Source organism: Monodelphis domestica, chromosome 4 (genome assembly GCF_027887165.1).
Source record: "Monodelphis domestica isolate mMonDom1 chromosome 4, mMonDom1.pri, whole genome shotgun sequence".
NCBI classification, from domain to species: Eukaryota; Metazoa; Chordata; class Mammalia; order Didelphimorphia; family Didelphidae; genus Monodelphis; species Monodelphis domestica.
The window spans coordinates 38,974,404-39,262,761 of record NC_077230.1 but is presented as its reverse complement, the minus strand read 5'-3'; positions in this window follow the sequence as shown (position 1 = coordinate 39,262,761).

The window sequence follows — 288,358 nt, the reverse complement described above, 5'->3', positions numbered from 1 at the left end:
AAATTGAAGTTATGGATCACAAACGAAAGCAAATAATCTCAAACTACAACTCTGCTGTGACTCAGTAATAGTCGCCTTTAGATATTCCATTTTCAAAGAGCCATCATGGAAGGGATGAATGAGACACAGTGACTCCAAAAGCAAATGTTGACAGCAGTAATAGAAAGTACAGATTTTTGTTGGCTTGTAGTACTTGCCCAGAGTTAGAAAATGAAGAAAAGTCTGGGGTCAGATTCGAACCTACGACCTCTGGTCTTGAGGCCCAGCTCTCTGTCCACTGAGCCACTCAGCTGCGCTGCAACTTCCTTTTACTGAACTACTCAAGGGTTTGCAACTTTCCCAGGGTTGGTTGGTTTCGGTTTTTGGTAGCTAGGAGCCTGACTACATGGCTTCAAGGCTAAATGGCCACAGGTCCCCAGGCTATTTGGCTTGCTGGAGGCTTCATTCATTACGACACTCAAAAAGCCGCCTGCTGATCTGAACCATGGACTTCAGGAGAAGCCTGAGCTTCACAAAGCTTCCTTTGACAAAGGGCACTCCATCAACAAGTGCCTTCTTCTTCTGGGACAAGCACAATGGAGAAGCTGGCCAAATGGCTAATCGGTGCAAGTCCCAGCTGATTCAACTCTTTATGCTGAGCCTCTCTTCCTTCCCTCCGTGGCCATAAAAAGCTCAGCTGAAAACAACCCATAACCCTTCATGAGGAAGCTCTTCAGTGGGTTGATTTCCAAAGCTGCTGCCTGAGGATAGAAGGAAGGACTTCCCCAAAAGGTCCCCAGGGAGGTACCTGAACTAAAGAAAGAGTCCATGCTGTATCCACACCTACTCTTACCCAGCTCTCTTTGTGGTCCCAGGATGGCTCCGATCTGAATAGAGCTCAACAGGTGGAACTGCATAAGGAGGATACCAGCAGAGACCAGCTTGACAATAGGAAAGAACTTCCTTGGGGAGCAAAATTGGAACTGCCACCTCTGGTCATAGAGCCAGACAGGTAGTGGAGAGATTTCTATCATTTCCATTGCCTGAGAGGGATGTCCAATAATAATTCCTTTCTTGGCTTCTATTTTTAATATTAAAGGGATTTCTCAACCCCAGGATGAATATTTTTTTCTTTTAGATGTTAATTATATTGTTTTAAAATGTTAATTCTATTCATCGATGCCAGTCAAGTTATTTCTTTTTTTTAAACCCTTATATATATACTGTATATTATATATATGTATATGTATATGTATGTATGTATATATATATATATATATACTGTGTATTGGCTCCAAGGCAGAAGAGTGGTAAGGGCTAGGCAATGGGGGTCAAGTGACTTGCCCAGGTTCACACAGCTGGGAAGTGGCTGAGGCTGGATTCGAACCTAGGACCTCCCACCTCTAGGCTTGGCTCCCAATCCACTGAGCTACCCAGCCGCCCACCCACCCCCTTAGGATTCTTTACAATATCTAATGATAAATGGTTCTCACGATCAATTTAAGTGTTCATTGAGGAACTTTGTATGGAAATTGAAGTTATGGATCACGAACGAAAGCAAATAATCTCAAACTACAACTCTGCTGTGACTCAGTAATAGTCGCCTTTAGATATTCCATTTTCAAAGAGCCATCATGGAAGTGATGAATGAGACACAGTGACTCCAAAAGCAAATGTTGACAGCAGTAATAGAAAGTACAGATTTTTGTTGGCTTGTAGTACTTGCCCAGAGTTAGAAAATGAAGAAAAGTCTGGGGTCAGATTCGAACCTACGACCTCTGGTCTTGAGGCCCAGCTCTCTGTCCACTGAGCCACTCAGCTGCGCTGCAACTTCCTTTTACTGAACTACTCAAGGGTTTGCAACTTTCCCAGGGTTGGTTGGTTTCGGTTTTTGGTAGCTAGGAGCCTGACTACATGGCTTCAAGGCTAAATGGCCACAGGTCCCCAGGCTATTTGGCTTGCTGGAGGCTTCATTCATTACGACACTCAAAAAGCCGCCTGCTGATCTGAACCATGGACTTCAGGAGAAGCCTGAGCTTCACAAAGCTTCCTTTGACAAAGGGCACTCCATCAACAAGTGCCTTCTTCTTCTGGGACAAGCACAATGGAGAAGCTGGCCAAATGGCTAATCGGTAAAAGTCCCAGCTGATTCAACTCTTTATGCTGAGCCTCTCTTCCTTCCCTCCGTGGCCATAAAAAGCTCAGCTGAAAACAACCCATAACCCTTCATGAGGAAGCTCTTCAGTGGGTTGATTTCCAAAGCTGCTGCCTGAGGATAGAAGGAAGGACTTCCCCAAAAGGTCCCCAGGGAGGTACCTGAACTAAAGAAAGAGTCCATGCTGTATCCACACCTACTCTTACCCAGCTCTCTTTGTGGTCCCAGGATGGCTCCGATCTGAATAGAGCTCAACAGGTGGAACTGCATAAGGAGGATACCAGCAGAGACCAGCTTGACAATAGGAAAGAACTTCCTTGGGGAGCAAAATTGGAACTGCCACCTCTGGTCATAGAGCCAGACAGGTAGTGGAGAGATTTCTATCATTTCCATTGCCTGAGAGGGATGTCCAATAATAATTCCTTTCTTGGCTTCTATTTTTAATATTAAAGGGATTTCTCAACCCCAGGATGAATATTTTTTTCTTTTAGATGTTAATTATATTGTTTTAAAATGTTAATTCTATTCATCGATGCCAGTCAAGTTATTTCTTTTTTTTAAACCCTTATATATATACTGTATATTATATATATGTATGTATGTATATATATATATATATACTGTGTATTGGCTCCAAGGCAGAAGAGTGGTAAGGGCTAGGCAATGGGGGTCAAGTGACTTGCCCAGGTTCACACAGCTGGGAAGTGGCTGAGGCTGGATTCGAACCTAGGACCTCCCACCTCTAGGCTTGGCTCCCAATCCACTGAGCTACCCAGCCGCCCAATCCACTGAGCTACCCAGCCGCCCACCCACCCCCTTAGGATTCTTTACAATATCTAATGATAAATGGTTCTCACGATCAATTTAAGTGTTCATTGAGGAACTTTGTATGGAAATTGAAGTTATGGATCACAAACGAAAGCAAATAATCTCAAACTACAACTCTGCTGTGACTCAGTAATAGTCGCCTTTAGATATTCCATTTTCAAAGAGCCATCATGGAAGGGATGAATGAGACACAGTGACTCCAAAAGCAAATGTTGACAGCAGTAATAGAAAGTACAGATTTTTGTTGGCTTGTAGTACTTGCCCAGAGTTAGAAAATGAAGAAAAGTCTGGGGTCAGATTCGAACCTACGACCTCTGGTCTTGAGGCCCAGCTCTCTGTCCACTGAGCCACTCAGCTGCGCTGCAACTTCCTTTTACTGAACTACTCAAGGGTTTGCAACTTTCCCAGGGTTGGTTGGTTTCGGTTTTTGGTAGCTAGGAGCCTGACTACATGGCTTCAAGGCTAAATGGCCACAGGTCCCCAGGCTATTTGGCTTGCTGGAGGCTTCATTCATTACGACACTCAAAAAGCCGCCTGCTGATCTGAACCATGGACTTCAGGAGAAGCCTGAGCTTCACAAAGCTTCCTTTGACAAAGGGCACTCCATCAACAAGTGCCTTCTTCTTCTGGGACAAGCACAATGGAGAAGCTGGCCAAATGGCTAATCGGTGCAAGTCCCAGCTGATTCAACTCTTTATGCTGAGCCTCTCTTCCTTCCCTCCGTGGCCATAAAAAGCTCAGCTGAAAACAACCCATAACCCTTCATGAGGAAGCTCTTCAGTGGGTTGATTTCCAAAGCTGCTGCCTGAGGATAGAAGGAAGGACTTCCCCAAAAGGTCCCCAGGGAGGTACCTGAACTAAAGAAAGAGTCCATGCTGTATCCACACCTACTCTTACCCAGCTCTCTTTGTGGTCCCAGGATGGCTCCGATCTGAATAGAGCTCAACAGGTGGAACTGCATAAGGAGGATACCAGCAGAGACCAGCTTGACAATAGGAAAGAACTTCCTTGGGGAGCAAAATTGGAACTGCCACCTCTGGTCATAGAGCCAGACAGGTAGTGGAGAGATTTCTATCATTTCCATTGCCTGAGAGGGATGTCCAATAATAATTCCTTTCTTGGCTTCTATTTTTAATATTAAAGGGATTTCTCAACCCCAGGATGAATATTTTTTTCTTTTAGATGTTAATTATATTGTTTTAAAATGTTAATTCTATTCATCGATGCCAGTCAAGTTATTTCTTTTTTTTAAACCCTTATATATATACTGTATATTATATATATGTATATGTATATGTATGTATGTATATATATATATATACTGTGTATTGGCTCCAAGGCAGAAGAGTGGTAAGGGCTAGGCAATGGGGGTCAAGTGACTTGCCCAGGTTCACACAGCTGGGAAGTGGCTGAGGCTGGATTCGAACCTAGGACCTCCCACCTCTAGGCTTGGCTCCCAATCCACTGAGCAACCCAGCCGCCCAATCCACTGAGCTACCCAGCCGCCCACCCACCCCCTTAGGATTCTTTACAATATCTAATGATAAATGGTTCTCACGATCAATTTAAGTGTTCATTGAGGAACTTTGTATGGAAATTGAAGTTATGGATCACAAACGAAAGCAAATAATCTCAAACTACAACTCTGCTGTGACTCAGTAATAGTCGCCTTTAGATATTCCATTTTCAAAGAGCCATCATGGAAGGGATGAATGAGACACAGTGACTCCAAAAGCAAATGTTGACCGCAGTAATAGAAAGTACAGATTTTTGTTGGCTTGTAGTACTTGCCCAGAGTTAGAAAATGAAGAAAAGTCTGGGGTCAGATTCGAACCTACGACCTCTGGTCTTGAGGCCCAGCTCTCTGTCCACTGAGCCACTCAGCTGCGCTGCAACTTCCTTTTACTGAACTACTCAAGGGTTTGCAACTTTCCCAGGGTTGGTTGGTTTCGGTTTTTGGTAGCTAGGAGCCTGACTACATGGCTTCAAGGCTAAATGGCCACAGGTCCCCAGGCTATTTGGCTTGCTGGAGGCTTCATTCATTACGACACTCAAAAAGCCGCCTGCTGATCTGAACCATGGACTTCAGGAGAAGCCTGAGCTTCACAAAGCTTCCTTTGACAAAGGGCACTCCATCAACAAGTGCCTTCTTCTTCTGGGACAAGCACAATGGAGAAGCTGGCCAAATGGCTAATCGGTGCAAGTCCCAGCTGATTCAACTCTTTATGCTGAGCCTCTCTTCCTTCCCTCCGTGGCCATAAAAAGCTCAGCTGAAAACAACCCATAACCCTTCATGAGGAAGCTCTTCAGTGGGTTGATTTCCAAAGCTGCTGCCTGAGGATAGAAGGAAGGACTTCCCCAAAAGGTCCCCAGGGAGGTACCTGAACTAAAGAAAGAGTCCATGCTGTATCCACACCTACTCTTACCCAGCTCTCTTTGTGGTCCCAGGATGGCTCCGATCTGAATAGAGCTCAACAGGTGGAACTGCATAAGGAGGATACCAGCAGAGACCAGCTTGACAATAGGAAAGAACTTCCTTGGGGAGCAAAATTGGAACTGCCACCTCTGGTCATAGAGCCAGACAGGTAGTGGAGAGATTTCTATCATTTCCATTGCCTGAGAGGGATGTCCAATAATAATTCCTTTCTTGGCTTCTATTTTTAATATTAAAGGGATTTCTCAACCCCAGGATGAATATTTTTTTCTTTTAGATGTTAATTATATTGTTTTAAAATGTTAATTCTATTCATCGATGCCAGTCAAGTTATTTCTTTTTTTTAAACCCTTATATATATACTGTATATTATATATATGTATGTATGTATATATATATATATATACTGTGTATTGGCTCCAACGCAGAAGAGTGGTAAGGGCTAGGCAATGGGGGTCAAGTGACTTGCCCAGGTTCACACAGCTGGGAAGTGGCTGAGGCTGGATTCGAACCTAGGACCTCCCACCTCTAGGCTTGGCTCCCAATCCACTGAGCTACCCAGCCGCCCAATCCACTGAGCTACCCAGCCGCCCACCCACCCCCTTAGGATTCTTTACAATATCTAATGATAAATGGTTCTCACGATCAATTTAAGTGTTCATTGAGGAACTTTGTATGGAAATTGAAGTTATGGATCACAAACGAAAGCAAATAATCTCAAACTACAACTCTGCTGTGACTCAGTAATAGTCGCCTTTAGATATTCCATTTTCAAAGAGCCATCATGGAAGGGATGAATGAGACACAGTGACTCCAAAAGCAAATGTTGACAGCAGTAATAGAAAGTACAGATTTTTGTTGGCTTGTAGTACTTGCCCAGAGTTAGAAAATGAAGAAAAGTCTGGGGTCAGATTCGAACCTAGAACCTACGACCTCTGGTCTTGAGGCCCAGCTCTCTGTCCACTGAGCCACTCAGCTGCGCTGCAACTTCCTTTTACTGAACTACTCAAGGGTTTGCAACTTTCCCAGGGTTGGTTGGTTTCGGTTTTTGGTAGCTAGGAGCCTGACTACATGGCTTCAAGGCTAAATGGCCACAGGTCCCCAGGCTATTTGGCTTGCTGGAGGCTTCATTCATTACGACACTCAAAAAGCCGCCTGCTGATCTGAACCATGGACTTCAGGAGAAGCCTGAGCTTCACAAAGCTTCCTTTGACAAAGGGCACTCCATCAACAAGTGCCTTCTTCTTCTGGGACAAGCACAATGGAGAAGCTGGCCAAATGGCTAATCGGTGCAAGTCCCAGCTGATTCAACTCTTTATGCTGAGCCTCTCTTCCTTCCCTCCGTGGCCATAAAAAGCTCAGCTGAAAACAACCCATAACCCTTCATGAGGAAGCTCTTCAGTGGGTTGATTTCCAAAGCTGCTGCCTGAGGATAGAAGGAAGGACTTCCCCAAAAGGTCCCCAGGGAGGTACCTGAACTAAAGAAAGAGTCCATGCTGTATCCACACCTACTCTTACCCAGCTCTCTTTGTGGTCCCAGGATGGCTCCGATCTGAATAGAGCTCAACAGGTGGAACTGCATAAGGAGGATACCAGCAGAGACCAGCTTGACAATAGGAAAGAACTTCCTTGGGGAGCAAAATTGGAACTGCCACCTCTGGTCATAGAGCCAGACAGGTAGTGGAGAGATTTCTATCATTTCCATTGCCTGAGAGGGATGTCCAATAATAATTCCTTTCTTGGCTTCTATTTTTAATATTAAAGGGATTTCTCAACCCAGGATGAATATTTTTTCTTTTAGATGTTAATTATATTGTTTTAAAATGTTAATTCTATTCATCGATGCCAGTCAAGTTATTTCTTTTTTTTAAACCCTTATATATATACTGTATATTATATATATGTATATGTATATGTATGTATGTATATATATATATATATATATACTGTGTATTGGCTCCAAGGCAGAAGAGTGGTAAGGGCTAGGCAATGGGGGTCAAGTGACTTGCCCAGGTTCACACAGCTGGGAAGTGGCTGAGGCTGGATTCGAACCTAGGACCTCCCACCTCTAGGCTTGGCTCCCAATCCACTGAGCTACCCAGCCGCCCACCCACCCCCTTAGGATTCTTTACAATATCTAATGATAAATGGTTCTCACGATCAATTTAAGTGTTCATTGAGGAACTTTGTATGGAAATTGAAGTTATGGATCACGAACAAAAGGACATAATCTCAAACTACAACTCTGCTGTGACTCAGTAATAGTCGCCTTTAGATATTCCATTTTCAAAGAGCCATCATGGAAGGGATGAATGAGACACAGTGACTCCAAAAGCAAATGTTGACAGCAGTAATAGAAAGTACAGATTTTTGTTGGCTTGTAGTACTTGCCCAGAGTTAGAAAATGAAGAAAAGTCTGGGGTCAGATTCGAACCTACGACCTCTGGTCTTGAGGCCCAGCTCTCTGTCCACTGAGCCACTCAGCTGCGCTGCAACTTCCTTTTACTGAACTACTCAAGGGTTTGCAACTTTCCCAGGTTGGTTGGTTTCGGTTTTTGGTAGCTAGGAGCCTGACTACATGGCTTCAAGGCTAAATGGCCACAGGTCCCCAGGCTATTTGGCTTGCTGGAGGCTTCATTCATTACGACACTCAAAAAGCCGCCTGCTGATCTGAACCATGGACTTCAGGAGAAGCCTGAGCTTCACAAAGCTTCCTTTGACAAAGGGCACTCCATCAACAAGTGCCTTCTTCTTCTGGGACAAGCACAATGGAGAAGCTGGCCAAATGGCTAATCGGTGCAAGTCCCAGCTGATTCAACTCTTTATGCTGAGCCTCTCTTCCTTCCCTCCGTGGCCATAAAAAGCTCAGCTGAAAACAACCCATAACCCTTCATGAGGAAGCTCTTCAGTGGGTTGATTTCCAAAGCTGCTGCCTGAGGATAGAAGGAAGGACTTCCCCAAAAGGTCCCCAGGGAGGTACCTGAACTAAAGAAAGAGTCCATGCTGTATCCACACCTACTCTTACCCAGCTCTCTTTGTGGTCCCAGGATGGCTCCGATCTGAATAGAGCTCAACAGGTGGAACTGCATAAGGAGGATACCAGCAGAGACCAGCTTGACAATAGGAAAGAACTTCCTTGGGGAGCAAAATTGGAACTGCCACCTCTGGTCATAGAGCCAGACAGGTAGTGGAGAGATTTCTATCATTTCCATTGCCTGAGAGGGATGTCCAATAATAATTCCTTTCTTGGCTTCTATTTTTAATATTAAAGGGATTTCTCAACCCCAGGATGAATATTTTTTTCTTTTAGATGTTAATTATATTGTTTTAAAATGTTAATTCTATTCATCGATGCCAGTCAAGTTATTTCTTTTTTTTAAACCCTTATATATATACTGTATATTATATATATGTATATGTATATGTATGTATGTATATATATATATATATATATATACTGTGTATTGGCTCCAAGGCAGAAGAGTGGTAAGGGCTAGGCAATGGGGGTCAAGTGACTTGCCCAGGTTCACACAGCTGGGAAGTGGCTGAGGCTGGATTCGAACCTAGGACCTCCCACCTCTAGGCTTGGCTCCCAATCCACTGAGCTACCCAGCCGCCCAATCCACTGAGCTACCCAGCCGCCCACCCACCCCCTTAGGATTCTTTACAATATCTAATGATAAATGGTTCTCACGATCAATTTAAGTGTTCATTGAGGAACTTTGTATGGAAATTGAAGTTATGGATCACAAACGAAAGCAAATAATCTCAAACTACAACTCTGCTGTGACTCAGTAATAGTCGCCTTTAGATATTCCATTTTCAAAGAGCCATCATGGAAGGGATGAATGAGACACAGTGACTCCAAAAGCAAATGTTGACAGCAGTAATAGAAAGTACAGATTTTTGTTGGCTTGTAGTACTTGCCCAGAGTTAGAAAATGAAGAAAAGTCTGGGGTCAGATTCGAACCTACGACCTCTGGTCTTGAGGCCCAGCTCTCTGTCCACTGAGCCACTCAGCTGCGCTGCAACTTCCTTTTACTGAACTACTCAAGGGTTTGCAACTTTCCCAGGGTTGGTTGGTTTCGGTTTTTGGTAGCTAGGAGCCTGACTACATGGCTTCAAGGCTAAATGGCCACAGGTCCCCAGGCTATTTGGCTTGCTGGAGGCTTCATTCATTACGACACTCAAAAAGCCGCCTGCTGATCTGAACCATGGACTTCAGGAGAAGCCTGAGCTTCACAAAGCTTCCTTTGACAAAGGGCACTCCATCAACAAGTGCCTTCTTCTTCTGGGACAAGCACAATGGAGAAGCTGGCCAATGGCTAATCGGTGCAAGTCCCAGCTGATTCAACTCTTTATGCTGAGCCTCTCTTCCTTCCCTCCGTGGCCATAAAAAGCTCAGCTGAAAACAACCCATAACCCTTCATGAGGAAGCTCTTCAGTGGGTTGATTTCCAAAGCTGCTGCCTGAGGATAGAAGGAAGGACTTCCCCAAAAGGTCCCCAGGGAGGTACCTGAACTAAAGAAAGAGTCCATGCTGTATCCACACCTACTCTTACCCAGCTCTCTTTGTGGTCCCAGGATGGCTCCGATCTGAATAGAGCTCAACAGGTGGAACTGCATAAGGAGGATACCAGCAGAGACCAGCTTGACAATAGGAAAGAACTTCCTTGGGGAGCAAAATTGGAACTGCCACCTCTGGTCATAGAGCCAGACAGGTAGTGGAGAGATTTCTATCATTTCCATTGCCTGAGAGGGATGTCCAATAATAATTCCTTTCTTGGCTTCTATTTTTAATATTAAAGGGATTTCTCAACCCCAGGATGAATATTTTTTTCTTTTAGATGTTAATTATATTGTTTTAAAATGTTAATTCTATTCATCGATGCCAGTCAAGTTATTTCTTTTTTTTAAACCCTTATATATATACTGTATATTATATATATGTATATGTATATGTATGTATGTATATATATATATATATATATATATATATACTGTGTATTGGCTCCAAGGCAGAAGAGTGGTAAGGGCTAGGCAATGGGGGTCAAGTGACTTGCCCAGGTTCACACAGCTGGGAAGTGGCTGAGGCTGGATTCGAACCTAGGACCTCCCACCTCTAGGCTTGGCTCCCAATCCACTGAGCTACCCAGCCGCCCAATCCACTGAGCTACCCAGCCGCCCACCCACCCCCTTAGGATTCTTTACAATATCTAATGATAAATGGTTCTCACGATCAATTTAAGTGTTCATTGAGGAACTTTGTATGGAAATTGAAGTTATGGATCACAAACGAAAGGACATAATCTCAAACTACAACTCTGCTGTGACTCAGTAATAGTCGCCTTTAGATATTCCATTTTCAAAGAGCCATCATGGAAGGGATGAATGAGACACAGTGACTCCAAAAGCAAATGTTGACAGCAGTAATAGAAAGTACAGATTTTTGTTGGCTTGTAGTACTTGCCCAGAGTTAGAAAATGAAGAAAAGTCTGGGGTCAGATTCGAACCTACGACCTCTGGTCTTGAGGCCCAGCTCTCTGTCCACTGAGCCACTCAGCTGCGCTGCAACTTCCTTTTACTGAACTACTCAAGGGTTTGCAACTTTCCCAGGGTTGGTTGGTTTCGGTTTTTGGTAGCTAGGAGCCTGACTACATGGCTTCAAGGCTAAATGGCCACAGGTCCCCAGGCTATTTGGCTTGCTGGAGGCTTCATTCATTACGACACTCAAAAGCCGCCTGCTGATCTGAACCATGGACTTCAGGAGAAGCCTGAGCTTCACAAAGCTTCCTTTGACAAAGGGCACTCCATCAACAAGTGCCTTCTTCTTCTGGGACAAGCACAATGGAGAAGCTGGCCAAATGGCTAATCGGTGCAAGTCCCAGCTGATTCAACTCTTTATGCTGAGCCTCTCTTCCTTCCCTCCGTGGCCATAAAAAGCTCAGCTGAAAACAACCCATAACCCTTCATGAGGAAGCTCTTCAGTGGGTTGATTTCCAAAGCTGCTGCCTGAGGATAGAAGGAAGGACTTCCCCAAAAGGTCCCCAGGGAGGTACCTGAACTAAAGAAAGAGTCCATGCTGTATCCACACCTACTCTTACCCAGCTCTCTTTGTGGTCCCAGGATGGCTCCGATCTGAATAGAGCTCAACAGGTGGAACTGCATAAGGAGGATACCAGCAGAGACCAGCTTGACAATAGGAAAGAACTTCCTTGGGGAGCAAAATTGGAACTGCCACCTCTGGTCATAGAGCCAGACAGGTAGTGGAGAGATTTCTATCATTTCCATTGCCTGAGAGGGATGTCCAATAATAATTCCTTTCTTGGCTTCTATTTTTAATATTAAAGGGATTTCTCAACCCCAGGATGAATATTTTTTTCTTTTAGATGTTAATTATATTGTTTTAAAATGTTAATTCTATTCATCGATGCCAGTCAAGTTATTTCTTTTTTTTAAACCCTTATATATATACTGTATATTATATATATGTATGTATGTATATATATATATATATATATATATATATATATATACTGTGTATTGGCTCCAAGGCAGAAGAGTGGTAAGGGCTAGGCAATGGGGGTCAAGTGACTTGCCCAGGTTCACACAGCTGGGAAGTGGCTGAGGCTGGATTCGAACCTAGGACCTCCCACCTCTAGGCTTGGCTCCCAATCCACTGAGCTACCCAGCCGCCCAATCCACTGAGCTACCCAGCCGCCCACCCACCCCCTTAGGATTCTTTACAATATCTAATGATAAATGGTTCTCACGATCAATTTAAGTGTTCATTGAGGAACTTTGTATGGAAATTGAAGTTATGGATCACAAACGAAAGCAAATAATCTCAAACTACAACTCTGCTGTGACTCAGTAATAGTCGCCTTTAGATATTCCATTTTCAAAGAGCCATCATGGAAGGGATGAATGAGACACAGTGACTCCAAAAGCAAATGTTGACAGCAGTAATAGAAAGTACAGATTTTTGTTGGCTTGTAGTACTTGCCCAGAGTTAGAAAATGAAGAAAAGTCTGGGGTCAGATTCGAACCTACGACCTCTGGTCTTGAGGCCCAGCTCTCTGTCCACTGAGCCACTCAGCTGCGCTGCAACTTCCTTTTACTGAACTACTCAAGGGTTTGCAACTTTCCCAGGGTTGGTTGGTTTCGGTTTTTGGTAGCTAGGAGCCTGACTACATGGCTTCAAGGCTAAATGGCCACAGGTCCCCAGGCTATTTGGCTTGCTGGAGGCTTCATTCATTACGACACTCAAAAAGCCGCCTGCTGATCTGAACCATGGACTTCAGGAGAAGCCTGAGCTTCACAAAGCTTCCTTTGACAAAGGGCACTCCATCAACAAGTGCCTTCTTCTTCTGGGACAAGCACAATGGAGAAGCTGGCCAAATGGCTAATCGGTGCAAGTCCCAGCTGATTCAACTCTTTATGCTGAGCCTCTCTTCCTTCCCTCCGTGGCCATAAAAAGCTCAGCTGAAAACAACCCATAACCCTTCATGAGGAAGCTCTTCAGTGGGTTGATTTCCAAAGCTGCTGCCTGAGGATAGAAGGAAGGACTTCCCCAAAAGGTCCCCAGGGAGGTACCTGAACTAAAGAAAGAGTCCATGCTGTATCCACACCTACTCTTACCCAGCTCTCTTTGTGGTCCCAGGATGGCTCCGATCTGAATAGAGCTCAACAGGTGGAACTGCATAAGGAGGATACCAGCAGAGACCAGCTTGACAATAGGAAAGAACTTCCTTGGGGAGCAAAATTGGAACTGCCACCTCTGGTCATAGAGCCAGACAGGTAGTGGAGAGATTTCTATCATTTCCATTGCCTGAGAGGGATGTCCAATAATAATTCCTTTCTTGGCTTCTATTTTTAATATTAAAGGGATTTCTCAACCCCAGGATGAATATTTTTTTCTTTTAGATGTTAATTATATTGTTTTAAAATGTTAATTCTATTCATCGATGCCAGTCAAGTTATTTCTTTTTTTAAACCCTTATATATATACTGTATATTATATATATGTATGTATGTATATATATATATATATACTGTGTATTGGCTCCAAGGCAGAAGAGTGGTAAGGGCTAGGCAATGGGGGTCAAGTGACTTGCCCAGGTTCACACAGCTGGGAAGTGGCTGAGGCTGGATTCGAACCTAGGACCTCCCACCTCTAGGCTTGGCTCCCAATCCACTGAGCTACCCAGCCGCCCAATCCACTGAGCTACCCAGCCGCCCACCCACCCCCTTAGGATTCTTTACAATATCTAATGATAAATGGTTCTCACGATCAATTTAAGTGTTCATTGAGGAACTTTGTATGGAAATTGAAGTTATGGATCACAAACGAAAGCAAATAATCTCAAACTACAACTCTGCTGTGACTCAGTAATAGTCGCCTTTAGATATTCCATTTTCAAAGAGCCATCATGGAAGGGATGAATGAGACACAGTGACTCCAAAAGCAAATGTTGACAGCAGTAATAGAAAGTACAGATTTTTGTTGGCTTGTAGTACTTGCCCAGAGTTAGAAAATGAAGAAAAGTCTGGGGTCAGATTCGAACCTACGACCTCTGGTCTTGAGGCCCAGCTCTCTGTCCACTGAGCCACTCAGCTGCGCTGCAACTTCCTTTTACTGAACTACTCAAGGGTTTGCAACTTTCCCAGGGTTGGTTGGTTTCGGTTTTTGGTAGCTAGGAGCCTGACTACATGGCTTCAAGGCTAAATGGCCACAGGTCCCCAGGCTATTTGGCTTGCTGGAGGCTTCATTCATTACGACACTCAAAAAGCCGCCTGCTGATCTGAACCATGGACTTCAGGAGAAGCCTGAGCTTCACAAAGCTTCCTTTGACAAAGGGCACTCCATCAACAAGTGCCTTCTTCTTCTGGGACAAGCACAATGGAGAAGCTGGCCAAATGGCTAATCGGTGCAAGTCCCAGCTGATTCAACTCTTTATGCTGAGCCTCTCTTCCTTCCCTCCGTGGCCATAAAAAGCTCAGCTGAAAACAACCCATAACCCTTCATGAGGAAGCTCTTCAGTGGGTTGATTTCCAAAGCTGCTGCCTGAGGATAGAAGGAAGGACTTCCCCAAAAGGTCCCCAGGGAGGTACCTGAACTAAAGAAAGAGTCCATGCTGTATCCACACCTACTCTTACCCAGCTCTCTTTGTGGTCCCAGGATGGCTCCGATCTGAATAGAGCTCAACAGGTGGAACTGCATAAGGAGGATACCAGCAGAGACCAGCTTGACAATAGGAAAGAACTTCCTTGGGGAGCAAAATTGGAACTGCCACCTCTGGTCATAGAGCCAGACAGGTAGTGGAGAGATTTCTATCATTTCCATTGCCTGAGAGGGATGTCCAATAATAATTCCTTTCTTGGCTTCTATTTTTAATATTAAAGGGATTTCTCAACCCCAGGATGAATATTTTTTTCTTTTAGATGTTAATTATATTGTTTTAAAATGTTAATTCTATTCATCGATGCCAGTCAAGTTATTTCTTTTTTTTAAACCCTTATATATATACTGTATATTATATATATGTATATGTATATGTATGTATGTATATATATATATATATACTGTGTATTGGCTCCAAGGCAGAAGAGTGGTAAGGGCTAGGCAATGGGGGTCAAGTGACTTGCCCAGGTTCACACAGCTGGGAAGTGGCTGAGGCTGGATTCGAACCTAGGACCTCCCACCTCTAGGCTTGGCTCCCAATCCACTGAGCTACCCAGCCGCCCAATCCACTGAGCTACCCAGCCGCCCACCCACCCCCTTAGGATTCTTTACAATATCTAATGATAAATGGTTCTCACGATCAATTTAAGTGTTCATTGAGGAACTTTGTATGGAAATTGAAGTTATGGATCACAAACGAAAGCAAATAATCTCAAACTACAACTCTGCTGTGACTCAGTAATAGTCGCCTTTAGATATTCCATTTTCAAAGAGCCATCATGGAAGGGATGAATGAGACACAGTGACTCCAAAAGCAAATGTTGACAGCAGTAATAGAAAGTACAGATTTTTGTTGGCTTGTAGTACTTGCCCAGAGTTAGAAAATGAAGAAAAGTCTGGGGTCAGATTCGAACCTACGACCTCTGGTCTTGAGGCCCAGCTCTCTGTCCACTGAGCCACTCAGCTGCGCTGCAACTTCCTTTTACTGAACTACTCAAGGGTTTGCAACTTTCCCAGGGTTGGTTGGTTTCGGTTTTTGGTAGCTAGGAGCCTGACTACATGGCTTCAAGGCTAAATGGCCACAGGTCCCCAGGCTATTTGGCTTGCTGGAGGCTTCATTCATTACGACACTCAAAAAGCCGCCTGCTGATCTGAACCATGGACTTCAGGAGAAGCCTGAGCTTCACAAAGCTTCCTTTGACAAAGGGCACTCCATCAACAAGTGCCTTCTTCTTCTGGGACAAGCACAATGGAGAAGCTGGCCAAATGGCTAATCGGTGCAAGTCCCAGCTGATTCAACTCTTTATGCTGAGCCTCTCTTCCTTCCCTCCGTGGCCATAAAAAGCTCAGCTGAAAACAACCCATAACCCTTCATGAGGAAGCTCTTCAGTGGGTTGATTTCCAAAGCTGCTGCCTGAGGATAGAAGGAAGGACTTCCCCAAAAGGTCCCCAGGGAGGTACCTGAACTAAAGAAAGAGTCCATGCTGTATCCACACCTACTCTTACCCAGCTCTCTTTGTGGTCCCAGGATGGCTCCGATCTGAATAGAGCTCAACAGGTGGAACTGCATAAGGAGGATACCAGCAGAGACCAGCTTGACAATAGGAAAGAACTTCCTTGGGGAGCAAAATTGGAACTGCCACCTCTGGTCATAGAGCCAGACAGGTAGTGGAGAGATTTCTATCATTTCCATTGCCTGAGAGGGATGTCCAATAATAATTCCTTTCTTGGCTTCTATTTTTAATATTAAAGGGATTTCTCAACCCCAGGATGAATATTTTTTTCTTTTAGATGTTAATTATATTGTTTTAAAATGTTAATTCTATTCATCGATGCCAGTCAAGTTATTTCTTTTTTTTAAACCCTTATATATATACTGTATATTATATATATGTATGTATGTATATATATATATATATATATATATATATATATATATACTGTGTATTGGCTCCAAGGCAGAAGAGTGGTAAGGGCTAGGCAATGGGGGTCAAGTGACTTGCCCAGGTTCACACAGCTGGGAAGTGGCTGAGGCTGGATTCGAACCTAGGACCTCCCACCTCTAGGCTTGGCTCCCAATCCACTGAGCTACCCAGCCGCCCAATCCACTGAGCCACCCAGCCGCCCACCCACCCCCTTAGGATTCTTTACAATATCTAATGATAAATGGTTCTCACGATCAATTTAAGTGTTCATTGAGGAACTTTGTATGGAAATTGAAGTTATGGATCACAAACGAAAGCAAATAATCTCAAACTACAACTCTGCTGTGACTCAGTAATAGTCGCCTTTAGATATTCCATTTTCAAAGAGCCACCATGGAAGGGATGAATGAGACACAGTGACTCCAAAAGCAAATGTTGACAGCAGTAATAGAAAGTACAGATTTTTGTTGGCTTGTAGTACTTGCCCAGAGTTAGAAAATGAAGAAAAGTCTGGGGTCAGATTCGAACCTACGACCTCTGGTCTTGAGGCCCAGCTCTCTGTCCACTGAGCCACTCAGCTGCGCTGCAACTTCCTTTTACTGAACTACTCAAGGGTTTGCAACTTTCCCAGGGTTGGTTGGTTTCGGTTTTTGGTAGCTAGGAGCCTGACTACATGGCTTCAAGGCTAAATGGCCACAGGTCCCCAGGCTATTTGGCTTGCTGGAGGCTTCATTCATTACGACACTCAAAAAGCCGCCTGCTGATCTGAACCATGGACTTCAGGAGAAGCCTGAGCTTCACAAAGCTTCCTTTGACAAAGGGCACTCCATCAACAAGTGCCTTCTTCTTCTGGGACAAGCACAATGGAGAAGCTGGCCAAATGGCTAATCGGTGCAAGTCCCAGCTGATTCAACTCTTTATGCTGAGCCTCTCTTCCTTCCCTCCGTGGCCATAAAAAGCTCAGCTGAAAACAACCCATAACCCTTCATGAGGAAGCTCTTCAGTGGGTTGATTTCCAAAGCTGCTGCCTGAGGATAGAAGGAAGGACTTCCCCAAAAGGTCCCCAGGGAGGTACCTGAACTAAAGAAAGAGTCCATGCTGTATCCACACCTACTCTTACCCAGCTCTCTTTGTGGTCCCAGGATGGCTCCGATCTGAATAGAGCTCAACAGGTGGAACTGCATAAGGAGGATACCAGCAGAGACCAGCTTGACAATAGGAAAGAACTTCCTTGGGGAGCAAAATTGGAACTGCCACCTCTGGTCATAGAGCCAGACAGGTAGTGGAGAGATTTCTATCATTTCCATTGCCTGAGAGGGATGTCCAATAATAATTCCTTTCTTGGCTTCTATTTTTAATATTAAAGGGATTTCTCAACCCCAGGATGAATATTTTTTTCTTTTAGATGTTAATTATATTGTTTTAAAATGTTAATTCTATTCATCGATGCCAGTCAAGTTATTTCTTTTTTTTAAACCCTTATATATATACTGTATATTATATATATGTATATGTATATGTATGTATGTATATATATATATATACTGTGTATTGGCTCCAAGGCAGAAGAGTGGTAAGGGCTAGGCAATGGGGGTCAAGTGACTTGCCCAGGTTCACACAGCTGGGAAGTGGCTGAGGCTGGATTCGAACCTAGGACCTCCCACCTCTAGGCTTGGCTCCCAATCCACTGAGCTACCCAGCCGCCCAATCCACTGAGCTACCCAGCCGCCCACCCACCCCCTTAGGATTCTTTACAATATCTAATGATAAATGGTTCTCACGATCAATTTAAGTGTTCATTGAGGAACTTTGTATGGAAATTGAAGTTATGGATCACAAACGAAAGGACATAATCTCAAACTACAACTCTGCTGTGACTCAGTAATAGTCGCCTTTAGATATTCCATTTTCAAAGAGCCATCATGGAAGGGATGAATGAGACACAGTGACTCCAAAAGCAAATGTTGACAGCAGTAATAGAAAGTACAGATTTTTGTTGGCTTGTAGTACTTGCCCAGAGTTAGAAAATGAAGAAAAGTCTGGGGTCAGATTCGAACCTACGACCTCTGGTCTTGAGGCCCAGCTCTCTGTCCACTGAGCCACTCAGCTGCGCTGCAACTTCCTTTTACTGAACTACTCAAGGGTTTGCAACTTTCCCAGGGTTGGTTGGTTTCGGTTTTTGGTAGCTAGGAGCCTGACTACATGGCTTCAAGGCTAAATGGCCACAGGTCCCCAGGCTATTTGGCTTGCTGGAGGCTTCATTCATTACGACACTCAAAAAGCCGCCTGCTGATCTGAACCATGGACTTCAGGAGAAGCCTGAGCTTCACAAAGCTTCCTTTGACAAAGGGCACTCCATCAACAAGTGCCTTCTTCTTCTGGGACAAGCACAATGGAGAAGCTGGCCAAATGGCTAATCGGTGCAAGTCCCAGCTGATTCAACTCTTTATGCTGAGCCTCTCTTCCTTCCCTCCGTGGCCATAAAAAGCTCAGCTGAAAACAACCCATAACCCTTCATGAGGAAGCTCTTCAGTGGGTTGATTTCCAAAGCTGCTGCCTGAGGATAGAAGGAAGGACTTCCCCAAAAGGTCCCCAGGGAGGTACCTGAACTAAAGAAAGAGTCCATGCTGTATCCACACCTACTCTTACCCAGCTCTCTTTGTGGTCCCAGGATGGCTCCGATCTGAATAGAGCTCAACAGGTGGAACTGCATAAGGAGGATACCAGCAGAGACCAGCTTGACAATAGGAAAGAACTTCCTTGGGGAGCAAAATTGGAACTGCCACCTCTGGTCATAGAGCCAGACAGGTAGTGGAGAGATTTCTATCATTTCCATTGCCTGAGAGGGATGTCCAATAATAATTCCTTTCTTGGCTTCTATTTTTAATATTAAAGGGATTTCTCAACCCCAGGATGAATATTTTTTTCTTTTAGATGTTAATTATATTGTTTTAAAATGTTAATTCTATTCATCGATGCCAGTCAAGTTATTTCTTTTTTTTAAACCCTTATATATATACTGTATATTATATATATGTATATGTATATGTATGTATGTATATATATATATATACTGTGTATTGGCTCCAAGGCAGAAGAGTGGTAAGGGCTAGGCAATGGGGGTCAAGTGACTTGCCCAGGTTCACACAGCTGGGAAGTGGCTGAGGCTGGATTCGAACCTAGGACCTCCCACCTCTAGGCTTGGCTCCCAATCCACTGAGCTACCCAGCCGCCCAATCCACTGAGCTACCCAGCCGCCCACCCACCCCCTTAGGATTCTTTACAATATCTAATGATAAATGGTTCTCACGATCAATTTAAGTGTTCATTGAGGAACTTTGTATGGAAATTGAAGTTATGGATCACAAACGAAAGGACATAATCTCAAACTACAACTCTGCTGTGACTCAGTAATAGTCGCCTTTAGATATTCCATTTTCAAAGAGCCATCATGGAAGGGATGAATGAGACACAGTGACTCCAAAAGCAAATGTTGACAGCAGTAATAGAAAGTACAGATTTTTGTTGGCTTGTAGTACTTGCCCAGAGTTAGAAAATGAAGAAAAGTCTGGGGTCAGATTCGAACCTACGACCTCTGGTCTTGAGGCCCAGCTCTCTGTCCACTGAGCCACTCAGCTGCGCTGCAACTTCCTTTTACTGAACTACTCAAGGGTTTGCAACTTTCCCAGGGTTGGTTGGTTTCGGTTTTTGGTAGCTAGGAGCCTGACTACATGGCTTCAAGGCTAAATGGCCACAGGTCCCCAGGCTATTTGGCTTGCTGGAGGCTTCATTCATTACGACACTCAAAAAGCCGCCTGCTGATCTGAACCATGGACTTCAGGAGAAGCCTGAGCTTCACAAAGCTTCCTTTGACAAAGGGCACTCCATCAACAAGTGCCTTCTTCTTCTGGGACAAGCACAATGGAGAAGCTGGCCAAATGGCTAATCGGTGCAAGTCCCAGCTGATTCAACTCTTTATGCTGAGCCTCTCTTCCTTCCCTCCGTGGCCATAAAAAGCTCAGCTGAAAACAACCCATAACCCTTCATGAGGAAGCTCTTCAGTGGGTTGATTTCCAAAGCTGCTGCCTGAGGATAGAAGGAAGGACTTCCCCAAAAGGTCCCCAGGGAGGTACCTGAACTAAAGAAAGAGTCCATGCTGTATCCACACCTACTCTTACCCAGCTCTCTTTGTGGTCCCAGGATGGCTCCGATCTGAATAGAGCTCAACAGGTGGAACTGCATAAGGAGGATACCAGCAGAGACCAGCTTGACAATAGGAAAGAACTTCCTTGGGGAGCAAAATTGGAACTGCCACCTCTGGTCATAGAGCCAGACAGGTAGTGGAGAGATTTCTATCATTTCCATTGCCTGAGAGGGATGTCCAATAATAATTCCTTTCTTGGCTTCTATTTTTAATATTAAAGGGATTTCTCAACCCCAGGATGAATATTTTTTTCTTTTAGATGTTAATTATATTGTTTTAAAATGTTAATTCTATTCATCGATGCCAGTCAAGTTATTTCTTTTTTTTAAACCCTTATATATATACTGTATATTATATATATGTATGTATGTATATATATATATATATATATATATATATATACTGTGTATTGGCTCCAAGGCAGAAGAGTGGTAAGGGCTAGGCAATGGGGGTCAAGTGACTTGCCCAGGTTCACACAGCTGGGAAGTGGCTGAGGCTGGATTCGAACCTAGGACCTCCCACCTCTAGGCTTGGCTCCCAATCCACTGAGCTACCCAGCCGCCCAATCCACTGAGCCACCCAGCCGCCCACCCACCCCCTTAGGATTCTTTACAATATCTAATGATAAATGGTTCTCACGATCAATTTAAGTGTTCATTGAGGAACTTTGTATGGAAATTGAAGTTATGGATCACAAACGAAAGCAAATAATCTCAAACTACAACTCTGCTGTGACTCAGTAATAGTCGCCTTTAGATATTCCATTTTCAAAGAGCCACCATGGAAGGGATGAATGAGACACAGTGACTCCAAAAGCAAATGTTGACAGCAGTAATAGAAAGTACAGATTTTTGTTGGCTTGTAGTACTTGCCCAGAGTTAGAAAATGAAGAAAAGTCTGGGGTCAGATTCGAACCTACGACCTCTGGTCTTGAGGCCCAGCTCTCTGTCCACTGAGCCACTCAGCTGCGCTGCAACTTCCTTTTACTGAACTACTCAAGGGTTTGCAACTTTCCCAGGGTTGGTTGGTTTCGGTTTTTGGTAGCTAGGAGCCTGACTACATGGCTTCAAGGCTAAATGGCCACAGGTCCCCAGGCTATTTGGCTTGCTGGAGGCTTCATTCATTACGACACTCAAAAAGCCGCCTGCTGATCTGAACCATGGACTTCAGGAGAAGCCTGAGCTTCACAAAGCTTCCTTTGACAAAGGGCACTCCATCAACAAGTGCCTTCTTCTTCTGGGACAAGCACAATGGAGAAGCTGGCCAAATGGCTAATCGGTGCAAGTCCCAGCTGATTCAACTCTTTATGCTGAGCCTCTCTTCCTTCCCTCCGTGGCCATAAAAAGCTCAGCTGAAAACAACCCATAACCCTTCATGAGGAAGCTCTTCAGTGGGTTGATTTCCAAAGCTGCTGCCTGAGGATAGAAGGAAGGACTTCCCCAAAAGGTCCCCAGGGAGGTACCTGAACTAAAGAAAGAGTCCATGCTGTATCCACACCTACTCTTACCCAGCTCTCTTTGTGGTCCCAGGATGGCTCCGATCTGAATAGAGCTCAACAGGTGGAACTGCATAAGGAGGATACCAGCAGAGACCAGCTTGACAATAGGAAAGAACTTCCTTGGGGAGCAAAATTGGAACTGCCACCTCTGGTCATAGAGCCAGACAGGTAGTGGAGAGATTTCTATCATTTCCATTGCCTGAGAGGGATGTCCAATAATAATTCCTTTCTTGGCTTCTATTTTTAATATTAAAGGGATTTCTCAACCCCAGGATGAATATTTTTTTCTTTTAGATGTTAATTATATTGTTTTAAAATGTTAATTCTATTCATCGATGCCAGTCAAGTTATTTCTTTTTTTTAAACCCTTATATATATACTGTATATTATATATATGTATATGTATATGTATGTATGTATATATATATATATATATATATATATATATATATATATACTGTGTATTGGCTCCAAGGCAGAAGAGTGGTAAGGGCTAGGCAATGGGGGTCAAGTGACTTGCCCAGGTTCACACAGCTGGGAAGTGGCTGAGGCTGGATTCGAACCTAGGACCTCCCACCTCTAGGCTTGGCTCCCAATCCACTGAGCTACCCAGCCGCCCAATCCACTGAGCTACCCAGCCGCCCACCCACCCCCTTAGGATTCTTTACAATATCTAATGATAAATGGTTCTCACGATCAATTTAAGTGTTCATTGAGGAACTTTGTATGGAAATTGAAGTTATGGATCACAAACGAAAGGACATAATCTCAAACTACAACTCTGCTGTGACTCAGTAATAGTCGCCTTTAGATATTCCATTTTCAAAGAGCCATCATGGAAGGGATGAATGAGACACAGTGACTCCAAAAGCAAATGTTGACAGCAGTAATAGAAAGTACAGATTTTTGTTGGCTTGTAGTACTTGCCCAGAGTTAGAAAATGAAGAAAAGTCTGGGGTCAGATTCGAACCTACGACCTCTGGTCTTGAGGCCCAGCTCTCTGTCCACTGAGCCACTCAGCTGCGCTGCAACTTCCTTTTACTGAACTACTCAAGGGTTTGCAACTTTCCCAGGGTTGGTTGGTTTCGGTTTTTGGTAGCTAGGAGCCTGACTACATGGCTTCAAGGCTAAATGGCCACAGGTCCCCAGGCTATTTGGATTGCTGGAGGCTTCATTCATTACGACACTCAAAAAGCCGCCTGCTGATCTGAACCATGGACTTCAGGAGAAGCCTGAGCTTCACAAAGCTTCCTTTGACAAAGGGCACTCCATCAACAAGTGCCTTCTTCTTCTGGGACAAGCACAATGGAGAAGCTGGCCAAATGGCTAATCGGTGCAAGTCCCAGCTGATTCAACTCTTTATGCTGAGCCTCTCTTCCTTCCCTCCGTGGCCATAAAAAGCTCAGCTGAAAACAACCCATAACCCTTCATGAGGAAGCTCTTCAGTGGGTTGATTTCCAAAGCTGCTGCCTGAGGATAGAAGGAAGGACTTCCCCAAAAGGTCCCCAGGGAGGTACCTGAACTAAAGAAAGAGTCCATGCTGTATCCACACCTACTCTTACCCAGCTCTCTTTGTGGTCCCAGGATGGCTCCGATCTGAATAGAGCTCAACAGGTGGAACTGCATAAGGAGGATACCAGCAGAGACCAGCTTGACAATAGGAAAGAACTTCCTTGGGGAGCAAAATTGGAACTGCCACCTCTGGTCATAGAGCCAGACAGGTAGTGGAGAGATTTCTATCATTTCCATTGCCTGAGAGGGATGTCCAATAATAATTCCTTTCTTGGCTTCTATTTTTAATATTAAAGGGATTTCTCAACCCCAGGATGAATATTTTTTTCTTTTAGATGTTAATTATATTGTTTTAAAATGTTAATTCTATTCATCGATGCCAGTCAAGTTATTTCTTTTTTTTAAACCCTTATATATATACTGTATATTATATATATGTATGTATGTATATATATATATATACTGTGTATTGGCTCCAAGGCAGAAGAGTGGTAAGGGCTAGGCAATGGGGGTCAAGTGACTTGCCCAGGTTCACACAGCTGGGAAGTGGCTGAGGCTGGATTCGAACCTAGGACCTCCCACCTCTAGGCTTGGCTCCCAATCCACTGAGCTACCCAGCCGCCCAATCCACTGAGCTACCCAGCCGCCCACCCACCCCCTTAGGATTCTTTACAATATCTAATGATAAATGGTTCTCACGATCAATTTAAGTGTTCATTGAGGAACTTTGTATGGAAATTGAAGTTATGGATCACAAACGAAAGGACATAATCTCAAACTACAACTCTGCTGTGACTCAGTAATAGTCGCCTTTAGATATTCCATTTTCAAAGAGCCATCATGGAAGGGATGAATGAGACACAGTGACTCCAAAAGCAAATGTTGACAGCAGTAATAGAAAGTACAGATTTTTGTTGGCTTGTAGTACTTGCCCAGAGTTAGAAAATGAAGAAAAGTCTGGGGTCAGATTCGAACCTACGACCTCTGGTCTTGAGGCCCAGCTCTCTGTCCACTGAGCCACTCAGCTGCGCTGCAACTTCCTTTTACTGAACTACTCAAGGGTTTGCAACTTTCCCAGGGTTGGTTGGTTTCGGTTTTTGGTAGCTAGGAGCCTGACTACATGGCTTCAAGGCTAAATGGCCACAGGTCCCCAGGCTATTTGGCTTGCTGGAGGCTTCATTCATTACGACACTCAAAAAGCCGCCTGCTGATCTGAACCATGGACTTCAGGAGAAGCCTGAGCTTCACAAAGCTTCCTTTGACAAAGGGCACTCCATCAACAAGTGCCTTCTTCTTCTGGGACAAGCACAATGGAGAAGCTGGCCAAATGGCTAATCGGTGCAAGTCCCAGCTGATTCAACTCTTTATGCTGAGCCTCTCTTCCTTCCCTCCGTGGCCATAAAAAGCTCAGCTGAAAACAACCCATAACCCTTCATGAGGAAGCTCTTCAGTGGGTTGATTTCCAAAGCTGCTGCCTGAGGATAGAAGGAAGGACTTCCCCAAAAGGTCCCCAGGGAGGTACCTGAACTAAAGAAAGAGTCCATGCTGTATCCACACCTACTCTTACCCAGCTCTCTTTGTGGTCCCAGGATGGCTCCGATCTGAATAGAGCTCAACAGGTGGAACTGCATAAGGAGGATACCAGCAGAGACCAGCTTGACAATAGGAAAGAACTTCCTTGGGGAGCAAAATTGGAACTGCCACCTCTGGTCATAGAGCCAGACAGGTAGTGGAGAGATTTCTATCATTTCCATTGCCTGAGAGGGATGTCCAATAATAATTCCTTTCTTGGCTTCTATTTTTAATATTAAAGGGATTTCTCAACCCCAGGATGAATATTTTTTTCTTTTAGATGTTAATTATATTGTTTTAAAATGTTAATTCTATTCATCGATGCCAGTCAAGTTATTTCTTTTTTTTAAACCCTTATATATATACTGTATATTATATATATGTATATGTATATGTATGTATGTATATATATATATATATATATATATATATATATATACTGTGTATTGGCTCCAAGGCAGAAGAGTGGTAAGGGCTAGGCAATGGGGGTCAAGTGACTTGCCCAGGTTCACACAGCTGGGAAGTGGCTGAGGCTGGATTCGAACCTAGGACCTCCCACCTCTAGGCTTGGCTCCCAATCCACTGAGCTACCCAGCCGCCCAATCCACTGAGCTACCCAGCCGCCCACCCACCCCCTTAGGATTCTTTACAATATCTAATGATAAATGGTTCTCACGATCAATTTAAGTGTTCATTGAGGAACTTTGTATGGAAATTGAAGTTATGGATCACAAACGAAAGCAAATAATCTCAAACTACAACTCTGCTGTGACTCAGTAATAGTCGCCTTTAGATATTCCATTTTCAAAGAGCCATCATGGAAGGGATGAATGAGACACAGTGACTCCAAAAGCAAATGTTGACAGCAGTAATAGAAAGTACAGATTTTTGTTGGCTTGTAGTACTTGCCCAGAGTTAGAAAATGAAGAAAAGTCTGGGGTCAGATTCGAACCTACGACCTCTGGTCTTGAGGCCCAGCTCTCTGTCCACTGAGCCACTCAGCTGCGCTGCAACTTCCTTTTACTGAACTACTCAAGGGTTTGCAACTTTCCCAGGGTTGGTTGGTTTCGGTTTTTGGTAGCTAGGAGCCTGACTACATGGCTTCAAGGCTAAATGGCCACAGGTCCCCAGGCTATTTGGCTTGCTGGAGGCTTCATTCATTACGACACTCAAAAAGCCGCCTGCTGATCTGAACCATGGACTTCAGGAGAAGCCTGAGCTTCACAAAGCTTCCTTTGACAAAGGGCACTCCATCAACAAGTGCCTTCTTCTTCTGGGACAAGCACAATGGAGAAGCTGGCCAAATGGCTAATCGGTGCAAGTCCCAGCTGATTCAACTCTTTATGCTGAGCCTCTCTTCCTTCCCTCCGTGGCCATAAAAAGCTCAGCTGAAAACAACCCATAACCCTTCATGAGGAAGCTCTTCAGTGGGTTGATTTCCAAAGCTGCTGCCTGAGGATAGAAGGAAGGACTTCCCCAAAAGGTCCCCAGGGAGGTACCTGAACTAAAGAAAGAGTCCATGCTGTATCCACACCTACTCTTACCCAGCTCTCTTTGTGGTCCCAGGATGGCTCCGATCTGAATAGAGCTCAACAGGTGGAACTGCATAAGGAGGATACCAGCAGAGACCAGCTTGACAATAGGAAAGAACTTCCTTGGGGAGCAAAATTGGAACTGCCACCTCTGGTCATAGAGCCAGACAGGTAGTGGAGAGATTTCTATCATTTCCATTGCCTGAGAGGGATGTCCAATAATAATTCCTTTCTTGGCTTCTATTTTTAATATTAAAGGGATTTCTCAACCCCAGGATGAATATTTTTTTCTTTTAGATGTTAATTATATTGTTTTAAAATGTTAATTCTATTCATCGATGCCAGTCAAGTTATTTCTTTTTTTTAAACCCTTATATATATACTGTATATTATATATATGTATGTATGTATATATATATATATATACTGTGTATTGGCTCCAAGGCAGAAGAGTGGTAAGGGCTAGGCAATGGGGGTCAAGTGACTTGCCCAGGTTCACACAGCTGGGAAGTGGCTGAGGCTGGATTCGAACCTAGGACCTCCCACCTCTAGGCTTGGCTCCCAATCCACTGAGCTACCCAGCCGCCCAATCCACTGAGCTACCCAGCCGCCCACCCACCCCCTTAGGATTCTTTACAATATCTAATGATAAATGGTTCTCACGATCAATTTAAGTGTTCATTGAGGAACTTTGTATGGAAATTGAAGTTATGGATCACAAACGAAAGGACATAATCTCAAACTACAACTCTGCTGTGACTCAGTAATAGTCGCCTTTAGATATTCCATTTTCAAAGAGCCATCATGGAAGGGATGAATGAGACACAGTGACTCCAAAAGCAAATGTTGACAGCAGTAATAGAAAGTACAGATTTTTGTTGGCTTGTAGTACTTGCCCAGAGTTAGAAAATGAAGAAAAGTCTGGGGTCAGATTCGAACCTACGACCTCTGGTCTTGAGGCCCAGCTCTCTGTCCACTGAGCCACTCAGCTGCGCTGCAACTTCCTTTTACTGAACTACTCAAGGGTTTGCAACTTTCCCAGGGTTGGTTGGTTTCGGTTTTTGGTAGCTAGGAGCCTGACTACATGGCTTCAAGGCTAAATGGCCACAGGTCCCCAGGCTATTTGGCTTGCTGGAGGCTTCATTCATTACGACACTCAAAAAGCCGCCTGCTGATCTGAACCATGGACTTCAGGAGAAGCCTGAGCTTCACAAAGCTTCCTTTGACAAAGGGCACTCCATCAACAAGTGCCTTCTTCTTCTGGGACAAGCACAATGGAGAAGCTGGCCAAATGGCTAATCGGTGCAAGTCCCAGCTGATTCAACTCTTTATGCTGAGCCTCTCTTCCTTCCCTCCGTGGCCATAAAAAGCTCAGCTGAAAACAACCCATAACCCTTCATGAGGAAGCTCTTCAGTGGGTTGATTTCCAAAGCTGCTGCCTGAGGATAGAAGGAAGGACTTCCCCAAAAGGTCCCCAGGGAGGTACCTGAACTAAAGAAAGAGTCCATGCTGTATCCACACCTACTCTTACCCAGCTCTCTTTGTGGTCCCAGGATGGCTCCGATCTGAATAGAGCTCAACAGGTGGAACTGCATAAGGAGGATACCAGCAGAGACCAGCTTGACAATAGGAAAGAACTTCCTTGGGGAGCAAAATTGGAACTGCCACCTCTGGTCATAGAGCCAGACAGGTAGTGGAGAGATTTCTATCATTTCCATTGCCTGAGAGGGATGTCCAATAATAATTCCTTTCTTGGCTTCTATTTTTAATATTAAAGGGATTTCTCAACCCCAGGATGAATATTTTTTTCTTTTAGATGTTAATTATATTGTTTTAAAATGTTAATTCTATTCATCGATGCCAGTCAAGTTATTTCTTTTTTTTAAACCCTTATATATATACTGTATATTATATATATGTATATGTATATGTATGTATGTATATATATATATATATATATATATATATATATACTGTGTATTGGCTCCAAGGCAGAAGAGTGGTAAGGGCTAGGCAATGGGGGTCAAGTGACTTGCCCAGGTTCACACAGCTGGGAAGTGGCTGAGGCTGGATTCGAACCTAGGACCTCCCACCTCTAGGCTTGGCTCCCAATCCACTGAGCTACCCAGCCGCCCAATCCACTGAGCTACCCAGCCGCCCACCCACCCCCTTAGGATTCTTTACAATATCTAATGATAAATGGTTCTCACGATCAATTTAAGTGTTCATTGAGGAACTTTGTATGGAAATTGAAGTTATGGATCACAAACGAAAGCAAATAATCTCAAACTACAACTCTGCTGTGACTCAGTAATAGTCGCCTTTAGATATTCCATTTTCAAAGAGCCATCATGGAAGGGATGAATGAGACACAGTGACTCCAAAAGCAAATGTTGACAGCAGTAATAGAAAGTACAGATTTTTGTTGGCTTGTAGTACTTGCCCAGAGTTAGAAAATGAAGAAAAGTCTGGGGTCAGATTCGAACCTACGACCTCTGGTCTTGAGGCCCAGCTCTCTGTCCACTGAGCCACTCAGCTGCGCTGCAACTTCCTTTTACTGAACTACTCAAGGGTTTGCAACTTTCCCAGGGTTGGTTGGTTTCGGTTTTTGGTAGCTAGGAGCCTGACTACATGGCTTCAAGGCTAAATGGCCACAGGTCCCCAGGCTATTTGGCTTGCTGGAGGCTTCATTCATTACGACACTCAAAAAGCCGCCTGCTGATCTGAACCATGGACTTCAGGAGAAGCCTGAGCTTCACAAAGCTTCCTTTGACAAAGGGCACTCCATCAACAAGTGCCTTCTTCTTCTGGGACAAGCACAATGGAGAAGCTGGCCAAATGGCTAATTGGTGCAAGTCCCAGCTGATTCAACTCTTTATGCTGAGCCTCTCTTCCTTCCCTCCGTGGCCATAAAAAGCTCAGCTGAAAACAACCCATAACCCTTCATGAGGAAGCTCTTCAGTGGGTTGATTTCCAAAGCTGCTGCCTGAGGATAGAAGGAAGGACTTCCCCAAAAGGTCCCCAGGGAGGTACCTGAACTAAAGAAAGAGTCCATGCTGTATCCACACCTACTCTTACCCAGCTCTCTTTGTGGTCCCAGGATGGCTCCGATCTGAATAGAGCTCAACAGGTGGAACTGCATAAGGAGGATACCAGCAGAGACCAGCTTGACAATAGGAAAGAACTTCCTTGGGGAGCAAAATTGGAACTGCCACCTCTGGTCATAGAGCCAGACAGGTAGTGGAGAGATTTCTATCATTTCCATTGCCTGAGAGGGATGTCCAATAATAATTCCTTTCTTGGCTTCTATTTTTAATATTAAAGGGATTTCTCAACCCCAGGATGAATATTTTTTTCTTTTAGATGTTAATTATATTGTTTTAAAATGTTAATTCTATTCATCGATGCCAGTCAAGTTATTTCTTTTTTTTAAACCCTTATATATATACTGTATATTATATATATGTATGTATGTATATATATATATATATACTGTGTATTGGCTCCAAGGCAGAAGAGTGGTAAGGGCTAGGCAATGGGGGTCAAGTGACTTGCCCAGGTTCACACAGCTGGGAAGTGGCTGAGGCTGGATTCGAACCTAGGACCTCCCACCTCTAGGCTTGGCTCCCAATCCACTGAGCTACCCAGCCGCCCAATCCACTGAGCTACCCAGCCGCCCACCCACCCCCTTAGGATTCTTTACAATATCTAATGATAAATGGTTCTCACGATCAATTTAAGTGTTCATTGAGGAACTTTGTATGGAAATTGAAGTTATGGATCACAAACGAAAGCAAATAATCTCAAACTACAACTCTGCTGTGACTCAGTAATAGTCGCCTTTAGATATTCCATTTTCAAAGAGCCATCATGGAAGGGATGAATGAGACACAGTGACTCCAAAAGCAAATGTTGACAGCAGTAATAGAAAGTACAGATTTTTGTTGGCTTGTAGTACTTGCCCAGAGTTAGAAAATGAAGAAAAGTCTGGGGTCAGATTCGAACCTACGACCTCTGGTCTTGAGGCCCAGCTCTCTGTCCACTGAGCCACTCAGCTGCGCTGCAACTTCCTTTTACTGAACTACTCAAGGGTTTGCAACTTTCCCAGGGTTGGTTGGTTTCGGTTTTTGGTAGCTAGGAGCCTGACTACATGGCTTCAAGGCTAAATGGCCACAGGTCCCCAGGCTATTTGGCTTGCTGGAGGCTTCATTCATTACGACACTCAAAAAGCCGCCTGCTGATCTGAACCATGGACTTCAGGAGAAGCCTGAGCTTCACAAAGCTTCCTTTGACAAAGGGCACTCCATCAACAAGTGCCTTCTTCTTCTGGGACAAGCACAATGGAGAAGCTGGCCAAATGGCTAATCGGTGCAAGTCCCAGCTGATTCAACTCTTTATGCTGAGCCTCTCTTCCTTCCCTCCGTGGCCATAAAAAGCTCAGCTGAAAACAACCCATAACCCTTCATGAGGAAGCTCTTCAGTGGGTTGATTTCCAAAGCTGCTGCCTGAGGATAGAAGGAAGGACTTCCCCAAAAGGTCCCCAGGGAGGTACCTGAACTAAAGAAAGAGTCCATGCTGTATCCACACCTACTCTTACCCAGCTCTCTTTGTGGTCCCAGGATGGCTCCGATCTGAATAGAGCTCAACAGGTGGAACTGCATAAGGAGGATACCAGCAGAGACCAGCTTGACAATAGGAAAGAACTTCCTTGGGGAGCAAAATTGGAACTGCCACCTCTGGTCATAGAGCCAGACAGGTAGTGGAGAGATTTCTATCATTTCCATTGCCTGAGAGGGATGTCCAATAATAATTCCTTTCTTGGCTTCTATTTTTAATATTAAAGGGATTTCTCAACCCCAGGATGAATATTTTTTTCTTTTAGATGTTAATTATATTGTTTTAAAATGTTAATTCTATTCATCGATGCCAGTCAAGTTATTTCTTTTTTTTAAACCCTTATATATATACTGTATATTATATATATGTATATGTATATGTATGTATGTATATATATATATATATATATATATATATACTGTGTATTGGCTCCAAGGCAGAAGAGTGGTAAGGGCTAGGCAATGGGGGTCAAGTGACTTGCCCAGGTTCACACAGCTGGGAAGTGGCTGAGGCTGGATTCGAACCTAGGACCTCCCACCTCTAGGCTTGGCTCCCAATCCACTGAGCTACCCAGCCGCCCACCCACCCCCCTTAGGATTCTTTACAATATCTAATGATAAATGGTTCTCACGATCAATTTAAGTGTTCATTGAGGAACTTTGTATGGAAATTGAAGTTATGGATCACAAACGAAAGCAAATAATCTCAAACTACAACTCTGCTGTGACTCAGTAATAGTCGCCTTTAGATATTCCATTTTCAAAGAGCCATCATGGAAGGGATGAATGAGACACAGTGACTCCAAAAGCAAATGTTGACAGCAGTAATAGAAAGTACAGATTTTTGTTGGCTTGTAGTACTTGCCCAGAGTTAGAAAATGAAGAAAAGTCTGGGGTCAGATTCGAACCTACGACCTCTGGTCTTGAGGCCCAGCTCTCTGTCCACTGAGCCACTCAGCTGCGCTGCAACTTCCTTTTACTGAACTACTCAAGGGTTTGCAACTTTCCCAGGGTTGGTTGGTTTCGGTTTTTGGTAGCTAGGAGCCTGACTACATGGCTTCAAGGCTAAATGGCCACAGGTCCCCAGGCTATTTGGCTTGCTGGAGGCTTCATTCATTACGACACTCAAAAAGCCGCCTGCTGATCTGAACCATGGACTTCAGGAGAAGCCTGAGCTTCACAAAGCTTCCTTTGACAAAGGGCACTCCATCAACAAGTGCCTTCTTCTTCTGGGACAAGCACAATGGAGAAGCTGGCCAAATGGCTAATCGGTGCAAGTCCCAGCTGATTCAACTCTTTATGCTGAGCCTCTCTTCCTTCCCTCCGTGGCCATAAAAAGCTCAGCTGAAAACAACCCATAACCCTTCATGAGGAAGCTCTTCAGTGGGTTGATTTCCAAAGCTGCTGCCTGAGGATAGAAGGAAGGACTTCCCCAAAAGGTCCCCAGGGAGGTACCTGAACTAAAGAAAGAGTCCATGCTGTATCCACACCTACTCTTACCCAGCTCTCTTTGTGGTCCCAGGATGGCTCCGATCTGAATAGAGCTCAACAGGTGGAACTGCATAAGGAGGATACCAGCAGAGACCAGCTTGACAATAGGAAAGAACTTCCTTGGGGAGCAAAATTGGAACTGCCACCTCTGGTCATAGAGCCAGACAGGTAGTGGAGAGATTTCTATCATTTCCATTGCCTGAGAGGGATGTCCAATAATAATTCCTTTCTTGGCTTCTATTTTTAATATTAAAGGGATTTCTCAACCCCAGGATGAATATTTTTTTCTTTTAGATGTTAATTATATTGTTTTAAAATGTTAATTCTATTCATCGATGCCAGTCAAGTTATTTCTTTTTTTTAAACCCTTATATATATACTGTATATTATATATATGTATATGTATATGTATGTATGTATATATATATATATATATATATATACTGTGTATTGGCTCCAAGGCAGAAGAGTGGTAAGGGCTAGGCAATGGGGGTCAAGTGACTTGCCCAGGTTCACACAGCTGGGAAGTGGCTGAGGCTGGATTCGAACCTAGGACCTCCCACCTCTAGGCTTGGCTCCCAATCCACTGAGCTACCCAGCCGCCCAATCCACTGAGCTACCCAGCCGCCCACCCACCCCCTTAGGATTCTTTACAATATCTAATGATAAATGGTTCTCACGATCAATTTAAGTGTTCATTGAGGAACTTTGTATGGAAATTGAAGTTATGGATCACGAACAAAAGGACATAATCTCAAACTACAACTCTGCTGTGACTCAGTAATAGTCGCCTTTAGATATTCCATTTTCAAAGAGCCATCATGGAAGGGATGAATGAGACACAGTGACTCCAAAAGCAAATGTTGACAGCAGTAATAGAAAGTACAGATTTTTGTTGGCTTGTAGTACTTGCCCAGAGTTAGAAAATGAAGAAAAGTCTGGGGTCAGATTCGAACCTACGACCTCTGGTCTTGAGGCCCAGCTCTCTGTCCACTGAGCCACTCAGCTGCGCTGCAACTTCCTTTTACTGAACTACTCAAGGGTTTGCAACTTTCCCAGGGTTGGTTGGTTTCGGTTTTTGGTAGCTAGGAGCCTGACTACATGGCTTCAAGGCTAAATGGCCACAGGTCCCCAGGCTATTTGGCTTGCTGGAGGCTTCATTCATTACGACACTCAAAAAGCCGCCTGCTGATCTGAACCATGGACTTCAGGAGAAGCCTGAGCTTCACAAAGCTTCCTTTGACAAAGGGCACTCCATCAACAAGTGCCTTCTTCTTCTGGGACAAGCACAATGGAGAAGCTGGCCAAATGGCTAATCGGTGCAAGTCCCAGCTGATTCAACTCTTTATGCTGAGCCTCTCTTCCTTCCCTCCGTGGCCATAAAAAGCTCAGCTGAAAACAACCCATAACCCTTCATGAGGAAGCTCTTCAGTGGGTTGATTTCCAAAGCTGCTGCCTGAGGATAGAAGGAAGGACTTCCCCAAAAGGTCCCCAGGGAGGTACCTGAACTAAAGAAAGAGTCCATGCTGTATCCACACCTACTCTTACCCAGCTCTCTTTGTGGTCCCAGGATGGCTCCGATCTGAATAGAGCTCAACAGGTGGAACTGCATAAGGAGGATACCAGCAGAGACCAGCTTGACAATAGGAAAGAACTTCCTTGGGGAGCAAAATTGGAACTGCCACCTCTGGTCATAGAGCCAGACAGGTAGTGGAGAGATTTCTATCATTTCCATTGCCTGAGAGGGATGTCCAATAATAATTCCTTTCTTGGCTTCTATTTTTAATATTAAAGGGATTTCTCAACCCCAGGATGAATATTTTTTTCTTTTAGATGTTAATTATATTGTTTTAAAATGTTAATTCTATTCATCGATGCCAGTCAAGTTATTTCTTTTTTTTAAACCCTTATATATATACTGTATATTATATATATGTATGTATGTATATATATATATATATACTGTGTATTGGCTCCAAGGCAGAAGAGTGGTAAGGGCTAGGCAATGGGGGTCAAGTGACTTGCCCAGGTTCACACAGCTGGGAAGTGGCTGAGGCTGGATTCGAACCTAGGACCTCCCACCTCTAGGCTTGGCTCCCAATCCACTGAGCTACCCAGCCGCCCAATCCACTGAGCTACCCAGCCGCCCACCCACCCCCTTAGGATTCTTTACAATATCTAATGATAAATGGTTCTCACGATCAATTTAAGTGTTCATTGAGGAACTTTGTATGGAAATTGAAGTTATGGATCACGAACAAAAGGACATAATCTCAAACTACAACTCTGCTGTGACTCAGTAATAGTCGCCTTTAGATATTCCATTTTCAAAGAGCCATCATGGAAGGGATGAATGAGACACAGTGACTCCAAAAGCAAATGTTGACAGCAGTAATAGAAAGTACAGATTTTTGTTGGCTTGTAGTACTTGCCCAGAGTTAGAAAATGAAGAAAAGTCTGGGGTCAGATTCGAACCTACGACCTCTGGTCTTGAGGCCCAGCTCTCTGTCCACTGAGCCACTCAGCTGCGCTGCAACTTCCTTTTACTGAACTACTCAAGGGTTTGCAACTTTCCCAGGGTTGGTTGGTTTCGGTTTTTGGTAGCTAGGAGCCTGACTACATGGCTTCAAGGCTAAATGGCCACAGGTCCCCAGGCTATTTGGCTTGCTGGAGGCTTCATTCATTACGACACTCAAAAAGCCGCCTGCTGATCTGAACCATGGACTTCAGGAGAAGCCTGAGCTTCACAAAGCTTCCTTTGACAAAGGGCACTCCATCAACAAGTGCCTTCTTCTTCTGGGACAAGCACAATGGAGAAGCTGGCCAAATGGCTAATCGGTGCAAGTCCCAGCTGATTCAACTCTTTATGCTGAGCCTCTCTTCCTTCCCTCCGTGGCCATAAAAAGCTCAGCTGAAAACAACCCATAACCCTTCATGAGGAAGCTCTTCAGTGGGTTGATTTCCAAAGCTGCTGCCTGAGGATAGAAGGAAGGACTTCCCCAAAAGGTCCCCAGGGAGGTACCTGAACTAAAGAAAGAGTCCATGCTGTATCCACACCTACTCTTACCCAGCTCTCTTTGTGGTCCCAGGATGGCTCCGATCTGAATAGAGCTCAACAGGTGGAACTGCATAAGGAGGATACCAGCAGAGACCAGCTTGACAATAGGAAAGAACTTCCTTGGGGAGCAAAATTGGAACTGCCACCTCTGGTCATAGAGCCAGACAGGTAGTGGAGAGATTTCTATCATTTCCATTGCCTGAGAGGGATGTCCAATAATAATTCCTTTCGTGGCTTCTATTTTTAATATTAAGGGGATTTCTCAACCCCAGGATGAATATTTTTTTCTTTTAGATGTTAATTATATTGTTTTAAAATGTTAATTCTATTCATCGATGCCAGTCAAGTTATTTCTTTTTTTAAACCCTTATATATATACTGTATATTATATATATGTATATGTATATGTATGTATGTATATATATATATATATATATATACTGTGTATTGGCTCCAAGGCAGAAGAGTGGTAAGGGCTAGGCAATGGGGGTCAAGTGACTTGCCCAGGTTCACACAGCTGGGAAGTGGCTGAGGCTGGATTCGAACCTAGGACCTCCCACCTCTAGGCTTGGCTCCCAATCCACTGAGCTACCCAGCCGCCCAATCCACTGAGCTACCCAGCCGCCCACCCACCCCCTTAGGATTCTTTACAATATCTAATGATAAATGGTTCTCACGATCAATTTAAGTGTTCATTGAGGAACTTTGTATGGAAATTGAAGTTATGGATCACAAACGAAAGCAAATAATCTCAAACTACAACTCTGCTGTGACTCAGTAATAGTCGCCTTTAGATATTCCATTTTCAAAGAGCCATCATGGAAGGGATGAATGAGACACAGTGACTCCAAAAGCAAATGTTGACAGCAGTAATAGAAAGTACAGATTTTTGTTGGCTTGTAGTACTTGCCCAGAGTTAGAAAATGAAGAAAAGTCTGGGGTCAGATTCGAACCTACGACCTCTGGTCTTGAGGCCCAGCTCTCTGTCCACTGAGCCACTCAGCTGCGCTGCAACTTCCTTTTACTGAACTACTCAAGGGTTTGCAACTTTCCCAGGGTTGGTTGGTTTCGGTTTTTGGTAGCTAGGAGCCTGACTACATGGCTTCAAGGCTAAATGGCCACAGGTCCCCAGGCTATTTGGCTTGCTGGAGGCTTCATTCATTACGACACTCAAAAAGCCGCCTGCTGATCTGAACCATGGACTTCAGGAGAAGCCTGAGCTTCACAAAGCTTCCTTTGACAAAGGGCACTCCATCAACAAGTGCCTTCTTCTTCTGGGACAAGCACAATGGAGAAGCTGGCCAAATGGCTAATCGGTGCAAGTCCCAGCTGATTCAACTCTTTATGCTGAGCCTCTCTTCCTTCCCTCCGTGGCCATAAAAAGCTCAGCTGAAAACAACCCATAACCCTTCATGAGGAAGCTCTTCAGTGGGTTGATTTCCAAAGCTGCTGCCTGAGGATAGAAGGAAGGACTTCCCCAAAAGGTCCCCAGGGAGGTACCTGAACTAAAGAAAGAGTCCATGCTGTATCCACACCTACTCTTACCCAGCTCTCTTTGTGGTCCCAGGATGGCTCCGATCTGAATAGAGCTCAACAGGTGGAACTGCATAAGGAGGATACCAGCAGAGACCAGCTTGACAATAGGAAAGAACTTCCTTGGGGAGCAAAATTGGAACTGCCACCTCTGGTCATAGAGCCAGACAGGTAGTGGAGAGATTTCTATCATTTCCATTACCTGAGAGGGATGTCCAATAATAATTCCTTTCTTGGCTTCTATTTTTAATATTAAAGGGATTTCTCAACCCCAGGATGAATATTTTTTTCTTTTAGATGTTAATTATATTGTTTTAAAATGTTAATTCTATTCATCGATGCCAGTCAAGTTATTTCTTTTTTTTAAACCCTTATATATATACTGTATATTATATATATGTATATGTATATGTATGTATGTATATATATATATATATACTGTGTATTGGCTCCAAGGCAGAAGAGTGGTAAGGGCTAGGCAATGGGGGTCAAGTGACTTGCCCAGGTTCACACAGCTGGGAAGTGGCTGAGGCTGGATTCGAACCTAGGACCTCCCACCTCTAGGCTTGGCTCCCAATCCACTGAGCTACCCAGCCGCCCAATCCACTGAGCTACCCAGCCGCCCACCCACCCCCTTAGGATTCTTTACAATATCTAATGATAAATGGTTCTCACGATCAATTTAAGTGTTCATTGAGGAACTTTGTATGGAAATTGAAGTTATGGATCACAAACGAAAGCAAATAATCTCAAACTACAACTCTGCTGTGACTCAGTAATAGTCGCCTTTAGATATTCCATTTTCAAAGAGCCATCATGGAAGGGATGAATGAGACACAGTGACTCCAAAAGCAAATGTTGACAGCAGTAATAGAAAGTACAGATTTTTGTTGGCTTGTAGTACTTGCCCAGAGTTAGAAAATGAAGAAAAGTCTGGGGTCAGATTCGAACCTACGACCTCTGGTCTTGAGGCCCAGCTCTCTGTCCACTGAGCCACTCAGCTGCGCTGCAACTTCCTTTTACTGAACTACTCAAGGGTTTGCAACTTTCCCAGGGTTGGTTGGTTTCGGTTTTTGGTAGCTAGGAGCCTGACTACATGGCTTCAAGGCTAAATGGCCACAGGTCCCCAGGCTATTTGGCTTGCTGGAGGCTTCATTCATTACGACACTCAAAAAGCCGCCTGCTGATCTGAACCATGGACTTCAGGAGAAGCCTGAGCTTCACAAAGCTTCCTTTGACAAAGGGCACTCCATCAACAAGTGCCTTCTTCTTCTGGGACAAGCACAATGGAGAAGCTGGCCAAATGGCTAATCGGTGCAAGTCCCAGCTGATTCAACTCTTTATGCTGAGCCTCTCTTCCTTCCCTCCGTGGCCATAAAAAGCTCAGCTGAAAACAACCCATAACCCTTCATGAGGAAGCTCTTCAGTGGGTTGATTTCCAAAGCTGCTGCCTGAGGATAGAAGGAAGGACTTCCCCAAAAGGTCCCCAGGGAGGTACCTGAACTAAAGAAAGAGTCCATGCTGTATCCACACCTACTCTTACCCAGCTCTCTTTGTGGTCCCAGGATGGCTCCGATCTGAATAGAGCTCAACAGGTGGAACTGCATAAGGAGGATACCAGCAGAGACCAGCTTGACAATAGGAAAGAACTTCCTTGGGGAGCAAAATTGGAACTGCCACCTCTGGTCATAGAGCCAGACAGGTAGTGGAGAGATTTCTATCATTTCCATTGCCTGAGAGGGATGTCCAATAATAATTCCTTTCTTGGCTTCTATTTTTAATATTAAAGGGATTTCTCAACCCCAGGATGAATATTTTTTTCTTTTAGATGTTAATTATATTGTTTTAAAATGTTAATTCTATTCATCGATGCCAGTCAAGTTATTTCTTTTTTTTAAACCCTTATATATATACTGTATATTATATATATGTATATGTATATGTATGTATGTATATATATATATATATACTGTGTATTGGCTCCAAGGCAGAAGAGTGGTAAGGGCTAGGCAATGGGGGTCAAGTGACTTGCCCAGGTTCACACAGCTGGGAAGTGGCTGAGGCTGGATTCGAACCTAGGACCTCCCACCTCTAGGCTTGGCTCCCAATCCACTGAGCTACCCAGCCGCCCAATCCACTGAGCTACCCAGCCGCCCACCCACCCCCTTAGGATTCTTTACAATATCTAATGATAAATGGTTCTCACGATCAATTTAAGTGTTCATTGAGGAACTTTGTATGGAAATTGAAGTTATGGATCACAAACGAAAGCAAATAATCTCAAACTACAACTCTGCTGTGACTCAGTAATAGTCGCCTTTAGATATTCCATTTTCAAAGAGCCATCATGGAAGGGATGAATGAGACACAGTGACTCCAAAAGCAAATGTTGACAGCAGTAATAGAAAGTACAGATTTTTGTTGGCTTGTAGTACTTGCCCAGAGTTAGAAAATGAAGAAAAGTCTGGGGTCAGATTCGAACCTACGACCTCTGGTCTTGAGGCCCAGCTCTCTGTCCACTGAGCCACTCAGCTGCGCTGCAACTTCCTTTTACTGAACTACTCAAGGGTTTGCAACTTTCCCAGGGTTGGTTGGTTTCGGTTTTTGGTAGCTAGGAGCCTGACTACATGGCTTCAAGGCTAAATGGCCACAGGTCCCCAGGCTATTTGGCTTGCTGGAGGCTTCATTCATTACGACACTCAAAAAGCCGCCTGCTGATCTGAACCATGGACTTCAGGAGAAGCCTGAGCTTCACAAAGCTTCCTTTGACAAAGGGCACTCCATCAACAAGTGCCTTCTTCTTCTGGGACAAGCACAATGGAGAAGCTGGCCAAATGGCTAATCGGTGCAAGTCCCAGCTGATTCAACTCTTTATGCTGAGCCTCTCTTCCTTCCCTCCGTGGCCATAAAAAGCTCAGCTGAAAACAACCCATAACCCTTCATGAGGAAGCTCTTCAGTGGGTTGATTTCCAAAGCTGCTGCCTGAGGATAGAAGGAAGGACTTCCCCAAAAGGTCCCCAGGGAGGTACCTGAACTAAAGAAAGAGTCCATGCTGTATCCACACCTACTCTTACCCAGCTCTCTTTGTGGTCCCAGGATGGCTCCGATCTGAATAGAGCTCAACAGGTGGAACTGCATAAGGAGGATACCAGCAGAGACCAGCTTGACAATAGGAAAGAACTTCCTTGGGGAGCAAAATTGGAACTGCCACCTCTGGTCATAGAGCCAGACAGGTAGTGGAGAGATTTCTATCATTTCCATTGCCTGAGAGGGATGTCCAATAATAATTCCTTTCTTGGCTTCTATTTTTAATATTAAAGGGATTTCTCAACCCCAGGATGAATATTTTTTTCTTTTAGATGTTAATTATATTGTTTTAAAATGTTAATTCTATTCATCGATGCCAGTCAAGTTATTTCTTTTTTTTAAACCCTTATATATATACTGTATATTATATATATGTATATGTATATGTATGTATGTATATATATATATATATACTGTGTATTGGCTCCAAGGCAGAAGAGTGGTAAGGGCTAGGCAATGGGGGTCAAGTGACTTGCCCAGGTTCACACAGCTGGGAAGTGGCTGAGGCTGGATTCGAACCTAGGACCTCCCACCTCTAGGCTTGGCTCCCAATCCACTGAGCTACCCAGCCGCCCAATCCACTGAGCTACCCAGCCGCCCACCCACCCCCTTAGGATTCTTTACAATATCTAATGATAAATGGTTCTCACGATCAATTTAAGTGTTCATTGAGGAACTTTGTATGGAAATTGAAGTTATGGATCACAAACGAAAGCAAATAATCTCAAACTACAACTCTGCTGTGACTCAGTAATAGTCGCCTTTAGATATTCCATTTTCAAAGAGCCATCATGGAAGGGATGAATGAGACACAGTGACTCCAAAAGCAAATGTTGACAGCAGTAATAGAAAGTACAGATTTTTGTTGGCTTGTAGTACTTGCCCAGAGTTAGAAAATGAAGAAAAGTCTGGGGTCAGATTCGAACCTACGACCTCTGGTCTTGAGGCCCAGCTCTCTGTCCACTGAGCCACTCAGCTGCGCTGCAACTTCCTTTTACTGAACTACTCAAGGGTTTGCAACTTTCCCAGGGTTGGTTGGTTTCGGTTTTTGGTAGCTAGGAGCCTGACTACATGGCTTCAAGGCTAAATGGCCACAGGTCCCCAGGCTATTTGGCTTGCTGGAGGCTTCATTCATTACGACACTCAAAAAGCCGCCTGCTGATCTGAACCATGGACTTCAGGAGAAGCCTGAGCTTCACAAAGCTTCCTTTGACAAAGGGCACTCCATCAACAAGTGCCTTCTTCTTCTGGGACAAGCACAATGGAGAAGCTGGCCAAATGGCTAATCGGTGCAAGTCCCAGCTGATTCAACTCTTTATGCTGAGCCTCTCTTCCTTCCCTCCGTGGCCATAAAAAGCTCAGCTGAAAACAACCCATAACCCTTCATGAGGAAGCTCTTCAGTGGGTTGATTTCCAAAGCTGCTGCCTGAGGATAGAAGGAAGGACTTCCCCAAAAGGTCCCCAGGGAGGTACCTGAACTAAAGAAAGAGTCCATGCTGTATCCACACCTACTCTTACCCAGCTCTCTTTGTGGTCCCAGGATGGCTCCGATCTGAATAGAGCTCAACAGGTGGAACTGCATAAGGAGGATACCAGCAGAGACCAGCTTGACAATAGGAAAGAACTTCCTTGGGGAGCAAAATTGGAACTGCCACCTCTGGTCATAGAGCCAGACAGGTAGTGGAGAGATTTCTATCATTTCCATTGCCTGAGAGGGATGTCCAATAATAATTCCTTTCTTGGCTTCTATTTTTAATATTAAAGGGATTTCTCAACCCCAGGATGAATATTTTTTTCTTTTAGATGTTAATTATATTGTTTTAAAATGTTAATTCTATTCATCGATGCCAGTCAAGTTATTTCTTTTTTTTAAACCCTTATATATATACTGTATATTATATATATGTATATGTATATGTATGTATGTATATATATATATATATACTGTGTATTGGCTCCAAGGCAGAAGAGTGGTAAGGGCTAGGCAATGGGGGTCAAGTGACTTGCCCAGGTTCACACAGCTGGGAAGTGGCTGAGGCTGGATTCGAACCTAGGACCTCCCACCTCTAGGCTTGGCTCCCAATCCACTGAGCTACCCAGCCGCCCAATCCACTGAGCTACCCAGCCGCCCACCCACCCCCTTAGGATTCTTTACAATATCTAATGATAAATGGTTCTCACGATCAATTTAAGTGTTCATTGAGGAACTTTGTATGGAAATTGAAGTTATGGATCACAAACGAAAGCAAATAATCTCAAACTACAACTCTGCTGTGACTCAGTAATAGTCGCCTTTAGATATTCCATTTTCAAAGAGCCATCATGGAAGGGATGAATGAGACACAGTGACTCCAAAAGCAAATGTTGACAGCAGTAATAGAAAGTACAGATTTTTGTTGGCTTGTAGTACTTGCCCAGAGTTAGAAAATGAAGAAAAGTCTGGGGTCAGATTCGAACCTACGACCTCTGGTCTTGAGGCCCAGCTCTCTGTCCACTGAGCCACTCAGCTGCGCTGCAACTTCCTTTTACTGAACTACTCAAGGGTTTGCAACTTTCCCAGGGTTGGTTGGTTTCGGTTTTTGGTAGCTAGGAGCCTGACTACATGGCTTCAAGGCTAAATGGCCACAGGTCCCCAGGCTATTTGGCTTGCTGGAGGCTTCATTCATTACGACACTCAAAAAGCCGCCTGCTGATCTGAACCATGGACTTCAGGAGAAGCCTGAGCTTCACAAAGCTTCCTTTGACAAAGGGCACTCCATCAACAAGTGCCTTCTTCTTCTGGGACAAGCACAATGGAGAAGCTGGCCAAATGGCTAATCGGTGCAAGTCCCAGCTGATTCAACTCTTTATGCTGAGCCTCTCTTCCTTCCCTCCGTGGCCATAAAAAGCTCAGCTGAAAACAACCCATAACCCTTCATGAGGAAGCTCTTCAGTGGGTTGATTTCCAAAGCTGCTGCCTGAGGATAGAAGGAAGGACTTCCCCAAAAGGTCCCCAGGGAGGTACCTGAACTAAAGAAAGAGTCCATGCTGTATCCACACCTACTCTTACCCAGCTCTCTTTGTGGTCCCAGGATGGCTCCGATCTGAATAGAGCTCAACAGGTGGAACTGCATAAGGAGGATACCAGCAGAGACCAGCTTGACAATAGGAAAGAACTTCCTTGGGGAGCAAAATTGGAACTGCCACCTCTGGTCATAGAGCCAGACAGGTAGTGGAGAGATTTCTATCATTTCCATTGCCTGAGAGGGATGTCCAATAATAATTCCTTTCTTGGCTTCTATTTTTAATATTAAAGGGATTTCTCAACCCCAGGATGAATATTTTTTTCTTTTAGATGTTAATTATATTGTTTTAAAATGTTAATTCTATTCATCGATGCCAGTCAAGTTATTTCTTTTTTTTAAACCCTTATATATATACTGTATATTATATATATGTATATGTATATGTATGTATGTATATATATATATATATATACTGTGTATTGGCTCCAAGGCAGAAGAGTGGTAAGGGCTAGGCAATGGGGGTCAAGTGACTTGCCCAGGTTCACACAGCTGGGAAGTGGCTGAGGCTGGATTCGAACCTAGGACCTCCCACCTCTAGGCTTGGCTCCCAATCCACTGAGCTACCCAGCCGCCCACCCACCCCCTTAGGATTCTTTACAATATCTAATGATAAATGGTTCTCACGATCAATTTAAGTGTTCATTGAGGAACTTTGTATGGAAATTGAAGTTATGGATCACAAACGAAAGCAAATAATCTCAAACTACAACTCTGCTGTGACTCAGTAATAGTCGCCTTTAGATATTCCATTTTCAAAGAGCCATCATGGAAGGGATGAATGAGACACAGTGACTCCAAAAGCAAATGTTGACAGCAGTAATAGAAAGTACAGATTTTTGTTGGCTTGTAGTACTTGCCCAGAGTTAGAAAATGAAGAAAAGTCTGGGGTCAGATTCGAACCTACGACCTCTGGTCTTGAGGCCCAGCTCTCTGTCCACTGAGCCACTCAGCTGCGCTGCAACTTCCTTTTACTGAACTACTCAAGGGTTTGCAACTTTCCCAGGGTTGGTTGGTTTCGGTTTTTGGTAGCTAGGAGCCTGACTACATGGCTTCAAGGCTAAATGGCCACAGGTCCCCAGGCTATTTGGCTTGCTGGAGGCTTCATTCATTACGACACTCAAAAAGCCGCCTGCTGATCTGAACCATGGACTTCAGGAGAAGCCTGAGCTTCACAAAGCTTCCTTTGACAAAGGGCACTCCATCAACAAGTGCCTTCTTCTTCTGGGACAAGCACAATGGAGAAGCTGGCCAAATGGCTAATCGGTGCAAGTCCCAGCTGATTCAACTCTTTATGCTGAGCCTCTCTTCCTTCCCTCCGTGGCCATAAAAAGCTCAGCTGAAAACAACCCATAACCCTTCATGAGGAAGCTCTTCAGTGGGTTGATTTCCAAAGCTGCTGCCTGAGGATAGAAGGAAGGACTTCCCCAAAAGGTCCCCAGGGAGGTACCTGAACTAAAGAAAGAGTCCATGCTGTATCCACACCTACTCTTACCCAGCTCTCTTTGTGGTCCCAGGATGGCTCCGATCTGAATAGAGCTCAACAGGTGGAACTGCATAAGGAGGATACCAGCAGAGACCAGCTTGACAATAGGAAAGAACTTCCTTGGGGAGCAAAATTGGAACTGCCACCTCTGGTCATAGAGCCAGACAGGTAGTGGAGAGATTTCTATCATTTCCATTGCCTGAGAGGGATGTCCAATAATAATTCCTTTCTTGGCTTCTATTTTTAATATTAAAGGGATTTCTCAACCCCAGGATGAATATTTTTTTCTTTTAGATGTTAATTATATTGTTTTAAAATGTTAATTCTATTCATCGATGCCAGTCAAGTTATTTCTTTTTTTTAAACCCTTATATATATACTGTATATTATATATATGTATATGTATATGTATGTATGTATATATATATATATATACTGTGTATTGGCTCCAAGGCAGAAGAGTGGTAAGGGCTAGGCAATGGGGGTCAAGTGACTTGCCCAGGTTCACACAGCTGGGAAGTGGCTGAGGCTGGATTCGAACCTAGGACCTCCCACCTCTAGGCTTGGCACCCAATCCACTGAGCTACCCAGCCGCCCACCCACCCCCTTAGGATTCTTTACAATATCTAATGATAAATGGTTCTCACGATCAATTTAAGTGTTCATTGAGGAACTTTGTATGGAAATTGAAGTTATGGATCACAAACGAAAGCAAATAATCTCAAACTACAACTCTGCTGTGACTCAGTAATAGTCGCCTTTAGATATTCCATTTTCAAAGAGCCATCATGGAAGGGATGAATGAGACACAGTGACTCCAAAAGCAAATGTTGACAGCAGTAATAGAAAGTACAGATTTTTGTTGGCTTGTAGTACTTGCCCAGAGTTAGAAAATGAAGAAAAGTCTGGGGTCAGATTCGAACCTACGACCTCTGGTCTTGAGGCCCAGCTCTCTGTCCACTGAGCCACTCAGCTGCGCTGCAACTTCCTTTTACTGAACTACTCAAGGGTTTGCAACTTTCCCAGGGTTGGTTGGTTTCGGTTTTTGGTAGCTAGGAGCCTGACTACATGGCTTCAAGGCTAAATGGCCACAGGTCCCCAGGCTATTTGGCTTGCTGGAGGCTTCATTCATTACGACACTCAAAAAGCCGCCTGCTGATCTGAACCATGGACTTCAGGAGAAGCCTGAGCTTCACAAAGCTTCCTTTGACAAAGGGCACTCCATCAACAAGTGCCTTCTTCTTCTGGGACAAGCACAATGGAGAAGCTGGCCAAATGGCTAATCGGTGCAAGTCCCAGCTGATTCAACTCTTTATGCTGAGCCTCTCTTCCTTCCCTCCGTGGCCATAAAAAGCTCAGCTGAAAACAACCCATAACCCTTCATGAGGAAGCTCTTCAGTGGGTTGATTTCCAAAGCTGCTGCCTGAGGATAGAAGGAAGGACTTCCCCAAAAGGTCCCCAGGGAGGTACCTGAACTAAAGAAAGAGTCCATGCTGTATCCACACCTACTCTTACCCAGCTCTCTTTGTGGTCCCAGGATGGCTCCGATCTGAATAGAGCTCAACAGGTGGAACTGCATAAGGAGGATACCAGCAGAGACCAGCTTGACAATAGGAAAGAACTTCCTTGGGGAGCAAAATTGGAACTGCCACCTCTGGTCATAGAGCCAGACAGGTAGTGGAGAGATTTCTATCATTTCCATTGCCTGAGAGGGATGTCCAATAATAATTCCTTTCTTGGCTTCTATTTTTAATATTAAAGGGATTTCTCAACCCCAGGATGAATATTTTTTTCTTTTAGATGTTAATTATATTGTTTTAAAATGTTAATTCTATTCATCGATGCCAGTCAAGTTATTTCTTTTTTTTAAACCCTTATATATATACTGTATATTATATATATGTATATGTATATGTATGTATGTATATATATATATATATATATACTGTGTATTGGCTCCAAGGCAGAAGAGTGGTAAGGGCTAGGCAATGGGGGTCAAGTGACTTGCCCAGGTTCACACAGCTGGGAAGTGGCTGAGGCTGGATTCGAACCTAGGACCTCCCACCTCTAGGCTTGGCTCCCAATCCACTGAGCTACCCAGCCGCCCAATCCACTGAGCTACCCAGCCGCCCACCCACCCCCTTAGGATTCTTTACAATATCTAATGATAAATGGTTCTCACGATCAATTTAAGTGTTCATTGAGGAACTTTGTATGGAAATTGAAGTTATGGATCACGAACGAAAGCAAATAATCTCAAACTACAACTCTGCTGTGACTCAGTAATAGTCGCCTTTAGATATTCCATTTTCAAAGAGCCATCATGGAAGGGATGAATGAGACACAGTGACTCCAAAAGCAAATGTTGACAGCAGTAATAGAAAGTACAGATTTTTGTTGGCTTGTAGTACTTGCCCAGAGTTAGAAAATGAAGAAAAGTCTGGGGTCAGATTCGAACCTACGACCTCTGGTCTTGAGGCCCAGCTCTCTGTCCACTGAGCCACTCAGCTGCGCTGCAACTTCCTTTTACTGAACTACTCAAGGGTTTGCAACTTTCCCAGGGTTGGTTGGTTTCGGTTTTTGGTAGCTAGGAGCCTGACTACATGGCTTCAAGGCTAAATGGCCACAGGTCCCCAGGCTATTTGGCTTGCTGGAGGCTTCATTCATTACGACACTCAAAAAGCCGCCTGCTGATCTGAACCATGGACTTCAGGAGAAGCCTGAGCTTCACAAAGCTTCCTTTGACAAAGGGCACTCCATCAACAAGTGCCTTCTTCTTCTGGGACAAGCACAATGGAGAAGCTGGCCAAATGGCTAATCGGTGCAAGTCCCAGCTGATTCAACTCTTTATGCTGAGCCTCTCTTCCTTCCCTCCGTGGCCATAAAAAGCTCAGCTGAAAACAACCCATAACCCTTCATGAGGAAGCTCTTCAGTGGGTTGATTTCCAAAGCTGCTGCCTGAGGATAGAAGGAAGGACTTCCCCAAAAGGTCCCCAGGGAGGTACCTGAACTAAAGAAAGAGTCCATGCTGTATCCACACCTACTCTTACCCAGCTCTCTTTGTGGTCCCAGGATGGCTCCGATCTGAATAGAGCTCAACAGGTGGAACTGCATAAGGAGGATACCAGCAGAGACCAGCTTGACAATAGGAAAGAACTTCCTTGGGGAGCAAAATTGGAACTGCCACCTCTGGTCATAGAGCCAGACAGGTAGTGGAGAGATTTCTATCATTTCCATTGCCTGAGAGGGATGTCCAATAATAATTCCTTTCTTGGCTTCTATTTTTAATATTAAAGGGATTTCTCAACCCCAGGATGAATATTTTTTTCTTTTAGATGTTAATTATATTGTTTTAAAATGTTAATTCTATTCATCGATGCCAGTCAAGTTATTTCTTTTTTTTAAACCCTTATATATATACTGTATATTATATATATGTATATGTATATGTATGTATGTATATATATATATATATACTGTGTATTGGCTCCAAGGCAGAAGAGTGGTAAGGGCTAGGCAATGGGGGTCAAGTGACTTGCCCAGGTTCACACAGCTGGGAAGTGGCTGAGGCTGGATTCGAACCTAGGACCTCCCACCTCTAGGCTTGGCTCCCAATCCACTGAGCTACCCAGCCGCCCACCCACCCCCTTAGGATTCTTTACAATATCTAATGATAAATGGTTCTCACGATCAATTTAAGTGTTCATTGAGGAACTTTGTATGGAAATTGAAGTTATGGATCACAAACGAAAGCAAATAATCTCAAACTACAACTCTGCTGTGACTCAGTAATAGTCGCCTTTAGATATTCCATTTTCAAAGAGCCATCATGGAAGGGATGAATGAGACACAGTGACTCCAAAAGCAAATGTTGACAGCAGTAATAGAAAGTACAGATTTTTGTTGGCTTGTAGTACTTGCCCAGAGTTAGAAAATGAAGAAAAGTCTGGGGTCAGATTCGAACCTACGACCTCTGGTCTTGAGGCCCAGCTCTCTGTCCACTGAGCCACTCAGCTGCGCTGCAACTTCCTTTTACTGAACTACTCAAGGGTTTGCAACTTTCCCAGGGTTGGTTGGTTTCGGTTTTTGGTAGCTAGGAGCCTGACTACATGGCTTCAAGGCTAAATGGCCACAGGTCCCCAGGCTATTTGGCTTGCTGGAGGCTTCATTCATTACGACACTCAAAAAGCCGCCTGCTGATCTGAACCATGGACTTCAGGAGAAGCCTGAGCTTCACAAAGCTTCCTTTGACAAAGGGCACTCCATCAACAAGTGCCTTCTTCTTCTGGGACAAGCACAATGGAGAAGCTGGCCAAATGGCTAATCGGTGCAAGTCCCAGCTGATTCAACTCTTTATGCTGAGCCTCTCTTCCTTCCCTCCGTGGCCATAAAAAGCTCAGCTGAAAACAACCCATAACCCTTCATGAGGAAGCTCTTCAGTGGGTTGATTTCCAAAGCTGCTGCCTGAGGATAGAAGGAAGGACTTCCCCAAAAGGTCCCCAGGGAGGTACCTGAACTAAAGAAAGAGTCCATGCTGTATCCACACCTACTCTTACCCAGCTCTCTTTGTGGTCCCAGGATGGCTCCGATCTGAATAGAGCTCAACAGGTGGAACTGCATAAGGAGGATACCAGCAGAGACCAGCTTGACAATAGGAAAGAACTTCCTTGGGGAGCAAAATTGGAACTGCCACCTCTGGTCATAGAGCCAGACAGGTAGTGGAGAGATTTCTATCATTTCCATTGCCTGAGAGGGATGTCCAATAATAATTCCTTTCTTGGCTTCTATTTTTAATATTAAAGGGATTTCTCAACCCCAGGATGAATATTTTTTTCTTTTAGATGTTAATTATATTGTTTTAAAATGTTAATTCTATTCATCGATGCCAGTCAAGTTATTTCTTTTTTTTAAACCCTTATATATATACTGTATATTATATATATGTATATGTATATGTATGTATGTATATATATATATATATATACTGTGTATTGGCTCCAAGGCAGAAGAGTGGTAAGGGCTAGGCAATGGGGGTCAAGTGACTTGCCCAGGTTCACACAGCTGGGAAGTGGCTGAGGCTGGATTCGAACCTAGGACCTCCCACCTCTAGGCTTGGCACCCAATCCACTGAGCTACCCAGCCGCCCACCCACCCCCTTAGGATTCTTTACAATATCTAATGATAAATGGTTCTCACGATCAATTTAAGTGTTCATTGAGGAACTTTGTATGGAAATTGAAGTTATGGATCACAAACGAAAGCAAATAATCTCAAACTACAACTCTGCTGTGACTCAGTAATAGTCGCCTTTAGATATTCCATTTTCAAAGAGCCATCATGGAAGGGATGAATGAGACACAGTGACTCCAAAAGCAAATGTTGACAGCAGTAATAGAAAGTACAGATTTTTGTTGGCTTGTAGTACTTGCCCAGAGTTAGAAAATGAAGAAAAGTCTGGGGTCAGATTCGAACCTACGACCTCTGGTCTTGAGGCCCAGCTCTCTGTCCACTGAGCCACTCAGCTGCGCTGCAACTTCCTTTTACTGAACTACTCAAGGGTTTGCAACTTTCCCAGGGTTGGTTGGTTTCGGTTTTTGGTAGCTAGGAGCCTGACTACATGGCTTCAAGGCTAAATGGCCACAGGTCCCCAGGCTATTTGGCTTGCTGGAGGCTTCATTCATTACGACACTCAAAAAGCCGCCTGCTGATCTGAACCATGGACTTCAGGAGAAGCCTGAGCTTCACAAAGCTTCCTTTGACAAAGGGCACTCCATCAACAAGTGCCTTCTTCTTCTGGGACAAGCACAATGGAGAAGCTGGCCAAATGGCTAATCGGTGCAAGTCCCAGCTGATTCAACTCTTTATGCTGAGCCTCTCTTCCTTCCCTCCGTGGCCATAAAAAGCTCAGCTGAAAACAACCCATAACCCTTCATGAGGAAGCTCTTCAGTGGGTTGATTTCCAAAGCTGCTGCCTGAGGATAGAAGGAAGGACTTCCCCAAAAGGTCCCCAGGGAGGTACCTGAACTAAAGAAAGAGTCCATGCTGTATCCACACCTACTCTTACCCAGCTCTCTTTGTGGTCCCAGGATGGCTCCGATCTGAATAGAGCTCAACAGGTGGAACTGCATAAGGAGGATACCAGCAGAGACCAGCTTGACAATAGGAAAGAACTTCCTTGGGGAGCAAAATTGGAACTGCCACCTCTGGTCATAGAGCCAGACAGGTAGTGGAGAGATTTCTATCATTTCCATTGCCTGAGAGGGATGTCCAATAATAATTCCTTTCTTGGCTTCTATTTTTAATATTAAAGGGATTTCTCAACCCCAGGATGAATATTTTTTTCTTTTAGATGTTAATTATATTGTTTTAAAATGTTAATTCTATTCATCGATGCCAGTCAAGTTATTTCTTTTTTTTAAACCCTTATATATATACTGTATATTATATATATGTATATGTATATGTATGTATGTATATATATATATATATATACTGTGTATTGGCTCCAAGGCAGAAGAGTGGTAAGGGCTAGGCAATGGGGGTCAAGTGACTTGCCCAGGTTCACACAGCTGGGAAGTGGCTGAGGCTGGATTCGAACCTAGGACCTCCCACCTCTAGGCTTGGCTCCCAATCCACTGAGCTACCCAGCCGCCCAATCCACTGAGCTACCCAGCCGCCCACCCACCCCCTTAGGATTCTTTACAATATCTAATGATAAATGGTTCTCACGATCAATTTAAGTGTTCATTGAGGAACTTTGTATGGAAATTGAAGTTATGGATCACAAACGAAAGCAAATAATCTCAAACTACAACTCTGCTGTGACTCAGTAATAGTCGCCTTTAGATATTCCATTTTCAAAGAGCCATCATGGAAGGGATGAATGAGACACAGTGACTCCAAAAGCAAATGTTGACAGCAGTAATAGAAAGTACAGATTTTTGTTGGCTTGTAGTACTTGCCCAGAGTTAGAAAATGAAGAAAAGTCTGGGGTCAGATTCGAACCTACGACCTCTGGTCTTGAGGCCCAGCTCTCTGTCCACTGAGCCACTCAGCTGCGCTGCAACTTCCTTTTACTGAACTACTCAAGGGTTTGCAACTTTCCCAGGGTTGGTTGGTTTCGGTTTTTGGTAGCTAGGAGCCTGACTACATGGCTTCAAGGCTAAATGGCCACAGGTCCCCAGGCTATTTGGCTTGCTGGAGGCTTCATTCATTACGACACTCAAAAAGCCGCCTGCTGATCTGAACCATGGACTTCAGGAGAAGCCTGAGCTTCACAAAGCTTCCTTTGACAAAGGGCACTCCATCAACAAGTGCCTTCTTCTTCTGGGACAAGCACAATGGAGAAGCTGGCCAAATGGCTAATCGGTGCAAGTCCCAGCTGATTCAACTCTTTATGCTGAGCCTCTCTTCCTTCCCTCCGTGGCCATAAAAAGCTCAGCTGAAAACAACCCATAACCCTTCATGAGGAAGCTCTTCAGTGGGTTGATTTCCAAAGCTGCTGCCTGAGGATAGAAGGAAGGACTTCCCCAAAAGGTCCCCAGGGAGGTACCTGAACTAAAGAAAGAGTCCATGCTGTATCCACACCTACTCTTACCCAGCTCTCTTTGTGGTCCCAGGATGGCTCCGATCTGAATAGAGCTCAACAGGTGGAACTGCATAAGGAGGATACCAGCAGAGACCAGCTTGACAATAGGAAAGAACTTCCTTGGGGAGCAAAATTGGAACTGCCACCTCTGGTCATAGAGCCAGACAGGTAGTGGAGAGATTTCTATCATTTCCATTGCCTGAGAGGGATGTCCAATAATAATTCCTTTCTTGGCTTCTATTTTTAATATTAAAGGGATTTCTCAACCCCAGGATGAATATTTTTTTCTTTTAGATGTTAATTATATTGTTTTAAAATGTTAATTCTATTCATCGATGCCAGTCAAGTTATTTCTTTTTTTTAAACCCTTATATATATACTGTATATTATATATATATATATATGTATATGTATATGTATGTATGTATATATATATATACTGTGTATTGGCTCCAAGGCAGAAGAGTGGTAAGGGCTAGGCAATGGGGGTCAAGTGACTTGCCCAGGTTCACACAGCTGGGAAGTGGCTGAGGCTGGATTCGAACCTAGGACCTCCCACCTCTAGGCTTGGCTCCCAATCCACTGAGCTACCCAGCCGCCCACCCACCCCCTTAGGATTCTTTACAATATCTAATGATAAATGGTTCTCACGATCAATTTAAGTGTTCATTGAGGAACTTTGTATGGAAATTGAAGTTATGGATCACAAACGAAAGCAAATAATCTCAAACTACAACTCTGCTGTGACTCAGTAATAGTCGCCTTTAGATATTCCATTTTCAAAGAGCCATCATGGAAGGGATGAATGAGACACAGTGACTCCAAAAGCAAATGTTGACAGCAGTAATAGAAAGTACAGATTTTTGTTGGCTTGTAGTACTTGCCCAGAGTTAGAAAATGAAGAAAAGTCTGGGGTCAGATTCGAACCTACGACCTCTGGTCTTGAGGCCCAGCTCTCTGTCCACTGAGCCACTCAGCTGCGCTGCAACTTCCTTTTACTGAACTACTCAAGGGTTTGCAACTTTCCCAGGGTTGGTTGGTTTCGGTTTTTGGTAGCTAGGAGCCTGACTACATGGCTTCAAGGCTAAATGGCCACAGGTGCCCAGGCTATTTGGCTTGCTGGAGGCTTCATTCATTACGACACTCAAAAAGCCGCCTGCTGATCTGAACCATGGACTTCAGGAGAAGCCTGAGCTTCACAAAGCTTCCTTTGACAAAGGGCACTCCATCAACAAGTGCCTTCTTCTTCTGGGACAAGCACAATGGAGAAGCTGGCCAAATGGCTAATCGGTGCAAGTCCCAGCTGATTCAACTCTTTATGCTGAGCCTCTCTTCCTTCCCTCCGTGGCCATAAAAAGCTCAGCTGAAAACAACCCATAACCCTTCATGAGGAAGCTCTTCAGTGGGTTGATTTCCAAAGCTGCTGCCTGAGGATAGAAGGAAGGACTTCCCCAAAAGGTCCCCAGGGAGGTACCTGAACTAAAGAAAGAGTCCATGCTGTATCCACACCTACTCTTACCCAGCTCTCTTTGTGGTCCCAGGATGGCTCCGATCTGAATAGAGCTCAACAGGTGGAACTGCATAAGGAGGATACCAGCAGAGACCAGCTTGACAATAGGAAAGAACTTCCTTGGGGAGCAAAATTGGAACTGCCACCTCTGGTCATAGAGCCAGACAGGTAGTGGAGAGATTTCTATCATTTCCATTGCCTGAGAGGGATGTCCAATAATAATTCCTTTCTTGGCTTCTATTTTTAATATTAAAGGGATTTCTCAACCCCAGGATGAATATTTTTTTCTTTTAGATGTTAATTATATTGTTTTAAAATGTTAATTCTATTCATCGATGCCAGTCAAGTTATTTCTTTTTTTTAAACCCTTATATATATACTGTATATTATATATATGTATATGTATATGTATGTATGTATATATATATATATATACTGTGTATTGGCTCCAAGGCAGAAGAGTGGTAAGGGCTAGGCAATGGGGGTCAAGTGACTTGCCCAGGTTCACACAGCTGGGAAGTGGCTGAGGCTGGATTCGAACCTAGGACCTCCCACCTCTAGGCTTGGCTCCCAATCCACTGAGCTACCCAGCCGCCCAATCCACTGAGCTACCCAGCCGCCCACCCACCCCCTTAGGATTCTTTACAATATCTAATGATAAATGGTTCTCACGATCAATTTAAGTGTTCATTGAGGAACTTTGTATGGAAATTGAAGTTATGGATCACAAACGAAAGCAAATAATCTCAAACTACAACTCTGCTGTGACTCAGTAATAGTCGCCTTTAGATATTCCATTTTCAAAGAGCCATCATGGAAGTGATGAATGAGACACAGTGACTCCAAAAGCAAATGTTGACAGCAGTAATAGAAAGTACAGATTTTTGTTGGCTTGTAGTACTTGCCCAGAGTTAGAAAATGAAGAAAAGTCTGGGGTCAGATTCGAACCTACGACCTCTGGTCTTGAGGCCCAGCTCTCTGTCCACTGAGCCACTCAGCTGCGCTGCAACTTCCTTTTACTGATCTACTCAAGGGTTTGCAACTTTCCCAGGGTTGTTTGGTTTCGGTTTTTGGTAGCTAGGAGCCTGACTACATGGCTTCAAGGCTAAATGGCCACAGGTCCCCAGGCTATTTGGCTTGCTGGAGGCTTCATTCATTACGACACTCAAAAAGCCGCCTGCTGATCTGAACCATGGACTTCAGGAGAAGCCTGAGCTTCACAAAGCTTCCTTTGACAAAGGGCACTCCATCAACAAGTGCCTTCTTCTTCTGGGACAAGCACAATGGAGAAGCTGGCCAAATGGCTAATCGGTGCAAGTCCCAGCTGATTCAACTCTTTATGCTGAGCCTCTCTTCCTTCCCTCCGTGGCCATAAAAAGCTCAGCTGAAAACAACCCATAACCCTTCATGAGGAAGCTCTTCAGTGGGTTGATTTCCAAAGCTGCTGCCTGAGGATAGAAGGAAGGACTTCCCCAAAAGGTCCCCAGGGAGGTACCTGAACTAAAGAAAGAGTCCATGCTGTATCCACACCTACTCTTACCCAGCTCTCTTTGTGGTCCCAGGATGGCTCCGATCTGAATAGAGCTCAACAGGTGGAACTGCATAAGGAGGATACCAGCAGAGACCAGCTTGACAATAGGAAAGAACTTCCTTGGGGAGCAAAATTGGAACTGCCACCTCTGGTCATAGAGCCAGACAGGTAGTGGAGAGATTTCTATCATTTCCATTGCCTGAGAGGGATGTCCAATAATAATTCCTTTCTTGGCTTCTATTTTTAATATTAAAGGGATTTCTCAACCCCAGGATGAATATTTTTTTCTTTTAGATGTTAATTATATTGTTTTAAAATGTTAATTCTATTCATCGATGCCAGTCAAGTTATTTCTTTTTTTTAAACCCTTATATATATACTGTATATTATATATATGTATGTATGTATATATATATATACTGTGTATTGGCTCCAAGGCAGAAGAGTGGTAAGGGCTAGGCAATGGGGGTCAAGTGACTTGCCCAGGTTCACACAGCTGGGAAGTGGCTGAGGCTGGATTCGAACCTAGGACCTCCCACCTCTAGGCTTGGCTCCCAATCCACTGAGCTACCCAGCCGCCCACCCACCCCCTTAGGATTCTTTACAATATCTAATGATAAATGGTTCTCACGATCAATTTAAGTGTTCATTGAGGAACTTTGTATGGAAATTGAAGTTATGGATCACGAACGAAAGCAAATAATCTCAAACTACAACTCTGCTGTGACTCAGTAATAGTCGCCTTTAGATATTCCATTTTCAAAGAGCCATCATGGAAGTGATGAATGAGACACAGTGACTCCAAAAGCAAATGTTGACAGCAGTAATAGAAAGTACAGATTTTTGTTGGCTTGTAGTACTTGCCCAGAGTTAGAAAATGAAGAAAAGTCTGGGGTCAGATTCGAACCTACGACCTCTGGTCTTGAGGCCCAGCTCTCTGTCCACTGAGCCACTCAGCTGCGCTGCAACTTCCTTTTACTGAACTACTCAAGGGTTTGCAACTTTCCCAGGGTTGGTTGGTTTCGGTTTTTGGTAGCTAGGAGCCTGACTACATGGCTTCAAGGCTAAATGGCCACAGGTCCCCAGGCTATTTGGCTTGCTGGAGGCTTCATTCATTACGACACTCAAAAAGCCGCCTGCTGATCTGAACCATGGACTTCAGGAGAAGCCTGAGCTTCACAAAGCTTCCTTTGACAAAGGGCACTCCATCAACAAGTGCCTTCTTCTTCTGGGACAAGCACAATGGAGAAGCTGGCCAAATGGCTAATCGGTGCAAGTCCCAGCTGATTCAACTCTTTATGCTGAGCCTCTCTTCCTTCCCTCCGTGGCCATAAAAAGCTCAGCTGAAAACAACCCATAACCCTTCATGAGGAAGCTCTTCAGTGGGTTGATTTCCAAAGCTGCTGCCTGAGGATAGAAGGAAGGACTTCCCCAAAAGGTCCCCAGGGAGGTACCTGAACTAAAGAAAGAGTCCATGCTGTATCCACACCTACTCTTACCCAGCTCTCTTTGTGGTCCCAGGATGGCTCCGATCTGAATAGAGCTCAACAGGTGGAACTGCATAAGGAGGATACCAGCAGAGACCAGCTTGACAATAGGAAAGAACTTCCTTGGGGAGCAAAATTGGAACTGCCACCTCTGGTCATAGAGCCAGACAGGTAGTGGAGAGATTTCTATCATTTCCATTGCCTGAGAGGGATGTCCAATAATAATTCCTTTCTTGGCTTCTATTTTTAATATTAAAGGGATTTCTCAACCCCAGGATGAATATTTTTTTCTTTTAGATGTTAATTATATTGTTTTAAAATGTTAATTCTATTCATCGATGCCAGTCAAGTTATTTCTTTTTTTTAAACCCTTATATATATACTGTATATTATATATATGTATGTATGTATATATATATATATATACTGTGTATTGGCTCCAAGGCAGAAGAGTGGTAAGGGCTAGGCAATGGGGGTCAAGTGACTTGCCCAGGTTCACACAGCTGGGAAGTGGCTGAGGCTGGATTCGAACCTAGGACCTCCCACCTCTAGGCTTGGCTCCCAATCCACTGAGCTGCCCAGCCGCCCAATCCACTGAGCTACCCAGCCGCCCACCCACCCCCTTAGGATTCTTTACAATATCTAATGATAAATGGTTCTCACGATCAATTTAAGTGTTCATTGAGGAACTTTGTATGGAAATTGAAGTTATGGATCACAAACGAAAGCAAATAATCTCAAACTACAACTCTGCTGTGACTCAGTAATAGTCGCCTTTAGATATTCCATTTTCAAAGAGCCATCATGGAAGGGATGAATGAGACACAGTGACTCCAAAAGCAAATGTTGACAGCAGTAATAGAAAGTACAGATTTTTGTTGGCTTGTAGTACTTGCCCAGAGTTAGAAAATGAAGAAAAGTCTGGGGTCAGATTCGAACCTACGACCTCTGGTCTTGAGGCCCAGCTCTCTGTCCACTGAGCCACTCAGCTGTGCTGCAACTTCCTTTTACTGAACTACTCAAGGGTTTGCAACTTTCCCAGGGTTGGTTGGTTTCGGTTTTTGGTAGCTAGGAGCCTGACTACATGGCTTCAAGGCTAAATGGCCACAGGTCCCCAGGCTATTTGGCTTGCTGGAGGCTTCATTCATTACGACACTCAAAAAGCCGCCTGCTGATCTGAACCATGGACTTCAGGAGAAGCCTGAGCTTCACAAAGCTTCCTTTGACAAAGGGCACTCCATCAACAAGTGCCTTCTTCTTCTGGGACAAGCACAATGGAGAAGCTGGCCAAATGGCTAATCGGTGCAAGTCCCAGCTGATTCAACTCTTTATGCTGAGCCTCTCTTCCTTCCCTCCGTGGCCATAAAAAGCTCAGCTGAGAACAACCCATAACCCTTCATGAGGAAGCTCTTCAGTGGGTTGATTTCCAAAGCTGCTGCCTGAGGATAGAAGGAAGGACTTCCCCAAAAGGTCCCCAGGGAGGTACCTGAACTAAAGAAAGAGTCCATGCTGTATCCACACCTACTCTTACCCAGCTCTCTTTGTGGTCCCAGGATGGCTCCGATCTGAATAGAGCTCAACAGGTGGAACTGCATAAGGAGGATACCAGCAGAGACCAGCTTGACAATAGGAAAGAACTTCCTTGGGGAGCAAAATTGGAACTGCCACCTCTGGTCATAGAGCCAGACAGGTAGTGGAGAGATTTCTATCATTTCCATTGCCTGAGAGGGATGTCCAATAATAATTCCTTTCTTGGCTTCTATTTTTAATATTAAAGGGATTTCTCAACCCCAGGATGAATATTTTTTTCTTTTAGATGTTAATTATATTGTTTTAAAATGTTAATTCTATTCATCGATGCCAGTCAAGTTATTTCTTTTTTTTAAACCCTTATATATATACTGTATATTATATATATGTATATGTATATGTATGTATGTATATATATATATATATATACTGTGTATTGGCTCCAAGGCAGAAGAGTGGTAAGGGCTAGGCAATGGGGGTCAAGTGACTTGCCCAGGTTCACACAGCTGGGAAGTGGCTGAGGCTGGATTCGAACCTAGGACCTCCCACCTCTAGGCTTGGCTCCCAATCCACTGAGCTGCCCAGCCGCCCAATCCACTGAGCTACCCAGCCGCCCACCCACCCCCTTAGGATTCTTTACAATATCTAATGATAAATGGTTCTCACGATCAATTTAAGTGTTCATTGAGGAACTTTGTATGGAAATTGAAGTTATGGATCACAAACGAAAGCAAATAATCTCAAACTACAACTCTGCTGTGACTCAGTAATAGTCGCCTTTAGATATTCCATTTTCAAAGAGCCATCATGGAAGGGATGAATGAGACACAGTGACTCCAAAAGCAAATGTTGACAGCAGTAATAGAAAGTACAGATTTTTGTTGGCTTGTAGTACTTGCCCAGAGTTAGAAAATGAAGAAAAGTCTGGGGTCAGATTCGAACCTACGACCTCTGGTCTTGAGGCCCAGCTCTCTGTCCACTGAGCCACTCAGCTGCGCTGCAACTTCCTTTTACTGAACTACTCAAGGGTTTGCAACTTTCCCAGGGTTGGTTGGTTTCGGTTTTTGGTAGCTAGGAGCCTGACTACATGGCTTCAAGGCTAAATGGCCACAGGTCCCCAGGCTATTTGGCTTGCTGGAGGCTTCATTCATTACGACACTCAAAAAGCCGCCTGCTGATCTGAACCATGGACTTCAGGAGAAGCCTGAGCTTCACAAAGCTTCCTTTGACAAAGGGCACTCCATCAACAAGTGCCTTCTTCTTCTGGGACAAGCACAATGGAGAAGCTGGCCAAATGGCTAATCGGTGCAAGTCCCAGCTGATTCAACTCTTTATGCTGAGCCTCTCTTCCTTCCCTCCGTGGCCATAAAAAGCTCAGCTGAAAACAACCCATAACCCTTCATGAGGAAGCTCTTCAGTGGGTTGATTTCCAAAGCTGCTGCCTGAGGATAGAAGGAAGGACTTCCCCAAAAGGTCCCCAGGGAGGTACCTGAACTAAAGAAAGAGTCCATGCTGTATCCACACCTACTCTTACCCAGCTCTCTTTGTGGTCCCAGGATGGCTCCGATCTGAATAGAGCTCAACAGGTGGAACTGCATAAGGAGGATACCAGCAGAGACCAGCTTGACAATAGGAAAGAACTTCCTTGGGGAGCAAAATTGGAACTGCCACCTCTGGTCATAGAGCCAGACAGGTAGTGGAGAGATTTCTATCATTTCCATTGCCTGAGAGGGATGTCCAATAATAATTCCTTTCTTGGCTTCTATTTTTAATATTAAAGGGATTTCTCAACCCCAGGATGAATATTTTTTTCTTTTAGATGTTAATTATATTGTTTTAAAATGTTAATTCTATTCATCGATGCCAGTCAAGTTATTTCTTTTTTTTAAACCCTTATATATATACTGTATATTATATATATGTATATGTATATGTATGTATGTATATATATATATATATATATATATATATATATACTGTGTATTGGCTCCAAGGCAGAAGAGTGGTAAGGGCTAGGCAATGGGGGTCAAGTGACTTGCCCAGGTTCACACAGCTGGGAAGTGGCTGAGGCTGGATTCGAACCTAGGACCTCCCACCTCTAGGCTTGGCTCCCAATCCACTGAGCTACCCAGCCGCCCAATCCACTGAGCTACCCAGCCGCCCACCCACCCCCTTAGGATTCTTTACAATATCTAATGATAAATGGTTCTCACGATCAATTTAAGTGTTCATTGAGGAACTTTGTATGGAAATTGAAGTTATGGATCACAAACGAAAGCAAATAATCTCAAACTACAACTCTGCTGTGACTCAGTAATAGTCGCCTTTAGATATTCCATTTTCAAAGAGCCATCATGGAAGGGATGAATGAGACACAGTGACTCCAAAAGCAAATGTTGACAGCAGTAATAGAAAGTACAGATTTTTGTTGGCTTGTAGTACTTGCCCAGAGTTAGAAAATGAAGAAAAGTCTGGGGTCAGATTCGAACCTACGACCTCTGGTCTTGAGGCCCAGCTCTCTGTCCACTGAGCCACTCAGCTGCGCTGCAACTTCCTTTTACTGAACTACTCAAGGGTTTGCAACTTTCCCAGGGTTGGTTGGTTTTGGTTTTTGGTAGCTAGGAGCCTGACTACATGGCTTCAAGGCTAAATGGCCACAGGTCCCCAGGCTATTTGGCTTGCTGGAGGCTTCATTCATTACGACACTCAAAAAGCCGCCTGCTGATCTGAACCATGGACTTCAGGAGAAGCCTGAGCTTCACAAAGCTTCCTTTGACAAAGGGCACTCCATCAACAAGTGCCTTCTTCTTCTGGGACAAGCACAATGGAGAAGCTGGCCAAATGGCTAATCGGTGCAAGTCCCAGCTGATTCAACTCTTTATGCTGAGCCTCTCTTCCTTCCCTCCGTGGCCATAAAAAGCTCAGCTGAAAACAACCCATAACCCTTCATGAGGAAGCTCTTCAGTGGGTTGATTTCCAAAGCTGCTGCCTGAGGATAGAAGGAAGGACTTCCCCAAAAGGTCCCCAGGGAGGTACCTGAACTAAAGAAAGAGTCCATGCTGTATCCACACCTACTCTTACCCAGCTCTCTTTGTGGTCCCAGGATGGCTCCGATCTGAATAGAGCTCAACAGGTGGAACTGCATAAGGAGGATACCAGCAGAGACCAGCTTGACAATAGGAAAGAACTTCCTTGGGGAGCAAAATTGGAACTGCCACCTCTGGTCATAGAGCCAGACAGGTAGTGGAGAGATTTCTATCATTTCCATTGCCTGAGAGGGATGTCCAATAATAATTCCTTTCTTGGCTTCTATTTTTAATATTAAAGGGATTTCTCAACCCCAGGATGAATATTTTTTTCTTTTAGATGTTAATTATATTGTTTTAAAATGTTAATTCTATTCATCGATGCCAGTCAAGTTATTTCTTTTTTTTAAACCCTTATATATATACTGTATATTATATATATGTATATGTATATGTATGTATGTATATATATATATATATATATACTGTGTATTGGCTCCAAGGCAGAAGAGTGGTAAGGGCTAGGCAATGGGGGTCAAGTGACTTGCCCAGGTTCACACAGCTGGGAAGTGGCTGAGGCTGGATTCGAACCTAGGACCTCCCACCTCTAGGCTTGGCTCCCAATCCACTGAGCTACCCAGCCGCCCAATCCACTGAGCTACCCAGCCGCCCACCCACCCCCTTAGGATTCTTTACAATATCTAATGATAAATGGTTCTCACGATCAATTTAAGTGTTCATTGAGGAACTTTGTATGGAAATTGAAGTTATGGATCACAAACGAAAGCAAATAATCTCAAACTACAACTCTGCTGTGACTCAGTAATAGTCGCCTTTAGATATTCCATTTTCAAAGAGCCATCATGGAAGTGATGAATGAGACACAGTGACTCCAAAAGCAAATGTTGACAGCAGTAATAGAAAGTACAGATTTTTGTTGGCTTGTAGTACTTGCCCAGAGTTAGAAAATGAAGAAAAGTCTGGGGTCAGATTCGAACCTACGACCTCTGGTCTTGAGGCCCAGCTCTCTGTCCACTGAGCCACTCAGCTGCGCTGCAACTTCCTTTTACTGATCTACTCAAGGGTTTGCAACTTTCCCAGGGTTGTTTGGTTTCGGTTTTTGGTAGCTAGGAGCCTGACTACATGGCTTCAAGGCTAAATGGCCACAGGTCCCCAGGCTATTTGGCTTGCTGGAGGCTTCATTCATTACGACACTCAAAAAGCCGCCTGCTGATCTGAACCATGGACTTCAGGAGAAGCCTGAGCTTCACAAAGCTTCCTTTGACAAAGGGCACTCCATCAACAAGTGCCTTCTTCTTCTGGGACAAGCACAATGGAGAAGCTGGCCAAATGGCTAATCGGTGCAAGTCCCAGCTGATTCAACTCTTTATGCTGAGCCTCTCTTCCTTCCCTCCGTGGCCATAAAAAGCTCAGCTGAAAACAACCCATAACCCTTCATGAGGAAGCTCTTCAGTGGGTTGATTTCCAAAGCTGCTGCCTGAGGATAGAAGGAAGGACTTCCCCAAAAGGTCCCCAGGGAGGTACCTGAACTAAAGAAAGAGTCCATGCTGTATCCACACCTACTCTTACCCAGCTCTCTTTGTGGTCCCAGGATGGCTCCGATCTGAATAGAGCTCAACAGGTGGAACTGCATAAGGAGGATACCAGCAGAGACCAGCTTGACAATAGGAAAGAACTTCCTTGGGGAGCAAAATTGGAACTGCCACCTCTGGTCATAGAGCCAGACAGGTAGTGGAGAGATTTCTATCATTTCCATTGCCTGAGAGGGATGTCCAATAATAATTCCTTTCTTGGCTTCTATTTTTAATATTAAAGGGATTTCTCAACCCCAGGATGAATATTTTTTTCTTTTAGATGTTAATTATATTGTTTTAAAATGTTAATTCTATTCATCGATGCCAGTCAAGTTATTTCTTTTTTTTAAACCCTTATATATATACTGTATATTATATATATGTATGTATGTATATATATATATATACTGTGTATTGGCTCCAAGGCAGAAGAGTGGTAAGGGCTAGGCAATGGGGGTCAAGTGACTTGCCCAGGTTCACACAGCTGGGAAGTGGCTGAGGCTGGATTCGAACCTAGGACCTCCCACCTCTAGGCTTGGCTCCCAATCCACTGAGCTACCCAGCCGCCCAATCCACTGAGATACCCAGCCGCCCACCCACCCCCTTAGGATTCTTTACAATATCTAATGATAAATGGTTCTCACGATCAATTTAAGTGTTCATTGAGGAACTTTGTATGGAAATTGAAGTTATGGATCACGAACGAAAGCAAATAATCTCAAACTACAACTCTGCTGTGACTCAGTAATAGTCGCCTTTAGATATTCCATTTTCAAAGAGCCATCATGGAAGTGATGAATGAGACACAGTGACTCCAAAAGCAAATGTTGACAGCAGTAATAGAAAGTACAGATTTTTGTTGGCTTGTAGTACTTGCCCAGAGTTAGAAAATGAAGAAAAGTCTGGGGTCAGATTCGAACCTACGACCTCTGGTCTTGAGGCCCAGCTCTCTGTCCACTGAGCCACTCAGCTGTGCTGCAACTTCCTTTTACTGAACTACTCAAGGGTTTGCAACTTTCCCAGGGTTGGTTGGTTTCGGTTTTTGGTAGCTAGGAGCCTGACTACATGGCTTCAAGGCTAAATGGCCACAGGTCCCCAGGCTATTTGGCTTGCTGGAGGCTTCATTCATTACGACACTCAAAAAGCCGCCTGCTGATCTGAACCATGGACTTCAGGAGAAGCCTGAGCTTCACAAAGCTTCCTTTGACAAAGGGCACTCCATCAACAAGTGCCTTCTTCTTCTGGGACAAGCACAATGGAGAAGCTGGCCAAATGGCTAATCGGTGCAAGTCCCAGCTGATTCAACTCTTTATGCTGAGCCTCTCTTCCTTCCCTCCGTGGCCATAAAAAGCTCAGCTGAGAACAACCCATAACCCTTCATGAGGAAGCTCTTCAGTGGGTTGATTTCCAAAGCTGCTGCCTGAGGATAGAAGGAAGGACTTCCCCAAAAGGTCCCCAGGGAGGTACCTGAACTAAAGAAAGAGTCCATGCTGTATCCACACCTACTCTTACCCAGCTCTCTTTGTGGTCCCAGGATGGCTCCGATCTGAATAGAGCTCAACAGGTGGAACTGCATAAGGAGGATACCAGCAGAGACCAGCTTGACAATAGGAAAGAACTTCCTTGGGGAGCAAAATTGGAACTGCCACCTCTGGTCATAGAGCCAGACAGGTAGTGGAGAGATTTCTATCATTTCCATTGCCTGAGAGGGATGTCCAATAATAATTCCTTTCTTGGCTTCTATTTTTAATATTAAAGGGATTTCTCAACCCCAGGATGAATATTTTTTTCTTTTAGATGTTAATTATATTGTTTTAAAATGTTAATTCTATTCATCGATGCCAGTCAAGTTATTTCTTTTTTTTAAACCCTTATATATATACTGTATATTATATATATGTATATGTATATGTATGTATGTATATATATATATATATATACTGTGTATTGGCTCCAAGGCAGAAGAGTGGTAAGGGCTAGGCAATGGGGGTCAAGTGACTTGCCCAGGTTCACACAGCTGGGAAGTGGCTGAGGCTGGATTCGAACCTAGGACCTCCCACCTCTAGGCTTGGCTCCCAATCCACTGAGCTGCCCAGCCGCCCAATCCACTGAGCTACCCAGCCGCCCACCCACCCCCTTAGGATTCTTTACAATATCTAATGATAAATGGTTCTCACGATCAATTTAAGTGTTCATTGAGGAACTTTGTATGGAAATTGAAGTTATGGATCACAAACGAAAGCAAATAATCTCAAACTACAACTCTGCTGTGACTCAGTAATAGTCGCCTTTAGATATTCCATTTTCAAAGAGCCATCATGGAAGGGATGAATGAGACACAGTGACTCCAAAAGCAAATGTTGACAGCAGTAATAGAAAGTACAGATTTTTGTTGGCTTGTAGTACTTGCCCAGAGTTAGAAAATGAAGAAAAGTCTGGGGTCAGATTCGAACCTACGACCTCTGGTCTTGAGGCCCAGCTCTCTGTCCACTGAGCCACTCAGCTGCGCTGCAACTTCCTTTTACTGAACTACTCAAGGGTTTGCAACTTTCCCAGGGTTGGTTGGTTTCGGTTTTTGGTAGCTAGGAGCCTGACTACATGGCTTCAAGGCTAAATGGCCACAGGTCCCCAGGCTATTTGGCTTGCTGGAGGCTTCATTCATTACGACACTCAAAAAGCCGCCTGCTGATCTGAACCATGGACTTCAGGAGAAGCCTGAGCTTCACAAAGCTTCCTTTGACAAAGGGCACTCCATCAACAAGTGCCTTCTTCTTCTGGGACAAGCACAATGGAGAAGCTGGCCAAATGGCTAATCGGTGCAAGTCCCAGCTGATTCAACTCTTTATGCTGAGCCTCTCTTCCTTCCCTCCGTGGCCATAAAAAGCTCAGCTGAAAACAACCCATAACCCTTCATGAGGAAGCTCTTCAGTGGGTTGATTTCCAAAGCTGCTGCCTGAGGATAGAAGGAAGGACTTCCCCAAAAGGTCCCCAGGGAGGTACCTGAACTAAAGAAAGAGTCCATGCTGTATCCACACCTACTCTTACCCAGCTCTCTTTGTGGTCCCAGGATGGCTCCGATCTGAATAGAGCTCAACAGGTGGAACTGCATAAGGAGGATACCAGCAGAGACCAGCTTGACAATAGGAAAGAACTTCCTTGGGGAGCAAAATTGGAACTGCCACCTCTGGTCATAGAGCCAGACAGGTAGTGGAGAGATTTCTATCATTTCCATTGCCTGAGAGGGATGTCCAATAATAATTCCTTTCTTGGCTTCTATTTTTAATATTAAAGGGATTTCTCAACCCCAGGATGAATATTTTTTTCTTTTAGATGTTAATTATATTGTTTTAAAATGTTAATTCTATTCATCGATGCCAGTCAAGTTATTTCTTTTTTTTAAACCCTTATATATATACTGTATATTATATATATGTATATGTATATGTATGTATGTATATATATATATATATATATATATATATATATATATATATACTGTGTATTGGCTCCAAGGCAGAAGAGTGGTAAGGGCTAGGCAATGGGGGTCAAGTGACTTGCCCAGGTTCACACAGCTGGGAAGTGGCTGAGGCTGGATTCGAACCTAGGACCTCCCACCTCTAGGCTTGGCTCCCAATCCACTGAGCTACCCAGCCGCCCAATCCACTGAGCTACCCAGCCGCCCACCCACCCCCTTAGGATTCTTTACAATATCTAATGATAAATGGTTCTCACGATCAATTTAAGTGTTCATTGAGGAACTTTGTATGGAAATTGAAGTTATGGATCACAAACGAAAGCAAATAATCTCAAACTACAACTCTGCTGTGACTCAGTAATAGTCGCCTTTAGATATTCCATTTTCAAAGAGCCATCATGGAAGGGATGAATGAGACACAGTGACTCCAAAAGCAAATGTTGACAGCAGTAATAGAAAGTACAGATTTTTGTTGGCTTGTAGTACTTGCCCAGAGTTAGAAAATGAAGAAAAGTCTGGGGTCAGATTCGAACCTACGACCTCTGGTCTTGAGGCCCAGCTCTCTGTCCACTGAGCCACTCAGCTGCGCTGCAACTTCCTTTTACTGAACTACTCAAGGGTTTGCAACTTTCCCAGGGTTGGTTGGTTTCGGTTTTTGGTAGCTAGGAGCCTGACTACATGGCTTCAAGGCTAAATGGCCACAGGTCCCCAGGCTATTTGGCTTGCTGGAGGCTTCATTCATTACGACACTCAAAAAGCCGCCTGCTGATCTGAACCATGGACTTCAGGAGAAGCCTGAGCTTCACAAAGCTTCCTTTGACAAAGGGCACTCCATCAACAAGTGCCTTCTTCTTCTGGGACAAGCACAATGGAGAAGCTGGCCAAATGGCTAATCGGTGCAAGTCCCAGCTGATTCAACTCTTTATGCTGAGCCTCTCTTCCTTCCCTCCGTGGCCATAAAAAGCTCAGCTGAAAACAACCCATAACCCTTCATGAGGAAGCTCTTCAGTGGGTTGATTTCCAAAGCTGCTGCCTGAGGATAGAAGGAAGGACTTCCCCAAAAGGTCCCCTGGGAGGTACCTGAACTAAAGAAAGAGTCCATGCTGTATCCACACCTACTCTTACCCAGCTCTCTTTGTGGTCCCAGGATGGCTCCGATCTGAATAGAGCTCAACAGGTGGAACTGCATAAGGAGGATACCAGCAGAGACCAGCTTGACAATAGGAAAGAACTTCCTTGGGGAGCAAAATTGGAACTGCCACCTCTGGTCATAGAGCCAGACAGGTAGTGGAGAGATTTCTATCATTTCCATTGCCTGAGAGGGATGTCCAATAATAATTCCTTTCTTGGCTTCTATTTTTAATATTAAAGGGATTTCTCAACCCCAGGATGAATATTTTTTTCTTTTAGATGTTAATTATATTGTTTTAAAATGTTAATTCTATTCATCGATGCCAGTCAAGTTATTTCTTTTTTTAAACCCTTATATATATACTGTATATTATATATATATATATGTATATGTATATGTATGTATGTATATATATATATACTGTGTATTGGCTCCAAGGCAGAAGAGTGGTAAGGGCTAGGCAATGGGGGTCAAGTGACTTGCCCAGGTTCACACAGCTGGGAAGTGGCTGAGGCTGGATTCGAACCTAGGACCTCCCACCTCTAGGCTTGGCTCCCAATCCACTGAGCTACCCAGCCGCCCAATCCACTGAGCTACCCAGCCGCCCACCCACCCCCTTAGGATTCTTTACAATATCTAATGATAAATGGTTCTCACGATCAATTTAAGTGTTCATTGAGGAACTTTGTATGGAAATTGAAGTTATGGATCACAAACGAAAGCAAATAATCTCAAACTACAACTCTGCTGTGACTCAGTAATAGTCGCCTTTAGATATTCCATTTTCAAAGAGCCATCATGGAAGTGATGAATGAGACACAGTGACTCCAAAAGCAAATGTTGACAGCAGTAATAGAAAGTACAGATTTTTGTTGGCTTGTAGTACTTGCCCAGAGTTAGAAAATGAAGAAAAGTCTGGGGTCAGATTCGAACCTACGACCTCTGGTCTTGAGGCCCAGCTCTCTGTCCACTGAGCCACTCAGCTGCGCTGCAACTTCCTTTTACTGAACTACTCAAGGGTTTGCAACTTTCCCAGGGTTGGTTGGTTTCGGTTTTTGGTAGCTAGGAGCCTGACTACATGGCTTCAAGGCTAAATGGCCACAGGTGCCCAGGCTATTTGGCTTGCTGGAGGCTTCATTCATTATGACACTCAAAAAGCCGCCTGCTGATCTGAACCATGGACTTCAGGAGAAGCCTGAGCTTCACAAAGCTTCCTTTGACAAAGGGCACTCCATCAACAAGTGCCTTCTTCTTCTGGGACAAGCACAATGGAGAAGCTGGCCAAATGGCTAATCGGTGCAAGTCCCAGCTGATTCAACTCTTTATGCTGAGCCTCTCTTCCTTCCCTCCGTGGCCATAAAAAGCTCAGCTGAAAACAACCCATAACCCTTCATGAGGAAGCTCTTCAGTGGGTTGATTTCCAAAGCTGCTGCCTGAGGATAGAAGGAAGGACTTCCCCAAAAGGTCCCCAGGGAGGTACCTGAACTAAAGAAAGAGTCCATGCTGTATCCACACCTACTCTTACCCAGCTCTCTTTGTGGTCCCAGGATGGCTCCGATCTGAATAGAGCTCAACAGGTGGAACTGCATAAGGAGGATACCAGCAGAGACCAGCTTGACAATAGGAAAGAACTTCCTTGGGGAGCAAAATTGGAACTGCCACCTCTGGTCATAGAGCCAGACAGGTAGTGGAGAGATTTCTATCATTTCCATTGCCTGAGAGGGATGTCCAATAATAATTCCTTTCTTGGCTTCTATTTTTAATATTAAAGGGATTTCTCAACCCCAGGATGAATATTTTTTTCTTTTAGATGTTAATTATATTGTTTTAAAATGTTAATTCTATTCATCGATGCCAGTCAAGTTATTTCTTTTTTTTAAACCCTTATATATATACTGTATATTATATATATATATATGTATATGTATATGTATGTATGTATATATATATATATACTGTGTATTGGCTCCAAGGCAGAAGAGTGGTAAGGGCTAGGCAATGGGGGTCAAGTGACTTGCCCAGGTTCACACAGCTGGGAAGTGGCTGAGGCTGGATTCGAACCTAGGACCTCCCACCTCTAGGCTTGGCTCCCAATCCACTGAGCTACCCAGCCGCCCAATCCACTGAGCTACCCAGCCGCCCACCCACCCCCTTAGGATTCTTTACAATATCTAATGATAAATGGTTCTCACGATCAATTTAAGTGTTCATTGAGGAACTTTGTATGGAAATTGAAGTTATGGATCACAAACGAAAGCAAATAATCTCAAACTACAACTCTGCTGTGACTCAGTAATAGTCGCCTTTAGATATTCCATTTTCAAAGAGCCATCATGGAAGTGATGAATGAGACACAGTGACTCCAAAAGCAAATGTTGACAGCAGTAATAGAAAGTACAGATTTTTGTTGGCTTGTAGTACTTGCCCAGAGTTAGAAAATGAAGAAAAGTCTGGGGTCAGATTCGAACCTACGACCTCTGGTCTTGAGGCCCAGCTCTCTGTCCACTGAGCCACTCAGCTGCGCTGCAACTTCCTTTTACTGAACTACTCAAGGGTTTGCAACTTTCCCAGGGTTGGTTGGTTTCGGTTTTTGGTAGCTAGGAGCCTGACTACATGGCTTCAAGGCTAAATGGCCACAGGTGCCCAGGCTATTTGGCTTGCTGGAGGCTTCATTCATTATGACACTCAAAAAGCCGCCTGCTGATCTGAACCATGGACTTCAGGAGAAGCCTGAGCTTCACAAAGCTTCCTTTGACAAAGGGCACTCCATCAACAAGTGCCTTCTTCTTCTGGGACAAGCACAATGGAGAAGCTGGCCAAATGGCTAATCGGTGCAAGTCCCAGCTGATTCAACTCTTTATGCTGAGCCTCTCTTCCTTCCCTCCGTGGCCATAAAAAGCTCAGCTGAAAACAACCCATAACCCTTCATGAGGAAGCTCTTCAGTGGGTTGATTTCCAAAGCTGCTGCCTGAGGATAGAAGGAAGGACTTCCCCAAAAGGTCCCCAGGGAGGTACCTGAACTAAAGAAAGAGTCCATGCTGTATCCACACCTACTCTTACCCAGCTCTCTTTGTGGTCCCAGGATGGCTCCGATCTGAATAGAGCTCAACAGGTGGAACTGCATAAGGAGGATACCAGCAGAGACCAGCTTGACAATAGGAAAGAACTTCCTTGGGGAGCAAAATTGGAACTGCCACCTCTGGTCATAGAGCCAGACAGGTAGTGGAGAGATTTCTATCATTTCCATTGCCTGAGAGGGATGTCCAATAATAATTCCTTTCTTGGCTTCTATTTTTAATATTAAAGGGATTTCTCAACCCCAGGATGAATATTTTTTTCTTTTAGATGTTAATTATATTGTTTTAAAATGTTAATTCTATTCATCGATGCCAGTCAAGTTATTTCTTTTTTTTAAACCCTTATATATATACTGTATATTATATATATGTATATGTATATGTATGTATGTATATATATATATATATACTGTGTATTGGCTCCAAGGCAGAAGAGTGGTAAGGGCTAGGCAATGGGGGTCAAGTGACTTGCCCAGGTTCACACAGCTGGGAAGTGGCTGAGGCTGGATTCGAACCTAGGACCTCCCACCTCTAGGCTTGGCTCCCAATCCACTGAGCTACCCAGCCGCCCACCCACCCCCTTAGGATTCTTTACAATATCTAATGATAAATGGTTCTCACGATCAATTTAAGTGTTCATTGAGGAACTTTGTATGGAAATTGAAGTTATGGATCACAAACGAAAGCAAATAATCTCAAACTACAACTCTGCTGTGACTCAGTAATAGTCGCCTTTAGATATTCCATTTTCAAAGAGCCATCATGGAAGTGATGAATGAGACACAGTGACTCCAAAAGCAAATGTTGACAGCAGTAATAGAAAGTACAGATTTTTGTTGGCTTGTAGTACTTGCCCAGAGTTAGAAAATGAAGAAAAGTCTGGGGTCAGATTCGAACCTACGACCTCTGGTCTTGAGGCCCAGCTCTCTGTCCACTGAGCCACTCAGCTGCGCTGCAACTTCCTTTTACTGATCTACTCAAGGGTTTGCAACTTTCCCAGGGTTGTTTGGTTTCGGTTTTTGGTAGCTAGGAGCCTGACTACATGGCTTCAAGGCTAAATGGCCACAGGTCCCCAGGCTATTTGGCTTGCTGGAGGCTTCATTCATTACGACACTCAAAAAGCCGCCTGCTGATCTGAACCATGGACTTCAGGAGAAGCCTGAGCTTCACAAAGCTTCCTTTGACAAAGGGCACTCCATCAACAAGTGCCTTCTTCTTCTGGGACAAGCACAATGGAGAAGCTGGCCAAATGGCTAATCGGTGCAAGTCCCAGCTGATTCAACTCTTTATGCTGAGCCTCTCTTCCTTCCCTCCGTGGCCATAAAAAGCTCAGCTGAAAACAACCCATAACCCTTCATGAGGAAGCTCTTCAGTGGGTTGATTTCCAAAGCTGCTGCCTGAGGATAGAAGGAAGGACTTCCCCAAAAGGTCCCCAGGGAGGTACCTGAACTAAAGAAAGAGTCCATGCTGTATCCACACCTACTCTTACCCAGCTCTCTTTGTGGTCCCAGGATGGCTCCGATCTGAATAGAGCTCAACAGGTGGAACTGCATAAGGAGGATACCAGCAGAGACCAGCTTGACAATAGGAAAGAACTTCCTTGGGGAGCAAAATTGGAACTGCCACCTCTGGTCATAGAGCCAGACAGGTAGTGGAGAGATTTCTATCATTTCCATTGCCTGAGAGGGATGTCCAATAATAATTCCTTTCTTGGCTTCTATTTTTAATATTAAAGGGATTTCTCAACCCCAGGATGAATATTTTTTTCTTTTAGATGTTAATTATATTGTTTTAAAATGTTAATTCTATTCATCGATGCCAGTCAAGTTATTTCTTTTTTTAAACCCTTATATATATACTGTATATTATATATATGTATGTATGTATATATATATATATACTGTGTATTGGCTCCAAGGCAGAAGAGTGGTAAGGGCTAGGCAATGGGGGTCAAGTGACTTGCCCAGGTTCACACAGCTGGGAAGTGGCTGAGGCTGGATTCGAACCTAGGACCTCCCACCTCTAGGCTTGGCTCCCAATCCACTGAGCTACCCAGCCGCCCAATCCACTGAGCTACCCAGCCGCCCACCCACCCCCTTAGGATTCTTTACAATATCTAATGATAAATGGTTCTCACGATCAATTTAAGTGTTCATTGAGGAACTTTGTATGGAAATTGAAGTTATGGATCACGAACGAAAGCAAATAATCTCAAACTACAACTCTGCTGTGACTCAGTAATAGTCGCCTTTAGATATTCCATTTTCAAAGAGCCATCATGGAAGTGATGAATGAGACACAGTGACTCCAAAAGCAAATGTTGACAGCAGTAATAGAAAGTACAGATTTTTGTTGGCTTGTAGTACTTGCCCAGAGTTAGAAAATGAAGAAAAGTCTGGGGTCAGATTCGAACCTACGACCTCTGGTCTTGAGGCCCAGCTCTCTGTCCACTGAGCCACTCAGCTGCGCTGCAACTTCCTTTTACTGATCTACTCAAGGGTTTGCAACTTTCCCAGGGTTGTTTGGTTTCGGTTTTTGGTAGCTAGGAGCCTGACTACATGGCTTCAAGGCTAAATGGCCACAGGTCCCCAGGCTATTTGGCTTGCTGGAGGCTTCATTCATTACGACACTCAAAAAGCCGCCTGCTGATCTGAACCATGGACTTCAGGAGAAGCCTGAGCTTCACAAAGCTTCCTTTGACAAAGGGCACTCCATCAACAAGTGCCTTCTTCTTCTGGGACAAGCACAATGGAGAAGCTGGCCAAATGGCTAATCGGTGCAAGTCCCAGCTGATTCAACTCTTTATGCTGAGCCTCTCTTCCTTCCCTCCGTGGCCATAAAAAGCTCAGCTGAAAACAACCCATAACCCTTCATGAGGAAGCTCTTCAGTGGGTTGATTTCCAAAGCTGCTGCCTGAGGATAGAAGGAAGGACTTCCCCAAAAGGTCCCCAGGGAGGTACCTGAACTAAAGAAAGAGTCCATGCTGTATCCACACCTACTCTTACCCAGCTCTCTTTGTGGTCCCAGGATGGCTCCGATCTGAATAGAGCTCAACAGGTGGAACTGCATAAGGAGGATACCAGCAGAGACCAGCTTGACAATAGGAAAGAACTTCCTTGGGGAGCAAAATTGGAACTGCCACCTCTGGTCATAGAGCCAGACAGGTAGTGGAGAGATTTCTATCATTTCCATTGCCTGAGAGGGATGTCCAATAATAATTCCTTTCTTGGCTTCTATTTTTAATATTAAAGGGATTTCTCAACCCCAGGATGAATATTTTTTTCTTTTAGATGTTAATTATATTGTTTTAAAATGTTAATTCTATTCATCGATGCCAGTCAAGTTATTTCTTTTTTTTAAACCCTTATATATATACTGTATATTATATATATGTATGTATGTATATATATATATATACTGTGTATTGGCTCCAAGGCAGAAGAGTGGTAAGGGCTAGGCAATGGGGGTCAAGTGACTTGCCCAGGTTCACACAGCTGGGAAGTGGCTGAGGCTGGATTCGAACCTAGGACCTCCCACCTCTAGGCTTGGCTCCCAATCCACTGAGCTACGCAGCCGCCCAATCCACTGAGCTACCCAGCCGCCCACCCACCCCCTTAGGATTCTTTACAATATCTAATGATAAATGGTTCTCACGATCAATTTAAGTGTTCATTGAGGAACTTTGTATGGAAATTGAAGTTATGGATCACGAACGAAAGCAAATAATCTCAAACTACAACTCTGCTGTGACTCAGTAATAGTCGCCTTTAGATATTCCATTTTCAAAGAGCCATCATGGAAGTGATGAATGAGACACAGTGACTCCAAAAGCAAATGTTGACAGCAGTAATAGAAAGTACAGATTTTTGTTGGCTTGTAGTACTTGCCCAGAGTTAGAAAATGAAGAAAAGTCTGGGGTCAGATTCGAACCTACGACCTCTGGTCTTGAGGCCCAGCTCTCTGTCCACTGAGCCACTCAGCTGCGCTGCAACTTCCTTTTACTGAACTACTCAAGGGTTTGCAACTTTCCCAGGGTTGGTTGGTTTCGGTTTTTGGTAGCTAGGAGCCTGACTACATGGCTTCAAGGCTAAATGGCCACAGGTGCCCAGGCTATTTGGCTTGCTGGAGGCTTCATTCATTATGACACTCAAAAAGCCGCCTGCTGATCTGAACCATGGACTTCAGGAGAAGCCTGAGCTTCACAAAGCTTCCTTTGACAAAGGGCACTCCATCAACAAGTGCCTTCTTCTTCTGGGACAAGCACAATGGAGAAGCTGGCCAAATGGCTAATCGGTGCAAGTCCCAGCTGATTCAACTCTTTATGCTGAGCCTCTCTTCCTTCCCTCCGTGGCCATAAAAAGCTCAGCTGAAAACAACCCATAACCCTTCATGAGGAAGCTCTTCAGTGGGTTGATTTCCAAAGCTGCTGCCTGAGGATAGAAGGAAGGACTTCCCCAAAAGGTCCCCAGGGAGGTACCTGAACTAAAGAAAGAGTCCATGCTGTATCCACACCTACTCTTACCCAGCTCTCTTTGTGGTCCCAGGATGGCTCCGATCTGAATAGAGCTCAACAGGTGGAACTGCATAAGGAGGATACCAGCAGAGACCAGCTTGACAATAGGAAAGAACTTCCTTGGGGAGCAAAATTGGAACTGCCACCTCTGGTCATAGAGCCAGACAGGTAGTGGAGAGATTTCTATCATTTCCATTGCCTGAGAGGGATGTCCAATAATAATTCCTTTCTTGGCTTCTATTTTTAATATTAAAGGGATTTCTCAACCCCAGGATGAATATTTTTTTCTTTTAGATGTTAATTATATTGTTTTAAAATGTTAATTCTATTCATCGATGCCAGTCAAGTTATTTCTTTTTTTTAAACCCTTATATATATACTGTATATTATATATATGTATATGTATATGTATGTATGTATATATATATATATATACTGTGTATTGGCTCCAAGGCAGAAGAGTGGTAAGGGCTAGGCAATGGGGGTCAAGTGACTTGCCCAGGTTCACACAGCTGGGAAGTGGCTGAGGCTGGATTCGAACCTAGGACCTCCCACCTCTAGGCTTGGCTCCCAATCCACTGAGCTACCCAGCCGCCCACCCACCCCCTTAGGATTCTTTACAATATCTAATGATAAATGGTTCTCACGATCAATTTAAGTGTTCATTGAGGAACTTTGTATGGAAATTGAAGTTATGGATCACAAACGAAAGCAAATAATCTCAAACTACAACTCTGCTGTGACTCAGTAATAGTCGCCTTTAGATATTCCATTTTCAAAGAGCCATCATGGAAGTGATGAATGAGACACAGTGACTCCAAAAGCAAATGTTGACAGCAGTAATAGAAAGTACAGATTTTTGTTGGCTTGTAGTACTTGCCCAGAGTTAGAAAATGAAGAAAAGTCTGGGGTCAGATTCGAACCTACGACCTCTGGTCTTGAGGCCCAGCTCTCTGTCCACTGAGCCACTCAGCTGCGCTGCAACTTCCTTTTACTGATCTACTCAAGGGTTTGCAACTTTCCCAGGGTTGTTTGGTTTCGGTTTTTGGTAGCTAGGAGCCTGACTACATGGCTTCAAGGCTAAATGGCCACAGGTCCCCAGGCTATTTGGCTTGCTGGAGGCTTCATTCATTACGACACTCAAAAAGCCGCCTGCTGATCTGAACCATGGACTTCAGGAGAAGCCTGAGCTTCACAAAGCTTCCTTTGACAAAGGGCACTCCATCAACAAGTGCCTTCTTCTTCTGGGACAAGCACAATGGAGAAGCTGGCCAAATGGCTAATCGGTGCAAGTCCCAGCTGATTCAACTCTTTATGCTGAGCCTCTCTTCCTTCCCTCCGTGGCCATAAAAAGCTCAGCTGAAAACAACCCATAACCCTTCATGAGGAAGCTCTTCAGTGGGTTGATTTCCAAAGCTGCTGCCTGAGGATAGAAGGAAGGACTTCCCCAAAAGGTCCCCAGGGAGGTACCTGAACTAAAGAAAGAGTCCATGCTGTATCCACACCTACTCTTACCCAGCTCTCTTTGTGGTCCCAGGATGGCTCCGATCTGAATAGAGCTCAACAGGTGGAACTGCATAAGGAGGATACCAGCAGAGACCAGCTTGACAATAGGAAAGAACTTCCTTGGGGAGCAAAATTGGAACTGCCACCTCTGGTCATAGAGCCAGACAGGTAGTGGAGAGATTTCTATCATTTCCATTGCCTGAGAGGGATGTCCAATAATAATTCCTTTCTTGGCTTCTATTTTTAATATTAAAGGGATTTCTCAACCCCAGGATGAATATTTTTTTCTTTTAGATGTTAATTATATTGTTTTAAAATGTTAATTCTATTCATCGATGCCAGTCAAGTTATTTCTTTTTTTTAAACCCTTATATATATACTGTATATTATATATATGTATGTATGTATATATATATATATACTGTGTATTGGCTCCAAGGCAGAAGAGTGGTAAGGGCTAGGCAATGGGGGTCAAGTGACTTGCCCAGGTTCACACAGCTGGGAAGTGGCTGAGGCTGGATTCGAACCTAGGACCTCCCACCTCTAGGCTTGGCTCCCAATCCACTGAGCTACCCAGCCGCCCAATCCACTGAGCTACCCAGCCGCCCACCCACCCCCTTAGGATTCTTTACAATATCTAATGATAAATGGTTCTCACGATCAATTTAAGTGTTCATTGAGGAACTTTGTATGGAAATTGAAGTTATGGATCACGAACGAAAGCAAATAATCTCAAACTACAACTCTGCTGTGACTCAGTAATAGTCGCCTTTAGATATTCCATTTTCAAAGAGCCATCATGGAAGTGATGAATGAGACACAGTGACTCCAAAAGCAAATGTTGACAGCAGTAATAGAAAGTACAGATTTTTGTTGGCTTGTAGTACTTGCCCAGAGTTAGAAAATGAAGAAAAGTCTGGGGTCAGATTCGAACCTACGACCTCTGGTCTTGAGGCCCAGCTCTCTGTCCACTGAGCCACTCAGCTGCGCTGCAACTTCCTTTTACTGATCTACTCAAGGGTTTGCAACTTTCCCAGGGTTGTTTGGTTTCGGTTTTTGGTAGCTAGGAGCCTGACTACATGGCTTCAAGGCTAAATGGCCACAGGTCCCCAGGCTATTTGGCTTGCTGGAGGCTTCATTCATTACGACACTCAAAAAGCCGCCTGCTGATCTGAACCATGGACTTCAGGAGAAGCCTGAGCTTCACAAAGCTTCCTTTGACAAAGGGCACTCCATCAACAAGTGCCTTCTTCTTCTGGGACAAGCACAATGGAGAAGCTGGCCAAATGGCTAATCGGTGCAAGTCCCAGCTGATTCAACTCTTTATGCTGAGCCTCTCTTCCTTCCCTCCGTGGCCATAAAAAGCTCAGCTGAAAACAACCCATAACCCTTCATGAGGAAGCTCTTCAGTGGGTTGATTTCCAAAGCTGCTGCCTGAGGATAGAAGGAAGGACTTCCCCAAAAGGTCCCCAGGGAGGTACCTGAACTAAAGAAAGAGTCCATGCTGTATCCACACCTACTCTTACCCAGCTCTCTTTGTGGTCCCAGGATGGCTCCGATCTGAATAGAGCTCAACAGGTGGAACTGCATAAGGAGGATACCAGCAGAGACCAGCTTGACAATAGGAAAGAACTTCCTTGGGGAGCAAAATTGGAACTGCCACCTCTGGTCATAGAGCCAGACAGGTAGTGGAGAGATTTCTATCATTTCCATTGCCTGAGAGGGATGTCCAATAATAATTCCTTTCTTGGCTTCTATTTTTAATATTAAAGGGATTTCTCAACCCCAGGATGAATATTTTTTTCTTTTAGATGTTAATTATATTGTTTTAAAATGTTAATTCTATTCATCGATGCCAGTCAAGTTATTTCTTTTTTTTAAACCCTTATATATATACTGTATATTATATATATGTATGTATGTATATATATATATATATACTGTGTATTGGCTCCAAGGCAGAAGAGTGGTAAGGGCTAGGCAATGGGGGTCAAGTGACTTGCCCAGGTTCACACAGCTGGGAAGTGGCTGAGGCTGGATTCGAACCTAGGACCTCCCACCTCTAGGCTTGGCTCCCAATCCACTGAGCTACGCAGCCGCCCAATCCACTGAGCTACCCAGCCGCCCACCCACCCCCTTAGGATTCTTTACAATATCTAATGATAAATGGTTCTCACGATCAATTTAAGTGTTCATTGAGGAACTTTGTATGGAAATTGAAGTTATGGATCACGAACGAAAGCAAATAATCTCAAACTACAACTCTGCTGTGACTCAGTAATAGTCGCCTTTAGATATTCCATTTTCAAAGAGCCATCATGGAAGGGATGAATGAGACACAGTGACTCCAAAAGCAAATGTTGACAGCAGTAATAGAAAGTACAGATTTTTGTTGGCTTGTAGTACTTGCCCAGAGTTAGAAAATGAAGAAAAGTCTGGGGTCAGATTCGAACCTACGACCTCTGGTCTTGAGGCCCAGCTCTCTGTCCACTGAGCCACTCAGCTGCGCTGCAACTTCCTTTTACTGAACTACTCAAGGGTTTGCAACTTTCCCAGGGTTGGTTGGTTTCGGTTTTTGGTAGCTAGGAGCCTGACTACATGGCTTCAAGGCTAAATGGCCACAGGTCCCCAGGCTATTTGGCTTGCTGGAGGCTTCATTCATTACGACACTCAAAAAGCCGCCTGCTGATCTGAACCATGGACTTCAGGAGAAGCCTGAGCTTCACAAAGCTTCCTTTGACAAAGGGCACTCCATCAACAAGTGCCTTCTTCTTCTGGGACAAGCACAATGGAGAAGCTGGCCAAATGGCTAATCGGTGCAAGTCCCAGCTGATTCAACTCTTTATGCTGAGCCTCTCTTCCTTCCCTCCGTGGCCATAAAAAGCTCAGCTGAAAACAACCCATAACCCTTCATGAGGAAGCTCTTCAGTGGGTTGATTTCCAAAGCTGCTGCCTGAGGATAGAAGGAAGGACTTCCCCAAAAGGTCCCCAGGGAGGTACCTGAACTAAAGAAAGAGTCCATGCTGTATCCACACCTACTCTTACCCAGCTCTCTTTGTGGTCCCAGGATGGCTCCGATCTGAATAGAGCTCAACAGGTGGAACTGCATAAGGAGGATACCAGCAGAGACCAGCTTGACAATAGGAAAGAACTTCCTTGGGGAGCAAAATTGGAACTGCCACCTCTGGTCATAGAGCCAGACAGGTAGTGGAGAGATTTCTATCATTTCCATTGCCTGAGAGGGATGTCCAATAATAATTCCTTTCTTGGCTTCTATTTTTAATATTAAAGGGATTTCTCAACCCCAGGATGAATATTTTTTTCTTTTAGATGTTAATTATATTGTTTTAAAATGTTAATTCTATTCATCGATGCCAGTCAAGTTATTTCTTTTTTTTAAACCCTTATATATATACTGTATATTATATATATGTATATGTATATGTATGTATGTATATATATATATATATATATACTGTGTATTGGCTCCAAGGCAGAAGAGTGGTAAGGGCTAGGCAATGGGGGTCAAGTGACTTGCCCAGGTTCACACAGCTGGGAAGTGGCTGAGGCTGGATTCGAACCTAGGACCTCCCACCTCTAGGCTTGGCTCCCAATCCACTGAGCTGCCCAGCCGCCCAATCCACTGAGCTACCCAGCCGCCCACCCACCCCCTTAGGATTCTTTACAATATCTAATGATAAATGGTTCTCACGATCAATTTAAGTGTTCATTGAGGAACTTTGTATGGAAATTGAAGTTATGGATCACAAACGAAAGCAAATAATCTCAAACTACAACTCTGCTGTGACTCAGTAATAGTCGCCTTTAGATATTCCATTTTCAAAGAGCCATCATGGAAGGGATGAATGAGACACAGTGACTCCAAAAGCAAATGTTGACAGCAGTAATAGAAAGTACAGATTTTTGTTGGCTTGTAGTACTTGCCCAGAGTTAGAAAATGAAGAAAAGTCTGGGGTCAGATTCGAACCTACGACCTCTGGTCTTGAGGCCCAGCTCTCTGTCCACTGAGCCACTCAGCTGCGCTGCAACTTCCTTTTACTGAACTACTCAAGGGTTTGCAACTTTCCCAGGGTTGGTTGGTTTCGGTTTTTGGTAGCTAGGAGCCTGACTACATGGCTTCAAGGCTAAATGGCCACAGGTCCCCAGGCTATTTGGCTTGCTGGAGGCTTCATTCATTACGACACTCAAAAAGCCGCCTGCTGATCTGAACCATGGACTTCAGGAGAAGCCTGAGCTTCACAAAGCTTCCTTTGACAAAGGGCACTCCATCAACAAGTGCCTTCTTCTTCTGGGACAAGCACAATGGAGAAGCTGGCCAAATGGCTAATCGGTGCAAGTCCCAGCTGATTCAACTCTTTATGCTGAGCCTCTCTTCCTTCCCTCCGTGGCCATAAAAAGCTCAGCTGAAAACAACCCATAACCCTTCATGAGGAAGCTCTTCAGTGGGTTGATTTCCAAAGCTGCTGCCTGAGGATAGAAGGAAGGACTTCCCCAAAAGGTCCCCAGGGAGGTACCTGAACTAAAGAAAGAGTCCATGCTGTATCCACACCTACTCTTACCCAGCTCTCTTTGTGGTCCCAGGATGGCTCCGATCTGAATAGAGCTCAACAGGTGGAACTGCATAAGGAGGATACCAGCAGAGACCAGCTTGACAATAGGAAAGAACTTCCTTGGGGAGCAAAATTGGAACTGCCACCTCTGGTCATAGAGCCAGACAGGTAGTGGAGAGATTTCTATCATTTCCATTGCCTGAGAGGGATGTCCAATAATAATTCCTTTCTTGGCTTCTATTTTTAATATTAAAGGGATTTCTCAACCCCAGGATGAATATTTTTTTCTTTTAGATGTTAATTATATTGTTTTAAAATGTTAATTCTATTCATCGATGCCAGTCAAGTTATTTCTTTTTTTTAAACCCTTATATATATACTGTATATTATATATATGTATATGTATATGTATGTATGTATATATATATATATATATATATATATATATATACTGTGTATTGGCTCCAAGGCAGAAGAGTGGTAAGGGCTAGGCAATGGGGGTCAAGTGACTTGCCCAGGTTCACACAGCTGGGAAGTGGCTGAGGCTGGATTCGAACCTAGGACCTCCCACCTCTAGGCTTGGCTCCCAATCCACTGAGCTACCCAGCCGCCCAATCCACTGAGCTACCCAGCCGCCCACCCACCCCCTTAGGATTCTTTACAATATCTAATGATAAATGGTTCTCACGATCAATTTAAGTGTTCATTGAGGAACTTTGTATGGAAATTGAAGTTATGGATCACAAACGAAAGCAAATAATCTCAAACTACAACTCTGCTGTGACTCAGTAATAGTCGCCTTTAGATATTCCATTTTCAAAGAGCCATCATGGAAGGGATGAATGAGACACAGTGACTCCAAAAGCAAATGTTGACAGCAGTAATAGAAAGTACAGATTTTTGTTGGCTTGTAGTACTTGCCCAGAGTTAGAAAATGAAGAAAAGTCTGGGGTCAGATTCGAACCTACGACCTCTGGTCTTGAGGCCCAGCTCTCTGTCCACTGAGCCACTCAGCTGCGCTGCAACTTCCTTTTACTGAACTACTCAAGGGTTTGCAACTTTCCCAGGGTTGGTTGGTTTCGGTTTTTGGTAGCTAGGAGCCTGACTACATGGCTTCAAGGCTAAATGGCCACAGGTCCCCAGGCTATTTGGCTTGCTGGAGGCTTCATTCATTACGACACTCAAAAAGCCGCCTGCTGATCTGAACCATGGACTTCAGGAGAAGCCTGAGCTTCACAAAGCTTCCTTTGACAAAGGGCACTCCATCAACAAGTGCCTTCTTCTTCTGGGACAAGCACAATGGAGAAGCTGGCCAAATGGCTAATCGGTGCAAGTCCCAGCTGATTCAACTCTTTATGCTGAGCCTCTCTTCCTTCCCTCCGTGGCCATAAAAAGCTCAGCTGAAAACAACCCATAACCCTTCATGAGGAAGCTCTTCAGTGGGTTGATTTCCAAAGCTGCTGCCTGAGGATAGAAGGAAGGACTTCCCCAAAAGGTCCCCAGGGAGGTACCTGAACTAAAGAAAGAGTCCATGCTGTATCCACACCTACTCTTACCCAGCTCTCTTTGTGGTCCCAGGATGGCTCCGATCTGAATAGAGCTCAACAGGTGGAACTGCATAAGGAGGATACCAGCAGAGACCAGCTTGACAATAGGAAAGAACTTCCTTGGGGAGCAAAATTGGAACTGCCACCTCTGGTCATAGAGCCAGACAGGTAGTGGAGAGATTTCTATCATTTCCATTGCCTGAGAGGGATGTCCAATAATAATTCCTTTCTTGGCTTCTATTTTTAATATTAAAGGGATTTCTCAACCCCAGGATGAATATTTTTTTCTTTTAGATGTTAATTATATTGTTTTAAAATGTTAATTCTATTCATCGATGCCAGTCAAGTTATTTCTTTTTTTTAAACCCTTATATATATACTGTATATTATATATATGTATATGTATATGTATTTATGTATATATATATATATATATACTGTGTATTGGCTCCAAGGCAGAAGAGTGGTAAGGGCTAGGCAATGGGGGTCAAGTGACTTGCCCAGGTTCACACAGCTGGGAAGTGGCTGAGGCTGGATTCGAACCTAGGACCTCCCACCTCTAGGCTTGGCTCCCAATCCACTGAGCTACCCAGCCGCCCAATCCACTGAGCTACCCAGCCGCCCACCCACCCCCTTAGGATTCTTTACAATATCTAATGATAAATGGTTCTCACGATCAATTTAAGTGTTCATTGAGGAACTTTGTATGGAAATTGAAGTTATGGATCACAAACGAAAGCAAATAATCTCAAACTACAACTCTGCTGTGACTCAGTAATAGTCGCCTTTAGATATTCCATTTTCAAAGAGCCATCATGGAAGTGATGAATGAGACACAGTGACTCCAAAAGCAAATGTTGACAGCAGTAATAGAAAGTACAGATTTTTGTTGGCTTGTAGTACTTGCCCAGAGTTAGAAAATGAAGAAAAGTCTGGGGTCAGATTCGAACCTACGACCTCTGGTCTTGAGGCCCAGCTCTCTGTCCACTGAGCCACTCAGCTGCGCTGCAACTTCCTTTTACTGAACTACTCAAGGGTTTGCAACTTTCCCAGGGTTGGTTGGTTTCGGTTTTTGGTAGCTAGGAGCCTGACTACATGGCTTCAAGGCTAAATGGCCACAGGTCCCCAGGCTATTTGGCTTGCTGGAGGCTTCATTCATTACGACACTCAAAAAGCCGCCTGCTGATCTGAACCATGGACTTCAGGAGAAGCCTGAGCTTCACAAAGCTTCCTTTGACAAAGGGCACTCCATCAACAAGTGCCTTCTTCTTCTGGGACAAGCACAATGGAGAAGCTGGCCAAATGGCTAATCGGTGCAAGTCCCAGCTGATTCAACTCTTTATGCTGAGCCTCTCTTCCTTCCCTCCGTGGCCATAAAAAGCTCAGCTGAAAACAACCCATAACCCTTCATGAGGAAGCTCTTCAGTGGGTTGATTTCCAAAGCTGCTGCCTGAGGATAGAAGGAAGGACTTCCCCAAAAGGTCCCCAGGGAGGTACCTGAACTAAAGAAAGAGTCCATGCTGTATCCACACCTACTCTTACCCAGCTCTCTTTGTGGTCCCAGGATGGCTCCGATCTGAATAGAGCTCAACAGGTGGAACTGCATAAGGAGGATACCAGCAGAGACCAGCTTGACAATAGGAAAGAACTTCCTTGGGGAGCAAAATTGGAACTGCCACCTCTGGTCATAGAGCCAGACAGGTAGTGGAGAGATTTCTATCATTTCCATTGCCTGAGAGGGATGTCCAATAATAATTCCTTTCTTGGCTTCTATTTTTAATATTAAAGGGATTTCTCAACCCCAGGATGAATATTTTTTTCTTTTAGATGTTAATTATATTGTTTTAAAATGTTAATTCTATTCATCGATGCCAGTCAAGTTATTTCTTTTTTTTAAACCCTTATATATATACTGTATATTATATATATGTATATGTATATGTATTTATGTATATATATATATATATATATACTGTGTATTGGCTCCAAGGCAGAAGAGTGGTAAGGGCTAGGCAATGGGGGTCAAGTGACTTGCCCAGGTTCACACAGCTGGGAAGTGGCTGAGGCTGGATTCGAACCTAGGACCTCCCACCTCTAGGCTTGGCTCCCAATCCACTGAGCTACCCAGCCGCCCAATCCACTGAGCTACCCAGCCGCCCACCCACCCCCTTAGGATTCTTTACAATATCTAATGATAAATGGTTCTCACGATCAATTTAAGTGTTCATTGAGGAACTTTGTATGGAAATTGAAGTTATGGATCACGAACGAAAGCAAATAATCTCAAACTACAACTCTGCTGTGACTCAGTAATAGTCGCCTTTAGATATTCCATTTTCAAAGAGCCATCATGGAAGTGATGAATGAGACACAGTGACTCCAAAAGCAAATGTTGACAGCAGTAATAGAAAGTACAGATTTTTGTTGGCTTGTAGTACTTGCCCAGAGTTAGAAAATGAAGAAAAGTCTGGGGTCAGATTCGAACCTACGACCTCTGGTCTTGAGGCCCAGCTCTCTCTCCACTGAGCCACTCAGCTGCGCTGCAACTTCCTTTTACTGAACTACTCAAGGGTTTGCAACTTTCCCAGGGTTGGTTGGTTTCGGTTTTTGGTAGCTAGGAGCCTGACTACATGGCTTCAAGGCTAAATGGCCACAGGTCCCCAGGCTATTTGGCTTGCTGGAGGCTTCATTCATTACGACACTCAAAAAGCCGCCTGCTGATCTGAACCATGGACTTCAGGAGAAGCCTGAGCTTCACAAAGCTTCCTTTGACAAAGGGCACTCCATCAACAAGTGCCTTCTTCTTCTGGGACAAGCACAATGGAGAAGCTGGCCAAATGGCTAATCGGTGCAAGTCCCAGCTGATTCAACTCTTTATGCTGAGCCTCTCTTCCTTCCCTCCGTGGCCATAAAAAGCTCAGCTGAAAACAACCCATAACCCTTCATGAGGAAGCTCTTCAGTGGGTTGATTTCCAAAGCTGCTGCCTGAGGATAGAAGGAAGGACTTCCCCAAAAGGTCCCCAGGGAGGTACCTGAACTAAAGAAAGAGTCCATGCTGTATCCACACCTACTCTTACCCAGCTCTCTTTGTGGTCCCAGGATGGCTCCGATCTGAATAGAGCTCAACAGGTGGAACTGCATAAGGAGGATACCAGCAGAGACCAGCTTGACAATAGGAAAGAACTTCCTTGGGGAGCAAAATTGGAACTGCCACCTCTGGTCATAGAGCCAGACAGGTAGTGGAGAGATTTCTATCATTTCCATTGCCTGAGAGGGATGTCCAATAATAATTCCTTTCTTGGCTTCTATTTTTAATATTAAAGGGATTTCTCAACCCCAGGATGAATATTTTTTTCTTTTAGATGTTAATTATATTGTTTTAAAATGTTAATTCTATTCATCGATGCCAGTCAAGTTATTTCTTTTTTTTAAACCCTTATATATATACTGTATATTATATATATGTATATGTATATGTATGTATGTATATATATATATATATATACTGTGTATTGGCTCCAAGGCAGAAGAGTGGTAAGGGCTAGGCAATGGGGGTCAAGTGACTTGCCCAGGTTCACACAGCTGGGAAGTGGCTGAGGCTGGATTCGAACCTAGGACCTCCCACCTCTAGGCTTGGCTCCCAATCCACTGAGCTGCCCAGCCGCCCAATCCACTGAGCTACCCAGCCGCCCACCCACCCCCTTAGGATTCTTTACAATATCTAATGATAAATGGTTCTCACGATCAATTTAAGTGTTCATTGAGGAACTTTGTATGGAAATTGAAGTTATGGATCACAAACGAAAGCAAATAATCTCAAACTACAACTCTGCTGTGACTCAGTAATAGTCGCCTTTAGATATTCCATTTTCAAAGAGCCATCATGGAAGGGATGAATGAGACACAGTGACTCCAAAAGCAAATGTTGACAGCAGTAATAGAAAGTACAGATTTTTGTTGGCTTGTAGTACTTGCCCAGAGTTAGAAAATGAAGAAAAGTCTGGGGTCAGATTCGAACCTACGACCTCTGGTCTTGAGGCCCAGCTCTCTGTCCACTGAGCCACTCAGCTGTGCTGCAACTTCCTTTTACTGAACTACTCAAGGGTTTGCAACTTTCCCAGGGTTGGTTGGTTTCGGTTTTTGGTAGCTAGGAGCCTGACTACATGGCTTCAAGGCTAAATGGCCACAGGTCCCCAGGCTATTTGGCTTGCTGGAGGCTTCATTCATTACGACACTCAAAAAGCCGCCTGCTGATCTGAACCATGGACTTCAGGAGAAGCCTGAGCTTCACAAAGCTTCCTTTGACAAAGGGCACTCCATCAACAAGTGCCTTCTTCTTCTGGGACAAGCACAATGGAGAAGCTGGCCAAATGGCTAATCGGTGCAAGTCCCAGCTGATTCAACTCTTTATGCTGAGCCTCTCTTCCTTCCCTCCGTGGCCATAAAAAGCTCAGCTGAGAACAACCCATAACCCTTCATGAGGAAGCTCTTCAGTGGGTTGATTTCCAAAGCTGCTGCCTGAGGATAGAAGGAAGGACTTCCCCAAAAGGTCCCCAGGGAGGTACCTGAACTAAAGAAAGAGTCCATGCTGTATCCACACCTACTCTTACCCAGCTCTCTTTGTGGTCCCAGGATGGCTCCGATCTGAATAGAGCTCAACAGGTGGAACTGCATAAGGAGGATACCAGCAGAGACCAGCTTGACAATAGGAAAGAACTTCCTTGGGGAGCAAAATTGGAACTGCCACCTCTGGTCATAGAGCCAGACAGGTAGTGGAGAGATTTCTATCATTTCCATTGCCTGAGAGGGATGTCCAATAATAATTCCTTTCTTGGCTTCTATTTTTAATATTAAAGGGATTTCTCAACCCCAGGATGAATATTTTTTTCTTTTAGATGTTAATTATATTGTTTTAAAATGTTAATTCTATTCATCGATGCCAGTCAAGTTATTTCTTTTTTTTAAACCCTTATATATATACTGTATATTATATATATGTATATGTATATGTATGTATGTATATATATATATATATATATATATATATATACTGTGTATTGGCTCCAAGGCAGAAGAGTGGTAAGGGCTAGGCAATGGGGGTCAAGTGACTTGCCCAGGTTCACACAGCTGGGAAGTGGCTGAGGCTGGATTCGAACCTAGGACCTCCCACCTCTAGGCTTGGCTCCCAATCCACTGAGCTACCCAGCCGCCCAATCCACTGAGCTACCCAGCCGCCCACCCACCCCCTTAGGATTCTTTACAATATCTAATGATAAATGGTTCTCACGATCAATTTAAGTGTTCATTGAGGAACTTTGTATGGAAATTGAAGTTATGGATCACAAACGAAAGCAAATAATCTCAAACTACAACTCTGCTGTGACTCAGTAATAGTCGCCTTTAGATATTCCATTTTCAAAGAGCCATCATGGAAGGGATGAATGAGACACAGTGACTCCAAAAGCAAATGTTGACAGCAGTAATAGAAAGTACAGATTTTTGTTGGCTTGTAGTACTTGCCCAGAGTTAGAAAATGAAGAAAAGTCTGGGGTCAGATTCGAACCTACGACCTCTGGTCTTGAGGCCCAGCTCTCTGTCCACTGAGCCACTCAGCTGCGCTGCAACTTCCTTTTACTGAACTACTCAAGGGTTTGCAACTTTCCCAGGGTTGGTTGGTTTCGGTTTTTGGTAGCTAGGAGCCTGACTACATGGCTTCAAGGCTAAATGGCCACAGGTCCCCAGGCTATTTGGCTTGCTGGAGGCTTCATTCATTACGACACTCAAAAAGCCGCCTGCTGATCTGAACCATGGACTTCAGGAGAAGCCTGAGCTTCACAAAGCTTCCTTTGACAAAGGGCACTCCATCAACAAGTGCCTTCTTCTTCTGGGACAAGCACAATGGAGAAGCTGGCCAAATGGCTAATCGGTGCAAGTCCCAGCTGATTCAACTCTTTATGCTGAGCCTCTCTTCCTTCCCTCCGTGGCCATAAAAAGCTCAGCTGAAAACAACCCATAACCCTTCATGAGGAAGCTCTTCAGTGGGTTGATTTCCAAAGCTGCTGCCTGAGGATAGAAGGAAGGACTTCCCCAAAAGGTCCCCAGGGAGGTACCTGAACTAAAGAAAGAGTCCATGCTGTATCCACACCTACTCTTACCCAGCTCTCTTTGTGGTCCCAGGATGGCTCCGATCTGAATAGAGCTCAACAGGTGGAACTGCATAAGGAGGATACCAGCAGAGACCAGCTTGACAATAGGAAAGAACTTCCTTGGGGAGCAAAATTGGAACTGCCACCTCTGGTCATAGAGCCAGACAGGTAGTGGAGAGATTTCTATCATTTCCATTGCCTGAGAGGGATGTCCAATAATAATTCCTTTCTTGGCTTCTATTTTTAATATTAAAGGGATTTCTCAACCCCAGGATGAATATTTTTTTCTTTTAGATGTTAATTATATTGTTTTAAAATGTTAATTCTATTCATCGATGCCAGTCAAGTTATTTCTTTTTTTTAAACCCTTATATATATACTGTATATTATATATATGTATATGTATATGTATGTATGTATATATATATATATATATACTGTGTATTGGCTCCAAGGCAGAAGAGTGGTAAGGGCTAGGCAATGGGGGTCAAGTGACTTGCCCAGGTTCACACAGCTGGGAAGTGGCTGAGGCTGGATTCGAACCTAGGACCTCCCACCTCTAGGCTTGGCTCCCAATCCACTGAGCTACCCAGCCGCCCAATCCACTGAGCTACCCAGCCGCCCACCCACCCCCTTAGGATTCTTTACAATATCTAATGATAAATGGTTCTCACGATCAATTTAAGTGTTCATTGAGGAACTTTGTATGGAAATTGAAGTTATGGATCACAAACGAAAGCAAATAATCTCAAACTACAACTCTGCTGTGACTCAGTAATAGTCGCCTTTAGATATTCCATTTTCAAAGAGCCATCATGGAAGGGATGAATGAGACACAGTGACTCCAAAAGCAAATGTTGACAGCAGTAATAGAAAGTACAGATTTTTGTTGGCTTGTAGTACTTGCCCAGAGTTAGAAAATGAAGAAAAGTCTGGGGTCAGATTCGAACCTACGACCTCTGGTCTTGAGGCCCAGCTCTCTGTCCACTGAGCCACTCAGCTGCGCTGCAACTTCCTTTTACTGATCTACTCAAGGGTTTGCAACTTTCCCAGGGTTGTTTGGTTTCGGTTTTTGGTAGCTAGGAGCCTGACTACATGGCTTCAAGGCTAAATGGCCACAGGTCCCCAGGCTATTTGGCTTGCTGGAGGCTTCATTCATTACGACACTCAAAAAGCCGCCTGCTGATCTGAACCATGGACTTCAGGAGAAGCCTGAGCTTCACAAAGCTTCCTTTGACAAAGGGCACTCCATCAACAAGTGCCTTCTTCTTCTGGGACAAGCACAATGGAGAAGCTGGCCAAATGGCTAATCGGTGCAAGTCCCAGCTGATTCAACTCTTTATGCTGAGCCTCTCTTCCTTCCCTCCGTGGCCATAAAAAGCTCAGCTGAAAACAACCCATAACCCTTCATGAGGAAGCTCTTCAGTGGGTTGATTTCCAAAGCTGCTGCCTGAGGATAGAAGGAAGGACTTCCCCAAAAGGTCCCCAGGGAGGTACCTGAACTAAAGAAAGAGTCCATGCTGTATCCACACCTACTCTTACCCAGCTCTCTTTGTGGTCCCAGGATGGCTCCGATCTGAATAGAGCTCAACAGGTGGAACTGCATAAGGAGGATACCAGCAGAGACCAGCTTGACAATAGGAAAGAACTTCCTTGGGGAGCAAAATTGGAACTGCCACCTCTGGTCATAGAGCCAGACAGGTAGTGGAGAGATTTCTATCATTTCCATTGCCTGAGAGGGATGTCCAATAATAATTCCTTTCTTGGCTTCTATTTTTAATATTAAAGGGATTTCTCAACCCCAGGATGAATATTTTTTTCTTTTAGATGTTAATTATATTGTTTTAAAATGTTAATTCTATTCATCGATGCCAGTCAAGTTATTTCTTTTTTTTAAACCCTTATATATATACTGTATATTATATATATGTATATGTATATGTATGTATGTATATATATATATATACTGTGTATTGGCTCCAAGGCAGAAGAGTGGTAAGGGCTAGGCAATGGGGGTCAAGTGACTTGCCCAGGTTCACACAGCTGGGAAGTGGCTGAGGCTGGATTCGAACCTAGGACCTCCCACCTCTAGGCTTGGCTCCCAATCCACTGAGCTACCCAGCCGCCCACCCACCCCCTTAGGATTCTTTACAATATCTAATGATAAATGGTTCTCACGATCAATTTAAGTGTTCATTGAGGAACTTTGTATGGAAATTGAAGTTATGGATCACGAACGAAAGCAAATAATCTCAAACTACAACTCTGCTGTGACTCAGTAATAGTCGCCTTTAGATATTCCATTTTCAAAGAGCCATCATGGAAGTGATGAATGAGACACAGTGACTCCAAAAGCAAATGTTGACAGCAGTAATAGAAAGTACAGATTTTTGTTGGCTTTTAGTACTTGCCCAGAGTTAGAAAATGAAGAAAAGTCTGGGGTCAGATTCGAACCTACGACCTCTGGTCTTGAGGCCCAGCTCTCTCTCCACTGAGCCACTCAGCTGCGCTGCAACTTCCTTTTACTGAACTACTCAAGGGTTTGCAACTTTCCCAGGGTTGGTTGGTTTCGGTTTTTGGTAGCTAGGAGCCTGACTACATGGCTTCAAGGCTAAATGGCCACAGGTCCCCAGGCTATTTGGCTTGCTGGAGGCTTCATTCATTACGACACTCAAAAAGCCGCCTGCTGATCTGAACCATGGACTTCAGGAGAAGCCTGAGCTTCACAAAGCTTCCTTTGACAAAGGGCACTCCATCAACAAGTGCCTTCTTCTTCTGGGACAAGCACAATGGAGAAGCTGGCCAAATGGCTAATCGGTGCAAGTCCCAGCTGATTCAACTCTTTATGCTGAGCCTCTCTTCCTTCCCTCCGTGGCCATAAAAAGCTCAGCTGAAAACAACCCATAACCCTTCATGAGGAAGCTCTTCAGTGGGTTGATTTCCAAAGCTGCTGCCTGAGGATAGAAGGAAGGACTTCCCCAAAAGGTCCCCAGGGAGGTACCTGAACTAAAGAAAGAGTCCATGCTGTATCCACACCTACTCTTACCCAGCTCTCTTTGTGGTCCCAGGATGGCTCCGATCTGAATAGAGCTCAACAGGTGGAACTGCATAAGGAGGATACCAGCAGAGACCAGCTTGACAATAGGAAAGAACTTCCTTGGGGAGCAAAATTGGAACTGCCACCTCTGGTCATAGAGCCAGACAGGTAGTGGAGAGATTTCTATCATTTCCATTGCCTGAGAGGGATGTCCAATAATAATTCCTTTCTTGGCTTCTATTTTTAATATTAAAGGGATTTCTCAACCCCAGGATGAATATTTTTTTCTTTTAGATGTTAATTATATTGTTTTAAAATGTTAATTCTATTCATCGATGCCAGTCAAGTTATTTCTTTTTTTTAAACCCTTATATATATACTGTATATTATATATATGTATATGTATATGTATGTATGTATATATATATATATATACTGTGTATTGGCTCCAAGGCAGAAGAGTGGTAAGGGCTAGGCAATGGGGGTCAAGTGACTTGCCCAGGTTCACACAGCTGGGAAGTGGCTGAGGCTGGATTCGAACCTAGGACCTCCCACCTCTAGGCTTGGCTCCCAATCCACTGAGCTGCCCAGCCGCCCAATCCACTGAGCTACCCAGCCGCCCACCCACCCCCTTAGGATTCTTTACAATATCTAATGATAAATGGTTCTCACGATCAATTTAAGTGTTCATTGAGGAACTTTGTATGGAAATTGAAGTTATGGATCACAAACGAAAGCAAATAATCTCAAACTACAACTCTGCTGTGACTCAGTAATAGTCGCCTTTAGATATTCCATTTTCAAAGAGCCATCATGGAAGGGATGAATGAGACACAGTGACTCCAAAAGCAAATGTTGACAGCAGTAATAGAAAGTACAGATTTTTGTTGGCTTGTAGTACTTGCCCAGAGTTAGAAAATGAAGAAAAGTCTGGGGTCAGATTCGAACCTACGACCTCTGGTCTTGAGGCCCAGCTCTCTGTCCACTGAGCCACTCAGCTGCGCTGCAACTTCCTTTTACTGAACTACTCAAGGGTTTGCAACTTTCCCAGGGTTGGTTGGTTTCGGTTTTTGGTAGCTAGGAGCCTGACTACATGGCTTCAAGGCTAAATGGCCACAGGTCCCCAGGCTATTTGGCTTGCTGGAGGCTTCATTCATTACGACACTCAAAAAGCCGCCTGCTGATCTGAACCATGGACTTCAGGAGAAGCCTGAGCTTCACAAAGCTTCCTTTGACAAAGGGCACTCCATCAACAAGTGCCTTCTTCTTCTGGGACAAGCACAATGGAGAAGCTGGCCAAATGGCTAATCGGTGCAAGTCCCAGCTGATTCAACTCTTTATGCTGAGCCTCTCTTCCTTCCCTCCGTGGCCATAAAAAGCTCAGCTGAGAACAACCCATAACCCTTCATGAGGAAGCTCTTCAGTGGGTTGATTTCCAAAGCTGCTGCCTGAGGATAGAAGGAAGGACTTCCCCAAAAGGTCCCCAGGGAGGTACCTGAACTAAAGAAAGAGTCCATGCTGTATCCACACCTACTCTTACCCAGCTCTCTTTGTGGTCCCAGGATGGCTCCGATCTGAATAGAGCTCAACAGGTGGAACTGCATAAGGAGGATACCAGCAGAGACCAGCTTGACAATAGGAAAGAACTTCCTTGGGGAGCAAAATTGGAACTGCCACCTCTGGTCATAGAGCCAGACAGGTAGTGGAGAGATTTCTATCATTTCCATTGCCTGAGAGGGATGTCCAATAATAATTCCTTTCTTGGCTTCTATTTTTAATATTAAAGGGATTTCTCAACCCCAGGATGAATATTTTTTTCTTTTAGATGTTAATTATATTGTTTTAAAATGTTAATTCTATTCATCGATGCCAGTCAAGTTATTTCTTTTTTTTAAACCCTTATATATATACTGTATATTATATATATGTATATGTATATGTATGTATGTATATATATATATATATATATACTGTGTATTGGCTCCAAGGCAGAAGAGTGGTAAGGGCTAGGCAATGGGGGTCAAGTGACTTGCCCAGGTTCACACAGCTGGGAAGTGGCTGAGGCTGGATTCGAACCTAGGACCTCCCACCTCTAGGCTTGGCTCCCAATCCACTGAGCTACCCAGCCGCCCAATCCACTGAGCTACCCAGCCGCCCACCCACCCCCTTAGGATTCTTTACAATATCTAATGATAAATGGTTCTCACGATCAATTTAAGTGTTCATTGAGGAACTTTGTATGGAAATTGAAGTTATGGATCACGAACAAAAGGACATAATCTCAAACTACAACTCTGCTGTGACTCAGTAATAGTCGCCTTTAGATATTCCATTTTCAAAGAGCCATCATGGAAGTGATGAATGAGACACAGTGACTCCAAAAGCAAATGTTGACAGCAGTAATAGAAAGTACAGATTTTTGTTGGCTTGTAGTACTTGCCCAGAGTTAGAAAATGAAGAAAAGTCTGGGGTCAGATTCGAACCTACGACCTCTGGTCTTGAGGCCCAGCTCTCTGTCCACTGAGCCACTCAGCTGCGCTGCAACTTCCTTTTACTGAACTACTCAAGGGTTTGCAACTTTCCCAGGGTTGGTTGGTTTCGGTTTTTGGTAGCTAGGAGCCTGACTACATGGCTTCAAGGCTAAATGGCCACAGGTCCCCAGGCTATTTGGCTTGCTGGAGGCTTCATTCATTACGACACTCAAAAAGCCGCCTGCTGATCTGAACCATGGACTTCAGGAGAAGCCTGAGCTTCACAAAGCTTCCTTTGACAAAGGGCACTCCATCAACAAGTGCCTTCTTCTTCTGGGACAAGCACAATGGAGAAGCTGGCCAAATGGCTAATCGGTGCAAGTCCCAGCTGATTCAACTCTTTATGCTGAGCCTCTCTTCCTTCCCTCCGTGGCCATAAAAAGCTCAGCTGAAAACAACCCATAACCCTTCATGAGGAAGCTCTTCAGTGGGTTGATTTCCAAAGCTGCTGCCTGAGGATAGAAGGAAGGACTTCCCCAAAAGGTCCCCAGGGAGGTACCTGAACTAAAGAAAGAGTCCATGCTGTATCCACACCTACTCTTACCCAGCTCTCTTTGTGGTCCCAGGATGGCTCCGATCTGAATAGAGCTCAACAGGTGGAACTGCATAAGGAGGATACCAGCAGAGACCAGCTTGACAATAGGAAAGAACTTCCTTGGGGAGCAAAATTGGAACTGCCACCTCTGGTCATAGAGCCAGACAGGTAGTGGAGAGATTTCTATCATTTCCATTGCCTGAGAGGGATGTCCAATAATAATTCCTTTCTTGGCTTCTATTTTTAATATTAAAGGGATTTCTCAACCCCAGGATGAATATTTTTTTCTTTTAGATGTTAATTATATTGTTTTAAAATGTTAATTCTATTCATCGATGCCAGTCAAGTTATTTCTTTTTTTTAAACCCTTATATATATACTGTATATTATATATATGTATATGTATATGTATGTATGTATATATATATATATATATATAAATATATATATATATATATATATACTGTGTATTGGCTCCAAGGCAGAAGAGTGGTAAGGGCTAGGCAATGGGGGTCAAGTGACTTGCCCAGGTTCACACAGCTGGGAAGTGGCTGAGGCTGGATTCGAACCTAGGACCTCCCACCTCTAGGCTTGGCTCCCAATCCACTGAGCTACCCAGCCGCCCAATCCACTGAGCTACCCAGCCGCCCACCCACCCCCTTAGGATTCTTTACAATATCTAATGATAAATGGTTCTCACGATCAATTTAAGTGTTCATTGAGGAACTTTGTATGGAAATTGAAGTTATGGATCACAAACGAAAGCAAATAATCTCAAACTACAACTCTGCTGTGACTCAGTAATAGTCGCCTTTAGATATTCCATTTTCAAAGAGCCATCATGGAAGGGATGAATGAGACACAGTGACTCCAAAAGCAAATGTTGACAGCAGTAATAGAAAGTACAGATTTTTGTTGGCTTGTAGTACTTGCCCAGAGTTAGAAAATGAAGAAAAGTCTGGGGTCAGATTCGAACCTACGACCTCTGGTCTTGAGGCCCAGCTCTCTGTCCACTGAGCCACTCAGCTGCGCTGCAACTTCCTTTTACTGAACTACTCAAGGGTTTGCAACTTTCCCAGGGTTGGTTGGTTTCGGTTTTTGGTAGCTAGGAGCCTGACTACATGGCTTCAAGGCTAAATGGCCACAGGTCCCCAGGCTATTTGGCTTGCTGGAGGCTTCATTCATTACGACACTCAAAAAGCCGCCTGCTGATCTGAACCATGGACTTCAGGAGAAGCCTGAGCTTCACAAAGCTTCCTTTGACAAAGGGCACTCCATCAACAAGTGCCTTCTTCTTCTGGGACAAGCACAATGGAGAAGCTGGCCAAATGGCTAATCGGTGCAAGTCCCAGCTGATTCAACTCTTTATGCTGAGCCTCTCTTCCTTCCCTCCGTGGCCATAAAAAGCTCAGCTGAAAACAACCCATAACCCTTCATGAGGAAGCTCTTCAGTGGGTTGATTTCCAAAGCTGCTGCCTGAGGATAGAAGGAAGGACTTCCCCAAAAGGTCCCCAGGGAGGTACCTGAACTAAAGAAAGAGTCCATGCTGTATCCACACCTACTCTTACCCAGCTCTCTTTGTGGTCCCAGGATGGCTCCGATCTGAATAGAGCTCAACAGGTGGAACTGCATAAGGAGGATACCAGCAGAGACCAGCTTGACAATAGGAAAGAACTTCCTTGGGGAGCAAAATTGGAACTGCCACCTCTGGTCATAGAGCCAGACAGGTAGTGGAGAGATTTCTATCATTTCCATTGCCTGAGAGGGATGTCCAATAATAATTCCTTTCTTGGCTTCTATTTTTAATATTAAAGGGATTTCTCAACCCCAGGATGAATATTTTTTTCTTTTAGATGTTAATTATATTGTTTTAAAATGTTAATTCTATTCATCGATGCCAGTCAAGTTATTTCTTTTTTTTAAACCCTTATATATATACTGTATATTATATATATGTATATGTATATGTATGTATGTATATATATATATATATATATACTGTGTATTGGCTCCAAGGCAGAAGAGTGGTAAGGGCTAGGCAATGGGGGTCAAGTGACTTGCCCAGGTTCACACAGCTGGGAAGTGGCTGAGGCTGGATTCGAACCTAGGACCTCCCACCTCTAGGCTTGGCTCCCAATCCACTGAGCTACCCAGCCGCCCAATCCACTGAGCTACCCAGCCGCCCACCCACCCCCTTAGGATTCTTTACAATATCTAATGATAAATGGTTCTCACGATCAATTTAAGTGTTCATTGAGGAACTTTGTATGGAAATTGAAGTTATGGATCACAAACGAAAGCAAATAATCTCAAACTACAACTCTGCTGTGACTCAGTAATAGTCGCCTTTAGATATTCCATTTTCAAAGAGCCATCATGGAAGGGATGAATGAGACACAGTGACTCCAAAAGCAAATGTTGACAGCAGTAATAGAAAGTACAGATTTTTGTTGGCTTGTAGTACTTGCCCAGAGTTAGAAAATGAAGAAAAGTCTGGGGTCAGATTCGAACCTACGACCTCTGGTCTTGAGGCCCAGCTCTCTGTCCACTGAGCCACTCAGCTGCGCTGCAACTTCCTTTTACTGAACTACTCAAGGGTTTGCAACTTTCCCAGGGTTGGTTGGTTTCGGTTTTTGGTAGCTAGGAGCCTGACTACATGGCTTCAAGGCTAAATGGCCACAGGTCCCCAGGCTATTTGGCTTGCTGGAGGCTTCATTCATTACGACACTCAAAAAGCCGCCTGCTGATCTGAACCATGGACTTCAGGAGAAGCCTGAGCTTCACAAAGCTTCCTTTGACAAAGGGCACTCCATCAACAAGTGCCTTCTTCTTCTGGGACAAGCACAATGGAGAAGCTGGCCAAATGGCTAATCGGTGCAAGTCCCAGCTGATTCAACTCTTTATGCTGAGCCTCTCTTCCTTCCCTCCGTGGCCATAAAAAGCTCAGCTGAAAACAACCCATAACCCTTCATGAGGAAGCTCTTCAGTGGGTTGATTTCCAAAGCTGCTGCCTGAGGATAGAAGGAAGGACTTCCCCAAAAGGTCCCCAGGGAGGTACCTGAACTAAAGAAAGAGTCCATGCTGTATCCACACCTACTCTTACCCAGCTCTCTTTGTGGTCCCAGGATGGCTCCGATCTGAATAGAGCTCAACAGGTGGAACTGCATAAGGAGGATACCAGCAGAGACCAGCTTGACAATAGGAAAGAACTTCCTTGGGGAGCAAAATTGGAACTGCCACCTCTGGTCATAGAGCCAGACAGGTAGTGGAGAGATTTCTATCATTTCCATTGCCTGAGAGGGATGTCCAATAATAATTCCTTTCTTGGCTTCTATTTTTAATATTAAAGGGATTTCTCAACCCCAGGATGAATATTTTTTTCTTTTAGATGTTAATTATATTGTTTTAAAATGTTAATTCTATTCATCGATGCCAGTCAAGTTATTTCTTTTTTTTAAACCCTTATATATATACTGTATATTATATATATGTATATGTATATGTATGTATGTATATATATATATATATACTGTGTATTGGCTCCAAGGCAGAAGAGTGGTAAGGGCTAGGCAATGGGGGTCAAGTGACTTGCCCAGGTTCACACAGCTGGGAAGTGGCTGAGGCTGGATTCGAACCTAGGACCTCCCACCTCTAGGCTTGGCTCCCAATCCACTGAGCTACCCAGCCGCCCAATCCACTGAGCTACCCAGCCGCCCACCCACCCCCTTAGGATTCTTTACAATATCTAATGATAAATGGTTCTCACGATCAATTTAAGTGTTCATTGAGGAACTTTGTATGGAAATTGAAGTTATGGATCACAAACGAAAGCAAATAATCTCAAACTACAACTCTGCTGTGACTCAGTAATAGTCGCCTTTAGATATTCCATTTTCAAAGAGCCATCATGGAAGGGATGAATGAGACACAGTGACTCCAAAAGCAAATGTTGACAGCAGTAATAGAAAGTACAGATTTTTGTTGGCTTGTAGTACTTGCCCAGAGTTAGAAAATGAAGAAAAGTCTGGGGTCAGATTCGAACCTACGACCTCTGGTCTTGAGGCCCAGCTCTCTGTCCACTGAGCCACTCAGCTGCGCTGCAACTTCCTTTTACTGAACTACTCAAGGGTTTGCAACTTTCCCAGGGTTGGTTGGTTTCGGTTTTTGGTAGCTAGGAGCCTGACTACATGGCTTCAAGGCTAAATGGCCACAGGTCCCCAGGCTATTTGGCTTGCTGGAGGCTTCATTCATTACGACACTCAAAAAGCCGCCTGCTGATCTGAACCATGGACTTCAGGAGAAGCCTGAGCTTCACAAAGCTTCCTTTGACAAAGGGCACTCCATCAACAAGTGCCTTCTTCTTCTGGGACAAGCACAATGGAGAAGCTGGCCAAATGGCTAATCGGTGCAAGTCCCAGCTGATTCAACTCTTTATGCTGAGCCTCTCTTCCTTCCCTCCGTGGCCATAAAAAGCTCAGCTGAAAACAACCCATAACCCTTCATGAGGAAGCTCTTCAGTGGGTTGATTTCCAAAGCTGCTGCCTGAGGATAGAAGGAAGGACTTCCCCAAAAGGTCCCCAGGGAGGTACCTGAACTAAAGAAAGAGTCCATGCTGTATCCACACCTACTCTTACCCAGCTCTCTTTGTGGTCCCAGGATGGCTCCGATCTGAATAGAGCTCAACAGGTGGAACTGCATAAGGAGGATACCAGCAGAGACCAGCTTGACAATAGGAAAGAACTTCCTTGGGGAGCAAAATTGGAACTGCCACCTCTGGTCATAGAGCCAGACAGGTAGTGGAGAGATTTCTATCATTTCCATTGCCTGAGAGGGATGTCCAATAATAATTCCTTTCTTGGCTTCTATTTTTAATATTAAAGGGATTTCTCAACCCCAGGATGAATATTTTTTTCTTTTAGATGTTAATTATATTGTTTTAAAATGTTAATTCTATTCATCGATGCCAGTCAAGTTATTTCTTTTTTTTAAACCCTTATATATATACTGTATATTATATATATGTATATGTATATGTATGTATGTATATATATATATATATACTGTGTATTGGCTCCAAGGCAGAAGAGTGGTAAGGGCTAGGCAATGGGGGTCAAGTGACTTGCCCAGGTTCACACAGCTGGGAAGTGGCTGAGGCTGGATTCGAACCTAGGACCTCCCACCTCTAGGCTTGGCTCCCAATCCACTGAGCTACCCAGCCGCCCAATCCACTGAGCTACCCAGCCGCCCACCCACCCCCTTAGGATTCTTTACAATATCTAATGATAAATGGTTCTCACGATCAATTTAAGTGTTCATTGAGGAACTTTGTATGGAAATTGAAGTTATGGATCACAAACGAAAGCAAATAATCTCAAACTACAACTCTGCTGTGACTCAGTAATAGTCGCCTTTAGATATTCCATTTTCAAAGAGCCATCATGGAAGGGATGAATGAGACACAGTGACTCCAAAAGCAAATGTTGACAGCAGTAATAGAAAGTACAGATTTTTGTTGGCTTGTAGTACTTGCCCAGAGTTAGAAAATGAAGAAAAGTCTGGGGTCAGATTCGAACCTACGACCTCTGGTCTTGAGGCCCAGCTCTCTGTCCACTGAGCCACTCAGCTGCGCTGCAACTTCCTTTTACTGAACTACTCAAGGGTTTGCAACTTTCCCAGGGTTGGTTGGTTTCGGTTTTTGGTAGCTAGGAGCCTGACTACATGGCTTCAAGGCTAAATGGCCACAGGTGCCCAGGCTATTTGGCTTGCTGGAGGCTTCATTCATTACGACACTCAAAAAGCCGCCTGCTGATCTGAACCATGGACTTCAGGAGAAGCCTGAGCTTCACAAAGCTTCCTTTGACAAAGGGCACTCCATCAACAAGTGCCTTCTTCTTCTGGGACAAGCACAATGGAGAAGCTGGCCAAATGGCTAATCGGTGCAAGTCCCAGCTGATTCAACTCTTTATGCTGAGCCTCTCTTCCTTCCCTCCGTGGCCATAAAAAGCTCAGCTGAAAACAACCCATAACCCTTCATGAGGAAGCTCTTCAGTGGGTTGATTTCCAAAGCTGCTGCCTGAGGATAGAAGGAAGGACTTCCCCAAAAGGTCCCCAGGGAGGTACCTGAACTAAAGAAAGAGTCCATGCTGTATCCACACCTACTCTTACCCAGCTCTCTTTGTGGTCCCAGGATGGCTCCGATCTGAATAGAGCTCAACAGGTGGAACTGCATAAGGAGGATACCAGCAGAGACCAGCTTGACAATAGGAAAGAACTTCCTTGGGGAGCAAAATTGGAACTGCCACCTCTGGTCATAGAGCCAGACAGGTAGTGGAGAGATTTCTATCATTTCCATTGCCTGAGAGGGATGTCCAATAATAATTCCTTTCTTGGCTTCTATTTTTAATATTAAAGGGATTTCTCAACCCCAGGATGAATATTTTTTTCTTTTAGATGTTAATTATATTGTTTTAAAATGTTAATTCTATTCATCGATGCCAGTCAAGTTATTTCTTTTTTTAAACCCTTATATATATACTGTATATTATATATATGTATATGTATATGTATGTATGTATATATATATATACTGTGTATTGGCTCCAAGGTAGAAGAGTGGTAAGGGCTAGGCAATGGGGGTCAAGTGACTTGCCCAGGTTCACACAGCTGGGAAGTGGCTGAGGCTGGATTCGAACCTAGGACCTCCCACCTCTAGGCTTGGCTCCCAATCCACTGAGCTACCCAGCCGCCCAATCCACTGAGCTACCCAGCCGCCCACCCACCCCCTTAGGATTCTTTACAATATCTAATGATAAATGGTTCTCACGATCAATTTAAGTGTTCATTGAGGAACTTTGTATGGAAATTGAAGTTATGGATCACAAACGAAAGCAAATAATCTCAAACTACAACTCTGCTGTGACTCAGTAATAGTCGCCTTTAGATATTCCATTTTCAAAGAGCCATCATGGAAGGGATGAATGAGACACAGTGACTCCAAAAGCAAATGTTGACAGCAGTAATAGAAAGTACAGATTTTTGTTGGCTTGTAGTACTTGCCCAGAGTTAGAAAATGAAGAAAAGTCTGGGGTCAGATTCGAACCTACGACCTCTGGTCTTGAGGCCCAGCTCTCTGTCCACTGAGCCACTCAGCTGCGCTGCAACTTCCTTTTACTGAACTACTCAAGGGTTTGCAACTTTCCCAGGGTTGGTTGGTTTCGGTTTTTGGTAGCTAGGAGCCTGACTACATGGCTTCAAGGCTAAATGGCCACAGGTCCCCAGGCTATTTGGCTTGCTGGAGGCTTCATTCATTACGACACTCAAAAAGCCGCCTGCTGATCTGAACCATGGACTTCAGGAGAAGCCTGAGCTTCACAAAGCTTCCTTTGACAAAGGGCACTCCATCAACAAGTGCCTTCTTCTTCTGGGACAAGCACAATGGAGAAGCTGGCCAAATGGCTAATCGGTGCAAGTCCCAGCTGATTCAACTCTTTATGCTGAGCCTCTCTTCCTTCCCTCCGTGGCCATAAAAAGCTCAGCTGAAAACAACCCATAACCCTTCATGAGGAAGCTCTTCAGTGGGTTGATTTCCAAAGCTGCTGCCTGAGGATAGAAGGAAGGACTTCCCCAAAAGGTCCCCAGGGAGGTACCTGAACTAAAGAAAGAGTCCATGCTGTATCCACACCTACTCTTACCCAGCTCTCTTTGTGGTCCCAGGATGGCTCCGATCTGAATAGAGCTCAACAGGTGGAACTGCATAAGGAGGATACCAGCAGAGACCAGCTTGACAATAGGAAAGAACTTCCTTGGGGAGCAAAATTGGAACTGCCACCTCTGGTCATAGAGCCAGACAGGTAGTGGAGAGATTTCTATCATTTCCATTGCCTGAGAGGGATGTCCAATAATAATTCCTTTCTTGGCTTCTATTTTTAATATTAAAGGGATTTCTCAACCCCAGGATGAATATTTTTTTCTTTTAGATGTTAATTATATTGTTTTAAAATGTTAATTCTATTCATCGATGCCAGTCAAGTTATTTCTTTTTTTAAACCCTTATATATATACTGTATATTATATATATGTATATGTATATGTATGTATGTATATATATATATACTGTGTATTGGCTCCAAGGTAGAAGAGTGGTAAGGGCTAGGCAATGGGGGTCAAGTGACTTTCCCAGGTTCACACAGCTGGGAAGTGGCTGAGGCTGGATTCGAACCTAGGACCTCCCACCTCTAGGCTTGGCTCCCAATCCACTGAGCTACCCAGCCGCCCAATCCACTGAGCTACCCAGCCGCCCACCCACCCCCTTAGGATTCTTTACAATATCTAATGATAAATGGTTCTCACGATCAATTTAAGTGTTCATTGAGGAACTTTGTATGGAAATTGAAGTTATGGATCACAAACGAAAGCAAATAATCTCAAACTACAACTCTGCTGTGACTCAGTAATAGTCGCCTTTAGATATTCCATTTTCAAAGAGCCATCATGGAAGTGATGAATGAGACACAGTGACTCCAAAAGCAAATGTTGACAGCAGTAATAGAAAGTACAGATTTTTGTTGGCTTGTAGTACTTGCCCAGAGTTAGAAAATGAAGAAAAGTCTGGGGTCAGATTCGAACCTACGACCTCTGGTCTTGAGGCCCAGCTCTCTGTCCACTGAGCCACTCAGCTGCGCTGCAACTTCCTTTTACTGAACTACTCAAGGGTTTGCAACTTTCCCAGGGTTGGTTGGTTTCGGTTTTTGGTAGCTAGGAGCCTGACTACATGGCTTCAAGGCTAAATGGCCACAGGTCCCCAGGCTATTTGGCTTGCTGGAGGCTTCATTCATTACGACACTCAAAAAGCCGCCTGCTGATCTGAACCATGGACTTCAGGAGAAGCCTGAGCTTCACAAAGCTTCCTTTGACAAAGGGCACTCCATCAACAAGTGCCTTCTTCTTCTGGGACAAGCACAATGGAGAAGCTGGCCAAATGGCTAATCGGTGCAAGTCCCAGCTGATTCAACTCTTTATGCTGAGCCTCTCTTCCTTCCCTCCGTGGCCATAAAAAGCTCAGCTGAAAACAACCCATAACCCTTCATGAGGAAGCTCTTCAGTGGGTTGATTTCCAAAGCTGCTGCCTGAGGATAGAAGGAAGGACTTCCCCAAAAGGTCCCCAGGGAGGTACCTGAACTAAAGAAAGAGTCCATGCTGTATCCACACCTACTCTTACCCAGCTCTCTTTGTGGTCCCAGGATGGCTCCGATCTGAATAGAGCTCAACAGGTGGAACTGCATAAGGAGGATACCAGCAGAGACCAGCTTGACAATAGGAAAGAACTTCCTTGGGGAGCAAAATTGGAACTGCCACCTCTGGTCATAGAGCCAGACAGGTAGTGGAGAGATTTCTATCATTTCCATTGCCTGAGAGGGATGTCCAATAATAATTCCTTTCTTGGCTTCTATTTTTAATATTAAAGGGATTTCTCAACCCCAGGATGAATATTTTTTTCTTTTAGATGTTAATTATATTGTTTTAAAATGTTAATTCTATTCATCGATGCCAGTCAAGTTATTTCTTTTTTTTAAACCCTTATATATATACTGTATATTATATATATGTATGTATGTATATATATATATATACTGTGTATTGGCTCCAAGGCAGAAGAGTGGTAAGGGCTAGGCAATGGGGGTCAAGTGACTTGCCCAGGTTCACACAGCTGGGAAGTGGCTGAGGCTGGATTCGAACCTAGGACCTCCCACCTCTAGGCTTGGCTCCCAATCCACTGAGCTACCCAGCCGCCCAATCCACTGAGCTACCCAGCCGCCCACCCACCCCCTTAGGATTCTTTACAATATCTAATGATAAATGGTTCTCACGATCAATTTAAGTGTTCATTGAGGAACTTTGTATGGAAATTGAAGTTATGGATCACAAACGAAAGCAAATAATCTCAAACTACAACTCTGCTGTGACTCAGTAATAGTCGCCTTTAGATATTCCATTTTCAAAGAGCCATCATGGAAGGGATTAATGAGACACAGTGACTCCAAAAGCAAATGTTGACAGCAGTAATAGAAAGTACAGATTTTTGTTGGCTTGTAGTACTTGCCCAGAGTTAGAAAATGAAGAAAAGTCTGGGGTCAGATTCGAACCTACGACCTCTGGTCTTGAGGCCCAGCTCTCTGTCCACTGAGCCACTCAGCTGCGCTGCAACTTCCTTTTACTGAACTACTCAAGGGTTTGCAACTTTCCCAGGGTTGGTTGGTTTCGGTTTTTGGTAGCTAGGAGCCTGACTACATGGCTTCAAGGCTAAATGGCCACAGGTCCCCAGGCTATTTGGCTTGCTGGAGGCTTCATTCATTACGACACTCAAAAAGCCGCCTGCTGATCTGAACCATGGACTTCAGGAGAAGCCTGAGCTTCACAAAGCTTCCTTTGACAAAGGGCACTCCATCAACAAGTGCCTTCTTCTTCTGGGACAAGCACAATGGAGAAGCTGGCCAAATGGCTAATCGGTGCAAGTCCCAGCTGATTCAACTCTTTATGCTGAGCCTCTCTTCCTTCCCTCCGTGGCCATAAAAAGCTCAGCTGAAAACAACCCATAACCCTTCATGAGGAAGCTCTTCAGTGGGTTGATTTCCAAAGCTGCTGCCTGAGGATAGAAGGAAGGACTTCCCCAAAAGGTCCCCAGGGAGGTACCTGAACTAAAGAAAGAGTCCATGCTGTATCCACACCTACTCTTACCCAGCTCTCTTTGTGGTCCCAGGATGGCTCCGATCTGAATAGAGCTCAACAGGTGGAACTGCATAAGGAGGATACCAGCAGAGACCAGCTTGACAATAGGAAAGAACTTCCTTGGGGAGCAAAATTGGAACTGCCACCTCTGGTCATAGAGCCAGACAGGTAGTGGAGAGATTTCTATCATTTCCATTGCCTGAGAGGGATGTCCAATAATAATTCCTTTCTTGGCTTCTATTTTTAATATTAAAGGGATTTCTCAACCCCAGGATGAATATTTTTTTCTTTTAGATGTTAATTATATTGTTTTAAAATGTTAATTCTATTCATCGATGCCAGTCAAGTTATTTCTTTTTTTAAACCCTTATATATATACTGTATATTATATATATGTATATGTATATGTATGTATGTATATATATATATACTGTGTATTGGCTCCAAGGTAGAAGAGTGGTAAGGGCTAGGCAATGGGGGTCAAGTGACTTTCCCAGGTTCACACAGCTGGGAAGTGGCTGAGGCTGGATTCGAACCTAGGACCTCCCACCTCTAGGCTTGGCTCCCAATCCACTGAGCTACCCAGCCGCCCAATCCACTGAGCTACCCAGCCGCCCACCCACCCCCTTAGGATTCTTTACAATATCTAATGATAAATGGTTCTCACGATCAATTTAAGTGTTCATTGAGGAACTTTGTATGGAAATTGAAGTTATGGATCACAAACGAAAGCAAATAATCTCAAACTACAACTCTGCTGTGACTCAGTAATAGTCGCCTTTAGATATTCCATTTTCAAAGAGCCATCATGGAAGTGATGAATGAGACACAGTGACTCCAAAAGCAAATGTTGACAGCAGTAATAGAAAGTACAGATTTTTGTTGGCTTGTAGTACTTGCCCAGAGTTAGAAAATGAAGAAAAGTCTGGGGTCAGATTCGAACCTACGACCTCTGGTCTTGAGGCCCAGCTCTCTGTCCACTGAGCCACTCAGCTGCGCTGCAACTTCCTTTTACTGAACTACTCAAGGGTTTGCAACTTTCCCAGGGTTGGTTGGTTTCGGTTTTTGGTAGCTAGGAGCCTGACTACATGGCTTCAAGGCTAAATGGCCACAGGTCCCCAGGCTATTTGGCTTGCTGGAGGCTTCATTCATTACGACACTCAAAAAGCCGCCTGCTGATCTGAACCATGGACTTCAGGAGAAGCCTGAGCTTCACAAAGCTTCCTTTGACAAAGGGCACTCCATCAACAAGTGCCTTCTTCTTCTGGGACAAGCACAATGGAGAAGCTGGCCAAATGGCTAATCGGTGCAAGTCCCAGCTGATTCAACTCTTTATGCTGAGCCTCTCTTCCTTCCCTCCGTGGCCATAAAAAGCTCAGCTGAAAACAACCCATAACCCTTCATGAGGAAGCTCTTCAGTGGGTTGATTTCCAAAGCTGCTGCCTGAGGATAGAAGGAAGGACTTCCCCAAAAGGTCCCCAGGGAGGTACCTGAACTAAAGAAAGAGTCCATGCTGTATCCACACCTACTCTTACCCAGCTCTCTTTGTGGTCCCAGGATGGCTCCGATCTGAATAGAGCTCAACAGGTGGAACTGCATAAGGAGGATACCAGCAGAGACCAGCTTGACAATAGGAAAGAACTTCCTTGGGGAGCAAAATTGGAACTGCCACCTCTGGTCATAGAGCCAGACAGGTAGTGGAGAGATTTCTATCATTTCCATTGCCTGAGAGGGATGTCCAATAATAATTCCTTTCTTGGCTTCTATTTTTAATATTAAAGGGATTTCTCAACCCCAGGATGAATATTTTTTTCTTTTAGATGTTAATTATATTGTTTTAAAATGTTAATTCTATTCATCGATGCCAGTCAAGTTATTTCTTTTTTTTAAACCCTTATATATATACTGTATATTATATATATGTATGTATGTATATATATATATATACTGTGTATTGGCTCCAAGGCAGAAGAGTGGTAAGGGCTAGGCAATGGGGGTCAAGTGACTTGCCCAGGTTCACACAGCTGGGAAGTGGCTGAGGCTGGATTCGAACCTAGGACCTCCCACCTCTAGGCTTGGCTCCCAATCCACTGAGCTACCCAGCCGCCCAATCCACTGAGCTACCCAGCCGCCCACCCACCCCCTTAGGATTCTTTACAATATCTAATGATAAATGGTTCTCACGATCAATTTAAGTGTTCATTGAGGAACTTTGTATGGAAATTGAAGTTATGGATCACAAACGAAAGCAAATAATCTCAAACTACAACTCTGCTGTGACTCAGTAATAGTCGCCTTTAGATATTCCATTTTCAAAGAGCCATCATGGAAGGGATTAATGAGACACAGTGACTCCAAAAGCAAATGTTGACAGCAGTAATAGAAAGTACAGATTTTTGTTGGCTTGTAGTACTTGCCCAGAGTTAGAAAATGAAGAAAAGTCTGGGGTCAGATTCGAACCTACGACCTCTGGTCTTGAGGCCCAGCTCTCTGTCCACTGAGCCACTCAGCTGCGCTGCAACTTCCTTTTACTGAACTACTCAAGGGTTTGCAACTTTCCCAGGGTTGGTTGGTTTCGGTTTTTGGTAGCTAGGAGCCTGACTACATGGCTTCAAGGCTAAATGGCCACAGGTCCCCAGGCTATTTGGCTTGCTGGAGGCTTCATTCATTACGACACTCAAAAAGCCGCCTGCTGATCTGAACCATGGACTTCAGGAGAAGCCTGAGCTTCACAAAGCTTCCTTTGACAAAGGGCACTCCATCAACAAGTGCCTTCTTCTTCTGGGACAAGCACAATGGAGAAGCTGGCCAAATGGCTAATCGGTGCAAGTCCCAGCTGATTCAACTCTTTATGCTGAGCCTCTCTTCCTTCCCTCCGTGGCCATAAAAAGCTCAGCTGAAAACAACCCATAACCCTTCATGAGGAAGCTCTTCAGTGGGTTGATTTCCAAAGCTGCTGCCTGAGGATAGAAGGAAGGACTTCCCCAAAAGGTCCCCAGGGAGGTACCTGAACTAAAGAAAGAGTCCATGCTGTATCCACACCTACTCTTACCCAGCTCTCTTTGTGGTCCCAGGATGGCTCCGATCTGAATAGAGCTCAACAGGTGGAACTGCATAAGGAGGATACCAGCAGAGACCAGCTTGACAATAGGAAAGAACTTCCTTGGGGAGCAAAATTGGAACTGCCACCTCTGGTCATAGAGCCAGACAGGTAGTGGAGAGATTTCTATCATTTCCATTGCCTGAGAGGGATGTCCAATAATAATTCCTTTCTTGGCTTCTATTTTTAATATTAAAGGGATTTCTCAACCCCAGGATGAATATTTTTTTCTTTTAGATGTTAATTATATTGTTTTAAAATGTTAATTCTATTCATCGATGCCAGTCAAGTTATTTCTTTTTTTAAACCCTTATATATATACTGTATATTATATATATGTATATGTATATGTATGTATGTATATATATATATACTGTGTATTGGCTCCAAGGTAGAAGAGTGGTAAGGGCTAGGCAATGGGGGTCAAGTGACTTTCCCAGGTTCACACAGCTGGGAAGTGGCTGAGGCTGGATTCGAACCTAGGACCTCCCACCTCTAGGCTTGGCTCCCAATCCACTGAGCTACCCAGCCGCCCAATCCACTGAGCTACCCAGCCGCCCACCCACCCCCTTAGGATTCTTTACAATATCTAATGATAAATGGTTCTCACGATCAATTTAAGTGTTCATTGAGGAACTTTGTATGGAAATTGAAGTTATGGATCACAAACGAAAGCAAATAATCTCAAACTACAACTCTGCTGTGACTCAGTAATAGTCGCCTTTAGATATTCCATTTTCAAAGAGCCATCATGGAAGTGATGAATGAGACACAGTGACTCCAAAAGCAAATGTTGACAGCAGTAATAGAAAGTACAGATTTTTGTTGGCTTGTAGTACTTGCCCAGAGTTAGAAAATGAAGAAAAGTCTGGGGTCAGATTCGAACCTACGACCTCTGGTCTTGAGGCCCAGCTCTCTGTCCACTGAGCCACTCAGCTGCGCTGCAACTTCCTTTTACTGAACTACTCAAGGGTTTGCAACTTTCCCAGGGTTGGTTGGTTTCGGTTTTTGGTAGCTAGGAGCCTGACTACATGGCTTCAAGGCTAAATGGCCACAGGTCCCCAGGCTATTTGGCTTGCTGGAGGCTTCATTCATTACGACACTCAAAAAGCCGCCTGCTGATCTGAACCATGGACTTCAGGAGAAGCCTGAGCTTCACAAAGCTTCCTTTGACAAAGGGCACTCCATCAACAAGTGCCTTCTTCTTCTGGGACAAGCACAATGGAGAAGCTGGCCAAATGGCTAATCGGTGCAAGTCCCAGCTGATTCAACTCTTTATGCTGAGCCTCTCTTCCTTCCCTCCGTGGCCATAAAAAGCTCAGCTGAAAACAACCCATAACCCTTCATGAGGAAGCTCTTCAGTGGGTTGATTTCCAAAGCTGCTGCCTGAGGATAGAAGGAAGGACTTCCCCAAAAGGTCCCCAGGGAGGTACCTGAACTAAAGAAAGAGTCCATGCTGTATCCACACCTACTCTTACCCAGCTCTCTTTGTGGTCCCAGGATGGCTCCGATCTGAATAGAGCTCAACAGGTGGAACTGCATAAGGAGGATACCAGCAGAGACCAGCTTGACAATAGGAAAGAACTTCCTTGGGGAGCAAAATTGGAACTGCCACCTCTGGTCATAGAGCCAGACAGGTAGTGGAGAGATTTCTATCATTTCCATTGCCTGAGAGGGATGTCCAATAATAATTCCTTTCTTGGCTTCTATTTTTAATATTAAAGGGATTTCTCAACCCCAGGATGAATATTTTTTTCTTTTAGATGTTAATTATATTGTTTTAAAATGTTAATTCTATTCATCGATGCCAGTCAAGTTATTTCTTTTTTTAAACCCTTATATATATACTGTATATTATATATATGTATATGTATATGTATGTATGTATATATATATATACTGTGTATTGGCTCCAAGGTAGAAGAGTGGTAAGGGCTAGGCAATGGGGGTCAAGTGACTTTCCCAGGTTCACACAGCTGGGAAGTGGCTGAGGCTGGATTCGAACCTAGGACCTCCCACCTCTAGGCTTGGCTCCCAATCCACTGAGCTACCCAGCCGCCCAATCCACTGAGCTACCCAGCCGCCCACCCACCCCCTTAGGATTCTTTACAATATCTAATGATAAATGGTTCTCACGATCAATTTAAGTGTTCATTGAGGAACTTTGTATGGAAATTGAAGTTATGGATCACAAACGAAAGCAAATAATCTCAAACTACAACTCTGCTGTGACTCAGTAATAGTCGCCTTTAGATATTCCATTTTCAAAGAGCCATCATGGAAGGGATGAATGAGACACAGTGACTCCAAAAGCAAATGTTGACAGCAGTAATAGAAAGTACAGATTTTTGTTGGCTTGTAGTACTTGCCCAGAGTTAGAAAATGAAGAAAAGTCTGGGGTCAGATTCGAACCTACGACCTCTGGTCTTGAGGCCCAGCTCTCTGTCCACTGAGCCACTCAGCTGCGCTGCAACTTCCTTTTACTGAACTACTCAAGGGTTTGCAACTTTCCCAGGGTTGGTTGGTTTCGGTTTTTGGTAGCTAGGAGCCTGACTACATGGCTTCAAGGCTAAATGGCCACAGGTGCCCAGGCTATTTGGCTTGCTGGAGGCTTCATTCATTACGACACTCAAAAAGCCGCCTGCTGATCTGAACCATGGACTTCAGGAGAAGCCTGAGCTTCACAAAGCTTCCTTTGACAAAGGGCACTCCATCAACAAGTGCCTTCTTCTTCTGGGACAAGCACAATGGAGAAGCTGGCCAAATGGCTAATCGGTGCAAGTCCCAGCTGATTCAACTCTTTATGCTGAGACTCTCTTCCTTCCCTCCGTGGCCATAAAAAGCTCAGCTGAAAACAACCCATAACCCTTCATGAGGAAGCTCTTCAGTGGGTTGATTTCCAAAGCTGCTGCCTGAGGATAGAAGGAAGGACTTCCCCAAAAGGTCCCCAGGGAGGTACCTGAACTAAAGAAAGAGTCCATGCTGTATCCACACCTACTCTTACCCAGCTCTCTTTGTGGTCCCAGGATGGCTCCGATCTGAATAGAGCTCAACAGGTGGAACTGCATAAGGAGGATACCAGCAGAGACCAGCTTGACAATAGGAAAGAACTTCCTTGGGGAGCAAAATTGGAACTGCCACCTCTGGTCATAGAGCCAGACAGGTAGTGGAGAGATTTCTATCATTTCCATTGCCTGAGAGGGATGTCCAATAATAATTCCTTTCTTGGCTTCTATTTTTAATATTAAAGGGATTTCTCAACCCCAGGATGAATATTTTTTTCTTTTAGATGTTAATTATATTGTTTTAAAATGTTAATTCTATTCATCGATGCCAGTCAAGTTATTTCTTTTTTTTAAACCCTTATATATATACTGTATATTATATATATGTATATGTATATGTATGTATGTATATATATATATATACTGTGTATTGGCTCCAAGGCAGAAGAGTGGTAAGGGCTAGGCAATGGGGGTCAAGTGACTTGCCCAGGTTCACACAGCTGGGAAGTGGCTGAGGCTGGATTCGAACCTAGGACCTCCCACCTCTAGGCTTGGCTCCCAATCCACTGAGCTACCCAGCCGCCCAATCCACTGAGCTACCCAGCCGCCCACCCACCCCCTTAGGATTCTTTACAATATCTAATGATAAATGGTTCTCACGATCAATTTAAGTGTTCATTGAGGAACTTTGTATGGAAATTGAAGTTATGGATCACAAACGAAAGCAAATAATCTCAAACTACAACTCTGCTGTGACTCAGTAATAGTCGCCTTTAGATATTCCATTTTCAAAGAGCCATCATGGAAGGGATGAATGAGACACAGTGACTCCAAAAGCAAATGTTGACAGCAGTAATAGAAAGTACAGATTTTTGTTGGCTTGTAGTACTTGCCCAGAGTTAGAAAATGAAGAAAAGTCTGGGGTCAGATTCGAACCTACGACCTCTGGTCTTGAGGCCCAGCTCTCTGTCCACTGAGCCACTCAGCTGCGCTGCAACTTCCTTTTACTGAACTACTCAAGGGTTTGCAACTTTCCCAGGGTTGGTTGGTTTCGGTTTTTGGTAGCTAGGAGCCTGACTACATGGCTTCAAGGCTAAATGGCCACAGGTCCCCAGGCTATTTGGCTTGCTGGAGGCTTCATTCATTACGACACTCAAAAAGCCGCCTGCTGATCTGAACCATGGACTTCAGGAGAAGCCTGAGCTTCACAAAGCTTCCTTTGACAAAGGGCACTCCATCAACAAGTGCCTTCTTCTTCTGGGACAAGCACAATGGAGAAGCTGGCCAAATGGCTAATCGGTGCAAGTCCCAGCTGATTCAACTCTTTATGCTGAGCCTCTCTTCCTTCCCTCCGTGGCCATAAAAAGCTCAGCTGAAAACAACCCATAACCCTTCATGAGGAAGCTCTTCAGTGGGTTGATTTCCAAAGCTGCTGCCTGAGGATAGAAGGAAGGACTTCCCCAAAAGGTCCCCAGGGAGGTACCTGAACTAAAGAAAGAGTCCATGCTGTATCCACACCTACTCTTACCCAGCTCTCTTTGTGGTCCCAGGATGGCTCCGATCTGAATAGAGCTCAACAGGTGGAACTGCATAAGGAGGATACCAGCAGAGACCAGCTTGACAATAGGAAAGAACTTCCTTGGGGAGCAAAATTGGAACTGCCACCTCTGGTCATAGAGCCAGACAGGTAGTGGAGAGATTTCTATCATTTCCATTGCCTGAGAGGGATGTCCAATAATAATTCCTTTCTTGGCTTCTATTTTTAATATTAAAGGGATTTCTCAACCCCAGGATGAATATTTTTTTCTTTTAGATGTTAATTATATTGTTTTAAAATGTTAATTCTATTCATCGATGCCAGTCAAGTTATTTCTTTTTTTTAAACCCTTATATATATACTGTATATTATATATATGTATATGTATATGTATGTATGTATATATATATATATATACTGTGTATTGGCTCCAAGGCAGAAGAGTGGTAAGGGCTAGGCAATGGGGGTCAAGTGACTTGCCCAGGTTCACACAGCTGGGAAGTGGCTGAGGCTGGATTCGAACCTAGGACCTCCCACCTCTAGGCTTGGCTCCCAATCCACTGAGCTACCCAGCCGCTCAATCCACTGAGCTACCCAGCCGCCCACCCACCCCCTTAGGATTCTTTACAATATCTAATGATAAATGGTTCTCACGATCAATTTAAGTGTTCATTGAGGAACTTTGTATGGAAATTGAAGTTATGGATCACAAACGAAAGCAAATAATCTCAAACTACAACTCTGCTGTGACTCAGTAATAGTCGCCTTTAGATATTCCATTTTCAAAGAGCCATCATGGAAGGGATGAATGAGACACAGTGACTCCAAAAGCAAATGTTGACAGCAGTAATAGAAAGTACAGATTTTTGTTGGCTTGTAGTACTTGCCCAGAGTTAGAAAATGAAGAAAAGTCTGGGGTCAGATTCGAACCTACGACCTCTGGTCTTGAGGCCCAGCTCTCTGTCCACTGAGCCACTCAGCTGCGCTGCAACTTCCTTTTACTGAACTACTCAAGGGTTTGCAACTTTCCCAGGGTTGGTTGGTTTCGGTTTTTGGTAGCTAGGAGCCTGACTACATGGCTTCAAGGCTAAATGGCCACAGGTGCCCAGGCTATTTGGCTTGCTGGAGGCTTCATTCATTACGACACTCAAAAAGCCGCCTGCTGATCTGAACCATGGACTTCAGGAGAAGCCTGAGCTTCACAAAGCTTCCTTTGACAAAGGGCACTCCATCAACAAGTGCCTTCTTCTTCTGGGACAAGCACAATGGAGAAGCTGGCCAAATGGCTAATCGGTGCAAGTCCCAGCTGATTCAACTCTTTATGCTGAGCCTCTCTTCCTTCCCTCCGTGGCCATAAAAAGCTCAGCTGAAAACAACCCATAACCCTTCATGAGGAAGCTCTTCAGTGGGTTGATTTCCAAAGCTGCTGCCTGAGGATAGAAGGAAGGACTTCCCCAAAAGGTCCCCAGGGAGGTACCTGAACTAAAGAAAGAGTCCATGCTGTATCCACACCTACTCTTACCCAGCTCTCTTTGTGGTCCCAGGATGGCTCCGATCTGAATAGAGCTCAACAGGTGGAACTGCATAAGGAGGATACCAGCAGAGACCAGCTTGACAATAGGAAAGAACTTCCTTGGGGAGCAAAATTGGAACTGCCACCTCTGGTCATAGAGCCAGACAGGTAGTGGAGAGATTTCTATCATTTCCATTGCCTGAGAGGGATGTCCAATAATAATTCCTTTCTTGGCTTCTATTTTTAATATTAAAGGGATTTCTCAACCCCAGGATGAATATTTTTTTCTTTTAGATGTTAATTATATTGTTTTAAAATGTTAATTCTATTCATCGATGCCAGTCAAGTTATTTCTTTTTTTTAAACCCTTATATATATACTGTATATTATATATATGTATATGTATATGTATGTATGTATATATATATATATACTGTGTATTGGCTCCAAGGCAGAAGAGTGGTAAGGGCTAGGCAATGGGGGTCAAGTGACTTGCCCAGGTTCACACAGCTGGGAAGTGGCTGAGGCTGGATTCGAACCTAGGACCTCCCACCTCTAGGCTTGGCTCCCAATCCACTGAGCTACCCAGCCGCCCAATCCACTGAGCTACCCAGCCGCCCACCCACCCCCTTAGGATTCTTTACAATATCTAATGATAAATGGTTCTCACGATCAATTTAAGTGTTCATTGAGGAACTTTGTATGGAAATTGAAGTTATGGATCATGAACAAAAGGACATAATCTCAAACTACAACTCTGCTGTGACTCAGTAATAGTCGCCTTTAGATATTCCATTTTCAAAGAGCCATCATGGAAGTGATGAATGAGACACAGTGACTCCAAAAGCAAATGTTGACAGCAGTAATAGAAAGTACAGATTTTTGTTGGCTTGTAGTACTTGCCCAGAGTTAGAAAATGAAGAAAAGTCTGGGGTCAGATTCGAACCTACGACCTCTGGTCTTGAGGCCCAGCTCTCTGTCCACTGAGCCACTCAGCTGCGCTGCAACTTCCTTTTACTGAACTACTCAAGGGTTTGCAACTTTCCCAGGGTTGGTTGGTTTCGGTTTTTGGTAGCTAGGAGCCTGACTACATGGCTTCAAGGCTAAATGGCCACAGGTGCCCAGGCTATTTGGCTTGCTGGAGGCTTCATTCATTACGACACTCAAAAAGCCGCCTGCTGATCTGAACCATGGACTTCAGGAGAAGCCTGAGCTTCACAAAGCTTCCTTTGACAAAGGGCACTCCATCAACAAGTGCCTTCTTCTTCTGGGACAAGCACAATGGAGAAGCTGGCCAAATGGCTAATCGGTGCAAGTCCCAGCTGATTCAACTCTTTATGCTGAGCCTCTCTTCCTTCCCTCCGTGGCCATAAAAAGCTCAGCTGAAAACAACCCATAACCCTTCATGAGGAAGCTCTTCAGTGGGTTGATTTCCAAAGCTGCTGCCTGAGGATAGAAGGAAGGACTTCCCCAAAAGGTCCCCAGGGAGGTACCTGAACTAAAGAAAGAGTCCATGCTGTATCCACACCTACTCTTACCCAGCTCTCTTTGTGGTCCCAGGATGGCTCCGATCTGAATAGAGCTCAACAGGTGGAACTGCATAAGGAGGATACCAGCAGAGACCAGCTTGACAATAGGAAAGAACTTCCTTGGGGAGCAAAATTGGAACTGCCACCTCTGGTCATAGAGCCAGACAGGTAGTGGAGAGATTTCTATCATTTCCATTGCCTGAGAGGGATGTCCAATAATAATTCCTTTCTTGGCTTCTATTTTTAATATTAAAGGGATTTCTCAACCCCAGGATGAATATTTTTTTCTTTTAGATGTTAATTATATTGTTTTAAAATGTTAATTCTATTCATCGATGCCAGTCAAGTTATTTCTTTTTTTTAAACCCTTATATATATACTGTATATTATATATATGTATGTATGTATATATATATATACTGTGTATTGGCTCCAAGGCAGAAGAGTGGTAAGGGCTAGGCAATGGGGGTCAAGTGACTTGCCCAGGTTCACACAGCTGGGAAGTGGCTGAGGCTGGATTCGAACCTAGGACCTCCCACCTCTAGGCTTGGCTCCCAATCCACTGAGCTACCCAGCCGCCCAATCCACTGAGCTACCCAGCCGCCCACCCACCCCCTTAGGATTCTTTACAATATCTAATGATAAATGGTTCTCACGATCAATTTAAGTGTTCATTGAGGAACTTTGTATGGAAATTGAAGTTATGGATCACAAACGAAAGCAAATAATCTCAAACTACAACTCTGCTGTGACTCAGTAATAGTCGCCTTTAGATATTCCATTTTCAAAGAGCCATCATGGAAGTGATGAATGAGACACAGTGACTCCAAAAGCAAATGTTGACAGCAGTAATAGAAAGTACAGATTTTTGTTGGCTTGTAGTACTTGCCCAGAGTTAGAAAATGAAGAAAAGTCTGGGGTCAGATTCGAACCTACGACCTCTGGTCTTGAGGCCCAGCTCTCTGTCCACTGAGCCACTCAGCTGCGCTGCAACTTCCTTTTACTGAACTACTCAAGGGTTTGCAACTTTCCCAGGGTTGGTTGGTTTCGGTTTTTGGTAGCTAGGAGCCTGACTACATGGCTTCAAGGCTAAATGGCCACAGGTGCCCAGGCTATTTGGCTTGCTGGAGGCTTCATTCATTACGACACTCAAAAAGCCGCCTGCTGATCTGAACCATGGACTTCAGGAGAAGCCTGAGCTTCACAAAGCTTCCTTTGACAAAGGGCACTCCATCAACAAGTGCCTTCTTCTTCTGGGACAAGCACAATGGAGAAGCTGGCCAAATGGCTAATCGGTAAAAGTCCCAGCTGATTCAACTCTTTATGCTGAGCCTCTCTTCCTTCCCTCCGTGGCCATAAAAAGCTCAGCTGAAAACAACCCATAACCCTTCATGAGGAAGCTCTTCAGTGGGTTGATTTCCAAAGCTGCTGCCTGAGGATAGAAGGAAGGACTTCCCCAAAAGGTCCCCAGGGAGGTACCTGAACTAAAGAAAGAGTCCATGCTGTATCCACACCTACTCTTACCCAGCTCTCTTTGTGGTCCCAGGATGGCTCCGATCTGAATAGAGCTCAACAGGTGGAACTGCATAAGGAGGATACCAGCAGAGACCAGCTTGACAATAGGAAAGAACTTCCTTGGGGAGCAAAATTGGAACTGCCACCTCTGGTCATAGAGCCAGACAGGTAGTGGAGAGATTTCTATCATTTCCATTGCCTGAGAGGGATGTCCAATAATAATTCCTTTCTTGGCTTCTATTTTTAATATTAAAGGGATTTCTCAACCCCAGGATGAATATTTTTTTCTTTTAGATGTTAATTATATTGTTTTAAAATGTTAATTCTATTCATCGATGCCAGTCAAGTTATTTCTTTTTTTTAAACCCTTATATATATACTGTATATTATATATATGTATATGTATATGTATGTATGTATATATATATATATACTGTGTATTGGCTCCAAGGCAGAAGAGTGGTAAGGGCTAGGCAATGGGGGTCAAGTGACTTGCCCAGGTTCACACAGCTGGGAAGTGGCTGAGGCTGGATTCGAACCTAGGACCTCCCACCTCTAGGCTTGGCTCCCAATCCACTGAGCTACCCAGCCGCCCAATCCACTGAGCTACCCAGCCGCCCACCCACCCCCTTAGGATTCTTTACAATATCTAATGATAAATGGTTCTCACGATCAATTTAAGTGTTCATTGAGGAACTTTGTATGGAAATTGAAGTTATGGATCATGAACAAAAGGACATAATCTCAAACTACAACTCTGCTGTGACTCAGTAATAGTCGCCTTTAGATATTCCATTTTCAAAGAGCCATCATGGAAGTGATGAATGAGACACAGTGACTCCAAAAGCAAATGTTGACAGCAGTAATAGAAAGTACAGATTTTTGTTGGCTTGTAGTACTTGCCCAGAGTTAGAAAATGAAGAAAAGTCTGGGGTCAGATTCGAACCTACGACCTCTGGTCTTGAGGCCCAGCTCTCTGTCCACTGAGCCACTCAGCTGCGCTGCAACTTCCTTTTACTGAACTACTCAAGGGTTTGCAACTTTCCCAGGGTTGGTTGGTTTCGGTTTTTGGTAGCTAGGAGCCTGACTACATGGCTTCAAGGCTAAATGGCCACAGGTGCCCAGGCTATTTGGCTTGCTGGAGGCTTCATTCATTACGACACTCAAAAAGCCGCCTGCTGATCTGAACCATGGACTTCAGGAGAAGCCTGAGCTTCACAAAGCTTCCTTTGACAAAGGGCACTCCATCAACAAGTGCCTTCTTCTTCTGGGACAAGCACAATGGAGAAGCTGGCCAAATGGCTAATCGGTGCAAGTCCCAGCTGATTCAACTCTTTATGCTGAGCCTCTCTTCCTTCCCTCCGTGGCCATAAAAAGCTCAGCTGAAAACAACCCATAACCCTTCATGAGGAAGCTCTTCAGTGGGTTGATTTCCAAAGCTGCTGCCTGAGGATAGAAGGAAGGACTTCCCCAAAAGGTCCCCAGGGAGGTACCTGAACTAAAGAAAGAGTCCATGCTGTATCCACACCTACTCTTACCCAGCTCTCTTTGTGGTCCCAGGATGGCTCCGATCTGAATAGAGCTCAACAGGTGGAACTGCATAAGGAGGATACCAGCAGAGACCAGCTTGACAATAGGAAAGAACTTCCTTGGGGAGCAAAATTGGAACTGCCACCTCTGGTCATAGAGCCAGACAGGTAGTGGAGAGATTTCTATCATTTCCATTGCCTGAGAGGGATGTCCAATAATAATTCCTTTCTTGGCTTCTATTTTTAATATTAAAGGGATTTCTCAACCCCAGGATGAATATTTTTTTCTTTTAGATGTTAATTATATTGTTTTAAAATGTTAATTCTATTCATCGATGCCAGTCAAGTTATTTCTTTTTTTTAAACCCTTATATATATACTGTATATTATATATATGTATGTATGTATATATATATATACTGTGTATTGGCTCCAAGGCAGAAGAGTGGTAAGGGCTAGGCAATGGGGGTCAAGTGACTTGCCCAGGTTCACACAGCTGGGAAGTGGCTGAGGCTGGATTCGAACCTAGGACCTCCCACCTCTAGGCTTGGCTCCCAATCCACTGAGCTACCCAGCCGCCCAATCCACTGAGCTACCCAGCCGCCCACCCACCCCCTTAGGATTCTTTACAATATCTAATGATAAATGGTTCTCACGATCAATTTAAGTGTTCATTGAGGAACTTTGTATGGAAATTGAAGTTATGGATCACAAACGAAAGCAAATAATCTCAAACTACAACTCTGCTGTGACTCAGTAATAGTCGCCTTTAGATATTCCATTTTCAAAGAGCCATCATGGAAGGGATGAATGAGACACAGTGACTCCAAAAGCAAATGTTGACAGCAGTAATAGAAAGTACAGATTTTTGTTGGCTTGTAGTACTTGCCCAGAGTTAGAAAATGAAGAAAAGTCTGGGGTCAGATTCGAACCTACGACCTCTGGTCTTGAGGCCCAGCTCTCTGTCCACTGAGCCACTCAGCTGCGCTGCAACTTCCTTTTACTGAACTACTCAAGGGTTTGCAACTTTCCCAGGGTTAGTTGGTTTCGGTTTTTGGTAGCTAGGAGCCTGACTACATGGCTTCAAGGCTAAATGGCCACAGGTCCCCAGGCTATTTGGCTTGCTGGAGGCTTCATTCATTACGACACTCAAAAAGCCGCCTGCTGATCTGAACCATGGACTTCAGGAGAAGCCTGAGCTTCACAAAGCTTCCTTTGACAAAGGGCACTCCATCAACAAGTGCCTTCTTCTTCTGGGACAAGCACAATGGAGAAGCTGGCCAAATGGCTAATCGGTGCAAGTCCCAGCTGATTCAACTCTTTATGCTGAGCCTCTCTTCCTTCCCTCCGTGGCCATAAAAAGCTCAGCTGAAAACAACCCATAACCCTTCATGAGGAAGCTCTTCAGTGGGTTGATTTCCAAAGCTGCTGCCTGAGGATAGAAGGAAGGACTTCCCCAAAAGGTCCCCAGGGAGGTACCTGAACTAAAGAAAGAGTCCAAGCTGTATACACACCTACTCTTACCCAGCTCTCTTTGTGGTCCCAGGATGGCTCCGATCTGAATAGAGCTCAACAGGTGGAACTGCATAAGGAGGATACCAGCAGAGACCAGCTTGACAATAGGAAAGAACTTCCTTGGGGAGCAAAATTGGAACTGCCACCTCTGGTCATAGAGCCAGACAGGTAGTGGAGAGATTTCTATCATTTCCATTGCCTGAGAGGGATGTCCAATAATAATTCCTTTCTTGGCTTCTATTTTTAATATTAAAGGGATTTCTCAACCCCAGGATGAATATTTTTTTCTTTTAGATGTTAATTATATTGTTTTAAAATGTTAATTCTATTCATCGATGCCAGTCAAGTTATTTCTTTTTTTTAAACCCTTATATATATACTGTATATTATATATATGTATGTATGTATATATATATATACTGTGTATTGGCTCCAAGGCAGAAGAGTGGTAAGGGCTAGGCAATGGGGGTCAAGTGACTTGCCCAGGTTCACACAGCTGGGAAGTGGCTGAGGCTGGATTCGAACCTAGGACCTCCCACCTCTAGGCTTGGCTCCCAATCCACTGAGCTACCCAGCCGCCCAATCCACTGAGCTACCCAGCCGCCCACCCACCCCCTTAGGATTCTTTACAATATCTAATGATAAATGGTTCTCACGATCAATTTAAGTGTTCATTGAGGAACTTTGTATGGAAATTGAAGTTATGGATCATGAACAAAAGGACATAATCTCAAACTACAACTCTGCTGTGACTCAGTAATAGTCGCCTTTAGATATTCCATTTTCAAAGAGCCATCATGGAAGTGATGAATGAGACACAGTGACTCCAAAAGCAAATGTTGACAGCAGTAATAGAAAGTACAGATTTTTGTTGGCTTGTAGTACTTGCCCAGAGTTAGAAAATGAAGAAAAGTCTGGGGTCAGATTCGAACCTACGACCTCGGGTCTTGAGGCCCAGCTCTCTGTCCACTGAGCCACTCAGCTGCGCTGCAACTTCCTTTTACTGAACTACTCAAGGGTTTGCAACTTTCCCAGGGTTGGTTGGTTTCGGTTTTTGGTAGCTAGGAGCCTGACTACATGGCTTCAAGGCTAAATGGCCACAGGTCCCCAGGCTATTTGGCTTGCTGGAGGCTTCATTCATTACGACACTCAAAAAGCCGCCTGCTGATCTGAACCATGGACTTCAGGAGAAGCCTGAGCTTCACAAAGCTTCCTTTGACAAAGGGCACTCCATCAACAAGTGCCTTCTTCTTCTGGGACAAGCACAATGGAGAAGCTGGCCAAATGGCTAATCGGTGCAAGTCCCAGCTGATTCAACTCTTTATGCTGAGCCTCTCTTCCTTCCCTCCGTGGCCATAAAAAGCTCAGCTGAAAACAACCCATAACCCTTCATGAGGAAGCTCTTCAGTGGGTTGATTTCCAAAGCTGCTGCCTGAGGATAGAAGGAAGGACTTCCCCAAAAGGTCCCCAGGGAGGTACCTGAACTAAAGAAAGAGTCCAAGCTGTATACACACCTACTCTTACCCAGCTCTCTTTGTGGTCCCAGGATGGCTCCGATCTGAATAGAGCTCAACAGGTGGAACTGCATAAGGAGGATACCAGCAGAGACCAGCTTGACAATAGGAAAGAACTTCCTTGGGGAGCAAAATTGGAACTGCCACCTCTGGTCATAGAGCCAGACAGGTAGTGGAGAGATTTCTATCATTTCCATTGCCTGAGAGGGATGTCCAATAATAATTCCTTTCTTGGCTTCTATTTTTAATATTAAAGGGATTTCTCAACCCCAGGATGAATATTTTTTTCTTTTAGATGTTAATTATATTGTTTTAAAATGTTAATTCTATTCATCGATGCCAGTCAAGTTATTTCTTTTTTTTAAACCCTTATATATATACCTTATATTATATATATGTATGTATGTATATATATATATACTGTGTATTAGCTCCAAGGCAGAAGAGTGGTAAGGGCTAGGCAATGGGGGTCAAGTGACTTGCCCAGGTTCACACAGCTGGGAAGTGGCTGAGGCTGGATTCGAACCTAGGACCTCCCACCTCTAGGCTTGGCTCCCAATCCACTGAGCTACCCAGCCGCCCAATCCACTGAGCTACCCAGCCGCCCACCCACCCCCTTAGGATTCTTTACAATATCTAATGATAAATGGTTCTCACGATCAATTTAAGTGTTCATTGAGGAACTTTGTATGGAAATTGAAGTTATGGATCACAAACGAAAGCAAATAATCTCAAACTACAACTCTGCTGTGACTCAGTAATAGTCGCCTTTAGATATTCCATTTTCAAAGAGCCATCATGGAAGGGATGAATGAGACACAGTGACTCCAAAAGCAAATGTTGACAGCAGTAATAGAAAGTACAGATTTTTGTTGGCTTGTAGTACTTGCCCAGAGTTAGAAAATGAAGAAAAGTCTGGGGTCAGATTCGAACCTACGACCTCTGGTCTTGAGGCCCAGCTCTCTGTCCACTGAGCCACTCAGCTGCGCTGCAACTTCCTTTTACTGAACTACTCAAGGGTTTGCAACTTTCCCAGGGTTAGTTGGTTTCGGTTTTTGGTAGCTAGGAGCCTGACTACATGGCTTCAAGGCTAAATGGCCACAGGTCCCCAGGCTATTTGGCTTGCTGGAGGCTTCATTCATTACGACACTCAAAAAGCCGCCTGCTGATCTGAACCATGGACTTCAGGAGAAGCCTGAGCTTCACAAAGCTTCCTTTGACAAAGGGCACTCCATCAACAAGTGCCTTCTTCTTCTGGGACAAGCACAATGGAGAAGCTGGCCAAATGGCTAATCGGTGCAAGTCCCAGCTGATTCAACTCTTTATGCTGAGCCTCTCTTCCTTCCCTCCGTGGCCATAAAAAGCTCAGCTGAAAACAACCCATAACCCTTCATGAGGAAGCTCTTCAGTGGGTTGATTTCCAAAGCTGCTGCCTGAGGATAGAAGGAAGGACTTCCCCAAAAGGTCCCCAGGGAGGTACCTGAACTAAAGAAAGAGTCCAAGCTGTATACACACCTACTCTTACCCAGCTCTCTTTGTGGTCCCAGGATGGCTCCGATCTGAATAGAGCTCAACAGGTGGAACTGCATAAGGAGGATACCAGCAGAGACCAGCTTGACAATAGGAAAGAACTTCCTTGGGGAGCAAAATTGGAACTGCCACCTCTGGTCATAGAGCCAGACAGGTAGTGGAGAGATTTCTATCATTTCCATTGCCTGAGAGGGATGTCCAATAATAATTCCTTTCTTGGCTTCTATTTTTAATATTAAAGGGATTTCTCAACCCCAGGATGAATATTTTTTTCTTTTAGATGTTAATTATATTGTTTTAAAATGTTAATTCTATTCATCGATGCCAGTCAAGTTATTTCTTTTTTTTAAACCCTTATATATATACTGTATATTATATATATGTATGTATGTATATATATATATACTGTGTATTGGCTCCAAGGCAGAAGAGTGGTAAGGGCTAGGCAATGGGGGTCAAGTGACTTGCCCAGGTTCACACAGCTGGGAAGTGGCTGAGGCTGGATTCGAACCTAGGACCTCCCACCTCTAGGCTTGGCTCCCAATCCACTGAGCTACCCAGCCGCCCAATCCACTGAGCTACCCAGCCGCCCACCCACCCCCTTAGGATTCTTTACAATATCTAATGATAAATGGTTCTCACGATCAATTTAAGTGTTCATTGAGGAACTTTGTATGGAAATTGAAGTTATGGATCATGAACAAAAGGACATAATCTCAAACTACAACTCTGCTGTGACTCAGTAATAGTCGCCTTTAGATATTCCATTTTCAAAGAGCCATCATGGAAGTGATGAATGAGACACAGTGACTCCAAAAGCAAATGTTGACAGCAGTAATAGAAAGTACAGATTTTTGTTGGCTTGTAGTACTTGCCCAGAGTTAGAAAATGAAGAAAAGTCTGGGGTCAGATTCGAACCTACGACCTCGGGTCTTGAGGCCCAGCTCTCTGTCCACTGAGCCACTCAGCTGCGCTGCAACTTCCTTTTACTGAACTACTCAAGGGTTTGCAACTTTCCCAGGGTTGGTTGGTTTCGGTTTTTGGTAGCTAGGAGCCTGACTACATGGCTTCAAGGCTAAATGGCCACAGGTCCCCAGGCTATTTGGCTTGCTGGAGGCTTCATTCATTACGACACTCAAAAAGCCGCCTGCTGATCTGAACCATGGACTTCAGGAGAAGCCTGAGCTTCACAAAGCTTCCTTTGACAAAGGGCACTCCATCAACAAGTGCCTTCTTCTTCTGGGACAAGCACAATGGAGAAGCTGGCCAAATGGCTAATCGGTGCAAGTCCCAGCTGATTCAACTCTTTATGCTGAGCCTCTCTTCCTTCCCTCCGTGGCCATAAAAAGCTCAGCTGAAAACAACCCATAACCCTTCATGAGGAAGCTCTTCAGTGGGTTGATTTCCAAAGCTGCTGCCTGAGGATAGAAGGAAGGACTTCCCCAAAAGGTCCCCAGGGAGGTACCTGAACTAAAGAAAGAGTCCAAGCTGTATACACACCTACTCTTACCCAGCTCTCTTTGTGGTCCCAGGATGGCTCCGATCTGAATAGAGCTCAACAGGTGGAACTGCATAAGGAGGATACCAGCAGAGACCAGCTTGACAATAGGAAAGAACTTCCTTGGGGAGCAAAATTGGAACTGCCACCTCTGGTCATAGAGCCAGACAGGTAGTGGAGAGATTTCTATCATTTCCATTGCCTGAGAGGGATGTCCAATAATAATTCCTTTCTTGGCTTCTATTTTTAATATTAAAGGGATTTCTCAACCCCAGGATGAATATTTTTTTCTTTTAGATGTTAATTATATTGTTTTAAAATGTTAATTCTATTCATCGATGCCAGTCAAGTTATTTCTTTTTTTTAAACCCTTATATATATACTGTATATTATATATATGTATGTATGTATATATATATATACTGTGTATTGGCTCCAAGGCAGAAGAGTGGTAAGGGCTAGGCAATGGGGGTCAAGTGACTTGCCCAGGTTCACACAGCTGGGAAGTGGCTGAGGCTGGATTCGAACCTAGGACCTCCCACCTCTAGGCTTGGCTCCCAATCCACTGAGCTACCCAGCCGCCCAATCCACTGAGCTACCCAGCCGCCCACCCACCCCCTTAGGATTCTTTACAATATCTAATGATAAATGGTTCTCACGATCAATTTAAGTGTTCATTGAGGAACTTTGTATGGAAATTGAAGTTATGGATCATGAACAAAAGGACATAATCTCAAACTACAACTCTGCTGTGACTCAGTAATAGTCGCCTTTAGATATTCCATTTTCAAAGAGCCATCATGGAAGTGATGAATGAGACACAGTGACTCCAAAAGCAAATGTTGACAGCAGTAATAGAAAGTACAGATTTTTGTTGGCTTGTAGTACTTGCCCAGAGTTAGAAAATGAAGAAAAGTCTGGGGTCAGATTCGAACCTACGACCTCTGGTCTTGAGGCCCAGCTCTCTGTCCACTGAGCCACTCAGCTGCGCTGCAATTTCCTTTTACTGAACTACTCAAGGGTTTGCAACTTTCCCAGGGTTGGTTGGTTTCGGTTTTTGGTAGCTAGGAGCCTGACTACATGGCTTCAAGGCTAAATGGCCACAGGTCCCCAGGCTATTTGGCTTGCTGGAGGCTTCATTCATTACGACACTCAAAAAGCCGCCTGCTGATCTGAACCATGGACTTCAGGAGAAGCCTGAGCTTCACAAAGCTTCCTTTGACAAAGGGCACTCCATCAACAAGTGCCTTCTTCTTCTGGGACAAGCACAGTGGAGAAGCTGGCCAAATGGCTAATCGGTGCAAGTCCCAGCTGATTCAACTCTTTATGCTGAGCCTCTCTTCCTTCCCTCCGTGGCCATAAAAAGCTCAGCTGAAAACAACCCATAACCCTTCATGAGGAAGCTCTTCAGTGGGTTGATTTCCAAAGCTGCTGCCTGAGGATAGAAGGAAGGACTTCCCCAAAAGGTCCCCAGGGAGGTACCTGAACTAAAGAAAGAGTCCATGCTGTATCCACACCTACTCTTACCCAGCTCTCTTTGTGGTCCCAGGATGGCTCCGATCTGAATAGAGCTCAACAGGTGGAACTGCATAAGGAGGATACCAGCAGAGACCAGCTTGACAATAGGAAAGAACTTCCTTGGGGAGCAAAATTGGAACTGCCACCTCTGGTCATAGAGCCAGACAGGTAGTGGAGAGATTTCTATCATTTCCATTGCCTGAGAGGGATGTCCAATAATAATTCCTTTCTTGGCTTCTATTTTTAATATTAAAGGGATTTCTCAACCCCAGGATGAATATTTTTTTCTTTTAGATGTTAATTATATTGTTTTAAAATGTTAATTCTATTCATCGATGCCAGTCAAGTTATTTCTTTTTTTTAAACCCTTATATATATACTGTATATTATATATATGTATATGTATATGTATGTATGTATATATATATATACTGTGTATTGGCTCCAAGGCAGAAGAGTGGTAAGGGCTAGGCAATGGGGGTCAAGTGACTTTCCCAGGTTCACACAGCTGGGAAGTGGCTGAGGCTGGATTCGAACCTAGGACCTCCCACCTCTAGGCTTGGCTCCCAATCCACTGAGCTACCCAGCCGCCCACCCACCCCCTTAGGATTCTTTACAATATCTAATGATAAATGGTTCTCACGATCAATTTAAGTGTTCATTGAGGAACTTTGTATGGAAATTGAAGTTATGGATCACAAACGAAAGCAAATAATCTCAAACTACAACTCTGCTGTGACTCAGTAATAGTCGCCTTTAGATATTCCATTTTCAAAGAGCCATCATGGAAGGGATGAATGAGACACAGTGACTCCAAAAGCAAATGTTGACAGCAGTAATAGAAAGTACAGATTTTTGTTGGCTTGTAGTACTTGCCCAGAGTTAGAAAATGAAGAAAAGTCTGGGGTCAGATTCGAACCTACGACCTCTGGTCTTGAGGCCCAGCTCTCTGTCCACTGAGCCACTCAGCTGCGCTGCAACTTCCTTTTACTGAACTACTCAAGGGTTTGCAACTTTCCCAGGGTTGGTTGGTTTCGGTTTTTGGTAGCTAGGAGCCTGACTACATGGCTTCAAGGCTAAATGGCCACAGGTGCCCAGGCTATTTGGCTTGCTGGAGGCTTCATTCATTACGACACTCAAAAAGCCGCCTGCTGATCTGAACCATGGACTTCAGGAGAAGCCTGAGCTTCACAAAGCTTCCTTTGACAAAGGGCACTCCATCAACAAGTGCCTTCTTCTTCTGGGACAAGCACAATGGAGAAGCTGGCCAAATGGCTAATCGGTGCAAGTCCCAGCTGATTCAACTCTTTATGCTGAGCCTCTCTTCCTTCCCTCCGTGGCCATAAAAAGCTCAGCTGAAAACAACCCATAACCCTTCATGAGGAAGCTCTTCAGTGGGTTGATTTCCAAAGCTGCTGCCTGAGGATAGAAGGAAGGACTTCCCCAAAAGGTCCCCAGGGAGGTACCTGAACTAAAGAAAGAGTCCAAGCTGTATACACACCTACTCTTACCCAGCTCTCTTTGTGGTCCCAGGATGGCTCCGATCTGAATAGAGCTCAACAGGTGGAACTGCATAAGGAGGATACCAGCAGAGACCAGCTTGACAATAGGAAAGAACTTCCTTGGGGAGCAAAATTGGAACTGCCACCTCTGGTCATAGAGCCAGACAGGTAGTGGAGAGATTTCTATCATTTCCATTGCCTGAGAGGGATGTCCAATAATAATTCCTTTCTTGGCTTCTATTTTTAATATTAAAGGGATTTCTCAACCCCAGGATGAATATTTTTTTCTTTTAGATGTTAATTATATTGTTTTAAAATGTTAATTCTATTCATCGATGCCAGTCAAGTTATTTCTTTTTTTTAAACCCTTATATATATACTGTATATTATATATATGTATGTATGTATATATATATATACTGTGTATTGGCTCCAAGGCAGAAGAGTGGTAAGGGCTAGGCAATGGGGGTCAAGTGACTTGCCCAGGTTCACACAGCTGGGAAGTGGCTGAGGCTGGATTCGAACCTAGGACCTCCCACCTCTAGGCTTGGCTCCCAATCCACTGAGCTACCCAGCCGCCCAATCCACTGAGCTACCCAGCCGCCCACCCACCCCCTTAGGATTCTTTACAATATCTAATGATAAATGGTTCTCACGATCAATTTAAGTGTTCATTGAGGAACTTTGTATGGAAATTGAAGTTATGGATCATGAACAAAAGGACATAATCTCAAACTACAACTCTGCTGTGACTCAGTAATAGTCGCCTTTAGATATTCCATTTTCAAAGAGCCATCATGGAAGTGATGAATGAGACACAGTGACTCCAAAAGCAAATGTTGACAGCAGTAATAGAAAGTACAGATTTTTGTTGGCTTGTAGTACTTGCCCAGAGTTAGAAAATGAAGAAAAGTCTGGGGTCAGATTCGAACCTACGACCTCGGGTCTTGAGGCCCAGCTCTCTGTCCACTGAGCCACTCAGCTGCGCTGCAACTTCCTTTTACTGAACTACTCAAGGGTTTGCAACTTTCCCAGGGTTGGTTGGTTTCGGTTTTTGGTAGCTAGGAGCCTGACTACATGGCTTCAAGGCTAAATGGCCACAGGTCCCCAGGCTATTTGGCTTGCTGGAGGCTTCATTCATTACGACACTCAAAAAGCCGCCTGCTGATCTGAACCATGGACTTCAGGAGAAGCCTGAGCTTCACAAAGCTTCCTTTGACAAAGGGCACTCCATCAACAAGTGCCTTCTTCTTCTGGGACAAGCACAATGGAGAAGCTGGCCAAATGGCTAATCGGTGCAAGTCCCAGCTGATTCAACTCTTTATGCTGAGCCTCTCTTCCTTCCCTCCGTGGCCATAAAAAGCTCAGCTGAAAACAACCCATAACCCTTCATGAGGAAGCTCTTCAGTGGGTTGATTTCCAAAGCTGCTGCCTGAGGATAGAAGGAAGGACTTCCCCAAAAGGTCCCCAGGGAGGTACCTGAACTAAAGAAAGAGTCCAAGCTGTATACACACCTACTCTTACCCAGCTCTCTTTGTGGTCCCAGGATGGCTCCGATCTGAATAGAGCTCAACAGGTGGAACTGCATAAGGAGGATACCAGCAGAGACCAGCTTGACAATAGGAAAGAACTTCCTTGGGGAGCAAAATTGGAACTGCCACCTCTGGTCATAGAGCCAGACAGGTAGTGGAGAGATTTCTATCATTTCCATTGCCTGAGAGGGATGTCCAATAATAATTCCTTTCTTGGCTTCTATTTTTAATATTAAAGGGATTTCTCAACCCCAGGATGAATATTTTTTTCTTTTAGATGTTAATTATATTGTTTTAAAATGTTAATTCTATTCATCGATGCCAGTCAAGTTATTTCTTTTTTTTAAACCCTTATATATATACTGTATATTATATATATGTATGTATGTATATATATATATACTGTGTATTGGCTCCAAGGCAGAAGAGTGGTAAGGGCTAGGCAATGGGGGTCAAGTGACTTGCCCAGGTTCACACAGCTGGGAAGTGGCTGAGGCTGGATTCGAACCTAGGACCTCCCACCTCTAGGCTTGGCTCCCAATCCACTGAGCTACCCAGCCGCCCAATCCACTGAGCTACCCAGCCGCCCACCCACCCCCTTAGGATTCTTTACAATATCTAATGATAAATGGTTCTCACGATCAATTTAAGTGTTCATTGAGGAACTTTGTATGGAAATTGAAGTTATGGATCATGAACAAAAGGACATAATCTCAAACTACAACTCTGCTGTGACTCAGTAATAGTCGCCTTTAGATATTCCATTTTCAAAGAGCCATCATGGAAGTGATGAATGAGACACAGTGACTCCAAAAGCAAATGTTGACAGCAGTAATAGAAAGTACAGATTTTTGTTGGCTTGTAGTACTTGCCCAGAGTTAGAAAATGAAGAAAAGTCTGGGGTCAGATTCGAACCTACGACCTCTGGTCTTGAGGCCCAGCTCTCTGTCCACTGAGCCACTCAGCTGCGCTGCAATTTCCTTTTACTGAACTACTCAAGGGTTTGCAACTTTCCCAGGGTTGGTTGGTTTCGGTTTTTGGTAGCTAGGAGCCTGACTACATGGCTTCAAGGCTAAATGGCCACAGGTCCCCAGGCTATTTGGCTTGCTGGAGGCTTCATTCATTACGACACTCAAAAAGCCGCCTGCTGATCTGAACCATGGACTTCAGGAGAAGCCTGAGCTTCACAAAGCTTCCTTTGACAAAGGGCACTCCATCAACAAGTGCCTTCTTCTTCTGGGACAAGCACAATGGAGAAGCTGGCCAAATGGCTAATCGGTGCAAGTCCCAGCTGATTCAACTCTTTATGCTGAGCCTCTCTTCCTTCCCTCCGTGGCCATAAAAAGCTCAGCTGAAAACAACCCATAACCCTTCATGAGGAAGCTCTTCAGTGGGTTGATTTCCAAAGCTGCTGCCTGAGGATAGAAGGAAGGACTTCCCCAAAAGGTCCCCAGGGAGGTACCTGAACTAAAGAAAGAGTCCATGCTGTATCCACACCTACTCTTACCCAGCTCTCTTTGTGGTCCCAGGATGGCTCCGATCTGAATAGAGCTCAACAGGTGGAACTGCATAAGGAGGATACCAGCAGAGACCAGCTTGACAATAGGAAAGAACTTCCTTGGGGAGCAAAATTGGAACTGCCACCTCTGGTCATAGAGCCAGACAGGTAGTGGAGAGATTTCTATCATTTCCATTGCCTGAGAGGGATGTCCAATAATAATTCCTTTCTTGGCTTCTATTTTTAATATTAAAGGGATTTCTCAACCCCAGGATGAATATTTTTTTCTTTTAGATGTTAATTATATTGTTTTAAAATGTTAATTCTATTCATCGATGCCAGTCAAGTTATTTCTTTTTTTTAAACCCTTATATATATACTGTATATTATATATATGTATATGTATATGTATGTATGTATATATATATATACTGTGTATTGGCTCCAAGGCAGAAGAGTGGTAAGGGCTAGGCAATGGGGGTCAAGTGACTTTCCCAGGTTCACACAGCTGGGAAGTGGCTGAGGCTGGATTCGAACCTAGGACCTCCCACCTCTAGGCTTGGCTCCCAATCCACTGAGCTACCCAGCCGCCCACCCACCCCCTTAGGATTCTTTACAATATCTAATGATAAATGGTTCTCACGATCAATTTAAGTGTTCATTGAGGAACTTTGTATGGAAATTGAAGTTATGGATCACAAACGAAAGCAAATAATCTCAAACTACAACTCTGCTGTGACTCAGTAATAGTCGCCTTTAGATATTCCATTTTCAAAGAGCCATCATGGAAGGGATGAATGAGACACAGTGACTCCAAAAGCAAATGTTGACAGCAGTAATAGAAAGTACAGATTTTTGTTGGCTTGTAGTACTTGCCCAGAGTTAGAAAATGAAGAAAAGTCTGGGGTCAGATTCGAACCTACGACCTCTGGTCTTGAGGCCCAGCTCTCTGTCCACTGAGCCACTCAGCTGCGCTGCAACTTCCTTTTACTGAACTACTCAAGGGTTTGCAACTTTCCCAGGGTTGGTTGGTTTCGGTTTTTGGTAGCTAGGAGCCTGACTACATGGCTTCAAGGCTAAATGGCCACAGGTGCCCAGGCTATTTGGCTTGCTGGAGGCTTCATTCATTACGACACTCAAAAAGCCGCCTGCTGATCTGAACCATGGACTTCAGGAGAAGCCTGAGCTTCACAAAGCTTCCTTTGACAAAGGGCACTCCATCAACAAGTGCCTTCTTCTTCTGGGACAAGCACAATGGAGAAGCTGGCCAAATGGCTAATCGGTGCAAGTCCCAGCTGATTCAACTCTTTATGCTGAGCCTCTCTTCCTTCCCTCCGTGGCCATAAAAAGCTCAGCTGAAAACAACCCATAACCCTTCATGAGGAAGCTCTTCAGTGGGTTGATTTCCAAAGCTGCTGCCTGAGGATAGAAGGAAGGACTTCCCCAAAAGGTCCCCAGGGAGGTACCTGAACTAAAGAAAGAGTCCATGCTGTATCCACACCTACTCTTACCCAGCTCTCTTTGTGGTCCCAGGATGGCTCCGATCTGAATAGAGCTCAACAGGTGGAACTGCATAAGGAGGATACCAGCAGAGACCAGCTTGACAATAGGAAAGAACTTCCTTGGGGAGCAAAATTGGAACTGCCACCTCTGGTCATAGAGCCAGACAGGTAGTGGAGAGATTTCTATCATTTCCATTGCCTGAGAGGGATGTCCAATAATAATTCCTTTCTTGGCTTCTATTTTTAATATTAAAGGGATTTCTCAACCCCAGGATGAATATTTTTTTCTTTTAGATGTTAATTATATTGTTTTAAAATGTTAATTCTATTCATCGATGCCAGTCAAGTTATTTCTTTTTTTTAAACCCTTATATATATACTGTATATTATATATATGTATATGTATATGTATGTATGTATATATATATATATATACTGTGTATTGGCTCCAAGGCAGAAGAGTGGTAAGGGCTAGGCAATGGGGGTCAAGTGACTTTCCCAGGTTCACACAGCTGGGAAGTGGCTGAGGCTGGATTCGAACCTAGGACCTCCCACCTCTAGGCTTGGCTCCCAATCCACTGAGCTACCCAGCCGCCCAATCCACTGAGCTACCCAGCCGCCCACCCACCCCCTTAGGATTCTTTACAATATCTAATGATAAATGGTTCTCACGATCAATTTAAGTGTTCATTGAGGAACTTTGTATGGAAATTGAAGTTATGGATCACAAACGAAAGCAAATAATCTCAAACTACAACTCTGCTGTGACTCAGTAATAGTCGCCTTTAGATATTCCATTTTCAAAGAGCCATCATGGAAGGGATGAATGAGACACAGTGACTCCAAAAGCAAATGTTGACAGCAGTAATAGAAAGTACAGATTTTTGTTGGCTTGTAGTACTTGCCCAGAGTTAGAAAATGAAGAAAAGTCTGGGGTCAGATTCGAACCTACGACCTCTGGTCTTGAGGCCCAGCTCTCTGTCCACTGAGCCACTCAGCTGCGCTGCAACTTCCTTTTACTGAACTACTCAAGGGTTTGCAACTTTCCCAGGGTTGGTTGGTTTCGGTTTTTGGTAGCTAGGAGCCTGACTACATGGCTTCAAGGCTAAATGGCCACAGGTCCCCAGGCTATTTGGCTTGCTGGAGGCTTCATTCATTACGACACTCAAAAAGCCGCCTGCTGATCTGAACCATGGACTTCAGGAGAAGCCTGAGCTTCACAAAGCTTCCTTTGACAAAGGGCACTCCATCAACAAGTGCCTTCTTCTTCTGGGACAAGCACAATGGAGAAGCTGGCCAAATGGCTAATCGGTGCAAGTCCCAGCTGATTCAACTCTTTATGCTGAGCCTCTCTTCCTTCCCTCCGTGGCCATAAAAAGCTCAGCTGAAAACAACCCATAACCCTTCATGAGGAAGCTCTTCAGTGGGTTGATTTCCAAAGCTGCTGCCTGAGGATAGAAGGAAGGACTTCCCCAAAAGGTCCCCAGGGAGGTACCTGAACTAAAGAAAGAGTCCATGCTGTATCCACACCTACTCTTACCCAGCTCTCTTTGTGGTCCCAGGATGGCTCCGATCTGAATAGAGCTCAACAGGTGGAACTGCATAAGGAGGATACCAGCAGAGACCAGCTTGACAATAGGAAAGAACTTCCTTGGGGAGCAAAATTGGAACTGCCACCTCTGGTCATAGAGCCAGACAGGTAGTGGAGAGATTTCTATCATTTCCATTGCCTGAGAGGGATGTCCAATAATAATTCCTTTCTTGGCTTCTATTTTTAATATTAAAGGGATTTCTCAACCCCAGGATGAATATTTTTTTCTTTTAGATGTTAATTATATTGTTTTAAAATGTTAATTCTATTCATCGATGCCAGTCAAGTTATTTCTTTTTTTTAAACCCTTATATATATACTGTATATTATATATATGTATGTATGTATATATATATATACTGTGTATTGGCTCCAAGGCAGAAGAGTGGTAAGGGCTAGGCAATGGGGGTCAAGTGACTTGCCCAGGTTCACACAGCTGGGAAGTGGCTGAGGCTGGATTCGAACCTAGGACCTCCCACCTCTAGGCTTGGCTCCCAATCCACTGAGCTACCCAGCCGCCCAATCCACTGAGCTACCCAGCCGCCCACCCACCCCCTTAGGATTCTTTACAATATCTAATGATAAATGGTTCTCACGATCAATTTAAGTGTTCATTGAGGAACTTTGTATGGAAATTGAAGTTATGGATCATGAACAAAAGGACATAATCTCAAACTACAACTCTGCTGTGACTCAGTAATAGTCGCCTTTAGATATTCCATTTTCAAAGAGCCATCATGGAAGTGATGAATGAGACACAGTGACTCCAAAAGCAAATGTTGACAGCAGTAATAGAAAGTACAGATTTTTGTTGGCTTGTAGTACTTGCCCAGAGTTAGAAAATGAAGAAAAGTCTGGGGTCAGATTCGAACCTACGACCTCGGGTCTTGAGGCCCAGCTCTCTGTCCACTGAGCCACTCAGCTGCGCTGCAACTTCCTTTTACTGAACTACTCAAGGGTTTGCAACTTTCCCAGGGTTGGTTGGTTTCGGTTTTTGGTAGCTAGGAGCCTGACTACATGGCTTCAAGGCTAAATGGCCACAGGTCCCCAGGCTATTTGGCTTGCTGGAGGCTTCATTCATTACGACACTCAAAAAGCCGCCTGCTGATCTGAACCATGGACTTCAGGAGAAGCCTGAGCTTCACAAAGCTTCCTTTGACAAAGGGCACTCCATCAACAAGTGCCTTCTTCTTCTGGGACAAGCACAATGGAGAAGCTGGCCAAATGGCTAATCGGTGCAAGTCCCAGCTGATTCAACTCTTTATGCTGAGCCTCTCTTCCTTCCCTCCGTGGCCATAAAAAGCTCAGCTGAAAACAACCCATAACCCTTCATGAGGAAGCTCTTCAGTGGGTTGATTTCCAAAGCTGCTGCCTGAGGATAGAAGGAAGGACTTCCCCAAAAGGTCCCCAGGGAGGTACCTGAACTAAAGAAAGAGTCCAAGCTGTATACACACCTACTCTTACCCAGCTCTCTTTGTGGTCCCAGGATGGCTCCGATCTGAATAGAGCTCAACAGGTGGAACTGCATAAGGAGGATACCAGCAGAGACCAGCTTGACAATAGGAAAGAACTTCCTTGGGGAGCAAAATTGGAACTGCCACCTCTGGTCATAGAGCCAGACAGGTAGTGGAGAGATTTCTATCATTTCCATTGCCTGAGAGGGATGTCCAATAATAATTCCTTTCTTGGCTTCTATTTTTAATATTAAAGGGATTTCTCAACCCCAGGATGAATATTTTTTTCTTTTAGATGTTAATTATATTGTTTTAAAATGTTAATTCTATTCATCGATGCCAGTCAAGTTATTTCTTTTTTTTAAACCCTTATATATATACTGTATATTATATATATGTATGTATGTATATATATATATACTGTGTATTGGCTCCAAGGCAGAAGAGTGGTAAGGGCTAGGCAATGGGGGTCAAGTGACTTGCCCAGGTTCACACAGCTGGGAAGTGGCTGAGGCTGGATTCGAACCTAGGACCTCCCACCTCTAGGCTTGGCTCCCAATCCACTGAGCTACCCAGCCGCCCAATCCACTGAGCTACCCAGCCGCCCACCCACCCCCTTAGGATTCTTTACAATATCTAATGATAAATGGTTCTCACGATCAATTTAAGTGTTCATTGAGGAACTTTGTATGGAAATTGAAGTTATGGATCATGAACAAAAGGACATAATCTCAAACTACAACTCTGCTGTGACTCAGTAATAGTCGCCTTTAGATATTCCATTTTCAAAGAGCCATCATGGAAGTGATGAATGAGACACAGTGACTCCAAAAGCAAATGTTGACAGCAGTAATAGAAAGTACAGATTTTTGTTGGCTTGTAGTACTTGCCCAGAGTTAGAAAATGAAGAAAAGTCTGGGGTCAGATTCGAACCTACGACCTCTGGTCTTGAGGCCCAGCTCTCTGTCCACTGAGCCACTCAGCTGCGCTGCAATTTCCTTTTACTGAACTACTCAAGGGTTTGCAACTTTCCCAGGGTTGGTTGGTTTCGGTTTTTGGTAGCTAGGAGCCTGACTACATGGCTTCAAGGCTAAATGGCCACAGGTCCCCAGGCTATTTGGCTTGCTGGAGGCTTCATTCATTACGACACTCAAAAAGCCGCCTGCTGATCTGAACCATGGACTTCAGGAGAAGCCTGAGCTTCACAAAGCTTCCTTTGACAAAGGGCACTCCATCAACAAGTGCCTTCTTCTTCTGGGACAAGCACAATGGAGAAGCTGGCCAAATGGCTAATCGGTGCAAGTCCCAGCTGATTCAACTCTTTATGCTGAGCCTCTCTTCCTTCCCTCCGTGGCCATAAAAAGCTCAGCTGAAAACAACCCATAACCCTTCATGAGGAAGCTCTTCAGTGGGTTGATTTCCAAAGCTGCTGCCTGAGGATAGAAGGAAGGACTTCCCCAAAAGGTCCCCAGGGAGGTACCTGAACTAAAGAAAGAGTCCATGCTGTATCCACACCTACTCTTACCCAGCTCTCTTTGTGGTCCCAGGATGGCTCCGATCTGAATAGAGCTCAACAGGTGGAACTGCATAAGGAGGATACCAGCAGAGACCAGCTTGACAATAGGAAAGAACTTCCTTGGGGAGCAAAATTGGAACTGCCACCTCTGGTCATAGAGCCAGACAGGTAGTGGAGAGATTTCTATCATTTCCATTGCCTGAGAGGGATGTCCAATAATAATTCCTTTCTTGGCTTCTATTTTTAATATTAAAGGGATTTCTCAACCCCAGGATGAATATTTTTTTCTTTTAGATGTTAATTATATTGTTTTAAAATGTTAATTCTATTCATCGATGCCAGTCAAGTTATTTCTTTTTTTTAAACCCTTATATATATACTGTATATTATATATATGTATATGTATATGTATGTATGTATATATATATATACTGTGTATTGGCTCCAAGGCAGAAGAGTGGTAAGGGCTAGGCAATGGGGGTCAAGTGACTTTCCCAGGTTCACACAGCTGGGAAGTGGCTGAGGCTGGATTCGAACCTAGGACCTCCCACCTCTAGGCTTGGCTCCCAATCCACTGAGCTACCCAGCCGCCCACCCACCCCCTTAGGATTCTTTACAATATCTAATGATAAATGGTTCTCACGATCAATTTAAGTGTTCATTGAGGAACTTTGTATGGAAATTGAAGTTATGGATCACAAACGAAAGCAAATAATCTCAAACTACAACTCTGCTGTGACTCAGTAATAGTCGCCTTTAGATATTCCATTTTCAAAGAGCCATCATGGAAGGGATGAATGAGACACAGTGACTCCAAAAGCAAATGTTGACAGCAGTAATAGAAAGTACAGATTTTTGTTGGCTTGTAGTACTTGCCCAGAGTTAGAAAATGAAGAAAAGTCTGGGGTCAGATTCGAACCTACGACCTCTGGTCTTGAGGCCCAGCTCTCTGTCCACTGAGCCACTCAGCTGCGCTGCAACTTCCTTTTACTGAACTACTCAAGGGTTTGCAACTTTCCCAGGGTTGGTTGGTTTCGGTTTTTGGTAGCTAGGAGCCTGACTACATGGCTTCAAGGCTAAATGGCCACAGGTGCCCAGGCTATTTGGCTTGCTGGAGGCTTCATTCATTACGACACTCAAAAAGCCGCCTGCTGATCTGAACCATGGACTTCAGGAGAAGCCTGAGCTTCACAAAGCTTCCTTTGACAAAGGGCACTCCATCAACAAGTGCCTTCTTCTTCTGGGACAAGCACAATGGAGAAGCTGGCCAAATGGCTAATCGGTGCAAGTCCCAGCTGATTCAACTCTTTATGCTGAGCCTCTCTTCCTTCCCTCCGTGGCCATAAAAAGCTCAGCTGAAAACAACCCATAACCCTTCATGAGGAAGCTCTTCAGTGGGTTGATTTCCAAAGCTGCTGCCTGAGGATAGAAGGAAGGACTTCCCCAAAAGGTCCCCAGGGAGGTACCTGAACTAAAGAAAGAGTCCAAGCTGTATACACACCTACTCTTACCCAGCTCTCTTTGTGGTCCCAGGATGGCTCCGATCTGAATAGAGCTCAACAGGTGGAACTGCATAAGGAGGATACCAGCAGAGACCAGCTTGACAATAGGAAAGAACTTCCTTGGGGAGCAAAATTGGAACTGCCACCTCTGGTCATAGAGCCAGACAGGTAGTGGAGAGATTTCTATCATTTCCATTGCCTGAGAGGGATGTCCAATAATAATTCCTTTCTTGGCTTCTATTTTTAATATTAAAGGGATTTCTCAACCCCAGGATGAATATTTTTTTCTTTTAGATGTTAATTATATTGTTTTAAAATGTTAATTCTATTCATCGATGCCAGTCAAGTTATTTCTTTTTTTTAAACCCTTATATATATACTGTATATTATATATATGTATGTATGTATATATATATATACTGTGTATTGGCTCCAAGGCAGAAGAGTGGTAAGGGCTAGGCAATGGGGGTCAAGTGACTTGCCCAGGTTCACACAGCTGGGAAGTGGCTGAGGCTGGATTCGAACCTAGGACCTCCCACCTCTAGGCTTGGCTCCCAATCCACTGAGCTACCCAGCCGCCCAATCCACTGAGCTACCCAGCCGCCCACCCACCCCCTTAGGATTCTTTACAATATCTAATGATAAATGGTTCTCACGATCAATTTAAGTGTTCATTGAGGAACTTTGTATGGAAATTGAAGTTATGGATCATGAACAAAAGGACATAATCTCAAACTACAACTCTGCTGTGACTCAGTAATAGTCGCCTTTAGATATTCCATTTTCAAAGAGCCATCATGGAAGTGATGAATGAGACACAGTGACTCCAAAAGCAAATGTTGACAGCAGTAATAGAAAGTACAGATTTTTGTTGGCTTGTAGTACTTGCCCAGAGTTAGAAAATGAAGAAAAGTCTGGGGTCAGATTCGAACCTACGACCTCGGGTCTTGAGGCCCAGCTCTCTGTCCACTGAGCCACTCAGCTGCGCTGCAACTTCCTTTTACTGAACTACTCAAGGGTTTGCAACTTTCCCAGGGTTGGTTGGTTTCGGTTTTTGGTAGCTAGGAGCCTGACTACATGGCTTCAAGGCTAAATGGCCACAGGTCCCCAGGCTATTTGGCTTGCTGGAGGCTTCATTCATTACGACACTCAAAAAGCCGCCTGCTGATCTGAACCATGGACTTCAGGAGAAGCCTGAGCTTCACAAAGCTTCCTTTGACAAAGGGCACTCCATCAACAAGTGCCTTCTTCTTCTGGGACAAGCACAATGGAGAAGCTGGCCAAATGGCTAATCGGTGCAAGTCCCAGCTGATTCAACTCTTTATGCTGAGCCTCTCTTCCTTCCCTCCGTGGCCATAAAAAGCTCAGCTGAAAACAACCCATAACCCTTCATGAGGAAGCTCTTCAGTGGGTTGATTTCCAAAGCTGCTGCCTGAGGATAGAAGGAAGGACTTCCCCAAAAGGTCCCCAGGGAGGTACCTGAACTAAAGAAAGAGTCCAAGCTGTATACACACCTACTCTTACCCAGCTCTCTTTGTGGTCCCAGGATGGCTCCGATCTGAATAGAGCTCAACAGGTGGAACTGCATAAGGAGGATACCAGCAGAGACCAGCTTGACAATAGGAAAGAACTTCCTTGGGGAGCAAAATTGGAACTGCCACCTCTGGTCATAGAGCCAGACAGGTAGTGGAGAGATTTCTATCATTTCCATTGCCTGAGAGGGATGTCCAATAATAATTCCTTTCTTGGCTTCTATTTTTAATATTAAAGGGATTTCTCAACCCCAGGATGAATATTTTTTTCTTTTAGATGTTAATTATATTGTTTTAAAATGTTAATTCTATTCATCGATGCCAGTCAAGTTATTTCTTTTTTTTAAACCCTTATATATATACTGTATATTATATATATGTATGTATGTATATATATATATACTGTGTATTGGCTCCAAGGCAGAAGAGTGGTAAGGGCTAGGCAATGGGGGTCAAGTGACTTGCCCAGGTTCACACAGCTGGGAAGTGGCTGAGGCTGGATTCGAACCTAGGACCTCCCACCTCTAGGCTTGGCTCCCAATCCACTGAGCTACCCAGCCGCCCAATCCACTGAGCTACCCAGCCGCCCACCCACCCCCTTAGGATTCTTTACAATATCTAATGATAAATGGTTCTCACGATCAATTTAAGTGTTCATTGAGGAACTTTGTATGGAAATTGAAGTTATGGATCATGAACAAAAGGACATAATCTCAAACTACAACTCTGCTGTGACTCAGTAATAGTCGCCTTTAGATATTCCATTTTCAAAGAGCCATCATGGAAGTGATGAATGAGACACAGTGACTCCAAAAGCAAATGTTGACAGCAGTAATAGAAAGTACAGATTTTTGTTGGCTTGTAGTACTTGCCCAGAGTTAGAAAATGAAGAAAAGTCTGGGGTCAGATTCGAACCTACGACCTCGGGTCTTGAGGCCCAGCTCTCTGTCCACTGAGCCACTCAGCTGCGCTGCAACTTCCTTTTACTGAACTACTCAAGGGTTTGCAACTTTCCCAGGGTTGGTTGGTTTCGGTTTTTGGTAGCTAGGAGCCTGACTACATGGCTTCAAGGCTAAATGGCCACAGGTCCCCAGGCTATTTGGCTTGCTGGAGGCTTCATTCATTACGACACTCAAAAAGCCGCCTGCTGATCTGAACCATGGACTTCAGGAGAAGCCTGAGCTTCACAAAGCTTCCTTTGACAAAGGGCACTCCATCAACAAGTGCCTTCTTCTTCTGGGACAAGCACAATGGAGAAGCTGGCCAAATGGCTAATCGGTGCAAGTCCCAGCTGATTCAACTCTTTATGCTGAGCCTCTCTTCCTTCCCTCCGTGGCCATAAAAAGCTCAGCTGAAAACAACCCATAACCCTTCATGAGGAAGCTCTTCAGTGGGTTGATTTCCAAAGCTGCTGCCTGAGGATAGAAGGAAGGACTTCCCCAAAAGGTCCCCAGGGAGGTACCTGAACTAAAGAAAGAGTCCAAGCTGTATACACACCTACTCTTACCCAGCTCTCTTTGTGGTCCCAGGATGGCTCCGATCTGAATAGAGCTCAACAGGTGGAACTGCATAAGGAGGATACCAGCAGAGACCAGCTTGACAATAGGAAAGAACTTCCTTGGGGAGCAAAATTGGAACTGCCACCTCTGGTCATAGAGCCAGACAGGTAGTGGAGAGATTTCTATCATTTCCATTGCCTGAGAGGGATGTCCAATAATAATTCCTTTCTTGGCTTCTATTTTTAATATTAAAGGGATTTCTCAACCCCAGGATGAATATTTTTTTCTTTTAGATGTTAATTATATTGTTTTAAAATGTTAATTCTATTCATCGATGCCAGTCAAGTTATTTCTTTTTTTTAAACCCTTATATATATACTGTATATTATATATATGTATGTATGTATATATATATATACTGTGTATTGGCTCCAAGGCAGAAGAGTGGTAAGGGCTAGGCAATGGGGGTCAAGTGACTTGCCCAGGTTCACACAGCTGGGAAGTGGCTGAGGCTGGATTCGAACCTAGGACCTCCCACCTCTAGGCTTGGCTCCCAATCCACTGAGCTACCCAGCCGCCCAATCCACTGAGCTACCCAGCCGCCCACCCACCCCCTTAGGATTCTTTACAATATCTAATGATAAATGGTTCTCACGATCAATTTAAGTGTTCATTGAGGAACTTTGTATGGAAATTGAAGTTATGGATCACAAACGAAAGCAAATAATCTCAAACTACAACTCTGCTGTGACTCAGTAATAGTCGCCTTTAGATATTCCATTTTCAAAGAGCCATCATGGAAGTGATGAATGAGACACAGTGACTCCAAAAGCAAATGTTGACAGCAGTAATAGAAAGTACAGATTTTTGTTGGCTTGTAGTACTTGCCCAGAGTTAGAAAATGAAGAAAAGTCTGGGGTCAGATTCGAACCTACGACCTCTGGTCTTGAGGCCCAGCTCTCTGTCCACTGAGCCACTCAGCTGCGCTGCAATTTCCTTTTACTGAACTACTCAAGGGTTTGCAACTTTCCCAGGGTTGGTTGGTTTCGGTTTTTGGTAGCTAGGAGCCTGACTACATGGCTTCAAGGCTAAATGGCCACAGGTCCCCAGGCTATTTGGCTTGCTGGAGGCTTCATTCATTACGACACTCAAAAAGCCGCCTGCTGATCTGAACCATGGACTTCAGGAGAAGCCTGAGCTTCACAAAGCTTCCTTTGACAAAGGGCACTCCATCAACAAGTGCCTTCTTCTTCTGGGACAAGCACAATGGAGAAGCTGGCCAAATGGCTAATCGGTGCAAGTCCCAGCTGATTCAACTCTTTATGCTGAGCCTCTCTTCCTTCCCTCCGTGGCCATAAAAAGCTCAGCTGAAAACAACCCATAACCCTTCATGAGGAAGCTCTTCAGTGGGTTGATTTCCAAAGCTGCTGCCTGAGGATAGAAGGAAGGACTTCCCCAAAAGGTCCCCAGGGAGGTACCTGAACTAAAGAAAGAGTCCATGCTGTATCCACACCTACTCTTACCCAGCTCTCTTTGTGGTCCCAGGATGGCTCCGATCTGAATAGAGCTCAACAGGTGGAACTGCATAAGGAGGATACCAGCAGAGACCAGCTTGACAATAGGAAAGAACTTCCTTGGGGAGCAAAATTGGAACTGCCACCTCTGGTCATAGAGCCAGACAGGTAGTGGAGAGATTTCTATCATTTCCATTGCCTGAGAGGGATGTCCAATAATAATTCCTTTCTTGGCTTCTATTTTTAATATTAAAGGGATTTCTCAACCCCAGGATGAATATTTTTTTCTTTTAGATGTTAATTATATTGTTTTAAAATGTTAATTCTATTCATCGATGCCAGTCAAGTTATTTCTTTTTTTTAAACCCTTATATATATACTGTATATTATATATATGTATATGTATATGTATGTATGTATATATATATATACTGTGTATTGGCTCCAAGGCAGAAGAGTGGTAAGGGCTAGGCAATGGGGGTCAAGTGACTTTCCCAGGTTCACACAGCTGGGAAGTGGCTGAGGCTGGATTCGAACCTAGGACCTCCCACCTCTAGGCTTGGCTCCCAATCCACTGAGCTACCCAGCCGCCCACCCACCCCCTTAGGATTCTTTACAATATCTAATGATAAATGGTTCTCACGATCAATTTAAGTGTTCATTGAGGAACTTTGTATGGAAATTGAAGTTATGGATCACAAACGAAAGCAAATAATCTCAAACTACAACTCTGCTGTGACTCAGTAATAGTCGCCTTTAGATATTCCATTTTCAAAGAGCCATCATGGAAGGGATGAATGAGACACAGTGACTCCAAAAGCAAATGTTGACAGCAGTAATAGAAAGTACAGATTTTTGTTGGCTTGTAGTACTTGCCCAGAGTTAGAAAATGAAGAAAAGTCTGGGGTCAGATTCGAACCTACGACCTCTGGTCTTGAGGCCCAGCTCTCTGTCCACTGAGCCACTCAGCTGCGCTGCAACTTCCTTTTACTGAACTACTCAAGGGTTTGCAACTTTCCCAGGGTTGGTTGGTTTCGGTTTTTGGTAGCTAGGAGCCTGACTACATGGCTTCAAGGCTAAATGGCCACAGGTGCCCAGGCTATTTGGCTTGCTGGAGGCTTCATTCATTACGACACTCAAAAAGCCGCCTGCTGATCTGAACCATGGACTTCAGGAGAAGCCTGAGCTTCACAAAGCTTCCTTTGACAAAGGGCACTCCATCAACAAGTGCCTTCTTCTTCTGGGACAAGCACAATGGAGAAGCTGGCCAAATGGCTAATCGGTGCAAGTCCCAGCTGATTCAACTCTTTATGCTGAGCCTCTCTTCCTTCCCTCCGTGGCCATAAAAAGCTCAGCTGAAAACAACCCATAACCCTTCATGAGGAAGCTCTTCAGTGGGTTGATTTCCAAAGCTGCTGCCTGAGGATAGAAGGAAGGACTTCCCCAAAAGGTCCCCAGGGAGGTACCTGAACTAAAGAAAGAGTCCATGCTGTATCCACACCTACTCTTACCCAGCTCTCTTTGTGGTCCCAGGATGGCTCCGATCTGAATAGAGCTCAACAGGTGGAACTGCATAAGGAGGATACCAGCAGAGACCAGCTTGACAATAGGAAAGAACTTCCTTGGGGAGCAAAATTGGAACTGCCACCTCTGGTCATAGAGCCAGACAGGTAGTGGAGAGATTTCTATCATTTCCATTGCCTGAGAGGGATGTCCAATAATAATTCCTTTCTTGGCTTCTATTTTTAATATTAAAGGGATTTCTCAACCCCAGGATGAATATTTTTTTCTTTTAGATGTTAATTATATTGTTTTAAAATGTTAATTCTATTCATCGATGCCAGTCAAGTTATTTCTTTTTTTTAAACCCTTATATATATACTGTATATTATATATATGTATATGTATATGTATGTATGTATATATATATATATATACTGTGTATTGGCTCCAAGGCAGAAGAGTGGTAAGGGCTAGGCAATGGGGGTCAAGTGACTTTCCCAGGTTCACACAGCTGGGAAGTGGCTGAGGCTGGATTCGAACCTAGGACCTCCCACCTCTAGGCTTGGCTCCCAATCCACTGAGCTACCCAGCCGCCCAATCCACTGAGCTACCCAGCCGCCCACCCACCCCCTTAGGATTCTTTACAATATCTAATGATAAATGGTTCTCACGATCAATTTAAGTGTTCATTGAGGAACTTTGTATGGAAATTGAAGTTATGGATCACAAACGAAAGCAAATAATCTCAAACTACAACTCTGCTGTGACTCAGTAATAGTCGCCTTTAGATATTCCATTTTCAAAGAGCCATCATGGAAGGGATGAATGAGACACAGTGACTCCAAAAGCAAATGTTGACAGCAGTAATAGAAAGTACAGATTTTTGTTGGCTTGTAGTACTTGCCCAGAGTTAGAAAATGAAGAAAAGTCTGGGGTCAGATTCGAACCTACGACCTCTGGTCTTGAGGCCCAGCTCTCTGTCCACTGAGCCACTCAGCTGCGCTGCAACTTCCTTTTACTGAACTACTCAAGGGTTTGCAACTTTCCCAGGGTTGGTTGGTTTCGGTTTTTGGTAGCTAGGAGCCTGACTACATGGCTTCAAGGCTAAATGGCCACAGGTCCCCAGGCTATTTGGCTTGCTGGAGGCTTCATTCATTACGACACTCAAAAAGCCGCCTGCTGATCTGAACCATGGACTTCAGGAGAAGCCTGAGCTTCACAAAGCTTCCTTTGACAAAGGGCACTCCATCAACAAGTGCCTTCTTCTTCTGGGACAAGCACAATGGAGAAGCTGGCCAAATGGCTAATCGGTGCAAGTCCCAGCTGATTCAACTCTTTATGCTGAGCCTCTCTTCCTTCCCTCCGTGGCCATAAAAAGCTCAGCTGAAAACAACCCATAACCCTTCATGAGGAAGCTCTTCAGTGGGTTGATTTCCAAAGCTGCTGCCTGAGGATAGAAGGAAGGACTTCCCCAAAAGGTCCCCAGGGAGGTACCTGAACTAAAGAAAGAGTCCATGCTGTATCCACACCTACTCTTACCCAGCTCTCTTTGTGGTCCCAGGATGGCTCCGATCTGAATAGAGCTCAACAGGTGGAACTGCATAAGGAGGATACCAGCAGAGACCAGCTTGACAATAGGAAAGAACTTCCTTGGGGAGCAAAATTGGAACTGCCACCTCTGGTCATAGAGCCAGACAGGTAGTGGAGAGATTTCTATCATTTCCATTGCCTGAGAGGGATGTCCAATAATAATTCCTTTCTTGGCTTCTATTTTTAATATTAAAGGGATTTCTCAACCCCAGGATGAATATTTTTTTCTTTTAGATGTTAATTATATTGTTTTAAAATGTTAATTCTATTCATCGATGCCAGTCAAGTTATTTCTTTTTTTTAAACCCTTATATATATACTGTATATTATATATATGTATATGTATATGTATGTATGTATATATATATATACTGTGTATTGGCTCCAAGGCAGAAGAGTGGTAAGGGCTAGGCAATGGGGGTCAAGTGACTTTCCCAGGTTCACACAGCTGGGAAGTGGCTGAGGCTGGATTCAAACCTAGGACCTCCCACCTCTAGGCTTGGCTCCCAATCCACTGAGCTACCCAGCCGCCCACCCACCCCCTTAGGATTCTTTACAATATCTAATGATAAATGGTTCTCACGATCAATTTAAGTGTTCATTGAGGAACTTTGTATGGAAATTGAAGTTATGGATCACAAACGAAAGCAAATAATCTCAAACTACAACTCTGCTGTGACTCAGTAATAGTCGCCTTTAGATATTCCATTTTCAAAGAGCCATCATGGAAGGGATGAATGAGACACAGTGACTCCAAAAGCAAATGTTGACAGCAGTAATAGAAAGTACAGATTTTTGTTGGCTTGTAGTACTTGCCCAGAGTTAGAAAATGAAGAAAAGTCTGGGGTCAGATTCGAACCTACGACCTCTGGTCTTGAGGCCCAGCTCTCTGTCCACTGAGCCACTCAGCTGCGCTGCAACTTCCTTTTACTGAACTACTCAAGGGTTTGCAACTTTCCCAGGGTTGGTTGGTTTCGGTTTTTGGTAGCTAGGAGCCTGACTACATGGCTTCAAGGCTAAATGGCCACAGGTGCCCAGGCTATTTGGCTTGCTGGAGGCTTCATTCATTACGACACTCAAAAAGCCGCCTGCTGATCTGAACCATGGACTTCAGGAGAAGCCTGAGCTTCACAAAGCTTCCTTTGACAAAGGGCACTCCATCAACAAGTGCCTTCTTCTTCTGGGACAAGCACAATGGAGAAGCTGGCCAAATGGCTAATCGGTGCAAGTCCCAGCTGATTCAACTCTTTATGCTGAGCCTCTCTTCCTTCCCTCCGTGGCCATAAAAAGCTCAGCTGAAAACAACCCATAACCCTTCATGAGGAAGCTCTTCAGTGGGTTGATTTCCAAAGCTGCTGCCTGAGGATAGAAGGAAGGACTTCCCCAAAAGGTCCCCAGGGAGGTACCTGAACTAAAGAAAGAGTCCATGCTGTATCCACACCTACTCTTACCCAGCTCTCTTTGTGGTCCCAGGATGGCTCCGATCTGAATAGAGCTCAACAGGTGGAACTGCATAAGGAGGATACCAGCAGAGACCAGCTTGACAATAGGAAAGAACTTCCTTGGGGAGCAAAATTGGAACTGCCACCTCTGGTCATAGAGCCAGACAGGTAGTGGAGAGATTTCTATCATTTCCATTGCCTGAGAGGGATGTCCAATAATAATTCCTTTCTTGGCTTCTATTTTTAATATTAAAGGGATTTCTCAACCCCAGGATGAATATTTTTTTCTTTTAGATGTTAATTATATTGTTTTAAAATGTTAATTCTATTCATCGATGCCAGTCAAGTTATTTCTTTTTTTTAAACCCTTATATATATACTGTATATTATATATATGTATATGTATATGTATGTATATATATATATATATATACTGTGTATTGGCTCCAAGGCAGAAGAGTGGTAAGGGCTAGGCAATGGGGGTCAAGTGACTTGCCCAGGTTCACACAGCTGGGAAGTGGCTGAGGCTGGATTCGAACCTAGGACCTCCCACCTCTAGGCTTGGCTCCCAATCCACTGAGCTACCCAGCCGCCCAATCCACTGAGCTACCCAGCCGCCCACCCACCCCCTTAGGATTCTTTACAATATCTAATGATAAATGGTTCTCACGATCAATTTAAGTGTTCATTGAGGAACTTTGTATGGAAATTGAAGTTATGGATCACAAACGAAAGCAAATAATCTCAAACTACAACTCTGCTGTGACTCAGTAATAGTCGCCTTTAGATATTCCATTTTCAAAGAGCCATCATGGAAGGGATGAATGAGACACAGTGACTCCAAAAGCAAATGTTGACAGCAGTAATAGAAAGTACAGATTTTTGTTGGCTTGTAGTACTTGCCCAGAGTTAGAAAATGAAGAAAAGTCTGGGGTCAGATTCGAACCTACGACCTCTGGTCTTGAGGCCCAGCTCTCTGTCCACTGAGCCACTCAGCTGCGCTGCAACTTCCTTTTACTGAACTACTCAAGGGTTTGCAACTTTCCCAGGGTTGGTTGGTTTCGGTTTTTGGTAGCTAGGAGCCTGACTACATGGCTTCAAGGCTAAATGGCCACAGGTCCCCAGGCTATTTGGCTTGCTGGAGGCTTCATTCATTACGACACTCAAAAAGCCGCCTGCTGATCTGAACCATGGACTTCAGGAGAAGCCTGAGCTTCACAAAGCTTCCTTTGACAAAGGGCACTCCATCAACAAGTGCCTTCTTCTTCTGGGACAAGCACAATGGAGAAGCTGGCCAAATGGCTAATCGGTGCAAGTCCCAGCTGATTCAACTCTTTATGCTGAGCCTCTCTTCCTTCCCTCCGTGGCCATAAAAAGCTCAGCTGAAAACAACCCATAACCCTTCATGAGGAAGCTCTTCAGTGGGTTGATTTCCAAAGCTGCTGCCTGAGGATAGAAGGAAGGACTTCCCCAAAAGGTCCCCAGGGAGGTACCTGAACTAAAGAAAGAGTCCATGCTGTATCCACACCTACTCTTACCCAGCTCTCTTTGTGGTCCCAGGATGGCTCCGATCTGAATAGAGCTCAACAGGTGGAACTGCATAAGGAGGATACCAGCAGAGACCAGCTTGACAATAGGAAAGAACTTCCTTGGGGAGCAAAATTGGAACTGCCACCTCTGGTCATAGAGCCAGACAGGTAGTGGAGAGATTTCTATCATTTCCATTGCCTGAGAGGGATGTCCAATAATAATTCCTTTCTTGGCTTCTATTTTTAATATTAAAGGGATTTCTCAACCCCAGGATGAATATTTTTTTCTTTTAGATGTTAATTATATTGTTTTAAAATGTTAATTCTATTCATCGATGCCAGTCAAGTTATTTCTTTTTTTTAAACCCTTATATATATACTGTATATTATATATATGTATATGTATATGTATGTATGTATATATATATATACTGTGTATTGGCTCCAAGGCAGAAGAGTGGTAAGGGCTAGGCAATGGGGGTCAAGTGACTTGCCCAGGTTCACACAGCTGGGAAGTGGCTGAGGCTGGATTCGAACCTAGGACCTCCCACCTCTAGGCTTGGCTCCCAATCCACTGAGCTACCCAGCCGCCCAATCCACTGAGCTACCCAGCCGCCCACCCACCCCCTTAGGATTCTTTACAATATCTAATGATAAATGGTTCTCACGATCAATTTAAGTGTTCATTGAGGAACTTTGTATGGAAATTGAAGTTATGGATCACAAACGAAAGCAAATAATCTCAAACTACAACTCTGCTGTGACTCAGTAATAGTCGCCTTTAGATATTCCATTTTCAAAGAGCCATCATGGAAGTGATGAATGAGACACAGTGACTCCAAAAGCAAATGTTGACAGCAGTAATAGAAAGTACAGATTTTTGTTGGCTTGTAGTACTTGCCCAGAGTTAGAAAATGAAGAAAAGTCTGGGGTCAGATTCGAACCTACGACCTCTGGTCTTGAGGCCCAGCTCTCTGTCCACTGAGCCACTCAGCTGCGCTGCAACTTCCTTTTACTGAACTACTCAAGGGTTTGCAACTTTCCCAGGGTTGGTTGGTTTCGGTTTTTGGTAGCTAGGAGCCTGACTACATGGCTTCAAGGCTAAATGGCCACAGGTCCCCAGGCTATTTGGCTTGCTGGAGGCTTCATTCATTACGACACTCAAAAAGCCGCCTGCTGATCTGAACCATGGACTTCAGGAGAAGCCTGAGCTTCACAAAGCTTCCTTTGACAAAGGGCACTCCATCAACAAGTGCCTTCTTCTTCTGGGACAAGCACAATGGAGAAGCTGGCCAAATGGCTAATCGGTGCAAGTCCCAGCTGATTCAACTCTTTATGCTGAGCCTCTCTTCCTTCCCTCCGTGGCCATAAAAAGCTCAGCTGAAAACAACCCATAACCCTTCATGAGGAAGCTCTTCAGTGGGTTGATTTCCAAAGCTGCTGCCTGAGGATAGAAGGAAGGACTTCCCCAAAAGGTCCCCAGGGAGGTACCTGAACTAAAGAAAGAGTCCATGCTGTATCCACACCTACTCTTACCCAGCTCTCTTTGTGGTCCCAGGATGGCTCCGATCTGAATAGAGCTCAACAGGTGGAACTGCATAAGGAGGATACCAGCAGAGACCAGCTTGACAATAGGAAAGAACTTCCTTGGGGAGCAAAATTGGAACTGCCACCTCTGGTCATAGAGCCAGACAGGTAGTGGAGAGATTTCTATCATTTCCATTGCCTGAGAGGGATGTCCAATAATAATTCCTTTCTTGGCTTCTATTTTTAATATTAAAGGGATTTCTCAACCCCAGGATGAATATTTTTTTCTTTTAGATGTTAATTATATTGTTTTAAAATGTTAATTCTATTCATCGATGCCAGTCAAGTTATTTCTTTTTTTTAAACCCTTATATATATACTGTATATTATATATATGTATATGTATATGTATGTATGTATATATATATATACTGTGTATTGGCTCCAAGGCAGAAGAGTGGTAAGGGCTAGGCAATGGGGGTCAAGTGACTTTCCCAGGTTCACACAGCTGGGAAGTGGCTGAGGCTGGATTCGAACCTAGGACCTCCCACCTCTAGGCTTGGCTCCCAATCCACTGAGCTACCCAGCCGCCCACCCACCCCCTTAGGATTCTTTACAATATCTAATGATAAATGGTTCTCACGATCAATTTAAGTGTTCATTGAGGAACTTTGTATGGAAATTGAAGTTATGGATCACAAACGAAAGCAAATAATCTCAAACTACAACTCTGCTGTGACTCAGTAATAGTCGCCTTTAGATATTCCATTTTCAAAGAGCCATCATGGAAGGGATGAATGAGACACAGTGACTCCAAAAGCAAATGTTGACAGCAGTAATAGAAAGTACAGATTTTTGTTGGCTTGTAGTACTTGCCCAGAGTTAGAAAATGAAGAAAAGTCTGGGGTCAGATTCGAACCTACGACCTCTGGTCTTGAGGCCCAGCTCTCTGTCCACTGAGCCACTCAGCTGCGCTGCAACTTCCTTTTACTGAACTACTCAAGGGTTTGCAACTTTCCCAGGGTTGGTTGGTTTCGGTTTTTGGTAGCTAGGAGCCTGACTACATGGCTTCAAGGCTAAATGGCCACAGGTGCCCAGGCTATTTGGCTTGCTGGAGGCTTCATTCATTACGACACTCAAAAAGCCGCCTGCTGATCTGAACCATGGACTTCAGGAGAAGCCTGAGCTTCACAAAGCTTCCTTTGACAAAGGGCACTCCATCAACAAGTGCCTTCTTCTTCTGGGACAAGCACAATGGAGAAGCTGGCCAAATGGCTAATCGGTGCAAGTCCCAGCTGATTCAACTCTTTATGCTGAGCCTCTCTTCCTTCCCTCCGTGGCCATAAAAAGCTCAGCTGAAAACAACCCATAACCCTTCATGAGGAAGCTCTTCAGTGGGTTGATTTCCAAAGCTGCTGCCTGAGGATAGAAGGAAGGACTTCCCCAAAAGGTCCCCAGGGAGGTACCTGAACTAAAGAAAGAGTCCATGCTGTATCCACACCTACTCTTACCCAGCTCTCTTTGTGGTCCCAGGATGGCTCCGATCTGAATAGAGCTCAACAGGTGGAACTGCATAAGGAGGATACCAGCAGAGACCAGCTTGACAATAGGAAAGAACTTCCTTGGGGAGCAAAATTGGAACTGCCACCTCTGGTCATAGAGCCAGACAGGTAGTGGAGAGATTTCTATCATTTCCATTGCCTGAGAGGGATGTCCAATAATAATTCCTTTCTTGGCTTCTATTTTTAATATTAAAGGGATTTCTCAACCCCAGGATGAATATTTTTTTCTTTTAGATGTTAATTATATTGTTTTAAAATGTTAATTCTATTCATCGATGCCAGTCAAGTTATTTCTTTTTTTTAAACCCTTATATATATACTGTATATTATATATATGTATATGTATATGTATGTATGTATATATATATATATATATACTGTGTATTGGCTCCAAGGCAGAAGAGTGGTAAGGGCTAGGCAATGGGGGTCAAGTGACTTGCCCAGGTTCACACAGCTGGGAAGTGGCTGAGGCTGGATTCGAACCTAGGACCTCCCACCTCTAGGCTTGGCTCCCAATCCACTGAGCTACCCAGCCGCCCAATCCACTGAGCTACCCAGCCGCCCACCCACCCCCTTAGGATTCTTTACAATATCTAATGATAAATGGTTCTCACGATCAATTTAAGTGTTCATTGAGGAACTTTGTATGGAAATTGAAGTTATGGATCACAAACGAAAGCAAATAATCTCAAACTACAACTCTGCTGTGACTCAGTAATAGTCGCCTTTAGATATTCCATTTTCAAAGAGCCATCATGGAAGGGATGAATGAGACACAGTGACTCCAAAAGCAAATGTTGACAGCAGTAATAGAAAGTACAGATTTTTGTTGGCTTGTAGTACTTGCCCAGAGTTAGAAAATGAAGAAAAGTCTGGGGTCAGATTCGAACCTACGACCTCTGGTCTTGAGGCCCAGCTCTCTGTCCACTGAGCCACTCAGCTGCGCTGCAACTTCCTTTTACTGAACTACTCAAGGGTTTGCAACTTTCCCAGGGTTGGTTGGTTTCGGTTTTTGGTAGCTAGGAGCCTGACTACATGGCTTCAAGGCTAAATGGCCACAGGTCCCCAGGCTATTTGGCTTGCTGGAGGCTTCATTCATTACGACACTCAAAAAGCCGCCTGCTGATCTGAACCATGGACTTCAGGAGAAGCCTGAGCTTCACAAAGCTTCCTTTGACAAAGGGCACTCCATCAACAAGTGCCTTCTTCTTCTGGGACAAGCACAATGGAGAAGCTGGCCAAATGGCTAATCGGTGCAAGTCCCAGCTGATTCAACTCTTTATGCTGAGCCTCTCTTCCTTCCCTCCGTGGCCATAAAAAGCTCAGCTGAAAACAACCCATAACCCTTCATGAGGAAGCTCTTCAGTGGGTTGATTTCCAAAGCTGCTGCCTGAGGATAGAAGGAAGGACTTCCCCAAAAGGTCCCCAGGGAGGTACCTGAACTAAAGAAAGAGTCCATGCTGTATCCACACCTACTCTTACCCAGCTCTCTTTGTGGTCCCAGGATGGCTCCGATCTGAATAGAGCTCAACAGGTGGAACTGCATAAGGAGGATACCAGCAGAGACCAGCTTGACAATAGGAAAGAACTTCCTTGGGGAGCAAAATTGGAACTGCCACCTCTGGTCATAGAGCCAGACAGGTAGTGGAGAGATTTCTATCATTTCCATTGCCTGAGAGGGATGTCCAATAATAATTCCTTTCTTGGCTTCTATTTTTAATATTAAAGGGATTTCTCAACCCCAGGATGAATATTTTTTTCTTTTAGATGTTAATTATATTGTTTTAAAATGTTAATTCTATTCATCGATGCCAGTCAAGTTATTTCTTTTTTTTAAACCCTTATATATATACTGTATATTATATATATGTATATGTATATGTATGTATGTATATATATATATACTGTGTATTGGCTCCAAGGCAGAAGAGTGGTAAGGGCTAGGCAATGGGGGTCAAGTGACTTTCCCAGGTTCACACAGCTGGGAAGTGGCTGAGGCTGGATTCGAACCTAGGACCTCCCACCTCTAGGCTTGGCTCCCAATCCACTGAGCTACCCAGCCGCCCACCCACCCCCTTAGGATTCTTTACAATATCTAATGATAAATGGTTCTCACGATCAATTTAAGTGTTCATTGAGGAACTTTGTATGGAAATTGAAGTTATGGATCACAAACGAAAGCAAATAATCTCAAACTACAACTCTGCTGTGACTCAGTAATAGTCGCCTTTAGATATTCCATTTTCAAAGAGCCATCATGGAAGGGATGAATGAGACACAGTGACTCCAAAAGCAAATGTTGACAGCAGTAATAGAAAGTACAGATTTTTGTTGGCTTGTAGTACTTGCCCAGAGTTAGAAAATGAAGAAAAGTCTGGGGTCAGATTCGAACCTACGACCTCTGGTCTTGAGGCCCAGCTCTCTGTCCACTGAGCCACTCAGCTGCGCTGCAACTTCCTTTTACTGAACTACTCAAGGGTTTGCAACTTTCCCAGGGTTGGTTGGTTTCGGTTTTTGGTAGCTAGGAGCCTGACTACATGGCTTCAAGGCTAAATGGCCACAGGTGCCCAGGCTATTTGGCTTGCTGGAGGCTTCATTCATTACGACACTCAAAAAGCCGCCTGCTGATCTGAACCATGGACTTCAGGAGAAGCCTGAGCTTCACAAAGCTTCCTTTGACAAAGGGCACTCCATCAACAAGTGCCTTCTTCTTCTGGGACAAGCACAATGGAGAAGCTGGCCAAATGGCTAATCGGTGCAAGTCCCAGCTGATTCAACTCTTTATGCTGAGCCTCTCTTCCTTCCCTCCGTGGCCATAAAAAGCTCAGCTGAAAACAACCCATAACCCTTCATGAGGAAGCTCTTCAGTGGGTTGATTTCCAAAGCTGCTGCCTGAGGATAGAAGGAAGGACTTCCCCAAAAGGTCCCCAGGGAGGTACCTGAACTAAAGAAAGAGTCCATGCTGTATCCACACCTACTCTTACCCAGCTCTCTTTGTGGTCCCAGGATGGCTCCGATCTGAATAGAGCTCAACAGGTGGAACTGCATAAGGAGGATACCAGCAGAGACCAGCTTGACAATAGGAAAGAACTTCCTTGGGGAGCAAAATTGGAACTGCCACCTCTGGTCATAGAGCCAGACAGGTAGTGGAGAGATTTCTATCATTTCCATTGCCTGAGAGGGATGTCCAATAATAATTCCTTTCTTGGCTTCTATTTTTAATATTAAAGGGATTTCTCAACCCCAGGATGAATATTTTTTTCTTTTAGATGTTAATTATATTGTTTTAAAATGTTAATTCTATTCATCGATGCCAGTCAAGTTATTTCTTTTTTTTAAACCCTTATATATATACTGTATATTATATATATGTATATGTATATGTATGTATATATATATATATATACTGTGTATTGGCTCCAAGGCAGAAGAGTGGTAAGGGCTAGGCAATGGGGGTCAAGTGACTTGCCCAGGTTCACACAGCTGGGAAGTGGCTGAGGCTGGATTCGAACCTAGGACCTCCCACCTCTAGGCTTGGCTCCCAATCCACTGAGCTACCCAGCCGCCCAATCCACTGAGCTACCCAGCCGCCCACCCACCCCCTTAGGATTCTTTACAATATCTAATGATAAATGGTTCTCACGATCAATTTAAGTGTTCATTGAGGAACTTTGTATGGAAATTGAAGTTATGGATCACAAACGAAAGCAAATAATCTCAAACTACAACTCTGCTGTGACTCAGTAATAGTCGCCTTTAGATATTCCATTTTCAAAGAGCCATCATGGAAGGGATGAATGAGACACAGTGACTCCAAAAGCAAATGTTGACAGCAGTAATAGAAAGTACAGATTTTTGTTGGCTTGTAGTACTTGCCCAGAGTTAGAAAATGAAGAAAAGTCTGGGGTCAGATTCGAACCTACGACCTCTGGTCTTGAGGCCCAGCTCTCTGTCCACTGAGCCACTCAGCTGCGCTGCAACTTCCTTTTACTGAACTACTCAAGGGTTTGCAACTTTCCCAGGGTTGGTTGGTTTCGGTTTTTGGTAGCTAGGAGCCTGACTACATGGCTTCAAGGCTAAATGGCCACAGGTCCCCAGGCTATTTGGCTTGCTGGAGGCTTCATTCATTACGACACTCAAAAAGCCGCCTGCTGATCTGAACCATGGACTTCAGGAGAAGCCTGAGCTTCACAAAGCTTCCTTTGACAAAGGGCACTCCATCAACAAGTGCCTTCTTCTTCTGGGACAAGCACAATGGAGAAGCTGGCCAAATGGCTAATCGGTGCAAGTCCCAGCTGATTCAACTCTTTATGCTGAGCCTCTCTTCCTTCCCTCCGTGGCCATAAAAAGCTCAGCTGAAAACAACCCATAACCCTTCATGAGGAAGCTCTTCAGTGGGTTGATTTCCAAAGCTGCTGCCTGAGGATAGAAGGAAGGACTTCCCCAAAAGGTCCCCAGGGAGGTACCTGAACTAAAGAAAGAGTCCATGCTGTATACACACCTACTCTTACCCAGCTCTCTTTGTGGTCCCAGGATGGCTCCGATCTGAATAGAGCTCAACAGGTGGAACTGCATAAGGAGGATACCAGCAGAGACCAGCTTGACAATAGGAAAGAACTTCCTTGGGGAGCAAAATTGGAACTGCCACCTCTGGTCATAGAGCCAGACAGGTAGTGGAGAGATTTCTATCATTTCCATTGCCTGAGAGGGATGTCCAATAATAATTCCTTTCTTGGCTTCTATTTTTAATATTAAAGGGATTTCTCAACCCCAGGATGAATATTTTTTTCTTTTAGATGTTAATTATATTGTTTTAAAATGTTAATTCTATTCATCGATGCCAGTCAAGTTATTTCTTTTTTTTAAACCCTTATATATATACTGTATATTATATATATGTATGTATGTATATATATATATACTGTGTATTGGCTCCAAGGCAGAAGAGTGGTAAGGGCTAGGCAATGGGGGTCAAGTGACTTGCCCAGGTTCACACAGCTGGGAAGTGGCTGAGGCTGGATTCGAACCTAGGACCTCCCACCTCTAGGCTTGGCTCCCAATCCACTGAGCTACCCAGCCGCCCAATCCACTGAGCTACCCAGCCGCCCACCCACCCCCTTAGGATTCTTTACAATATCTAATGATAAATGGTTCTCACGATCAATTTAAGTGTTCATTGAGGAACTTTGTATGGAAATTGAAGTTATGGATCACAAACGAAAGCAAATAATCTCAAACTACAACTCTGCTGTGACTCAGTAATAGTCGCCTTTAGATATTCCATTTTCAAAGAGCCATCATGGAAGTGATGAATGAGACACAGTGACTCCAAAAGCAAATGTTGACAGCAGTAATAGAAAGTACAGATTTTTGTTGGCTTGTAGTACTTGCCCAGAGTTAGAAAATGAAGAAAAGTCTGGGGTCAGATTCGAACCTACGACCTCTGGTCTTGAGGCCCAGCTCTCTGTCCACTGAGCCACTCAGCTGCGCTGCAACTTCCTTTTACTGAACTACTCAAGGGTTTGCAACTTTCCCAGGGTTGGTTGGTTTCGGTTTTTGGTAGCTAGGAGCCTGACTACATGGCTTCAAGGCTAAATGGCCACAGGTCCCCAGGCTATTTGGCTTGCTGGAGGCTTCATTCATTACGACACTCAAAAAGCCGCCTGCTGATCTGAACCATGGACTTCAGGAGAAGCCTGAGCTTCACAAAGCTTCCTTTGACAAAGGGCACTCCATCAACAAGTGCCTTCTTCTTCTGGGACAAGCACAATGGAGAAGCTGGCCAAATGGCTAATCGGTGCAAGTCCCAGCTGATTCAACTCTTTATGCTGAGCCTCTCTTCCTTCCCTCCGTGGCCATAAAAAGCTCAGCTGAAAACAACCCATAACCCTTCATGAGGAAGCTCTTCAGTGGGTTGATTTCCAAAGCTGCTGCCTGAGGATAGAAGGAAGGACTTCCCCAAAAGGTCCCCAGGGAGGTACCTGAACTAAAGAAAGAGTCCATGCTGTATCCACACCTACTCTTACCCAGCTCTCTTTGTGGTCCCAGGATGGCTCCGATCTGAATAGAGCTCAACAGGTGGAACTGCATAAGGAGGATACCAGCAGAGACCAGCTTGACAATAGGAAAGAACTTCCTTGGGGAGCAAAATTGGAACTGCCACCTCTGGTCATAGAGCCAGACAGGTAGTGGAGAGATTTCTATCATTTCCATTGCCTGAGAGGGATGTCCAATAATAATTCCTTTCTTGGCTTCTATTTTTAATATTAAAGGGATTTCTCAACCCCAGGATGAATATTTTTTTCTTTTAGATGTTAATTATATTGTTTTAAAATGTTAATTCTATTCATCGATGCCAGTCAAGTTATTTCTTTTTTTTAAACCCTTATATATATACTGTATATTATATATATGTATATGTATATGTATGTATATATATATATATATATACTGTGTATTGGCTCCAAGGCAGAAGAGTGGTAAGGGCTAGGCAATGGGGGTCAAGTGACTTGCCCAGGTTCACACAGCTGGGAAGTGGCTGAGGCTGGATTCGAACCTAGGACCTCCCACCTCTAGGCTTGGCTCCCAATCCACTGAGCTACCCAGCCGCCCAATCCACTGAGCTACCCAGCCGCCCACCCACCCCCTTAGGATTCTTTACAATATCTAATGATAAATGGTTCTCACGATCAATTTAAGTGTTCATTGAGGAACTTTGTATGGAAATTGAAGTTATGGATCACAAACGAAAGCAAATAATCTCAAACTACAACTCTGCTGTGACTCAGTAATAGTCGCCTTTAGATATTCCATTTTCAAAGAGCCATCATGGAAGGGATGAATGAGACACAGTGACTCCAAAAGCAAATGTTGACAGCAGTAATAGAAAGTACAGATTTTTGTTGGCTTGTAGTACTTGCCCAGAGTTAGAAAATGAAGAAAAGTCTGGGGTCAGATTCGAACCTACGACCTCTGGTCTTGAGGCCCAGCTCTCTGTCCACTGAGCCACTCAGCTGCGCTGCAACTTCCTTTTACTGAACTACTCAAGGGTTTGCAACTTTCCCAGGGTTGGTTGGTTTCGGTTTTTGGTAGCTAGGAGCCTGACTACATGGCTTCAAGGCTAAATGGCCACAGGTCCCCAGGCTATTTGGCTTGCTGGAGGCTTCATTCATTACGACACTCAAAAAGCCGCCTGCTGATCTGAACCATGGACTTCAGGAGAAGCCTGAGCTTCACAAAGCTTCCTTTGACAAAGGGCACTCCATCAACAAGTGCCTTCTTCTTCTGGGACAAGCACAATGGAGAAGCTGGCCAAATGGCTAATCGGTGCAAGTCCCAGCTGATTCAACTCTTTATGCTGAGCCTCTCTTCCTTCCCTCCGTGGCCATAAAAAGCTCAGCTGAAAACAACCCATAACCCTTCATGAGGAAGCTCTTCAGTGGGTTGATTTCCAAAGCTGCTGCCTGAGGATAGAAGGAAGGACTTCCCCAAAAGGTCCCCAGGGAGGTACCTGAACTAAAGAAAGAGTCCATGCTGTATACACACCTACTCTTACCCAGCTCTCTTTGTGGTCCCAGGATGGCTCCGATCTGAATAGAGCTCAACAGGTGGAACTGCATAAGGAGGATACCAGCAGAGACCAGCTTGACAATAGGAAAGAACTTCCTTGGGGAGCAAAATTGGAACTGCCACCTCTGGTCATAGAGCCAGACAGGTAGTGGAGAGATTTCTATCATTTCCATTGCCTGAGAGGGATGTCCAATAATAATTCCTTTCTTGGCTTCTATTTTTAATATTAAAGGGATTTCTCAACCCCAGGATGAATATTTTTTTCTTTTAGATGTTAATTATATTGTTTTAAAATGTTAATTCTATTCATCGATGCCAGTCAAGTTATTTCTTTTTTTTAAACCCTTATATATATACTGTATATTATATATATGTATGTATGTATATATATATATACTGTGTATTGGCTCCAAGGCAGAAGAGTGGTAAGGGCTAGGCAATGGGGGTCAAGTGACTTGCCCAGGTTCACACAGCTGGGAAGTGGCTGAGGCTGGATTCGAACCTAGGACCTCCCACCTCTAGGCTTGGCTCCCAATCCACTGAGCTACCCAGCCGCCCAATCCACTGAGCTACCCAGCCGCCCACCCACCCCCTTAGGATTCTTTACAATATCTAATGATAAATGGTTCTCACGATCAATTTAAGTGTTCATTGAGGAACTTTGTATGGAAATTGAAGTTATGGATCACAAACGAAAGCAAATAATCTCAAACTACAACTCTGCTGTGACTCAGTAATAGTCGCCTTTAGATATTCCATTTTCAAAGAGCCATCATGGAAGTGATGAATGAGACACAGTGACTCCAAAAGCAAATGTTGACAGCAGTAATAGAAAGTACAGATTTTTGTTGGCTTGTAGTACTTGCCCAGAGTTAGAAAATGAAGAAAAGTCTGGGGTCAGATTCGAACCTACGACCTCTGGTCTTGAGGCCCAGCTCTCTGTCCACTGAGCCACTCAGCTGCGCTGCAACTTCCTTTTACTGAACTACTCAAGGGTTTGCAACTTTCCCAGGGTTGGTTGGTTTCGGTTTTTGGTAGCTAGGAGCCTGACTACATGGCTTCAAGGCTAAATGGCCACAGGTCCCCAGGCTATTTGGCTTGCTGGAGGCTTCATTCATTACGACACTCAAAAAGCCGCCTGCTGATCTGAACCATGGACTTCAGGAGAAGCCTGAGCTTCACAAAGCTTCCTTTGACAAAGGGCACTCCATCAACAAGTGCCTTCTTCTTCTGGGACAAGCACAATGGAGAAGCTGGCCAAATGGCTAATCGGTGCAAGTCCCAGCTGATTCAACTCTTTATGCTGAGCCTCTCTTCCTTCCCTCCGTGGCCATAAAAAGCTCAGCTGAAAACAACCCATAACCCTTCATGAGGAAGCTCTTCAGTGGGTTGATTTCCAAAGCTGCTGCCTGAGGATAGAAGGAAGGACTTCCCCAAAAGGTCCCCAGGGAGGTACCTGAACTAAAGAAAGAGTCCATGCTGTATCCACACCTACTCTTACCCAGCTCTCTTTGTGGTCCCAGGATGGCTCCGATCTGAATAGAGCTCAACAGGTGGAACTGCATAAGGAGGATACCAGCAGAGACCAGCTTGACAATAGGAAAGAACTTCCTTGGGGAGCAAAATTGGAACTGCCACCTCTGGTCATAGAGCCAGACAGGTAGTGGAGAGATTTCTATCATTTCCATTGCCTGAGAGGGATGTCCAATAATAATTCCTTTCTTGGCTTCTATTTTTAATATTAAAGGGATTTCTCAACCCCAGGATGAATATTTTTTTCTTTTAGATGTTAATTATATTGTTTTAAAATGTTAATTCTATTCATCGATGCCAGTCAAGTTATTTCTTTTTTTTAAACCCTTATATATATACTGTATATTATATATATGTATGTATGTATATATATATATACTGTGTATTGGCTCCAAGGCAGAAGAGTGGTAAGGGCTAGGCAATGGGGGTCAAGTGACTTGCCCAGGTTCACACAGCTGGGAAGTGGCTGAGGCTGGATTCGAACCTAGGACCTCCCACCTCTAGGCTTGGCTCCCAATCCACTGAGCTACCCAGCCGCCCAATCCACTGAGCTACCCAGCCGCCCACCCACCCCCTTAGGATTCTTTACAATATCTAATGATAAATGGTTCTCACGATCAATTTAAGTGTTCATTGAGGAACTTTGTATGGAAATTGAAGTTATGGATCACAAACGAAAGCAAATAATCTCAAACTACAACTCTGCTGTGACTCAGTAATAGTCGCCTTTAGATATTCCATTTTCAAAGAGCCATCATGGAAGTGATGAATGAGACACAGTGACTCCAAAAGCAAATGTTGACAGCAGTAATAGAAAGTACAGATTTTTGTTGGCTTGTAGTACTTGCCCAGAGTTAGAAAATGAAGAAAAGTCTGGGGTCAGATTCGAACCTACGACCTCTGGTCTTGAGGCCCAGCTCTCTGTCCACTGAGCCACTCAGCTGCGCTGCAACTTCCTTTTACTGAACTACTCAAGGGTTTGCAACTTTCCCAGGGTTGGTTGGTTTCGGTTTTTGGTAGCTAGGAGCCTGACTACATGGCTTCAAGGCTAAATGGCCACAGGTCCCCAGGCTATTTGGCTTGCTGGAGGCTTCATTCATTACGACACTCAAAAAGCCGCCTGCTGATCTGAACCATGGACTTCAGGAGAAGCCTGAGCTTCACAAAGCTTCCTTTGACAAAGGGCACTCCATCAACAAGTGCCTTCTTCTTCTGGGACAAGCACAATGGAGAAGCTGGCCAAATGGCTAATCGGTGCAAGTCCCAGCTGATTCAACTCTTTATGCTGAGCCTCTCTTCCTTCCCTCCGTGGCCATAAAAAGCTCAGCTGAAAACAACCCATAACCCTTCATGAGGAAGCTCTTCAGTGGGTTGATTTCCAAAGCTGCTGCCTGAGGATAGAAGGAAGGACTTCCCCAAAAGGTCCCCAGGGAGGTACCTGAACTAAAGAAAGAGTCCATGCTGTATCCACACCTACTCTTACCCAGCTCTCTTTGTGGTCCCAGGATGGCTCCGATCTGAATAGAGCTCAACAGGTGGAACTGCATAAGGAGGATACCAGCAGAGACCAGCTTGACAATAGGAAAGAACTTCCTTGGGGAGCAAAATTGGAACTGCCACCTCTGGTCATAGAGCCAGACAGGTAGTGGAGAGATTTCTATCATTTCCATTGCCTGAGAGGGATGTCCAATAATAATTCCTTTCTTGGCTTCTATTTTTAATATTAAAGGGATTTCTCAACCCCAGGATGAATATTTTTTTCTTTTAGATGTTAATTATATTGTTTTAAAATGTTAATTCTATTCATCGATGCCAGTCAAGTTATTTCTTTTTTTTAAACCCTTATATATATACTGTATATTATATATATGTATGTATGTATATATATATATACTGTGTATTGGCTCCAAGGCAGAAGAGTGGTAAGGGCTAGGCAATGGGGGTCAAGTGACTTGCCCAGGTTCACACAGCTGGGAAGTGGCTGAGGCTGGATTCGAACCTAGGACCTCCCACCTCTAGGCTTGGCTCCCAATCCACTGAGCTACCCAGCCGCCCAATCCACTGAGCTACCCAGCCGCCCACCCACCCCCTTAGGATTCTTTACAATATCTAATGATAAATGGTTCTCACGATCAATTTAAGTGTTCATTGAGGAACTTTGTATGGAAATTGAAGTTATGGATCACAAACGAAAGCAAATAATCTCAAACTACAACTCTGCTGTGACTCAGTAATAGTCGCCTTTAGATATTCCATTTTCAAAGAGCCATCATGGAAGGGATGAATGAGACACAGTGACTCCAAAAGCAAATGTTGACAGCAGTAATAGAAAGTACAGATTTTTGTTGGCTTGTAGTACTTGCCCAGAGTTAGAAAATGAAGAAAAGTCTGGGGTCAGATTCGAACCTACGACCTCTGGTCTTGAGGCCCAGCTCTCTGTCCACTGAGCCACTCAGCTGCGCTGCAACTTCCTTTTACTGAACTACTCAAGGGTTTGCAACTTTCCCAGGGTTGGTTGGTTTCGGTTTTTGGTAGCTAGGAGCCTGACTACATGGCTTCAAGGCTAAATGGCCACAGGTCCCCAGGCTATTTGGCTTGCTGGAGGCTTCATTCATTACGACACTCAAAAAGCCGCCTGCTGATCTGAACCATGGACTTCAGGAGAAGCCTGAGCTTCACAAAGCTTCCTTTGACAAAGGGCACTCCATCAACAAGTGCCTTCTTCTTCTGGGACAAGCACAATGGAGAAGCTGGCCAAATGGCTAATCGGTGCAAGTCCCAGCTGATTCAACTCTTTATGCTGAGCCTCTCTTCCTTCCCTCCGTGGCCATAAAAAGCTCAGCTGAAAACAACCCATAACCCTTCATGAGGAAGCTCTTCAGTGGGTTGATTTCCAAAGCTGCTGCCTGAGGATAGAAGGAAGGACTTCCCCAAAAGGTCCCCAGGGAGGTACCTGAACTAAAGAAAGAGTCCATGCTGTATCCACACCTACTCTTACCCAGCTCTCTTTGTGGTCCCAGGATGGCTCCGATCTGAATAGAGCTCAACAGGTGGAACTGCATAAGGAGGATACCAGCAGAGACCAGCTTGACAATAGGAAAGAACTTCCTTGGGGAGCAAAATTGGAACTGCCACCTCTGGTCATAGAGCCAGACAGGTAGTGGAGAGATTTCTATCATTTCCATTGCCTGAGAGGGATGTCCAATAATAATTCCTTTCTTGGCTTCTATTTTTAATATTAAAGGGATTTCTCAACCCCAGGATGAATATTTTTTTCTTTTAGATGTTAATTATATTGTTTTAAAATGTTAATTCTATTCATCGATGCCAGTCAAGTTATTTCTTTTTTTTAAACCCTTATATATATACTGTATATTATATATATGTATATGTATATGTATGTATGTATATATATATATATATATATATACTGTGTATTGGCTCCAAGGCAGAAGAGTGGTAAGGGCTAGGCAATGGGGGTCAAGTGACTTGCCCAGGTTCACACAGCTGGGAAGTGGCTGAGGCTGGATTCGAACCTAGGACCTCCCACCTCTAGGCTTGGCTCCCAATCCACTGAGCTACCCAGCCGCCCAATCCACTGAGCTACCCAGCCGCCCACCCACCCCCTTAGGATTCTTTACAATATCTAATGATAAATGGTTCTCACGATCAATTTAAGTGTTCATTGAGGAACTTTGTATGGAAATTGAAGTTATGGATCACAAACGAAAGCAAATAATCTCAAACTACAACTCTGCTGTGACTCAGTAATAGTCGCCTTTAGATATTCCATTTTCAAAGAGCCATCATGGAAGTGATGAATGAGACACAGTGACTCCAAAAGCAAATGTTGACAGCAGTAATAGAAAGTACAGATTTTTGTTGGCTTGTAGTACTTGCCCAGAGTTAGAAAATGAAGAAAAGTCTGGGGTCAGATTCGAACCTACGACCTCTGGTCTTGAGGCCCAGCTCTCTGTCCACTGAGCCACTCAGCTGCGCTGCAACTTCCTTTTACTGAACTACTCAAGGGTTTGCAACTTTCCCAGGGTTGGTTGGTTTCGGTTTTTGGTAGCTAGGAGCCTGACTACATGGCTTCAAGGCTAAATGGCCACAGGTCCCCAGGCTATTTGGCTTGCTGGAGGCTTCATTCATTACGACACTCAAAAAGCCGCCTGCTGATCTGAACCATGGACTTCAGGAGAAGCCTGAGCTTCACAAAGCTTCCTTTGACAAAGGGCACTCCATCAACAAGTGCCTTCTTCTTCTGGGACAAGCACAATGGAGAAGCTGGCCAAATGGCTAATCGGTAAAAGTCCCAGCTGATTCAACTCTTTATGCTGAGCCTCTCTTCCTTCCCTCCATGGCCATAAAAAGCTCAGCTGAAAACAACCCATAACCCTTCATGAGGAAGCTCTTCAGTGGGTTGATTTCCAAAGCTGCTGCCTGAGGATAGAAGGAAGGACTTCCCCAAAAGGTCCCCAGGGAGGTACCTGAACTAAAGAAAGAGTCCATGCTGTATCCACACCTACTCTTACCCAGCTCTCTTTGTGGTCCCAGGATGGCTCCGATCTGAATAGAGCTCAACAGGTGGAACTGCATAAGGAGGATACCAGCAGAGACCAGCTTGACAATAGGAAAGAACTTCCTTGGGGAGCAAAATTGGAACTGCCACCTCTGGTCATAGAGCCAGACAGGTAGTGGAGAGATTTCTATCATTTCCATTGCCTGAGAGGGATGTCCAATAATAATTCCTTTCTTGGCTTCTATTTTTAATATTAAAGGGATTTCTCAACCCCAGGATGAATATTTTTTTCTTTTAGATGTTAATTATATTGTTTTAAAATGTTAATTCTATTCATCGATGCCAGTCAAGTTATTTCTTTTTTTAAACCCTTATATATATACTGTATATTATATATATGTATATGTATATGTATGTATGTATATATATATATACTGTGTATTGGCTCCAAGGCAGAAGAGTGGTAAGGGCTAGGCAATGGGGGTCAAGTGACTTGCCCAGGTTCACACAGCTGGGAAGTGGCTGAGGCTGGATTCGAACCTAGGACCTCCCACCTCTAGGCTTGGCTCCCAATCCACTGAGCTACCCAGCCGCCCAATCCACTGAGCTACCCAGCCGCCCACCCACCCCCTTAGGATTCTTTACAATATCTAATGATAAATGGTTCTCACGATCAATTTAAGTGTTCATTGAGGAACTTTGTATGGAAATTGAAGTTATGGATCACAAACGAAAGCAAATAATCTCAAACTACAACTCTGCTGTGACTCAGTAATAGTCGCCTTTAGATATTCCATTTTCAAAGAGCCATCATGGAAGGGATGAATGAGACACAGTGACTCCAAAAGCAAATGTTGACAGCAGTAATAGAAAGTACAGATTTTTGTTGGCTTGTAGTACTTGCCCAGAGTTAGAAAATGAAGAAAAGTCTGGGGTCAGATTCGAACCTACGACCTCTGGTCTTGAGGCCCAGCTCTCTGTCCACTGAGCCACTCAGCTGCGCTGCAACTTCCTTTTACTGAACTACTCAAGGGTTTGCAACTTTCCCAGGGTTGGTTGGTTTCGGTTTTTGGTAGCTAGGAGCCTGACTACATGGCTTCAAGGCTAAATGGCCACAGGTCCCCAGGCTATTTGGCTTGCTGGAGGCTTCATTCATTACGACACTCAAAAAGCCGCCTGCTGATCTGAACCATGGACTTCAGGAGAAGCCTGAGCTTCACAAAGCTTCCTTTGACAAAGGGCACTCCATCAACAAGTGCCTTCTTCTTCTGGGACAAGCACAATGGAGAAGCTGGCCAAATGGCTAATCGGTGCAAGTCCCAGCTGATTCAACTCTTTATGCTGAGCCTCTCTTCCTTCCCTCCGTGGCCATAAAAAGCTCAGCTGAAAACAACCCATAACCCTTCATGAGGAAGCTCTTCAGTGGGTTGATTTCCAAAGCTGCTGCCTGAGGATAGAAGGAAGGACTTCCCCAAAAGGTCCCCAGGGAGGTACCTGAACTAAAGAAAGAGTCCATGCTGTATCCACACCTACTCTTACCCAGCTCTCTTTGTGGTCCCAGGATGGCTCCGATCTGAATAGAGCTCAACAGGTGGAACTGCATAAGGAGGATACCAGCAGAGACCAGCTTGACAATAGGAAAGAACTTCCTTGGGGAGCAAAATTGGAACTGCCACCTCTGGTCATAGAGCCAGACAGGTAGTGGAGAGATTTCTATCATTTCCATTGCCTGAGAGGGATGTCCAATAATAATTCCTTTCTTGGCTTCTATTTTTAATATTAAAGGGATTTCTCAACCCCAGGATGAATATTTTTTTCTTTTAGATGTTAATTATATTGTTTTAAAATGTTAATTCTATTCATCGATGCCAGTCAAGTTATTTCTTTTTTTTAAACCCTTATATATATACTGTATATTATATATATGTATGTATGTATATATATATATACTGTGTATTGGCTCCAAGGCAGAAGAGTGGTAAGGGCTAGGCAATGGGGGTCAAGTGACTTGCCCAGGTTCACACAGCTGGGAAGTGGCTGAGGCTGGATTCGAACCTAGGACCTCCCACCTCTAGGCTTGGCTCCCAATCCACTGAGCTACCCAGCCGCCCAATCCACTGAGCTACCCAGCCGCCCACCCACCCCCTTAGGATTCTTTACAATATCTAATGATAAATGGTTCTCACGATCAATTTAAGTGTTCATTGAGGAACTTTGTATGGAAATTGAAGTTATGGATCACAAACGAAAGCAAATAATCTCAAACTACAACTCTGCTGTGACTCAGTAATAGTCGCCTTTAGATATTCCATTTTCAAAGAGCCATCATGGAAGTGATGAATGAGACACAGTGACTCCAAAAGCAAATGTTGACAGCAGTAATAGAAAGTACAGATTTTTGTTGGCTTGTAGTACTTGCCCAGAGTTAGAAAATGAAGAAAAGTCTGGGGTCAGATTCGAACCTACGACCTCTGGTCTTGAGGCCCAGCTCTCTGTCCACTGAGCCACTCAGCTGCGCTGCAACTTCCTTTTACTGAACTACTCAAGGGTTTGCAACTTTCCCAGGGTTGGTTGGTTTCGGTTTTTGGTAGCTAGGAGCCTGACTACATGGCTTCAAGGCTAAATGGCCACAGGTCCCCAGGCTATTTGGCTTGCTGGAGGCTTCATTCATTACGACACTCAAAAAGCCGCCTGCTGATCTGAACCATGGACTTCAGGAGAAGCCTGAGCTTCACAAAGCTTCCTTTGACAAAGGGCACTCCATCAACAAGTGCCTTCTTCTTCTGGGACAAGCACAATGGAGAAGCTGGCCAAATGGCTAATCGGTAAAAGTCCCAGCTGATTCAACTCTTTATGCTGAGCCTCTCTTCCTTCCCTCCGTGGCCATAAAAAGCTCAGCTGAAAACAACCCATAACCCTTCATGAGGAAGCTCTTCAGTGGGTTGATTTCCAAAGCTGCTGCCTGAGGATAGAAGGAAGGACTTCCCCAAAAGGTCCCCAGGGAGGTACCTGAACTAAAGAAAGAGTCCATGCTGTATCCACACCTACTCTTACCCAGCTCTCTTTGTGGTCCCAGGATGGCTCCGATCTGAATAGAGCTCAACAGGTGGAACTGCATAAGGAGGATACCAGCAGAGACCAGCTTGACAATAGGAAAGAACTTCCTTGGGGAGCAAAATTGGAACTGCCACCTCTGGTCATAGAGCCAGACAGGTAGTGGAGAGATTTCTATCATTTCCATTGCCTGAGAGGGATGTCCAATAATAATTCCTTTCTTGGCTTCTATTTTTAATATTAAAGGGATTTCTCAACCCCAGGATGAATATTTTTTTCTTTTAGATGTTAATTATATTGTTTTAAAATGTTAATTCTATTCATCGATGCCAGTCAAGTTATTTCTTTTTTTTAAACCCTTATATATATACTGTATATTATATATATGTATATGTATATGTATGTATGTATATATATATATACTGTGTATTGGCTCCAAGGCAGAAGAGTGGTAAGGGCTAGGCAATGGGGGTCAAGTGACTTTCCCAGGTTCACACAGCTGGGAAGTGGCTGAGGCTGGATTCGAACCTAGGACCTCCCACCTCTAGGCTTGGCTCCCAATCCACTGAGCTACCCAGCCGCCCACCCACCCCCTTAGGATTCTTTACAATATCTAATGATAAATGGTTCTCACGATCAATTTAAGTGTTCATTGAGGAACTTTGTATGGAAATTGAAGTTATGGATCACAAACGAAAGCAAATAATCTCAAACTACAACTCTGCTGTGACTCAGTAATAGTCGCCTTTAGATATTCCATTTTCAAAGAGCCATCATGGAAGGGATGAATGAGACACAGTGACTCCAAAAGCAAATGTTGACAGCAGTAATAGAAAGTACAGATTTTTGTTGGCTTGTAGTACTTGCCCAGAGTTAGAAAATGAAGAAAAGTCTGGGGTCAGATTCGAACCTACGACCTCTGGTCTTGAGGCCCAGCTCTCTGTCCACTGAGCCACTCAGCTGCGCTGCAACTTCCTTTTACTGAACTACTCAAGGGTTTGCAACTTTCCCAGGGTTGGTTGGTTTCGGTTTTTGGTAGCTAGGAGCCTGACTACATGGCTTCAAGGCTAAATGGCCACAGGTCCCCAGGCTATTTGGCTTGCTGGAGGCTTCATTCATTACGACACTCAAAAAGCCGCCTGCTGATCTGAACCATGGACTTCAGGAGAAGCCTGAGCTTCACAAAGCTTCCTTTGACAAAGGGCACTCCATCAACAAGTGCCTTCTTCTTCTGGGACAAGCACAATGGAGAAGCTGGCCAAATGGCTAATCGGTGCAAGTCCCAGCTGATTCAACTCTTTATGCTGAGCCTCTCTTCCTTCCCTCCGTGGCCATAAAAAGCTCAGCTGAAAACAACCCATAACCCTTCATGAGGAAGCTCTTCAGTGGGTTGATTTCCAAAGCTGCTGCCTGAGGATAGAAGGAAGGACTTCCCCAAAAGGTCCCCAGGGAGGTACCTGAACTAAAGAAAGAGTCCATGCTGTATCCACACCTACTCTTACCCAGCTCTCTTTGTGGTCCCAGGATGGCTCCGATCTGAATAGAGCTCAACAGGTGGAACTGCATAAGGAGGATACCAGCAGAGACCAGCTTGACAATAGGAAAGAACTTCCTTGGGGAGCAAAATTGGAACTGCCACCTCTGGTCATAGAGCCAGACAGGTAGTGGAGAGATTTCTATCATTTCCATTGCCTGAGAGGGATGTCCAATAATAATTCCTTTCTTGGCTTCTATTTTTAATATTAAAGGGATTTCTCAACCCCAGGATGAATATTTTTTTCTTTTAGATGTTAATTATATTGTTTTAAAATGTTAATTCTATTCATCGATGCCAGTCAAGTTATTTCTTTTTTTAAACCCTTATATATATACTGTATATTATATATATGTATATGTATATGTATGTATGTATATATATATATACTGTGTATTGGCTCCAAGGCAGAAGAGTGGTAAGGGCTAGGCAATGGGGGTCAAGTGACTTGCCCAGGTTCACACAGCTGGGAAGTGGCTGAGGCTGGATTCGAACCTAGGACCTCCCACCTCTAGGCTTGGCTCCCAATCCACTGAGCTACCCAGCCGCCCAATCCACTGAGCTACCCAGCCGCCCACCCACCCCCTTAGGATTCTTTACAATATCTAATGATAAATGGTTCTCACGATCAATTTAAGTGTTCATTGAGGAACTTTGTATGGAAATTGAAGTTATGGATCACAAACGAAAGCAAATAATCTCAAACTACAACTCTGCTGTGACTCAGTAATAGTCGCCTTTAGATATTCCATTTTCAAAGAGCCATCATGGAAGTGATGAATGAGACACAGTGACTCCAAAAGCAAATGTTGACAGCAGTAATAGAAAGTACAGATTTTTGTTGGCTTGTAGTACTTGCCCAGAGTTAGAAAATGAAGAAAAGTCTGGGGTCAGATTCGAACCTACGACCTCTGGTCTTGAGGCCCAGCTCTCTGTCCACTGAGCCACTCAGCTGCGCTGCAACTTCCTTTTACTGAACTACTCAAGGGTTTGCAACTTTCCCAGGGTTGGTTGGTTTCGGTTTTTGGTAGCTAGGAGCCTGACTACATGGCTTCAAGGCTAAATGGCCACAGGTCCCCAGGCTATTTGGCTTGCTGGAGGCTTCATTCATTACGACACTCAAAAAGCCGCCTGCTGATCTGAACCATGGACTTCAGGAGAAGCCTGAGCTTCACAAAGCTTCCTTTGACAAAGGGCACTCCATCAACAAGTGCCTTCTTCTTCTGGGACAAGCACAATGGAGAAGCTGGCCAAATGGCTAATCGGTGCAAGTCCCAGCTGATTCAACTCTTTATGCTGAGCCTCTCTTCCTTCCCTCCGTGGCCATAAAAAGCTCAGCTGAAAACAACCCATAACCCTTCATGAGGAAGCTCTTCAGTGGGTTGATTTCCAAAGCTGCTGCCTGAGGATAGAAGGAAGGACTTCCCCAAAAGGTCCCCAGGGAGGTACCTGAACTAAAGAAAGAGTCCATGCTGTATCCACACCTACTCTTACCCAGCTCTCTTTGTGGTCCCAGGATGGCTCCGATCTGAATAGAGCTCAACAGGTGGAACTGCATAAGGAGGATACCAGCAGAGACCAGCTTGACAATAGGAAAGAACTTCCTTGGGGAGCAAAATTGGAACTGCCACCTCTGGTCATAGAGCCAGACAGGTAGTGGAGAGATTTCTATCATTTCCATTGCCTGAGAGGGATGTCCAATAATAATTCCTTTCTTGGCTTCTATTTTTAATATTAAAGGGATTTCTCAACCCCAGGATGAATATTTTTTTCTTTTAGATGTTAATTATATTGTTTTAAAATGTTAATTCTATTCATCGATGCCAGTCAAGTTATTTCTTTTTTTTAAACCCTTATATATATACTGTATATTATATATATGTATATGTATATGTATGTATGTATATATATATATATACTGTGTATTAGCTCCAAGGCAGAAGAGTGGTAAGGGCTAGGCAATGGGGGTCAAGTGACTTGCCCAGGTTCACACAGCTGGGAAGTGGCTGAGGCTGGATTCGAACCTAGGACCTCCCACCTCTAGGCTTGGCTCCCAATCCACTGAGCTACCCAGCCGCCCACCCACCCCCTTAGGATTCTTTACAATATCTAATGATAAATGGTTCTCACGATCAATTTAAGTGTTCATTGAGGAACTTTGTATGGAAATTGAAGTTATGGATCACAAACGAAAGCAAATAATCTCAAACTACAACTCTGCTGTGACTCAGTAATAGTCGCCTTTAGATATTCCATTTTCAAAGAGCCATCATGGAAGGGATGAATGAGACACAGTGACTCCAAAAGCAAATGTTGACAGCAGTAATAGAAAGTACAGATTTTTGTTGGCTTGTAGTACTTGCCCAGAGTTAGAAAATGAAGAAAAGTCTGGGGTCAGATTCGAACCTACGACCTCTGGTCTTGAGGCCCAGCTCTCTGTCCACTGAGCCACTCAGCTGCGCTGCAACTTCCTTTTACTGAACTACTCAAGGGTTTGCAACTTTCCCAGGGTTGGTTGGTTTCGGTTTTTGGTAGCTAGGAGCCTGACTACATGGCTTCAAGGCTAAATGGCCACAGGTCCCCAGGCTATTTGGCTTGCTGGAGGCTTCATTCATTACGACACTCAAAAAGCCGCCTGCTGATCTGAACCATGGACTTCAGGAGAAGCCTGAGCTTCACAAAGCTTCCTTTGACAAAGGGCACTCCATCAACAAGTGCCTTCTTCTTCTGGGACAAGCACAATGGAGAAGCTGGCCAAATGGCTAATCGGTGCAAGTCCCAGCTGATTCAACTCTTTATGCTGAGCCTCTCTTCCTTCCCTCCGTGGCCATAAAAAGCTCAGCTGAAAACAACCCATAACCCTTCATGAGGAAGCTCTTCAGTGGGTTGATTTCCAAAGCTGCTGCCTGAGGATAGAAGGAAGGACTTCCCCAAAAGGTCCCCAGGGAGGTACCTGAACTAAAGAAAGAGTCCATGCTGTATCCACACCTACTCTTACCCAGCTCTCTTTGTGGTCCCAGGATGGCTCCGATCTGAATAGAGCTCAACAGGTGGAACTGCATAAGGAGGATACCAGCAGAGACCAGCTTGACAATAGGAAAGAACTTCCTTGGGGAGCAAAATTGGAACTGCCACCTCTGGTCATAGAGCCAGACAGGTAGTGGAGAGATTTCTATCATTTCCATTGCCTGAGAGGGATGTCCAATAATAATTCCTTTCTTGGCTTCTATTTTTAATATTAAAGGGATTTCTCAACCCCAGGATGAATATTTTTTTCTTTTAGATGTTAATTATATTGTTTTAAAATGTTAATTCTATTCATCGATGCCAGTCAAGTTATTTCTTTTTTTTAAACCCTTATATATATACTGTATATTATATATATGTATGTATATATATATATATATACTGTGTATTGGCTCCAAGGCAGAAGAGTGGTAAGGGCTAGGCAATGGGGGTCAAGTGACTTGCCCAGGTTCACACAGCTGGGAAGTGGCTGAGGCTGGATTCGAACCTAGGACCTCCCACCTCTAGGCTTGGCTCCCAATCCACTGAGCTACCCAGCCGCCCAATCCACTGAGCTACCCAGCCGCCCACCCACCCCCTTAGGATTCTTTACAATATCTAATGATAAATGGTTCTCACGATCAATTTAAGTGTTCATTGAGGAACTTTGTATGGAAATTGAAGTTATGGATCACAAACGAAAGCAAATAATCTCAAACTACAACTCTGCTGTGACTCAGTAATAGTCGCCTTTAGATATTCCATTTTCAAAGAGCCATCATGGAAGGGATGAATGAGACACAGTGACTCCAAAAGCAAATGTTGACAGCAGTAATAGAAAGTACAGATTTTTGTTGGCTTGTAGTACTTGCCCAGAGTTAGAAAATGAAGAAAAGTCTGGGGTCAGATTCGAACCTACGACCTCTGGTCTTGAGGCCCAGCTCTCTGTCCACTGAGCCACTCAGCTGCGCTGCAACTTCCTTTTACTGAACTACTCAAGGGTTTGCAACTTTCCCAGGGTTGGTTGGTTTCGGTTTTTGGTAGCTAGGAGCCTGACTACATGGCTTCAAGGCTAAATGGCCACAGGTCCCCAGGCTATTTGGCTTGCTGGAGGCTTCATTCATTACGACACTCAAAAAGCCGCCTGCTGATCTGAACCATGGACTTCAGGAGAAGCCTGAGCTTCACAAAGCTTCCTTTGACAAAGGGCACTCCATCAACAAGTGCCTTCTTCTTCTGGGACAAGCACAATGGAGAAGCTGGCCAAATGGCTAATCGGTGCAAGTCCCAGCTGATTCAACTCTTTATGCTGAGCCTCTCTTCCTTCCCTCCGTGGCCATAAAAAGCTCAGCTGAAAACAACCCATAACCCTTCATGAGGAAGCTCTTCAGTGGGTTGATTTCCAAAGCTGCTGCCTGAGGATAGAAGGAAGGACTTCCCCAAAAGGTCCCCAGGGAGGTACCTGAACTAAAGAAAGAGTCCATGCTGTATCCACACCTACTCTTACCCAGCTCTCTTTGTGGTCCCAGGATGGCTCCGATCTGAATAGAGCTCAACAGGTGGAACTGCATAAGGAGGATACCAGCAGAGACCAGCTTGACAATAGGAAAGAACTTCCTTGGGGAGCAAAATTGGAACTGCCACCTCTGGTCATAGAGCCAGACAGGTAGTGGAGAGATTTCTATCATTTCCATTGCCTGAGAGGGATGTCCAATAATAATTCCTTTCTTGGCTTCTATTTTTAATATTAAAGGGATTTCTCAACCCCAGGATGAATATTTTTTTCTTTTAGATGTTAATTATATTGTTTTAAAATGTTAATTCTATTCATCGATGCCAGTCAAGTTATTTCTTTTTTTTAAACCCTTATATATATACTGTATATTATATATATGTATATGTATATGTATGTATGTATATATATATATATATATATATACTGTGTATTGGCTCCAAGGCAGAAGAGTGGTAAGGGCTAGGCAATGGGGGTCAAGTGACTTGCCCAGGTTCACACAGCTGGGAAGTGGCTGAGGCTGGATTCGAACCTAGGACCTCCCACCTCTAGGCTTGGCTCCCAATCCACTGAGCTACCCAGCCGCCCAATCCACTGAGATACCCAGCCGCCCACCCACCCCCTTAGGATTCTTTACAATATCTAATGATAAATGGTTCTCACGATCAATTTAAGTGTTCATTGAGGAACTTTGTATGGAAATTGAAGTTATGGATCACAAACGAAAGCAAATAATCTCAAACTACAACTCTGCTGTGACTCAGTAATAGTCGCCTTTAGATATTCCATTTTCAAAGAGCCATCATGGAAGGGATGAATGAGACACAGTGACTCCAAAAGCAAATGTTGACAGCAGTAATAGAAAGTACAGATTTTTGTTGGCTTGTAGTACTTGCCCAGAGTTAGAAAATGAAGAAAAGTCTGGGGTCAGATTCGAACCTACGACCTCTGGTCTTGAGGCCCAGCTCTCTGTCCACTGAGCCACTCAGCTGCGCTGCAACTTCCTTTTACTGAACTACTCAAGGGTTTGCAACTTTCCCAGGGTTGGTTGGTTTCGGTTTTTGGTAGCTAGGAGCCTGACTACATGGCTTCAAGGCTAAATGGCCACAGGTCCCCAGGCTATTTGGCTTGCTGGAGGCTTCATTCATTACGACACTCAAAAAGCCGCCTGCTGATCTGAACCATGGACTTCAGGAGAAGCCTGAGCTTCACAAAGCTTCCTTTGACAAAGGGCACTCCATCAACAAGTGCCTTCTTCTTCTGGGACAAGCACAATGGAGAAGCTGGCCAAATGGCTAATCGGTGCAAGTCCCAGCTGATTCAACTCTTTATGCTGAGCCTCTCTTCCTTCCCTCCGTGGCCATAAAAAGCTCAGCTGAAAACAACCCATAACCCTTCATGAGGAAGCTCTTCAGTGGGTTGATTTCCAAAGCTGCTGCCTGAGGATAGAAGGAAGGACTTCCCCAAAAGGTCCCCAGGGAGGTACCTGAACTAAAGAAAGAGTCCATGCTGTATCCACACCTACTCTTACCCAGCTCTCTTTGTGGTCCCAGGATGGCTCCGATCTGAATAGAGCTCAACAGGTGGAACTGCATAAGGAGGATACCAGCAGAGACCAGCTTGACAATAGGAAAGAACTTCCTTGGGGAGCAAAATTGGAACTGCCACCTCTGGTCATAGAGCCAGACAGGTAGTGGAGAGATTTCTATCATTTCCATTGCCTGAGAGGGATGTCCAATAATAATTCCTTTCTTGGCTTCTATTTTTAATATTAAAGGGATTTCTCAACCCCAGGATGAATATTTTTTTCTTTTAGATGTTAATTATATTGTTTTAAAATGTTAATTCTATTCATCGATGCCAGTCAAGTTATTTCTTTTTTTTAAACCCTTATATATATACTGTATATTATATATATGTATGTATATATATATATATATACTGTGTATTGGCTCCAAGGCAGAAGAGTGGTAAGGGCTAGGCAATGGGGGTCAAGTGACTTGCCCAGGTTCACACAGCTGGGAAGTGGCTGAGGCTGGATTCGAACCTAGGACCTCCCACCTCTAGGCTTGGCTCCCAATCCACTGAGCTACCCAGCCGCCCAATCCACTGAGCTACCCAGCCGCCCACCCACCCCCTTAGGATTCTTTACAATATCTAATGATAAATGGTTCTCACGATCAATTTAAGTGTTCATTGAGGAACTTTGTATGGAAATTGAAGTTATGGATCACAAACGAAAGCAAATAATCTCAAACTACAACTCTGCTGTGACTCAGTAATAGTCGCCTTTAGATATTCCATTTTCAAAGAGCCATCATGGAAGGGATGAATGAGACACAGTGACTCCAAAAGCAAATGTTGACAGCAGTAATAGAAAGTACAGATTTTTGTTGGCTTGTAGTACTTGCCCAGAGTTAGAAAATGAAGAAAAGTCTGGGGTCAGATTCGAACCTACGACCTCTGGTCTTGAGGCCCAGCTCTCTGTCCACTGAGCCACTCAGCTGCGCTGCAACTTCCTTTTACTGAACTACTCAAGGGTTTGCAACTTTCCCAGGGTTGGTTGGTTTCGGTTTTTGGTAGCTAGGAGCCTGACTACATGGCTTCAAGGCTAAATGGCCACAGGTCCCCAGGCTATTTGGCTTGCTGGAGGCTTCATTCATTACGACACTCAAAAAGCCGCCTGCTGATCTGAACCATGGACTTCAGGAGAAGCCTGAGCTTCACAAAGCTTCCTTTGACAAAGGGCACTCCATCAACAAGTGCCTTCTTCTTCTGGGACAAGCACAATGGAGAAGCTGGCCAAATGGCTAATCGGTGCAAGTCCCAGCTGATTCAACTCTTTATGCTGAGCCTCTCTTCCTTCCCTCCGTGGCCATAAAAAGCTCAGCTGAAAACAACCCATAACCCTTCATGAGGAAGCTCTTCAGTGGGTTGATTTCCAAAGCTGCTGCCTGAGGATAGAAGGAAGGACTTCCCCAAAAGGTCCCCAGGGAGGTACCTGAACTAAAGAAAGAGTCCATGCTGTATCCACACCTACTCTTACCCAGCTCTCTTTGTGGTCCCAGGATGGCTCCGATCTGAATAGAGCTCAACAGGTGGAACTGCATAAGGAGGATACCAGCAGAGACCAGCTTGACAATAGGAAAGAACTTCCTTGGGGAGCAAAATTGGAACTGCCACCTCTGGTCATAGAGCCAGACAGGTAGTGGAGAGATTTCTATCATTTCCATTGCCTGAGAGGGATGTCCAATAATAATTCCTTTCTTGGCTTCTATTTTTAATATTAAAGGGATTTCTCAACCCCAGGATGAATATTTTTTTCTTTTAGATGTTAATTATATTGTTTTAAAATGTTAATTCTATTCATCGATGCCAGTCAAGTTATTTCTTTTTTTTAAACCCTTATATATATACTGTATATTATATATATGTATGTATGTATATATATATATACTGTGTATTGGCTCCAAGGCAGAAGAGTGGTAAGGGCTAGGCAATGGGGGTCAAGTGACTTGCCCAGGTTCACACAGCTGGGAAGTGGCTGAGGCTGGATTCGAACCTAGGACCTCCCACCTCTAGGCTTGGCTCCCAATCCACTGAGCTACCCAGCCGCCCAATCCACTGAGATACCCAGCCGCCCACCCACCCCCTTAGGATTCTTTACAATATCTAATGATAAATGGTTCTCACGATCAATTTAAGTGTTCATTGAGGAACTTTGTATGGAAATTGAAGTTATGGATCACAAACGAAAGCAAATAATCTCAAACTACAACTCTGCTGTGACTCAGTAATAGTCGCCTTTAGATATTCCATTTTCAAAGAGCCATCATGGAAGGGATGAATGAGACACAGTGACTCCAAAAGCAAATGTTGACAGCAGTAATAGAAAGTACAGATTTTTGTTGGCTTGTAGTACTTGCCCAGAGTTAGAAAATGAAGAAAAGTCTGGGGTCAGATTCGAACCTACGACCTCTGGTCTTGAGGCCCAGCTCTCTGTCCACTGAGCCACTCAGCTGCGCTGCAACTTCCTTTTACTGAACTACTCAAGGGTTTGCAACTTTCCCAGGGTTGGTTGGTTTCGGTTTTTGGTAGCTAGGAGCCTGACTACATGGCTTCAAGGCTAAATGGCCACAGGTCCCCAGGCTATTTGGCTTGCTGGAGGCTTCATTCATTACGACACTCAAAAAGCCGCCTGCTGATCTGAACCATGGACTTCAGGAGAAGCCTGAGCTTCACAAAGCTTCCTTTGACAAAGGGCACTCCATCAACAAGTGCCTTCTTCTGGGACAAGCACAATGGAGAAGCTGGCCAAATGGCTAATCGGTAAAAGTCCCAGCTGATTCAACTCTTTATGCTGAGCCTCTCTTCCTTCCCTCCGTGGCCATAAAAAGCTCAGCTGAAAACAACCCATAACCCTTCATGAGGAAGCTCTTCAGTGGGTTGATTTCCAAAGCTGCTGCCTGAGGATAGAAGGAAGGACTTCCCCAAAAGGTCCCCAGGGAGGTACCTGAACTAAAGAAAGAGTCCATGCTGTATCCACACCTACTCTTACCCAGCTCTCTTTGTGGTCCCAGGATGGCTCCGATCTGAATAGAGCTCAACAGGTGGAACTGCATAAGGAGGATACCAGCAGAGACCAGCTTGACAATAGGAAAGAACTTCCTTGGGGAGCAAAATTGGAACTGCCACCTCTGGTCATAGAGCCAGACAGGTAGTGGAGAGATTTCTATCATTTCCATTGCCTGAGAGGGATGTCCAATAATAATTCCTTTCTTGGCTTCTATTTTTAATATTAAAGGGATTTCTCAACCCCAGGATGAATATTTTTTTCTTTTAGATGTTAATTATATTGTTTTAAAATGTTAATTCTATTCATCGATGCCAGTCAAGTTATTTCTTTTTTTAAACCCTTATATATATACTGTATATTATATATATGTATATGTATATGTATGTATGTATATATATATATACTGTGTATTGGCTCCAAGGCAGAAGAGTGGTAAGGGCTAGGCAATGGGGGTCAAGTGACTTGCCCAGGTTCACACAGCTGGGAAGTGGCTGAGGCTGGATTCGAACCTAGGACCTCCCACCTCTAGGCTTGGCTCCCAATCCACTGAGCTACCCAGCCGCCCAATCCACTGAGCTACCCAGCCGCCCACCCACCCCCTTAGGATTCTTTACAATATCTAATGATAAATGGTTCTCACGATCAATTTAAGTGTTCATTGAGGAACTTTGTATGGAAATTGAAGTTATGGATCACAAACGAAAGCAAATAATCTCAAACTACAACTCTGCTGTGACTCAGTAATAGTCGCCTTTAGATATTCCATTTTCAAAGAGCCATCATGGAAGGGATGAATGAGACACAGTGACTCCAAAAGCAAATGTTGACAGCAGTAATAGAAAGTACAGATTTTTGTTGGCTTGTAGTACTTGCCCAGAGTTAGAAAATGAAGAAAAGTCTGGGGTCAGATTCGAACCTACGACCTCTGGTCTTGAGGCCCAGCTCTCTGTCCACTGAGCCACTCAGCTGCGCTGCAACTTCCTTTTACTGAACTACTCAAGGGTTTGCAACTTTCCCAGGGTTGGTTGGTTTCGGTTTTTGGTAGCTAGGAGCCTGACTACATGGCTTCAAGGCTAAATGGCCACAGGTCCCCAGGCTATTTGGCTTGCTGGAGGCTTCATTCATTACGACACTCAAAAAGCCGCCTGCTGATCTGAACCATGGACTTCAGGAGAAGCCTGAGCTTCACAAAGCTTCCTTTGACAAAGGGCACTCCATCAACAAGTGCCTTCTTCTTCTGGGACAAGCACAATGGAGAAGCTGGCCAAATGGCTAATCGGTGCAAGTCCCAGCTGATTCAACTCTTTATGCTGAGCCTCTCTTCCTTCCCTCCGTGGCCATAAAAAGCTCAGCTGAAAACAACCCATAACCCTTCATGAGGAAGCTCTTCAGTGGGTTGATTTCCAAAGCTGCTGCCTGAGGATAGAAGGAAGGACTTCCCCAAAAGGTCCCCAGGGAGGTACCTGAACTAAAGAAAGAGTCCATGCTGTATCCACACCTACTCTTACCCAGCTCTCTTTGTGGTCCCAGGATGGCTCCGATCTGAATAGAGCTCAACAGGTGGAACTGCATAAGGAGGATACCAGCAGAGACCAGCTTGACAATAGGAAAGAACTTCCTTGGGGAGCAAAATTGGAACTGCCACCTCTGGTCATAGAGCCAGACAGGTAGTGGAGAGATTTCTATCATTTCCATTGCCTGAGAGGGATGTCCAATAATAATTCCTTTCTTGGCTTCTATTTTTAATATTAAAGGGATTTCTCAACCCCAGGATGAATATTTTTTTCTTTTAGATGTTAATTATATTGTTTTAAAATGTTAATTCTATTCATCGATGCCAGTCAAGTTATTTCTTTTTTTTAAACCCTTATATATATACTGTATATTATATATATGTATGTATGTATATATATATATATATACTGTGTATTGGCTCCAAGGCAGAAGAGTGGTAAGGGCTAGGCAATGGGGGTCAAGTGACTTGCCCAGGTTCACACAGCTGGGAAGTGGCTGAGGCTGGATTCGAACCTAGGACCTCCCACCTCTAGGCTTGGCTCCCAATCCACTGAGCTACCCAGCCGCCCAATCCACTGAGCTACCCAGCCGCCCACCCACCCCCTTAGGATTCTTTACAATATCTAATGATAAATGGTTCTCACGATCAATTTAAGTGTTCATTGAGGAACTTTGTATGGAAATTGAAGTTATGGATCACGAACGAAAGCAAATAATCTCAAACTACAACTCTGCTGTGACTCAGTAATAGTCGCCTTTAGATATTCCATTTTCAAAGAGCCATCATGGAAGTGATGAATGAGACACAGTGACTCCAAAAGCAAATGTTGACAGCAGTAATAGAAAGTACAGATTTTTGTTGGCTTGTAGTACTTGCCCAGAGTTAGAAAATGAAGAAAAGTCTGGGGTCAGATTCGAACCTACGACCTCTGGTCTTGAGGCCCAGCTCTCTGTCCACTGAGCCACTCAGCTGCGCTGCAACTTCCTTTTACTGAACTACTCAAGGGTTTGCAACTTTCCCAGGGTTGGTTGGTTTCGGTTTTTGGTAGCTAGGAGCCTGACTACATGGCTTCAAGGCTAAATGGCCACAGGTCCCCAGGCTATTTGGCTTGCTGGAGGCTTCATTCATTACGACACTCAAAAAGCCGCCTGCTGATCTGAACCATGGACTTCAGGAGAAGCCTGAGCTTCACAAAGCTTCCTTTGACAAAGGGCACTCCATCAACAAGTGCCTTCTTCTTCTGGGACAAGCACAATGGAGAAGCTGGCCAAATGGCTAATCGGTGCAAGTCCCAGCTGATTCAACTCTTTATGCTGAGCCTCTCTTCCTTCCCTCCGTGGCCATAAAAAGCTCAGCTGAAAACAACCCATAACCCTTCATGAGGAAGCTCTTCAGTGGGTTGATTTCCAAAGCTGCTGCCTGAGGATAGAAGGAAGGACTTCCCCAAAAGGTCCCCAGGGAGGTACCTGAACTAAAGAAAGAGTCCATGCTGTATACACACCTACTCTTACCCAGCTCTCTTTGTGGTCCCAGGATGGCTCCGATCTGAATAGAGCTCAACAGGTGGAACTGCATAAGGAGGATACCAGCAGAGACCAGCTTGACAATAGGAAAGAACTTCCTTGGGGAGCAAAATTGGAACTGCCACCTCTGGTCATAGAGCCAGACAGGTAGTGGAGAGATTTCTATCATTTCCATTGCCTGAGAGGGATGTCCAATAATAATTCCTTTCTTGGCTTCTATTTTTAATATTAAAGGGATTTCTCAACCCCAGGATGAATATTTTTTTCTTTTAGATGTTAATTATATTGTTTTAAAATGTTAATTCTATTCATCGATGCCAGTCAAGTTATTTCTTTTTTTTAAACCCTTATATATATACTGTATATTATATATATGTATATGTATATGTATGTATGTATATATATATATATACTGTGTATTGGCTCCAAGGCAGAAGAGTGGTAAGGGCTAGGCAATGGGGGTCAAGTGACTTGCCCAGGTTCACACAGCTGGGAAGTGGCTGAGGCTGGATTCGAACCTAGGACCTCCCACCTCTAGGCTTGGCTCCCAATCCACTGAGCTACCCAGCCGCCCACCCACCCCCTTAGGATTCTTTACAATATCTAATGATAAATGGTTCTCTCGATCAATTTAAGTGTTCATTGAGGAACTTTGTATGGAAATTGAAGTTATGGATCATGAACAAAAGGACATAATCTCAAACTACAACTCTGCTGTGACTCAGTAATAGTCGCCTTTAGATATTCCATTTTCAAAGAGCCATCATGGAAGTGATGAATGAGACACAGTGACTCCAAAAGCAAATGTTGACAGCAGTAATAGAAAGTACAGATTTTTGTTGGCTTGTAGTACTTGCCCAGAGTTAGAAAATGAAGAAAAGTCTGGGGTCAGATTCGAACCTACGACCTCTGGTCTTGAGGCCCAGCTCTCTGTCCACTGAGCCACTCAGCTGCGCTGCAACTTCCTTTTACTGAACTACTCAAGGGTTTGCAACTTTCCCAGGGTTGGTTGGTTTCGGTTTTTGGTAGCTAGGAGCCTGACTACATGGCTTCAAGGCTAAATGGCCACAGGTCCCCAGGCTATTTGGCTTGCTGGAGGCTTCATTCATTACGACACTCAAAAAGCCGCCTGCTGATCTGAACCATGGACTTCAGGAGAAGCCTGAGCTTCACAAAGCTTCCTTTGACAAAGGGCACTCCATCAACAAGTGCCTTCTTCTTCTGGGACAAGCACAATGGAGAAGCTGGCCAAATGGCTAATCGGTGCAAGTCCCAGCTGATTCAACTCTTTATGCTGAGCCTCTCTTCCTTCCCTCCGTGGCCATAAAAAGCTCAGCTGAAAACAACCCATAACCCTTCATGAGGAAGCTCTTCAGTGGGTTGATTTCCAAAGCTGCTGCCTGAGGATAGAAGGAAGGACTTCCCCAAAAGGTCCCCAGGGAGGTACCTGAACTAAAGAAAGAGTCCATGCTGTATCCACACCTACTCTTACCCAGCTCTCTTTGTGGTCCCAGGATGGCTCCGATCTGAATAGAGCTCAACAGGTGGAACTGCATAAGGAGGATACCAGCAGAGACCAGCTTGACAATAGGAAAGAACTTCCTTGGGGAGCAAAATTGGAACTGCCACCTCTGGTCATAGAGCCAGACAGGTAGTGGAGAGATTTCTATCATTTCCATTGCCTGAGAGGGATGTCCAATAATAATTCCTTTCTTGGCTTCTATTTTTAATATTAAAGGGATTTCTCAACCCCAGGATGAATATTTTTTTCTTTTAGATGTTAATTATATTGTTTTAAAATGTTAATTCTATTCATCGATGCCAGTCAAGTTATTTCTTTTTTTTAAACCCTTATATATATACTGTATATTATATATATGTATGTATGTATATATATATATATATACTGTGTATTGGCTCCAAGGCAGAAGAGTGGTAAGGGCTAGGCAATGGGGGTCAAGTGACTTGCCCAGGTTCACACAGCTGGGAAGTGGCTGAGGCTGGATTCGAACCTAGGACCTCCCACCTCTAGGCTTGGCTCCCAATCCACTGAGCTACCCAGCCGCCCACCCACCCCCTTAGGATTCTTTACAATATCTAATGATAAATGGTTCTCACGATCAATTTAAGTGTTCATTGAGGAACTTTGTATGGAAATTGAAGTTATGGATCACAAACGAAAGCAAATAATCTCAAACTACAACTCTGCTGTGACTCAGTAATAGTCGCCTTTAGATATTCCATTTTCAAAGAGCCATCATGGAAGTGATGAATGAGACACAGTGACTCCAAAAGCAAATGTTGACAGCAGTAATAGAAAGTACAGATTTTTGTTGGCTTGTAGTACTTGCCCAGAGTTAGAAAATGAAGAAAAGTCTGGGGTCAGATTCGAACCTACGACCTCTGGTCTTGAGGCCCAGCTCTCTGTCCACTGAGCCACTCAGCTGCGCTGCAACTTCCTTTTACTGAACTACTCAAGGGTTTGCAACTTTCCCAGGGTTGGTTGGTTTCGGTTTTTGGTAGCTAGGAGCCTGACTACATGGCTTCAAGGCTAAATGGCCACAGGTCCCCAGGCTATTTGGCTTGCTGGAGGCTTCATTCATTACGACACTCAAAAAGCCGCCTGCTGATCTGAACCATGGACTTCAGGAGAAGCCTGAGCTTCACAAAGCTTCCTTTGACAAAGGGCACTCCATCAACAAGTGCCTTCTTCTTCTGGGACAAGCACAATGGAGAAGCTGGCCAAATGGCTAATCGGTGCAAGTCCCAGCTGATTCAACTCTTTATGCTGAGCCTCTCTTCCTTCCCTCCGTGGCCATAAAAAGCTCAGCTGAAAACAACCCATAACCCTTCATGAGGAAGCTCTTCAGTGGGTTGATTTCCAAAGCTGCTGCCTGAGGATAGAAGGAAGGACTTCCCCAAAAGGTCCCCAGGGAGGTACCTGAACTAAAGAAAGAGTCCATGCTGTATACACACCTACTCTTACCCAGCTCTCTTTGTGGTCCCAGGATGGCTCCGATCTGAATAGAGCTCAACAGGTGGAACTGCATAAGGAGGATACCAGCAGAGACCAGCTTGACAATAGGAAAGAACTTCCTTGGGGAGCAAAATTGGAACTGCCACCTCTGGTCATAGAGCCAGACAGGTAGTGGAGAGATTTCTATCATTTCCATTGCCTGAGAGGGATGTCCAATAATAATTCCTTTCTTGGCTTCTATTTTTAATATTAAAGGGATTTCTCAACCCCAGGATGAATATTTTTTTCTTTTAGATGTTAATTATATTGTTTTAAAATGTTAATTCTATTCATCGATGCCAGTCAAGTTATTTCTTTTTTTTAAACCCTTATATATATACTGTATATTATATATATGTATATGTATATGTATGTATGTATATATATATATATACTGTGTATTGGCTCCAAGGCAGAAGAGTGGTAAGGGCTAGGCAATGGGGGTCAAGTGACTTGCCCAGGTTCACACAGCTGGGAAGTGGCTGAGGCTGGATTCGAACCTAGGACCTCCCACCTCTAGGCTTGGCTCCCAATCCACTGAGCTACCCAGCCGCCCACCCACCCCCTTAGGATTCTTTACAATATCTAATGATAAATGGTTCTCTCGATCAATTTAAGTGTTCATTGAGGAACTTTGTATGGAAATTGAAGTTATGGATCATGAACAAAAGGACATAATCTCAAACTACAACTCTGCTGTGACTCAGTAATAGTCGCCTTTAGATATTCCATTTTCAAAGAGCCATCATGGAAGTGATGAATGAGACACAGTGACTCCAAAAGCAAATGTTGACAGCAGTAATAGAAAGTACAGATTTTTGTTGGCTTGTAGTACTTGCCCAGAGTTAGAAAATGAAGAAAAGTCTGGGGTCAGATTCGAACCTACGACCTCTGGTCTTGAGGCCCAGCTCTCTGTCCACTGAGCCACTCAGCTGCGCTGCAACTTCCTTTTACTGAACTACTCAAGGGTTTGCAACTTTCCCAGGGTTGGTTGGTTTCGGTTTTTGGTAGCTAGGAGCCTGACTACATGGCTTCAAGGCTAAATGGCCACAGGTCCCCAGGCTATTTGGCTTGCTGGAGGCTTCATTCATTACGACACTCAAAAAGCCGCCTGCTGATCTGAACCATGGACTTCAGGAGAAGCCTGAGCTTCACAAAGCTTCCTTTGACAAAGGGCACTCCATCAACAAGTGCCTTCTTCTTCTGGGACAAGCACAATGGAGAAGCTGGCCAAATGGCTAATCGGTGCAAGTCCCAGCTGATTCAACTCTTTATGCTGAGCCTCTCTTCCTTCCCTCCGTGGCCATAAAAAGCTCAGCTGAAAACAACCCATAACCCTTCATGAGGAAGCTCTTCAGTGGGTTGATTTCCAAAGCTGCTGCCTGAGGATAGAAGGAAGGACTTCCCCAAAAGGTCCCCAGGGAGGTACCTGAACTAAAGAAAGAGTCCATGCTGTATACACACCTACTCTTACCCAGCTCTCTTTGTGGTCCCAGGATGGCTCCGATCTGAATAGAGCTCAACAGGTGGAACTGCATAAGGAGGATACCAGCAGAGACCAGCTTGACAATAGGAAAGAACTTCCTTGGGGAGCAAAATTGGAACTGCCACCTCTGGTCATAGAGCCAGACAGGTAGTGGAGAGATTTCTATCATTTCCATTGCCTGAGAGGGATGTCCAATAATAATTCCTTTCTTGGCTTCTATTTTTAATATTAAAGGGATTTCTCAACCCCAGGATGAATATTTTTTTCTTTTAGATGTTAATTATATTGTTTTAAAATGTTAATTCTATTCATCGATGCCAGTCAAGTTATTTCTTTTTTTTAAACCCTTATATATATACTGTATATTATATATATGTATGTATGTATATATATATATATACTGTGTATTGGCTCCAAGGCAGAAGAGTGGTAAGGGCTAGGCAATGGGGGTCAAGTGACTTGCCCAGGTTCACACAGCTGGGAAGTGGCTGAGGCTGGATTCGAACCTAGGACCTCCCACCTCTAGGCTTGGCTCCCAATCCACTGAGCTACCCAGCCGCCCAATCCACTGAGCTACCCAGCCGCCCACCCACCCCCTTAGGATTCTTTACAATATCTAATGATAAATGGTTCTCACGATCAATTTAAGTGTTCATTGAGGAACTTTGTATGGAAATTGAAGTTATGGATCACGAACGAAAGCAAATAATCTCAAACTACAACTCTGCTGTGACTCAGTAATAGTCGCCTTTAGATATTCCATTTTCAAAGAGCCATCATGGAAGTGATGAATGAGACACAGTGACTCCAAAAGCAAATGTTGACAGCAGTAATAGAAAGTACAGATTTTTGTTGGCTTGTAGTACTTGCCCAGAGTTAGAAAATGAAGAAAAGTCTGGGGTCAGATTCGAACCTACGACCTCTGGTCTTGAGGCCCAGCTCTCTGTCCACTGAGCCACTCAGCTGCGCTGCAACTTCCTTTTACTGAACTACTCAAGGGTTTGCAACTTTCCCAGGGTTGGTTGGTTTCGGTTTTTGGTAGCTAGGAGCCTGACTACATGGCTTCAAGGCTAAATGGCCACAGGTCCCCAGGCTATTTGGCTTGCTGGAGGCTTCATTCATTACGACACTCAAAAAGCCGCCTGCTGATCTGAACCATGGACTTCAGGAGAAGCCTGAGCTTCACAAAGCTTCCTTTGACAAAGGGCACTCCATCAACAAGTGCCTTCTTCTTCTGGGACAAGCACAATGGAGAAGCTGGCCAAATGGCTAATCGGTGCAAGTCCCAGCTGATTCAACTCTTTATGCTGAGCCTCTCTTCCTTCCCTCCGTGGCCATAAAAAGCTCAGCTGAAAACAACCCATAACCCTTCATGAGGAAGCTCTTCAGTGGGTTGATTTCCAAAGCTGCTGCCTGAGGATAGAAGGAAGGACTTCCCCAAAAGGTCCCCAGGGAGGTACCTGAACTAAAGAAAGAGTCCATGCTGTATACACACCTACTCTTACCCAGCTCTCTTTGTGGTCCCAGGATGGCTCCGATCTGAATAGAGCTCAACAGGTGGAACTGCATAAGGAGGATACCAGCAGAGACCAGCTTGACAATAGGAAAGAACTTCCTTGGGGAGCAAAATTGGAACTGCCACCTCTGGTCATAGAGCCAGACAGGTAGTGGAGAGATTTCTATCATTTCCATTGCCTGAGAGGGATGTCCAATAATAATTCCTTTCTTGGCTTCTATTTTTAATATTAAAGGGATTTCTCAACCCCAGGATGAATATTTTTTTCTTTTAGATGTTAATTATATTGTTTTAAAATGTTAATTCTATTCATCGATGCCAGTCAAGTTATTTCTTTTTTTTAAACCCTTATATATATACTGTATATTATATATATGTATATGTATATGTATGTATGTATATATATATATATACTGTGTATTGGCTCCAAGGCAGAAGAGTGGTAAGGGCTAGGCAATGGGGGTCAAGTGACTTGCCCAGGTTCACACAGCTGGGAAGTGGCTGAGGCTGGATTCGAACCTAGGACCTCCCACCTCTAGGCTTGGCTCCCAATCCACTGAGCTACCCAGCCGCCCACCCACCCCCTTAGGATTCTTTACAATATCTAATGATAAATGGTTCTCTCGATCAATTTAAGTGTTCATTGAGGAACTTTGTATGGAAATTGAAGTTATGGATCATGAACAAAAGGACATAATCTCAAACTACAACTCTGCTGTGACTCAGTAATAGTCGCCTTTAGATATTCCATTTTCAAAGAGCCATCATGGAAGTGATGAATGAGACACAGTGACTCCAAAAGCAAATGTTGACAGCAGTAATAGAAAGTACAGATTTTTGTTGGCTTGTAGTACTTGCCCAGAGTTAGAAAATGAAGAAAAGTCTGGGGTCAGATTCGAACCTACGACCTCTGGTCTTGAGGCCCAGCTCTCTGTCCACTGAGCCACTCAGCTGCGCTGCAACTTCCTTTTACTGAACTACTCAAGGGTTTGCAACTTTCCCAGGGTTGGTTGGTTTCGGTTTTTGGTAGCTAGGAGCCTGACTACATGGCTTCAAGGCTAAATGGCCACAGGTCCCCAGGCTATTTGGCTTGCTGGAGGCTTCATTCATTACGACACTCAAAAAGCCGCCTGCTGATCTGAACCATGGACTTCAGGAGAAGCCTGAGCTTCACAAAGCTTCCTTTGACAAAGGGCACTCCATCAACAAGTGCCTTCTTCTTCTGGGACAAGCACAATGGAGAAGCTGGCCAAATGGCTAATCGGTGCAAGTCCCAGCTGATTCAACTCTTTATGCTGAGCCTCTCTTCCTTCCCTCCGTGGCCATAAAAAGCTCAGCTGAAAACAACCCATAACCCTTCATGAGGAAGCTCTTCAGTGGGTTGATTTCCAAAGCTGCTGCCTGAGGATAGAAGGAAGGACTTCCCCAAAAGGTCCCCAGGGAGGTACCTGAACTAAAGAAAGAGTCCATGCTGTATCCACACCTACTCTTACCCAGCTCTCTTTGTGGTCCCAGGATGGCTCCGATCTGAATAGAGCTCAACAGGTGGAACTGCATAAGGAGGATACCAGCAGAGACCAGCTTGACAATAGGAAAGAACTTCCTTGGGGAGCAAAATTGGAACTGCCACCTCTGGTCATAGAGCCAGACAGGTAGTGGAGAGATTTCTATCATTTCCATTGCCTGAGAGGGATGTCCAATAATAATTCCTTTCTTGGCTTCTATTTTTAATATTAAAGGGATTTCTCAACCCCAGGATGAATATTTTTTTCTTTTAGATGTTAATTATATTGTTTTAAAATGTTAATTCTATTCATCGATGCCAGTCAAGTTATTTCTTTTTTTTAAACCCTTATATATATACTGTATATTATATATATGTATGTATGTATATATATATATATATACTGTGTATTGGCTCCAAGGCAGAAGAGTGGTAAGGGCTAGGCAATGGGGGTCAAGTGACTTGCCCAGGTTCACACAGCTGGGAAGTGGCTGAGGCTGGATTCGAACCTAGGACCTCCCACCTCTAGGCTTGGCTCCCAATCCACTGAGCTACCCAGCCGCCCACCCACCCCCTTAGGATTCTTTACAATATCTAATGATAAATGGTTCTCACGATCAATTTAAGTGTTCATTGAGGAACTTTGTATGGAAATTGAAGTTATGGATCACAAACGAAAGCAAATAATCTCAAACTACAACTCTGCTGTGACTCAGTAATAGTCGCCTTTAGATATTCCATTTTCAAAGAGCCATCATGGAAGTGATGAATGAGACACAGTGACTCCAAAAGCAAATGTTGACAGCAGTAATAGAAAGTACAGATTTTTGTTGGCTTGTAGTACTTGCCCAGAGTTAGAAAATGAAGAAAAGTCTGGGGTCAGATTCGAACCTACGACCTCTGGTCTTGAGGCCCAGCTCTCTGTCCACTGAGCCACTCAGCTGCGCTGCAACTTCCTTTTACTGAACTACTCAAGGGTTTGCAACTTTCCCAGGGTTGGTTGGTTTCGGTTTTTGGTAGCTAGGAGCCTGACTACATGGCTTCAAGGCTAAATGGCCACAGGTCCCCAGGCTATTTGGCTTGCTGGAGGCTTCATTCATTACGACACTCAAAAAGCCGCCTGCTGATCTGAACCATGGACTTCAGGAGAAGCCTGAGCTTCACAAAGCTTCCTTTGACAAAGGGCACTCCATCAACAAGTGCCTTCTTCTTCTGGGACAAGCACAATGGAGAAGCTGGCCAAATGGCTAATCGGTGCAAGTCCCAGCTGATTCAACTCTTTATGCTGAGCCTCTCTTCCTTCCCTCCGTGGCCATAAAAAGCTCAGCTGAAAACAACCCATAACCCTTCATGAGGAAGCTCTTCAGTGGGTTGATTTCCAAAGCTGCTGCCTGAGGATAGAAGGAAGGACTTCCCCAAAAGGTCCCCAGGGAGGTACCTGAACTAAAGAAAGAGTCCATGCTGTATACACACCTACTCTTACCCAGCTCTCTTTGTGGTCCCAGGATGGCTCCGATCTGAATAGAGCTCAACAGGTGGAACTGCATAAGGAGGATACCAGCAGAGACCAGCTTGACAATAGGAAAGAACTTCCTTGGGGAGCAAAATTGGAACTGCCACCTCTGGTCATAGAGCCAGACAGGTAGTGGAGAGATTTCTATCATTTCCATTGCCTGAGAGGGATGTCCAATAATAATTCCTTTCTTGGCTTCTATTTTTAATATTAAAGGGATTTCTCAACCCCAGGATGAATATTTTTTTCTTTTAGATGTTAATTATATTGTTTTAAAATGTTAATTCTATTCATCGATGCCAGTCAAGTTATTTCTTTTTTTTAAACCCTTATATATATACTGTATATTATATATATGTATATGTATATGTATGTATGTATATATATATATATACTGTGTATTGGCTCCAAGGCAGAAGAGTGGTAAGGGCTAGGCAATGGGGGTCAAGTGACTTGCCCAGGTTCACACAGCTGGGAAGTGGCTGAGGCTGGATTCGAACCTAGGACCTCCCACCTCTAGGCTTGGCTCCCAATCCACTGAGCTACCCAGCCGCCCACCCACCCCCTTAGGATTCTTTACAATATCTAATGATAAATGGTTCTCTCGATCAATTTAAGTGTTCATTGAGGAACTTTGTATGGAAATTGAAGTTATGGATCATGAACAAAAGGACATAATCTCAAACTACAACTCTGCTGTGACTCAGTAATAGTCGCCTTTAGATATTCCATTTTCAAAGAGCCATCATGGAAGTGATGAATGAGACACAGTGACTCCAAAAGCAAATGTTGACAGCAGTAATAGAAAGTACAGATTTTTGTTGGCTTGTAGTACTTGCCCAGAGTTAGAAAATGAAGAAAAGTCTGGGGTCAGATTCGAACCTACGACCTCTGGTCTTGAGGCCCAGCTCTCTGTCCACTGAGCCACTCAGCTGCGCTGCAACTTCCTTTTACTGAACTACTCAAGGGTTTGCAACTTTCCCAGGGTTGGTTGGTTTCGGTTTTTGGTAGCTAGGAGCCTGACTACATGGCTTCAAGGCTAAATGGCCACAGGTCCCCAGGCTATTTGGCTTGCTGGAGGCTTCATTCATTACGACACTCAAAAAGCCGCCTGCTGATCTGAACCATGGACTTCAGGAGAAGCCTGAGCTTCACAAAGCTTCCTTTGACAAAGGGCACTCCATCAACAAGTGCCTTCTTCTTCTGGGACAAGCACAATGGAGAAGCTGGCCAAATGGCTAATCGGTGCAAGTCCCAGCTGATTCAACTCTTTATGCTGAGCCTCTCTTCCTTCCCTCCGTGGCCATAAAAAGCTCAGCTGAAAACAACCCATAACCCTTCATGAGGAAGCTCTTCAGTGGGTTGATTTCCAAAGCTGCTGCCTGAGGATAGAAGGAAGGACTTCCCCAAAAGGTCCCCAGGGAGGTACCTGAACTAAAGAAAGAGTCCATGCTGTATCCACACCTACTCTTACCCAGCTCTCTTTGTGGTCCCAGGATGGCTCCGATCTGAATAGAGCTCAACAGGTGGAACTGCATAAGGAGGATACCAGCAGAGACCAGCTTGACAATAGGAAAGAACTTCCTTGGGGAGCAAAATTGGAACTGCCACCTCTGGTCATAGAGCCAGACAGGTAGTGGAGAGATTTCTATCATTTCCATTGCCTGAGAGGGATGTCCAATAATAATTCCTTTCTTGGCTTCTATTTTTAATATTAAAGGGATTTCTCAACCCCAGGATGAATATTTTTTTCTTTTAGATGTTAATTATATTGTTTTAAAATGTTAATTCTATTCATCGATGCCAGTCAAGTTATTTCTTTTTTTTAAACCCTTATATATATACTGTATATTATATATATGTATGTATGTATATATATATATATACTGTGTATTGGCTCCAAGGCAGAAGAGTGGTAAGGGCTAGGCAATGGGGGTCAAGTGACTTGCCCAGGTTCACACAGCTGGGAAGTGGCTGAGGCTGGATTCGAACCTAGGACCTCCCACCTCTAGGCTTGGCTCCCAATCCACTGAGCTACCCAGCCGCCCAATCCACTGAGATACCCAGCCGCCCACCCACCCCCTTAGGATTCTTTACAATATCTAATGATAAATGGTTCTCACGATCAATTTAAGTGTTCATTGAGGAACTTTGTATGGAAATTGAAGTTATGGATCACAAACGAAAGCAAATAATCTCAAACTACAACTCTGCTGTGACTCAGTAATAGTCGCCTTTAGATATTCCATTTTCAAAGAGCCATCATGGAAGTGATGAATGAGACACAGTGACTCCAAAAGCAAATGTTGACAGCAGTAATAGAAAGTACAGATTTTTGTTGGCTTGTAGTACTTGCCCAGAGTTAGAAAATGAAGAAAAGTCTGGGGTCAGATTCGAACCTACGACCTCTGGTCTTGAGGCCCAGCTCTCTGTCCACTGAGCCACTCAGCTGCGCTGCAACTTCCTTTTACTGAACTACTCAAGGGTTTGCAACTTTCCCAGGGTTGGTTGGTTTCGGTTTTTGGTAGCTAGGAGCCTGACTACATGGCTTCAAGGCTAAATGGCCACAGGTCCCCAGGCTATTTGGCTTGCTGGAGGCTTCATTCATTACGACACTCAAAAAGCCGCCTGCTGATCTGAACCATGGACTTCAGGAGAAGCCTGAGCTTCACAAAGCTTCCTTTGACAAAGGGCACTCCATCAACAAGTGCCTTCTTCTTCTGGGACAAGCACAATGGAGAAGCTGGCCAAATGGCTAATCGGTGCAAGTCCCAGCTGATTCAACTCTTTATGCTGAGCCTCTCTTCCTTCCCTCCGTGGCCATAAAAAGCTCAGCTGAAAACAACCCATAACCCTTCATGAGGAAGCTCTTCAGTGGGTTGATTTCCAAAGCTGCTGCCTGAGGATAGAAGGAAGGACTTCCCCAAAAGGTCCCCAGGGAGGTACCTGAACTAAAGAAAGAGTCCATGCTGTATCCACACCTACTCTTACCCAGCTCTCTTTGTGGTCCCAGGATGGCTCCGATCTGAATAGAGCTCAACAGGTGGAACTGCATAAGGAGGATACCAGCAGAGACCAGCTTGACAATAGGAAAGAACTTCCTTGGGGAGCAAAATTGGAACTGCCACCTCTGGTCATAGAGCCAGACAGGTAGTGGAGAGATTTCTATCATTTCCATTGCCTGAGAGGGATGTCCAATAATAATTCCTTTCTTGGCTTCTATTTTTAATATTAAAGGGATTTCTCAACCCCAGGATGAATATTTTTTTCTTTTAGATGTTAATTATATTGTTTTAAAATGTTAATTCTATTCATCGATGCCAGTCAAGTTATTTCTTTTTTTTAAACCCTTATATATATACTGTATATTATATATATGTATGTATGTATATATATATATATATACTGTGTATTGGCTCCAAGGCAGAAGAGTGGTAAGGGCTAGGCAATGGGGGTCAAGTGACTTGCCCAGGTTCACACAGCTGGGAAGTGGCTGAGGCTGGATTCGAACCTAGGACCTCCCACCTCTAGGCTTGGCTCCCAATCCACTGAGCTACCCAGCCGCCCACCCACCCCCTTAGGATTCTTTACAATATCTAATGATAAATGGTTCTCACGATCAATTTAAGTGTTCATTGAGGAACTTTGTATGGAAATTGAAGTTATGGATCACAAACGAAAGCAAATAATCTCAAACTACAACTCTGCTGTGACTCAGTAATAGTCGCCTTTAGATATTCCATTTTCAAAGAGCCATCATGGAAGTGATGAATGAGACACAGTGACTCCAAAAGCAAATGTTGACAGCAGTAATAGAAAGTACAGATTTTTGTTGGCTTGTAGTACTTGCCCAGAGTTAGAAAATGAAGAAAAGTCTGGGGTCAGATTCGAACCTACGACCTCTGGTCTTGAGGCCCAGCTCTCTGTCCACTGAGCCACTCAGCTGCGCTGCAACTTCCTTTTACTGAACTACTCAAGGGTTTGCAACTTTCCCAGGGTTGGTTGGTTTCGGTTTTTGGTAGCTAGGAGCCTGACTACATGGCTTCAAGGCTAAATGGCCACAGGTCCCCAGGCTATTTGGCTTGCTGGAGGCTTCATTCATTACGACACTCAAAAAGCCGCCTGCTGATCTGAACCATGGACTTCAGGAGAAGCCTGAGCTTCACAAAGCTTCCTTTGACAAAGGGCACTCCATCAACAAGTGCCTTCTTCTTCTGGGACAAGCACAATGGAGAAGCTGGCCAAATGGCTAATCGGTGCAAGTCCCAGCTGATTCAACTCTTTATGCTGAGCCTCTCTTCCTTCCCTCCGTGGCCATAAAAAGCTCAGCTGAAAACAACCCATAACCCTTCATGAGGAAGCTCTTCAGTGGGTTGATTTCCAAAGCTGCTGCCTGAGGATAGAAGGAAGGACTTCCCCAAAAGGTCCCCAGGGAGGTACCTGAACTAAAGAAAGAGTCCATGCTGTATCCACACCTACTCTTACCCAGCTCTCTTTGTGGTCCCAGGATGGCTCCGATCTGAATAGAGCTCAACAGGTGGAACTGCATAAGGAGGATACCAGCAGAGACCAGCTTGACAATAGGAAAGAACTTCCTTGGGGAGCAAAATTGGAACTGCCACCTCTGGTCATAGAGCCAGACAGGTAGTGGAGAGATTTCTATCATTTCCATTGCCTGAGAGGGATGTCCAATAATAATTCCTTTCTTGGCTTCTATTTTTAATATTAAAGGGATTTCTCAACCCCAGGATGAATATTTTTTTCTTTTAGATGTTAATTATATTGTTTTAAAATGTTAATTCTATTCATCGATGCCAGTCAAGTTATTTCTTTTTTTTAAACCCTTATATATATACTGTATATTATATATATGTATGTATGTATATATATATATATATACTGTGTATTGGCTCCAAGGCAGAAGAGTGGTAAGGGCTAGGCAATGGGGGTCAAGTGACTTGCCCAGGTTCACACAGCTGGGAAGTGGCTGAGGCTGGATTCGAACCTAGGACCTCCCACCTCTAGGCTTGGCTCCCAATCCACTGAGCTACCCAGCCGCCCAATCCACTGAGCTACCCAGCCGCCCACCCACCCCCTTAGGATTCTTTACAATATCTAATGATAAATGGTTCTCACGATCAATTTAAGTGTTCATTGAGGAACTTTGTATGGAAATTGAAGTTATGGATCACAAACGAAAGCAAATAATCTCAAACTACAACTCTGCTGTGACTCAGTAATAGTCGCCTTTAGATATTCCATTTTCAAAGAGCCATCATGGAAGTGATGAATGAGACACAGTGACTCCAAAAGCAAATGTTGACAGCAGTAATAGAAAGTACAGATTTTTGTTGGCTTGTAGTACTTGCCCAGAGTTAGAAAATGAAGAAAAGTCTGGGGTCAGATTCGAACCTACGACCTCTGGTCTTGAGGCCCAGCTCTCTGTCCACTGAGCCACTCAGCTGCGCTGCAACTTCCTTTTACTGAACTACTCAAGGGTTTGCAACTTTCCCAGGGTTGGTTGGTTTCGGTTTTTGGTAGCTAGGAGCCTGACTACATGGCTTCAAGGCTAAATGGCCACAGGTCCCCAGGCTATTTGGCTTGCTGGAGGCTTCATTCATTACGACACTCAAAAAGCCGCCTGCTGATCTGAACCATGGACTTCAGGAGAAGCCTGAGCTTCACAAAGCTTCCTTTGACAAAGGGCACTCCATCAACAAGTGCCTTCTTCTTCTGGGACAAGCACAATGGAGAAGCTGGCCAAATGGCTAATCGGTGCAAGTCCCAGCTGATTCAACTCTTTATGCTGAGCCTCTCTTCCTTCCCTCCGTGGCCATAAAAAGCTCAGCTGAAAACAACCCATAACCCTTCATGAGGAAGCTCTTCAGTGGGTTGATTTCCAAAGCTGCTGCCTGAGGATAGAAGGAAGGACTTCCCCAAAAGGTCCCCAGGGAGGTACCTGAACTAAAGAAAGAGTCCATGCTGTATCCACACCTACTCTTACCCAGCTCTCTTTGTGGTCCCAGGATGGCTCCGATCTGAATAGAGCTCAAAAGGTGGAACTGCATAAGGAGGATACCAGCAGAGACCAGCTTGACAATAGGAAAGAACTTCCTTGGGGAGCAAAATTGGAACTGCCACCTCTGGTCATAGAGCCAGACAGGTAGTGGAGAGATTTCTATCATTTCCATTGCCTGAGAGGGATGTCCAATAATAATTCCTTTCTTGGCTTCTATTTTTAATATTAAAGGGATTTCTCAACCCCAGGATGAATATTTTTTTCTTTTAGATGTTAATTATATTGTTTTAAAATGTTAATTCTATTCATCGATGCCAGTCAAGTTATTTCTTTTTTTAAACCCTTATATATATACTGTATATTATATATATGTATATGTATATGTATGTATGTATATATATATATACTGTGTATTGGCTCCAAGGCAGAAGAGTGGTAAGGGCTAGGCAATGGGGGTCAAGTGACTTGCCCAGGTTCACACAGCTGGGAAGTGGCTGAGGCTGGATTCGAACCTAGGACCTCCCACCTCTAGGCTTGGCTCCCAATCCACTGAGCTACCCAGCCGCCCAATCCACTGAGCTACCCAGCCGCCCACCCACCCCCTTAGGATTCTTTACAATATCTAATGATAAATGGTTCTCACGATCAATTTAAGTGTTCATTGAGGAACTTTGTATGGAAATTGAAGTTATGGATCACAAACGAAAGCAAATAATCTCAAACTACAACTCTGCTGTGACTCAGTAATAGTCGCCTTTAGATATTCCATTTTCAAAGAGCCATCATGGAAGGGATGAATGAGACACAGTGACTCCAAAAGCAAATGTTGACAGCAGTAATAGAAAGTACAGATTTTTGTTGGCTTGTAGTACTTGCCCAGAGTTAGAAAATGAAGAAAAGTCTGGGGTCAGATTCGAACCTACGACCTCTGGTCTTGAGGCCCAGCTCTCTGTCCACTGAGCCACTCAGCTGCGCTGCAACTTCCTTTTACTGAACTACTCAAGGGTTTGCAACTTTCCCAGGGTTGGTTGGTTTCGGTTTTTGGTAGCTAGGAGCCTGACTACATGGCTTCAAGGCTAAATGGCCACAGGTCCCCAGGCTATTTGGCTTGCTGGAGGCTTCATTCATTACGACACTCAAAAAGCCGCCTGCTGATCTGAACCATGGACTTCAGGAGAAGCCTGAGCTTCACAAAGCTTCCTTTGACAAAGGGCACTCCATCAACAAGTGCCTTCTTCTTCTGGGACAAGCACAATGGAGAAGCTGGCCAAATGGCTAATCGGTGCAAGTCCCAGCTGATTCAACTCTTTATGCTGAGCCTCTCTTCCTTCCCTCCGTGGCCATAAAAAGCTCAGCTGAAAACAACCCATAACCCTTCATGAGGAAGCTCTTCAGTGGGTTGATTTCCAAAGCTGCTGCCTGAGGATAGAAGGAAGGACTTCCCCAAAAGGTCCCCAGGGAGGTACCTGAACTAAAGAAAGAGTCCATGCTGTATCCACACCTACTCTTACCCAGCTCTCTTTGTGGTCCCAGGATGGCTCCGATCTGAATAGAGCTCAACAGGTGGAACTGCATAAGGAGGATACCAGCAGAGACCAGCTTGACAATAGGAAAGAACTTCCTTGGGGAGCAAAATTGGAACTGCCACCTCTGGTCATAGAGCCAGACAGGTAGTGGAGAGATTTCTATCATTTCCATTGCCTGAGAGGGATGTCCAATAATAATTCCTTTCTTGGCTTCTATTTTTAATATTAAAGGGATTTCTCAACCCCAGGATGAATATTTTTTTCTTTTAGATGTTAATTATATTGTTTTAAAATATTAATTCTATTCATCGATGCCAGTCAAGTTATTTCTTTTTTTAAACCCTTATATATATACTGTATATTATATATATGTATATGTATATGTATGTATGTATATATATATATACTGTGTATTGGCTCCAAGGCAGAAGAGTGGTAAGGGCTAGGCAATGGGGGTCAAGTGACTTGCCCAGGTTCACACAGCTGGGAAGTGGCTGAGGCTGGATTCGAACCTAGGACCTCCCACCTCTAGGCTTGGCTCCCAATCCACTGAGCTACCCAGCCGCCCAATCCACTGAGCTACCCAGCCGCCCACCCACCCCCTTAGGATTCTTTACAATATCTAATGATAAATGGTTCTCACGATCAATTTAAGTGTTCATTGAGGAACTTTGTATGGAAATTGAAGTTATGGATCACAAACGAAAGCAAATAATCTCAAACTACAACTCTGCTGTGACTCAGTAATAGTCGCCTTTAGATATTCCATTTTCAAAGAGCCATCATGGAAGGGATGAATGAGACACAGTGACTCCAAAAGCAAATGTTGACAGCAGTAATAGAAAGTACAGATTTTTGTTGGCTTGTAGTACTTGCCCAGAGTTAGAAAATGAAGAAAAGTCTGGGGTCAGATTCGAACCTACGACCTCTGGTCTTGAGGCCCAGCTCTCTGTCCACTGAGCCACTCAGCTGCGCTGCAACTTCCTTTTACTGAACTACTCAAGGGTTTGCAACTTTCCCAGGGTTGGTTGGTTTCGGTTTTTGGTAGCTAGGAGCCTGACTACATGGCTTCAAGGCTAAATGGCCACAGGTCCCCAGGCTATTTGGCTTGCTGGAGGCTTCATTCATTACGACACTCAAAAAGCCGCCTGCTGATCTGAACCATGGACTTCAGGAGAAGCCTGAGCTTCACAAAGCTTCCTTTGACAAAGGGCACTCCATCAACAAGTGCCTTCTTCTTCTGGGACAAGCACAATGGAGAAGCTGGCCAAATGGCTAATCGGTGCAAGTCCCAGCTGATTCAACTCTTTATGCTGAGCCTCTCTTCCTTCCCTCCGTGGCCATAAAAAGCTCAGCTGAAAACAACCCATAACCCTTCATGAGGAAGCTCTTCAGTGGGTTGATTTCCAAAGCTGCTGCCTGAGGATAGAAGGAAGGACTTCCCCAAAAGGTCCCCAGGGAGGTACCTGAACTAAAGAAAGAGTCCATGCTGTATCCACACCTACTCTTACCCAGCTCTCTTTGTGGTCCCAGGATGGCTCCGATCTGAATAGAGCTCAACAGGTGGAACTGCATAAGGAGGATACCAGCAGAGACCAGCTTGACAATAGGAAAGAACTTCCTTGGGGAGCAAAATTGGAACTGCCACCTCTGGTCATAGAGCCAGACAGGTAGTGGAGAGATTTCTATCATTTCCATTGCCTGAGAGGGATGTCCAATAATAATTCCTTTCTTGGCTTCTATTTTTAATATTAAAGGGATTTCTCAACCCCAGGATGAATATTTTTTTCTTTTAGATGTTAATTATATTGTTTTAAAATGTTAATTCTATTCATCGATGCCAGTCAAGTTATTTCTTTTTTTTAAACCCTTATATATATACTGTATATTATATATATGTATATGTATATGTATGTATGTATATATATATATACTGTGTATTGGCTCCAAGGCAGAAGAGTGGTAAGGGCTAGGCAATGGGGGTCAAGTGACTTTCCCAGGTTCACACAGCTGGGAAGTGGCTGAGGCTGGATTCGAACCTAGGACCTCCCACCTCTAGGCTTGGCTCCCAATCCACTGAGCTACCCAGCCGCCCACCCACCCCCTTAGGATTCTTTACAATATCTAATGATAAATGGTTCTCACGATCAATTTAAGTGTTCATTGAGGAACTTTGTATGGAAATTGAAGTTATGGATCACGAACAAAAGGACATAATCTCAAACTACAACTCTGCTGTGACTCAGTAATAGTCGCCTTTAGATATTCCATTTTCAAAGAGCCATCATGGAAGGGATGAATGAGACACAGTGACTCCAAAAGCAAATGTTGACAGCCGTAATAGAAAGTACAGATTTTTGTTGGCTTGTAGTACTTGCCCAGAGTTAGAAAATGAAGAAAAGTCTGGGGTCAGATTCGAACCTACGACCTCTGGTCTTGAGGCCCAGCTCTCTGTCCACTGAGCCACTCAGCTGCGCTGCAACTTCCTTTTACTGAACTACTCAAGGGTTTGCAACTTTCCCAGGGTTGGTTGGTTTCGGTTTTTGGTAGCTAGGAGCCTGACTACATGGCTTCAAGGCTAAATGGCCACAGGTCCCCAGGCTATTTGGCTTGCTGGAGGCTTCATTCATTACGACACTCAAAAAGCCGCCTGCTGATCTGAACCATGGACTTCAGGAGAAGCCTGAGCTTCACAAAGCTTCCTTTGACAAAGGGCACTCCATCAACAAGTGCCTTCTTCTTCTGGGACAAGCACAATGGAGAAGCTGGCCAAATGGCTAATCGGTGCAAGTCCCAGCTGATTCAACTCTTTATGCTGAGCCTCTCTTCCTTCCCTCCGTGGCCATAAAAAGCTCAGCTGAAAACAACCCATAACCCTTCATGAGGAAGCTCTTCAGTGGGTTGATTTCCAAAGCTGCTGCCTGAGGATAGAAGGAAGGACTTCCCCAAAAGGTCCCCAGGGAGGTACCTGAACTAAAGAAAGAGTCCATGCTGTATCCACACCTACTCTTACCCAGCTCTCTTTGTGGTCCCAGGATGGCTCCGATCTGAATAGAGCTCAACAGGTGGAACTGCATAAGGAGGATACCAGCAGAGACCAGCTTGACAATAGGAAAGAACTTCCTTGGGGAGCAAAATTGGAACTGCCACCTCTGGTCATAGAGCCAGACAGGTAGTGGAGAGATTTCTATCATTTCCATTGCCTGAGAGGGATGTCCAATAATAATTCCTTTCTTGGCTTCTATTTTTAATATTAAAGGGATTTCTCAACCCCAGGATGAATATTTTTTTCTTTTAGATGTTAATTATATTGTTTTAAAATGTTAATTCTATTCATCGATGCCAGTCAAGTTATTTCTTTTTTTTAAACCCTTATATATATACTGTATATTATATATATGTATATGTATATGTATGTATGTATATATATATATACTGTGTATTGGCTCCAAGGCAGAAGAGTGGTAAGGGCTAGGCAATGGGGGTCAAGTGACTTTCCCAGGTTCACACAGCTGGGAAGTGGCTGAGGCTGGATTCGAACCTAGGACCTCCCACCTCTAGGCTTGGCTCCCAATCCACTGAGCTACCCAGCCGCCCACCCACCCCCTTAGGATTCTTTACAATATCTAATGATAAATGGTTCTCACGATCAATTTAAGTGTTCATTGAGGAACTTTGTATGGAAATTGAAGTTATGGATCACGAACAAAAGGACATAATCTCAAACTACAACTCTGCTGTGACTCAGTAATAGTCGCCTTTAGATATTCCATTTTCAAAGAGCCATCATGGAAGGGATGAATGAGACACAGTGACTCCAAAAGCAAATGTTGACAGCCGTAATAGAAAGTACAGATTTTTGTTGGCTTGTAGTACTTGCCCAGAGTTAGAAAATGAAGAAAAGTCTGGGGTCAGATTCGAACCTACGACCTCTGGTCTTGAGGCCCAGCTCTCTGTCCACTGAGCCACTCAGCTGCGCTGCAACTTCCTTTTACTGAACTACTCAAGGGTTTGCAACTTTCCCAGGGTTGGTTGGTTTCGGTTTTTGGTAGCTAGGAGCCTGACTACATGGCTTCAAGGCTAAATGGCCACAGGTCCCCAGGCTATTTGGCTTGCTGGAGGCTTCATTCATTACGACACTCAAAAAGCCGCCTGCTGATCTGAACCATGGACTTCAGGAGAAGCCTGAGCTTCACAAAGCTTCCTTTGACAAAAGGCACTCCATCAACAAGTGCCTTCTTCTTCTGGGACAAGCACAATGGAGAAGCTGGCCAAATGGCTAATCGGTGCAAGTCCCAGCTGATTCAACTCTTTATGCTGAGCCTCTCTTCCTTCCCTCCGTGGCCATAAAAAGCTCAGCTGAAAACAACCCATAACCCTTCATGAGGAAGCTCTTCAGTGGGTTGATTTCCAAAGCTGCTGCCTGAGGATAGAAGGAAGGACTTCCCCAAAAGGTCCCCAGGGAGGTACCTGAACTAAAGAAAGAGTCCATGCTGTATCCACACCTACTCTTACCCAGCTCTCTTTGTGGTCCCAGGATGGCTCCGATCTGAATAGAGCTCAACAGGTGGAACTGCATAAGGAGGATACCAGCAGAGACCAGCTTGACAATAGGAAAGAACTTCCTTGGGGAGCAAAATTGGAACTGCCACCTCTGGTCATAGAGCCAGACAGGTAGTGGAGAGATTTCTATCATTTCCATTGCCTGAGAGGGATGTCCAATAATAATTCCTTTCTTGGCTTCTATTTTTAATATTAAAGGGATTTCTCAACCCCAGGATGAATATTTTTTTCTTTTAGATGTTAATTATATTGTTTTAAAATGTTAATTCTATTCATCGATGCCAGTCAAGTTATTTCTTTTTTTTAAACCCTTATATATATACTGTATATTATATATATGTATATGTATATGTATGTATGTATATATATATATACTGTGTATTGGCTCCAAGGCAGAAGAGTGGTAAGGGCTAGGCAATGGGGGTCAAGTGACTTTCCCAGGTTCACACAGCTGGGAAGTGGCTGAGGCTGGATTCGAACCTAGGACCTCCCACCTCTAGGCTTGGCTCCCAATCCACTGAGCTACCCAGCCGCCCACCCACCCCCTTAGGATTCTTTACAATATCTAATGATAAATGGTTCTCACGATCAATTTAAGTGTTCATTGAGGAACTTTGTATGGAAATTGAAGTTATGGATCACGAACAAAAGGACATAATCTCAAACTACAACTCTGCTGTGACTCAGTAATAGTCGCCTTTAGATATTCCATTTTCAAAGAGCCATCATGGAAGGGATGAATGAGACACAGTGACTCCAAAAGCAAATGTTGACAGCCGTAATAGAAAGTACAGATTTTTGTTGGCTTGTAGTACTTGCCCAGAGTTAGAAAATGAAGAAAAGTCTGGGGTCAGATTCGAACCTACGACCTCTGGTCTTGAGGCCCAGCTCTCTGTCCACTGAGCCACTCAGCTGCGCTGCAACTTCCTTTTACTGAACTACTCAAGGGTTTGCAACTTTCCCAGGGTTGGTTGGTTTCGGTTTTTGGTAGCTAGGAGCCTGACTACATGGCTTCAAGGCTAAATGGCCACAGGTCCCCAGGCTATTTGGCTTGCTGGAGGCTTCATTCATTACGACACTCAAAAAGCCGCCTGCTGATCTGAACCATGGACTTCAGGAGAAGCCTGAGCTTCACAAAGCTTCCTTTGACAAAGGGCACTCCATCAACAAGTGCCTTCTTCTTCTGGGACAAGCACAATGGAGAAGCTGGCCAAATGGCTAATCGGTGCAAGTCCCAGCTGATTCAACTCTTTATGCTGAGCCTCTCTTCCTTCCCTCCGTGGCCATAAAAAGCTCAGCTGAAAACAACCCATAACCCTTCATGAGGAAGCTCTTCAGTGGGTTGATTTCCAAAGCTGCTGCCTGAGGATAGAAGGAAGGACTTCCCCAAAAGGTCCCCAGGGAGGTACCTGAACTAAAGAAAGAGTCCATGCTGTATCCACACCTACTCTTACCCAGCTCTCTTTGTGGTCCCAGGATGGCTCCGATCTGAATAGAGCTCAACAGGTGGAACTGCATAAGGAGGATACCAGCAGAGACCAGCTTGACAATAGGAAAGAACTTCCTTGGGGAGCAAAATTGGAACTGCCACCTCTGGTCATAGAGCCAGACAGGTAGTGGAGAGATTTCTATCATTTCCATTGCCTGAGAGGGATGTCCAATAATAATTCCTTTCTTGGCTTCTATTTTTAATATTAAAGGGATTTCTCAACCCCAGGATGAATATTTTTTTCTTTTAGATGTTAATTATATTGTTTTAAAATGTTAATTCTATTCATCGATGCCAGTCAAGTTATTTCTTTTTTTTAAACCCTTATATATATACTGTATATTATATATATGTATATGTATATGTATGTATGTATATATATATATACTGTGTATTGGCTCCAAGGCAGAAGAGTGGTAAGGGCTAGGCAATGGGGGTCAAGTGACTTTCCCAGGTTCACACAGCTGGGAAGTGGCTGAGGCTGGATTCGAACCTAGGACCTCCCACCTCTAGGCTTGGCTCCCAATCCACTGAGCTACCCAGCCGCCCACCCACCCCCTTAGGATTCTTTACAATATCTAATGATAAATGGTTCTCACGATCAATTTAAGTGTTCATTGAGGAACTTTGTATGGAAATTGAAGTTATGGATCACGAACAAAAGGACATAATCTCAAACTACAACTCTGCTGTGACTCAGTAATAGTCGCCTTTAGATATTCCATTTTCAAAGAGCCATCATGGAAGGGATGAATGAGACACAGTGACTCCAAAAGCAAATGTTGACAGCCGTAATAGAAAGTACAGATTTTTGTTGGCTTGTAGTACTTGCCCAGAGTTAGAAAATGAAGAAAAGTCTGGGGTCAGATTCGAACCTACGACCTCTGGTCTTGAGGCCCAGCTCTCTGTCCACTGAGCCACTCAGCTGCGCTGCAACTTCCTTTTACTGAACTACTCAAGGGTTTGCAACTTTCCCAGGGTTGGTTGGTTTCGGTTTTTGGTAGCTAGGAGCCTGACTACATGGCTTCAAGGCTAAATGGCCACAGGTCCCCAGGCTATTTGGCTTGCTGGAGGCTTCATTCATTACGACACTCAAAAAGCCGCCTGCTGATCTGAACCATGGACTTCAGGAGAAGCCTGAGCTTCACAAAGCTTCCTTTGACAAAGGGCACTCCATCAACAAGTGCCTTCTTCTTCTGGGACAAGCACAATGGAGAAGCTGGCCAAATGGCTAATCGGTGCAAGTCCCAGCTGATTCAACTCTTTATGCTGAGCCTCTCTTCCTTCCCTCCGTGGCCATAAAAAGCTCAGCTGAAAACAACCCATAACCCTTCATGAGGAAGCTCTTCAGTGGGTTGATTTCCAAAGCTGCTGCCTGAGGATAGAAGGAAGGACTTCCCCAAAAGGTCCCCAGGGAGGTACCTGAACTAAAGAAAGAGTCCATGCTGTATCCACACCTACTCTTACCCAGCTCTCTTTGTGGTCCCAGGATGGCTCCGATCTGAATAGAGCTCAACAGGTGGAACTGCATAAGGAGGATACCAGCAGAGACCAGCTTGACAATAGGAAAGAACTTCCTTGGGGAGCAAAATTGGAACTGCCACCTCTGGTCATAGAGCCAGACAGGTAGTGGAGAGATTTCTATCATTTCCATTGCCTGAGAGGGATGTCCAATAATAATTCCTTTCTTGGCTTCTATTTTTAATATTAAAGGGATTTCTCAACCCCAGGATGAATATTTTTTTCTTTTAGATGTTAATTATATTGTTTTAAAATGTTAATTCTATTCATCGATGCCAGTCAAGTTATTTCTTTTTTTTAAACCCTTATATATATACTGTATATTATATATATGTATATGTATATGTATGTATGTATATATATATATATACTGTGTATTGGCTCCAAGGCAGAAGAGTGGTAAGGGCTAGGCAATGGGGGTCAAGTGACTTGCCCAGGTTCACACAGCTGGGAAGTGGCTGAGGCTGGATTCGAACCTAGGACCTCCCACCTCTAGGCTTGGCTCCCAATCCACTGAGCTACCCAGCCGCCCACCCACCCCCTTAGGATTCTTTACAATATCTAATGATAAATGGTTCTCACGATCAATTTAAGTGTTCATTGAGGAACTTTGTATGGAAATTGAAGTTATGGATCACAAACGAAAGCAAATAATCTCAAACTACAACTCTGCTGTGACTCAGTAATAGTCGCCTTTAGATATTCCATTTTCAAAGAGCCATCATGGAAGTGATGAATGAGACACAGTGACTCCAAAAGCAAATGTTGACAGCAGTAATAGAAAGTACAGATTTTTGTTGGCTTGTAGTACTTGCCCAGAGTTAGAAAATGAAGAAAAGTCTGGGGTCAGATTCGAACCTACGACCTCTGGTCTTGAGGCCCAGCTCTCTGTCCACTGAGCCACTCAGCTGCGCTGCAACTTCCTTTTACTGAACTACTCAAGGGTTTGCAACTTTCCCAGGGTTGGTTGGTTTCGGTTTTTGGTAGCTAGGAGCCTGACTACATGGCTTCAAGGCTAAATGGCCACAGGTCCCCAGGCTATTTGGCTTGCTGGAGGCTTCATTCATTACGACACTCAAAAAGCCGCCTGCTGATCTGAACCATGGACTTCAGGAGAAGCCTGAGCTTCACAAAGCTTCCTTTGACAAAGGGCACTCCATCAACAAGTGCCTTCTTCTTCTGGGACAAGCACAATGGAGAAGCTGGCCAAATGGCTAATCGGTGCAAGTCCCAGCTGATTCAACTCTTTATGCTGAGCCTCTCTTCCTTCCCTCCGTGGCCATAAAAAGCTCAGCTGAAAACAACCCATAACCCTTCATGAGGAAGCTCTTCAGTGGGTTGATTTCCAAAGCTGCTGCCTGAGGATAGAAGGAAGGACTTCCCCAAAAGGTCCCCAGGGAGGTACCTGAACTAAAGAAAGAGTCCATGCTGTATCCACACCTACTCTTACCCAGCTCTCTTTGTGGTCCCAGGATGGCTCCGATCTGAATAGAGCTCAACAGGTGGAACTGCATAAGGAGGATACCAGCAGAGACCAGCTTGACAATAGGAAAGAACTTCCTTGGGGAGCAAAATTGGAACTGCCACCTCTGGTCATAGAGCCAGACAGGTAGTGGAGAGATTTCTATCATTTCCATTGCCTGAGAGGGATGTCCAATAATAATTCCTTTCTTGGCTTCTATTTTTAATATTAAAGGGATTTCTCAACCCCAGGATGAATATTTTTTTCTTTTAGATGTTAATTATATTGTTTTAAAATGTTAATTCTATTCATCGATGCCAGTCAAGTTATTTCTTTTTTTAAACCCTTATATATATACTGTATATTATATATATGTATATGTATATGTATGTATGTATATATATATATACTGTGTATTGGCTCCAAGGCAGAAGAGTGGTAAGGGCTAGGCAATGGGGGTCAAGTGACTTGCCCAGGTTCACACAGCTGGGAAGTGGCTGAGGCTGGATTCGAACCTAGGACCTCCCACCTCTAGGCTTGGCTCCCAATCCACTGAGCTACCCAGCCGCCCAATCCACTGAGCTACCCAGCCGCCCACCCACCCCCTTAGGATTCTTTACAATATCTAATGATAAATGGTTCTCACGATCAATTTAAGTGTTCATTGAGGAACTTTGTATGGAAATTGAAGTTATGGATCACAAACGAAAGCAAATAATCTCAAACTACAACTCTGCTGTGACTCAGTAATAGTCGCCTTTAGATATTCCATTTTCAAAGAGCCATCATGGAAGTGATGAATGAGACACAGTGACTCCAAAAGCAAATGTTGACAGCAGTAATAGAAAGTACAGATTTTTGTTGGCTTGTAGTACTTGCCCAGAGTTAGAAAATGAAGAAAAGTCTGGGGTCAGATTCGAACCTACGACCTCTGGTCTTGAGGCCCAGCTCTCTGTCCACTGAGCCACTCAGCTGCGCTGCAACTTCCTTTTACTGAACTACTCAAGGGTTTGCAACTTTCCCAGGGTTGGTTGGTTTCGGTTTTTGGTAGCTAGGAGCCTGACTACATGGCTTCAAGGCTAAATGGCCACAGGTCCCCAGGCTATTTGGCTTGCTGGAGGCTTCATTCATTACGACACTCAAAAAGCCGCCTGCTGATCTGAACCATGGACTTCAGGAGAAGCCTGAGCTTCACAAAGCTTCCTTTGACAAAGGGCACTCCATCAACAAGTGCCTTCTTCTTCTGGGACAAGCACAATGGAGAAGCTGGCCAAATGGCTAATCGGTGCAAGTCCCAGCTGATTCAACCCTTTATGCTGAGCCTCTCTTCCTTCCCTCCGTGGCCATAAAAAGCTCAGCTGAAAACAACCCATAACCCTTCATGAGGAAGCTCTTCAGTGGGTTGATTTCCAAAGCTGCTGCCTGAGGATAGAAGGAAGGACTTCCCCAAAAGGTCCCCAGGGAGGTACCTGAACTAAAGAAAGAGTCCATGCTGTATCCACACCTACTCTTACCCAGCTCTCTTTGTGGTCCCAGGATGGCTCCGATCTGAATAGAGCTCAACAGGTGGAACTGCATAAGGAGGATACCAGCAGAGACCAGCTTGACAATAGGAAAGAACTTCCTTGGGGAGCAAAATTGGAACTGCCACCTCTGGTCATAGAGCCAGACAGGTAGTGGAGAGATTTCTATCATTTCCATTGCCTGAGAGGGATGTCCAATAATAATTCCTTTCTTGGCTTCTATTTTTAATATTAAAGGGATTTCTCAACCCCAGGATGAATATTTTTTTCTTTTAGATGTTAATTATATTGTTTTAAAATGTTAATTCTATTCATCGATGCCAGTCAAGTTATTTCTTTTTTTTAAACCCTTATATATATACTGTATATTATATATATGTATATGTATATGTATGTATGTATATATATATATATATACTGTGTATTGGCTCCAAGGCAGAAGAGTGGTAAGGGCTAGGCAATGGGGGTCAAGTGACTTGCCCAGGTTCACACAGCTGGGAAGTGGCTGAGGCTGGATTCGAACCTAGGACCTCCCACCTCTAGGCTTGGCTCCCAATCCACTGAGCTACCCAGCCGCCCAATCCACTGAGCTACCCAGCCGCCCACCCACCCCCTTAGGATTCTTTACAATATCTAATGATAAATGGTTCTCACGATCAATTTAAGTGTTCATTGAGGAACTTTGTATGGAAATTGAAGTTATGGATCACAAACGAAAGCAAATAATCTCAAACTACAACTCTGCTGTGACTCAGTAATAGTCGCCTTTAGATATTCCATTTTCAAAGAGCCATCATGGAAGTGATGAATGAGACACAGTGACTCCAAAAGCAAATGTTGACAGCAGTAATAGAAAGTACAGATTTTTGTTGGCTTGTAGTACTTGCCCAGAGTTAGAAAATGAAGAAAAGTCTGGGGTCAGATTCGAACCTACGACCTCTGGTCTTGAGGCCCAGCTCTCTGTCCACTGAGCCACTCAGCTGCGCTGCAACTTCCTTTTACTGAACTACTCAAGGGTTTGCAACTTTCCCAGGGTTGGTTGGTTTCGGTTTTTGGTAGCTAGGAGCCTGACTACATGGCTTCAAGGCTAAATGGCCACAGGTCCCCAGGCTATTTGGCTTGCTGGAGGCTTCATTCATTACGACACTCAAAAAGCCGCCTGCTGATCTGAACCATGGACTTCAGGAGAAGCCTGAGCTTCACAAAGCTTCCTTTGACAAAGGGCACTCCATCAACAAGTGCCTTCTTCTTCTGGGACAAGCACAATGGAGAAGCTGGCCAAATGGCTAATCGGTAAAAGTCCCAGCTGATTCAACTCTTTATGCTGAGCCTCTCTTCCTTCCCTCCGTGGCCATAAAAAGCTCAGCTGAAAACAACCCATAACCCTTCATGAGGAAGCTCTTCAGTGGGTTGATTTCCAAAGCTGCTGCCTGAGGATAGAAGGAAGGACTTCCCCAAAAGGTCCCCAGGGAGGTACCTGAACTAAAGAAAGAGTCCATGCTGTATCCACACCTACTCTTACCCAGCTCTCTTTGTGGTCCCAGGATGGCTCCGATCTGAATAGAGCTCAACAGGTGGAACTGCATAAGGAGGATACCAGCAGAGACCAGCTTGACAATAGGAAAGAACTTCCTTGGGGAGCAAAATTGGAACTGCCACCTCTGGTCATAGAGCCAGACAGGTAGTGGAGAGATTTCTATCATTTCCATTGCCTGAGAGGGATGTCCAATAATAATTCCTTTCTTGGCTTCTATTTTTAATATTAAAGGGATTTCTCAACCCCAGGATGAATATTTTTTTCTTTTAGATGTTAATTATATTGTTTTAAAATGTTAATTCTATTCATCGATGCCAGTCAAGTTATTTCTTTTTTTAAACCCTTATATATATACTGTATATTATATATATGTATATGTATATGTATGTATGTATATATATATATATATATATATGTATATATATATATATATATATATACTGTGTATTGGCTCCAAGGCAGAAGAGTGGTAAGGGCTAGGCAATGGGGGTCAAGTGACTTGCCCAGGTTCACACAGCTGGGAAGTGGCTGAGGCTGGATTCGAACCTAGGACCTCCCACCTCTAGGCTTGGCTCCCAATCCACTGAGCTACCCAGCCGCCCACCCACCCCCTTAGGATTCTTTACAATATCTAATGATAAATGGTTCTCACGATCAATTTAAGTGTTCATTGAGGAACTTTGTATGGAAATTGAAGTTATGGATCACGAACAAAAGGACATAATCTCAAACTACAACTCTGCTGTGACTCAGTAATAGTCGCCTTTAGATATTCCATTTTCAAAGAGCCATCATGGAAGGGATGAATGAGACACAGTGACTCCAAAAGCAAATGTTGACAGCCGTAATAGAAAGTACAGATTTTTGTTGGCTTGTAGTACTTGCCCAGAGTTAGAAAATGAAGAAAAGTCTGGGGTCAGATTCGAACCTACGACCTCTGGTCTTGAGGCCCAGCTCTCTGTCCACTGAGCCACTCAGCTGCGCTGCAACTTCCTTTTACTGAACTACTCAAGGGTTTGCAACTTTCCCAGGGTTGGTTGGTTTCGGTTTTTGGTAGCTAGGAGCCTGACTACATGGCTTCAAGGCTAAATGGCCACAGGTCCCCAGGCTATTTGGCTTGCTGGAGGCTTCATTCATTACGACACTCAAAAAGCCGCCTGCTGATCTGAACCATGGACTTCAGGAGAAGCCTGAGCTTCACAAAGCTTCCTTTGACAAAGGGCACTCCATCAACAAGTGCCTTCTTCTTCTGGGACAAGCACAATGGAGAAGCTGGCCAAATGGCTAATCGGTGCAAGTCCCAGCTGATTCAACTCTTTATGCTGAGCCTCTCTTCCTTCCCTCCGTGGCCATAAAAAGCTCAGCTGAAAACAACCCATAACCCTTCATGAGGAAGCTCTTCAGTGGGTTGATTTCCAAAGCTGCTGCCTGAGGATAGAAGGAAGGACTTCCCCAAAAGGTCCCCAGGGAGGTACCTGAACTAAAGAAAGAGTCCATGCTGTATCCACACCTACTCTTACCCAGCTCTCTTTGTGGTCCCAGGATGGCTCCGATCTGAATAGAGCTCAACAGGTGGAACTGCATAAGGAGGATACCAGCAGAGACCAGCTTGACAATAGGAAAGAACTTCCTTGGGGAGCAAAATTGGAACTGCCACCTCTGGTCATAGAGCCAGACAGGTAGTGGAGAGATTTCTATCATTTCCATTGCCTGAGAGGGATGTCCAATAATAATTCCTTTCTTGGCTTCTATTTTTAATATTAAAGGGATTTCTCAACCCCAGGATGAATATTTTTTTCTTTTAGATGTTAATTATATTGTTTTAAAATGTTAATTCTATTCATCGATGCCAGTCAAGTTATTTCTTTTTTTTAAACCCTTATATATATACTGTATATTATATATATGTATATGTATATGTATGTATGTATATATATATATATACTGTGTATTGGCTCCAAGGCAGAAGAGTGGTAAGGGCTAGGCAATGGGGGTCAAGTGACTTGCCCAGGTTCACACAGCTGGGAAGTGGCTGAGGCTGGATTCGAACCTAGGACCTCCCACCTCTAGGCTTGGCTCCCAATCCACTGAGCTACCCAGCCGCCCACCCACCCCCTTAGGATTCTTTACAATATCTAATGATAAATGGTTCTCACGATCAATTTAAGTGTTCATTGAGGAACTTTGTATGGAAATTGAAGTTATGGATCACAAACGAAAGCAAATAATCTCAAACTACAACTCTGCTGTGACTCAGTAATAGTCGCCTTTAGATATTCCATTTTCAAAGAGCCATCATGGAAGTGATGAATGAGACACAGTGACTCCAAAAGCAAATGTTGACAGCAGTAATAGAAAGTACAGATTTTTGTTGGCTTGTAGTACTTGCCCAGAGTTAGAAAATGAAGAAAAGTCTGGGGTCAGATTCGAACCTACGACCTCTGGTCTTGAGGCCCAGCTCTCTGTCCACTGAGCCACTCAGCTGCGCTGCAACTTCCTTTTACTGAACTACTCAAGGGTTTGCAACTTTCCCAGGGTTGGTTGGTTTCGGTTTTTGGTAGCTAGGAGCCTGACTACATGGCTTCAAGGCTAAATGGCCACAGGTCCCCAGGCTATTTGGCTTGCTGGAGGCTTCATTCATTACGACACTCAAAAAGCCGCCTGCTGATCTGAACCATGGACTTCAGGAGAAGCCTGAGCTTCACAAAGCTTCCTTTGACAAAGGGCACTCCATCAACAAGTGCCTTCTTCTTCTGGGACAAGCACAATGGAGAAGCTGGCCAAATGGCTAATCGGTGCAAGTCCCAGCTGATTCAACTCTTTATGCTGAGCCTCTCTTCCTTCCCTCCGTGGCCATAAAAAGCTCAGCTGAAAACAACCCATAACCCTTCATGAGGAAGCTCTTCAGTGGGTTGATTTCCAAAGCTGCTGCCTGAGGATAGAAGGAAGGACTTCCCCAAAAGGTCCCCAGGGAGGTACCTGAACTAAAGAAAGAGTCCATGCTGTATCCACACCTACTCTTACCCAGCTCTCTTTGTGGTCCCAGGATGGCTCCGATCTGAATAGAGCTCAACAGGTGGAACTGCATAAGGAGGATACCAGCAGAGACCAGCTTGACAATAGGAAAGAACTTCCTTGGGGAGCAAAATTGGAACTGCCACCTCTGGTCATAGAGCCAGACAGGTAGTGGAGAGATTTCTATCATTTCCATTGCCTGAGAGGGATGTCCAATAATAATTCCTTTCTTGGCTTCTATTTTTAATATTAAAGGGATTTCTCAACCCCAGGATGAATATTTTTTTCTTTTAGATGTTAATTATATTGTTTTAAAATGTTAATTCTATTCATCGATGCCAGTCAAGTTATTTCTTTTTTTAAACCCTTATATATATACTGTATATTATATATATGTATATGTATATGTATGTATGTATATATATATATACTGTGTATTGGCTCCAAGGCAGAAGAGTGGTAAGGGCTAGGCAATGGGGGTCAAGTGACTTGCCCAGGTTCACACAGCTGGGAAGTGGCTGAGGCTGGATTCGAACCTAGGACCTCCCACCTCTAGGCTTGGCTCCCAATCCACTGAGCTACCCAGCCGCCCAATCCACTGAGCTACCCAGCCGCCCACCCACCCCCTTAGGATTCTTTACAATATCTAATGATAAATGGTTCTCACGATCAATTTAAGTGTTCATTGAGGAACTTTGTATGGAAATTGAAGTTATGGATCACAAACGAAAGCAAATAATCTCAAACTACAACTCTGCTGTGACTCAGTAATAGTCGCCTTTAGATATTCCATTTTCAAAGAGCCATCATGGAAGGGATGAATGAGACACAGTGACTCCAAAAGCAAATGTTGACAGCAGTAATAGAAAGTACAGATTTTTGTTGGCTTGTAGTACTTGCCCAGAGTTAGAAAATGAAGAAAAGTCTGGGGTCAGATTCGAACCTACGACCTCTGGTCTTGAGGCCCAGCTCTCTGTCCACTGAGCCACTCAGCTGCGCTGCAACTTCCTTTTACTGAACTACTCAAGGGTTTGCAACTTTCCCAGGGTTGGTTGGTTTCGGTTTTTGGTAGCTAGGAGCCTGACTACATGGCTTCAAGGCTAAATGGCCACAGGTCCCCAGGCTATTTGGCTTGCTGGAGGCTTCATTCATTACGACACTCAAAAAGCCGCCTGCTGATCTGAACCATGGACTTCAGGAGAAGCCTGAGCTTCACAAAGCTTCCTTTGACAAAGGGCACTCCATCAACAAGTGCCTTCTTCTTCTGGGACAAGCACAATGGAGAAGCTGGCCAAATGGCTAATCGGTGCAAGTCCCAGCTGATTCAACCCTTTATGCTGAGCCTCTCTTCCTTCCCTCCGTGGCCATAAAAAGCTCAGCTGAAAACAACCCATAACCCTTCATGAGGAAGCTCTTCAGTGGGTTGATTTCCAAAGCTGCTGCCTGAGGATAGAAGGAAGGACTTCCCCAAAAGGTCCCCAGGGAGGTACCTGAACTAAAGAAAGAGTCCATGCTGTATCCACACCTACTCTTACCCAGCTCTCTTTGTGGTCCCAGGATGGCTCCGATCTGAATAGAGCTCAACAGGTGGAACTGCATAAGGAGGATACCAGCAGAGACCAGCTTGACAATAGGAAAGAACTTCCTTGGGGAGCAAAATTGGAACTGCCACCTCTGGTCATAGAGCCAGACAGGTAGTGGAGAGATTTCTATCATTTCCATTGCCTGAGAGGGATGTCCAATAATAATTCCTTTCTTGGCTTCTATTTTTAATATTAAAGGGATTTCTCAACCCCAGGATGAATATTTTTTTCTTTTAGATGTTAATTATATTGTTTTAAAATGTTAATTCTATTCATCGATGCCAGTCAAGTTATTTCTTTTTTTTAAACCCTTATATATATACTGTATATTATATATATGTATATGTATATGTATGTATGTATATATATATATATACTGTGTATTGGCTCCAAGGCAGAAGAGTGGTAAGGGCTAGGCAATGGGGGTCAAGTGACTTGCCCAGGTTCACACAGCTGGGAAGTGGCTGAGGCTGGATTCGAACCTAGGACCTCCCACCTCTAGGCTTGGCTCCCAATCCACTGAGCTACCCAGCCGCCCACCCACCCCCTTAGGATTCTTTACAATATCTAATGATAAATGGTTCTCACGATCAATTTAAGTGTTCATTGAGGAACTTTGTATGGAAATTGAAGTTATGGATCACAAACGAAAGCAAATAATCTCAAACTACAACTCTGCTGTGACTCAGTAATAGTCGCCTTTAGATATTCCATTTTCAAAGAGCCATCATGGAAGTGATGAATGAGACACAGTGACTCCAAAAGCAAATGTTGACAGCAGTAATAGAAAGTACAGATTTTTGTTGGCTTGTAGTACTTGCCCAGAGTTAGAAAATGAAGAAAAGTCTGGGGTCAGATTCGAACCTACGACCTCTGGTCTTGAGGCCCAGCTCTCTGTCCACTGAGCCACTCAGCTGCGCTGCAACTTCCTTTTACTGAACTACTCAAGGGTTTGCAACTTTCCCAGGGTTGGTTGGTTTCGGTTTTTGGTAGCTAGGAGCCTGACTACATGGCTTCAAGGCTAAATGGCCACAGGTCCCCAGGCTATTTGGCTTGCTGGAGGCTTCATTCATTACGACACTCAAAAAGCCGCCTGCTGATCTGAACCATGGACTTCAGGAGAAGCCTGAGCTTCACAAAGCTTCCTTTGACAAAGGGCACTCCATCAACAAGTGCCTTCTTCTTCTGGGACAAGCACAATGGAGAAGCTGGCCAAATGGCTAATCGGTGCAAGTCCCAGCTGATTCAACTCTTTATGCTGAGCCTCTCTTCCTTCCCTCCGTGGCCATAAAAAGCTCAGCTGAAAACAACCCATAACCCTTCATGAGGAAGCTCTTCAGTGGGTTGATTTCCAAAGCTGCTGCCTGAGGATAGAAGGAAGGACTTCCCCAAAAGGTCCCCAGGGAGGTACCTGAACTAAAGAAAGAGTCCATGCTGTATCCACACCTACTCTTACCCAGCTCTCTTTGTGGTCCCAGGATGGCTCCGATCTGAATAGAGCTCAACAGGTGGAACTGCATAAGGAGGATACCAGCAGAGACCAGCTTGACAATAGGAAAGAACTTCCTTGGGGAGCAAAATTGGAACTGCCACCTCTGGTCATAGAGCCAGACAGGTAGTGGAGAGATTTCTATCATTTCCATTGCCTGAGAGGGATGTCCAATAATAATTCCTTTCTTGGCTTCTATTTTTAATATTAAAGGGATTTCTCAACCCCAGGATGAATATTTTTTTCTTTTAGATGTTAATTATATTGTTTTAAAATGTTAATTCTATTCATCGATGCCAGTCAAGTTATTTCTTTTTTTAAACCCTTATATATATACTGTATATTATATATATGTATATGTATATGTATGTATGTATATATATATATACTGTGTATTGGCTCCAAGGCAGAAGAGTGGTAAGGGCTAGGCAATGGGGGTCAAGTGACTTGCCCAGGTTCACACAGCTGGGAAGTGGCTGAGGCTGGATTCGAACCTAGGACCTCCCACCTCTAGGCTTGGCTCCCAATCCACTGAGCTACCCAGCCGCCCAATCCACTGAGCTACCCAGCCGCCCACCCACCCCCTTAGGATTCTTTACAATATCTAATGATAAATGGTTCTCACGATCAATTTAAGTGTTCATTGAGGAACTTTGTATGGAAATTGAAGTTATGGATCACAAACGAAAGCAAATAATCTCAAACTACAACTCTGCTGTGACTCAGTAATAGTCGCCTTTAGATATTCCATTTTCAAAGAGCCATCATGGAAGGGATGAATGAGACACAGTGACTCCAAAAGCAAATGTTGACAGCAGTAATAGAAAGTACAGATTTTTGTTGGCTTGTAGTACTTGCCCAGAGTTAGAAAATGAAGAAAAGTCTGGGGTCAGATTCGAACCTACGACCTCTGGTCTTGAGGCCCAGCTCTCTGTCCACTGAGCCACTCAGCTGCGCTGCAACTTCCTTTTACTGAACTACTCAAGGGTTTGCAACTTTCCCAGGGTTGGTTGGTTTCGGTTTTTGGTAGCTAGGAGCCTGACTACATGGCTTCAAGGCTAAATGGCCACAGGTCCCCAGGCTATTTGGCTTGCTGGAGGCTTCATTCATTACGACACTCAAAAAGCCGCCTGCTGATCTGAACCATGGACTTCAGGAGAAGCCTGAGCTTCACAAAGCTTCCTTTGACAAAGGGCACTCCATCAACAAGTGCCTTCTTCTTCTGGGACAAGCACAATGGAGAAGCTGGCCAAATGGCTAATCGGTGCAAGTCCCAGCTGATTCAACCCTTTATGCTGAGCCTCTCTTCCTTCCCTCCGTGGCCATAAAAAGCTCAGCTGAAAACAACCCATAACCCTTCATGAGGAAGCTCTTCAGTGGGTTGATTTCCAAAGCTGCTGCCTGAGGATAGAAGGAAGGACTTCCCCAAAAGGTCCCCAGGGAGGTACCTGAACTAAAGAAAGAGTCCATGCTGTATCCACACCTACTCTTACCCAGCTCTCTTTGTGGTCCCAGGATGGCTCCGATCTGAATAGAGCTCAACAGGTGGAACTGCATAAGGAGGATACCAGCAGAGACCAGCTTGACAATAGGAAAGAACTTCCTTGGGGAGCAAAATTGGAACTGCCACCTCTGGTCATAGAGCCAGACAGGTAGTGGAGAGATTTCTATCATTTCCATTGCCTGAGAGGGATGTCCAATAATAATTCCTTTCTTGGCTTCTATTTTTAATATTAAAGGGATTTCTCAACCCCAGGATGAATATATTTTTCTTTTAGATGTTAATTATATTGTTTTAAAATGTTAATTCTATTCATCGATGCCAGTCAAGTTATTTCTTTTTTTTAAACCCTTATATATATACTGTATATTATATATATGTATATGTATATGTATGTATGTATATATATATATATACTGTGTATTGGCTCCAAGGCAGAAGAGTGGTAAGGGCTAGGCAATGGGGGTCAAGTGACTTGCCCAGGTTCACACAGCTGGGAAGTGGCTGAGGCTGGATTCGAACCTAGGACCTCCCACCTCTAGGCTTGGCTCCCAATCCACTGAGCTACCCAGCCGCCCAATCCACTGAGCTACCCAGCCGCCCACCCACCCCCTTAGGATTCTTTACAATATCTAATGATAAATGGTTCTCACGATCAATTTAAGTGTTCATTGAGGAACTTTGTATGGAAATTGAAGTTATGGATCACAAACGAAAGCAAATAATCTCAAACTACAACTCTGCTGTGACTCAGTAATAGTCGCCTTTAGATATTCCATTTTCAAAGAGCCATCATGGAAGTGATGAATGAGACACAGTGACTCCAAAAGCAAATGTTGACAGCAGTAATAGAAAGTACAGATTTTTGTTGGCTTGTAGTACTTGCCCAGAGTTAGAAAATGAAGAAAAGTCTGGGGTCAGATTCGAACCTACGACCTCTGGTCTTGAGGCCCAGCTCTCTGTCCACTGAGCCACTCAGCTGCGCTGCAACTTCCTTTTACTGAACTACTCAAGGGTTTGCAACTTTCCCAGGGTTGGTTGGTTTCGGTTTTTGGTAGCTAGGAGCCTGACTACATGGCTTCAAGGCTAAATGGCCACAGGTCCCCAGGCTATTTGGCTTGCTGGAGGCTTCATTCATTACGACACTCAAAAAGCCGCCTGCTGATCTGAACCATGGACTTCAGGAGAAGCCTGAGCTTCACAAAGCTTCCTTTGACAAAGGGCACTCCATCAACAAGTGCCTTCTTCTTCTGGGACAAGCACAATGGAGAAGCTGGCCAAATGGCTAATCGGTAAAAGTCCCAGCTGATTCAACTCTTTATGCTGAGCCTCTCTTCCTTCCCTCCGTGGCCATAAAAAGCTCAGCTGAAAACAACCCATAACCCTTCATGAGGAAGCTCTTCAGTGGGTTGATTTCCAAAGCTGCTGCCTGAGGATAGAAGGAAGGACTTCCCCAAAAGGTCCCCAGGGAGGTACCTGAACTAAAGAAAGAGTCCATGCTGTATCCACACCTACTCTTACCCAGCTCTCTTTGTGGTCCCAGGATGGCTCCGATCTGAATAGAGCTCAACAGGTGGAACTGCATAAGGAGGATACCAGCAGAGACCAGCTTGACAATAGGAAAGAACTTCCTTGGGGAGCAAAATTGGAACTGCCACCTCTGGTCATAGAGCCAGACAGGTAGTGGAGAGATTTCTATCATTTCCATTGCCTGAGAGGGATGTCCAATAATAATTCCTTTCTTGGCTTCTATTTTTAATATTAAAGGGATTTCTCAACCCCAGGATGAATATTTTTTTCTTTTAGATGTTAATTATATTGTTTTAAAATGTTAATTCTATTCATCGATGCCAGTCAAGTTATTTCTTTTTTTAAACCCTTATATATATACTGTATATTATATATATGTATATGTATATGTATGTATGTATATATATATATATATATATATATATATATATATATACTGTGTATTGGCTCCAAGGCAGAAGAGTGGTAAGGGCTAGGCAATGGGGGTCAAGTGACTTGCCCAGGTTCACACAGCTGGGAAGTGGCTGAGGCTGGATTCGAACCTAGGACCTCCCACCTCTAGGCTTGGCTCCCAATCCACTGAGCTACCCAGCCGCCCAATCCACTGAGCTACCCAGCCGCCCACCCACCCCCTTAGGATTCTTTACAATATCTAATGATAAATGGTTCTCACGATCAATTTAAGTGTTCATTGAGGAACTTTGTATGGAAATTGAAGTTATGGATCACAAACGAAAGCAAATAATCTCAAACTACAACTCTGCTGTGACTCAGTAATAGTCGCCTTTAGATATTCCATTTTCAAAGAGCCATCATGGAAGTGATGAATGAGACACAGTGACTCCAAAAGCAAATGTTGACAGCAGTAATAGAAAGTACAGATTTTTGTTGGCTTGTAGTACTTGCCCAGAGTTAGAAAATGAAGAAAAGTCTGGGGTCAGATTCGAACCTACGACCTCTGGTCTTGAGGCCCAGCTCTCTGTCCACTGAGCCACTCAGCTGCGCTGCAACTTCCTTTTACTGAACTACTCAAGGGTTTGCAACTTTCCCAGGGTTGGTTGGTTTCGGTTTTTGGTAGCTAGGAGCCTGACTACATGGCTTCAAGGCTAAATGGCCACAGGTCCCCAGGCTATTTGGCTTGCTGGAGGCTTCATTCATTACGACACTCAAAAAGCCGCCTGCTGATCTGAACCATGGACTTCAGGAGAAGCCTGAGCTTCACAAAGCTTCCTTTGACAAAGGGCACTCCATCAACAAGTGCCTTCTTCTTCTGGGACAAGCACAATGGAGAAGCTGGCCAAATGGCTAATCGGTGCAAGTCCCAGCTGATTCAACTCTTTATGCTGAGCCTCTCTTCCTTCCCTCCGTGGCCATAAAAAGCTCAGCTGAAAACAACCCATAACCCTTCATGAGGAAGCTCTTCAGTGGGTTGATTTCCAAAGCTGCTGCCTGAGGATAGAAGGAAGGACTTCCCCAAAAGGTCCCCAGGGAGGTACCTGAACTAAAGAAAGAGTCCATGCTGTATCCACACCTACTCTTACCCAGCTCTCTTTGTGGTCCCAGGATGGCTCCGATCTGAATAGAGCTCAACAGGTGGAACTGCATAAGGAGGATACCAGCAGAGACCAGCTTGACAATAGGAAAGAACTTCCTTGGGGAGCAAAATTGGAACTGCCACCTCTGGTCATAGAGCCAGACAGGTAGTGGAGAGATTTCTATCATTTCCATTGCCTGAGAGGGATGTCCAATAATAATTCCTTTCTTGGCTTCTATTTTTAATATTAAAGGGATTTCTCAACCCCAGGATGAATATTTTTTTCTTTTAGATGTTAATTATATTGTTTTAAAATGTTAATTCTATTCATCGATGCCAGTCAAGTTATTTCTTTTTTTTAAACCCTTATATATATACTGTATATTATATATATGTATATGTATATGTATGTATGTATATATATATATATACTGTGTATTGGCTCCAAGGCAGAAGAGTGGTAAGGGCTAGGCAATGGGGGTCAAGTGACTTGCCCAGGTTCACACAGCTGGGAAGTGGCTGAGGCTGGATTCGAACCTAGGACCTCCCACCTCTAGGCTTGGCTCCCAATCCACTGAGCTACCCAGCCGCCCACCCACCCCCCTTAGGATTCTTTACAATATCTAATGATAAATGGTTCTCACGATCAATTTAAGTGTTCATTGAGGAACTTTGTATGGAAATTGAAGTTATGGATCATGAACAAAAGGACATAATCTCAAACTACAACTCTGCTGTGACTCAGTAATAGTCGCCTTTAGATATTCCATTTTCAAAGAGCCATCATGGAAGTGATGAATGAGACACAGTGACTCCAAAAGCAAATGTTGACAGCAGTAATAGAAAGTACAGATTTTTGTTGGCTTGTAGTACTTGCCCAGAGTTAGAAAATGAAGAAAAGTCTGGGGTCAGATTCGAACCTACGACCTCTGGTCTTGAGGCCCAGCTCTCTGTCCACTGAGCCACTCAGCTGCGCTGCAACTTCCTTTTACTGAACTACTCAAGGGTTTGCAACTTTCCCAGGGTTGGTTGGTTTCGGTTTTTGGTAGCTAGGAGCCTGACTACATGGCTTCAAGGCTAAATGGCCACAGGTCCCCAGGCTATTTGGCTTGCTGGAGGCTTCATTCATTACGACACTCAAAAAGCCGCCTGCTGATCTGAACCATGGACTTCAGGAGAAGCCTGAGCTTCACAAAGCTTCCTTTGACAAAGGGCACTCCATCAACAAGTGCCTTCTTCTTCTGGGACAAGCACAATGGAGAAGCTGGCCAAATGGCTAATCGGTGCAAGTCCCAGCTGATTCAACTCTTTATGCTGAGCCTCTCTTCCTTCCCTCCGTGGCCATAAAAAGCTCAGCTGAAAACAACCCATAACCCTTCATGAGGAAGCTCTTCAGTGGGTTGATTTCCAAAGCTGCTGCCTGAGGATAGAAGGAAGGACTTCCCCAAAAGGTCCCCAGGGAGGTACCTGAACTAAAGAAAGAGTCCATGCTGTATCCACACCTACTCTTACCCAGCTCTCTTTGTGGTCCCAGGATGGCTCCGATCTGAATAGAGCTCAACAGGTGGAACTGCATAAGGAGGATACCAGCAGAGACCAGCTTGACAATAGGAAAGAACTTCCTTGGGGAGCAAAATTGGAACTGCCACCTCTGGTCATAGAGCCAGACAGGTAGTGGAGAGATTTCTATCATTTCCATTGCCTGAGAGGGATGTCCAATAATAATTCCTTTCTTGGCTTCTATTTTTAATATTAAAGGGATTTCTCAACCCCAGGATGAATATTTTTTTCTTTTAGATGTTAATTATATTGTTTTAAAATGTTAATTCTATTCATCGATGCCAGTCAAGTTATTTCTTTTTTTTAAACCCTTATATATATACTGTATATTATATATATGTATATGTATATGTATGTATGTATATATATATATATACTGTGTATTGGCTCCAAGGCAGAAGAGTGGTAAGGGCTAGGCAATGGGGGTCAAGTGACTTGCCCAGGTTCACACAGCTGGGAAGTGGCTGAGGCTGGATTCGAACCTAGGACCTCCCACCTCTAGGCTTGGCTCCCAATCCACTGAGCTACCCAGCCGCCCACCCACCCCCTTAGGATTCTTTACAATATCTAATGATAAATGGTTCTCACGATCAATTTAAGTGTTCATTGAGGAACTTTGTATGGAAATTGAAGTTATGGATCACAAACGAAAGCAAATAATCTCAAACTACAACTCTGCTGTGACTCAGTAATAGTCGCCTTTAGATATTCCATTTTCAAAGAGCCATCATGGAAGTGATGAATGAGACACAGTGACTCCAAAAGCAAATGTTGACAGCAGTAATAGAAAGTACAGATTTTTGTTGGCTTGTAGTACTTGCCCAGAGTTAGAAAATGAAGAAAAGTCTGGGGTCAGATTCGAACCTACGACCTCTGGTCTTGAGGCCCAGCTCTCTGTCCACTGAGCCACTCAGCTGCGCTGCAACTTCCTTTTACTGAACTACTCAAGGGTTTGCAACTTTCCCAGGGTTGGTTGGTTTCGGTTTTTGGTAGCTAGGAGCCTGACTACATGGCTTCAAGGCTAAATGGCCACAGGTCCCCAGGCTATTTGGCTTGCTGGAGGCTTCATTCATTACGACACTCAAAAAGCCGCCTGCTGATCTGAACCATGGACTTCAGGAGAAGCCTGAGCTTCACAAAGCTTCCTTTGACAAAGGGCACTCCATCAACAAGTGCCTTCTTCTTCTGGGACAAGCACAATGGAGAAGCTGGCCAAATGGCTAATCGGTGCAAGTCCCAGCTGATTCAACTCTTTATGCTGAGCCTCTCTTCCTTCCCTCCGTGGCCATAAAAAGCTCAGCTGAAAACAACCCATAACCCTTCATGAGGAAGCTCTTCAGTGGGTTGATTTCCAAAGCTGCTGCCTGAGGATAGAAGGAAGGACTTCCCCAAAAGGTCCCCAGGGAGGTACCTGAACTAAAGAAAGAGTCCATGCTGTATCCACACCTACTCTTACCCAGCTCTCTTTGTGGTCCCAGGATGGCTCCGATCTGAATAGAGCTCAACAGGTGGAACTGCATAAGGAGGATACCAGCAGAGACCAGCTTGACAATAGGAAAGAACTTCCTTGGGGAGCAAAATTGGAACTGCCACCTCTGGTCATAGAGCCAGACAGGTAGTGGAGAGATTTCTATCATTTCCATTGCCTGAGAGGGATGTCCAATAATAATTCCTTTCTTGGCTTCTATTTTTAATATTAAAGGGATTTCTCAACCCCAGGATGAATATTTTTTTCTTTTAGATGTTAATTATATTGTTTTAAAATGTTAATTCTATTCATCGATGCCAGTCAAGTTATTTCTTTTTTTTAAACCCTTATATATATACTGTATATTATATATATGTATGTATGTATATATATATATATATACTGTGTATTGGCTCCAAGGCAGAAGAGTGGTAAGGGCTAGGCAATGGGGGTCAAGTGACTTGCCCAGGTTCACACAGCTGGGAAGTGGCTGAGGCTGGATTCGAACCTAGGACCTCCCACCTCTAGGCTTGGCTCCCAATCCACTGAGCTACCCAGCCGCCCAATCCACTGAGCTACCCAGCCGCCCACCCACCCCCTTAGGATTCTTTACAATATCTAATGATAAATGGTTCTCACGATCAATTTAAGTGTTCATTGAGGAACTTTGTATGGAAATTGAAGTTATGGATCACAAACGAAAGCAAATAATCTCAAACTACAACTCTGCTGTGACTCAGTAATAGTCGCCTTTAGATATTCCATTTTCAAAGAGCCATCATGGAAGTGATGAATGAGACACAGTGACTCCAAAAGGAAATGTTGACAGCAGTAATAGAAAGTACAGATTTTTGTTGGCTTGTAGTACTTGCCCAGAGTTAGAAAATGAAGAAAAGTCTGGGGTCAGATTCGAACCTACGACCTCTGGTCTTGAGGCCCAGCTCTCTGTCCACTGAGCCACTCAGCTGCGCTGCAACTTCCTTTTACTGAACTACTCAAGGGTTTGCAACTTTCCCAGGGTTGGTTGGTTTCGGTTTTTGGTAGCTAGGAGCCTGACTACATGGCTTCAAGGCTAAATGGCCACAGGTCCCCAGGCTATTTGGCTTGCTGGAGGCTTCATTCATTACGACACTCAAAAAGCCGCCTGCTGATCTGAACCATGGACTTCAGGAGAAGCCTGAGCTTCACAAAGCTTCCTTTGACAAAGGGCACTCCATCAACAAGTGCCTTCTTCTTCTGGGACAAGCACAATGGAGAAGCTGGCCAAATGGCTAATCGGTGCAAGTCCCAGCTGATTCAACTCTTTATGCTGAGCCTCTCTTCCTTCCCTCCGTGGCCATAAAAAGCTCAGCTGAAAACAACCCATAACCCTTCATGAGGAAGCTCTTCAGTGGGTTGATTTCCAAAGCTGCTGCCTGAGGATAGAAGGAAGGACTTCCCCAAAAGGTCCCCAGGGAGGTACCTGAACTAAAGAAAGAGTCCATGCTGTATCCACACCTACTCTTACCCAGCTCTCTTTGTGGTCCCAGGATGGCTCCGATCTGAATAGAGCTCAACAGGTGGAACTGCATAAGGAGGATACCAGCAGAGACCAGCTTGACAATAGGAAAGAACTTCCTTGGGGAGCAAAATTGGAACTGCCACCTCTGGTCATAGAGCCAGACAGGTAGTGGAGAGATTTCTATCATTTCCATTGCCTGAGAGGGATGTCCAATAATAATTCCTTTCTTGGCTTCTATTTTTAATATTAAAGGGATTTCTCAACCCCAGGATGAATATTTTTTTCTTTTAGATGTTAATTATATTGTTTTAAAATGTTAATTCTATTCATCGATGCCAGTCAAGTTATTTCTTTTTTTTAAACCCTTATATATATACTGTATATTATATATATGTATATGTATATGTATGTATGTATATATATATATATACTGTGTATTGGCTCCAAGGCAGAAGAGTGGTAAGGGCTAGGCAATGGGGGTCAAGTGACTTGCCCAGGTTCACACAGCTGGGAAGTGGCTGAGGCTGGATTCGAACCTAGGACCTCCCACCTCTAGGATTGGCTCCCAATCCACTGAGCTACCCAGCCGCCCAATCCACTGAGCTACCCAGCCGCCCACCCACCCCCTTAGGATTCTTTACAATATCTAATGATAAATGGTTCTCACGATCAATTTAAGTGTTCATTGAGGAACTTTGTATGGAAATTGAAGTTATGGATCACAAACGAAAGCAAATAATCTCAAACTACAACTCTGCTGTGACTCAGTAATAGTCGCCTTTAGATATTCCATTTTCAAAGAGCCATCATGGAAGTGATGAATGAGACACAGTGACTCCAAAAGCAAATGTTGACAGCAGTAATAGAAAGTACAGATTTTTGTTGGCTTGTAGTACTTGCCCAGAGTTAGAAAATGAAGAAAAGTCTGGGGTCAGATTCGAACCTACGACCTCTGGTCTTGAGGCCCAGCTCTCTGTCCACTGAGCCACTCAGCTGCGCTGCAACTTCCTTTTACTGAACTACTCAAGGGTTTGCAACTTTCCCAGGGTTGGTTGGTTTCGGTTTTTGGTAGCTAGGAGCCTGACTACATGGCTTCAAGGCTAAATGGCCACAGGTCCCCAGGCTATTTGGCTTGCTGGAGGCTTCATTCATTACGACACTCAAAAAGCCGCCTGCTGATCTGAACCATGGACTTCAGGAGAAGCCTGAGCTTCACAAAGCTTCCTTTGACAAAGGGCACTCCATCAACAAGTGCCTTCTTCTTCTGGGACAAGCACAATGGAGAAGCTGGCCAAATGGCTAATCGGTGCAAGTCCCAGCTGATTCAACTCTTTATGCTGAGCCTCTCTTCCTTCCCTCCGTGGCCATAAAAAGCTCAGCTGAAAACAACCCATAACCCTTCATGAGGAAGCTCTTCAGTGGGTTGATTTCCAAAGCTGCTGCCTGAGGATAGAAGGAAGGACTTCCCCAAAAGGTCCCCAGGGAGGTACCTGAACTAAAGAAAGAGTCCATGCTGTATCCACACCTACTCTTACCCAGCTCTCTTTGTGGTCCCAGGATGGCTCCGATCTGAATAGAGCTCAACAGGTGGAACTGCATAAGGAGGATACCAGCAGAGACCAGCTTGACAATAGGAAAGAACTTCCTTGGGGAGCAAAATTGGAACTGCCACCTCTGGTCATAGAGCCAGACAGGTAGTGGAGAGATTTCTATCATTTCCATTGCCTGAGAGGGATGTCCAATAATAATTCCTTTCTTGGCTTCTATTTTTAATATTAAAGGGATTTCTCAACCCCAGGATGAATATTTTTTTCTTTTAGATGTTAATTATATTGTTTTAAAATGTTAATTCTATTCATCGATGCCAGTCAAGTTATTTCTTTTTTTTAAACCCTTATATATATACTGTATATTATATATATGTATATGTATATGTATGTATGTATATATATATATATATACTGTGTATTGGCTCCAAGGCAGAAGAGTGGTAAGGGCTAGGCAATGGGGGTCAAGTGACTTGCCCAGGTTCACACAGCTGGGAAGTGGCTGAGGCTGGATTCGAACCTAGGACCTCCCACCTCTAGGCTTGGCTCCCAATCCACTGAGCTACCCAGCCGCCCAATCCACTGAGCTACCCAGCCGCCCACCCACCCCCTTAGGATTCTTTACAATATCTAATGATAAATGGTTCTCACGATCAATTTAAGTGTTCATTGAGGAACTTTGTATGGAAATTGAAGTTATGGATCACAAACGAAAGCAAATAATCTCAAACTACAACTCTGCTGTGACTCAGTAATAGTCGCCTTTAGATATTCCATTTTCAAAGAGCCATCATGGAAGTGATGAATGAGACACAGTGACTCCAAAAGCAAATGTTGACAGCAGTAATAGAAAGTACAGATTTTTGTTGGCTTGTAGTACTTGCCCAGAGTTAGAAAATGAAGAAAAGTCTGGGGTCAGATTCGAACCTACGACCTCTGGTCTTGAGGCCCAGCTCTCTGTCCACTGAGCCACTCAGCTGCGCTGCAACTTCCTTTTACTGAACTACTCAAGGGTTTGCAACTTTCCCAGGGTTGGTTGGTTTCGGTTTTTGGTAGCTAGGAGCCTGACTACATGGCTTCAAGGCTAAATGGCCACAGGTCCCCAGGCTATTTGGCTTGCTGGAGGCTTCATTCATTACGACACTCAAAAGGCCGCCTGCTGATCTGAACCATGGACTTCAGGAGAAGCCTGAGCTTCACAAAGCTTCCTTTGACAAAGGGCACTCCATCAACAAGTGCCTTCTTCTTCTGGGACAAGCACAATGGAGAAGCTGGCCAAATGGCTAATCGGTGCAAGTCCCAGCTGATTCAACTCTTTATGCTGAGCCTCTCTTCCTTCCCTCCGTGGCCATAAAAAGCTCAGCTGAAAACAACCCATAACCCTTCATGAGGAAGCTCTTCAGTGGGTTGATTTCCAAAGCTGCTGCCTGAGGATAGAAGGAAGGACTTCCCCAAAAGGTCCCCAGGGAGGTACCTGAACTAAAGAAAGAGTCCATGCTGTATCCACACCTACTCTTACCCAGCTCTCTTTGTGGTCCCAGGATGGCTCCGATCTGAATAGAGCTCAAAAGGTGGAACTGCATAAGGAGGATACCAGCAGAGACCAGCTTGACAATAGGAAAGAACTTCCTTGGGGAGCAAAATTGGAACTGCCACCTCTGGTCATAGAGCCAGACAGGTAGTGGAGAGATTTCTATCATTTCCATTGCCTGAGAGGGATGTCCAATAATAATTCCTTTCTTGGCTTCTATTTTTAATATTAAAGGGATTTCTCAACCCCAGGATGAATATTTTTTTCTTTTAGATGTTAATTATATTGTTTTAAAATGTTAATTCTATTCATCGATGCCAGTCAAGTTATTTCTTTTTTTAAACCCTTATATATATACTGTATATTATATATATGTATATGTATATGTATGTATGTATATATATATATATACTGTGTATTGGCTCCAAGGCAGAAGAGTGGTAAGGGCTAGGCAATGGGGGTCAAGTGACTTGCCCAGGTTCACACAGCTGGGAAGTGGCTGAGGCTGGATTCGAACCTAGGACCTCCCACCTCTAGGCTTGGCTCCCAATCCACTGAGCTACCCAGCCGCCCAATCCACTGAGCTACCCAGCCGCCCACCCACCCCCTTAGGATTCTTTACAATATCTAATGATAAATGGTTCTCACGATCAATTTAAGTGTTCATTGAGGAACTTTGTATGGAAATTGAAGTTATGGATCACAAACGAAAGCAAATAATCTCAAACTACAACTCTGCTGTGACTCAGTAATAGTCGCCTTTAGATATTCCATTTTCAAAGAGCCATCATGGAAGTGATGAATGAGACACAGTGACTCCAAAAGCAAATGTTGACAGCAGTAATAGAAAGTACAGATTTTTGTTGGCTTGTAGTACTTGCCCAGAGTTAGAAAATGAAGAAAAGTCTGGGGTCAGATTCGAACCTACGACCTCTGGTCTTGAGGCCCAGCTCTCTGTCCACTGAGCCACTCAGCTGCGCTGCAACTTCCTTTTACTGAACTACTCAAGGGTTTGCAACTTTCCCAGGGTTGGTTGGTTTCGGTTTTTGGTAGCTAGGAGCCTGACTACATGGCTTCAAGGCTAAATGGCCACAGGTCCCCAGGCTATTTGGCTTGCTGGAGGCTTCATTCATTACGACACTCAAAAAGCCGCCTGCTGATCTGAACCATGGACTTCAGGAGAAGCCTGAGCTTCACAAAGCTTCCTTTGACAAAGGGCACTCCATCAACAAGTGCCTTCTTCTTCTGGGACAAGCACAATGGAGAAGCTGGCCAAATGGCTAATCGGTGCAAGTCCCAGCTGATTCAACTCTTTATGCTGAGCCTCTCTTCCTTCCCTCCGTGGCCATAAAAAGCTCAGCTGAAAACAACCCATAACCCTTCATGAGGAAGCTCTTCAGTGGGTTGATTTCCAAAGCTGCTGCCTGAGGATAGAAGGAAGGACTTCCCCAAAAGGTCCCCAGGGAGGTACCTGAACTAAAGAAAGAGTCCATGCTGTATCCACACCTACTCTTACCCAGCTCTCTTTTTGGTCCCAGGATGGCTCCGATCTGAATAGAGCTCAACAGGTGGAACTGCATAAGGAGGATACCAGCAGAGACCAGCTTGACAATAGGAAAGAACTTCCTTGGGGAGCAAAATTGGAACTGCCACCTCTGGTCATAGAGCCAGACAGGTAGTGGAGAGATTTCTATCATTTCCATTGCCTGAGAGGGATGTCCAATAATAATTCCTTTCTTGGCTTCTATTTTTAATATTAAAGGGATTTCTCAACCCCAGGATGAATATTTTTTTCTTTTAGATGTTAATTATATTGTTTTAAAATGTTAATTCTATTCATCGATGCCAGTCAAGTTATTTCTTTTTTTTAAACCCTTATATATATACTGTATATTATATATATGTATATGTATATGTATGTATGTATATATATATATACTGTGTATTGGCTCCAAGGCAGAAGAGTGGTAAGGGCTAGGCAATGGGGGTCAAGTGACTTGCCCAGGTTCACACAGCTGGGAAGTGGCTGAGGCTGGATTCGAACCTAGGACCTCCCACCTCTAGGCTTGGCTCCCAATCCACTGAGCTACCCAGCCGCCCACCCACCCCCTTAGGATTCTTTACAATATCTAATGATAAATGGTTCTCACGATCAATTTAAGTGTTCATTGAGGAACTTTGTATGGAAATTGAAGTTATGGATCATGAACAAAAGGACATAATCTCAAACTACAACTCTGCTGTGACTCAGTAATAGTCGCCTTTAGATATTCCATTTTCAAAGAGCCATCATGGAAGTGATGAATGAGACACAGTGACTCCAAAAGCAAATGTTGACAGCAGTAATAGAAAGTACAGATTTTTGTTGGCTTGTAGTACTTGCCCAGAGTTAGAAAATGAAGAAAAGTCTGGGGTCAGATTCGAACCTACGACCTCTGGTCTTGAGGCCCAGCTCTCTGTCCACTGAGCCACTCAGCTGCGCTGCAACTTCCTTTTACTGAACTACTCAAGGGTTTGCAACTTTCCCAGGGTTGGTTGGTTTCGGTTTTTGGTAGCTAGGAGCCTGACTACATGGCTTCAAGGCTAAATGGCCACAGGTCCCCAGGCTATTTGGCTTGCTGGAGGCTTCATTCATTACGACACTCAAAAAGCCGCCTGCTGATCTGAACCATGGACTTCAGGAGAAGCCTGAGCTTCACAAAGCTTCCTTTGACAAAGGGCACTCCATCAACAAGTGCCTTCTTCTTCTGGGACAAGCACAATGGAGAAGCTGGCCAAATGGCTAATCGGTGCAAGTCCCAGCTGATTCAACTCTTTATGCTGAGCCTCTCTTCCTTCCCTCCGTGGCCATAAAAAGCTCAGCTGAAAACAACCCATAACCCTTCATGAGGAAGCTCTTCAGTGGGTTGATTTCCAAAGCTGCTGCCTGAGGATAGAAGGAAGGACTTCCCCAAAAGGTCCCCAGGGAGGTACCTGAACTAAAGAAAGAGTCCATGCTGTATCCACACCTACTCTTACCCAGCTCTCTTTGTGGTCCCAGGATGGCTCCGATCTGAATAGAGCTCAACAGGTGGAACTGCATAAGGAGGATACCAGCAGAGACCAGCTTGACAATAGGAAAGAACTTCCTTGGGGAGCAAAATTGGAACTGCCACCTCTGGTCATAGAGCCAGACAGGTAGTGGAGAGATTTCTATCATTTCCATTGCCTGAGAGGGATGTCCAATAATAATTCCTTTCTTGGCTTCTATTTTTAATATTAAAGGGATTTCTCAACCCCAGGATGAATATTTTTTTCTTTTAGATGTTAATTATATTGTTTTAAAATGTTAATTCTATTCATCGATGCCAGTCAAGTTATTTCTTTTTTTAAACCCTTATATATATACTGTATATTATATATATGTATATGTATATGTATGTATGTATATATATATATATACTGTGTATTGGCTCCAAGGCAGAAGAGTGGTAAGGGCTAGGCAATGGGGGTCAAGTGACTTGCCCAGGTTCACACAGCTGGGAAGTGGCTGAGGCTGGATTCGAACCTAGGACCTCCCACCTCTAGGCTTGGCTCCCAATCCACTGAGCTACCCAGCCGCCCACCCACCCCCTTAGGATTCTTTACAATATCTAATGATAAATGGTTCTCACGATCAATTTAAGTGTTCATTGAGGAACTTTGTATGGAAATTGAAGTTATGGATCATGAACAAAAGGACATAATCTCAAACTACAACTCTGCTGTGACTCAGTAATAGTCGCCTTTAGATATTCCATTTTCAAAGAGCCATCATGGAAGTGATGAATGAGACACAGTGACTCCAAAAGCAAATGTTGACAGCAGTAATAGAAAGTACAGATTTTTGTTGGCTTGTAGTACTTGCCCAGAGTTAGAAAATGAAGAAAAGTCTGGGGTCAGATTCGAACCTACGACCTCTGGTCTTGAGGCCCAGCTCTCTGTCCACTGAGCCACTCAGCTGCGCTGCAACTTCCTTTTACTGAACTACTCAAGGGTTTGCAACTTTCCCAGGGTTGGTTGGTTTCGGTTTTTGGTAGCTAGGAGCCTGACTACATGGCTTCAAGGCTAAATGGCCACAGGTCCCCAGGCTATTTGGCTTGCTGGAGGCTTCATTCATTACGACACTCAAAAAGCCGCCTGCTGATCTGAACCATGGACTTCAGGAGAAGCCTGAGCTTCACAAAGCTTCCTTTGACAAAGGGCACTCCATCAACAAGTGCCTTCTTCTTCTGGGACAAGCACAATGGAGAAGCTGGCCAAATGGCTAATCGGTGCAAGTCCCAGCTGATTCAACTCTTTATGCTGAGCCTCTCTTCCTTCCCTCCGTGGCCATAAAAAGCTCAGCTGAAAACAACCCATAACCCTTCATGAGGAAGCTCTTCAGTGGGTTGATTTCCAAAGCTGCTGCCTGAGGATAGAAGGAAGGACTTCCCCAAAAGGTCCCCAGGGAGGTACCTGAACTAAAGAAAGAGTCCATGCTGTATCCACACCTACTCTTACCCAGCTCTCTTTGTGGTCCCAGGATGGCTCCGATCTGAATAGAGCTCAACAGGTGGAACTGCATAAGGAGGATACCAGCAGAGACCAGCTTGACAATAGGAAAGAACTTCCTTGGGGAGCAAAATTGGAACTGCCACCTCTGGTCATAGAGCCAGACAGGTAGTGGAGAGATTTCTATCATTTCCATTGCCTGAGAGGGATGTCCAATAATAATTCCTTTCTTGGCTTCTATTTTTAATATTAAAGGGATTTCTCAACCCCAGGATGAATATTTTTTTCTTTTAGATGTTAATTATATTGTTTTAAAATGTTAATTCTATTCATCGATGCCAGTCAAGTTATTTCTTTTTTTTAAACCCTTATATATATACTGTATATTATATATATGTATATGTATATGTATGTATGTATATATATATATATACTGTGTATTGGCTCCAAGGCAGAAGAGTGGTAAGGGCTAGGCAATGGGGGTCAAGTGACTTGCCCAGGTTCACACAGCTGGGAAGTGGCTGAGGCTGGATTCGAACCTAGGACCTCCCACCTCTAGGCTTGGCTCCCAATCCACTGAGCTACCCAGCCGCCCACCCACCCCCTTAGGATTCTTTACAATATCTAATGATAAATGGTTCTCACGATCAATTTAAGTGTTCATTGAGGAACTTTGTATGGAAATTGAAGTTATGGATCATGAGCAAAAGGACATAATCTCAAACTACAACTCTGCTGTGACTCAGTAATAGTCGCCTTTAGATATTCCATTTTCAAAGAGCCATCATGGAAGTGATGAATGAGACACAGTGACTCCAAAAGCAAATGTTGACAGCAGTAATAGAAAGTACAGATTTTTGTTGGCTTGTAGTACTTGCCCAGAGTTAGAAAATGAAGAAAAGTCTGGGGTCAGATTCGAACCTACGACCTCTGGTCTTGAGGCCCAGCTCTCTGTCCACTGAGCCACTCAGCTGCGCTGCAACTTCCTTTTACTGAACTACTCAAGGGTTTGCAACTTTCCCAGGGTTGGTTGGTTTCGGTTTTTGGTAGCTAGGAGCCTGACTACATGGCTTCAAGGCTAAATGGCCACAGGTCCCCAGGCTATTTGGCTTGCTGGAGGCTTCATTCATTACGACACTCAAAAAGCCGCCTGCTGATCTGAACCATGGACTTCAGGAGAAGCCTGAGCTTCACAAAGCTTCCTTTGACAAAGGGCACTCCATCAACAAGTGCCTTCTTCTTCTGGGACAAGCACAATGGAGAAGCTGGCCAAATGGCTAATCGGTGCAAGTCCCAGCTGATTCAACTCTTTATGCTGAGCCTCTCTTCCTTCCCTCCGTGGCCATAAAAAGCTCAGCTGAAAACAACCCATAACCCTTCATGAGGAAGCTCTTCAGTGGGTTGATTTCCAAAGCTGCTGCCTGAGGATAGAAGGAAGGACTTCCCCAAAAGGTCCCCAGGGAGGTACCTGAACTAAAGAAAGAGTCCATGCTGTATCCACACCTACTCTTACCCAGCTCTCTTTGTGGTCCCAGGATGGCTCCGATCTGAATAGAGCTCAACAGGTGGAACTGCATAAGGAGGATACCAGCAGAGACCAGCTTGACAATAGGAAAGAACTTCCTTGGGGAGCAAAATTGGAACTGCCACCTCTGGTCATAGAGCCAGACAGGTAGTGGAGAGATTTCTATCATTTCCATTGCCTGAGAGGGATGTCCAATAATAATTCCTTTCTTGGCTTCTATTTTTAATATTAAAGGGATTTCTCAACCCCAGGATGAATATTTTTTTCTTTTAGATGTTAATTATATTGTTTTAAAATGTTAATTCTATTCATCGATGCCAGTCAAGTTATTTCTTTTTTTTAAACCCTTATATATATACTGTATATTATATATATGTATATGTATATGTATGTATGTATATATATATATATACTGTGTATTGGCTCCAAGGCAGAAGAGTGGTAAGGGCTAGGCAATGGGGGTCAAGTGACTTGCCCAGGTTCACACAGCTGGGAAGTGGCTGAGGCTGGATTCGAACCTAGGACCTCCCACCTCTAGGCTTGGCTCCCAATCCACTGAGCTACCCAGCCGCCCACCCACCCCCTTAGGATTCTTTACAATATCTAATGATAAATGGTTCTCACGATCAATTTAAGTGTTCATTGAGGAACTTTGTATGGAAATTGAAGTTATGGATCATGAGCAAAAGGACATAATCTCAAACTACAACTCTGCTGTGACTCAGTAATAGTCGCCTTTAGATATTCCATTTTCAAAGAGCCATCATGGAAGTGATGAATGAGACACAGTGACTCCAAAAGCAAATGTTGACAGCAGTAATAGAAAGTACAGATTTTTGTTGGCTTGTAGTACTTGCCCAGAGTTAGAAAATGAAGAAAAGTCTGGGGTCAGATTCGAACCTACGACCTCTGGTCTTGAGGCCCAGCTCTCTGTCCACTGAGCCACTCAGCTGCGCTGCAACTTCCTTTTACTGAACTACTCAAGGGTTTGCAACTTTCCCAGGGTTGGTTGGTTTCGGTTTTTGGTAGCTAGGAGCCTGACTACATGGCTTCAAGGCTAAATGGCCACAGGTCCCCAGGCTATTTGGCTTGCTGGAGGCTTCATTCATTACGACACTCAAAAAGCCGCCTGCTGATCTGAACCATGGACTTCAGGAGAAGCCTGAGCTTCACAAAGCTTCCTTTGACAAAGGGCACTCCATCAACAAGTGCCTTCTTCTTCTGGGACAAGCACAATGGAGAAGCTGGCCAAATGGCTAATCGGTGCAAGTCCCAGCTGATTCAACTCTTTATGCTGAGCCTCTCTTCCTTCCCTCCGTGGCCATAAAAAGCTCAGCTGAAAACAACCCATAACCCTTCATGAGGAAGCTCTTCAGTGGGTTGATTTCCAAAGCTGCTGCCTGAGGATAGAAGGAAGGACTTCCCCAAAAGGTCCCCAGGGAGGTACCTGAACTAAAGAAAGAGTCCATGCTGTATCCACACCTACTCTTACCCAGCTCTCTTTTTGGTCCCAGGATGGCTCCGATCTGAATAGAGCTCAACAGGTGGAACTGCATAAGGAGGATACCAGCAGAGACCAGCTTGACAATAGGAAAGAACTTCCTTGGGGAGCAAAATTGGAACTGCCACCTCTGGTCATAGAGCCAGACAGGTAGTGGAGAGATTTCTATCATTTCCATTGCCTGAGAGGGATGTCCAATAATAATTCCTTTCTTGGCTTCTATTTTTAATATTAAAGGGATTTCTCAACCCCAGGATGAATATTTTTTTCTTTTAGATGTTAATTATATTGTTTTAAAATGTTAATTCTATTCATCGATGCCAGTCAAGTTATTTCTTTTTTTTAAACCCTTATATATATACTGTATATTATATATATGTATATGTATATGTATGTATGTATATATATATATACTGTGTATTGGCTCCAAGGCAGAAGAGTGGTAAGGGCTAGGCAATGGGGGTCAAGTGACTTGCCCAGGTTCACACAGCTGGGAAGTGGCTGAGGCTGGATTCGAACCTAGGACCTCCCACCTCTAGGCTTGGCTCCCAATCCACTGAGCTACCCAGCCGCCCACCCACCCCCTTAGGATTCTTTACAATATCTAATGATAAATGGTTCTCACGATCAATTTAAGTGTTCATTGAGGAACTTTGTATGGAAATTGAAGTTATGGATCATGAGCAAAAGGACATAATCTCAAACTACAACTCTGCTGTGACTCAGTAATAGTCGCCTTTAGATATTCCATTTTCAAAGAGCCATCATGGAAGTGATGAATGAGACACAGTGACTCCAAAAGCAAATGTTGACAGCAGTAATAGAAAGTACAGATTTTTGTTGGCTTGTAGTACTTGCCCAGAGTTAGAAAATGAAGAAAAGTCTGGGGTCAGATTCGAACCTACGACCTCTGGTCTTGAGGCCCAGCTCTCTGTCCACTGAGCCACTCAGCTGCGCTGCAACTTCCTTTTACTGAACTACTCAAGGGTTTGCAACTTTCCCAGGGTTGGTTGGTTTCGGTTTTTGGTAGCTAGGAGCCTGACTACATGGCTTCAAGGCTAAATGGCCACAGGTCCCCAGGCTATTTGGCTTGCTGGAGGCTTCATTCATTACGACACTCAAAAAGCCGCCTGCTGATCTGAACCATGGACTTCAGGAGAAGCCTGAGCTTCACAAAGCTTCCTTTGACAAAGGGCACTCCATCAACAAGTGCCTTCTTCTTCTGGGACAAGCACAATGGAGAAGCTGGCCAAATGGCTAATCGGTGCAAGTCCCAGCTGATTCAACTCTTTATGCTGAGCCTCTCTTCCTTCCCTCCGTGGCCATAAAAAGCTCAGCTGAAAACAACCCATAACCCTTCATGAGGAAGCTCTTCAGTGGGTTGATTTCCAAAGCTGCTGCCTGAGGATAGAAGGAAGGACTTCCCCAAAAGGTCCCCAGGGAGGTACCTGAACTAAAGAAAGAGTCCATGCTGTATCCACACCTACTCTTACCCAGCTCTCTTTGTGGTCCCAGGATGGCTCCGATCTGAATAGAGCTCAACAGGTGGAACTGCATAAGGAGGATACCAGCAGAGACCAGCTTGACAATAGGAAAGAACTTCCTTGGGGAGCAAAATTGGAACTGCCACCTCTGGTCATAGAGCCAGACAGGTAGTGGAGAGATTTCTATCATTTCCATTGCCTGAGAGGGATGTCCAATAATAATTCCTTTCTTGGCTTCTATTTTTAATATTAAAGGGATTTCTCAACCCCAGGATGAATATTTTTTTCTTTTAGATGTTAATTATATTGTTTTAAAATGTTAATTCTATTCATCGATGCCAGTCAAGTTATTTCTTTTTTTTAAACCCTTATATATATACTGTATATTATATATATGTATATGTATATGTATGTATGTATATATATATATATACTGTGTATTGGCTCCAAGGCAGAAGAGTGGTAAGGGCTAGGCAATGGGGGTCAAGTGACTTGCCCAGGTTCACACAGCTGGGAAGTGGCTGAGGCTGGATTCGAACCTAGGACCTCCCACCTCTAGGCTTGGCTCCCAATCCACTGAGCTACCCAGCCGCCCACCCACCCCCTTAGGATTCTTTACAATATCTAATGATAAATGGTTCTCACGATCAATTTAAGTGTTCATTGAGGAACTTTGTATCGAAATTGAAGTTATGGATCACAAACGAAAGCAAATAATCTCAAACTACAACTCTGCTGTGACTCAGTAATAGTCGCCTTTAGATATTCCATTTTCAAAGAGCCATCATGGAAGTGATGAATGAGACACAGTGACTCCAAAAGCAAATGTTGACAGCAGTAATAGAAAGTACAGATTTTTGTTGGCTTGTAGTACTTGCCCAGAGTTAGAAAATGAAGAAAAGTCTGGGGTCAGATTCGAACCTACGACCTCTGGTCTTGAGGCCCAGCTCTCTGTCCACTGAGCCACTCAGCTGCGCTGCAACTTCCTTTTACTGAACTACTCAAGGGTTTGCAACTTTCCCAGGGTTGGTTGGTTTCGGTTTTTGGTAGCTAGGAGCCTGACTACATGGCTTCAAGGCTAAATGGCCACAGGTCCCCAGGCTATTTGGCTTGCTGGAGGCTTCATTCATTACGACACTCAAAAAGCCGCCTGCTGATCTGAACCATGGACTTCAGGAGAAGCCTGAGCTTCACAAAGCTTCCTTTGACAAAGGGCACTCCATCAACAAGTGCCTTCTTCTTCTGGGACAAGCACAATGGAGAAGCTGGCCAAATGGCTAATCGGTGCAAGTCCCAGCTGATTCAACTCTTTATGCTGAGCCTCTCTTCCTTCCCTCCGTGGCCATAAAAAGCTCAGCTGAAAACAACCCATAACCCTTCATGAGGAAGCTCTTCAGTGGGTTGATTTCCAAAGCTGCTGCCTGAGGATAGAAGGAAGGACTTCCCCAAAAGGTCCCCAGGGAGGTACCTGAACTAAAGAAAGAGTCCATGCTGTATCCACACCTACTCTTACCCAGCTCTCTTTGTGGTCCCAGGATGGCTCCGATCTGAATAGAGCTCAACAGGTGGAACTGCATAAGGAGGATACCAGCAGAGACCAGCTTGACAATAGGAAAGAACTTCCTTGGGGAGCAAAATTGGAACTGCCACCTCTGGTCATAGAGCCAGACAGGTAGTGGAGAGATTTCTATCATTTCCATTGCCTGAGAGGGATGTCCAATAATAATTCCTTTCTTGGCTTCTATTTTTAATATTAAAGGGATTTCTCAACCCCAGGATGAATATTTTTTTCTTTTAGATGTTAATTATATTGTTTTAAAATGTTAATTCTATTCATCGATGCCAGTCAAGTTATTTCTTTTTTTTAAACCCTTATATATATACTGTATATTATATATATGTATGTATGTATATATATATATATACTGTGTATTGGCTCCAAGGCAGAAGAGTGGTAAGGGCTAGGCAATGGGGGTCAAGTGACTTGCCCAGGTTCACACAGCTGGGAAGTGGCTGAGGCTGGATTCGAACCTAGGACCTCCCACCTCTAGGCTTGGCTCCCAATCCACTGAGCTACCCAGCCGCCCACCCACCCCCTTAGGATTCTTTACAATATCTAATGATAAATGGTTCTCACGATCAATTTAAGTGTTCATTGAGGAACTTTGTATGGAAATTGAAGTTATGGATCATGAACAAAAGGACATAATCTCAAACTACAACTCTGCTGTGACTCAGTAATAGTCGCCTTTAGATATTCCATTTTCAAAGAGCCATCATGGAAGTGATGAATGAGACACAGTGACTCCAAAAGCAAATGTTGACAGCAGTAATAGAAAGTACAGATTTTTGTTGGCTTGTAGTACTTGCCCAGAGTTAGAAAATGAAGAAAAGTCTGGGGTCAGATTCGAACCTACGACCTCTGGTCTTGAGGCCCAGCTCTCTGTCCACTGAGCCACTCAGCTGCGCTGCAACTTCCTTTTACTGAACTACTCAAGGGTTTGCAACTTTCCCAGGGTTGGTTGGTTTCGGTTTTTGGTAGCTAGGAGCCTGACTACATGGCTTCAAGGCTAAATGGCCACAGGTCCCCAGGCTATTTGGCTTGCTGGAGGCTTCATTCATTACGACACTCAAAAAGCCGCCTGCTGATCTGAACCATGGACTTCAGGAGAAGCCTGAGCTTCACAAAGCTTCCTTTGACAAAGGGCACTCCATCAACAAGTGCCTTCTTCTTCTGGGACAAGCACAATGGAGAAGCTGGCCAAATGGCTAATCGGTGCAAGTCCCAGCTGATTCAACTCTTTATGCTGAGCCTCTCTTCCTTCCCTCCGTGGCCATAAAAAGCTCAGCTGAAAACAACCCATAACCCTTCATGAGGAAGCTCTTCAGTGGGTTGATTTCCAAAGCTGCTGCCTGAGGATAGAAGGAAGGACTTCCCCAAAAGGTCCCCAGGGAGGTACCTGAACTAAAGAAAGAGTCCATGCTGTATCCACACCTACTCTTACCCAGCTCTCTTTGTGGTCCCAGGATGGCTCCGATCTGAATAGAGCTCAACAGGTGGAACTGCATAAGGAGGATACCAGCAGAGACCAGCTTGACAATAGGAAAGAACTTCCTTGGGGAGCAAAATTGGAACTGCCACCTCTGGTCATAGAGCCAGACAGGTAGTGGAGAGATTTCTATCATTTCCATTGCCTGAGAGGGATGTCCAATAATAATTCCTTTCTTGGCTTCTATTTTTAATATTAAAGGGATTTCTCAACCCCAGGATGAATATTTTTTTCTTTTAGATGTTAATTATATTGTTTTAAAATGTTAATTCTATTCATCGATGCCAGTCAAGTTATTTCTTTTTTTAAACCCTTATATATATACTGTATATTATATATATGTATATGTATATGTATGTATGTATATATATATATATACTGTGTATTGGCTCCAAGGCAGAAGAGTGGTAAGGGCTAGGCAATGGGGGTCAAGTGACTTGCCCAGGTTCACACAGCTGGGAAGTGGCTGAGGCTGGATTCGAACCTAGGACCTCCCACCTCTAGGCTTGGCTCCCAATCCACTGAGCTACCCAGCCGCCCAATCCACTGAGATACCCAGCCGCCCACCCACCCCCTTAGGATTCTTTACAATATCTAATGATAAATGGTTCTCACGATCAATTTAAGTGTTCATTGAGGAACTTTGTATGGAAATTGAAGTTATGGATCACAAACGAAAGCAAATAATCTCAAACTACAACTCTGCTGTGACTCAGTAATAGTCGCCTTTAGATATTCCATTTTCAAAGAGCCATCATGGAAGTGATGAATGAGACACAGTGACTCCAAAAGCAAATGTTGACAGCAGTAATAGAAAGTACAGATTTTTGTTGGCTTGTAGTACTTGCCCAGAGTTAGAAAATGAAGAAAAGTCTGGGGTCAGATTCGAACCTACGACCTCTGGTCTTGAGGCCCAGCTCTCTGTCCACTGAGCCACTCAGCTGCGCTGCAACTTCCTTTTACTGAACTACTCAAGGGTTTGCAACTTTCCCAGGGTTGGTTGGTTTCGGTTTTTGGTAGCTAGGAGCCTGACTACATGGCTTCAAGGCTAAATGGCCACAGGTCCCCAGGCTATTTGGCTTGCTGGAGGCTTCATTCATTACGACACTCAAAAAGCCGCCTGCTGATCTGAACCATGGACTTCAGGAGAAGCCTGAGCTTCACAAAGCTTCCTTTGACAAAGGGCACTCCATCAACAAGTGCCTTCTTCTTCTGGGACAAGCACAATGGAGAAGCTGGCCAAATGGCTAATCGGTAAAAGTCCCAGCTGATTCAACTCTTTATGCTGAGCCTCTCTTCCTTCCCTCCGTGGCCATAAAAAGCTCAGCTGAAAACAACCCATAACCCTTCATGAGGAAGCTCTTCAGTGGGTTGATTTCCAAAGCTGCTGCCTGAGGATAGAAGGAAGGACTTCCCCAAAAGGTCCCCAGGGAGGTACCTGAACTAAAGAAAGAGTCCATGCTGTATCCACACCTACTCTTACCCAGCTCTCTTTGTGGTCCCAGGATGGCTCCGATCTGAATAGAGCTCAACAGGTGGAACTGCATAAGGAGGATACCAGCAGAGACCAGCTTGACAATAGGAAAGAACTTCCTTGGGGAGCAAAATTGGAACTGCCACCTCTGGTCATAGAGCCAGACAGGTAGTGGAGAGATTTCTATCATTTCCATTGCCTGAGAGGGATGTCCAATAATAATTCCTTTCTTGGCTTCTATTTTTAATATTAAAGGGATTTCTCAACCCCAGGATGAATATTTTTTTCTTTTAGATGTTAATTATATTGTTTTAAAATGTTAATTCTATTCATCGATGCCAGTCAAGTTATTTCTTTTTTTTAAACCCTTATATATATACTGTATATTATATATATGTATATGTATATGTATGTATGTATATATATATATATACTGTGTATTGGCTCCAAGGCAGAAGAGTGGTAAGGGCTAGGCAATGGGGGTCAAGTGACTTGCCCAGGTTCACACAGCTGGGAAGTGGCTGAGGCTGGATTCGAACCTAGGACCTCCCACCTCTAGGCTTGGCTCCCAATCCACTGAGCTACCCAGCCGCCCACCCACCCCCTTAGGATTCTTTACAATATCTAATGATAAATGGTTCTCACGATCAATTTAAGTGTTCATTGAGGAACTTTGTATGGAAATTGAAGTTATGGATCATGAACAAAAGGACATAATCTCAAACTACAACTCTGCTGTGACTCAGTAATAGTCGCCTTTAGATATTCCATTTTCAAAGAGCCATCATGGAAGTGATGAATGAGACACAGTGACTCCAAAAGCAAATGTTGACAGCAGTAATAGAAAGTACAGATTTTTGTTGGCTTGTAGTACTTGCCCAGAGTTAGAAAATGAAGAAAAGTCTGGGGTCAGATTCGAACCTACGACCTCTGGTCTTGAGGCCCAGCTCTCTGTCCACTGAGCCACTCAGCTGCGCTGCAACTTCCTTTTACTGAACTACTCAAGGGTTTGCAACTTTCCCAGGGTTGGTTGGTTTCGGTTTTTGGTAGCTAGGAGCCTGACTACATGGCTTCAAGGCTAAATGGCCACAGGTCCCCAGGCTATTTGGCTTGCTGGAGGCTTCATTCATTACGACACTCAAAAAGCCGCCTGCTGATCTGAACCATGGACTTCAGGAGAAGCCTGAGCTTCACAAAGCTTCCTTTGACAAAGGGCACTCCATCAACAAGTGCCTTCTTCTTCTGGGACAAGCACAATGGAGAAGCTGGCCAAATGGCTAATCGGTGCAAGTCCCAGCTGATTCAACTCTTTATGCTGAGCCTCTCTTCCTTCCCTCCGTGGCCATAAAAAGCTCAGCTGAAAACAACCCATAACCCTTCATGAGGAAGCTCTTCAGTGGGTTGATTTCCAAAGCTGCTGCCTGAGGATAGAAGGAAGGACTTCCCCAAAAGGTCCCCAGGGAGGTACCTGAACTAAAGAAAGAGTCCATGCTGTATCCACACCTACTCTTACCCAGCTCTCTTTGTGGTCCCAGGATGGCTCCGATCTGAATAGAGCTCAACAGGTGGAACTGCATAAGGAGGATACCAGCAGAGACCAGCTTGACAATAGGAAAGAACTTCCTTGGGGAGCAAAATTGGAACTGCCACCTCTGGTCATAGAGCCAGACAGGTAGTGGAGAGATTTCTATCATTTCCATTGCCTGAGAGGGATGTCCAATAATAATTCCTTTCTTGGCTTCTATTTTTAATATTAAAGGGATTTCTCAACCCCAGGATGAATATTTTTTTCTTTTAGATGTTAATTATATTGTTTTAAAATGTTAATTCTATTCATCGATGCCAGTCAAGTTATTTCTTTTTTTTAAACCCTTATATATATACTGTATATTATATATATGTATATGTATATGTATGTATGTATATATATATATATATATACTGTGTATTGGCTCCAAGGCAGAAGAGTGGTAAGGGCTAGGCAATGGGGGTCAAGTGACTTGCCCAGGTTCACACAGCTGGGAAGTGGCTGAGGCTGGATTCGAACCTAGGACCTCCCACCTCTAGGCTTGGCTCCCAATCCACTGAGCTACCCAGCCGCCCACCCACCCCCTTAGGATTCTTTACAATATCTAATGATAAATGGTTCTCACGATCAATTTAAGTGTTCATTGAGGAACTTTGTATGGAAATTGAAGTTATGGATCATGAACAAAAGGACATAATCTCAAACTACAACTCTGCTGTGACTCAGTAATAGTCGCCTTTAGATATTCCATTTTCAAAGAGCCATCATGGAAGGGATGAATGAGACACAGTGACTCCAAAAGCAAATGTTGACAGCAGTAATAGAAAGTACAGATTTTTGTTGGCTTGTAGTACTTGCCCAGAGTTAGAAAATGAAGAAAAGTCTGGGGTCAGATTCGAACCTACGACCTCTGGTCTTGAGGCCCAGCTCTCTGTCCACTGAGCCACTCAGCTGCGCTGCAACTTCCTTTTACTGAACTACTCAAGGGTTTGCAACTTTCCCAGGGTTGGTTGGTTTCGGTTTTTGGTAGCTAGGAGCCTGACTACATGGCTTCAAGGCTAAATGGCCACAGGTCCCCAGGCTATTTGGCTTGCTGGAGGCTTCATTCATTACGACACTCAAAAAGCCGCCTGCTGATCTGAACCATGGACTTCAGGAGAAGCCTGAGCTTCACAAAGCTTCCTTTGACAAAGGGCACTCCATCAACAAGTGCCTTCTTCTTCTGGGACAAGCACAATGGAGAAGCTGGCCAAATGGCTAATCGGTAAAAGTCCCAGCTGATTCAACTCTTTATGCTGAGCCTCTCTTCCTTCCCTCCGTGGCCATAAAAAGCTCAGCTGAAAACAACCCATAACCCTTCATGAGGAAGCTCTTCAGTGGGTTGATTTCCAAAGCTGCTGCCTGAGGATAGAAGGAAGGACTTCCCCAAAAGGTCCCCAGGGAGGTACCTGAACTAAAGAAAGAGTCCATGCTGTATCCACACCTACTCTTACCCAGCTCTCTTTGTGGTCCCAGGATGGCTCCGATCTGAATAGAGCTCAACAGGTGGAACTGCATAAGGAGGATACCAGCAGAGACCAGCTTGACAATAGGAAAGAACTTCCTTGGGGAGCAAAATTGGAACTGCCACCTCTGGTCATAGAGCCAGACAGGTAGTGGAGAGATTTCTATCATTTCCATTGCCTGAGAGGGATGTCCAATAATAATTCCTTTCTTGGCTTCTATTTTTAATATTAAAGGGATTTCTCAACCCCAGGATGAATATTTTTTTCTTTTAGATGTTAATTATATTGTTTTAAAATGTTAATTCTATTCATCGATGCCAGTCAAGTTATTTCTTTTTTTTAAACCCTTATATATATACTGTATATTATATATATGTATATGTATATGTATGTATGTATATATATATATATACTGTGTATTGGCTCCAAGGCAGAAGAGTGGTAAGGGCTAGGCAATGGGGGTCAAGTGACTTGCCCAGGTTCACACAGCTGGGAAGTGGCTGAGGCTGGATTCGAACCTAGGACCTCCCACCTCTAGGCTTGGCTCCCAATCCACTGAGCTACCCAGCCGCCCAATCCACTGAGCTACCCAGCCGCCCACCCACCCCCTTAGGATTCTTTACAATATCTAATGATAAATGGTTCTCACGATCAATTTAAGTGTTCATTGAGGAACTTTGTATGGAAATTGAAGTTATGGATCACAAACGAAAGCAAATAATCTCAAACTACAACTCTGCTGTGACTCAGTAATAGTCGCCTTTAGATATTCCATTTTCAAAGAGCCATCATGGAAGGGATGAATGAGACACAGTGACTCCAAAAGCAAATGTTGACAGCAGTAATAGAAAGTACAGATTTTTGTTGGCTTGTAGTACTTGCCCAGAGTTAGAAAATGAAGAAAAGTCTGGGGTCAGATTCGAACCTACGACCTCTGGTCTTGAGGCCCAGCTCTCTGTCCACTGAGCCACTCAGCTGCGCTGCAACTTCCTTTTACTGAACTACTCAAGGGTTTGCAACTTTCCCAGGGTTGGTTGGTTTCGGTTTTTGGTAGCTAGGAGCCTGACTACATGGCTTCAAGGCTAAATGGCCACAGGTCCCCAGGCTATTTGGCTTGCTGGAGGCTTCATTCATTACGACACTCAAAAAGCCGCCTGCTGATCTGAACCATGGACTTCAGGAGAAGCCTGAGCTTCACAAAGCTTCCTTTGACAAAGGGCACTCCATCAACAAGTGCCTTCTTCTTCTGGGACAAGCACAATGGAGAAGCTGGCCAAATGGCTAATCGGTGCAAGTCCCAGCTGATTCAACTCTTTATGCTGAGCCTCTCTTCCTTCCCTCCGTGGCCATAAAAAGCTCAGCTGAAAACAACCCATAACCCTTCATGAGGAAGCTCTTCAGTGGGTTGATTTCCAAAGCTGCTGCCTGAGGATAGAAGGAAGGACTTCCCCAAAAGGTCCCCAGGGAGGTACCTGAACTAAAGAAAGAGTCCATGCTGTATACACACCTACTCTTACCCAGCTCTCTTTGTGGTCCCAGGATGGCTCCGATCTGAATAGAGCTCAACAGGTGGAACTGCATAAGGAGGATACCAGCAGAGACCAGCTTGACAATAGGAAAGAACTTCCTTGGGGAGCAAAATTGGAACTGCCACCTCTGGTCATAGAGCCAGACAGGTAGTGGAGAGATTTCTATCATTTCCATTGCCTGAGAGGGATGTCCAATAATAATTCCTTTCTTGGCTTCTATTTTTAATATTAAAGGGATTTCTCAACCCCAGGATGAATATTTTTTTCTTTTAGATGTTAATTATATTGTTTTAAAATGTTAATTCTATTCATCGATGCCAGTCAAGTTATTTCTTTTTTTTAAACCCTTATATATATACTGTATATTATATATATGTATATGTATATGTATGTATGTATATATATATATATATAGTGTATTGGCTCCAAGGCAGAAGAGTGGTAAGGGCTAGGCAATGGGGGTCAAGTGACTTGCCCAGGTTCACACAGCTGGGAAGTGGCTGAGGCTGGATTCGAACCTAGGACCTCCCACCTCTAGGCTTGGCTCCCAATCCACTGAGCTACCCAGCCGCCCAATCCACTGAGCTACCCAGCCGCCCACCCACCCCCTTAGGATTCTTTACAATATCTAATGATAAATGGTTCTCACGATCAATTTAAGTGTTCATTGAGGAACTTTGTATGGAAATTGAAGTTATGGATCACAAACGAAAGCAAATAATCTCAAACTACAACTCTGCTGTGACTCAGTAATAGTCGCCTTTAGATATTCCATTTTCAAAGAGCCATCATGGAAGGGATGAATGAGACACAGTGACTCCAAAAGCAAATGTTGACAGCAGTAATAGAAAGTACAGATTTTTGTTGGCTTGTAGTACTTGCCCAGAGTTAGAAAATGAAGAAAAGTCTGGGGTCAGATTCGAACCTACGACCTCTGGTCTTGAGGCCCAGCTCTCTGTCCACTGAGCCACTCAGCTGCGCTGCAACTTCCTTTTACTGAACTACTCAAGGGTTTGCAACTTTCCCAGGGTTGGTTGGTTTCGGTTTTTGGTAGCTAGGAGCCTGACTACATGGCTTCAAGGCTAAATGGCCACAGGTCCCCAGGCTATTTGGCTTGCTGGAGGCTTCATTCATTACGACACTCAAAAAGCCGCCTGCTGATCTGAACCATGGACTTCAGGAGAAGCCTGAGCTTCACAAAGCTTCCTTTGACAAAGGGCACTCCATCAACAAGTGCCTTCTTCTTCTGGGACAAGCACAATGGAGAAGCTGGCCAAATGGCTAATCGGTGCAAGTCCCAGCTGATTCAACTCTTTATGCTGAGCCTCTCTTCCTTCCCTCCGTGGCCATAAAAAGCTCAGCTGAAAACAACCCATAACCCTTCATGAGGAAGCTCTTCAGTGGGTTGATTTCCAAAGCTGCTGCCTGAGGATAGAAGGAAGGACTTCCCCAAAAGGTCCCCAGGGAGGTACCTGAACTAAAGAAAGAGTCCATGCTGTATACACACCTACTCTTACCCAGCTCTCTTTGTGGTCCCAGGATGGCTCCGATCTGAATAGAGCTCAACAGGTGGAACTGCATAAGGAGGATACCAGCAGAGACCAGCTTGACAATAGGAAAGAACTTCCTTGGGGAGCAAAATTGGAACTGCCACCTCTGGTCATAGAGCCAGACAGGTAGTGGAGAGATTTCTATCATTTCCATTGCCTGAGAGGGATGTCCAATAATAATTCCTTTCTTGGCTTCTATTTTTAATATTAAAGGGATTTCTCAACCCCAGGATGAATATTTTTTTCTTTTAGATGTTAATTATATTGTTTTAAAATGTTAATTCTATTCATCGATGCCAGTCAAGTTATTTCTTTTTTTTAAACCCTTATATATATACTGTATATTATATATATGTATATGTATATGTATGTATGTATATATATATATATATAGTGTATTGGCTCCAAGGCAGAAGAGTGGTAAGGGCTAGGCAATGGGGGTCAAGTGACTTGCCCAGGTTCACACAGCTGGGAAGTGGCTGAGGCTGGATTCGAACCTAGGACCTCCCACCTCTAGGCTTGGCTCCCAATCCACTGAGCTACCCAGCCGCCCAATCCACTGAGCTACCCAGCCGCCCACCCACCCCCTTAGGATTCTTTACAATATCTAATGATAAATGGTTCTCACGATCAATTTAAGTGTTCATTGAGGAACTTTGTATGGAAATTGAAGTTATGGATCACAAACGAAAGCAAATAATCTCAAACTACAACTCTGCTGTGACTCAGTAATAGTCGCCTTTAGATATTCCATTTTCAAAGAGCCATCATGGAAGGGATGAATGAGACACAGTGACTCCAAAAGCAAATGTTGACAGCAGTAATAGAAAGTACAGATTTTTGTTGGCTTGTAGTACTTGCCCAGAGTTAGAAAATGAAGAAAAGTCTGGGGTCAGATTCGAACCTACGACCTCTGGTCTTGAGGCCCAGCTCTCTGTCCACTGAGCCACTCAGCTGCGCTGCAACTTCCTTTTACTGAACTACTCAAGGGTTTGCAACTTTCCCAGGGTTGGTTGGTTTCGGTTTTTGGTAGCTAGGAGCCTGACTACATGGCTTCAAGGCTAAATGGCCACAGGTCCCCAGGCTATTTGGCTTGCTGGAGGCTTCATTCATTACGACACTCAAAAAGCCGCCTGCTGATCTGAACCATGGACTTCAGGAGAAGCCTGAGCTTCACAAAGCTTCCTTTGACAAAGGGCACTCCATCAACAAGTGCCTTCTTCTTCTGGGACAAGCACAATGGAGAAGCTGGCCAAATGGCTAATCGGTGCAAGTCCCAGCTGATTCAACTCTTTATGCTGAGCCTCTCTTCCTTCCCTCCGTGGCCATAAAAAGCTCAGCTGAAAACAACCCATAACCCTTCATGAGGAAGCTCTTCAGTGGGTTGATTTCCAAAGCTGCTGCCTGAGGATAGAAGGAAGGACTTCCCCAAAAGGTCCCCAGGGAGGTACCTGAACTAAAGAAAGAGTCCATGCTGTATACACACCTACTCTTACCCAGCTCTCTTTGTGGTCCCAGGATGGCTCCGATCTGAATAGAGCTCAACAGGTGGAACTGCATAAGGAGGATACCAGCAGAGACCAGCTTGACAATAGGAAAGAACTTCCTTGGGGAGCAAAATTGGAACTGCCACCTCTGGTCATAGAGCCAGACAGGTAGTGGAGAGATTTCTATCATTTCCATTGCCTGAGAGGGATGTCCAATAATAATTCCTTTCTTGGCTTCTATTTTTAATATTAAAGGGATTTCTCAACCCCAGGATGAATATTTTTTTCTTTTAGATGTTAATTATATTGTTTTAAAATGTTAATTCTATTCATCGATGCCAGTCAAGTTATTTCTTTTTTTAAACCCTTATATATATACTGTATATTATATATATGTATATGTATATGTATGTATGTATATATATATATATACTGTGTATTGGCTCCAAGGCAGAAGAGTGGTAAGGGCTAGGCAATGGGGGTCAAGTGACTTTCCCAGGTTCACACAGCTGGGAAGTGGCTGAGGCTGGATTCGAACCTAGGACCTCCCACCTCTAGGCTTGGCTCCCAATCCACTGAGCTACCCAGCCGCCCAATCCACTGAGCTACCCAGCCGCCCACCCACCCCCTTAGGATTCTTTACAATATCTAATGATAAATGGTTCTCACGATCAATTTAAGTGTTCATTGAGGAACTTTGTATGGAAATTGAAGTTATGGATCACGAACAAAAGGACATAATCTCAAACTACAACTCTGCTGTGACTCAGTAATAGTCGCCTTTAGATATTCCATTTTCAAAGAGCCATCATGGAAGTGATGAATGAGACACAGTGACTCCAAAAGCAAATGTTGACAGCAGTAATAGAAAGTACAGATTTTTGTTGGCTTGTAGTACTTGCCCAGAGTTAGAAAATGAAGAAAAGTCTGGGGTCAGATTCGAACCTACGACCTCTGGTCTTGAGGCCCAGCTCTCTGTCCACTGAGCCACTCAGCTGCGCTGCAACTTCCTTTTACTGAACTACTCAAGGGTTTGCAACTTTCCCAGGGTTGGTTGGTTTCGGTTTTTGGTAGCTAGGAGCCTGACTACATGGCTTCAAGGCTAAATGGCCACAGGTCCCCAGGCTATTTGGCTTGCTGGAGGCTTCATTCATTACGACACTCAAAAAGCCGCCTGCTGATCTGAACCATGGACTTCAGGAGAAGCCTGAGCTTCACAAAGCTTCCTTTGACAAAGGGCACTCCATCAACAAGTGCCTTCTTCTTCTGGGACAAGCACAATGGAGAAGCTGGCCAAATGGCTAATCGGTGCAAGTCCCAGCTGATTCAACTCTTTATGCTGAGCCTCTCTTCCTTCCCTCCGTGGCCATAAAAAGCTCAGCTGAAAACAACCCATAACCCTTCATGAGGAAGCTCTTCAGTGGGTTGATTTCCAAAGCTGCTGCCTGAGGATAGAAGGAAGGACTTCCCCAAAAGGTCCCCAGGGAGGTACCTGAACTAAAGAAAGAGTCCATGCTGTATCCACACCTACTCTTACCCAGCTCTCTTTGTGGTCCCAGGATGGCTCCGATCTGAATAGAGCTCAACAGGTGGAACTGCATAAGGAGGATACCAGCAGAGACCAGCTTGACAATAGGAAAGAACTTCCTTGGGGAGCAAAATTGGAACTGCCACCTCTGGTCATAGAGCCAGACAGGTAGTGGAGAGATTTCTATCATTTCCATTGCCTGAGAGGGATGTCCAATAATAATTCCTTTCTTGGCTTCTATTTTTAATATTAAAGGGATTTCTCAACCCCAGGATGAATATTTTTTTCTTTTAGATGTTAATTATATTGTTTTAAAATGTTAATTCTATTCATCGATGCCAGTCAAGTTATTTCTTTTTTTTTAAACCCTTATATATATACTGTATATTATATATATGTATATGTATATGTATGTATGTATATATATATATATACTGTGTATTGGCTCCAAGGCAGAAGAGTGGTAAGGGCTAGGCAATGGGGGTCAAGTGACTTGCCCAGGTTCACACAGCTGGGAAGTGGCTGAGGCTGGATTCGAACCTAGGACCTCCCACCTCTAGGCTTGGCTCCCAATCCACTGAGCTACCCAGCCGCCCAATCCACTGAGCTACCCAGCCGCCCACCCACCCCCTTAGGATTCTTTACAATATCTAATGATAAATGGTTCTCACGATCAATTTAAGTGTTCATTGAGGAACTTTGTATGGAAATTGAAGTTATGGATCACGAACAAAAGGACATAATCTCAAACTACAACTCTGCTGTGACTCAGTAATAGTCGCCTTTAGATATTCCATTTTCAAAGAGCCATCATGGAAGGGATGAATGAGACACAGTGACTCCAAAAGCAAATGTTGACAGCAGTAATAGAAAGTACAGATTTTTGTTGGCTTGTAGTACTTGCCCAGAGTTAGAAAATGAAGAAAAGTCTGGGGTCAGATTCGAACCTACGACCTCTGGTCTTGAGGCCCAGCTCTCTGTCCACTGAGCCACTCAGCTGCGCTGCAACTTCCTTTTACTGAACTACTCAAGGGTTTGCAACTTTCCCAGGGTTGGTTGGTTTCGGTTTTTGGTAGCTAGGAGCCTGACTACATGGCTTCAAGGCTAAATGGCCACAGGTCCCCAGGCTATTTGGCTTGCTGGAGGCTTCATTCATTACGACACTCAAAAAGCCGCCTGCTGATCTGAACCATGGACTTCAGGAGAAGCCTGAGCTTCACAAAGCTTCCTTTGACAAAGGGCACTCCATCAACAAGTGCCTTCTTCTTCTGGGACAAGCACAATGGAGAAGCTGGCCAAATGGCTAATCGGTGCAAGTCCCAGCTGATTCAACTCTTTATGCTGAGCCTCTCTTCCTTCCCTCCGTGGCCATAAAAAGCTCAGCTGAAAACAACCCATAACCCTTCATGAGGAAGCTCTTCAGTGGGTTGATTTCCAAAGCTGCTGCCTGAGGATAGAAGGAAGGACTTCCCCAAAAGGTCCCCAGGGAGGTACCTGAACTAAAGAAAGAGTCCATGCTGTATACACACCTACTCTTACCCAGCTCTCTTTGTGGTCCCAGGATGGCTCCGATCTGAATAGAGCTCAACAGGTGGAACTGCATAAGGAGGATACCAGCAGAGACCAGCTTGACAATAGGAAAGAACTTCCTTGGGGAGCAAAATTGGAACTGCCACCTCTGGTCATAGAGCCAGACAGGTAGTGGAGAGATTTCTATCATTTCCATTGCCTGAGAGGGATGTCCAATAATAATTCCTTTCTTGGCTTCTATTTTTAATATTAAAGGGATTTCTCAACCCCAGGATGAATATTTTTTTCTTTTAGATGTTAATTATATTGTTTTAAAATGTTAATTCTATTCATCGATGCCAGTCAAGTTATTTCTTTTTTTTAAACCCTTATATATATACTGTATATTATATATATGTATATGTATATGTATGTATGTATATATATATATATATAGTGTATTGGCTCCAAGGCAGAAGAGTGGTAAGGGCTAGGCAATGGGGGTCAAGTGACTTGCCCAGGTTCACACAGCTGGGAAGTGGCTGAGGCTGGATTCGAACCTAGGACCTCCCACCTCTAGGCTTGGCTCCCAATCCACTGAGCTACCCAGCCGCCCAATCCACTGAGCTACCCAGCCGCCCACCCACCCCCTTAGGATTCTTTACAATATCTAATGATAAATGGTTCTCACGATCAATTTAAGTGTTCATTGAGGAACTTTGTATGGAAATTGAAGTTATGGATCACAAACGAAAGCAAATAATCTCAAACTACAACTCTGCTGTGACTCAGTAATAGTCGCCTTTAGATATTCCATTTTCAAAGAGCCATCATGGAAGGGATGAATGAGACACAGTGACTCCAAAAGCAAATGTTGACAGCAGTAATAGAAAGTACAGATTTTTGTTGGCTTGTAGTACTTGCCCAGAGTTAGAAAATGAAGAAAAGTCTGGGGTCAGATTCGAACCTACGACCTCTGGTCTTGAGGCCCAGCTCTCTGTCCACTGAGCCACTCAGCTGCGCTGCAACTTCCTTTTACTGAACTACTCAAGGGTTTGCAACTTTCCCAGGGTTGGTTGGTTTCGGTTTTTGGTAGCTAGGAGCCTGACTACATGGCTTCAAGGCTAAATGGCCACAGGTCCCCAGGCTATTTGGCTTGCTGGAGGCTTCATTCATTACGACACTCAAAAAGCCGCCTGCTGATCTGAACCATGGACTTCAGGAGAAGCCTGAGCTTCACAAAGCTTCCTTTGACAAAGGGCACTCCATCAACAAGTGCCTTCTTCTTCTGGGACAAGCACAATGGAGAAGCTGGCCAAATGGCTAATCGGTGCAAGTCCCAGCTGATTCAACTCTTTATGCTGAGCCTCTCTTCCTTCCCTCCGTGGCCATAAAAAGCTCAGCTGAAAACAACCCATAACCCTTCATGAGGAAGCTCTTCAGTGGGTTGATTTCCAAAGCTGCTGCCTGAGGATAGAAGGAAGGACTTCCCCAAAAGGTCCCCAGGGAGGTACCTGAACTAAAGAAAGAGTCCATGCTGTATCCACACCTACTCTTACCCAGCTCTCTTTGTGGTCCCAGGATGGCTCCGATCTGAATAGAGCTCAACAGGTGGAACTGCATAAGGAGGATACCAGCAGAGACCAGCTTGACAATAGGAAAGAACTTCCTTGGGGAGCAAAATTGGAACTGCCACCTCTGGTCATAGAGCCAGACAGGTAGTGGAGAGATTTCTATCATTTCCATTGCCTGAGAGGGATGTCCAATAATAATTCCTTTCTTGGCTTCTATTTTTAATATTAAAGGGATTTCTCAACCCCAGGATGAATATTTTTTTCTTTTAGATGTTAATTATATTGTTTTAAAATGTTAATTCTATTCATCGATGCCAGTCAAGTTATTTCTTTTTTTTTAAACCCTTATATATATACTGTATATTATATATATGTATATGTATATGTATGTATGTATATATATATATATACTGTGTATTGGCTCCAAGGCAGAAGAGTGGTAAGGGCTAGGCAATGGGGGTCAAGTGACTTGCCCAGGTTCACACAGCTGGGAAGTGGCTGAGGCTGGATTCGAACCTAGGACCTCCCACCTCTAGGCTTGGCTCCCAATCCACTGAGCTACCCAGCCGCCCAATCCACTGAGCTACCCAGCCGCCCACCCACCCCCTTAGGATTCTTTACAATATCTAATGATAAATGGTTCTCACGATCAATTTAAGTGTTCATTGAGGAACTTTGTATGGAAATTGAAGTTATGGATCACGAACAAAAGGACATAATCTCAAACTACAACTCTGCTGTGACTCAGTAATAGTCGCCTTTAGATATTCCATTTTCAAAGAGCCATCATGGAAGGGATGAATGAGACACAGTGACTCCAAAAGCAAATGTTGACAGCAGTAATAGAAAGTACAGATTTTTGTTGGCTTGTAGTACTTGCCCAGAGTTAGAAAATGAAGAAAAGTCTGGGGTCAGATTCGAACCTACGACCTCTGGTCTTGAGGCCCAGCTCTCTGTCCACTGAGCCACTCAGCTGCGCTGCAACTTCCTTTTACTGAACTACTCAAGGGTTTGCAACTTTCCCAGGGTTGGTTGGTTTCGGTTTTTGGTAGCTAGGAGCCTGACTACATGGCTTCAAGGCTAAATGGCCACAGGTCCCCAGGCTATTTGGCTTGCTGGAGGCTTCATTCATTACGACACTCAAAAAGCCGCCTGCTGATCTGAACCATGGACTTCAGGAGAAGCCTGAGCTTCACAAAGCTTCCTTTGACAAAGGGCACTCCATCAACAAGTGCCTTCTTCTTCTGGGACAAGCACAATGGAGAAGCTGGCCAAATGGCTAATCGGTGCAAGTCCCAGCTGATTCAACTCTTTATGCTGAGCCTCTCTTCCTTCCCTCCGTGGCCATAAAAAGCTCAGCTGAAAACAACCCATAACCCTTCATGAGGAAGCTCTTCAGTGGGTTGATTTCCAAAGCTGCTGCCTGAGGATAGAAGGAAGGACTTCCCCAAAAGGTCCCCAGGGAGGTACCTGAACTAAAGAAAGAGTCCATGCTGTATCCACACCTACTCTTACCCAGCTCTCTTTGTGGTCCCAGGATGGCTCCGATCTGAATAGAGCTCAACAGGTGGAACTGCATAAGGAGGATACCAGCAGAGACCAGCTTGACAATAGGAAAGAACTTCCTTGGGGAGCAAAATTGGAACTGCCACCTCTGGTCATAGAGCCAGACAGGTAGTGGAGAGATTTCTATCATTTCCATTGCCTGAGAGGGATGTCCAATAATAATTCCTTTCTTGGCTTCTATTTTTAATATTAAAGGGATTTCTCAACCCCAGGATGAATATTTTTTTCTTTTAGATGTTAATTATATTGTTTTAAAATGTTAATTCTATTCATCGATGCCAGTCAAGTTATTTCTTTTTTTTAAACCCTTATATATATACTGTATATTATATATATGTATATGTATATGTATGTATGTATATATATATATACTGTGTATTGGCTCCAAGGCAGAAGAGTGGTAAGGGCTAGGCAATGGGGGTCAAGTGACTTTCCCAGGTTCACACAGCTGGGAAGTGGCTGAGGCTGGATTCGAACCTAGGACCTCCCACCTCTAGGCTTGGCTCCCAATCCACTGAGCTACCCAGCCGCCCACCCACCCCCTTAGGATTCTTTACAATATCTAATGATAAATGGTTCTCACGATCAATTTAAGTGTTCATTGAGGAACTTTGTATGGAAATTGAAGTTATGGATCACAAACGAAAGCAAATAATCTCAAACTACAACTCTGCTGTGACTCAGTAATAGTCGCCTTTAGATATTCCATTTTCAAAGAGCCATCATGGAAGGGATGAATGAGACACAGTGACTCCAAAAGCAAATGTTGACAGCAGTAATAGAAAGTACAGATTTTTGTTGGCTTGTAGTACTTGCCCAGAGTTAGAAAATGAAGAAAAGTCTGGGGTCAGATTCGAACCTACGACCTCTGGTCTTGAGTCCCAGCTCTCTGTCCACTGAGCCACTCAGCTGCGCTGCAACTTCCTTTTACTGAACTACTCAAGGGTTTGCAACTTTCCCAGGGTTGGTTGGTTTCGGTTTTTGGTAGCTAGGAGCCTGACTACATGGCTTCAAGGCTAAATGGCCACAGGTCCCCAGGCTATTTGGCTTGCTGGAGGCTTCATTCATTACGACACTCAAAAAGCCGCCTGCTGATCTGAACCATGGACTTCAGGAGAAGCCTGAGCTTCACAAAGCTTCCTTTGACAAAGGGCACTCCATCAACAAGTGCCTTCTTCTTCTGGGACAAGCACAATGGAGAAGCTGGCCAAATGGCTAATCGGTGCAAGTCCCAGCTGATTCAACTCTTTATGCTGAGCCTCTCTTCCTTCCCTCCGTGGCCATAAAAAGCTCAGCTGAAAACAACCCATAACCCTTCATGAGGAAGCTCTTCAGTGGGTTGATTTCCAAAGCTGCTGCCTGAGGATAGAAGGAAGGACTTCCCCAAAAGGTCCCCAGGGAGGTACCTGAACTAAAGAAAGAGTCCATGCTGTATCCACACCTACTCTTACCCAGCTCTCTTTGTGGTCCCAGGATGGCTCCGATCTGAATAGAGCTCAACAGGTGGAACTGCATAAGGAGGATACCAGCAGAGACCAGCTTGACAATAGGAAAGAACTTCCTTGGGGAGCAAAATTGGAACTGCCACCTCTGGTCATAGAGCCAGACAGGTAGTGGAGAGATTTCTATCATTTCCATTGCCTGAGAGGGATGTCCAATAATAATTCCTTTCTTGGCTTCTATTTTTAATATTAAAGGGATTTCTCAACCCCAGGATGAATATTTTTTTCTTTTAGATGTTAATTATATTGTTTTAAAATGTTAATTCTATTCATCGATGCCAGTCAAGTTATTTCTTTTTTTAAACCCTTATATATATACTGTATATTATATATATGTATATGTATATGTATGTATGTATATATATATATACTGTGTATTGGCTCCAAGGCAGAAGAGTGGTAAGGGCTAGGCAATGGGGGTCAAGTGACTTTCCCAGGTTCACACAGCTGGGAAGTGGCTGAGGCTGGATTCGAACCTAGGACCTCCCACCTCTAGGCTTGGCTCCCAATCCACTGAGCTACCCAGCCGCCCAATCCACTGAGCTACCCAGCCGCCCACCCACCCCCTTAGGATTTTTTACAATATCTAATGATAAATGGTTCTCACGATCAATTTAAGTGTTCATTGAGGAACTTTGTATGGAAATTGAAGTTATGGATCACAAACGAAAGCAAATAATCTCAAACTACAACTCTGCTGTGACTCAGTAATAGTCGCCTTTAGATATTCCATTTTCAAAGAGCCATCATGGAAGGGATGAATGAGACACAGTGACTCCAAAAGCAAATGTTGACAGCAGTAATAGAAAGTACAGATTTTTGTTGGCTTGTAGTACTTGCCCAGAGTTAGAAAATGAAGAAAAGTCTGGGGTCAGATTCGAACCTACGACCTCTGGTCTTGAGGCCCAGCTCTCTGTCCACTGAGCCACTCAGCTGCGCTGCAACTTCCTTTTACTGAACTACTCAAGGGTTTGCAACTTTCCCAGGGTTGGTTGGTTTCGGTTTTTGGTAGCTAGGAGCCTGACTACATGGCTTCAAGGCTAAATGGCCACAGGTCCCCAGGCTATTTGGCTTGCTGGAGGCTTCATTCATTACGACACTCAAAAAGCCGCCTGCTGATCTGAACCATGGACTTCAGGAGAAGCCTGAGCTTCACAAAGCTTCCTTTGACAAAGGGCACTCCATCAACAAGTGCCTTCTTCTTCTGGGACAAGCACAATGGAGAAGCTGGCCAAATGGCTAATCGGTGCAAGTCCCAGCTGATTCAACTCTTTATGCTGAGCCTCTCTTCCTTCCCTCCGTGGCCATAAAAAGCTCAGCTGAAAACAACCCATAACCCTTCATGAGGAAGCTCTTCAGTGGGTTGATTTCCAAAGCTGCTGCCTGAGGATAGAAGGAAGGACTTCCCCAAAAGGTCCCCAGGGAGGTACCTGAACTAAAGAAAGAGTCCATGCTGTATCCACACCTACTCTTACCCAGCTCTCTTTGTGGTCCCAGGATGGCTCCGATCTGAATAGAGCTCAACAGGTGGAACTGCATAAGGAGGATACCAGCAGAGACCAGCTTGACAATAGGAAAGAACTTCCTTGGGGAGCAAAATTGGAACTGCCACCTCTGGTCATAGAGCCAGACAGGTAGTGGAGAGATTTCTATCATTTCCATTGCCTGAGAGGGATGTCCAATAATAATTCCTTTCTTGGCTTCTATTTTTAATATTAAAGGGATTTCTCAACCCCAGGATGAATATTTTTTTCTTTTAGATGTTAATTATATTGTTTTAAAATGTTAATTCTATTCATCGATGCCAGTCAAGTTATTTCTTTTTTTTAAACCCTTATATATATACTGTATATTATATATATGTATGTATGTATGTATATATATATATACTGTGTATTGGCTCCAAGGCAGAAGAGTGGTAAGGGCTAGGCAATGGGGGTCAAGTGACTTGCCCAGGTTCACACAGCTGGGAAGTGGCTGAGGCTGGATTCGAACCTAGGACCTCCCACCTCTAGGCTTGGCTCCCAATCCACTGAGCTACCCAGCCGCCCAATCCACTGAGCTACCCAGCCGCCCACCCACCCCCTTAGGATTCTTTACAATATCTAATGATAAATGGTTCTCACGATCAATTTAAGTGTTCATTGAGGAACTTTGTATGGAAATTGAAGTTATGGATCACGAACAAAAGGACATAATCTCAAACTACAACTCTGCTGTGACTCAGTAATAGTCGCCTTTAGATATTCCATTTTCAAAGAGCCATCATGGAAGGGATGAATGAGACACAGTGACTCCAAAAGCAAATGTTGACAGCAGTAATAGAAAGTACAGATTTTTGTTGGCTTGTAGTACTTGCCCAGAGTTAGAAAATGAAGAAAAGTCTGGGGTCAGATTCGAACCTACGACCTCTGGTCTTGAGGCCCAGCTCTCTGTCCACTGAGCCACTCAGCTGCGCTGCAACTTCCTTTTACTGAACTACTCAAGGGTTTGCAACTTTCCCAGGGTTGGTTGGTTTCGGTTTTTGGTAGCTAGGAGCCTGACTACATGGCTTCAAGGCTAAATGGCCACAGGTCCCCAGGCTATTTGGCTTGCTGGAGGCTTCATTCATTACGACACTCAAAAAGCCGCCTGCTGATCTGAACCATGGACTTCAGGAGAAGCCTGAGCTTCACAAAGCTTCCTTTGACAAAGGGCACTCCATCAACAAGTGCCTTCTTCTTCTGGGACAAGCACAATGGAGAAGCTGGCCAAATGGCTAATCGGTGCAAGTCCCAGCTGATTCAACTCTTTATGCTGAGCCTCTCTTCCTTCCCTCCGTGGCCATAAAAAGCTCAGCTGAAAACAACCCATAACCCTTCATGAGGAAGCTCTTCAGTGGGTTGATTTCCAAAGCTGCTGCCTGAGGATAGAAGGAAGGACTTCCCCAAAAGGTCCCCAGGGAGGTACCTGAACTAAAGAAAGAGTCCATGCTGTATCCACACCTACTCTTACCCAGCTCTCTTTGTGGTCCCAGGATGGCTCCGATCTGAATAGAGCTCAACAGGTGGAACTGCATAAGGAGGATACCAGCAGAGACCAGCTTGACAATAGGAAAGAACTTCCTTGGGGAGCAAAATTGGAACTGCCACCTCTGGTCATAGAGCCAGACAGGTAGTGGAGAGATTTCTATCATTTCCATTGCCTGAGAGGGATGTCCAATAATAATTCCTTTCTTGGCTTCTATTTTTAATATTAAAGGGATTTCTCAACCCCAGGATGAATATTTTTTTCTTTTAGATGTTAATTATATTGTTTTAAAATGTTAATTCTATTCATCGATGCCAGTCAAGTTATTTCTTTTTTTAAACCCTTATATATATACTGTATATTATATATATGTATATGTATATGTATGTATGTATATATATATATACTGTGTATTGGCTCCAAGGCAGAAGAGTGGTAAGGGCTAGGCAATGGGGGTCAAGTGACTTTCCCAGGTTCACACAGCTGGGAAGTGGCTGAGGCTGGATTCGAACCTAGGACCTCCCACCTCTAGGCTTGGCTCCCAATCCACTGAGCTACCCAGCCGCCCAATCCACTGAGCTACCCAGCCGCCCACCCACCCCCTTAGGATTCTTTACAATATCTAATGATAAATGGTTCTCACGATCAATTTAAGTGTTCATTGAGGAACTTTGTATGGAAATTGAAGTTATGGATCACAAACGAAAGCAAATAATCTCAAACTACAACTCTGCTGTGACTCAGTAATAGTCGCCTTTAGATATTCCATTTTCAAAGAGCCATCATGGAAGGGATGAATGAGACACAGTGACTCCAAAAGCAAATGTTGACAGCAGTAATAGAAAGTACAGATTTTTGTTGGCTTGTAGTACTTGCCCAGAGTTAGAAAATGAAGAAAAGTCTGGGGTCAGATTCGAACCTACGACCTCTGGTCTTGAGGCCCAGCTCTCTGTCCACTGAGCCACTCAGCTGCGCTGCAACTTCCTTTTACTGAACTACTCAAGGGTTTGCAACTTTCCCAGGGTTGGTTGGTTTCGGTTTTTGGTAGCTAGGAGCCTGACTACATGGCTTCAAGGCTAAATGGCCACAGGTCCCCAGGCTATTTGGCTTGCTGGAGGCTTCATTCATTACGACACTCAAAAAGCCGCCTGCTGATCTGAACCATGGACTTCAGGAGAAGCCTGAGCTTCACAAAGCTTCCTTTGACAAAGGGCACTCCATCAACAAGTGCCTTCTTCTTCTGGGACAAGCACAATGGAGAAGCTGGCCAAATGGCTAATCGGTGCAAGTCCCAGCTGATTCAACTCTTTATGCTGAGCCTCTCTTCCTTCCCTCCGTGGCCATAAAAAGCTCAGCTGAAAACAACCCATAACCCTTCATGAGGAAGCTCTTCAGTGGGTTGATTTCCAAAGCTGCTGCCTGAGGATAGAAGGAAGGACTTCCCCAAAAGGTCCCCAGGGAGGTACCTGAACTAAAGAAAGAGTCCATGCTGTATCCACACCTACTCTTACCCAGCTCTCTTTGTGGTCCCAGGATGGCTCCGATCTGAATAGAGCTCAACAGGTGGAACTGCATAAGGAGGATACCAGCAGAGACCAGCTTGACAATAGGAAAGAACTTCCTTGGGGAGCAAAATTGGAACTGCCACCTCTGGTCATAGAGCCAGACAGGTAGTGGAGAGATTTCTATCATTTCCATTGCCTGAGAGGGATGTCCAATAATAATTCCTTTCTTGGCTTCTATTTTTAATATTAAAGGGATTTCTCAACCCCAGGATGAATATTTTTTTCTTTTAGATGTTAATTATATTGTTTTAAAATGTTAATTCTATTCATCGATGCCAGTCAAGTTATTTCTTTTTTTTAAACCCTTATATATATACTGTATATTATATATATGTATGTATGTATGTATATATATATATACTGTGTATTGGCTCCAAGGCAGAAGAGTGGTAAGGGCTAGGCAATGGGGGTCAAGTGACTTGCCCAGGTTCACACAGCTGGGAAGTGGCTGAGGCTGGATTCGAACCTAGGACCTCCCACCTCTAGGCTTGGCTCCCAATCCACTGAGCTACCCAGCCGCCCAATCCACTGAGCAACCCAGCCGCCCACCCACCCCCTTAGGATTCTTTACAATATCTAATGATAAATGGTTCTCACGATCAATTTAAGTGTTCATTGAGGAACTTTGTATGGAAATTGAAGTTATGGATCACGAACAAAAGGACATAATCTCAAACTACAACTCTGCTGTGACTCAGTAATAGTCGCCTTTAGATATTCCATTTTCAAAGAGCCATCATGGAAGTGATGAATGAGACACAGTGACTCCAAAAGCAAATGTTGACAGCAGTAATAGAAAGTACAGATTTTTGTTGGCTTGTAGTACTTGCCCAGAGTTAGAAAATGAAGAAAAGTCTGGGGTCAGATTCGAACCTACGACCTCTGGTCTTGAGGCCCAGCTCTCTGTCCACTGAGCCACTCAGCTGCGCTGCAACTTCCTTTTACTGAACTACTCAAGGGTTTGCAACTTTCCCAGGGTTGGTTGGTTTCGGTTTTTGGTAGCTAGGAGCCTGACTACATGGCTTCAAGGCTAAATGGCCACAGGTCCCCAGGCTATTTGGCTTGCTGGAGGCTTCATTCATTACGACACTCAAAAAGCCGCCTGCTGATCTGAACCATGGACTTCAGGAGAAGCCTGAGCTTCACAAAGCTTCCTTTGACAAAGGGCACTCCATCAACAAGTGCCTTCTTCTTCTGGGACAAGCACAATGGAGAAGCTGGCCAAATGGCTAATCGGTGCAAGTCCCAGCTGATTCAACTCTTTATGCTGAGCCTCTCTTCCTTCCCTCCGTGGCCATAAAAAGCTCAGCTGAAAACAACCCATAACCCTTCATGAGGAAGCTCTTCAGTGGGTTGATTTCCAAAGCTGCTGCCTGAGGATAGAAGGAAGGACTTCCCCAAAAGGTCCCCAGGGAGGTACCTGAACTAAAGAAAGAGTCCATGCTGTATCCACACCTACACTTACCCAGCTCACTTTGTGGTCCCAGGATGGCTCCGATCTGAATAGAGCTCAACAGGTGGAACTGCATAAGGAGGATACCAGCAGAGACCAGATTGACAATAGGAAAGAACTTCCTTGGGGAGCAAAATTGGAACTGCCACCTCTGGTCATAGAGCCAGACAGGTAGTGGAGAGATTTCTATCATTTCCATTGCCTGAGAGGGATGTCCAATAATAATTCCTTTCTTGGCTTCTATTTTTAATATTAAAGGGATTTCTCAACCCCAGGATGAATATTTTTTTCTTTTAGATGTTAATTATATTGTTTTAAAATGTTAATTCTATTCATCGATGCCAGTCAAGTTATTTCTTTTTTTTAAACCCTTATATATATACTGTATATTATATATATGTATATGTATATGTATGTATGTATATATAGATATATATACTGTGTATTGCCTCCAAGGCAGAAGAGTGGTAAGGGCTAGGCAATGGGGGTCAAGTGACTTGCCCAGGTTCACACAGCTGGGAAGTGGCTGAGGCTGGATTCGAACCTAGGACCTCCCACCTCTAGGCTTGGCCCCCAATCCACTGAGCTACCCAGCCGCCCAATCCACTGAGCTACCCAGCCGCCCACCCACCCCCTTAGGATTCTTTACAATATCTAATGATAAATGGTTCTCACGATCAATTTAAGTGTTCATTGAGGAACTTTGTATGGAAATTGAAGTTATGGATCACAAACGAAAGCAAATAATCTCAAACTACAACTCTGCTGTGACTCAGTAATAGTCGCCTTTAGATATTCCATTTTCAAAGAGCCATCATGGAAGTGATGAATGAGACACAGTGACTCCAAAAGCAAATGTTGACAGCAGTAATAGAAAGTACAGATTTTTGTTGGCTTGTAGTACTTGCCCAGAGTTAGAAAATGAAGAAAAGTCTGGGGTCAGATTCGAACCTACGACCTCTGGTCTTGAGGCCCAGCTCTCTGTCCACTGAGCCACTCAGCTGCGCTGCAACTTCCTTTTACTGAACTACTCAAGGGTTTGCAACTTTCCCAGGGTTGGTTGGTTTCGGTTTTTGGTAGCTAGGAGCCTGACTACATGGCTTCAAGGCTAAATGGCCACAGGTCCCCAGGCTATTTGGCTTGCTGGAGGCTTCATTCATTACGACACTCAAAAAGCCGCCTGCTGATCTGAACCATGGACTTCAGGAGAAGCCTGAGCTTCACAAAGCTTCCTTTGACAAAGGGCACTCCATCAACAAGTGCCTTCTTCTTCTGGGACAAGCACAATGGAGAAGCTGGCCAAATGGCTAATCGGTGCAAGTCCCAGCTGATTCAACTCTTTATGCTGAGCCTCTCTTCCTTCCCTCCGTGGCCATAAAAAGCTCAGCTGAAAACAACCCATAACCCTTCATGAGGAAGCTCTTCAGTGGGTTGATTTCCAAAGCTGCTGCCTGAGGATAGAAGGAAGGACTTCCCCAAAAGGTCCCCAGGGAGGTACCTGAACTAAAGAAAGAGTCCATGCTGTATCCACACCTACTCTTACCCAGCTCTCTTTGTGGTCCCAGGATGGCTCCGATCTGAATAGAGCTCAACAGGTGGAACTGCATAAGGAGGATACCAGCAGAGACCAGCTTGACAATAGGAAAGAACTTCCTTGGGGAGCAAAATTGGAACTGCCACCTCTGGTAATAGAGCCAGACAGGTAGTGGAGAGATTTCTATCATTTCCATTGCCTGAGAGGGATGTCCAATAATAATTCCTTTCTTGGCTTCTATTTTTAATATTAAAGGGATTTCTCAACCCCAGGATGAATATTTTTTTCTTTTAGATGTTAATTATATTGTTTTAAAATGTTAATTCTATTCATCGATGCCAGTCAAGTTATTTCTTTTTTTTAAACCCTTATATATATACTGTATATTATATATATGTATATGTATATGTATGTATGTATATATATATATATACTGTGTATTGGCTCCAAGGCAGAAGAGTGGTAAGGGCTAGGCAATGGGGGTCAAGTGACTTGCCCAGGTTCACACAGCTGGGAAGTGGCTGAGGCTGGATTCGAACCTAGGACCTCCCACCTCTAGGCTTGGCTCCCAATCCACTGAGCTACCCAGCCGCCCACCCACCCCCTTAGGATTCTTTACAATATCTAATGATAAATGGTTCTCACGATCAATTTAAGTGTTCATTGAGGAACTTTGTATGGAAATTGAAGTTATGGATCACAAACGAAAGCAAATAATCTCAAACTACAACTCTGCTGTGACTCAGTAATAGTCGCCTTTAGATATTCCATTTTCAAAGAGCCATCATGGAAGGGATGAATGAGACACAGTGACTCCAAAAGCAAATGTTGACAGCAGTAATAGAAAGTACAGATTTTTGTTGGCTTGTAGTACTTGCCCAGAGTTAGAAAATGAAGAAAAGTCTGGGGTCAGATTCGAACCTACGACCTCTGGTCTTGAGGCCCAGCTCTCTGTCCACTGAGCCACTCAGCTGCGCTGCAACTTCCTTTTACTGAACTACTCAAGGGTTTGCAACTTTCCCAGGGTTGGTTGGTTTCGGTTTTTGGTAGCTAGGAGCCTGACTACATGGCTTCAAGGCTAAATGGCCACAGGTCCCCAGGCTATTTGGCTTGCTGGAGGCTTCATTCATTACGACACTCAAAAAGCCGCCTGCTGATCTGAACCATGGACTTCAGGAGAAGCCTGAGCTTCACAAAGCTTCCTTTGACAAAGGGCACTCCATCAACAAGTGCCTTCTTCTTCTGGGACAAGCACAATGGAGAAGCTGGCCAAATGGCTAATCGGTGCAAGTCCCAGCTGATTCAACTCTTTATGCTGAGCCTCTCTTCCTTCCCTCCGTGGCCATAAAAAGCTCAGCTGAAAACAACCCATAACCCTTCATGAGGAAGCTCTTCAGTGGGTTGATTTCCAAAGCTGCTGCCTGAGGATAGAAGGAAGGACTTCCCCAAAAGGTCCCCAGGGAGGTACCTGAACTAAAGAAAGAGTCCATGCTGTATCCACACCTACTCTTACCCAGCTCTCTTTGTGGTCCCAGGATGGCTCCGATCTGAATAGAGCTCAACAGGTGGAACTGCATAAGGAGGATACCAGCAGAGACCAGCTTGACAATAGGAAAGAACTTCCTTGGGGAGCAAAATTGGAACTGCCACCTCTGGTCATAGAGCCAGACAGGTAGTGGAGAGATTTCTATCATTTCCATTGCCTGAGAGGGATGTCCAATAATAATTCCTTTCTTGGCTTCTATTTTTAATATTAAAGGGATTTCTCAACCCCAGGATGAATATTTTTTTCTTTTAGATGTTAATTATATTGTTTTAAAATGTTAATTCTATTCATCGATGCCAGTCAAGTTATTTCTTTTTTTTAAACCCTTATATATATACTGTATATTATATATATGTATGTATGTATGTATATATATATATACTGTGTATTGGCTCCAAGGCAGAAGAGTGGTAAGGGCTAGGCAATGGGGGTCAAGTGACTTGCCCAGGTTCACACAGCTGGGAAGTGGCTGAGGCTGGATTCGAACCTAGGACCTCCCACCTCTAGGCTTGGCTCCCAATCCACTGAGCTACCCAGCCGCCCAATCCACTGAGCTACCCAGCCGCCCACCCACCCCCTTAGGATTCTTTACAATATCTAATGATAAATGGTTCTCACGATCAATTTAAGTGTTCATTGAGGAACTTTGTATGGAAATTGAAGTTATGGATCACGAACAAAAGGACATAATCTCAAACTACAACTCTGCTGTGACTCAGTAATAGTCGCCTTTAGATATTCCATTTTCAAAGAGCCATCATGGAAGGGATGAATGAGACACAGTGACTCCAAAAGCAAATGTTGACAGCAGTAATAGAAAGTACAGATTTTTGTTGGCTTGTAGTACTTGCCCAGAGTTAGAAAATGAAGAAAAGTCTGGGGTCAGATTCGAACCTACGACCTCTGGTCTTGAGGCCCAGCTCTCTGTCCACTGAGCCACTCAGCTGCGCTGCAACTTCCTTTTACTGAACTACTCAAGGGTTTGCAACTTTCCCAGGGTTGGTTGGTTTCGGTTTTTGGTAGCTAGGAGCCTGACTACATGGCTTCAAGGCTAAATGGCCACAGGTCCCCAGGCTATTTGGCTTGCTGGAGGCTTCATTCATTACGACACTCAAAAAGCCGCCTGCTGATCTGAACCATGGACTTCAGGAGAAGCCTGAGCTTCACAAAGCTTCCTTTGACAAAGGGCACTCCATCAACAAGTGCCTTCTTCTTCTGGGACAAGCACAATGGAGAAGCTGGCCAAATGGCTAATCGGTGCAAGTCCCAGCTGATTCAACTCTTTATGCTGAGCCTCTCTTCCTTCCCTCCGTGGCCATAAAAAGCTCAGCTGAAAACAACCCATAACCCTTCATGAGGAAGCTCTTCAGTGGGTTGATTTCCAAAGCTGCTGCCTGAGGATAGAAGGAAGGACTTCCCCAAAAGGTCCCCAGGGAGGTACCTGAACTAAAGAAAGAGTCCATGCTGTATCCACACCTACTCTTACCCAGCTCTCTTTGTGGTCCCAGGATGGCTCCGATCTGAATAGAGCTCAACAGGTGGAACTGCATAAGGAGGATACCAGCAGAGACCAGCTTGACAATAGGAAAGAACTTCCTTGGGGAGCAAAATTGGAACTGCCACCTCTGGTCATAGAGCCAGACAGGTAGTGGAGAGATTTCTATCATTTCCATTGCCTGAGAGGGATGTCCAATAATAATTCCTTTCTTGGCTTCTATTTTTAATATTAAAGGGATTTCTCAAACCCAGGATGAATATTTTTTTCTTTTAGATGTTAATTATATTGTTTTAAAATGTTAATTCTATTCATCGATGCCAGTCAAGTTATTTCTTTTTTTTAAACCCTTATATATATACTGTATATTATATATATGTATATGTATATGTATGTATGTATATATATATATATACTGTGTATTGGCTCCAAGGCAGAAGAGTGGTAAGGGCTAGGCAATGGGGGTCAAGTGACTTGCCCAGGTTCACACAGCTGGGAAGTGGCTGAGGCTGGATTCGAACCTAGGACCTCCCACCTCTAGGCTTGGCTCCCAATCCACTGAGCTACCCAGCCGCCCACCCACCCCCTTAGGATTCTTTACAATATCTAATGATAAATGGTTCTCACGATCAATTTAAGTGTTCATTGAGGAACTTTGTATGGAAATTGAAGTTATGGATCATGAACAAAAGGACATAATCTCAAACTACAACTCTGCTGTGACTCAGTAATAGTCGCCTTTAGATATTCCATTTTCAAAGAGCCATCATGGAAGTGATGAATGAGACACAGTGACTCCAAAAGCAAATGTTGACAGCAGTAATAGAAAGTACAGATTTTTGTTGGCTTGTAGTACTTGCCCAGAGTTAGAAAATGAAGAAAAGTCTGGGGTCAGATTCGAACCTACGACCTCTGGTCTTGAGGCCCAGCTCTCTGTCCACTGAGCCACTCAGCTGCGCTGCAACTTCCTTTTACTGAACTACTCAAGGGTTTGCAACTTTCCCAGGGTTGGTTGGTTTCGGTTTTTGGTAGCTAGGAGCCTGACTACATGGCTTCAAGGCTAAATGGCCACAGGTCCCCAGGCTATTTGGCTTGCTGGAGGCTTCATTCATTACGACACTCAAAAAGCCGCCTGCTGATCTGAACCATGGACTTCAGGAGAAGCCTGAGCTTCACAAAGCTTCCTTTGACAAAGGGCACTCCATCAACAAGTGCCTTCTTCTTCTGGGACAAGCACAATGGAGAAGCTGGCCAAATGGCTAATCGGTGCAAGTCCCAGCTGATTCAACTCTTTATGCTGAGCCTCTCTTCCTTCCCTCCGTGGCCATAAAAAGCTCAGCTGAAAACAACCCATAACCCTTCATGAGGAAGCTCTTCAGTGGGTTGATTTCCAAAGCTGCTGCCTGAGGATAGAAGGAAGGACTTCCCCAAAAGGTCCCCAGGGAGGTACCTGAACTAAAGAAAGAGTCCATGCTGTATCCACACCTACTCTTACCCAGCTCTCTTTGTGGTCCCAGGATGGCTCCGATCTGAATAGAGCTCAACAGGTGGAACTGCATAAGGAGGATACCAGCAGAGACCAGCTTGACAATAGGAAAGAACTTCCTTGGGGAGCAAAATTGGAACTGCCACCTCTGGTCATAGAGCCAGACAGGTAGTGGAGAGATTTCTATCATTTCCATTGCCTGAGAGGGATGTCCAATAATAATTCCTTTCTTGGCTTCTATTTTTAATATTAAAGGGATTTCTCAACCCCAGGATGAATATTTTTTTCTTTTAGATGTTAATTATATTGTTTTAAAATGTTAATTCTATTCATCGATGCCAGTCAAGTTATTTCTTTTTTTTAAACCCTTATATATATACTGTATATTATATATATGTATATGTATATGTATGTATGTATATATATATATATACTGTGTATTGGCTCCAAGGCAGAAGAGTGGTAAGGGCTAGGCAATGGGGGTCAAGTGACTTGCCCAGGTTCACACAGCTGGGAAGTGGCTGAGGCTGGATTCGAACCTAGGACCTCCCACCTCTAGGCTTGGCTCCCAATCCACTGAGCTACCCAGCCGCCCACCCACCCCCTTAGGATTCTTTACAATATCTAATGATAAATGGTTCTCACGATCAATTTAAGTGTTCATTGAGGAACTTTGTATGGAAATTGAAGTTATGGATCACAAACGAAAGCAAATAATCTCAAACTACAACTCTGCTGTGACTCAGTAATAGTCGCCTTTAGATATTCCATTTTCAAAGAGCCATCATGGAAGGGATGAATGAGACACAGTGACTCCAAAAGCAAATGTTGACAGCAGTAATAGAAAGTACAGATTTTTGTTGGCTTGTAGTACTTGCCCAGAGTTAGAAAATGAAGAAAAGTCTGGGGTCAGATTCGAACCTACGACCTCTGGTCTTGAGGCCCAGCTCTCTGTCCACTGAGCCACTCAGCTGCACTGCAACTTCCTTTTACTGAACTACTCAAGGGTTTGCAACTTTCCCAGGGTTGGTTGGTTTCGGTTTTTGGTAGCTAGGAGCCTGACTACATGGCTTCAAGGCTAAATGGCCACAGGTCCCCAGGCTATTTGGCTTGCTGGAGGCTTCATTCATTACGACACTCAAAAAGCCGCCTGCTGATCTGAACCATGGACTTCAGGAGAAGCCTGAGCTTCACAAAGCTTCCTTTGACAAAGGGCACTCCATCAACAAGTGCCTTCTTCTTCTGGGACAAGCACAATGGAGAAGCTGGCCAAATGGCTAATCGGTGCAAGTCCCAGCTGATTCAACTCTTTATGCTGAGCCTCTCTTCCTTCCCTCCGTGGCCATAAAAAGCTCAGCTGAAAACAACCCATAACCCTTCATGAGGAAGCTCTTCAGTGGGTTGATTTCCAAAGCTGCTGCCTGAGGATAGAAGGAAGGACTTCCCCAAAAGGTCCCCAGGGAGGTACCTGAACTAAAGAAAGAGTCCATGCTGTATACACACCTACTCTTACCCAGCTCTCTTTGTGGTCCCAGGATGGCTCCGATCTGAATAGAGCTCAACAGGTGGAACTGCATAAGGAGGATACCAGCAGAGACCAGCTTGACAATAGGAAAGAACTTCCTTGGGGAGCAAAATTGGAACTGCCACCTCTGGTCATAGAGCCAGACAGGTAGTGGAGAGATTTCTATCATTTCCATTGCCTGAGAGGGATGTCCAATAATAATTCCTTTTTTGCCTTCTATTTTTAATATTAAAGGGATTTCTCAACCCCAGGATGAATATTTTTTTCTTTTAGATGTTAATTATATTGTTTTAAAATGTTAATTCTATTCATCGATGCCAGTCAAGTTATTTCTTTTTTTTAAACCCTTATATATATACTGTATATTATATATATATATGTATGTATGTATGTATATATATACTGTGTATTGGATCCAAGGCAGAAGAGTGGTAAGGGCTAGGCAATGGGGGTCAAGTGACTTGCCCAGGTTCACACAGCTGGGAAGTGGCTGAGGCTGGATTCGAACCTAGGACCTCCCACCTCTAGGCTTGGCTCCCAATCCACTGAGCTACCCAGCCGCCCACCCACCCCCTTAGGATTCTTTACAATATCTAATGATAAATGGTTCTCACGATCAATTTAAGTGTTCATTGAGGAACTTTGTATGGAAATTGAAGTTATGGATCACGAACAAAAGGACATAATCTCAAACTACAACTCTGCTGTGACTCAGTAATAGTCGCCTTTAGATATTCCATTTTCAAAGAGCCATCATGGAAGTGATGAATGAGACACAGTGACTCCAAAAGCAAATGTTGACAGCAGTAATAGAAAGTACAGATTTTTGTTGGCTTGTAGTACTTGCCCAGAGTTAGAAAATGAAGAAAAGTCTGGGGTCAGATTCGAACCCACGACCTCTGGTCTTGAGGCCCAGCTCTCTGTCCACTGAGCCACTCAGCTGCGCTGCAACTTCCTTTTACTGAACTACTCAAGGGTTTGCAACTTTCCCAGGGTTGGTTGGTTTCGGTTTTTGGTAGCTAGGAGCCTGATTACATGGCTTCAAGGCTAAATGGCCACAGGTCCCCAGGCTATTTGGCTTGCTGGAGGCTTCATTCATTACGACACTCAAAAAGCCGCCTGCTGATCTGAACCATGGACTTCAGGAGAAGCCTGAGCTTCACAAAGCTTCCTTTGACAAAGGGCACTCCATCAACAAGTGCCTTCTTCTTCTGGGACAAGCACAATGGAGAAGCTGGCCAAATGGCTAATCGGTAAAAGTCCCAGCTGATTCAACTCTTTATGCTGAGCCTCTCTTCCTTCCCTCCGTGGCCATAAAAAGCTCAGCTGAAAACAACCCATAACCCTTCATGAGGAAGCTCTTCAGTGGGTTGATTTCCAAAGCTGCTGCCTGAGGATAGAAGGAAGGACTTCCCCAAAAGGTCCCCAGGGAGGTACCTGAACTAAAGAAAGAGTCCATGCTGTATCCACACCTACTCTTACCCAGCTCTCTTTGTGGTCCCAGGATGGCTCCGATCTGAATAGAGCTCAACAGGTGGAACTGCATAAGGAGGATACCAGCAGAGACCAGCTTGACAATAGGAAAGAACTTCCTTGGGGAGCAAAATTGGAACTGCCACCTCTGGTCATAGAGCCAGACAGGTAGTGGAGAGATTTCTATCATTTCCATTGCCTGAGAGGGATGTCCAATAATAATTCCTTTCTTGGCTTCTATTTTTAATATTAAAGGGATTTCTCAACCCCAGGATGAATATTTTTTTCTTTTAGATGTTAATTATATTGTTTTAAAATGTTAATTCTATTCATCGATGCCAGTCAAGTTATTTCTTTTTTTTAAACCCTTATATATATACTGTATATTATATATATGTATGTATGTATGTATATATATATATACTGTGTATTGGCTCCAAGGCAGAAGAGTGGTAAGGGCTAGGCAATGGGGGTCAAGTGACTTGCCCAGGTTCACACAGCTGGGAAGTGGCTGAGGCTGGATTCGAACCTAGGACCTCCCACCTCTAGGCTTGGCTCCCAATCCACTGAGCTACCCAGCCGCCCACCCACCCCCTTAGGATTCTTTACAATATCTAATGATAAATGGTTCTCACGATCAATTTAAGTGTTCATTGAGGAACTTTGTATGGAAATTGAAGTTATGGATCACGAACAAAAGGACATAATCTCAAACTACAACTCTGCTGTGACTCAGTAATAGTCGCCTTTAGATATTCCATTTTCAAAGAGCCATCATGGAAGGGATGAATGAGACACAGTGACTCCAAAAGCAAATGTTGACAGCAGTAATAGAAAGTACAGATTTTTGTTGGCTTGTAGTACTTGCCCAGAGTTAGAAAATGAAGAAAAGTCTGGGGTCAGATTCGAACCTACGACCTCTGGTCTTGAGGCCCAGCTCTCTGTCCACTGAGCCACTCAGCTGCGCTGCAACTTCCTTTTACTGAACTACTCAAGGGTTTGCAACTTTCCCAGGGTTGGTTGGTTTCGGTTTTTGGTAGCTAGGAGCCTGACTACATGGCTTCAAGGCTAAATGGCCACAGGTCCCCAGGCTATTTGGCTTGCTGGAGGCTTCATTCATTACGACACTCAAAAAGCCGCCTGCTGATCTGAACCATGGACTTCAGGAGAAGCCTGAGCTTCACAAAGCTTCCTTTGACAAAGGGCACTCCATCAACAAGTGCCTTCTTCTTCTGGGACAAGCACAATGGAGAAGCTGGCCAAATGGCTAATCGGTAAAAGTCCCAGCTGATTCAACTCTTTATGCTGAGCCTCTCTTCCTTCCCTCCGTGGCCATAAAAAGCTCAGCTGAAAACAACCCATAACCCTTCATGAGGAAGCTCTTCAGTGGGTTGATTTCCAAAGCTGCTGCCTGAGGATAGAAGGAAGGACTTCCCCAAAAGGTCCCCAGGGAGGTACCTGAACTAAAGAAAGAGTCCATGCTGTATCCACACCTACACTTACCCAGCTCACTTTGTGGTCCCAGGATGGCTCCGATCTGAATAGAGCTCAACAGGTGGAACTGCATAAGGAGGATACCAGCAGAGACCAGCTTGACAATAGGAAAGAACTTCCTTGGGGAGCAAAATTGGAACTGCCACCTCTGGTCATAGAGCCAGACAGGTAGTGGAGAGATTTCTATCATTTCCATTGCCTGAGAGGGATGTCCAATAATAATTCCTTTTTTGCCTTCTATTTTTAATATTAAAGGGATTTCTCAACCCCAGGATGAATATTTTTTTCTTTTAGATGTTAATTATATTGTTTTAAAATGTTAATTCTATTCATCGATGCCAGTCAAGTTATTTCTTTTTTTTAAACCCTTATATATATACTGTATATTATATATATGTATGTATGTATATATATATATATATATATATACTGTGTATTGGCTCCAAGGCAGAAGAGTGGTAAGGGCTAGGCAATGGGGGTCAAGTGACTTGCCCAGGTTCACACAGCTGGGAAGTGGCTGAGGCTGGATTCGAACCTAGGACCTCCCACCTCTAGGCTTGGCTCCCAATCCACTGAGCTACCCAGCCGCCCAATCCACTGAGCTACCCAGCCGCCCACCCACCCCCTTAGGATTCTTTACAATATCTAATGATAAATGGTTCTCACGATCAATTTAAGTGTTCATTGAGGAACTTTGTATGGAAATTGAAGTTATGGATCACGAACAAAAGGACATAATCTCAAACTACAACTCTGCTGTGACTCAGTAATAGTCGCCTTTAGATATTCCATTTTCAAAGAGCCATCATGGAAGGGATGAATGAGACACAGTGACTCCAAAAGCAAATGTTGACAGCAGTAATAGAAAGTACAGATTTTTGTTGGCTTGTAGTACTTGCCCAGAGTTAGAAAATGAAGAAAAGTCTGGGGTCAGATTCGAACCCACGACCTCTGGTCTTGAGGCCCAGCTCTCTGTCCACTGAGCCACTCAGCTGCGCTGCAACTTCCTTTTACTGAACTACTCAAGGGTTTGCAACTTTCCCAGGGTTGGTTGGTTTCGGTTTTTGGTAGCTAGGAGCCTGACTACATGGCTTCAAGGCTAAATGGCCACAGGTCCCCAGGCTATTTGGCTTGCTGGAGGCTTCATTCATTACGACACTCAAAAAGCCGCCTGCTGATCTGAACCATGGACTTCAGGAGAAGCCTGAGCTTCACAAAGCTTCCTTTGACAAAGGGCACTCCATCAACAAGTGCCTTCTTCTTCTGGGACAAGCACAATGGAGAAGCTGGCCAAATGGCTAATCGGTGCAAGTCCCAGCTGATTCAACTCTTTATGCTGAGCCTCTCTTCCTTCCCTCCGTGGCCATAAAAAGCTCAGCTGAAAACAACCCATAACCCTTCATGAGGAAGCTCTTCAGTGGGTTGATTTCCAAAGCTGCTGCCTGAGGATAGAAGGAAGGACTTCCCCAAAAGGTCCCCAGGGAGGTACCTGAACTAAAGAAAGAGTCCATGCTGTATCCACACCTACTCTTACCCAGCTCTCTTTGTGGTCCCAGGATGGCTCCGATCTGAATAGAGCTCAACAGGTGGAACTGCATAAGGAGGATACCAGCAGAGACCAGCTTGACAATAGGAAAGAACTTCCTTGGGGAGCAAAATTGGAACTGCCACCTCTGGTCATAGAGCCAGACAGGTAGTGGAGAGATTTCTATCATTTCCATTGCCTGAGAGGGATGTCCAATAATAATTCCTTTCTTGGCTTCTATTTTTAATATTAAAGGGATTTCTCAACCCCAGGATGAATATTTTTTTCTTTTAGATGTTAATTATATTGTTTTAAAATGTTAATTCTATTCATCGATGCCAGTCAAGTTATTTCTTTTTTTTAAACCCTTATATATATACTGTATATTATATATATGTATATGTATATGTATGTATGTATATATATATATATATACTGTGTATTGGCTCCAAGGCAGAAGAGTGGTAAGGGCTAGGCAATGGGGGTCAAGTGACTTGCCCAGGTTCACACAGCTGGGAAGTGGCTGAGGCTGGATTCGAACCTAGGACCTCCCACCTCTAGGCTTGGCTCCCAATCCACTGAGCTACCCAGCCGCCCACCCACCCCCTTAGGATTCTTTACAATATCTAATGATAAATGGTTCTCACGATCAATTTAAGTGTTCATTGAGGAACTTTGTATGGAAATTGAAGTTATGGATCATGAACAAAAGGACATAATCTCAAACTACAACTCTGCTGTGACTCAGTAATAGTCGCCTTTAGATATTCCATTTTCAAAGAGCCATCATGGAAGTGATGAATGAGACACAGTGACTCCAAAAGCAAATGTTGACAGCAGTAATAGAAAGTACAGATTTTTGTTGGCTTGTAGTACTTGCCCAGAGTTAGAAAATGAAGAAAAGTCTGGGGTCAGATTCGAACCTACGACCTCTGGTCTTGAGGCCCAGCTCTCTGTCCACTGAGCCACTCAGCTGCGCTGCAACTTCCTTTTACTGAACTACTCAAGGGTTTGCAACTTTCCCAGGGTTGGTTGGTTTCGGTTTTTGGTAGCTAGGAGCCTGACTACATGGCTTCAAGGCTAAATGGCCACAGGTCCCCAGGCTATTTGGCTTGCTGGAGGCTTCATTCATTACGACACTCAAAAAGCCGCCTGCTGATCTGAACCATGGACTTCAGGAGAAGCCTGAGCTTCACAAAGCTTCCTTTGACAAAGGGCACTCCATCAACAAGTGCCTTCTTCTTCTGGGACAAGCACAATGGAGAAGCTGGCCAAATGGCTAATCGGTGCAAGTCCCAGCTGATTCAACTCTTTATGCTGAGCCTCTCTTCCTTCCCTCCGTGGCCATAAAAAGCTCAGCTGAAAACAACCCATAACCCTTCATGAGGAAGCTCTTCAGTGGGTTGATTTCCAAAGCTGCTGCCTGAGGATAGAAGGAAGGACTTCCCCAAAAGGTCCCCAGGGAGGTACCTGAACTAAAGAAAGAGTCCATGCTGTATCCACACCTACTCTTACCCAGCTCTCTTTGTGGTCCCAGGATGGCTCCGATCTGAATAGAGCTCAACAGGTGGAACTGCATAAGGAGGATACCAGCAGAGACCAGCTTGACAATAGGAAAGAACTTCCTTGGGGAGCAAAATTGGAACTGCCACCTCTGGTCATAGAGCCAGACAGGTAGTGGAGAGATTTCTATCATTTCCATTGCCTGAGAGGGATGTCCAATAATAATTCCTTTCTTGGCTTCTATTTTTAATATTAAAGGGATTTCTCAACCCCAGGATGAATATTTTTTTCTTTTAGATGTTAATTATATTGTTTTAAAATGTTAATTCTATTCATCGATGCCAGTCAAGTTATTTCTTTTTTTTAAACCCTTATATATATACTGTATATTATATATATGTATATGTATATGTATGTATGTATATATATATATATACTGTGTATTGGCTCCAAGGCAGAAGAGTGGTAAGGGCTAGGCAATGGGGGTCAAGTGACTTGCCCAGGTTCACACAGCTGGGAAGTGGCTGAGGCTGGATTCGAACCTAGGACCTCCCACCTCTAGGCTTGGCTCCCAATCCACTGAGCTACCCAGCCGCCCAATCCACTGAGCTACCCAGCCGCCCACCCACCCCCTTAGGATTCTTTACAATATCTAATGATAAATGGTTCTCACGATCAATTTAAGTGTTCATTGAGGAACTTTGTATGGAAATTGAAGTTATGGATCACAAACGAAAGCAAATAATCTCAAACTACAACTCTGCTGTGACTCAGTAATAGTCGCCTTTAGATATTCCATTTTCAAAGAGCCATCATGGAAGGGATGAATGAGACACAGTGACTCCAAAAGCAAATGTTGACAGCAGTAATAGAAAGTACAGATTTTTGTTGGCTTGTAGTACTTGCCCAGAGTTAGAAAATGAAGAAAAGTCTGGGGTCAGATTCGAACCTACGACCTCTGGTCTTGAGGCCCAGCTCTCTGTCCACTGAGCCACTCAGCTGCACTGCAACTTCCTTTTACTGAACTACTCAAGGGTTTGCAACTTTCCCAGGGTTGGTTGGTTTCGGTTTTTGGTAGCTAGGAGCCTGACTACATGGCTTCAAGGCTAAATGGCCACAGGTCCCCAGGCTATTTGGCTTGCTGGAGGCTTCATTCATTACGACACTCAAAAAGCCGCCTGCTGATCTGAACCATGGACTTCAGGAGAAGCCTGAGCTTCACAAAGCTTCCTTTGACAAAGGGCACTCCATCAACAAGTGCCTTCTTCTTCTGGGACAAGCACAATGGAGAAGCTGGCCAAATGGCTAATCGGTGCAAGTCCCAGCTGATTCAACTCTTTATGCTGAGCCTCTCTTCCTTCCCTCCGTGGCCATAAAAAGCTCAGCTGAAAACAACCCATAACCCTTCATGAGGAAGCTCTTCAGTGGGTTGATTTCCAAAGCTGCTGCCTGAGGATAGAAGGAAGGACTTCCCCAAAAGGTCCCCAGGGAGGTACCTGAACTAAAGAAAGAGTCCATGCTGTATACACACCTACTCTTACCCAGCTCTCTTTGTGGTCCCAGGATGGCTCCGATCTGAATAGAGCTCAACAGGTGGAACTGCATAAGGAGGATACCAGCAGAGACCAGCTTGACAATAGGAAAGAACTTCCTTGGGGAGCAAAATTGGAACTGCCACCTCTGGTCATAGAGCCAGACAGGTAGTGGAGAGATTTCTATCATTTCCATTGCCTGAGAGGGATGTCCAATAATAATTCCTTTCTTGGCTTCTATTTTTAATATTAAAGGGATTTCTCAACCCCAGGATGAATATTTTTTTCTTTTAGATGTTAATTATATTGTTTTAAAATGTTAATTCTATTCATCGATGCCAGTCAAGTTATTTCTTTTTTTTAAACCCTTATATATATACTGTATATTATATATATATATGTATGTATGTATGTATATATATACTGTGTATTGGATCCAAGGCAGAAGAGTGGTAAGGGCTAGGCAATGGGGGTCAAGTGACTTGCCCAGGTTCACACAGCTGGGAAGTGGCTGAGGCTGGATTCGAACCTAGGACCTCCCACCTCTAGGCTTGGCTCCCAATCCACTGAGCTACCCAGCCGCCCACCCACCCCCTTAGGATTCTTTACAATATCTAATGATAAATGGTTCTCACGATCAATTTAAGTGTTCATTGAGGAACTTTGTATGGAAATTGAAGTTATGGATCACGAACAAAAGGACATAATCTCAAACTACAACTCTGCTGTGACTCAGTAATAGTCGCCTTTAGATATTCCATTTTCAAAGAGCCATCATGGAAGTGATGAATGAGACACAGTGACTCCAAAAGCAAATGTTGACAGCAGTAATAGAAAGTACAGATTTTTGTTGGCTTGTAGTACTTGCCCAGAGTTAGAAAATGAAGAAAAGTCTGGGGTCAGATTCGAACCCACGACCTCTGGTCTTGAGGCCCAGCTCTCTGTCCACTGAGCCACTCAGCTGCGCTGCAACTTCCTTTTACTGAACTACTCAAGGGTTTGCAACTTTCCCAGGGTTGGTTGGTTTCGGTTTTTGGTAGCTAGGAGCCTGATTACATGGCTTCAAGGCTAAATGGCCACAGGTCCCCAGGCTATTTGGCTTGCTGGAGGCTTCATTCATTACGACACTCAAAAAGCCGCCTGCTGATCTGAACCATGGACTTCAGGAGAAGCCTGAGCTTCACAAAGCTTCCTTTGACAAAGGGCACTCCATCAACAAGTGCCTTCTTCTTCTGGGACAAGCACAATGGAGAAGCTGGCCAAATGGCTAATCGGTAAAAGTCCCAGCTGATTCAACTCTTTATGCTGAGCCTCTCTTCCTTCCCTCCGTGGCCATAAAAAGCTCAGCTGAAAACAACCCATAACCCTTCATGAGGAAGCTCTTCAGTGGGTTGATTTCCAAAGCTGCTGCCTGAGGATAGAAGGAAGGACTTCCCCAAAAGGTCCCCAGGGAGGTACCTGAACTAAAGAAAGAGTCCATGCTGTATCCACACCTACTCTTACCCAGCTCTCTTTGTGGTCCCAGGATGGCTCCGATCTGAATAGAGCTCAACAGGTGGAACTGCATAAGGAGGATACCAGCAGAGACCAGCTTGACAATAGGAAAGAACTTCCTTGGGGAGCAAAATTGGAACTGCCACCTCTGGTCATAGAGCCAGACAGGTAGTGGAGAGATTTCTATCATTTCCATTGCCTGAGAGGGATGTCCAATAATAATTCCTTTCTTGGCTTCTATTTTTAATATTAAAGGGATTTCTCAACCCCAGGATGAATATTTTTTTCTTTTAGATGTTAATTATATTGTTTTAAAATGTTAATTCTATTCATCGATGCCAGTCAAGTTATTTCTTTTTTTTAAACCCTTATATATATACTGTATATTATATATATGTATGTATGTATGTATATATATATATACTGTGTATTGGCTCCAAGGCAGAAGAGTGGTAAGGGCTAGGCAATGGGGGTCAAGTGACTTGCCCAGGTTCACACAGCTGGGAAGTGGCTGAGGCTGGATTCGAACCTAGGACCTCCCACCTCTAGGCTTGGCTCCCAATCCACTGAGCTACCCAGCCGCCCACCCACCCCCTTAGGATTCTTTACAATATCTAATGATAAATGGTTCTCACGATCAATTTAAGTGTTCATTGAGGAACTTTGTATGGAAATTGAAGTTATGGATCACGAACAAAAGGACATAATCTCAAACTACAACTCTGCTGTGACTCAGTAATAGTCGCCTTTAGATATTCCATTTTCAAAGAGCCATCATGGAAGGGATGAATGAGACACAGTGACTCCAAAAGCAAATGTTGACAGCAGTAATAGAAAGTACAGATTTTTGTTGGCTTGTAGTACTTGCCCAGAGTTAGAAAATGAAGAAAAGTCTGGGGTCAGATTCGAACCTACGACCTCTGGTCTTGAGGCCCAGCTCTCTGTCCACTGAGCCACTCAGCTGCGCTGCAACTTCCTTTTACTGAACTACTCAAGGGTTTGCAACTTTCCCAGGGTTGGTTGGTTTCGGTTTTTGGTAGCTAGGAGCCTGACTACATGGCTTCAAGGCTAAATGGCCACAGGTCCCCAGGCTATTTGGCTTGCTGGAGGCTTCATTCATTACGACACTCAAAAAGCCGCCTGCTGATCTGAACCATGGACTTCAGGAGAAGCCTGAGCTTCACAAAGCTTCCTTTGACAAAGGGCACTCCATCAACAAGTGCCTTCTTCTTCTGGGACAAGCACAATGGAGAAGCTGGCCAAATGGCTAATCGGTAAAAGTCCCAGCTGATTCAACTCTTTATGCTGAGCCTCTCTTCCTTCCCTCCGTGGCCATAAAAAGCTCAGCTGAAAACAACCCATAACCCTTCATGAGGAAGCTCTTCAGTGGGTTGATTTCCAAAGCTGCTGCCTGAGGATAGAAGGAAGGACTTCCCCAAAAGGTCCCCAGGGAGGTACCTGAACTAAAGAAAGAGTCCATGCTGTATCCACACCTACTCTTACCCAGCTCTCTTTGTGGTCCCAGGATGGCTCCGATCTGAATAGAGCTCAACAGGTGGAACTGCATAAGGAGGATACCAGCAGAGACCAGCTTGACAATAGGAAAGAACTTCCTTGGGGAGCAAAATTGGAACTGCCACCTCTGGTCATAGAGCCAGACAGGTAGTGGAGAGATTTCTATCATTTCCATTGCCTGAGAGGGATGTCCAATAATAATTCCTTTCTTGGCTTCTATTTTTAATATTAAAGGGATTTCTCAAACCCAGGATGAATATTTTTTTCTTTTAGATGTTAATTATATTGTTTTAAAATGTTAATTCTATTCATCGATGCCAGTCAAGTTATTTCTTTTTTTTAAACCCTTATATATATACTGTATATTATATATATGTATGTATGTATGTATATATATATATACTGTGTATTGGCTCCAAGGCAGAAGAGTGGTAAGGGCTAGGCAATGGGGGTCAAGTGACTTGCCCAGGTTCACACAGCTGGGAAGTGGCTGAGGCTGGATTCGAACCTAGGACCTCCCACCTCTAGGCTTGGCTCCCAATCCACTGAGCTACCCAGCCGCCCACCCACCCCCTTAGGATTCTTTACAATATCTAATGATAAATGGTTCTCACGATCAATTTAAGTGTTCATTGAGGAACTTTGTATGGAAATTGAAGTTATGGATCACGAACAAAAGGACATAATCTCAAACTACAACTCTGCTGTGACTCAGTAATAGTCGCCTTTAGATATTCCATTTTCAAAGAGCCATCATGGAAGGGATGAATGAGACACAGTGACTCCAAAAGCAAATGTTGACAGCAGTAATAGAAAGTACAGATTTTTGTTGGCTTGTAGTACTTGCCCAGAGTTAGAAAATGAAGAAAAGTCTGGGGTCAGATTCGAACCTACGACCTCTGGTCTTGAGGCCCAGCTCTCTGTCCACTGAGCCACTCAGCTGCGCTGCAACTTCCTTTTACTGAACTACTCAAGGGTTTGCAACTTTCCCAGGGTTGGTTGGTTTCGGTTTTTGGTAGCTAGGAGCCTGACTACATGGCTTCAAGGCTAAATGGCCACAGGTCCCCAGGCTATTTGGCTTGCTGGAGGCTTCATTCATTACGACACTCAAAAAGCCGCCTGCTGATCTGAACCATGGACTTCAGGAGAAGCCTGAGCTTCACAAAGCTTCCTTTGACAAAGGGCACTCCATCAACAAGTGCCTTCTTCTTCTGGGACAAGCACAATGGAGAAGCTGGCCAAATGGCTAATCGGTAAAAGTCCCAGCTGATTCAACTCTTTATGCTGAGCCTCTCTTCCTTCCCTCCGTGGCCATAAAAAGCTCAGCTGAAAACAACCCATAACCCTTCATGAGGAAGCTCTTCAGTGGGTTGATTTCCAAAGCTGCTGCCTGAGGATAGAAGGAAGGACTTCCCCAAAAGGTCCCCAGGGAGGTACCTGAACTAAAGAAAGAGTCCATGCTGTATCCACACCTACACTTACCCAGCTCACTTTGTGGTCCCAGGATGGCTCCGATCTGAATAGAGCTCAACAGGTGGAACTGCATAAGGAGGATACCAGCAGAGACCAGCTTGACAATAGGAAAGAACTTCCTTGGGGAGCAAAATTGGAACTGCCACCTCTGGTCATAGAGCCAGACAGGTAGTGGAGAGATTTCTATCATTTCCATTGCCTGAGAGGGATGTCCAATAATAATTCCTTTTTTGCCTTCTATTTTTAATATTAAAGGGATTTCTCAACCCCAGGATGAATATTTTTTTCTTTTAGATGTTAATTATATTGTTTTAAAATGTTAATTCTATTCATCGATGCCAGTCAAGTTATTTCTTTTTTTTAAACCCTTATATATATACTGTATATTATATATATGTATGTATGTATATATATATATATATATATATATACTGTGTATTGGCTCCAAGGCAGAAGAGTGGTAAGGGCTAGGCAATGGGGGTCAAGTGACTTGCCCAGGTTCACACAGCTGGGAAGTGGCTGAGGCTGGATTCGAACCTAGGACCTCCCACCTCTAGGCTTGGCTCCCAATCCACTGAGCTACCCAGCCGCCCAATCCACTGAGCTACCCAGCCGCCCACCCACCCCCTTAGGATTCTTTACAATATCTAATGATAAATGGTTCTCACGACCAATTTAAGTGTTCATTGAGGAACTTTGTATGGAAATTGAAGTTATGGATCACGAACAAAAGGACATAATCTCAAACTACAACTCTGCTGTGACTCAGTAATAGTCGCCTTTAGATATTCCATTTTCAAAGAGCCATCATGGAAGGGATGAATGAGACACAGTGACTCCAAAAGCAAATGTTGACAGCAGTAATAGAAAGTACAGATTTTTGTTGGCTTGTAGTACTTGCCCAGAGTTAGAAAATGAAGAAAAGTCTGGGGTCAGATTCGAACCCACGACCTCTGGTCTTGAGGCCCAGCTCTCTGTCCACTGAGCCACTCAGCTGCGCTGCAACTTCCTTTTACTGAACTACTCAAGGGTTTGCAACTTTCCCAGGGTTGGTTGGTTTCGGTTTTTGGTAGCTAGGAGCCTGACTACATGGCTTCAAGGCTAAATGGCCACAGGTCCCCAGGCTATTTGGCTTGCTGGAGGCTTCATTCATTACGACACTCAAAAAGCCGCCTGCTGATCTGAACCATGGACTTCAGGAGAAGCCTGAGCTTCACAAAGCTTCCTTTGACAAAGGGCACTCCATCAACAAGTGCCTTCTTCTTCTGGGACAAGCACAATGGAGAAGCTGGCCAAATGGCTAATCGGTGCAAGTCCCAGCTGATTCAACTCTTTATGCTGAGCCTCTCTTCCTTCCCTCCGTGGCCATAAAAAGCTCAGCTGAAAACAACCCATAACCCTTCATGAGGAAGCTCTTCAGTGGGTTGATTTCCAAAGCTGCTGCCTGAGGATAGAAGGAAGGACTTCCCCAAAAGGTCCCCAGGGAGGTACCTGAACTAAAGAAAGAGTCCATGCTGTATCCACACCTACTCTTACCCAGCTCTCTTTGTGGTCCCAGGATGGCTCCGATCTGAATAGAGCTCAACAGGTGGAACTGCATAAGGAGGATACCAGCAGAGACCAGCTTGACAATAGGAAAGAACTTCCTTGGGGAGCAAAATTGGAACTGCCACCTCTGGTCATAGAGCCAGACAGGTAGTGGAGAGATTTCTATCATTTCCATTGCCTGAGAGGGATGTCCAATAATAATTCCTTTCTTGGCTTCTATTTTTAATATTAAAGGGATTTCTCAACCCCAGGATGAATATTTTTTTCTTTTAGATGTTAATTATATTGTTTTAAAATGTTAATTCTATTCATCGATGCCAGTCAAGTTATTTCTTTTTTTTAAACCCTTATATATATACTGTATATTATATATATGTATATGTATATGTATGTATGTATATATATATATATACTGTGTATTGGCTCCAAGGCAGAAGAGTGGTAAGGGCTAGGCAATGGGGGTCAAGTGACTTGCCCAGGTTCACACAGCTGGGAAGTGGCTGAGGCTGGATTCGAACCTAGGACCTCCCACCTCTAGGCTTGGCTCCCAATCCACTGAGCTACCCAGCCGCCCAATCCACTGAGCTACCCAGCCGCCCACCCACCCCCTTAGGATTCTTTACAATATCTAATGATAAATGGTTCTCACGATCAATTTAAGTGTTCATTGAGGAACTTTGTATGGAAATTGAAGTTATGGATCACAAACGAAAGCAAATAATCTCAAACTACAACTCTGCTGTGACTCAGTAATAGTCGCCTTTAGATATTCCATTTTCAAAGAGCCATCATGGAAGTGATGAATGAGACACAGTGACTCCAAAAGCAAATGTTGACAGCAGTAATAGAAAGTACAGATTTTTGTTGGCTTGTAGTACTTGCCCAGAGTTAGAAAATGAAGAAAAGTCTGGGGTCAGATTCGAACCTACGACCTCTGGTCTTGAGGCCCAGCTCTCTGTCCACTGAGCCACTCAGCTGCGCTGCAACTTCCTTTTACTGAACTACTCAAGGGTTTGCAACTTTCCCAGGGTTGGTTGGTTTCGGTTTTTGGTAGCTAGGAGCCTGACTACATGGCTTCAAGGCTAAATGGCCACAGGTCCCCAGGCTATTTGGCTTGCTGGAGGCTTCATTCATTACGACACTCAAAAAGCCGCCTGCTGATCTGAACCATGGACTTCAGGAGAAGCCTGAGCTTCACAAAGCTTCCTTTGACAAAGGGCACTCCATCAACAAGTGCCTTCTTCTTCTGGGACAAGCACAATGGAGAAGCTGGCCAAATGGCTAATCGGTGCAAGTCCCAGCTGATTCAACTCTTTATGCTGAGCCTCTCTTCCTTCCCTCCGTGGCCATAAAAAGCTCAGCTGAAAACAACCCATAACCCTTCATGAGGAAGCTCTTCAGTGGGTTGATTTCCAAAGCTGCTGCCTGAGGATAGAAGGAAGGTCTTCCCTAAAAGGTCCCCAGGGAGGTACCTGAACTAAAGAAAGAGTCCATGCTGTATACACACCTACTCTTACCCAGCTCTCTTTGTGGTCCCAGGATGGCTCCGATCTGAATAGAGCTCAACAGGTGGAACTGCATAAGGAGGATACCAGCAGAGACCAGCTTGACAATAGGAAAGAACTTCCTTGGGGAGCAAAATTGGAACTGCCACCTCTGGTCATAGAGCCAGACAGGTAGTGGAGAGATTTCTATCATTTCCATTGCCTGAGAGGGATGTCCAATAATAATTCCTTTCTTGGCTTCTATTTTTAATATTAAAGGGATTT